Source organism: Nuphar pumila, chromosome 3, assembly GCF_984573655.1.
Source record: "Nuphar pumila chromosome 3, dmNupPumi1.hap1.1, whole genome shotgun sequence".
Lineage (NCBI taxonomy): Eukaryota > Viridiplantae > Streptophyta > Magnoliopsida > Nymphaeales > Nymphaeaceae > Nuphar > Nuphar pumila.
Window position 1 is genome coordinate 60,164,607 of NC_143251.1, and position 246,821 is coordinate 60,411,427.

The 246,821-nt window shown below is 37.8% G+C and overlaps 1 protein-coding gene across 1 annotated transcript; it reads left to right on the forward strand.

The window, feature by feature from the left end:
- Positions 1 to 54,026: 54,026 nt before the first annotated feature.
- EMB2746 (RNA-metabolising metallo-beta-lactamase family protein) lies at positions 54,027 to 211,664 on the forward strand. Its single transcript, XM_089999530.1, has 17 exons — positions 54,027 to 54,284; positions 56,709 to 56,937; positions 73,168 to 73,291; positions 79,563 to 79,619; positions 79,884 to 80,075; positions 80,150 to 80,227; positions 124,504 to 124,686; positions 124,827 to 124,907; positions 125,355 to 125,420; positions 125,521 to 125,613; positions 142,277 to 142,402; positions 192,574 to 192,687; positions 192,885 to 192,980; positions 193,057 to 193,154; positions 208,378 to 208,832; positions 210,123 to 210,565; positions 211,249 to 211,664. Exons 1-17 carry the CDS (start codon positions 54,164 to 54,166, stop codon positions 211,327 to 211,329), a joined length of 2,637 nt encoding a protein of 878 aa, XP_089855656.1. The 5' UTR covers positions 54,027 to 54,163; the 3' UTR covers positions 211,330 to 211,664.
- Positions 211,665 to 246,821: the final 35,157 nt, after the last annotated feature.

The window sequence follows — 246,821 nt, forward strand, 5'->3', positions numbered from 1 at the left end:
TTCGAGACAAAGCCTCCCAACTGAGCCACCTATTTGGATTGATCTCCCTCTGCCACATACCAAGGGCTATAGTCCAAAGTATATCGGCAGGCGCTCAAGGATGTTGGAAAACATGAGCCTAGAACCAGAGAAATTGATTTTATGCCACGTACATCGGGCATCGGCTCAAGTATATCGACATAGCATGATTGGACACAGATGATCTAAGCCTTAGAATTAGGGTTAGGGTCCTACAACTATTTTAAAATTTGTATATCTAGAGTCAACCTTTAGGGAATGTTGTATGTGCATACTTGTTTGTACAGGATGTAATTGAATGTACTTTGGTTATTCTCTTTTATTCTCTTTATTTTCTCATATTTTCCATATATTTTCTAAAAATACTGGATGATTTTCAAAATACCCTATTATTTCCCTAGTATTTTCTCAAACCCTGGACGATTTTCCTAAAACCTCTATTTTCTTCAAAACTCCAGGTGATTTCCATCATTCCTTTCCTCTGGATCTCGGAGTTCCAGCCTTGTTTTGATTATGCTTATAATTTCTTCAAAAATCATATAGTTTTCCTCGAGTCTCATCCTTACTTCTTTATTTTCCAGACTATCCTGATGGCATCCAGTCAGCTTGATTCAGTCTTTCTTGAAGGCCATATCTCCTATGAGGTGCAACAAGGTCTCTCTGATCATCGAATTCTAAACACTGGATCTTTCATTTCCTAGTGGTACTGTTCTTGGTTCAAGAACTTCTCTCGTATGTTCTCAGACCATCTGAGTGACTGCGGATTAGAACTGGCATCAGTAGTGGGAGAAAAGATCGTCAATGGCAATTTGATTCAAGCCTTAGCAGAGCGGTGGAATCCGCGTACTTATACCTTTTGGTTCCCGTGGAGAGAGATGACTCTACTACTGGACGAATTCTCGGACATTATGGGTCTACTTGAGCCAGCTGGTAAGTCAGATGATTCCATGGAGCAACAATTTCTGATCAACATCAAGGGACTTGACCCCCGAGATACTTTAGCACGTATGACTGGACGCAGATCCTGGCCACTGATAGAGGCATATGAGAGCCAATATATTGACTTGTTTGAGCTATATCAATAATATGGAGCATTTGAATAAGTTGACTCTTTATCCCGAGCAGCGCGAGAAAGGATTCAACATGCAATGATCTTGTGCACCATAGGGCTAGCCTTCTTTCAGGATGAACATAACTACATAGATATCAGAATAGTACAACTTTTGAGAAGATGGAGAAGTCGGCAGACCAACCGTCTCTTGATTGCCATGGTCGCGCTTGCCTTCTTATATCGTGGATTGACTCATTTTGTGCTTAAAGATTCTATCTTAGTAGAAGGGTGCATCTACGCATTACAGTCTTAGTTCCTCCGGCATGTGCCAGCTTGATCCAGCTCATTCAGATATAACAACAAGAAACCATTACCCACTTCTCGGTACAAATTCTTGATCGAGAACCTCTATGAAGAAGAAATCATATGGGACTACTTCAACCGCCAGGAGTCACCCCCTCGATATACTTATGCATATGACAAGCGATTCAAGTTACTCGGACCATTCTTCTCCGTTTATTATCAACCAGAGCGATGTATTAGACAGTTCTTGCAGAGACAAAAGTATATTGAAGCTCGATTATTGTCAGGCATTGTGCTAGAGTTTGATCTAAAGTCCGCTCAGTGGTCTGGAACATACTATTTTGCCAAGCATATCTGGGATTCTTTTGTCACTCTTACTGTTTTTCCTAGTCCTCGAGTGTCTTCTGATTACCATGAGTGGTGGCAAATTGTTTGTCTGCTCCCTCTCTGTCAAGTCTATTATTAATAAAATCATTCTTCTTCAACAATTAATCTTTTTATTATGGTTTGACGACCTTGCCTAGGTAACAAGGCATATTTTAGTTGTTTATTTCCTTTACAAGAATAACAACGCAATTGTCATGATTTTGGTGATGACCTAATCCCTGGTAATGGGATATCCTTCAAATTGTTGACCTAACTATCATCCAATATTTTCCCCCTATTTGTTTTATCCTTAAGTCATTCTTCGAATCTAATTACCCTTTTATTCTGTAGAGAGCATTTGCAATCCTACATGGTTCAGACAAGGTCCAACAAAAATACCACATCTATCCAGCATATCGATCACTCTTTAGCATCTGAACAGGAAATGTCATCTCCACGATCTCCCAGGGGTTAGAGCCAACAAACCAGTAATGATGTGGATCCTCAAATGTATGCATTGTTTCAGAAAATGATGAAAAAGATATTGATTGAGCAAACAGAGGCTAGTTCAGGTAAAGCCAAGAAAAAGGTTAAGGGTCGGACAGTGAAAAAGCATATGAAGATCTCAAAAAAGCAGAGTCGTCACAAAGACACTTCTAATGAAGCTGAATCAGTGGGTGATACCGATGAAGAATATGAGACTCAATAGGTACTTCGAAAGTCAACTCAGGGGCAAGGGTCGGCCTATAAATCCAAAGATCAATCTGTTGTTGACCCTTAACAGCCACAACTCAGAGACGTGGTCAAATGGTCAAGGATCTGCAGGCTTGAGATAAAGGCAAGAAGGTCTTCACGAGTGAAGACTTTTATGATGGACTGGATGGGGATGACAATCTCGATAATCTCCCTAGGAAATTCATCAAGTTCGATGGTTCTGGCGACCCTAAAGTACGTCTCGCCATGTTTTTCGCTGAATGTGCCAAGTTCAAGCGAGACAACCAAACTCTATTTTTTTTTCTATCTAGATTCACCTTCTCATCCATTCAGAAGGATAATTGAATCAATTTTTGAATTCAAACTCGGATTCATCTAACATCTGAGATCCAATTTCACTTCTTGGATTCTGATCTAGATCCAAGATCCAATTTCATTTTCAAGCTTGATCCAATATCCAAATCCAAGATCCAAGTCCAAATTTTATCATAAGCTTGGATTTCCATTTTAATTCATTCTATAAACCCATATCCAGGGTTCAAACATTGTTTCAAACCAATTTCCTTCATTTTATCTTTCAATCGAGATCCAGATCCAATTTTTATTCAAAACTTCGGATCCAGATCCTTTTCAAAATTCAATTTCAAAACTAATCCTCTTATTCCAAAATAAATCCAATATTCTCCTTCTTTCAAAAATTGATACTTCAAAGCTGGATTCACTTTTAAACCTTGATTTGGATTTAAAAAACCAAAATGGATCCAGATCTAGATTCAAAATCCAATTTCTATCCATTTTTCAAAACCAATCCTTGCATTTCAAAATTCAAATGCAAGGTTTTGAGAAAACTTTCAAAAATCAATTTCGATCCTATTTTTAGCTCCATTTGGATTTCAAATATCAAAATGGATCCAAATTCAAAACCCAATTTTTATCCTAATTTCGAAAACAATCCTTGAATTTCAAATCCAAATTCCATGTTTTTATAAAATCTTTGAAAATTCAATCTGGATCCAGTTTTTGATATAATTTAGATTTTGAAAAATATCTAAATGGACCTCAGATCCAATTGAGATCCATTATCTTTAATTTTCAAATCTCCTTTATTTTTTACCAAGATATTTCCCTTTTATTTTTAATCTTGAAAATCAAAAAAAGAAAAAAATATATTTTCTAAAGGGGGTGCCACTTGACATTTTCGATTTCAAAATCCATTTTATTTCAAAATCCTTTTTCTTGGCTAAAAACCATTGATTTTAACCTACTTTTAAAAAACCCCTTTGTTTTTAAAACATGCATGGGCATCACTTGCGAAGTGATGCCATGTGTCACCACATTTTTAAAATCCCAACTATACCCATTTGAAAAAATTAAAATTACCCCATGTGTGCTCCAAGGATGCCACATCAGCCTTAAGCCTAATAAAATATTTAACTTTTTATTCCCAAAATGCCCCTCACTAAACCTATAAATAGACCCCTTAGGGGGGTCTATTTTCATAACTTGAAAAAAAGAAGAGAACTCCCTTGAAAGTTGGAGCTCTCTCTCTCTCTCTCTCTCTCCCCTTAGGATTGGCACCACCTTTGGAGCTTCTCTTTCAGTCCTCTTCAGCCCAAGGTAAGTCTCCTTCTTTCCTCTTTTTCATTTTTTATTTTCTCCTTCTTTCTTTCCTTCTTTTTATGATTTTGGATTTTTAGATTTCTTCTTCCTTCACTTTCTTTCTAAGTAGCAATGTAGATCTATTTCATTCTTGTATTAGTTTTAATTTTATATTTTTGATTCATTTAATTTGCTACTTGATTTATGCATTTTCATTCTAGCCATTAGAATTATGAGATTTGATCTTTAATAGATCAAATCTCACTTTCAATTGGCCAAACCAATTTCAATTTATGCTCCAATGCTTTCAATTTTATTTTTAGACGTTTTAATTCTATTTTTGCATTATTTTCATAATCATCCATGATCTAAAATGTCAGATCTCATTCTTGATCATTTGATCAATTCATTAATGAGGTTTTATCTTATTCAATCATGTTTAGATGATATTTTCAATTCTATTCCAATTTTAGATTCATCAATTCGCATATAATTAGAGCTCATTTTGATCTGATTTTTTTACTACAACTCTATGAATATGTCTTCAAGATCTCCACCAAAATTCATTACATTATGAGGTCGTTTGCTTCACTTAAAAAATCAGAATTCGAGACCTGTTATTCTGCACCATCCGGATTGTCCCTAAATCAGACCCGACTTGCCGAAGTGATTACTCCATTACTAAAGATGCTCTATCCAATTCGTAAAATATGGTGTCTTTAGCATTGAATCTAGTTTGTTCATGACAATTGTTATCAATTTCTATGGTCATTTCATACCTGATTTTGTTTGAAAACCACAACCTTATCACCCTATGTCATTTTAATGACTCAGATTTTAATCCATTTTGTTAAAGTCATATCTCCCTAATGGAGATTATTTTCAAGATATGTAAAAATGGTTTTTCTGATCTGCATGTCTAGTTCATCTCTAAAAATTTTTAGCAGTTTTTATGGTGGATTTATATATTTTTTACATTTAAAACCGAGACCTTATCTGTTTGCAATCCCAGGCGTTGCTCAGACCCAAGATCGATTTGTTGCAATCATATCTCCCCAATGGAAGATCATTTTCTAGATCTGTAAAAAAACATTTCTTTTTTGGAATGTCTAGTTTGTGCATGCCAATTGTCATAAATTTTTATTGACATTTCATATTTTATTTGGATCAAAAATCAGAAACCTATCATTTTTCTTTGTCAGGCTTTGCATAGGTTTTGAGCCAACTTAATTGGATTGGATCTCCCTAATGACAGATCCTTTTTTAAATCTGTAAAATGGACCTTCTTTATTTGCATGTATCATTTACCTTTACAAATGTTTAGCTATTTGTATAGACATTTCATATTCTATTTAGATAACAAATCAGAACCTTGTTATCTTACATCATTAGGCATTGCATAGAGTTTATCTCATCTAATTTAGATTAACTCTCCCTAATAAAAAATCAATTTTAAAATCTGTAAAAAGGGTTTTGTTTCATTTTGTGTCTAGTTTATCTTAGTCAATTTTTTTAAACGTTTATGCTCATTTGCAATCTTAATTTTGCTAAAAACTAAGACTGGTTACATAACATCAAGTTTTGTAACAGGTTCATTTCCTGAGATAGAATAGTGACTTTCCGAAGTTATCATTTCCAAACCAGAATTGATTTTGCATTTTTGTCAATTGAAGTTTTTTTCTGCTTGTGTTGAGCAATGTCTCCCATAAATTTGGGAGAATTTGAGTCTGTTTAGCCTCTAAAACACAAAAATTTTAAAAGCTTGTATACTAAAACCTAATCTCCTACTTCTGAAATTAATGTTTTGATGTTTCGTTCATACCTCAAGTTAAAAAATGTTTTTGAAGTTCTGTAAAAAGAAGATGTTTTTCTGATGTGTTTTAAATCTATGGATGCATTTTGAGTTTGATTTGAGTTGTTTTAAACCTTCATTCACTCGAAATGCTCTGACACGTTGCTTTATAAATCCTAGTTTTATAAATTCTCGTTTTAATTAGACAAAAGACTCTAATTTGGGTTTTTCTTCAATCTTTTCTTTCATTTTTTAATTCTTAAGTGTTCCTAAGATTGTTAGGAGTCTCCATATCAATTTTCATATATTTCTATGGCCATTTGATTCTTTATTCATTGTATTTTTCAAACTGGTTTTATAAAAATCATTTTCTTTGTTAAAATAAAGTTAAATTTGACATTTTTCACATTTTAAAATTCATTTTTCAAATATAATTCATATATTTCACAAATTAAAAATGTTTTTCATCAAATTAGAATGACTTATCTTCATTTTAACAAGTTTTGGAGTTTATTTGCTTTTTATTTCAATGATTTTCAATGTATGTTTTATAAAATCTTCAATTTCAAATATAAATTCATTTTAAATTCAAATTTTAAAGTGAATTTATATTTTTAAGGACTCAATTTCGAAAATTTAAAACTCTAAAATATATTTTCAAATGCTTTTGCAAAGGCATGCATCATTTGCATTTATTTTGTTTATTTTTTCTTTATTTTTGGGACATAAAAGGCTAATTTTGCTTTTTTCATTAATTTTCAAATAATTGAAGGAAAATCCATAAAAGCCTATATTATTTCTAACAAGTTTGCTAATTTTGTAGAAAATTTTCTTTTATTTTGCTATTTTATCAATTTATGTATTAATTAAAGGGTTGTAATTGAATAATTGATGAGAATTTTACTTTATGCTTAGTTTAGGAATGAATGAGTATATAGTTTGAATTCAATTTTCATAATTAGTTTGTTTTATTTTTCTTTTTTTTTAATTACACTATGGTAAAACATGAATGGCACGTGCACCACTTTAATAAAGGATAATAAAACTAAGTAAAGTTCGTATTTTTGGCTATAGTCAGAATATGAATAATACTTAGAATTATTATTCTTTATTAAGAAAATTTTTGACCTACACTCTTATGTCATTTTCAAAAATCATCATATTTCAAAATTTATTTTTTTTCTTCCTTTAATAAAATTCAAATAAAGATTAATTCAAAGTACATTTGTGGCCATAGTCATGAATATATAAAGATTTAATCTTGTTTAAATTCTATAAAGGCAAAAAATTCTCTTTTAAAATGGAAATTTGAATAATTTTTCAATAAAATTTCTTCAAAAACTTTTTAATAAAATAATGCATTCATCATTTAGAATAGAATTGCATCATTCATATTCTTTTTCTACATCTCAATTTGTTTTTCAAAATATTTTCCATTTTCCAAGTGATTTTTAAAATATTTTGTTTCAAGATTATTTCAAATTATTTTCAAAACATTTTTTTATTTTAGTTCAAAATATTTTGAATTCATTTTCAAGTTTATTTCAATTTATTTTCAAAATTATTTCAAACCATTTTCCAAGTTATTTTTGAAATAATTTTAATTCCAATTTCAATTTTAATTTCACTTTCAAAATAAATCCAATTTCAATTTTAATTTTCAAGAAATTTTAAATTCAACTTCAATTTCAATTCAGATTTAATTATTAAATAATTTCAATTTCAACTTCAATCTCAATTTCAATTTCAATTTCAATTTAGATTCATTTTCAAAAGGATTTTGATTTAAATTTTAATTTTAATTTTAATTTTAATTTTAATTTCAATTTTAATCTCAATTTCAATTTCAAATTCAGATTTAATTTCATTTAATTTCATTTAATTTCATTCAATTTCAATTTCAATTTCAATTTCAATTTCAATTTCAATTTCAATTTCAATTTCAATTTCAATTTCAATTTCAATTTCAATTTCATTTTCATTTTCAAAATCATCTTCAATGGTTTTCAAGATAATTTTCCAAGTATTTCCGAAATCAAATCTTCCAAATCATTTCAAGTCAAATTCTTCAGGGTGTTTTCCAAAATATATTTTCAACTCAATTTCGAAATCACTTGAAAATTCAATTCTGAAATGTTTTCAAAGCATTTTCAAATCAAAGCAATTTTCCAAAGCATGCACCATATTTTTAAAGTTAACATTTTCTGAAAATTTATAGCAAAAGAATTATTCTTTGTGACTTTAGGATTTAGAATAATTTCTTAGGCAAATTTAGGCAAAGCAAAAGCATAAATTTGATCATTGGTTCAATTACCCCTGGTAAAGGCACTAAAAACGGTTGAACCTCGTACCGACGAGCGAACCCTGTCTCCCAGTTTTCTCGCATTTTAAAAAACCGAGGCGAGTTATTTTTAAAATTCTATTTCAAAAGGTCAAGTGGACCTTGCAAGAGTTAAAAAGAAGGATTTTTTTTGCAACAATCAAACCCTAACAATTCAATAATGCAATTAATTTTGGAAAACAATAATTTTTAGAGATCATTTTGCAAGGCATAACCAATTTCAATAGCACATGAGCAACACATGCTCGTGGCCTACATAGGCCCCATAATGGTTCATATACAACCACTGATAAATCTCACAGTAATTCATCATTGCATAATTTCAGTGAATACACACAGATACACAAATTTATGTTCACAATGCATATTTACAACACAAAAGAGACGCTTATTTGACTAAGCACATACACATGTATATAGAAAGCTTGCAGACTTATCTATTTAAGATCAAATTTATGCATATGACCAACAAACTATCTACTTATGATCATGTTTATGCATATGACCAGCAGACTGCAAACTATCTACTTATGATCATGTTTATGCATATGATCAGCAAACTGCAAACATCTATTTATTATCAGATCTATGCATATGATAAGCAAACATGCAAATGATCTATTTATGGTCAGATCTATGCACATGATCAGCAAACATGCAAATGATCTACTTATAATCAGATTCATGCACATGATCGACTGACAGACAACCATAGTTACTTATGATCAGGTTCATGCATATGATCAGCTGACAACAAAGTATTTATACTTATGTTTAGATTCTTGTACATGATCTGCTGACAGTAAAGTATATATACTTATGTTTATATCAAATTCATGTACATAATCAACTAACAACAAAAAATATACATATGTATATGGCCAGATTCATGTACATAATTGACTAACAACAAAATATATATGCTTATGGTCAGATTCATATACATAATCGACTAACAACAAAATATATATGTGAATGGTCAAATTCATATACATAATCGACTGACAAAAAAATATATGTGTTTATAGTTAGATTCATGTACATAATCGACTAACAACAACATATATATGTATAAGGTAAGTTTCATGTACAAAATCGTCAGATAGAAAAATATATATGTTTATAGTAAGATTCATGTACATAATCAACTAACAACAATATATATGTTTATGGTCAGATTCATGTATATAATCGACTCACAACAACTTACATATTTAAGATCATATTCATGTACATAATTTTTAAGATCAAATTCATGTCATTGATCGACTGACATCAAAAACATATTTGAGATCAGATTCATGTACATGATCGACTGTCATAAAAAATACATTTAAGATCAGATTCATGTACATGATTAACTGACATAAAAAATATATTTAAGATCAGATTCATGTACATGATCAACTGACATAAAAAATATAATTGAGATCATATTCATGTACATGACCGACTGTCATAAAAAATATATTTAAGATAATATTCATGTACATGATCAACTGATATCAAAAATATATTTAAGATCAGATTCATGTACATGATTGATTAACTGAAAAATACATATTTATGCTCATACTCATGCATATAACCGACTAACTGAAAAATACATATTTATGCTCAGATTCATGCACATGATCAACTGACTTCAAAAATACATATTTATGCTTAGATTCATGCACATGATTGACTGATTGCAAAAATACATATTTATGCTCAGATTCATGCATATAATCGACTAACTGAAAAATACATATTTATGCTCATATTCATGCACATGATCGACTAACTAAAAAAAACATATTTATGCTTAGATTCATACACATGATCAACTGATTGCAAAAATACATATTTATGATCAAATTCATGCACATGATCAACAAACTGCAAAAATATATGTCTATGATCAAATTCATGCATATGATCGACAGATTAAAAAATATGTATATATATCATATTCAAACACATGATCGACAAACTTGTGTGTGTGTGTATATATATATATATATATATCAAATTCATGTACATGGACGTTAGACTGAATAAAATATATATATCAGATTAAAATACATGAGTGACAGACTGAAAAAATATATATATCAGATTCATGCACATGAATGTCAGACTGAAAAATATACATATCAGATTCATACACATGAATCGACTGACAAAACAATAAATATGTATATATGATCAGATCCAAAACATAGACCCCAAATCTGGTTTTGCAAGAAAGAAACACATTTTATTTTTTTTAAATCACAATCTAACAAAACATGTATATATTAAGACAACCATTTTTTTTCTCTAAACCTATGCTTGAATCAACTTATACTAACTCCCTTCCCATCTAGATTGGGAGAGAAACTCGTATCTTGATTCTTGATCTTGCAAAAAACTTAGAAGAAGGAGAAAGATGTTGATGATATTTTTTTCTTCTTCTTCTCTATTCTCTTTTTCCTCTCTTTCTTCTTTCACCCTCAACTCAAGTTTTCTTTTTTTTTTTCTATCTTCTTTTCTCTCTCTCTCTAGAGGATGAATTCTAAAAAGAGAGGTTCTTAACCTCTTTTATAAATTTAAGAAAATCTCTAGAGGGTGTGACACTCCCTTCTAGACATTTAGGGGTAGAGTTCTACCCCTGGTAGAACTCTACCTCTAATAAACATTATCTTTTATATATATTTTATATATTTTTATTTTGCTTATCCTGCAGAATATTCCACATTAAGGGGGACGCCCCCTTCTAGAATGCCAAGTGGGGTAGAGTTCTACCCCAGGTAGAACTCTACTCCTTACTCTTTAAGTTCATGTATTTATATTTAAAGTTTTATATTTATTTTAGTTTTAAATTGGCATGGATGGATTTTGGGTATGGGTTGGACCCAAGATCTAAATCTATATCTAATTTCAATTGGATCTTCCTAGACCGGGTCCTAGTCAATATGGATCCTAAACTAGGTCCATATCCATATTAACATCGATCCAACAGAGCGGGTCGAGTCTAATCCAAACTGAAAAAGATCCAAAAATTGAGCTCAGTTAATTTAAAAAAAATATTTTTTGAACCAATCGATATCCAATTTTGATAAAACAGATCTTCTACAAGATTTGTGTTCCAAAACGGATCTAACTATGGTCTTAGATCAATTTTTCTTGAATTTAACCCAAAATTTGCTCAAATTTAATGATTAAAAACAAATAAATTCACAAAATTTTCTTAACATATTTAGATCTTGTGAATGGGATCTAGACCATGTCCAGACCCAGGTTGACGTCAACCCATATTTAATTATTTTTCATAATTTTGTCATGTTAAATATAAATATTTAATTTAAAATTAATTTTTTAAGCTTAAAAATTATGAAAAAATTAAGATATATTACATCCCTACCCCTTAAAAGAATTTTATCCACAAAATTATAACATACTGAATAAATATGGATAGTGTTCATGCATATCAGCCTCAGGCTCTCAGATGCACTCGTCCAGTTAGTGATATTCCCAATGCACTTTCAGGAACAAAATCATCTTGCTTCGAAGAATCCTCTCCTGGCGATCCACAATTTCCATCGGTCTCTCCATAAAATTATCAAGTCCATAAATGTTGCACGAGCATTTATGAGTCCAAAAAACATCACCAAGAACTCATAATGCCCGTACCTGGATTTGAATATCGTCTTCAGAATATCCTTTACCTTGATCCGCAACTGATGGCACCCTGAACGAAGGTCGATCTTCGAGAATATCTTAGTGATGTGCAACTGGTCAAGCAGGTCATTAATCTTAGGCAAAGGATACTTATTCTTCACGATTACCTGATTCAACATACGGTAGTCGATGCAAAGTCTCATAGATCCATCCTTCTTCTTGACAAACAATATTGATTTACCCTAAGGTGATATGCTCGGTCTGATATAACCCTTGTCAAGAAGTTCTTGCAGCTGCTTCTTCAACTCTACAAGCTCTGCAGGTGCCATACGGTATGGTGATCGAGACATTGGTGTCGTGTCAGGCACTAGCTCGATCGAAAACTCAATCTTTTTGTGAGATGGCATACCTGATAAGTCCTCTGAAAAGACATCGGAAAACTCGTAGAGCACGTTCAACTACTCCACTGGTGTCTCTTCACTATCTGTAGCAGACACACTGGCCAAAAACACTGCACAACCTTGCTTGTAGTACTTCGAGATCTTTATCGCATATATGATCTTCACCTCACCCATTGACCTAGTCGCTTAAAACACCAATGTCGACAAATCAGAATGCTCCATGCAAACCTTCTTATCCTGATACTAAAGAGTCACATTATGATAAGACAACCAGTCTACACTGAGAATAACATCGTAAAATATCATTTCGAGTATGACAAGGTTGATTGACAACTCGTGTCCTTCAATAACTACTCAAACTGCAGGAAGGTATTTCTCACATTGAGTAGACACACCCATCAGAGACATAACATCTACTGCCTTCTCTAAATTAAATGATACATTATCAAGCAATCTAGCAAAATAAGATGATATAAAAGAATGGGTTGCCCCTGAAACAAACATAACACGTGCAAGATGGTCAGCAACAACGATAATACCTTCGATCAGGTTAGTCTGATCATTCTGCTCTGTGGCTGCCCATTAGTCTTTCTCTGTGCCTATTGTTGCTGAGGTCTCTACTGCTATTGACTGCCCTAGGTTGTTGGGTTGTTCGAGTAGTTCTGAGCGTCATGTCCGGGCTGCTGACACTTATAGCAGACCCCCTTAAAGAGAGGACAATGACCGAAAGGATGGCTCTTATTGCACCTCTTGCACATCAACTGGGCCTTTTTCTGTTGATGTCTCTACGGAGGATGACTCTGGTGGTTGCCATGCTGGGTCTTCTACCTCTTATTCTTCTCTTCCTACGTCTTGCTGTCCACAGGTGGGTTCTTCCGAGCTCCCCCATTGTCATTGCCACCATTCTTCGACTGCCCTCCCTTGAATCGCTTCCACTCCTCATTCAGGATAGAAGCTAACTCAATAGCGTCGTTGAATATCGTAGGACAACTGGTCATCACCCAAACTCGAAGCCTGTCCTTGAGACCACACACATACTTGGTTGTCCTGGCCTTATCATCAGTGAAAAGGTTGGGGTAGTACCCCTCCAAGCTCCTGAATTTGGTGGTATAGTCCACCAAACTCATGTTCTCCTATTTCATCTTGGGGAACTGTTATTGCATCATTTCCCTGGTGAAGGAGGGAAAGTATGCCTCTAGAAACTTCTCTCAGAGAGTCCCTTAGGGGATGGTCTCAATTGTTGGGTACTTTACCTTGCGTAGGGTGTCCCACCACTTCTTCGCATCGCCCTTCAGACGGTACATGCCAAAAGTAGTTTGTCAGTCCTCAAGCACATATAGTATACAGAACACATGTTCATTCTCCTCGACTCAGCTCTTAGCCACTTCAGGGTCGACCATCTTAGAGAAAGTTGGCAGATCCAACTTCAGAAACTTCTCATAAATCACTGCACCAATATTTATTGTCACAATTAATAGAGGGTGCACGCATGTCATGGGCTGCAAAGTCTGCACCTGGATGTGCATAGTCATAGTTTTAGCCAGACTGTTGAGGGCATTCGTCAAGAAGTCCCTCTGCTCTTGCCAGTTCATGGGAGTGCTAGTACGACAATGAGTATACATGTATAAAACAAATTCACCCAGAATTTATCAGTAAACTTTACACCCTTGAATGAAGCCTACCCCCTTATGATTGATCCTAGTACAACAACATAATCATATCAAGTATATAATTTAAATCATCATACATTGATTTAAATATAATTATCCATATAGTCAAAAATAAAAAAAATCAAATTTCAAGAAAGTAAAGAAACAAATTTCATAATATAGCTCTTGCCAGTGATGTAAAGACTATTTTTGGAGTACGAGTTTATGATTTGTATAGTGGTGTTTTTTGACTACCCAAATAATCTTATTTTGCACTCTTATACCAACTTTGTAACAACCCTAACTAACTCTCAAAAAATCATGATTTTTTTTAAACAATTACGAAAAAACTCCCAAAGACCCGGGGTATATCACAGATTTAATATATTCATTCCATAAACCATTCCATGCATAAAGTCAATTAAAAATAATAATTAAACTTTATTTATTTAATCAATAAGTGAAAAAGTGCAAAACCTAAAATCTACTTAATCTAATCCTGCACATGGGTCAAAACTCAAGCGACCAACTCACAAGGCCTAGATTCCTTTAGCAAGCCAGTTTTACGCATCACTGAGCCTCTGTGCCTGAAAAACAGTTTTAGACAATAGGTAAGAGTTGAAGTCCTCGTACGAATTCCTCTAAAAATCCAACAATAAAAGAAATAGCATAAATTAAATCATGCATAAAATTAAGAGAAAATCACAAGCAATAATTTACCAAAACTAACTTATCATTCAAGCATTCAACAATATCATGCCAAATCAAATATTCAAAAATGCATGCAATTAATGTTGACCAGTAAAGGATGCATAATACAATGCACACACATGAATAACTTCTTAAGCGATTTATTAGAGTTGTTTTTGCATGAATGTCCCTATTAAATGCACATAAATTTAATTATCATTTTTTTTTACAAACCCGTAGATACTGAAAATGGGTAGAGTCCTGGCGTTCAAACTAGTTTCCAATTATATCTTAACACATAATTTGTATTTTAATTACTAGGTCTCATACTTGTTCCTCGACCTATATCAGAAATCCACACCTCCCATCAGAACATTAGAAATTCTCACCAAATGTTGGGACATCAACGAAAATCTACAACCATTGATGTCACTTTCTTGGTATACCAATAACTACAACTGATCATCAGTGTACTGCAAACTATCTACTGATGATCACGTTTATGCATATGATCAACAAACTGCAAACATCTATTTATGATAAGATCTATGCATATGATCAACAAACATGCAAATAATCTATTTATGATTAGATCTATACACATGATCAACAAACATGTAAATGATCTACTTATGATCAGATTCATGCACATGATCAATTGACAGACAACCATAGCCACTTATGATCAGGTTCATGCATATGATCGATTGACACCAAAGTATCGATACTTATGTTTAAATTTATGCATATGATCTGCTGATAGTAAAGTACATATACTTATATTTAGTTCATATTCATGTACATAATCGACTAAAACAATATATATATATATATGCTTATGGTAAGATTCATGTACATAATTGACTAACAACAAAATATATATACTTATGGTCAGATTCATGTACATAATTGACTAACAACAAAATATATGTGCATGGTTAGATTTGGATCATACCTTGATTCTTGATCTTACGAAAAACTTAGAGGAATGAGAAAATTTGTTGATGTTCTTCTTCTTCTCTTTTCTCTTTTTCCTCTCTTTTCTTCTCTCTCCCTCAACTCACATTTTATTTTTTTTCTATCTTCCTTTTTATCTCTCTCTCTCTCTAGAGAAAGACTTCTGGAGAGAGGTTTTTAACCTCTTTTATAAATTTAAGAAAGTCCCTAGAGGGGGTGATTGTAAAACCCGCAAAATTCAAAAAAAAAAAAAAAAAAAAAAATATATATATATATATATATATATATATATATATATATATATATATATATCTATATATCGGAACCAGGTTGGATCCGGATCCAGACCTGAAGACCCCCCCCCCCACACACACACACTGTGCCTTTATAAACACCCCCGCAGGGGGGGTTCTTGTAAAAAAGAGACGCGAACCCCCTCTTCCCCCTGACACTTCTCTCTCCCCTCCCGCTCTTTCCCCCTCACCTGTTACCCTCTCTCTTGTCTTCCTCCCTCGTCTCACCGGCGACCTCCCCCTTGCAAGTACGTGCCTCCCACTCTCTGTCTCTCCATCTCCCTCAGTTTTCTTGGTTCACAGGGAGGGGCACCGTCTCCACCTTGTTCTCCTTCTCTTCTCGATTTGTCGGGGAGGGGCACAACGCTCCCTACTCTCTGCTCTCTTTCTTGGCTGACAATCCCCCCTCCCCTCTCTTCTCCCTGCCACACCCTTTCTTGTTTCATTCAGAAAGCAGGGGCGCCGCCCCTGCCTTCTATTGTTTTTCGGTCGTAAGGCTCGCCCCTTGCCTCTCTTTTTTGCCAGCCATCAAGCAGGGGGCGACGCCCCTCAGCCTCTTCCTTTTCTGGCAACCAAGCAGGGGAAGATGCCCCCTCTGCCTCTCCTTTTCAGCCAAAAGGCAGGGGCGCCACCCCTTGCCTTCCTCCCTTTTTTCGGCCAATAGGCAGAGGGATGACGCCCCCTGCCTCTTCTGTTTTAGGCCGGAAGGCAAGAGCGATGCCCCCTGCCTTACTCCCCTTTTTCTATCGGTGGACCAGCGCCACCATTGTTTGTGGCTCTGGATTTGCTAGGAGGGAGGGTGCTGAGCACCCTCCCCCCTCTGCTCTTTTTTCTCTTGCTGACTTGGTGGGATGGTTGAAGCCACAACCCACCCTTCTGCCCCTATCTTCTTTTTGAGCCCTTCAACTGCAACATGGTGCTACAGCTGAGGGGGGTGGGGGTGCTTACAGAGTTGGGCTCGGTCTGAACTGAGCCCAGCCCGATTCTCAACATTTGAGGACTGAGCCTTGGCACAGTCCTGACCAGAGGAAGGGCCAGGCTCTGCCTGAATACCGAGCCTGCCCCCTCCCCCCCCCCCCCTCTCTTTTTTTTTGTTTTCCTCTGTCAACCAGAACTGAGCCTAGCTCGGTTGGAACGTGTTCCAACTAAGTCTGGCTGGGTCGGGGCCTACCCAACCTTGGGCTGGCCACTGCCCGTGGCAGTGGCCCAACCATGCTTGGCAGACTTGATCGGGTTGAGCTCGGTCTCTACCGAGCCCAACTCGATTCCTGTTTGTGGCCTGTCGAGCTTAGCCAAGCCGAACCCGACTAACACTGGGTCCAACTCGGCTCACCACAATTCTGGATTGTTGGTAGACTTGCATAAGAGTTGGGTTCAATCTCTGCATCACAAACCTGACACACTTGTACTATTTTAAAAAGTGTTCTCCTTTTCTTTTTATGCATCACGATGAATCCTTTAGCACACCCTATCAGACCAACAGACTCTACGCGTGCATTGAGGCACGAGCCTCTGATAACCTATGCTCAAAATTGTTAGTGAATCCAACAATCTCTGAGGTAGGAGAAAGTTGCACAAAGGGCAACAGACAAACAAATCTTAAAACTCTTGAAATAATATATATATATATATATACACACACACATTTAATTCAAGGACACATTTTTGCAATTCTTGTTATCTTTTATTTATGTCATTTACTTTGCCATCGCGCTTTGACATGCGTAGGCTTCTGCTTACGCATTTATTTAGCTCGATATATAGTTTCACATATCGAGCATTGATTTATGTCATTTACTTTGTCATCGTGCTTTTACGTGCACATGCTTCTGTTTATGCATTTATTTAGCTCTATATATGGTTTCACATATCGAGCATTACTTTATGTCATTTACTTTGCCATCGCACTATCACGTGCACAGGCTACTACTTACGTATTTATTTAGCTAGGGTATGATTTCGTACCTCGTATACTGCTTACGTATTTATTTGGCCAGAGTACAGTTTTGTACCTCATGTATCGCTTATGCATTTATTTGGCCGATGTACGGTTTCGTACCGTATGCACTACTTACGCATTTATTTGGTCAGAGTATGGGTTCGTACCTCGTGCACTACTTACGCATTTATTTAGCTCGATGTACAATTTTGCACATCAAGCATGCACATGCCTACATTATATAATATATGTATTATTGGTGCATATATCTAAACTCATAAAGTACCCAATTGCATACTCTTTCCTACCTCATAAGAAGTTTACGCTTTGCAAAAGACACGAATTTGTGCATGGGCACTAAAACTTTAATTAAAAGGGATTTCTTGTGAGAATCCAACATTCCAAAAATGCGTAGTTTTGAAAAGTAAGATTTGAACACTTGGGGGTTGCCTAATTGCAACTAAGTTTTTCTCAAAACAGCATGATAGGAGAAAATGGTTTAACATCGGTTTAATACCCGATATCTCTGGATGGGAGCACGAGAATGTGTTTGGTTGGGCTTTCTTCTGAGAAACTCATACCCCTTTTATCGTAAGCAGTATCGCAAGACATGCGCCGCATGTTTGTTACTATGATAATTTGATGAGAGATTCATGGCGATCTCGTATCGTGCAAAGTGCACAGTGATATAAAAATGTTTCGAAAGACCAATTCATATGAAACTAAAATGGTTACACTGTTTCTTTCATGAAACAATTGAGCTGAGGTTTCTTTCTGAGAAACCTATACCCCTCTTATTGTAGCAGTTCTATCAAAGATGCACGACATGTTAGTACTACACCGATTGGATGAGAGGTTTATGGTAACCTTGAAGCGTACAAAAGGCATATTTTTGAAATCACATAATGGTGATGATTCACCTTCACAAGAAAGATGCTTAGGTTGGTTTGAAAGACCAGAGCATATCTATATAAACTAATATGTGTGTTGTTTCTTTCGCGGTGTGCAATTCAAAATAAGTAAAGTGAACATGATAACTTCGTTTCGATATTAGTTGTTCTGAGGGTATGCGTAGGAGCGAAACGTAGAAACAACTGAAACTGTCCGGAGGTTTGTTATGCTATGTATTTTTTATACCTCGAACAACTAGCTGAGTCAGTTCATAAAGAAACAACCAGTGATCGAGAGAGAATTCCCTAGAGTTATCATGTTCACTTTACTTATTTTGACTTGCACATCGCAAAAAGAACGACGTACATATTGGGTTCTGAATTTTGCTCATTATACTCATTATGCTTATTTTGCTTACTCTTCGGAGACATCTGATAATATTGGAATGATACATAAACAAGACTAGCATGCTCACTTATGTGAAATTACATATCATATATGAATTAAAGCATGTGTTTTGTTCTAAATTGTTATACTTGTACACCTACCAGTTTTTCATGACACTGATCTATCTTATGGGTACAGTTGATGATTAGGTTGGTATGACAAGCGATGACATGATGACGTGATAGTATCAAGATGAAACTCATTCCCTGATGTTTCACTTCTGAGGACATTTATGTAATTTTGCATAAGGGTTTCCTTGAAAATTCTTCTTTTGAATAAAATTATTAAAACTGCATTTCTTTTTAATCTATTTGGTTTTAAATGTACAAAGTTTCAAATTTGTTGTGTAAAGGAAAGGTTTCAAATTTCTTTTTAGTCTATCAGGGGTAGAACTCTACCCCTAAATTTGTTCAAGACATTTAGGGGTAGAGTTCTACCTCTGATAGAACTCTACCTCTAACAAACATTATCTTTTTTATATATTTGATATATTTTTATTTTATTTTTATTTTACTTATCCTACAGAATATTCCACATTAAGGGGGGGACACTCATCCTTACTCTTTAAAATTTTTGTATTTATTTTTAAATTTTTACATTTATTTTAGTTTTAAATTGGCATGGATGGATTTTGGGTCCGAGTTGGACCCATGATTTAAATCAATATCTAATTTCAATTGGATCTCAACCCAGACTAGGTCCTAGTCAAAATGGATCCTAGACTGGGTCCAGATTCATATTAACATCGATCCAACAGAGCAGGTCGAGTCTGATCCAAACCAAAAAATTCCCCAAAATAGAGGTCGGTCAATTTAGAAAAATGCATTTTTTGAACCAACCAATATCTGAATTCGATAAAACAGATCTTTTTAGAGATCTACATTCAAAAACAGATCTAACTATGGTCTTAGATCAATTTTGCTTCTGAATTTCACCTGAAATTAGACCAAAATTTGCTCGAATTTAAAGGTTAAAAAAATTTACAAATTTTTCTTAACATATTTAGATCTTGTTAGTGGGTTCTAGACCATGTCCAGATCCAGGTTGACGTCAACCCATATTTAATTAATTTTCATATTTTTGTCATATTAAATATAAATATTTAATTTAAAATTATATTTGTGAGCTTAAAAATTATAAGATATTACAAGGTAGGTCTCGTCAGACCTGTACCTAAATCTGGTTCAAAAACCTACCCAATAAAAGTTGGTTTTGGGCTCGTCTTTGGTATGATTTTGACATATCTAACGGATTGAGTTTTAATTAGATCCATTTTCCATATCATGATTAAAATTAGACCCCAAACAAACTCAAACTGATATGAAGCAGGTTTTAAGGTTGGGTATTAAAAATGCTAAATGACTCAAATTCTCAGTCACTCTAAACCAAATCTGATCCATATTATCAGATCTAGATACTGTATATCCAAATCCATATCGGATTGGAAAAAATATGTTTGGCCTTTGGTCGAATCTAGATATAAGTTGAACTTGGATCTAATCTATCGCATTTTAAGTTCGAAAAATGATCATATTGTATGATAAATTTGGCATGTTTCTCCAAATGCCCCACAAATTTTGAAATCCTACGGATGTCCAATTTTGTAGGTTTCCTACTTTTTAGGACCTTTTTGCCCTTAGCAAGAGCAGATCTCTCAATTTTTGTGTGTTACGTTGCGACGCTCTCCCGATCTCGCTAAATATCACTAAAATAAAATTTGCATGATATTTCTATGAAAATTATGATTTTTGCACAATACATGCTATAAAAATGGCTACTCCTCACTTTCGCAAAATCCTCATAATTTTCACATCTATAGTACGAAAATCATGACAATGCTTGCGAAAATCTTACTTGCAAATTTTGTTAAGAGTTCCACGTTGTTGGTTGCCAAAGTCTACTTTCAATGCAGAAATCATGAAAGGTTTGCAGAATTCATGGACTTTCTCATGCAGTCAACTTTAAGCAATACAAGATTTCGTTTTAGCGTCTGAATTTCGTTGTATATATATAGGCATTAGCGTGCAAAGTTTGTTAAGAGTTTTGCAGTGGTGGCTGCAAAATTACTAAAATGTTAGCAAAATTCCTGAACGGTTTGCAAAAATTATGAAGTTTTGCATGAGGTGATATGAAATTCCTTTTCAGCGTGAGAATTTTGTAAGCATTAAATACATTGTTTCATTTCTTAATACCTTTTCTACACAACTAAGGGCTATTTTTGCATAACATAGGGTTTCTTGTAGTCCCCAACCAATGATTCCCAAACCTCTTCCTCTTCGACAAATTTTTTTGCTACTATTTTTCGTGAAACACACATCGGCGACACTTTATCGATGACTATTTCAACTAATCCTTCAAGTTTTTTCGACAAGATCGTTTTCCACGGGTGAATCAATTTTTTTTATTGTCATGCATTTCTAATTCCACGCTTCTAAAAGATGATAAAAAGAGCCCGATATCAGATAAAAAGATGAACATTGGCATGATTGTTTAGCTTTTTTTATTGTCATGCATTTCTAATTTCACATTTATAAAAAGATGATAAAAAGATCCCGATGTTAGATAAAAAGATGAATATTGGCATGATTGTTCATTTTTTTTATTGTCATGCATTTCTAATTTCATGGTTCTAAAAAGATGATAAAAAGAGTTTGATGTCACATAAAAAGATGAACATTGGCATGATTGTTAGTTTTTTTGAAAATCCTAATTTCATATTTTCTATTGTCATGCATTTTAAAAAAGATGATGAAAAGAGCCAAGCACACAAGAAGAATTTCTTATTTTGTCATGCATTTCTAAACCCGTTGTATTGAATCCAGTTTTTGTTATGTATTTCTAATTTTTGTTTGTTATACATTTTCAGTAGACTATTCCTCATTTATGTTATTGTAGGAATTTTTTATTTTGAGTATTGCAATATGGCACCAAAGAAGTCCAAGTTTGAATTCACTTTGAAATCAATTCATTTTCGGGTTTTTTGTTGCTTTGTCTGAAGTTTGAATATTGTTTGTCATGCACTTTCAGATGATTAATCCCCATTTCTATTAATTTAGGAATTTCTTATTTTAAGTATTATAATATAGCACCAAAGAAGAAGAAAGGCACAGTGCCAAAGAAGAGTAAAAGTATTTCAAACACAAAGCCTGAAGTATTGGATGATCCTTACATAGTGGGTCATATTTCTTATATTGAAACATACAATAAGCTTTTCATTTGGGCAGAGAGGGAGCCTTCTATATGGTCAAATATCTAGGTATCAGACGTAATGCATAAAAAGAACACCCTCGCCAAAGTTGGAGCATAAAAATCTTTGCTCAACTCAATAGTTGCTAGCATTTCCAATAAAATAACAGGTAGCAGTTTCAGAATGACCCAAAGATGTGGTTGAAGCTTCAAGAAAGGCTAATGAGGCTGCAGCTAAAATATTGTCTTCCATCTTGAAAGCATCGAAGGAGGGAGAGGGTGACCCATTGGTAAAGAAATTTGAGCCACTGACTCACCTTGAGGTTGTTGTTAACCTCAATTCTCGACTAGATCAAGCTGGAGATGCGGCCACCTGTAGTGGCAGAGGCAAGATGGAGGAGTTACCTCAACAATGGGAGGATGAGAGAGTGGGTTGGACAGTAGAGGAGAGTAAGGGCTCAGAAGTGGAGAAAAGTGGGGGCCTAAAAGTTGAGGCAGTTGTGGAGGGTCAGTATGAAGTGAAGGAGAGTGAGGGTCCAAAAGTTGAGGCAGTTGTGAGGGCACAACAAGAAGTGGAGGGCCCAAAACTTAAGGCAGTTGTAGAGGGTCAACAAGAAGTGGATGAGAGTGAGGGCCCGAAACTTAAGGCAGTTGTGGAGGGTCAGTAAAAAGTGGAGGAGAGTTAGGCTAGGCTGAAAAAGAAGATAGTTCATGCTCTGAGCAAGCGGTTGCAGTGGCCAACAAGATCTGGTGCTCATGTAGAGGTATTTTTCTCCATTGTGTGTGTAAGCATGCTTTTAGGTTACAGACAAGTTGATTGAATCTTAAAAAATGTTATATTGGTTTGTGTAAGCATAGATACTCAAACATATTGTTATTCGTGCTCATAACATGACAAAATTAATTATGAATGTAGGATCCACATGGAGAAGATTCAGAGGGTTCAATATCCCCCATGCACTGATTATACTGGTTTTGAGCCCACTTGTGATTTTTAACACGAATGAATAATGCAAAAGATTAGCTAGATCGAATGTATTTTAGAAAATTCTTGGAGATCACACCGTGAAACACTGGTCACAGTGTCCTAGAGTCCGTTGTCCAGTTCTACAATCCGTCAACAAACACATTCAAGTTCGGAAGCAATGACATGACCATTACATTGAAGGACGTGGCACGAATCACCAGATTTAAGTATCATGGTGAGTTAATAACTGAACGTCGATAGAGAGATTTCAAGCATTTTGGTCAAGTGCAACTAGATGTGGGGGTCGATGTTGTAACGCCCCGAAATTTTAACCCAGATTTTTGAGGTTTTTTTATATAGCGAAAACAACTAATAATTCCAGGGTTAAGCACTTCAGAATGATAGAGGAAGGTAAAAGCAAACCACACCATTTATTTTTATTTCAATAATAATAGAATCAAATATCAGAGTTTTCACATTATAAGTCTCAAACATAATCACATCTGAAAGTAAGTAGGACCGCCCAGGAACAAGTAAATCAAGTCTCGATCGATGCCCCATCCCGCAGTCGCTCGTAAACTTTACTCTTCTCCTGAAAATGATAAAAATTATAGGAATTAGACTACCACGTCTAAGTAGGAATTCTATAACTTTTAATATAGGTATCACATGAATCTAGTACGTGATGTGGGTGTCTTGTGTGATTTTAACATAATCGCAAGCAAGTAAGCAGTAATACAACAACAATAATGTAGCCGGTAAGACATTCAGCAAATAAAGCCTATGCTGCAACACAATAACAATAACATGCATATGCATCAGCAAGTGAGGCAGACTATGCGACAACTATAATTACGCAAGTAAAGCATATTTTGCAACAACCCTAGCAGTAGCATGCATAACTTTCATGTAACAGTCAAAGAACTAATTCAATTTTCTCAAATCTACACATTTCAGACTTTCATTTCATCACAAGCTCAGAATATAAAACATGCTGAAAGAATATAAATATGTCTCTCTAGCAACTACACTCACTGTTATACCTAACTGTTCTAAATAGTGTTTATATTATCTTATCCTGCGGATACACACGGGCCGAGGCAACCATCACAAAAAAGAACATTCGGAGGTATATTATTCAAGGGTATTTTATTAACCTGAACATTCTAACTCAGACTGAAATCCCAAGGGAGCGGCCAGTGACCGAGAGAAACTCCCAAAGGCCAAAACCAAAACAGGATGCATCCTAACTGATATATAGACTAACACACGTTAAAATCTCAGCCACAAATTCTCAGTATTATTGGAGATATGATTTTTACAAAGTTTTTGTCTCCATAAAATCACTATCGGGACAAGATTTATGTACTAACTTGTAGATAACATATCTTAATCTATGATTCATTTGAGTCTGAGATTTTAACTGAGAATACTTTCATACATTTAGAACATTCTCATAATTTTTTAGGATTTATGGGTTTACAGTTTGAGTGAAACAAAATTATTATTCTGATTGGTCAGAGTAAATTACATATAATAAAATACAATAATTAATCAAAAACTTCATGCTTTCAACAAAAACATTAAAAAACTCATCTAACGATTTTAAATCTATCAAGAACAAATCATATTTATGCATACAACCATAAAATCATGTTGTAAATACATGAATATAATACATACATGAATCTAACATCCAAAATCCAATGTTTCTTAAAGAGAACACATTTTCTCTATAAAGACAATAAAATCAATTTTTGAAAAAGAATTTTGTGTTTTAAAAACCTTCATGCACAAAATCATATAAATGCTTATGTGAATCTAGGCTGATATACGTGTTGATACGCATATGAGGATCATCTCACGGTATGCTCATGTATCCTAGCACTATACACACATAGAAGTTATATGTACCAACCTAAAAAATATTGAATCTATGAAATACTCTTCCTGAATCATCTCTACCGATTAACTTCTTCTTCTCACAGTTGTACACAATAGAGATGTAGCCACACCCCAGAAGAACTCTCTTCCATAGAGGGGCATGAGGAAGAGAAACGGAAGAAAGAGATAAGGAAAGTGGAATGTCCTATTTTAAATAACCTTTCTTGTTACGACAATGAAGCCGTACATGATACTTCAAGTACAAGGTTTTGATGATGAGCAAGTGAAATCAACTGCATTTCAGTTAAGACAATGAAGACATTGAAGAATTCGATGAAGAATCTTTGAAGACTAGTGTGCAAATGTTTAATTCATTAAAAGTCTTAGATTTTTGTAAGAGCCTTACTTAGAGTGCATATTTAGGTTGCATTTTACCTAAAAAGTCTTTAGAAAAACTTTTCTAAAAGAACCCCTCATGAAAATCTTTTCAGAAAACTCTTTTCTTAAATTTTCGTGTTTATTAGTCGACCAATAGACTTACCAGTCGACTAATCCTTTCGCGCCATATTTTCTAAAAAGTTATTTTTGTAAAATTAGTCGACCGAAGGTTTTATCAGTTGACTGGACAAAATGTTTGTTTTCTGGAAAATTAACAGCAGTCGACTAATGGTTTTATCAGTCGACTGGACAAAACATGTGTTTTCTGAAAATTTAGCAGCAGTCGACTAATGCTTTTATCAGTCGACCAGACAGAATGTATGTTTTTCAAAAGATTTTAGCAGCAGTCGACTGAAAGGTTTTTCAGTCTAGTGATGATATTATCAGTCGACTAATTTTATCTCTAGTCGACTAAGTTTCAAAAGTTCAGATTTTCAAACGGCTTGATTAACAGATCAGTCGACCGACGATAACTGTCAGTCTACTAATAACTAACTATTAGTCGACTAATTACTGTTCCAGTCGACTAATTTTGTCGTTTTTCCTAAAACTTCAAAAAGGCGTGTCTTTTCGTTTTTCAAACGTTTTGATTGTTCAAAATTGACTGTTTTGACACCCTTTCATACACTCAATGTATGAAAACTTTCAACTATAAATATGAGTGCTTTCTACACTCAAAGATAATCAAATCCAATTGAAATACTTATTGCTTTTCACTCCTATTCATTCAAGTATTTGTTTTCTCATTCACTGAAGACACTCAAAATCTTGGAGGTTGGTTCCTTATGATTTGAAAACAAAAACTTAAGAAAGTTGGTCTAGAATCTATAATTTTCTAGAACATGTTCTATCAAATAATAGAAACGATAGATGTTACGATATTTTTAGCTCTCTATTGGGATCGAACTAAATTCTAGGTTTTTGTGGGCTTTAGTTAGACATATCATGTTACTCATAATAAAAATCTTAGCATCTAATTTGTTATGTATGATTTATAAATGGATTTTTCATTTGAGAGGCAGAATTGGATAAGACTGTTATGTGAACAGAAAATAGTTTGTGTTTCAGAAATTTTAATTTCTGATCTAAAATAAGTTAAGGTTTGTGTTTTTACATGTAACATATATAAAAACCTCCTGTTAAAATCTCAAAGCCTACATCGTTTTGCATAATTTATGATAACATTTACAATAATAGGTAAATTTTGTGTTATCAGTCCTAAATTAGGTAATTGTTTTGATTGAATGCATGATATGCTTCCAAAAGTGAAATAGATAAACATGTGATGGTCTCAAAAGTGAACCAGATGGGCATGTGTCATGTTGATACACAATATGTAGGCCTATTGAGGTCATGTGGTTGTGCCATCTTTGGTCAATATCTTTTGAATGCTAAGATTTAAAATTTTGTTATGATATTTTGATATGCGAAATGATGTTATGATGTGCAGTATGATATTATGATGTACAGTATAATGTTATGATATACAACATGATGATATAATGTGCAACATGATGTTATAATATAATTATAATGTGCAAAAAGTAATAAAAGACATGCATATACAAGTGAATACTCATGCATGAGGAAACGGTTGAAAAGAACCAATGAGGTGTCATAAGTGCACAAATATGTTATATGGCATGTGATGCTAATGTGCTATAAGTCATGAAAGAAACATGCATGTACATGAGAATATTCATGAATGAGCAAGTGGTTTAAAAAGAATCAATGTGGCACCGAAAGTGCTCTAAGTTATGAAAATTATACATGCACACATAAAGTTACCTCAAAGTGAATGTGAGGGTATAATTGCTTGACTGGTTTAAAGGTACCAAGGGCATACTAAACGAGTTATCAACATAATTGAGCTAATAAACTATGTAACTACCATGAATGGATCATATGATATTCCTACCAGAAAGACAATTTAGGCAAGTTACCTCAGAGAGAATGCGGAGGTACTTGGCCATGAAAGGCATATGTGATAAAATCCAAAGAATCATTATCTTTAATAAAAACACCCAATAACTCATTTAGTTCATGCTTACTTTGCAGAGGGTAGGTGGTACGAAACTTCATTGGATCGTTATATGTTTCGAGCAAGAATTCTTATTTGGTCCTCAATTCGCAGAGTTAGGGGGGCTAACTATCACTATTGTCTTAGGGGGTATGTTCATGTATTCTGTAGAAACTTATAATGCATCCTAGTTTTAGTGGCCACTAGTGGGATCTCTCTCGGTCATGAACCGCTCTCAGTGAACCTATTTTAGTAAGTCACTTGGTGAATTAAAATACATGGCATAACAAATACTCGAGTTATAATATTCAAGAATTTTTAGATATTTAAATTCAAAATTTTTATGTAAGATTATGTAAGTTTGGATCTGGGAGTGACCCAAACCCATCAATTTTAGGTTAGGTGTGTTGGAATGAACTAAACCCGATATCTAGTACGAACCTGAGATAAAGCAGTGCATACTCTAGGGGATCAATCCGTACGGGATTCAAATAGATCAGGAATCCAGAAAACTCATTTGATTAGAAGTAGGTTAGGTATATATGAAGGGTTTGGATCGAGATCCAAACAACTTTAGCCCAAAGGAGCATTTGCGAAAGAACAAAAGAGGCATTTTGGGAAAAGAAATTTAAAAAGAAAGGAAAAAGAAGAAAGAGGAGGGGCATAAGGGAAATTCTCCATGGAGAGGACCCCTAGCCAATAAGGAACTACCATGTGGCAGCCCCCTCCCTCTCTCTCTTCCCCTCCCCCCTTTCCACAAAGTTCCTCCCTCCCTCCCTCTCCTCTCACCGACTCTCCCTCTCTCCCTTATTTCATTTTTATCTCACTCTCTCTCCCTTTCACTAAAACCAACTCACTCTCATCGTACTCTCTCAAACCCTCTCATTCCTCTCAATTCATTCTTTCCGACACCACCACCTCATCACCAGAGCCAATCGTTCCTGCCAACCACCTCCCTTTGTCGCCACTATCCTTCCCCACCTCTCACTTGCATCTATCTTTCTTGTTCTCCCCCCCCCCCCTCCTATGTTTCTACCATGAAGGTGGAAGAGGAAGAAGAAGGAGAGGAAGAAAGAGGAGGAAAAAGGAAAAGAAGAAGAAAAGAAAGGAATAAGGGGAGCCTGCATGACCCACCCCATCTGCCTCTCGTCTCACTCTCTCTCTCCTTTTGTGTTTGGCCTTGCCACTACCACCACCGCCACTGGGCTGGGTGGGACCCACTAATGCTGGGCAACAAACTCGTTGTCGTGGTTATACCATCACTACCACTACTATAGTCGTGCCGCCGTCACTGCCTCAAAATTCATGCATGTTGCCTCATGAATTGCATCATTGTCACCCTATGTGTGTGTTGCCATGTGGTCAGCATTGTAGTCGCCTTTGTTGTCGCATGCTCTATTGCAGTGTTGATCCACCACTGAAGTACATATCGTGTTCGGGAAGTTTGAGCAATCTATGAATGAAAGATGCATCTCTAGAGGTATAATTCTCAAATCCTTACTCAGGCTCGAGCTACAATTCTCCTATACTTATTGGGTTCCTAATTATGCAAGGGGTGCGTAAATAGATACATGTTTATGTTTATCGTGTTCCCCCATTTGTATAATTGTTAGAATAGTTTATCAAACTAACTGGAGTTGGGATTTGTAGACGAGTTGTATAATCGTAGAATCAACATTAGACGTATGTTGTTTTGCAAGTTGTACCTTAAACAATTAAAAGATAAAACCAACATTTATTTATTAATCGATTGCAGGCAACGATGGAGTTTAATTATGAGTTATGTGAGTGTATGCCATCAAGGCATACACATTGAATGTATATGATGTGAATTGATATGTATGTGGTAGCAACATACGTATAAAAATGTTTGTTTGTGTGTGAGTGTCCAGAGTGTATATTTTTTGTTGCATTGATTTTCTGAGGTTGAGCTCTTGTTATAGCTCATTCTCTTTGCGAACTGTGTCCTAATGGGCTAATATACACTCATGCTTGCGCATAGGTGGGCTTCCTAATACTTAGTTTGGTTGGTGCATCATCATGGATAAGGCCTCGCATCATCAGAAAAAATCAAGTGAATGAGGATATTTATAAGGTACATGAATTGGGGTGGTTTGCAAATATTGAATATCATTATAATATGAACGTGCATATGCAATTGAGGCATACGTATGAATGTTGATGTGATGTGATTCGTGTGTATGCAGTTGAGGCATACATGTGAATGTTGTTATATTGTGATACATGGCATTCATATAAATGTTATATAATGTGATGTGTATGTATGCAACCGACATATATACAAGTAATTGTGATGTAAGTTTATGATTTTATGCAACATATGAGATGATGTACGAAATAAGACATAATACATGGATTCATGCATTATAAATTAACTGCCTAGGGTTGATTGCACACATTAGAAGGCCAGTGCTTAGAGCAGATTGTATACGTATGGGTGGATGACATATTTATAATAGTTTGAATTTTAAATATATAACAAACATTGACTCCCTTACGATGGTTTCAAATATGAAACCTTCTGATACATGTTTAATATTTGCGAATGTGACAAATTATGGGTTATAAATGTGATGCATGTTCGAAAGACATGTCTCGTATTGAGTATTGACCTAAGTATTTGCTTCATATACAAAAACTATTTATTTATATTTTAAATCTTGTAAGTATGGCAAATATGATCTATATACGAGGTGTGTGATTGAATACCATGAATTTGATAGGTATTCACTAAGTGTTTGTTTGTATGTAAAAATTTATAATATTCAAGTTGAAATATGTATGTATGTCAAATATAAGGTGATGTATGAAGTGCATGTATGAATGACATGAATTTATGGGTGTTGACCCAACTTATTGTTTGTTGTGTTAAATTTTTATTATTCATGATTTAATCTGCAATTTTGGCATATGTAATACATGATATACATGATTGAATAGGTATTGACCCAAGTGCAATTATTGACATGATATTGCTTAGCATGTCTATTTACTGTATGAAATGACATGCATTGAGAAAAAGTTTTTGAAAAAAAAGAAAAGTCCACACTCTGAAAGATGAGGTGACATTGCATCGCACTATTGAGGTCGAGAAAGTTGGTCAAATGTGAACCTGCATCTACACCAACTTCAAAGAAATTGCAGTCCTATCGAATATGGACTAAAGCAGTCATATCGGGTCAAATATGAACCCTTCTCCTACCACGACGGTTTAAGGAGACTGTGTGCTCTGATACACATAGCAGAGTTAGAGCTACAATTTTATACCGGTAGTAGTACGTTGATGATATTCTAGTCCTAGGGATAATGTGATGAAGTGTCCTAGACTATGGTGCTAGTCACTTATTTTTAAGAGAATTAAAATATTAAAAATATAAATTATGTGAATAAACAGCCCCCAAGGAGGCCTAAGTATCCATAGTTAGCCGGACGTGGTGCCCAAGGGTAACAAGATGAAATTTAAGGTTTGGTGTTTGCAGCTATAGCATAAATTACAAAAGAAAGTTAAATAAAAATACAAGAAAAATATTCATGCATGAGATGTCATGACATGTATGCATAAACTGTTTATGAGTATGCTCGTAGGTTGAAATATGATACCTGCATAATTGTATGCATGAGGTATGTGAAAGCATGATTACATACTTAAATGAAATAGATGTTAATTATATGCATGGATTGGTATGTGAGTATAAATGTATACTCGAATGACCTGTGTGCATAATTGTATGCACAAAATACAAGTATATACGATTATATGTTTGATTTATATGTGCACATAAAAGTATGCGTGAATTATATGCTTATGTACGCATAAATGTATGTGTGCATTATATGATTGATATACACACAAGAATATGCGTGAATGGTTTGCTTATGTATGCATCAAAGTATATATGCATTGTATGTGTATGATTTTTAGACTCACATCATCATAGAATAATATAAGGGTTACATAGATTATATTGTAATCACTATCTGTTGTGTTGTTTGCTTATTGTGATCTAGTAAGGGTCTGCAAAATTATGCTAAGACATGATGTGTCTTATGCTCTGTTTCTTTTTACTTTTCAGCTCCACGGGAATAAGCGAACGGATGTCGATGCACACGGGGACTGTTGTGTTGGACTAGACTGTACTCTTCTATTTTTTTTTAGTTTTGTATACAAACTTTGAAATTTCATTTTTGAAGTAAATAAAATATTTTTGTGATATTCGAATTGTTATGGTTTGATTCTAACTCTGTGACATGCTCGAGTTTGGAGATAATTTTGAATTGGTTCAAAAAAATCTTCTCTTTGAGTCAATGCAGGGCGTTACACGAATGGTCTCCTCTGATTCGAAGACTTATCATGTCTGTATCCGCATGATTGGTAAAAAGAGAAACAAAGCCTTACACTTAAGCAGATTTATTTTTTGTTAAACTTGTATTGAAAACATGTCCTAATAATGCGAATGCTTAATCATGAATATGTTTATGTTTTGAAATACGCTGCATGAATTTAATTCTATAATTGTCCATCTAAATTCATCATAATTGTTATGATGCAATGCATATGTTCTGAAAAGATATATGGTTTCATGTATGTTTGTCTATGTATATACATGCAATGTTATTGTGTTCCTACTGAGACTTGATGAGTTGGGGCTCTATATCATAAACATTTAGGTAATGAGTAAACGAGCTGGAGCAATGGCAGGATGCTACAGGCAGTGCCAAGAACCAACTATTTTAGACTTATAATTTGTTTTGAATACAAAGACTTGTTAATTTGTTTTGACAAGTATTTACAAGCAATTCATTTAATTGATGATTGGTTTAATTTGGTTCACAAATTGTATATCTCTTTTATATCTTAGATTCAGATTCCTGCATTAGAACTGATTCATGATTTGGACCTGGACCCAAGTCCTATACAGAGAATGGATCCAGTCCCATATTGAGTTGAAATACATGTAACCCATCCAAAATTCTAACCGAAACCAAAATGAATTTTTTTGTTATAATTTAAAAAAATGACTATTTCGGGTTAAAATTTGAAGGTATTACATTCATATTCAAAACTTTCGGTTTAGGATGTCTTGTATCAAACCTAACTAGATGTGTCTTTTTTTTCACTCAAAACATGCATTCCAGCTTAGGTCCACACAAGCTTCAGTTGCTACTGGATTCAATCCAATAATTTTCTCAAGCATTATGCGGATCTCAGGCAAAAAATGTGTCAAGATCCACTCGGTTGATTAGTGTTGCAAAAAAATCTTGAATTTGGGTAGCTTTGTTTATCAACTATGACTATCTTATGAGAATTCCAAATTTCTAAAAGGTGAGTTTGGATTCAAGGTTAACGATGATTAAATGCAAATTCTGAATGGAGTGAGTTGTGCACATGAAAAATTGCAAATTTATATGCCTCATGAGTTTTAGCAATTGTATTTACCAAGTTTAATATATTTTTAAAATTACAAAGGTGGTCTATTTTCATCCTTGTTTAGAGAATTTCAACAGGAAACTGTGAAAATAGAATTCTCATGGAACAAACCACTAAAAAACATAATTATTGGTCTGTACACAAAGTATCTTCATCTCCCTTTACAACCCCAAATACGCCCTAAATCTTTTTTTTATTTTATTAAAAATAAAAATGAATCATTTTTAGAAGAAAAATAAGATAAATATGAAAAAAATGTATTTTAAAATATGTTGCAAACTATGGAAGCTATACATCTTCTTAGACAACTTATTGAGAGAAATAGAGAGATGAACAAAGATTTGCATATGGTTTTTATTGATTTGGAGAAGGCTTACGATAGAGTACTTAGGGACGTTCTCTGGTGGACAATGATGAAGAAAGGTGTTTCTCTCAAGTACATTAGTATAATTAAAGATATGTATGAAGGAGTAGTAACCAATGTTTGCACTTGTGGAGGGGTGACAACCAATTTTCCTATAACGGTTGGGTTACATCAAGGATCTGCTTTAAACCCTTTCCTATTTGCTATAGTGATGGATGAGCTTACGAGATCAATTCAAGAAAATGTGTCGTGGTGTATGTTGTTTGCTGATGATATTGTTTTGATTGATGAGTCTAGAGTTGGGGTTAATGCTAAGTTATAATTATGGAGAGAGACATTGGAAACAAGAGGTTTTAAGTTGAGTAAGAGTAAGACAGAATACATGGAATGTCGATTTAGTAAGCAACGAAGTAGTGATGGGAGTGTAGTGAAGCTTGGTGAGCACGAAATACCGGTGGATGATTCTTTCAAATATTTGGGATCTATCATTCAAAAGTATGGAGAAATTGATGGAGATGTAAATCATAGGATAAAGGTTGGGTGGATGAAATGGAAGAGTGTAACTGGAGTGTTGTGCGATCGTAGAATGCCATTGCGGTTGAAGGGAAAGTTTTATAGGACGACTATTAGGCCCGCTTTACTATATAGTACGGAATGTTGGGCTGCCAAGAGACATCATATTCAAAAAATGAGTGTAGCTGAGATGCGTATGTTGAGATGGATGTGTGGAAATACAATAAAAGTTAATATTCGGAACGAGGAGATACGTAAGAAGGTAGGCGTTGCACCCATTGAAAATAAGATGAGAGAGAATCGTTTACGGTGGTTTGGACATATTCGACGAAGGCCTAATGATGCTCCAGTTAGAAGGATGGAGAAATGGGAAAATATATTAGTTAAAAGAGGTCGGGGTAGGCCTAGGAAGACATGGATGGAGGTGATAAGAAAGGATATGAATGCTTTGAACCTCACCGAGGACATGGCATTGGATAAAAATGAATGGAGAAGAAGGATTCATGTGGAAGACCCATAATGATTTTCTTTGTTGGTTCATATCGCCGACCCCAATTGTTTTGGGATGAAGGCGTAGTTGTTGTTGTTGTTGTTGCAAACATCTGACAGTATTTGCTAAAAAGTCTATCAAACTATGATTTGTTTAAAATAACTGAAAATTAATTTTCTGGGAAAATTGAAAAATTACTAAAAATGTTTGAATAAAACCTCATCAAAGTTGTGTACTCCAATAGATTTCTCATTTATTTATAGATGAGAGATTCTTGATTCTAAATAAGCCAAATTTTCTATTTTGCTAAACACTAATTTAAATAAGTTCCTAATCTTGATAACTTTATTTGAGTTATATATGTCCAATGTCCATCGTAAGAGATCTGAATAAGGACAATTTTTTAATCCAAATTTCAATCTATAAAAATGGATCCACAAATCATCCAATAGGTCTGCATCATACTTGCTCCCATTCTTGTGTCAATTAAATAAAACAAGATAATAAAATAAACATTTACAAAAATGATTATTTCAATGACATTGACATTACATGTGAAAAGACTAACACAGTTAATGAATCCGCTTGGACAATTTTTGGATTTCAGTTGTTTGATATGACGCCAACAAAATATCATCTTCCCATTTATCTTCCAAATCAACAATATGTTGTATATACTGACTTTGATAAACTAGAACATACAGTTAGTGGTGATCAAAATAAAAAAACCATGTTAACTAATAAACTAGAACATATAATTTGATTCAATGTCTTTATGAAGATTTTTCAGCACATTATGTTTGGAATTCAAATTCTAAGACATGGAGGAAGAGACAAAAAGGTTCAGTGATTGGAAGAATATATGATATCTCCAATAAATAGTAAATTACAACATATATGTATATTGATTAATGAGATAGTTTTACCAAAGAGTTTTCAAACTTTACTTTGTGTTAATAATTACATCTATAGTTCATTAAAAGAAAGCTGCTTGAAAAGAGGATATCTTAATGACAATAGCATAAGAGAATGCTTGATAGATTCAGTTGGATACAATAATTCTACTGCTATCATAGAATTATTTTGCATCATATTATTATTTTGCTAGCCCATTTATGTGATAAAGTTATGGAAAGAATTTTGGCAAATAATGGTTGATGATTTTTAATTTAAAAATTATAAAAAAAAATCATGATATGGTGCTTTATAACATTGATGAAAAATTACAACTAAAAGGTAAGTAGATAAAGGATTATGATCTGTCGTGTCCAGAGCGAAGGATAAACTCGGATTTGTTGAATAACAAGTTGATCTCTAAAAAGATAAACATCACCATTTCAAAGAAAGATATAGAATCCATCAGAAAATTAAACATTGATCAGAAAGCAACAGTTGATGAGATTATTAGTGCAGTGAGGCAAAAAAAATCTACATTTTTTTGTAGATGGACCTATGGAAAAAATCCAAATGACAAACTATAAAAAAGGATCCACAAATTATCCAATGGGTCCCCATTGTACCCACTCCCGCTCTTGCATCAATTAAATAAAGCAACAAGCTAATAAAATACTTAATTACAAAAATGATTATTTTGGGTGGCAATGAACAAGCAAAGAAATCTAAATGAGAAAAATATTGGAGGAATTTTTGTCAATGAATTGCTTATTTTTTTTAAATTAACTTGCTAATATACTTCAAATCTTTGCTAAAATAAACATAACTTCAATTTATTGGAATTTTGTGGGAGTAATTGATATTTTCAAAAGAAGGGGAATCTAATATCCTGGACTGGAACAAACCTCTAGCATGTAGCCCATGACAGATCCAAGTCTAAATCCAACATGCATGGATCAAGCTTAATAAAATACAAAATCCAACTTTTACTTCTTGATAGTGATTTTTTTCCTAGGATAACTAGGAAAAATCACCTCATTCACTTGAAAACTCATTAGTGTAAAGATCTTAGGCCTCCTTGTCCACGAGAAAGTAGGGTTAGTCTGATGACAAGAAACACACATGGGTTTCAAACTCATGACATTGATGCCCCATCTACTTGGTGACATTTCTCCCCTGCCAAGTAAGTACCTTTTTGCCAACTCATTAGCCTAAAAGTCTTAGTTCTCTTTGCCCACTAGAAAGTAGATTTAGGTGGGTAACAAGAGACATACACTCATGGGTTTCAAATGATTCCTTATCTGCTTTGTGCCTCTACCAAAAAGATAAGGCCTTTTGTGTTAATTATAAATTATAGGAACACTATGGCAATCTATATCCAAATATAATATGTGTAACGCCCCAAAAATCCCGAACTTGTAACTTTTACGAAAATTTTGAAAGCTTTGTAATCATTCATTTTTCAAAGTTTTAAATAGTAATTCAGTGAAAAATGATATTTTTGAAACAACAAGTCAACGGACCTTAGACACATTGCTTGCGAAACCTTTTTTTTTACACAACGAATTTGAATCTCCGTTCATTCAAAACCAAATCAATTAAAAAGAAATGCAGTTTTAATAATTTAGAGTTTATACAAAAGAGTAATTTTTAAAGAAACCCTTATACAAAATTACAGAAATATCCTCAAGAGCCAAACGACAGAAAAAGAGTCTCATCTTGATACCATCATGTCATCGTGACATTGCTTGTCATATCGACCTAATCATCACTTGTATCCATAAAATGAGTTAGTTTCGAGAAAAACTGGTAGGTGCACAAGTAAGACAATATAGAGCAATATTAAGCATATGCATTTCATTAATACATTATGCCTTAAATTAATAAGTATTATGAATAAAACTAATATATGTATCAGATTCATATATGATATACAATCTAACCAGTAATACGACATATAAACATTTATTTAACACATGATGCACAATTCAACAATTAATAAAACAAAGCTAGCATAAGCTGTTAATTGATACATGATGCACAAATAATGCAAACAAATCTAGATTTGACAAGTAATATGAACTAATCTAGATTCAACAGTTAATGTGAGCAAGATAACTTTGTTTCGATATTAGCTGGCACAAGGCACGAAACATAGAAACAACTGAGACTAATCCAGGGGTTTAATATGCCATGTATTTTAAATACCTCGGGTAGCTAGCCGAGTCTGCTCCTAAGGGGATGGCTAGTGACCGAGAGAGAATTCCTCAAAGGCATACATAACAAAGAATACATCCAATTTCTGCAGAAGTTTATGTGATCTACCGCCTAGGATAATTTTTGGTAGTCCTCACCCCTAAGTCCGATGACTGGGGACGCCGCGTTATTTGCCTGAGGGTGGTTGTTAACAACCTATTCATCTGAGCTTTTATACCATCCTATCATCACTCTTGATGAAAAACAATAGGTCAAATGGGTGTGTTAGGTGTTATTTAATTGAAGACCCATTCTGCATGCTCTGGTCTTTCAAACCAACTCAAACATCTTGCCTGTGAAGGCGAATCATCACCATTTATGTGATTTTCAATAGCGTACCCATCACACATTTTGAGATTACCACAAACCTCTCATCCTACTTATCGTAGTATAAACATATCATATATGTCTAAAAGCACAACTACGATGAGAGGGGTATAGGTTTCTCAGGAAAAAAAACTCAACTTTAATGTGTTGTGAAAGAAACGATTAATCATTTTAGTTTATATTTTACATGCTCTGGTCTTTTAAACCAACATGAGCATCTTGCCTGTGAAGGCGAAACATCACTATGTAACTGATTTCCATAAAGGGTCATTTTCACGCTTTGAGGTTACATGAATCTCTCATCCAATCATCGTAGTATAAACATGTCATGTCTGTCTAAAAGTACGACTATGATGAGAGGGGTATTGGTTTCTCAAAAGAAACCCAACTCCATTGTTTCGAAAAGGAAACAATGCAACAAATATTTAGTTTGACAAGATCATCTTTTATACTACTTGAACAACATTATGCAAATTTCACGATACGAGATCGCCACAGATCTCTCATCCAATTTATCACAGTATCAGCATGTTGCGCATGTCTTACGATATTGTTTATGATACCGGTTTCTCAGCAGAAACCCTGCCCAAACTCATGCACATACCCCTAATTGAGGTTATCCGAGTTTTATCAAAATCATAAACCGCAATTGTAAAACACTTCTCTCAAATGCGTCGACTTGGGAAAACTTAGTTGTTATTTCGCAATCTATAGGCCCTCAAACTTTACTTTGCAAAACCGTATATTTGGGAAGTTGGATTCACGAAAAGAAATCTCTTTCTTAATAATTTTAGTGTCCACGCGCAAACTCGCAACCTTTAAAAAAAGTGCATATATAAAATATGTTGTAACCAATTATCTTATGTTGACATAATTTATCTTTTAAACCATGGATACAACTTTGTGAACCTTGCATGAAATGAGATCATCACAAATCTCACATCCGTCTATCGCAGTATTCACACGTTGTGCATGTCTCGCGATATTGGTTTCGATAAACGGGGTATGGGTTTCTTAACAGAACGGCACCCAAACACTTGCTCTTGCCCCTAATCAGAGTTATCCAAATTAGATCGGAGACTCAAACCGAAATTGTAAAACACTTCTCCCAAATGCGCCGACTTGGGATGGCTTAGTTGTAATTTCGCAACCTGAAAGACTTTCAAACTTAACTTTGCAAAAACTACGCATTTGAAAACTTGGATTCGTGCAAGGAATCCCCTTTTTAAAGAAATATAGTGCACACGCGCAAACCTGCGTCTTTTAAAAAAAACCTCAAACAGGTTACTTTCTTGTGTGTCCTACGAGGTTGCATTTATGTAAGTAACCCCAACACTATTTAGAAAATCTCAACGTGTTGTACCTATGGTTGGGAATATCTAAGTCATTATTAATTATCAAAACAAACGACTGTACGTAACTTATAGGGTTACGCAGGGTTGACAAAAAGACTTGGTTGCGAATGTGCAACCGCCAAAAGGTTGATTTTTGTCTTTCGAAACAACAAATATTTCAAATATTTAAATCTTGTATGAAATCCCCCTTTTTTTAAAGACTAGGCAAGGATGCACAAATATGCGTCTTCAAGAGTAGGTGTAAGGTTGTGCACATTTTAGTGTGGTGGCAAAGTACTTGACATAAAGTTAGACTCGATGTGTGAAACTATACAAGCTAAATAAACTGCGTAAGTAATGCACGATGTACGAAATCGTACATCGGTCAAATAAACTGCATAAGCAATAGCATGTGCACGTAATAGCAGGGCGACAAAGTAAAGACCAAAAACAGTAAATGACAGAAAGCAGTAAAGGATAGAAAACAGAAGCCTGTGCACTAAAGCACAACGACAAAGTAAAAACAGAAAGCAGAAACCTGCGCACTAAAGCGTGATGGCAAAGTAAGAGCAGAAAGTAGTAAAGACAAAAAATAAATGCGAAAGCAAGTGGTGTAAGTTTTATGAAATAGATTTTTAAAAGATATTTTTGATAAAAATGACTTTGTAAAAGCAAGACACCAAATACTAAAAACCGGCTTGCACGAGTGGTCAAGTCCGCGTCGATCTCAGGGAACAGAAGAAACACTTTGTATTCCACAGAAAACTAATCTACTCTTTTTTGTCTTGAAAAATAAAAGAATTAATTAATTAATTAACTAATGCAAAGGGTTTAAACAAATAAAAATAATTAACTTACCTTATTACAAACCCAATGAATTAAATAAATTAAAATAAACACCCTAAACTAAAAATGAAAGAAAAGGTCTTCAGTGCTCGAGCTTTTAGTCCCTTCTTTGAATTGATGTAAGCTCTTCTTGCTTATTTGATTCATAAAGGGCTCCTTGAGGGGATCTTTGAAGGGCCTTTTCAGGACCTCATAGAGTTCTTTGAGAGTACTTTTGAGGGCTTACCGAACATCTAAACGTTTTTTTGTAATAAACTCACAAAACAAAAACAAAACTAGACAAAAACTAAAGGTTAGTTTGATCAAAAATCACAAAACAAGAATCTAACTAACCTATAACACACTAACTAACATGTAACAAACAAAACCACTAAATGACAAAATAGCTAACTAACTAACTGAATAATAATAAATAAATAAATAATGTGTCCAACTACTAACAAATTATAAAACTAATTTCAAACTAATTATGAATCAATTTAACTAGATTGAAAACAAACTAAACAAACTATTAAACCAACTAATTAACAAATTAGGTAACAAACTAACTATTTGACATAACAAAGAAACTAACTACTAAAAAAAGAAAACATGAATCTAAGTTGACTAAATTAAACTTCATGAAATAAATGAATCTAATTTACTTACTCTAAAAACACAGGATTTTAAATCAGCCGATTAGCCTAATGCTGAATGAACTAGACAATAACAGAGAATAAAAAGAGAAACTTGAAATTAGGCTATGGGTCACAAAAAAAAATTGTAACCTATCAAGTGTTAATAAATGTCTAATAATGCAATGACATCAAAACTATACACCACTTAGAGACCTATAGTAATCTAAGTAATTGGAACACAGTCTACTATTATCCATGGATCATGAAGGCCGAGATGCACTGGTTTGCACTAGTTACGCTGGGTTGTGATTAACACTACCAAAATATGGTGCATGCATAGCTTGATAAAAAAATAATAACTTTAACCGGATTACATAGTTGGGTTGAGATTAATGCTTTACTGTGTTTAGTTTGAAACTTATCGAACAATCATGTTGTAGTCAATACGGTTCAATAATATAAATATTGAACTTTCAGAACTCGTGCTAATGTTGATCAACCATGAACAGCATGGTCATATCATGTTGATGAGGATGGCTCAACCAAGTGTGTGACCTACTCAAGCATCCAAAAAAATCAAATAACGCAACCAAATAATACAATCATTTTCTACACAGGTTTTTTCAAAGCTTATTTCTTAGTAGTGAACTTTTTTCTTTCTTGCTCTTAATTTTTTTTCTTTTTCTTTTTCTAGATTTTAAATTTTTCATACTTTTTCTTTCTTTTTGTTGAGCAATATATCAAATTTCTAGTTTTCATGTCCTGTGTAATGAGCTTTGGGTCAGTGACTCTCAGGCCAGACGACCTTAGGGAACCAGATACAAAGTATCCAACAACAAAACAACAACAACTATGCCTTCATCCCAAAACAATTGGGGTCGGCGATATAAACCAAAAAAGGAAATCAATTTGGGTCTTCCACATGAATCCTTCTCCTCCATTCATTTCTATCCAATGCCATGTCCTTGGTGAGGTTCAAAGCATTCATATCCTTTCCTATCACCTCCATCCATGTCTTCCTAGGCCTACCCTGACCTCTTTTAACTAATATATTTTCCCATTTCTCCATCCTTCTAACTGGAGCATCATTAGGCCTTCTCCGAATATGCCCAAACCACCGTAAACGATTTTCTCTCATCTTATTTTCAATGGATGCAACGCCTACCTTCTTACGTATCTCCTCATTTTGAATCTTATCTTTTATTGTATTTTCACACATCCATCGAAGCATACGCATCTCAGCTACACTCATTTTTTGAATATGATGTCTCTTTGCAGCCCAACATTCCGTACCATATAGTAAAGCGGGCCTAATTGTCATCCTATAAAACTTTTCCTTCAACCACAATGGCATTCTACGATTGCACAACACTCCAGTTGCACTTTTCCATTTCGTCCACCCAACCTTTATCCTATGGTTTACATCTCCATCAATTTCTCCATCCTTTTGAATGATAGATCCCAAATATTTGAAATAGTCATCCACCGATATTTCTTGCTCGCCAAGCTTCACTACACTCTCATCACTACTGTGTTGCTTACTAAACCGACATTCCATATATTATGTCTTACTCTTACTCAACGTAAAACCTCTTGCTTCCAATGTCTGTCTCCATAATTCTAACTTAGCATTAACCTCAGCTCTAGACTCATCAATCAAAACAATATCATCAGCAAACAACATACACCACGACACATTTTCTTGAATTGTTTTCATAAGCTCATCCATCACTATAACAAATAAGAAAGGGCTTAATGTAGATCCTTGTTGTAACCCAACTGTTATAGGAAAATTGTTTGTCACCCCTCCACAAGTGCGGACATTGGTTACTACTCCTTCGTACATATCTTTAATTATACTAATGTACTTGAGAGAAACACCTTTCTTCATCATTGTCCACCAGAGAACATCCCTAGGTACTCTATCGTATGTCTTCTCTAAATCAATAAAAACCATATGCAAAACTTTGTTCCTCTCTCTATATTTCTCAATAAGTTGTCTAAGAAGATGTATAGCTTCCATAGTTGATCTTTCAGGCATAAAACCAAATTGATTCTCCGATATCATAACAACCTTCCTCAACCTAGACTGAATCACCCTCTCCCAAAGTTTCATAGTATGACTCATGAGTTTTATACCATGATAGTTTGTGCAATCTTGTATATAGCCCTTATTCTTATATAGAGGCACCAAAGTACTCTTCCTCCACTCATTAGGCATCTTATTTGTCCGCCAAATCTTGTTAAAAATATTTGTCAACCATTCTAAACCTTTCTCTCACAAGCATTTCCAAGCCTCGATAGGTATACCATCTGGGCCAACTGCCCTTCTTGATTTCATTTTCTTCAAAGCCTCTGCAATTCCTTTCTTTTGAATCTTGCGCATGAAGTCACGATTCATCTCATGAAAAGGAATGGAGATGTCTCCAAGATCTTGAGCATGACTTTCATTAAATAACTTATCAAAATAATCTTTCCATCTCTCCTTAATCTCCTCATCTTTGACTAAAACCCATTGTGTTTCATCTTTGATACATCTAACCATACCCAGATCCCTCGATTTCCTATCTCTCATCTTTGCAAACCTATAAATATCCTTCTCGCTCTCTTTGGTATCCAACTTGTCATAAACCTCCTTATATACCTTATCCCTCGTGTTCCGAACTACTTTTTTAGCTTCCTTTTTTGCTATTATATACTTCTCCAAATTTTCATTATCACGACTCTTACTTAGATTTCTATAACACTCTCTTTTAACCTTAATAGCTAATTTGACATCATCGTTCCACCATGATGTATCCTTACCTAGCGGTGCACCGCCTTTAGACTCACTCAATACCTCCTTAGACGCATTTCTCATGCCACCCGCTATCTTATTCTACATTGATTCTGAATCCTCCTTGAGACACTAATCAACTTCCTTAACTACCTGCTCTACAAACATTCCTTGTTTAGCTCGTTTCAGTGCCCACCACTTAATTCTATGATCTATTCTATGTCTATCCCTTTTGCGGCATTGTCTAATTCTAAGATCTAAAATTAAGACTCTATGTTGTGTGGCTACACTTTCTCCCGGTATAACCTTACAATCGATGCAACAACCCCTATCTCTCTTTCTAAGTAGAAAAAAATCTATCTGACTCGTATTAACCCTACTTTTAAATGTTACTAGGTGAGACTCCCTCTTCCTAAACCAAGTGTTTGCTAGAATCATATCATAGGACAAACCAAAATATAAAATCCTTTCTCCACTTTCGTTTCTTTCTCCTATAGCATAGCCTCCATGGATACTCTCAAATCCATCCCTACTACTGCCTACATGTCCATTAAGGTCACCGCTGATGAAAAGCTTTTCTCCATAAGATATCCCTTGTACTACTCCATCTAAATCTTCCCAAAATTGACACTTAATGGAATAATCTAAACCTACTTGAAGTGCATAAACACTAATAATATTAATAATATCCGTACCTAATATTAATTTAATAAGTAAAATCCTATCACCCTTCCTACGGACCTTAACTACATTATCTATAAACTCACGACTAATAACAATCCTTACTCCATTCCTATTCCTATTTATTCCTGTATACCAAATCTTATATCCCCAAAGTTCTATCACTTTTGCTTTCTCACCTACCCATTTGGTCTCTTATAGACATAAAATATCTATCTTTCTCCTACACATAACATCTACTAACTCTACCAACTTACGAGTTAAAGACCCAATGTTCCAAGTGGCTAACCTAATTTTATGGTCTTGAACTATCTTCTTTACCCTCACCCGTCCAACAAAGTGAGGAAACCCTTGCCTATTTGACACCACACCCGGGCGACGGTGTGACGCGTCACTTCTGGGCGACGACCTAGCAACCCTTGCCCATTTATCACTGCCTCCGGGCCTATAGAGTACATCACGTCGCTCAGTAGGGAATGCCTCCAACGGAATTCTCATATTGGTTCATATTCATAAGGTGTGACTAAGTTTTTATTCTGGCTGTCACTGGCCTACCGCAACCCTCCTCCTTTATCCGGGCTTGGGGCCGACAGTGTATAACTAAACAGTTATACACAGGCGGATACAAAGTATCCCTCGAACTTAATTTCTCGAGTCACTAGACCTTTAATTTTCTTAGCTTTACGTATAACTTGCTTCTTGTTATGTGCACTGTCAACATCTATTAGGCTCTCTATAAAGTCTATGTAATGGGCTTTCGGGCCAATGGCTCCTAAACCAGATGGCTTTAAGGCACCAGGTGTAAACACCTCTCAGGCTCTACTTGCTTGAACAAAATAGACCACAAATATTAATTTAGACAAAGAAGTGACTTCCTTCATTATCCTTTTCGACATGGGAATCAAACACTTCAACTTGTGTCTTAGCCAAGCTACTGGAAAATACGAAGACATCAAACAACTAAACGTATGCGCTTTTTCACTTTTTGAGTTCTTTTTTTTAATCTTCGTTCATTTGCTTAGTTTTTCAAAAATATACAATGCATATTCATACTTGTGATTCAAAATAAACTCTAACATGCATCTATCGCTATTTCTTTAAAATCCATATAAATAACCATATTTTTTCTAGATTAGTGTCAGATTTTTTTTTGTGGGGCTTAAAAATTCTCTGAAAATATTAGACTATGTAAAGCATTTATATAAGGTCAAACTCATTCCTTAAAAGCCCAATTGTTATGAGTTTTCATCAATGTGTAAGTACAAAGACAGAAAAACTTTGGGTGTACAAACTACACCCTCCCCCATGCTTGAATGACACTGTCCTCAGTGGCACTGCCCCGTGCTTGCATGAAACTATACGAATGCATACGAGAAACAAAAAAAATAAGAGGAAAGTAGTAGAAGTTACCTCATCTACATTATGGGATCTTACATGATGCTGCTCTGTACTGGCTCAACAGAGATTCTACCTATCTCAATGTTTACAACTCAAAAAAATACACCAAATGCAATGCATACATGATCCAACATTCATGTTCATTAACCAAGAAAATGACAGAAAAACAACAAAACTACTAATATCACAACACTAATATGGGTTGCCTCCCATGGAATGCTAAATTTTACGTCTTCAGTCAGACGGATCTCTAATGACCCTTCATCGTCCATGAGATCAATGGATGCGAAGTCATGCTCAATCGGGAGGTCTGAGGAAAATAGTTTCATCTATGACCTTGCCCATAATATTTTCTCCAACTCTATCCCTCTTGACCATGCAATGACTCTCTAGTCTGCTAAGAACGATCTTAGTCTCCACATGAAGACTATTCTCACATGATGGTGAGCTATAAACTGAATATCTACCTATATAATCATCTAACTGCGAATCAGATTGCTTCTATTGAACGTTCATCATATTGATGCATTCGTCATTTCCTATCGCTCTCGTGGCAACGTAAAAAATATTTATGCACAAACGCTTGTTGCCAAAAGAAACATCCATATCCTTAATATGACAGTCAATACAAGCATTGACAATGACCAAAAATGGTCTGCCAAGAATGATGAGGGTCTGGTGAGTGACATCAGTGCTCTCCATGTCCAAAACGAGAAAATCAACATGGAAATAAAAGTCTTCGACCTTGATTAACACATCTTTCAAGATTCTTTGGGGGAGCTTGGTAAACCTGTTGGCCAACTATAAGATGGTCGTCGTGGGCTTTAAATCCCCAATCCCAAAAATGTCATAAAAGAAACCCGACAGTATATTCACACTTGCCTAAAGATCGAGCAATGTATGCTCGATGTTCATGTTCCCTTTGACACAAGAGATGATTGGTGCCCTAGGATCCTTCAGTTTGGGTGGGGCTTGGTGTCGAAACACAGAGATCACTTGTTCAGTCAGAAAGATCTTCTTAGGCAGCGATCTTGACTTTTTTTTCTGCGTGTAAAGTTCCTTAAAAAACCTTGCATAGGCGGATACTTGTTGGATGTCATCCAAAAGAGGAAGATTTATGTGAACATGCTTGAATATGTCAAGCATTTTGTGCATTCTAGCGCCCTGCTTGCCAAAATCATTCAGTTTTTTTAAAGCCTGCGGAAAAGGGGCTCTAGGAATATACGAAGGAGAAGGCATAGATCGTGGGCCCTGCCCGCTTTCTTTGGGATTGGTAGGGGAGATCGACTGGTCAATTGGTCTGTCACTGGGCTCTCCAGTCTTCTTCTGAGTAGGGTGCAGTTTCTTTCCACTCTGAAGGGTCATAACAGAGTTGGCCTGCTCTTAATGAGACTCTATGGGATACAGGTCGTGGTACATAGGTTCTTTATCTCCCGGGTTGACAATAGACTAACTTCGGAGGCTAACCTCGCTTTGCCTGCTCAAGGCCTCAGCCAACTGTCCCATTTGAGTTTCTAGCTTCGTTATCAACTGCCTATAAAAATTGAGGTTGGTCTTGATATCAGAGAAGGCTTCAAGAAGCTTCTCCTTAAAAGATTGACTCAATGTGGTCTCTTGAGGAGAAGGCAAGCTAAGCTAGGGAGGGGCCTGTGGGAATGTGGGCCATGGGTAACCTTGTGGGGGGTTACCTGGTCTGTGTTGTGTCTGAGAAGGCAAATGAAGTGTGGCTTGTGGCTTGCTCAACGCAAAGTTGGGGTGATTTCACCATCTCAGGTTATAGGTAGGTGCATATGGATCATGCATCGATATGAAGAAACTTTGGGCAACACTCACTTGCTTCTGAACGAATTCTGGATAGAGTGGCATTGCCAGATAGCCTGAAACATAGTGTGCAGGGTTTGTGCATAGCTCACACCTTTTTCCTACGTGATTTAATAAAGATGGGTTGGCCAGTAATTGATCAACTTTCCTGGTCTACTGGTCCACTTTGATTTGCAATTCATGTTCAAACCCAACTTCATAAATCTCTTCACTTTTAGGTCCATTAGGAACATATGTGGTCCTATTAAATCTTGAAGACTGGGCATGGTGCATAGTATTTTTACTCAACGTTTCAAATAGGGCCCATGCTTCGTCTTTGCTCTTGAGCATGAATGTGCCCCCACACGAAAAATCAACCATCTGCATGTTCTTCTCAGTCAGGCAATTATAAAAGTATTGTACCAATTGCTAACGAGGCACCTGGTGGTGGGGGTACTTTGAGAGAAAATCTTTTATCACCTTCCAAGTCTCATGAAATTGTTCTTTCTCAATATGTGAAAAGTCGGTGATGACTTTTTTAAACTGATTCATCTTACCAATTGGAAAGTATTTCTTGAGAAACTTTTTTTGTATTCGTTCCAAGTAGTAATTTGAACTGTATCTAAGACCTTCAGCCAGTGCTTGGCTCTGTCCTTAAGAGAGAACGGGAACAACGTCAATCTCAATGCATCATCCCCGAAATTATTGATCCACATCATAGAGCAGATCTCGAGGAACTCATTGAGATGACGGTAGGGGTCTTCATTGCTAAGGCCATAAAAGGATGGTAACATTTGGATAATACTGACCTTGATCTCGAACTGTGGTACTCCTACTATGGGTCTAGTGATGTAGGAGGCAGGAGTATATTCATTGAGAAAAAAATACTCTCTCAGGGGATGAGTCAACTGCTGATCCTTAGTCATGAGGTCGGGCTCTCCTAATAATAGACTTGGGGTCCTTAACAGGCTCAACAAGCTCGGGGTCAAGCGAGCGTCACCCTTGCATACACCTCAAGGTAGACCGGTGTAGCAACCGTCCTAAAGTAGGGCTTTCTACCTACCTAACGTGCACCATGATCAAACCACAATAAACCATGACGTGAAAAAAATAAAATGAGGAAAGAAAGCAGTAAACACACACCACATACTTGCACCCAAACAAATATTTTGCAAAAAATAAACTACGAGGACGATACCAATCATGCATAATCACCTCCTAGGGGTAGCCTAATAGGTGGGTCATGCAAGAATAGTAATTTGGTCTCTAAGGCTCACAAGCACGTGGTTCTACAATCCTGAGTACTAAAATAAACTAACAATCCTAAGTAATAAGCAGAAAAATAAACTAACAGCACTAAACAAGTAACAAAAAAGATACTAGCAATCCTAAGTAAAACAAGAACATACAATGGGCAATAAAGTGAATACTCATATTTCTATCACCGATCTCTGGCAATGACGCCAAAAAATTGGTGTAAGTTTTATGAAATAGATTTTTAAAAGGTATTTTTGATAAAAATGGTTTTGTGAAAGTCAGACACCAAATACTAAAAACCGGCTCGCATGAGTGGTGGAATATCGGTCGGTCTCAGGGAACGGGAGAAACACTTTGTATTTCACCAAAAACTAATCTACTCTTTATTGCCTTGAAAAATAAAAGAATTAATTAACTAAGAGTGTGATCCTTTGCGGAGGGCTTAAACAAGTAAAAATAATTAAGTGGCCTTATTACAAACATAATAAATTAAATAATTTAAAATAAACACCCTAAATTAAAAATGAAAGAAAAGGTCTTCAGTGCTCGAGCTTTTAGTCTCTTCTTTGAATCGATGTATGATCTTGCTTATTTGATTCATAAAAAGCTCTTTCAAGAGCTTGAAGGGCCTTTTCAGGATCTTAAAGGGTTCTTTGAGGGTACTTTCGAGGGCTTACCGTACATCTAAACATTTTCCTGCAAATAAACTCACAAAACAAAAACAAAACAACGAAACTAGACAAAAACTAAATGTTAGTTTGATCAAAAATCATAAAACAAGAATCTGACTAACCTATAACACACTAACATGTAACAAACTAAACCACTAAATGACAAAATAGCTAACTAACTAACTGAATAATAATAAAAAACAACTACTAACAAATTATGAAACTAATTTCAAACTAACTATGAATCAATTTAACTAGATTAAAAACAAACTAAACAAACTATTAAACGAACTAATTAACAAATTAGGTAACAAATTAACTACTTGACACAACAAAAAAACTAACTACTAAAAAAAGAAAACGTGAATCTAACCTGTCTAAATTAAACTTAATGAAATAAATGAATCTAATTTACTTACTCTAAAAACACATGATTTTAAATCAGCTGATTAGCCTAATGCTGAATGAACTATCATTAACAGAGAATAAAAAAGAGAAACTTGAAATTAGGCTATGGGTCACAAAAAAAAAATTGTAAACCTATTAATTGTTAATAAATGCCTAATAATGCAATGATATCAAAACTATACACAGCTTAGGGACCTATAGTAATCTAAGTAATTGGAGCACAATCTACTATTATCCACTGATCAGGAAGGCCGAGATGCACTGGTCTGCACTAGTCACGCTGGGTTGTGATTAACACTGCCAACATATGCTTCACGCACAACTTGATAAAAAAATAATAACTTCAACCGGATTACACAGTTTGGTTGAGATCAATGCTACCGTGTTTAGTTTGAAACTTATCCAACGATCACGCTGTAGTCAATAAGGTTAAATAATATAAATATTGAACTTCCAGAACTCGTGCTAACGCTCATCAACTATGAATAACATGGTCAGATCACGTGGATGAGGATGGCTCAACCAAGGGAGTGACCTAAAATCAAATAACGCAATCGAGACCTGCGTGATTCCAACACCTTATGGCAGTCGTTTGCTGTTCCACTAAATCGATATGCATGGATGCACGGATCAATTTATGACCTCCGAAAAGAAAAGCATGTTGCATTTTTTTTTGTGTTAGAGAAGAAAATAACAACTATAAGGAAAATTATTCTACGACGTAATATAGTCTAATCCATTATGCATAAGACGCAAATAGAAGAAAAACAACTAACCTCATGCCACTATGTTGCTAAAAATAGCTACATGATATGCGATGTTCAAACATATTTTTTTTATATGCAATGAGCTAAGATTAAAACTAAACTACCTATGGATCGATTAAAGAGGTGGGGAATAAGAAGCAAACCTTGTAGTCACTACCAATGAAGAGGTTGAGAAGAAGAACGGGTATCTCCTCTGAGCTGCACGTACCTCCGATGATGGGGACATGGACATGCCAGCGATAGTATGGATTAAAAGCAAGACGAAACAAGAAGGAAATGAAGAACCGAGGGAGAAACCGACCAAGAGTGAAATATGAGAAGAAGAGAAGAGGAAGAGGGAGACAGAGATCTGCATTTTTCAAGAGAGAAGACGTGTTCTATGGCTGAAAAAATCTAGTTTATACACTAAAATTAGGTCAAAACACAATTTTCAAAAGAGGCCCGATAATTTTTTAAGAATTTTTCAAAAGAGTCCTTTAAAAAACATATTTCTCAAAAAAAAAAAAAAAATTCTAAACAAACTAAAATTAATTAATACACTCCTAATCTAGTTAGACTACATATTAGAAAATTTTAAACAAACTAAAACTTTGAAAAACCGATAGGAATGAGTTTTTGATACGTTTTTTCACTGGATCATAAATAAAATCGTATAAATAAAATGCAAAAATATATGCATGATCAACAAGCCTATGCACTAAAGCGCAACGACAAAGTAAAGACATAAAGCAGTAAATACATAAAATAAATGCGAAAGCAAGCCTGTGCACTGAAGCAGGGCAACAAAGTAAAGACAAAAAGCATTAAAGATAGAAAGTAAATGCAAAAGCAAGCCTGTGCACTGAAGTGTGATGGCAAAGTAAAGACAGAAAAGGACAAAGATCACGAAACCACGCCCTTGAGTTAAAATCATATATTTATGTTTTTTTTCTTTTTTCTCATTTTTGTTTTAGTTGCTTAATTTTAATTCATCCATTATCCTTTGCGCAACTTTCCCCTACCTTGAGAAGTCACGGAGTTGCAAACGCCTTCGAGAGTAAGTGATGTAGGACTTGGGCCGCGGGGCATGAGCGAGGTTCGTTGTGCATGCTACGAAAGAATAAAAGATGAGAATCATACACACATGATTAAAACTTAAAAAGAAGGGGGGTGAGAACCCAAATAGGGAAGGGTTGCATCCCTGCCCGCTGATCAAAAGGGAGAGAAGGGGTAGGGGCGTAGCCCCTGCCTACCGATCTAACAAAAAAGAGAAAGAGGGGAGAGGCAGGGGCACAACCTCTGCCCCGCCTGCCTAACAAAAAAAAGGAAGAGGAGGGTAGGGGCGCAACCCCTGCCCCGCCTGATAGAAGGCGAGAAGGGAAAAAAAGATGGGGTGGCTCGGTTATGCCCGACCCCACCTAACAAAGAAAGAAGGGTGGGGTGGGCTTAGCTGAGCCCGACCCTAGCCCATAAAAAGGGAGAACAAAAAGGGAGAGGTGGGATGAGCTTCGTTGAGCCCGATCCCACCTAACACAGAGAAGGGAGCAGAGAGGAAGCACCCCTTCTTGAAAAAGAAACAGGGAGGGTGTAACCTCTCCTGCTGAAACCAGGAGGCAAGGAGAGCAGGGAGGGGCGAGGCCCCTCCCCTGACCACAGGGAACTGAGGAGGGGGCGACCCCCCCCCCCCCCCCCCCCCCCCTTCCTGTTAACAAGGGGAAACAAAAAAGGGCACCACCCCTCCTCTGTAAAAAAGGGGAACTAGAGAGAGGCGACGCCCCTCCCTGGCAAAATAGGGAGCGAGGAGGGGGTCAACGCCCCTCCTTTGAATATGAGCGAACGGGGAAGGGGCTGCGCCCCTCCACGTCCTTTGAGAGAGATAGCAAGAGAGCGAGGAGGGGGACAACACCCCTCTCCGATCAAAGCACAAGGGGGGGGGGGGGGGGCTCCTCATCCTCTGAGAGAGGAAAATAGGGAGTGGGGAGGGGGACAACGCCCCTCCCCGACGTCAAAGAAAGAGGAAGAGAGAACATAGAGGCGCCGAGCCCCTCCCTTGCGAGCCCGACCCAGAGCAAGCGAGGGGGAGGGCAGAGGCGCCCTTCACTATGCTGCAAACAGAGGGAGAAATAAACAAAGAAGGAGAGAGGAGGGTCAGGGGTACCTGGGGGTCGCTAGGGGGTGTTGCCAGCATCAAGTGGTCACCAGTGAGGCGAGGACCGCAGGGGAAGGCAGAAGGCAAACAAGAGAGAGAGAGAGAGAGTTCGAGGAAAGGGAAGGGAGCCAGGTGTCGGAGGTCACCGAGGGAGAAGTCGGGGTGTCGAGAGGCGGCTGGAGAAGGGGTGTCGATCGTGGTCGGGTGCCTGACAAGGGGGCGTTGGCGAACGCAGGGGGGGGCTGCGGCAGGAGGGGTTTTGAGACCCCTCCCCTGCATTTTTATAAAAAACACGGGGCTGGGGGGAAGCGGTTAGGGTTGACCCGGGTATGGATCCCGGTCAGATTTGGATCAGATCCGAGTCTGAATAATTTTTTTTCCTCATAAAAACATGGGTTTTACAATATGGACCTCAAACAATGTAGACCTTCATCCAGGTCCTATTTATAAAACCTTTTTGTTTGTGTGAAGGACTACTCACTTAGCTAATGAAGGCACTTAGGAATCCTGTCATAAATATCGACAATAGACATCCTTGTTGCCTTTGATTTGGACGGCCTTTGTGAAAGTTTTAGGCCTGGTAGCTTGTCAAAGATGGTCACAGGTGTGCCCCTGTGACCAACTTTTACAAGATATAGATTCTCAACTGAAAAAAACAAACTTATTTGACAACTTTTTAGCATTGATGCAAATAATGATTTGCCATTTTACTTTTTTTTCTTTTCAAAATAAGAGGTTGTACTTTTTCATAAAAAAATAAACATGAGAAAGTTTGTCCTTAAAAATGTTGTATGACATCCTGAACATTTACAAGGGCAAACTTTATTATATTGTGAAGCCTGTGATCAAAACAAACATGCCCTTAAAAAATGTACTTTTCTCAGGAAAAACCAAGAACATATCTGCATTACTATAGATAAATTTTAGAACATATAAAAGTAAAAAATCTATGAAGAATAAATTCAATAATTAAAAGTACAAAAAGCTAAAAAGCATACAAATATCAATAATATAGGGATAAATTGTGACATTTAAAATAAGGAAATGTAAACTATGTTATTGTGATTGCATAAGCAATTACAACATCACAATAAAATTGTGAAATTTAAAAAAAATATCGGCAATATTTGTTTTATTTTTTAGAAAGGCAAGCTAGGGTTAAGCAGACCCCTACTAGATAAGTCTTAAGCCCCATGTAGGGGAGGGATTCGAACCTGGGCCTTTAGCTTGGTACAGGACCCCGCTTACCACATGGGATACCACCTCTACGCTCGGGAAGCTCAAGTTGGCTGCTCCCACATCACTTCACATCTCCACACGATCGGCTCGCACGTGCTAATTCGTCCTGCATCAAAACGATTGTTGAATGGGATTATGGAGGGTTTACATGATATTTTATTTTATCTTCCGCCTATCCGTTAAATAGAAGGCCTTTCCAAGATATTTCTGCTCTATCCATTCAAGCTCTCACCTTGCCTCTCTCTCTCTCTCTCTGATATTTCAGCATCTGGGTCACCCTCTCCAAGCTCTGGGATTACTATTTGGGGCTACTCAACAAAAATTTTGGGGTCATTTTTCCTTCAAGCGTCACGAATAATGATGGGTGCAGTGGGTGCCGTTTCTCTCTGCCCATGCAACTTTTATTGCAATCCCAAACTCAATGGGGAACTCAGAAGATCTTCCATCTCTTGTGTTCTTGGGTCCTCCTCGACGAAAGGTATAGTTCTCTGTTCGGTTTGTCTTGTTCTGATAGGTTTCGGATGTTGGTTGCTTTGTTATTGGCCTTTTCTTTGTTTACTTGATTGTTGGTATCATTAAATTTTACCGTTCTTTGACTATGATTAATTTTTTGCTTTGTTATTGGTCTTTTCTTTGCGTATTTTATTGTTGGTGTTGTGGAACTTTTAGCATTTTTTGACTATGGTTGGTTAGTTGTTGCAAACTGTTTGATATTGTGTGAATCGTTTGGAAAGCGGATGAACATGTGCTTCTGGATGAATGTTCTGGTCGTTAGAAGTTTTAGAGTGCAGGAGTTGATAGATTTTAGCGTAGAGTGTTTGCAGTTGATGCTGATTGTGGGGGTGTTGGGTGGTATGCAAAGCGAGCTACTTGGTTGAGTTGGAGGAGGAAATTTTGTTGTGGAAGTTGAAGTTTTGAATTCAATGATTTAGAATTACTTTCATAAGTTAAATGATTGAAGAAAACGCTTAGTTGAACAATGTGGAACTTGGCGTTATGCTGGTCCAATTTCCATCTTTGCCTCCCTAAACATAGGTGGACACTAACCACTAGATCGAAATGCCCTGGTATATTCATCTCATCCGTATAAAGCTGCAAACAAAGCAAAATATTTAGCTTCTACATTCAACAAATAGGACCAAAAAGTTAGATTCTGCCATGTGGCCGTCATGCATTTTTTCTCTACGATAAAACATAATCGTATTCTCATTCTTTTTGGATGCCTGATGATGTTACACCTCACCATATCAGACTTATACTATGCAAAGTGCTCAGAAAAATTCTCACTAGCAATTTTACTGCATATGACAATTTACTAGCTTGACACATGGCCTCCTGCACCACACTGGATTTACTCACAAGCTTGGGGAAATCTGCTTCGCTTTCTTTGTATGGGAAACTTATAGGGTTTCAGAAAAAAAAAGTTTTGGAAACCTATGAGGTTCTTTTTGCTATATTAACAGATGACCTAGGATGTTTCTTTTCTAATCATAGACAACACGTAAGTGAATGACATTATAAAAGAAGCCAATAGGGTGAACCACCCATTCAACAATGAATATCAACATCTACTTGTTCCAATGCATTCTTGCTGACTCCATGGTGAATAGGGATGCAAATGGGTCGGATCCAGGGATGGAGGTTTTGCATTTTTTTGGATGTTCTGAATCCGACTCTCCCATGTATTTAGCTGTTCCGGATGCAACCCGTTTGTATCCCTAATGGGGAACCTGTGATCTCTTGTGTAGTTTTCACCAATCTAATCCACCATTCATTTTCCTCTCCAGTCAAGAACTGCCACCATTTCATTACCAAAGCTTGGTTAACAAGTCCAAATCTTAAGTAGGAGTCCACTATTATTAATGGGTAATGCGACAAAATTGCAGTTAGTCAAATAGAGGCACTTTTTCATAAAAGCAATCTTCAAAATGAAGGATCTAACAAGTTTAGTGCTCCTAGCAACCAAAATCTAGAGAGAACAAACCCAGACACGAGGTACATGTGTTAGCTAGAAAGCATGGTTTGACAAGTGTGATTCTAGCCTCCAATAATAAGTATCTCACCATGATTGTAGTTGTGATTGTATTGTTCTTTTCACATCATTCCAAAGGGCAATACTGTGCCTACCATTAAATCAAACCATGCATTTCATGAGGATATTTTGGCCCTACAACTAAAGCTAGTCACAAAAATGACAGGTGAAACTTTGCCCATGCTGAAATTCAAAATTTGTTGATGTTATAGTTCATTACAAATTAGGAAAGAAGAAAAACTTCCATATCGAAAATTGCATTTATTGGTGGTCTATTCCATCACAAAGCAGGATTACAGATAAACTTTTTTATTTTTTCTTCCCATAGTATTTTGCTGGGTGTTGAGTCAAATTTAAATAATTTTGATTGTTTCAAGGCCTGCAAAACAGGATAAATCATATAGGGGTTATTTGATTGTCATACATGTTTAACAACTCGCTAACAAGATCAAGGATGCATGGATAGACACAGGCAGGAGTAATATTATCTGTAGTTGACATATGTTTGGAAAAGGGGCAAACAATATTATAATATAAAGCAGAATGTAAGTTTTGAACTTGAACATCAGTTGAGATTGTGTTAGTTCCTAAATAAAAGTTTTATTTTTTGCTTTTCTCTTATTGGTCACAAAACTTAGTTGCCATTTGTAAATGTTGACATTTCCATTTCTTTACTGTACAAAGGGGTCACCTTTGTCTGATGAGTCTTTTGTAGCAGGACTATGATCATGGCAACTGCAAAAGGTTTGTTGCAGAGGATTTTTTAGGCTGCAAATACAATCTTGTTTCCTATGTTTTTTTTAATGTCTCTGCCCCTTTCTTTCAGTAACTTTTTGGATTACCTAACGCCTCCTTATTTTCTTATTTAAGGTGTTCGAGGATCAAAATTATCTTCCAAGAAATCTGGCAGATTGAAAGGGTCTGGAAAGAGTATGGAGGATGCAGTTCAACGTAAAATGGAGCAGTTTTATGAGGGATCAGATGGTCCACCCTTGCGCATTCTTCCAATTGGTGGTTTGGGAGAAATTGGAATGAATTGCATGCTTGTGGGGCATTACGATCGCTATATTTTGATTGATGCTGGTGTCATGTTTCCAGAGTAAGCATTGGTTCTTATGATTTTTAAGTGTAGCATCCAACTCATGTCTTTAACAACTTGTGCTTTCTTCCTACATGCTTTTTGTTATACACTTTGTAATTATTTGTATTTACATGTTCATGCTACTTTTGGTTTCTTATTCCTTGGATTGTGAAGGGGGATGATTTTGAGCCTTTGCATCATCACATAATGACAAGATGTCCAACTTCAATTCTTAGTTGGAAGCACATTTTCCTTCCTCTGGAGTGAGAAAACTACTAGCATAACTTTCGTTGATGCCTGAAGTTTCTCATTTATGCCTTTTGGAAAGAAGGGCACAGTTCATGTTCTTCTCTTGTATCTTTGCTTGTGATGGATAAGGTAAATCTGGGTTTCTAGGCACACTGATGACTCTTCCATTCGTATTGCTTGGTAAAATAATGGATTCATGTGGATGAGAATGTGTACCTATGTAGCGGAGTTGTACTGCACACAATAAAAATATGGCAATTGAGTATAAACAAATTATTTTTGCTAATGATCAGGTCAAAGTTGGTCTTGTTCAATACGAAATTATTGGCTAGCAATCAAGGAGGTGCTTGCTCGAGCATCATATGGTTAGTTCCTATTAAAAAAAAAAGAACTGCAATTGAAAATAAGAGTTTAGCTCAATTTCAACCAGACAGTCACACAAATACTGTCAAGAATTTGAAAAGATTGTGACATTATCACCATAGATTATATAAGCACTAATACGGGTAAAGGATCATAACATTTTCAGAATATCACCATTTTGAAACACTCAACAATATCATGATATTATTGTGCTATTCATGCTTTTTTTAATATATATTTGTTTCTTTAGTTTTAACTTTGTCTGTTGCTTTTTTTTTCTACATTTTGAACACTCATCTACTTTTTCTAATATTATTTCAATAAAATCATATGAAAATCTAGTTTTTTCCATCTTATTTGCTTTTCTAAATTTTGGGGTTTTCTTGATGTATTTATGACATTTATAGTAAACTTATACTATACCAATTTTTTTTGTTTTAGAGATATCGCTGAGTCTAATAAACAATTCTTTACAAACAAATGATAAAGTTCATTTTTCTTTAATTAAAATTATGCGAAGACATTCTATATACTTGTGACTTGGAGTGGACCAACTAGAGGGCGGCTGTTCAAAATTTCTTGAAAGTTGAAACCGCTAATACTCTTGAAACTAAGACAATGGTCAATGCAATTGGATCTTGATAAAAATCAAGTGTTGTACTTTCAAAAGAATGTTGTGGAGATGGATGCAACTTGAGCCCTGAAATTTGGGAACTGGTTTCACTCTATTTGTACCTAAGGGTAAGTGATTGCTGCTTCTTTTGTTTATCTAGTGAGAAGATATTGCTACACTTTTGTACTGAACAGGTTTCCTTTTAGGAAACCAGTTATGTAGAAGAAGATTATATTTTATGGATCTGCTCAATTTGGCCATGTTATTTTGGAAAATGGAGAAATCGGTTGGGATCAGTGGCTGTGCTGTTTTGAAAAAGAGAAAATATTTGCCCATGAAGTTAATCCTTTTTCCCTGCTTTAGTTCAAATAGAATTTTGTGTATGGGCTGCATTGAGTAGGAGGGTTGTGATTTCTGTTTTTTCCCCCCTAAAGTTGAAAAATGAGCACAAATAAGAGGATAGCGAGAGGTGAGGCTGCCTTCAACAAAACAAAGAAAAAGCGCAGTTAGACAAATGGATACATTAGGATCATGAATAGGGTGAAAACCAAGTCCTCACTCAGCAAAAGCCAATCCAATTTTTAATCCAGCATGGGTCACTTGATCCCATTCCACATGTTAACTTTATGCTGGGAACAGTATTGATTGGAAACCCCTCGCTTGAATATCTTAGAGAAGGCCTGCTACTTTGGATATCCTTGTAAAGGAGAGTGCACACCAGAGGCTCGAGAAGAGAGAGGCAGCAAGATTTCATTGAGAAAATGTCATTCTGTGAAAGTCTCCCAAACAATACAGCTCTCTGAACTGTGGGAGATTGTGGTTCTTTCCAAAACCATGAGCTCCTCCTTTTTGGTCAGTTCAGACTCACTATAGATGATCTATCATGAGCCCTCCTTGGAATGACAAACATCACCTTAGCATCTAAATCATGGACATAACAAGTCAAGTGAGGGAAAGGAATCCTTAATAAGTGAAGTGGTTAGTGAAAAGTCTTTCTAAAATCTCACTAGGGAACCACTATGTTAAAAATTGTAATCTCGTATGCGAGATACCTCCATCATATGTAATCTTATTTTTTTTAGTTTAGTTAGAATTAGGCTAGTTAGAATAACTTTCTATACTTTTTATTTTTTGTTTTTGGACATTCAAATAGGCTTAATGCCTTTATTGACTTTTCTGTCAATAAAGCATAAAGCAACAATAGGAGACGCCCAATGACTCCCCCTCTCTAGCTTTTTTTAAGCCCTATAAATAGGGGCTTTTACTTCTTGTTTTATTATGACTTTTTGTGGGTTTATCCCACCTTAATGAGATAAATTTTTTCTCTTGGTGTGTGCACTCTTTTGAGTATTTCTGTAACGCCCCGAAATTTCTCAACTTGAAGAGTAAAGTTTTTCTGAAAGAATTCTCTTAAAACTTAAATTCTGCCTTTTTGAATAGCCTTTCAAAAGTATCTTTCTATTTTAAAAATCAAGTTTGTTAAATCCCAAGCACGTTAGCTCGACCAACCAAAAGTGACAACAACGTAAAATAGTAGAAAGCTGAAAAGAGTGTTAAATCTTTAATTTTAAATGTTATTGTACAATGGAAACAGGAGGCTCAACTCCTATTAAAGCAAAAACCCCAAACCCTAAAAATCCTGCAATGTCGGCCAGAAATCTGGAAGGAAGAGTACCACCTCGAGCCACGTCGCATGCACCATTGACTGCCTACCGCCGCTACTCGTCACCTGCCCATAAAACGGGTCAGTTTCGTGAAAAACTAGTAGGAGTGCAAAAGAATAAGAACAACTAGCAGCTAAAACAGCTAAGCATACCACAATATGATCCATAACAAACTCACAAGTATGCTAACACGTGATACTACAAGTACGCAAAGACAACAACTGAAAGGTGAGCATGTTTAATTTAGTTATCACTTGTTAACCGACCATGCGGGTACGTACATGGCACACGAGCCGAAACAACCGAGACCAATCCGAGGGTTTATTATTCTATATATTTTGAGATACCTCGGTTGACTGACTGAATCCTATCCTAAGAGGACGACCGGTGGTCAAGAGAGCAAGCCCCCAAAGGCCCAGTAGGGATGCATCCAAGTTCTGCAGAAGTGTTAGGCTATCTATTACAACCCCTTTTCCCTAACCTCCGATGACTGGGGAAGCCGAGTCTTTTGCCCGTATATAGCCATTAATGGTATGTCCATCGGAGTTGGTACCCTTCGTCCCCTCTTTTGGCGAAGCTAGGTCGAATCGAGCGCGACAAAGGTTTCTTAACCGTCGCCTCATTCTTCATGCTCTGGTCCATTAGACCCAAACGAACATCTTGTCTGTGAAGGCGCATGTGAGGCCATTTATGTGTATCTTTAAACAAGTGCCCTTGCACGATCGAGGTCTTATCTGCCTCATGGTACTCATTGCACCGCGCCAATAATATTAGCACTGCAATAGTACCAAAATCCAATCATTTGCCCAAGACTCAAGAAATAGCAGCCTTACATGCACCGAGACTCTTTTCTCGAGTTAGAAAAAACCAGTATCTCATTTTGTAACTCACTGCGGAGTTCGAACGTTGATACTTACACTCTTACGCTTGGCTAAGTTCCGTTGTCAACCCTGTCAACCACGACAATAGTTGAAACTACTGCAACAAAAAGAAGAGTGACATATATATATATATATATGAAAGAAATAACAGAGGTAACAACGAATGGAACCAACAGGGACCAGGATCGTGAAACCGAATCCTGGAAGTAAAGACGTATATATATATATATATATATATATATATATATATGCCTTAATTTCTTTGTTAAGTCCTTTGCTATTCAACAGTTCATTGTTCCGGTCCTTTTTATGCAAACCCCTACCTAGAAGTAGGGATGGCAGTGGGGCGGGGCGGGGGACAAGGTCTTCACCCCCGCCCTGCCTCAAGATTAGAACCTCCATCCCCGCCTCCATCCCCGACGGGGATGAATTTTAACCTCCACCCCCGCCTTCATCCCCGTTTCATGTCCACCATCCCCGGTTCAAACGGGGATGAGGCGGGGAAAAGTGGCAGGGGCGGGGCGGGGACGGGGCGGGGAAAAGGGTACGTCCATCCCCGAACGGGGATTGATTTTTACCTTCGTCCCCGCCTCCATCCCCGTTTCATACCCTTCATTCCGGTCCAAACGGGGCGAGGTGGGGCCCCGCTTTCCCCCGGTTCACTGCCATCCCTACCTAGAAGGGGTGCGTGGATCAGTATGCCTGCGAGCGTAAGTGATCACTGACTCAAGCCGCGTGGCACGAGAAGACTCCGTGGTGCAACCTGTAAAACCATATTGTCAATACATCGTACAATATAAAATAACCTCATTAGGCCGCCAAAGGCGCCCAAGTCAAAAAGAGAACATCCCGAAGTAAAGCAGGGGCTGGCCCCTGCTGAAAAGCAAACAGGGCAGGGGGCCTTCCGCTTGCCGAGACAGACAGGGCAGGGGCCCTGTCCCCTGCCGAACACAAACCGGGCAGGGGGCTGCCCCCTGCTGAACACCAATCAGGCAGGGGGGCCTTCCCCCTGCCGAAAACAGACAGGACAGGGCCCTGCCCCCTGCTGGAGACCGACCGGGCAGGGGGGGGGGGCTGCCCCCTGCCGAACTGATCGAGGCAGGGGGGCCACCCCTTGCTGGAAAAGCACAAGGCAAGGGGGCCACCCCCTGCCGGAAAAGCACAAGGCAAGGGGGGGGGGGCACCCCCTGCCGAAAAACAAGCAAGGTAGGGGGGCTACGCCCCTGTCAGAGAAACGCCAGGCAAGGGGGCCACCCCCCTGCCGGGGAACCAAAGCGAGGCAGGGCCCCCCGCCCCTTCCAACAAAATGCCGCGGGGCGCCTTTCGCCCCCTGCCGAAAAGCCACGAAGGGCAAGGGGGCTCCGTTCCCCACCTGCCAGAGAAAGAAAAAGGGGCAACGGGAGCCTCCCCCCCCCCTGCCGGAAGCAGACAGGGTCCCCCTGCCACCAAACAGAGGGAAAGGGGGGGCCTGCCCCCTTCCCTTGCCGGAAAACCCCAGGGCAGGGGGGGCACGCCCCCTGCCGGAGCTGCAGGCAGAGGGAGGTTCGTTCCCCTCTGCCGGAAGACTGGAAGACGAGGGAGACTCTTACCTAGAAGTCGCCGGAGGTCAGGGACGTCGGTGCCGGACTGAGGGGAACGATGCTGGACGGAGGCGGACGACGAGAACGAGAGGGAGCCGGAGGTGAGGAGAGAAAGAGAGGCGAGGGGCTTTTTGCTCCTCGCATAGCCTCACCTGAGCCTAGGGGTGGCAATCGGGTCGGGTTGGCGAGTTGGCGTGTCAACATACCTCAACCCGAACCCGACCCGTTTATTAAACGGATCGGCTGTGTCAAACACGAACCCGACCCGTTTAATAAACGGGTAACCCGACACGACCCGCCAACCCATTTAATAAATGGGTTGGGTCGGGTAAACGGGTTTTCAGGTTCGCGGGTCAGGTTGGCGGGTCGGGTTGGCAGGTAGGCAGGTTGGCGGGTCGGGTTGACGGGTCGGCAGACGGGTTGGCGGGTTGACCCACCCGCCTAACCCGTTTATTAAACGGGTCAGCCGGGTTGGCGGGTTGGCATACCCCCAACCTGAACCCGACCTGTTTAATAAATGGGTTACGCGGGTCGACCCGCTTATTAAATGGGTTGGCTTAAGCCCAACCCGAACCCGCCTAATAGGCGGGTTGGCGGGTCGTGTCAGAAATTGCCACCCCTACCTGAGCCTTTTTAAAGGCTCAGGTGAAGGTGTGGATCGGGTCCGGGTCGAACCCGATCTGACCTCCCTCAGATCCGCCCAGATCCGAATCGTGTCCAGCACACCGAGTTTGGTGTGCTGGATACGCGTCGGACACGCGATGTGTCCGACACGACACACATTTTTTCCACAGGTTTTATAATTTCGGTTCTTGTGAGTGTGTTGAATGAACCTTTGTGTTCATTGAGAAAGATCTTTTGTGAGCTTCTTTTTGAAGTTTTGTTTGGGGTTCTATTTCCTTACATGGTATCAGAGCTAACGGTTGAAGCAATCAAGCTAAGTTCCTTCAATGCATTGGGAAGCGTGTCACTCAAGTTTTTTAAAGGAAGTAAATTTTCTTTGAAGTTGTGATCGTGTAATGACTTAAGAGCTTAGAGGAATACTTATACTCACCGTTTGCGGTAGACTATCCTCTTCTTTATTTTTCTTGTTCTTTCCTTATTCGTCTTCGCTTTATCTCTTCTTTCTCAAAAAAAATTTGTGAAATGGATGACAATGATAATGTCACCATTAAGCCCATCAAGCTCAACAATTCTAATTATGTCACATTGGCTTCAATCACGATGCATCTTATATGGGGAAAGGGATTATGGGGATTAGTAGACGGGACCGATATGAAACCTACACTAATCCTCACCAAGGATGAAGGAGAGAAAGAAATACCTCTCACAGAGGTAGAAATGATTAAGGCCATCTCTACTTATGAAAAAGAGTGGAAGGAATGACGAATGGGTCATGCCAAGATTATGTCTTGGCTTATCACAAGTGTTGATATAAAGAAATGCTCGAGTCTTGCAAAATTTGAGTATGCTAATAATGCGTGGGATTACCTTAAGAGAATGTATTCTCTTAAGGATATTGCACATGTGTGAAATTTACAAATTAAAGTTCGGAATATAGTTCAAGGAGACAAAAGCATTAGAGAGTACTACAATGGCTTGTCGGAATTATGAGAAGAGTTAACTCTTCTTAAACCAAAGTGGCATTGTCCACAAGATATTGAATTTCGCCAAAACAAAATCAATACGGAACCTTTTTTTCATTTTATTAGTGGATTAAGATCGGAATTTGAATCCACTAAGTCTATTCTTCTCTATCGTGGAAAAGTGCCATCAATAGAAGATACGATAGAGGAGTTGAGTATGGAAGAAAATAGACTAAAAAGTAGAATTTTATAAACCTCCCAACTATGGAAGAGAAAATGATGAAAAACAAGAGAATGATTTTGAGAAAAGAAAAATCATTTGCTACTATTGCCGTGAACCTAGACATGTGAAAACTCACTGTCCAAAATTAAAGAGACCCTATGAGAAAAATGTTGCCTCCGTCGGACCACCTCAAGAATCAAGCGAAACTTCCATTGAGAGCATGTCTCTTGCACAATTGGTGGAAGCACTCAGACCACTACTCAAGGGAGCATCTTCATCTACGGGAGCAACAGTCTCTTCTGTGAGCAGCTCCAATCAAAGTAAAAACTCTATGGCTTCTTGACTCAAGTGCTTCTTTTCACGTGACTCCGAATACTGAAATATTATCCGATTGTCATAACTTAAATGGATCTAATGTTTTTACTGTCGATGAAACATCACTAGAAATTGAAGCAATAGGAAATTTTGAAAAAGTTTCTCAAAACCTAAAAGGATTTCATATTCCACAAATTAGATATATTCCCAAATTAAATCTCAATCTTTTGTCTGTTTCTCAACTATCTGACCATGGATATAACATTTTCTTCTCCTCTCGTGGTTGTCGAGTGCAGGATCACCAGTGAGGGAAGCTGATTGGGGAAGGCCATAAAGAAGGAGGCTTATACTACATGGAGTTTTTGAAAATTCTCAAGAATACGCTTTGTTGTAATGTTCACAAAGTGAACTTGAAACTATGGTACAGGAGACTTGGTCATCCTAACATGTCCAAAATTCATTTTTTTCAAAATATGGAAAACTTTTGTAATTCTGAAACATTTAAATATAAAAAATGTATTTTGGAAAAAATGAAGAGATTACCCTTTCAAGAAAGAAATTTTGTCTCCTCTCGGCCTTTTGAGTTAGTGTATTCAGATGTATGGGGTTCTGCTCCTGTTATATTCGAAGGGGGTTTCTCATATTATGTCATTTTTGTAGATGATTTTACAAGGTATGACATAAATTCGAAGTATTTTTTCATTTTGAAATATTTTATAAACTGGTTAAAAATCAATTTAAGAATGATATCTCTATTTTTCGCACTGATTCTGGTGGAGAGTTTTTGTCAAAAGAATTTAATGATTACTTAAATTCACATGGTATTTCACATCAAAGATCATGCCCATATACCCCACAGTAAAATGGTCTAGCAGAAAGAAAATATAGGCATATTATAGAAACAACAAGAACCCTACTCGTTACTCATCTAGTACCAAATTTTTTTTAGGCCGAAGCCACTCTAACCGCGGTATATCTCATTAATAGAATGCCATCATCTTTGTTAAGCAATATTTCTTCTGTTGGAAAACTCTTCAAATAAATCCCAAATTATTCAAGGTTAAGGGTATTTGGTTGTAAATGCTTTGTTTTCTTCAACAAAAATGATAAATTTTCACCTCGTGCTATTTCATGTGTGTTTCTTGGTTATGCAAGCAATCAAAAAGGTTATAGATGCCTTGATCTTAAAACCAGAAAGCTATATGTGTCACGAAACGTATCATTCTTAGAAAATGAAAGTTTTTTTGAAATTAAAAACTCTACTGAAATTGATGAATATTCCTTCTTATTGGACTTAGTTCCAGAGATTAATGAGGAAGATATTGATCAAGAAGAACAAAATGTAATAAGTACTGAATCATCTCATCCAGAATGCATTCAATACTTCAGACGGGGTAACCTAGAGCAACCTTGTGCTCTAGAAAAATATACTAAAGCACAAGATCATATAGAAACAAGAAAATCATCTAGGGTATCAAAAGTACCTGAAAAATTTGTATCCTATGAGTCTTTTTCGCCAAAGTACCAAGCATATATTGCCCTATTATATTCCTATATAGAACCTTCTAATTATGATATTGCAAAAGAACATTTCGAATGGGTTGAAGCCATGTCAGCAGAGTTAAGTGCCTTAGAAAAGGCAAATACGTGGACTATTCAAGATATTCCACTAGGAAAGAAACCTATAGGATGCCGTTGGGTATATAAAGTCAAAACCAAGAGTGATGACACTCTTGAATGTTTTAAAGCTCAGTTAGTTGCTAAAAGCTATTCTGAGGAATATGGAATAGACTATGAGAAAACTTTTGCACCAGTCGCTAGAATGAACACTGTAAGAACTTTAATTGCTCTTGCCTCTGTAAAGAAATGACATATCTTTCAGATGGATGTCAAGAATGCGTTTCTTAATGGTAGTCTAGCTGAAAAGGTTTATATGGAACCACCTCCTAGTATTAAGATTCTTCAAGGAAAAACTCTTCGTTTACATAAGGCCTTGTATGGACTTAAATAAACCTCAAAGGCTTGGTATGACAAATTTAGTCAAGTTATGCTTACTTTTGATTTTCAATTTTGTCTTATTGACACAATTTTGTTTATTAAGAAATCTAATGAGGTATTATTATTCATCTACTTTATGTGGATGACATGATCATCACAGGAAGTAATAAACAGGGAGTTTTCAACGTCAAAGAATTATAAAAACCATCTTTGAAATGAGTGACGGGTTTTTTAAAATTTTTTTCTTGGAATCAAAGTGTCCTATTTTCCTAGAGCTTATTTACTAACTCAATCGAAATTTGCTATTGATATTATTGATAGGTCTGGAATCACAAATGAAAAATATGTTAACACTCCTGAAGTCGTAAATACCAAAATGAAGATTGATGATGGAGAACCGCTTGAGAATCCAATGCCCTAGAGACAACTTGTTGGTGCATTGTCTTACCTTTCCATCACGCGACCTGACATCGCACATGTTGTCCACATCGCAAGTCAATTCCAACATGCTCCCACTACTGTGCATATGAGAGCAATACTACGAATTATTAGATACCTTAAAACCTTCATTTGTAGATGACTCTTTTTGTCTGCTTCTTCTTCATTACAACTGATTGCTTATACTGATGCAGATTGGGGGGTGATATTAATGATCGACACTCAACTACTGGTCTTTGTGTGTTTTTAGGATAATCTTTAATTTCTTGGCGGTGCAAGAAACAACAAAAGGTTTTTCTTGAAGCAACAAAATGTTTTTCTTTCATCAATTGAAGTTGAGTACAGAGCCATGACTACAACCGCTGTGGAAGTAGTATGGTTAAAATGACTACTTCAAGACATAAGAGTTATGGCTACAGGACCATCACAGCTATGTTGCGACAACAAAAACTCTATTTGCATTGCTAGCAACCGGACATTTCACGAACGAATGAGAGGAATTTCTACACGACACTATTGCTCTCTCATATGTCTCCTCAGAATATCAGCTGACCGATTTCTTTACCAAACCCCTTGCTGCTCCCCAATTTCATTTTCTCTTAGACAAACTTTCGGCTCGACAACCATAAGTTTGAGGGAGAGTGTTAAAAATTGTAATCTCATAGTTAATCTCATATGCGAGATACCTTCATCATATGTAATCTTATTTTTTTTAGTTTAGTTTCTTAGTTTAGTTAGAATTAGGCTAGTTAGAATAACTTTCTATTTTTTGTTTTTGGACATTCAAATAAGCGTAATGCCTTTATTGACTTTAAGCATAAGCAACTTTTTATTTCTGGACATTCAAATAGGCCTAATGCCTTTATTGACTTTTCAGTCAATAAAGCATAAAGCAACAATAGGAGACGTTGGACTCCCAACGACTCTAATTAGAGTCGTTGGGAGCCCAATGATTCCCCCTCTCTAGCTTTTTTTCAGCCCTATAAATATGGGCTTTTACTTGTTTTATTATGACTTTTTGTGGGTTTATCCACCTTAATGAGATAAATTTTCTCTCTCTTGGTGTGTGCACTCTTTTGAGTATTTCGGTTCTTGTGAGTGTGTTGAATGAACCTTTGTGTTCATTGAGAAAGATCTTTTGTGAGCTTCTTTTTGAAGTACCGTTTGAGGTTTTATTTCCTTACACACTACCAGTCTAGCATAGAGATTGTGGTCCTATCTAGAAAATTACTAAGAGTCACCAATCATCATCTCCACATTATGGAGCTCTGTTTTTGCCTCAACAATTCTTTCTAGGAAAAACACAGCTTGAAGATATTATTAATTCTTTAGATGCACAATCCGCCAATCTTCACCACCTTCAGCTTAATGTCACTGCCTTTTGATGATCATTTATTGGTTTCAGGCTCAATGCACCTAATACCAATTCCCCCCTTGGTGCTGTGGGGCTAACACACTTCTAATTGATAAGGTATGTGCCCTTTTCCAAGCTAGCATCCCTCCACAGAAAAGCTTGCATCTTCTTGTCGATTCCATTAGTCACCACTTTCAACATTGAAAAGATGGAATAGATGGTCTGACTCATGAGGCCAGATTTTACGAGGGTAACTGCGGTGCACATGATGACTGGCTCTCCATGATTATTTTCTTGAGGTTTTGTCTTCCACAGTGGCTCAAGGTTCTTATTCAGGTCATACTCTTATTATAATTGTGTGAAGGATAGGATACTAGGAATTTTAATGTCATCGATGAAGTTTGACGAAAGGACATTCTTGAAAATGATGCTCAACCACCAATTGAGAGGAGAGTGAAAGTGGGTCTTCTTGGCAAGGTTTACGTCTTTGAGGAAACGACTCCTAAGTTTTCCATTAATGAAGATTGCAATTGATTCTGATAGTAGGCAAGTGTTAATCCAATCCAGCCACTTTAACCAAATCCCATTTTTCTCATAATTCATAAATGGAAGCTCCATGTGACATTGTCAAAAGCCTTTGCAATGTCTGATTTCAACAGAAATCCTTGATCTTATTGGAGTGGATGATATGGACTGCTTCACAGGCCAGGATATTATTCATGATGTTTCTGCCCTTCAAAAGAGTTACTTGATTGTGTGATATGATGGATGATAAAATCAATTTTAATCCTTTTCTAGCATTTAGAAACCATAGAATAAAAATTGGTACAAATCTGCTAATGTGCTAGGCTCCTACCTCTTTAGGAATGAGTAAGGGGGATAGACTCATTGAGCTCTCTTAAAATGCCTTTGTTGAGGAAAATTCATGAAACAGATAAAACACAAATCAAAATTTGCAAAGACCTTAGCACTTCTTGAAGACACAAGTAGGAAAAATGTTTGGTCTTTCGGCCTTGTGAGCAGCCAAGAGGAAAGTGGCACTTTTTATTCCATCTATATCAAAAGGTTGGTCGAGTTTCAAGTTGTCAGTCGAGTTTATAAGAAAATGCTCATTGTTCAAAGAGCTAAAGGAGGTTTTGCAACAGAATACAACTTGTCAAAGTGATATGTTGTTTCACTAAATAATATCCCATGTCTCCTTGAAGATCGTTCCGTCTATAGTTACTGATCTGATCTCACTAAAATATCCTTTTGACAGAAGCCATGCTGTAAAAGGACTAAGTGTTTTGATCTCCCTCTTTGAGCCAAATAATATGTGCCATTTCCTTCCATCTGATTTCTTTTCTAAGATGCCATTTGGAAATTAAATCAGAAGAAGGTCCACACTATTCTTTAAGGCATCTCTGTTTTCATTATTCAGATTGTCACCTAGGATGCTTTGAAGCATACATAATTCTTCTTAAAATGCCAGCTTAAAAGTTAAATCCCTGCCCTTTGCTTCACTGTCATTCACAGAAGGAGCCTTCCAAATTTTCCCCGTATGATAATGTGAAAAGCCATTCACCTATCGGTAACTAGTTCATTGCCAAGATTAAATCTTCTCATGCGAACCATCCATCCTCATCTGTGTAGTCAAAAGCGCTAGGTGGTGCCTAGTCGATGGACCCTTAAAAAGCCTAGTTGGAGACTAGGCGGGACTAGGGGGATTAGTCGATACCATAATCAAAAGAATATAAAAAATATGCAAATGAACTGCTAAAATTAGTAACAAACGTGTGCAACATAAAATCAATCAACAATAAGCAATAGACCAAAAAAAACATGTCGAACATTACAAGACCTGCCCAAGTATTAAAAACAATTGAATAAGCAAAGCAAACAACTATCAGCAAATGACAAATAATTTAAAAATAATCTAAATTCTTAAAATAAAGTGCTAAAACTATCAGCAAACATGTATCCAACATAAAAATTAATCAACAACAAATGCACAAAGCATAATATATTGCTATCGTCAAGCATAGTAAACATGTTATATTACAACACCTACCCAAATATTATTAACAGCAAAGATGTATCCAACATAAATTAATCAACAAATGCACAAAAGTACAAAATACCACTATCGTGAAGCATAGCTGCATAATAAACCTGTTATATTAACAGCAAATGTATCCAACATAAAATTAATCAACAAATGCACAAAGTACAAAATACGACTATCGTGAAGCATAGCTGCATAATAAACCTGTTATATTACAAAACCTGACCAAAAATTAAGACACATCTACATACATAAACAAACACACATAACAATTCAATGTCACATCTACATAAACAAACACACATAACAAATTAATTAAAAAACAAAAAAAAAATGCACATTCAAAAATGTTTTAGCATACAAGACTCCAAATAAAACACTGTAAAACTTACAATCTCAAGGTGTGGGCTCTATTTTTGTAACTAGACTAAGTGCTAAGCAATCTTCCCCTTGGATGAGCTACTAAATCTTGCCATCTTTTCTCATTTAGCATGTCACCAATTAGTTAAAGTTGAAATTTGGACCGACCATATACTTAGCAACAGTGAACAAACACTTGATCCCTTTTTTTAGGTTTGCTAGGACAGCTCCCAGTCTGAGCAAATATCAAATATGTTTCTCTCACATAGCATGGCATTTTAAATGTTATTTCCATAAGGCTTTCCTTGTAAATGCTTTTCTAGTACTCATTATTTCCTTAAATTTAATGGGCACAATAAGGCATACTCATCCTCATTGTCACTGTTGGTTGCAATTTCTATGTTTTTATGAATCAGCTTTTTAGAGTGACATATCCATGATCCTCATTGATAGAATCTTCTAGAAACTAGTGCCACTCCTTGTTGATCCTCTAGGAATCTTGCTCAAATATGCTTATAGTGTGTTATATCATTGAACTCGCTAAAAATGCACAGATAGCAGTAATATTCAAGAGTTACCAGCCAAAAATAGCTCCTCCTCAAAAAGGGTCAAAATAAAGAATGAATATGATTAGGTTTTCCAAAATTCGAGGAATAAAATTCTTATATGCTGATTGTGATATATGTAGGTAAGTCAAACTTAGTATTTTTTATTTTCTTAGGAAAAATGCTATAAAATAACAGGGAAAAAATAATATAAAAGATTCTGATATATGACAGAGAGGGAGAAAAATCAAATCCTTTTCCTCAAAATTAGGATAAGAGTAAATGAATGCTCTCTCTCTCTCTCTCCCCAAATGTGCATTACATTCCTAAAAGGCACCAAAATAGCCCTGGCCTAATATAACTTTAAAAAGATTAATACTCTAACCGAACATGTTTGCATGTCACTTTAAAACATTTATAAAGCGAATCAAATTTGCATGAGACTACCCTCACTTCTGCTTTCATAAGTTCTAGATGTCAACAAAATTAAGATGCAAAAATTTGTGTCCATAATAAAAATGCACTTTTCAGTTCATTGTAACAGTTTATCCTAACAAAATGACTGAGATATTGCTTACAGCTGTAGAAAGAAATAAAGTAACTGCACAAAATTGCCCCTTAAGATACAATGATCACGTCAAATTTAGGCTATGATTTCTGTGAAATTGGGCAAGTATATCAGAAGTGTTCATTCTTAATGAGATTGTCACTGAAATGATAGTTCATGATGTCATGAAGACTTCAGTTACATGATTAGTTATATGCTATGTCACATAGGTGCAGGTGCAGATACGGGTGCGGATGAGGCGATGCGGCACTTTAAAAAAACTTGGGTGTGGGGAGGATATATATATACTTTTAGCAATTTTAAGTTAACACTAATGAAATAAAAATAATTATCATATCATCAATTCATCATGCATAAATTCATGCAATAAATCAAATTAACAATCTACAATTGCTATTCTTCATCAATAAAAAATAACACCACACTGGTGTTGAGGTGCGGATATATATATATATATATATACATATGTATGTATGTGCGTTTATGTATTTATATCTATAATATAGATAAAACTGGACTTGGTTAGGGTTAACTGAATCTACTTTTGGATAGAAATGAACCTCTGTGTGGTTAACTTCACCTGACACAAAGGAAGCCTTGTCCAAGTGTCGCACTCGCAAGGGTGCGGGTGCGACACGGGTGCAGTGCTCTGCTAGAAGCATTCGTGTTACATAGGTTATATGACCTCTCCTTAATGATGTCGATGGTATGCTTAGTGCCTCTATTTAATGTGCTTCTCATGATTAGCAAATGCAATATTTCTATGATTTGCAATGCTTCCATGAGACAAGTGGAGGCTTTAGGGAATGAAATCCCTCCATTAATTGTTTCAGCTAAACACATACATGGTGAAAAAGAACCCCATTTGAATTATTGGAGTCTTGAAGGCCTATTGTTACTTGTTAATTTTTTTCCCAATACATGTTTTAGAAAGAAATCGGGTTTAAATTCTTTGGTCAGAGAAAATATTGATAAAACTTATAATGAGAAGCATCAAAATCCCAGTGGTAGATGTCACTCAAGTCTATATGGGAATACTTTTAAGAAGCAAATATCCGTGTTAACATTTCTTGCCTTCATAACTTCCACCAATCAAGGAGCCAGAAACTATTTAATATGTATTTCTTGGGAGCAACTATAATTTCCTAGGCCATTTTCTGAGCAGTGGATTTTCTTTGTCAGTCTGTTCTTGGGAAGATTGAGTGAAGAATCTAGATTTTCTTTCTTTTTTTGTAATGAGTACATTTACAGTGAATATTAACAGGGGCACCATTTCTGCATTTGTCCAAGATAAGGGAGGGCTTCTTCATGTCTTGTGGGTCCAGTTGCCTAACTAGTTAACATTTTTAATGCCTTCTTTTGTTGTATCTTTCTTGCTCATGCATATTGCTACTTTGGAATGATATCAGATATTATGTATTTTGTGCTGAATTATGAATATTAAGTGTTCTTCTGATTGGACATTAGCTATGACGAACTTGGCGTTCAGAAAATACTACCTGATACAACATTCATTAGACGATGGAGTCATAAAATTGAGGCAGTTATTCTGACACATGGCCATGAGGATCACATTGGTGCATTGCCTTGGGTAAAGATTCCTCGCCACTTATTATAACCACAGATTTTGCTAGTAATCAAGTCCAAGTAGTTATGTTTGCCGTCAAGTTTTACACTGTATTGTTCCTGGATGGCCTGTCTTTAATATTATTCTGCCCTCTTAAGTAGCATGATGTCACGGTATTCATGGTAAGCATTAGTTTAGTGCTTTTGCCAAATTGTCTGACACTAATTAGTTTAATTGCCTCCTTGTTCCATAATTTTATCAAGTTCTTAAAGTATATTTCATGGAATTTTAGTGCTTTTGGCTTCCATATTTTCACCTCCAAAAGGGTATTGGGTCTGGAAGGTTTTAGTATCATTATGTAAAGGTATAGGTGCATGTAACTTTTACAAAAATTTAGCATCTGAGCACACAGAGACATATATGTATTTAAGTAAATAAAACCAATATACAAGTCTAGCTGAATATGAATTTTACAAAAAATTAAGGATCCAAGCACGTGCACACACACAAATATATTTGTGAATGTGTTGGTCTATGTGTTTGTATAAATGTATATATGTAGAGTATCTATTCAGGGGCATGTTTGTCCTTATTTTCGTACATGTGTATCTTCATCCATTTTTCTTTCTCTTTTAGTCCCACTAGACGATCTATGAAGAACAAAGGTGTCTTTACAAGGATCTAGGATTTAAGGAAAATGAAGAAGGTTCAATGAGATAATTAAAGGAAGTTGGATAAAATATTAAAGAGAGGAGAGTGCAAAAGGATTTAAGATTTAACAAAAATGGTGATGCTTCAAGGAGATATGAAAGAGGTTTAAGGGTAACTGGTTGGATTTTACTTGGATTCGTGGAGCTCCAATATCATTCTAGGAAAAAATTTAGGAAGGTGAAGATGATGAAGAGGTAAGGGGATGCAATGTGGTTCTTCCAACTCATTAGACATTTCCTCTATCCACTTTGATTTCCAAAATATGGTTTTACTGCAACTTAACTACAACCTTAATTCCAAATCTGTAACAACCTCAACTCATCCCCATTGAAAAGTGATTTTTTTTAAAACAATTGCGAAAACAAAAACTCAAGGATCTGAGGCCTCACAGACTTAACAACTTCCAAATTACAAGGGATCTTTACATTGAACCATCTAAACAAAATAACTAACATTATTAATAAAAAATCGAAGTTTGAAAAGAAAAGTAAATTAAAATTTAAAATCATAGAGCCACACTGTTAAAAAATAACAGAAGATAAGTCACACAGTCTCGTAGGCTCCCTGCGGCAGTCGTCCTCATCACTGAGCTTCGGATCCTGTGAAAAACATAGAAAATACTGGGTAAGAATCAACGATTCTTTGTACAAATTCCTCTAAAACTCCAAATAAGCAAGAAAAAATATAAATCAAATTCATGTTAAGTTCTTAGAAGAAATATAACAACAAACATCTCATAAACCAATTACTATTTAAGCATTTAAAAGCAATTATCATGCATTAACAATATCTCACATGAAACAAAACAAGTAAGAATGCATGAACTAATGCAAAACAGTAAATATGCATGATTCCAATGCACATGCATGAATAAATTATTAAGTTATTATCAGAGTTATCTTTTGCATGCATGTTTTTATTAAATTTACGCAAGTTTAGTTTCACTTCTCATCAAAACCCGTAGATACTCAAAACGGGCACAACAAATTCTCAAAATTCAAGATAGGTTTTCAGTTGTAGCTTAACACACAATTTGTATTTTATTACTGGGTTCCACACTTGTTCTTCGATCGATATCAGGAATCAACACCATCCATCAAAATCTTAGAAATCAACATCTAATGTCGGGACACTAGAGAAATCAACATCCACCGATGCCACTTTCTTGGTATACTAATAACAACAATTGTGTCTACAACACCACTCCCAGGCAAAGCGACTGAAAACTCCCTAAAACCATGGTCGGGAGGCGAACCACCGTATCAGATTCAGGGGCACAATCACACACGAAGTTTTAATCTCTTCACGGTTTCCCTAAAACCGCAATCCAGGATTCTCACACTCTAGAAGGGACATCAAGGAAGAAAAACATTAATTACACTATTTATCTTTTTTATCTTTTTAACAATAATCAAATTTTTTACCAAAAAAATCGTTTTGCAAATCAACATGCAAACTATAACACGGGACCTTAGCCGTTATAATATTTAACAGTGCAATTAATTCAGAAAACCAATAATTTCAAAAATGAATTTTGCAATGCATATACACAAATCTTAGAGCAACACATGCTCATAGCTCACATGGCGTACAATAGTTCACATCTGACCATCGTTGCATCTTATGCAAAAATCCTCAGTGAACATGAAACCACACAATTATTTAAACATGTCCACAATGCACATTCATTCATACAAAACAAGAATGTACATATAAAACAAATTGCATATGCATATAAACACTTGCTTGCAACATGCATTTTTCTTTCATGATTCATCTCATGCATAACATCCAAGCATACACACATGATCATGTTATTGCAACATTAAAATAACTTCAGAAATTAAGTGTTCATGATATGCACATTTATGCCAACATGATATTCAATTTCATAAGCATACATAACCAATAAACACCATTGCCAATTCGGGCATGCTCGGGATACAGAACGTAACTACCGAGCTAAAGCTATACTGCCCCCTACACAGGACAACACTAGCATGCTATTGGAAACATGTTTCTCATGCATAAACATGCAGCCAATAGTATCTGACAGTGAACAGTGGACAACGGACAGTCTTGCACAAAAATGTGCAGCGTTGTCCCGCCCTATAACAGCCCACCAAAAATCACAAATAGAACATATAGCAGCAATAAGAACAAACTAATATTGAGCCTGGATTGAACCTAAGCAAGTATGATACGTTCCGTACAATAACATGCTGTAAACCAACATCTTTCTGGTGCACTAAGGCAAACAACAGTCCCAAAACTCAACCGATTATACTGAAGGTACATGGGCATGCACAGTAAAAAGGCATAGGTTGTATGAAAATATGAGTCTGTACAAAGAAAGAAAAAAAATCCGATTGGAATCACATAAATTCAGACTAGCATGAACAGGTCCTTTCCCGAGGTTTATCAAACCCTAATTAAGCTTCCACCGAACCAGTTTTAATATGGTCCAGACCTGATGAAAAGAAAAATCTTTTTGACGGGCATGAAGCATACCGCGATTCACAAATTAAATCGATACGGCAAATCAAATCGGATGATCACACTGACGATTAACATGACCAACTTCCTGCCCAGGTTTTACGGTTTTTCTCTAAAATTTACAAATTAATAAGAAAACATCTTTAGAGTAATTCTGGGCATACAAATCTGTTAAAAAATCATTCCTAAAGTCCATCATCAACGCATGAAGAACATTATCAGAGTATGTGAAACTTTGTACGTACGAAAATCTGCGTACACTTTAATTCTGGACGTGCAAAAACAATCTGTCCATGTTCTGGACAGGGTCAAACTGTTTTAATTAGGCACACTGGTTCATATTAAGCGCAACCAGGAACACAGAAAAAATTCCAGAATTTTACATTATAATCGATTTACAGCTAAATGAGCTTGTAAGGTCTTAACATGAAAAATCAGTAGTCTTAACCGTTTCAACATAAACAAGGAACCATTATACCTGTGCATGTTAGAATGTTACAGAAATTTCAAAACAAAAAAAAACTCATCATGGATGACAAAGATTGCCCATTCAGCTCAGAGTTTAACAGTTTAATCAAATGCACCTTTAACAAAAAAAATATCGGCACCACTTTTCAGTGTACGTAAACAAGTCTAACACAGCCAAATCTGCAGTGGCAGCATGCTGGAATCTGCGACAAGTCTGGTTCGAACCAGATCTGGTCCAAACCAGACCTCGCATGATCAGTCCCCCCCCCCCCCCCCCCACCCCCCCCACCCCCCCCCCCACCCCCCCACACACACACACACGCACACACACACATATATATATATATATATATATATATATATATATATATATATATATATATATATATATATATATTGTTGAGAAGCAGTCATCGTTGGCGATGTTAGGCACCTAGGGTGGGTGGCTTTGATACCATGTTGACGTCGGCTGGAGTGACTGCCTGAAAACAGAAAAAGAAAAAAAAGGAGAGAGAGAGAGAGAGAGAGAGAGAGAGAGAGAGAGAGAGAGAGAGAGAGAGAGAGGAATCATAATCTCTAATTAGGTCTAATCTCTCTTAAATAAAGAGAGATTAGACTAAAAGGTCTTATTTACAATGATACCCCTAACCACTTGAGTAATTACTAAACTACCCATATGCAACGATGACTGCTTCTCAATATATATATATATATATATATATATATATATATATATATATATATATATATATATATATATATATATATATATATATATATATTAGGGCCTGCGGCAGGCCTGGTTTGGGGTCACATCTGGCCCAAACCAGAACTGCGTTGGCTAGTCCAAAACAAGTTCGATTCCAAGGTTCATATATATATATATATATATATATATATATATATATATATATATATATATATATATATAGCATGCTGTTGCGAAGAAAAAATCAATGGTTAAAACATGAAAAACAAGAGAAACAAGCTATGGGTTTGTAAAAATCGAGTTTCATGCCCACGTACATCAAGGCATGTGACCGAACATGTAAAGAAAAATCAGCTTTATGATTTTTCCATCTAGAATCCCCACACAAATCGGATTTAAACTATTTCTCCCACTTCGAATCAAAAGTGGAACCCATACCTTTATTGAGAAACGAAAAAGAACTGAAAGTATACGTCGGATGATCTGAACGAAAGGAGATCCTCTCCTTCTTCTTTCCTTTCCTTTTTCCTCTCGTATTTTTTTCTTTCTCTTTTTTTCTTTTCTTTCTTTTCCCTTCTTCCTTCTCTCTCTCTAGAAAACGAATTCTAGAGAGAGGGGTTAGTTAGACCTTTTTATAATTTTTTTTCTGGTCTTCTAGAGAGAGAGTGATGTCCCTTCTCGAGTTTCTTACCCATTTGGTGTGGAGATCTCTAACCTCTTTTCTACATTTTAACAAATTTATTACTTTATTATTTTTACTTTTTACTACATGTGGGCTCTTCTAGAATCCCTACATATTAGGCCATACCAAAAATAAAATTTCGAAATTAATTATTTTTATAATTATTTATTTATTTATTTATTAAATAATAAAAATTTAGAAAGTTTCAGAGGGTATCTCACCCTCTGGGAGTCTTTTTAACTTGAAAATTCACTCAATTAAACCTTTATATTTAATTTAAAACTTTAAATTCATTGGAATTGGATTTTGGATCTGGATTCAAATCCATATCTAATATCCACATGGATCTCAAACTGGACCAGATCTTGATTAATATGGGTCTTGGACTGGGTCTAAATTCATATTAACTTGGATCATACGAACAGATCCGATCAGATCCAATCTAGAATTGATCACATCGAGGCGGGTCATTTTTGAAAAAATGCGATTTTCCGGCGAACCGTAGTTCGAATTCAGAAAAACAAAATATCAATGTTTTCAAAATTTTGAGATGCATCTAATGATATATTACTTGAATTTTGCCTCTGATTTTTGCCTGAATTTAACCCGAATTTCGCTCGAATTTAAAGGTAAAAAATAAAAAGTTTTACCATATCTTAATTGGCTCGTTTAGGTCTTGTCAATGAGACCTGGGCCAAACCCAGACTCAACTGACGCCATCTGAAATCGAGGATTTATCGATTTTACTACAACACTTAGCCAAATTTTATGAAGTCTCAGAATTTAATATTATAGAAAAACACACGATATTATATCACTAACAATGGGACTACAAGCCCATAATTACTTATGACAAGAATGATATTTACACAAATGCCATTATGCTGTAACCTGGTTTTGTCATATATTTTATACCAACATTTTAATGATATGCTAGAGTAGTTTTACTTCTGTGTCCAAACCGGGAGTTGTTGAGAGGTAGGAAGGGGAGCATGCATAAGTGCTATAAGATATTTGTATGTTTAGTATTAAATATTCTACTATTTTGCATAAGTTGATATTCCTTTTTTATTTATTAGTTGATGAAGTTGGTTGTCTTTCTGAAGCAGGTTGTTGAGGGAGGTTGGAGGTTATCAAAATTTAGCTATAAGTAACCAATAAAATTAGGCATAGATGCTACGAAATTATAACATACGGATTTTGAAACCTTGAACTTGCTTCTGGTGCAGGTAATCCCAGCTTTGGACTCAAATACACCAATATATGCTTCATCTTTCACCATGGAGGTATGTCTCGTTAAGTGGATCTACAGCAGTTTCGAATGCCATTTTGTGGTTGGAAACACTGTTGATTGATTAGTAGATAGTTCTAGTGGTAAATTAGCTTCCTTTTGTTGGTTTTATTTTTAAGAGCCTTGTTACAATTACAATTAAGGCTAACTTATACCTGTATTTGTTATTTTGTGACATGTTGATGTGTCATTCTTTATCTTTCTTTTGGCTGTCTTCCTGGATAGAAGGTAATGACACTTTCTTGTTGTTTGCCACCAGCTCATCAAAAAACGTTTGAAAGAATTTGGAATTTTTGTGCCATCTAGGCTAAAGATATTTAAAACAAGGAGAAGATTCATTGCTGGTCCATTTGAAGTGGAACCAATTCGGGTTACACACTCAATACCTGACTGCTGTGGTTTGGTGCTTCGCTGCAATGATGGTACAATTTTCCACACTGGGGATTGGAAGGTATGCTTTGCTAAAGTTTCATTTTTTGAAGTGTAATGTAGGATTGTGTTCAGTGGACCTTAGTTTTCTTACAGATTGATGAATCTCCTTTGGATGGAAAAGTTTTTGATCGTGTTGCTTTGGAGGAACTCTCAAAAGAAGGTGTTACGTTGGTAAGCTGCTAAGATCCATACCATTGAGGCCTTCTTTATTTCAGTTTCCCAGGACATAGTAAACCTTTATGGTGATGTTTCTTAAAAGTACATTATTAATGTTATCAATATGGCAATGACATTCCATATTGTTATTTGTCTCGTGGCATGATGGAGATAGTTGATACTGTTTCTTATAGTAATGAAGCTATTTCTTATCACTCCCATTCTGTGATGATTCATATTGAAGAGTACAAACTTGATTAACTGACGTACATATGCTGGTGTTTTGTGTGTGTATGGGCACACATGCAAGCACACCGACCCACCCTCGCACCCACATATGCACAAGGAATAGGTTTATCTTTATAGTTTATCCATAAATGCGGAAAGACATGACCTAAATAGATGAACCTCATGTAATCAAATGCTAAGCAAAGATACAATCACAATGCTACTAAGAGCATACAAGTAAGTGCACATGCAAAAGGTCCCTAAGGCACAACACAAGCCACTAATGGGCAAATACTGTAATGAAATATGCGGAAAAGCAAAGAGTGCACTAAGCACTTACAACATCCACTAATGAGCAAACAAAAAGGGCTAATACCCAAACCCACAAGAGACAACAACATAAAAATATAAATGTCTCTTATTGAAAGAGAGAGAGCTCTCAAGAGTGAAGAATACAAGAGGGGTTCACCCCTATTTATACACAAGAGAGGGAGAGGGAGAATGCCCAAGAGGCCTTAAAAGGAGAGCCACCTAGGGGCTCCCCATGTAGTCGTTGGGAGCCCCCAACGGTCACAAATGTGACCGTTGGGAGCCCCATCGACTACATGGTGGGGCCCCTTTTGTGTGAGCAAAAAACATAAAAATAAAAAATATGTTTTACAAAAAATAAAAGGGAAAATAAAAGAGGAAAAACAAGTACCCCTATCGGGTACTTGTGAAATGACTAAAATACCCCTATCGGGTATTTTATATATATATATATATATATATATATATATATATATATATATATATATATATATATATATATATATATATATGAATTACATGTATTTTAACACCCTCCTTCAAGCTTTACGGGGATATAACCGAAAGCTTGTTAAGGAGAAACCAAAACCGAGGAGCCGCAAGAGCCTTAGTGAAGAAGTCCGTCAACTGGTATTCTGATGTGACGTAAGGTAGTGCTATGGTTCTTAGTTATTCATCACGAACGTAATGACAGTCCATCTCAATATGCTTAGTACGCTCATGGAAGGTGTGGTTGCTTGTAATATAGATTGCGCTTTTATTGTCGCAACACATCTTCGAAGGAGTAGAGATGACAATGCCATATCACTGAGGAGACTTCTTAGCCACACAAGTTCCATGGTTGTAGTGGCCATAGCACGATATTCTGCTTCCGTCGAGGACAGGGATACTTTGTGTTGCTTCTTGCATCTCCAAGAAATCATAGAGTCACCTAAGAAAACACAAAATCCGGTAGTTGAGACTCGGTCATTGGGATTTCCTCCCAATCTGCATCAGTATACGCAATTAAATCAAGTGACGAGGCAGAGGAAAGAAAAATTCCCTTAGTTATGGTATTTTTGATATATCTGACGATCCTTAAGACTGCACTCATGTGCACGGTTGTAGGTGCATGTTGAAACTGACTGACAGAGTGGACGGCATGAGCAATGTCTGGCCGTGTGATGGATAAGTAGGTTAGAGACCCAACAAGTTGCCGGTAGGGAGTAGGATCCTCGAGAGGTGTTCCATCTTCCAACCTTAATTTTGCATTGATGACTTCTGGAGTTTCTGTCTTCTTATCATCGGAGATACTGGATTTGGAACAGATGTCAGCAGCAAGTTTCATCTGAGAGAGAATGTACCCTCGAGGAGAGTACGCCACTTCAATTCCTAAAAAATATCTTAAGAAACCAAGGTCAGACATATCAAAATTTTCTTTCAAAACCTTTTTAATATCATTAATGCCTTGCTCATCACTTCCTGTGATGATCATATCATCAACATAAAGTAGTAAAATAACTACTGAAGACCCTGTATTTTTCACAAACAAAGCAGTGTCAGTATAACATGAACGAAAATTCAAACTTGGCATTACATTACTAAATCTATCATGCGAAGCCTTTGGGGCTTGTTTTAAACCATATAATGCCTTTTTAAGTTTGAGAATCTTATTTTTACCAATACATACTCCTGGTGGTGGATCCATGTAAACTTCTTCATTTAATTCGCCATTTAAAAATGCATTCTTAACATCGAGTTGATAGATAGGCCATTTTTTCACTGACGCAATAGCAATAAGAGTCCTAACACTAGTCATTCTAGCAACAGGTGCGAAGGTTTCTTCATAATCTATACCATATTCCTGAGCATATCTTTTAGCAACTAACCGTGCTTTATAACGTTCTAATGAACCATCATTCTTGGTTTTAATTTTGAAGACCCATCTACATCCTATTGATTTCTTTCCAGTGTGTAACAAAGTTATTTCCCAAGTTTTTGCTTTTTCAAGAGCACTAAGCTCTAAGTTCATGGCTTCAACCCATTGGAGAATATCTTTGGCCTCATTATAGTGTGAGGGTTCATGAAATGAATGCAACGCAATTAGGCATGCTCTATATCTTGGAGTTAGGGACTCATAGGAAACAAACCTATTAGGAGGATTGAAGATCCGACTGGATCTCCTTAAAGAGGTTTCTTCTATGTTGGATCCTTGAGAGTATTTTTCTAAGGCGCTCATCTGAGTTTGTTGACCACGCCTAACATATGTTTGGATTGGTCTATTATTCTCATCTATAACATTATCAAGAGGAATTTCCTCTAGGTCATTCAACGACTCATTAGAGATTTCCTCTTCTTAAGGAGTCTCATCTTCTTGAGATAGAAGATCAAACAAAAAAGTATATTCACTTTCGTCAATATCTTTAGTTTTCACAAAACCATTTTCATTTTCCAAAAATGTTACATCTTTGGATACATAGAGTTTGTTATTTTTCAAGTCAAAACATCTAAAACCCTTTTGATTTTCTCCATAACCCAAGAAAACACATTCAATAGCTTTAGGAGATAATTTGTCCCGTTTATGAGTAAGGACAAAACATTTACATCCAAAAACTCTTAATCTATTGAAGTTGGGTGTTCTTTCAAATAGTTTCTCGTATGAAGATGTATTTTGTAAGGATGAAGATATCATTCTATTTATTAAGTAAGTTGAGGTTAAGGCCGCTTCGCCCAAAAAATTCTTTGGAATTTCTTTGGAAATAAGGAGTGTCCTAGTGGTTTCCATGATGTGTCTATGCTTTCTTTCGGCCAAGCCGTTTTGTTGGGGAGTCCTAGGGCACGATCTTTGATGACAAATTCCATTTACTTCTAAATAGTTTTGAAATTCATTTGATAAATATTCTCCACCCGAATCGGATCTAAGAGTATAGATATTACTTAAAAATTGATTTTTAACTATCATATGAAATTTTTTGAAAAACTCAAAGACTTCGGATTTTAAGTTGAGAAAGTAGATCCATACATACCTAGTGTAGTCATCGATGAAAGTGACGTAATAGGAGTACCCTCCTTTAGACATGACGGGGGAAGGACCCCAAACATCCGAATGGACTAACTCAAAAGGTCTTTTGGACACAAAAGTTCGGTTTGGAAAAGGAGTAGATTTCATTTTCCCAAAAATACAATTCTTGCAAACAAAATGTTTCTCATTACAAAATTTCTTTCCAAATGGAAATGAGTACATTTTTGAGAAACTTGGATGTCCAAGTCTTTGATGCCAAATATCAATATTTTTATCTTGGACATGGTTACAAAAAGAGTTAGTGGGGAGTTTCAAGTTGCTCATGTAATAGAGATCTCCCCTCCTATGGCCTTGCCCAATCAGCTTCCCGGACCGGAGATCCTGTATAGAGCAATCCTTAGTTGAGAAGGAGATTTTACATCCATGATCACATATTTGAGCAACAGAGAGAAGATTTAAATTAAGTTGAGGTACAACTCTCACGTTTGGCACAAAGAAATCTTTTGAAAAGTTTAAGGTTCCAAAACTTTTTACTTGTAAAGATGTACCATCGACAGTTGAAACATAGGAGTTTTTATAATTATTACATAAATCGGAAAACTCATTTTCAAGGGAGGTCATATGAAAGGAAGCTCTAGAGTCAAGGATCCAAGACGACATACCTGGAGGAGAGGAGGAAGCAACGGCAGCACCCGAAGTTGATGGAATCTTGAGTAGAGTTTGTAGTGCTTCCGATAGTTGAGCAAGAGAAAAAGTGTCATTTCCTTTGATTGCTTCCTCTTTCTTTTGAGTAGCTTCTTCAACGGAAGCAACCTTATTTTTTGGTGCTTCATTCAACTTAGGGCAATTGGGTCTTATATGACCCGGTTCTTGACAATGATGGCAAATGGCTTTTCTATAGTTGCCATTATAGTTATTTTGTCTTCCAAAATGTGGAGGTTTGTAAGTTTTCATATGGTTGCCGGGTTTTGATTCGGCCAAAACATCATCTCCTCCTTTAATCATGCCAAGACGGGTTTCTTCTTGGCATATTTCGGCTATGGCATCTTCCAAGGGAAGAGGCTTTGATCTATGTAGGAGGGAGGATCTAACTTGTTCATATTCGGGCCTAAGCCCATGTAAAAATTGGAAAAAGTGTTCTTTTTCCATTTGTTCTCTCCTTAACTCCACATCTATACTAGAAACCCATTTTGGTTCTAGTAAAGATAGCTCATCCCATAGAGGGCCAAGAGTGCTAAAGTAGTCCCTAACACTCATTTCTCCTTGCTTGATAGTCCGGATTTTTTCTTGAAGAAAGAATTGACGAGCAAGGTCTTTTTGGGTAAACATACCTTTCATGAAGAACCATGCTTCATTTGCCATCCGAAATTTGGCAATGTTGGCGCAAATCTTGAGCTCCACATTGTTCATGAACCAAGCAAGAATCTTGGCATGCTTACTTTCCCAATCTTCTATTTTAGATTGGTGATCTTCAATGGCCTTCATGCGGGCATCTCCTTCAAGAGCTTTTTCTTGATCACCTTCCATCTTAGTTAGTTCGAGTTGTGGTTCCGGAATGGTGCCCATAACGTATCCCCAAAGTTTTTTTCCTTTGAGGTTGTTTTCCATGGCGGCGGCCCACATCATGTAGTTGGAGCCATTGAGCTTGAAGGATCAATCTTTTGTTCTCCTTCCATAATAATCACTCACAAGAGGATAAAAGAAGAGAGATACAACAACAAAAAAAAATAGCTATACAACTAGCTATATTAAGAAGAAGAGAATACACAAGGCTCTGATACCATGTAATGAAATATGCGGAAAAACAAAGAGTGCACTAAGCACTTACAACATCCACTAATGAGCAAACAAAAAAGGCTAATACCCAAACCCACAAGAGACAACACAACATAAAAATATAAATGTCTCTTATTGAAAGAGAGAGAGCTCTCAAGAGTGAAGAATACAAGAGGGGTTCACCCCTATTTATACACAAGAGAGAGAGAGAGGGAGAATGGCCAAGAGGCCTTAAAAGGAGAGCCACCTAGGGGCTCCCCATGTAGTCGTTGGGAGCCCCCAACGGTCACAAATGTGATCGTTGGGAGCCCATCGACTACATGGTGGGGTCCCTTTTGTGTGAGCAAAAAACATAAAAATAAAAAATATGTTTTACAAAAAATAAAAGGGAAAATAAAAGAGGAAAAACAAGTACCCCTATCGGGTACTTGTGAAATGACTAAAATACCCCTATCGGGTATTATATATATATATATATATATATATATATATATATGAATTACATGTATTTTAACAAATACAAGGCCACAAAGACACACTCACAATAGCACAAGAAAGAACACGATCAATATAAAAATAATATTTTATTCACTAATAAAATGCTTAAGAAAAGCATGAAAAATATATGGGAGAAATCCCATATATATATAGAGAACAAAGAGTGCAAGAGGGCTAGTCCAACTAGTCCCAAGGGATTCAAAAATTAAAAAATAGAAAGGTACCAAAATGGCCCTAATGGGCATGACCTATTAAAAATACAAAATTAAAGAAAATACATAGGAATCCTAAGAATATATATATATATATATATATACATATGTATATATAATAACTATACAATTTAACACTACCCCTTAAACTTGTGGTTTGAACTGAAAGTTTGCCAAGACGAGAAATGAAACGAGGCAAAGGTAAGACCTTAGTAAAAAAAAATCTGCCAGCTAACACCCGGAAGTCACATGGGGCAACTCAATTGTTCCTCTTAAGTACTCTTCTCTAACATAACGGTAGTTCATCTCTATATGCTTTGTTCGTTCATGGAAGGTGTGGTTGCTCACAATATAGACAACATTTTTGTTGTCGCAACACATCTTCAAAAAACTGGAGATGATGATTCCTATATATTTGATAAGATTTTTCAACCAAGTAATCTCCATAGATTTTGTTGTCATGGCACAATTATATCTTCGTTGCCATATACTTTTCAACAAGCTTCTATTGAAGACAATGAGACCTTCTGTTGCTTCTTACACCTCCAAGATATTAGAGTCCCCTAAAACCACACAAAATCTAGTAGTGGAGACTCTATCATTAGGATTTTCTCACAAATTTGCATCAGTATAACCAATTAATTCCAAAGAAGAGGAAGAGGATAAGAAAAACCCTTTAATTATAGAATTTTTGATATATCTGACCATCCTCAAGACTGCACTCATGCACCGTTGTTGGTGCATATTGAGATTGGCTTGCTGAATAAACAACATGAGCTATGTCTGACCTTATAATGGACAAGTAAGTTAGAGACTCGATCAACTGTCGATATGGTGTTAGATCTTCAAGAAGGATTTCATCTTTCAGTCTTAATTTCACATTGACAACTTTCAACACATCTCCTTTCTTGTCATCTGAGATTCCCGATTTGACAATTATATGCATCCAACTTCATTTGAGATAAAATATATTCTCTGGGTAAGTAAGTCACTTCTATACCTAAAAAATATTTCAAATAACCAAGACCAAACATATCAAAATGATTTTTAAGAATAATTTTATTTTCTTCATTTCCCTTTTTATCACTTCCTATAATAATCATATCATTCACATACAATAGAAGAATGTTAATGTTAGAACCTATATCTTTGACAAAAAAGTTTGTGTTAGTATAACAAGATCTATTACCCAAATTCAACATAGCCTTGCTAAATCTATCATACCAAACTTTAGGAGTTTTTTTAAGACCATATAAAGCTTTTTCTCAATCAAAAAACTTTTTCCTCCTCGATTTCAAGACCAAGTGTAAAACCCTTATTTTTTCGAAAAAAATAAATAAATTTGGACCCGAGTCAAACCCCGACCCGTAATCCATTAGGGTTATAAGCGGTTATCGCGAGGGTTTTAAACCCTCGCCTTTTTCTTTTCTCCCCCCGTAGCCGACCCGTTTCCCTCCTCTCTTTCCTCACTAGAAAAGGAAACCCCGGTGGGGTTTCCCGTTTTGCCCCACTCGAGCCCTCTTTAAAAATCGCAGAGAGGAGGGAGGGTTTTCTCACCCCTGCGCTCCTCCCCTCTCGCCTCCCTCTCGGCTCTGCCCTCTCCGCGTGCGACGCTGGTCGACGACAGCGTCGCGTCCCTCACATCCCGCTCATCGCCGCTGTCGCCGCCGATGACCTCCCAGGTATGCCTCCATCCCTCTCTCGCTCCCGACGTGCGACCGCACCCCGGGGTCGACGACCTCCCAGGGGGGCCCGATGCCGACGCTCATCGACTCTCAGGGAACCCCCTTACCCTTTCTTCTTCTCTTCTTCCTCTGTTTCTTCATCTTCTTCCATCCTTCCTTTGTCTGTCAGAGGGTCAGCAGGAGGCCGACGCCCCCCTGCCGCACCCTCCTTTTCTCTCTGTGTCGCCACAGGGCCGACAGTCCCCTGCCCTGCCCCCCCCCCCTCTCTCGTTGTACACTGGAAGGCCGACAGAGAGCCAACAACCCCCTGTTGCGCCCTTTCCTTGGGTATGCCGAAAGGTCGGCAGGAGGCCAACGGCCCCTGCCGAGCCTTTCCCCTCTTCGTTTGGGTCGGCAGGAGGCCAATGGTCCCTACCACATCCCCCTTCTTCCTCTGCTTGTTGCCGGAGGGCCAACAACCTTGCCGTGCCCTCCCCCTTTTTGCCGCCTCTCTGTTCCGACCGACAGGCAGGGGTGATGCCCCTGCCTGATCCCCCTTTTCAGTAAGACCAACGAGGGCTTCACTTGTCTGGTAGATACAGTTAGTGCACTGTCACCTTATGTTGGGACGCTGCAAGTTTGAATCCCAAATGGTATGGTTGTATAGCTGGTCAGGGTTTGCTTTGTAACGCCCCGAAATTTCTAACACAAATTCTTGAGGATTTTTTTTTGAACAACAGAAACAAATAATAATTTCAAGGTTAATCATTCCGGAACGATAACCACACCATTTATTTTCATTTCAATAATAGTGAAATTAAACATCAGAGTTTCCACATTATGAGTCTCAAACAAAATCCAATCTGAACGAAAGTAGGACAACCCAGGAACAAGTAGATCAAGTCTCGATCAACGCCTCATCCAGCTGTCGCTCATAAACCCTATTTTCATCTGAAAATAGTAAATTTATAGGAATTAGACTACTACTGTCTAAGTAGGAATTTCTGTAAAATTTCTCGCAGGTATAACAGGTGTCAAGCATGTGATGTGGGTGCCTTGTATGATTTTCAGTATTATTAAATAAAACAAGTAAGAACTACCCAGATATACTAACATGCAAAATTTTCATATAACGATTACAAAAGAAAATAAATCCTCTCACAATTACCATTTCTAAAGCATGTTGGGAGTAAAGAAATACATTCTACACGAATATGTAAGATTGACAGTATACTATGTCTACTCAAGGTGATACCTAAACTGCTCTAATTAGTGTTTATCTTTTCTTATCCCATGGGTACACACGGGCCAAGGCAACCGTAACAAAAGAGAACATTCGGGGGTATATTATTCAAAGGTATTTTATTAACCCGAACGTTCTAACTGAAACTGAAATTCCAAGGGAGCGGCCAGTGATCGAGAGAACCTCCCAAAGGCCAAAACCAAAGCATGATGCATCCCTAACTTCTGCAGAAGAACATGAAGCTACCACCTAGGACACAATTGGTAGTCCGGGTCCCCCAACTCCGAGGACGGGGGACCAACGAGTCACTTTAGCTCGAAACAGTTAAACACATATTCCCGGAGTTTTGTACCACCTACCCTCTCCAAGGTAAACCCGAGTCTGATCTTTTATTTCTTTAATTTACCCAAAGTACAGGGGCATTGTCCCAAACTACCTCCTACTATCATAGTAGTAGGACCTTAGTCATTTTACCAAGGCATACACATCTCAATTTTTCTTTTCATATTGATTGCACAAACCCACTCAGAGTGCTCTGGTACCTTTAAACCAGTCAAGCCAACAAAATTTAAATTTTAGTTTCTCATCATTGTAATTGATATTTCGCACAGGTTTAACAACCCAAGTACCCGCATCGGGTATCCATTTAGTTATGCAGACCCAACTGATTCATATAGGGACCACGCCATGTAATCTTAAGAGTGTTATAACCCATTTACATATATCAATTTCATATGCAGCTACATATTAAATCAACTTAATATGCATCTAAAAAAGTACTAAGTATCAACTTAATATGCCACTGCCCATGAAACAAAATATTATCATCAATTAGGCAGCTAACTCGGCAATGAGCATCGGGTTATTGTGCAATTTCATATAAAACAGAATAGCATCATAATATGCAACTGAATTAATCATGGGGAAAATATTCAGAACATGCCACGATTTGAATATTACAATCTTATAATCTGTGGTACTTAAACTGAGAAATAATCATACAAACTCTGAGTATTAACACTTTCAGAACACGTGACAAGTCTGAAAATTTATGAAGTCAGAATAATAACCTGTGTCATACCATATGAGAACCTGCACAATAGTTTTCATTCAGCCAACGAGGTCTACTATTCGGACCAATACCCAAACTATGTATATTATAACCGAGTGTTTGACATCCCTTAACAGGGTTAGTCGAGACTGATTTTCAGAACTAAATGAAAAGGAAATCTTGATTAAGTCATAACGCTGATACATACATACATATATATATTTATATATATTGTCTATATTATCAAGAACCACATAGGATATAAATGCAACTTTTTCTTTGCTATCACATCATCGTGATATTGAGGGGACTGTGCAACCCCTTTTTCAGAACACAAGCCGCAACCCACGTTGATTATAAATCTTACATGAACAACAAAGAAAGAAAGAAAGAACTGCAGACTTCTACATCTAAAACATCACTTCTTTACTAATAAGACATTCAGAAATTCCAGAGGGTAGAAACACACTTAATTAATCAATGAGAACCAGGGATCACCACTTAATCGAACGAGGAAGGAAATAATGTGAGGAAGCCATCCTATAAAATAACAGGTTTGCTAAAAACAATTAAAGTGTCTGTATGGCCATTTAGCAACTAAGCCCAAGTTCTTACTCGTTATCCGAACATATTTGGCGCTTCATCCAATGCAGAAAAACTAAACATACCTACTGCAATTGAATACTTCAGATAACACAACAACAACAACAACAACAACAACAACAACAACAACTACGCCTTCATCCCAAAACAATTGGGGTCGTCGATATGAACCAAAAAAGAAAATCATTCTGGGTCTTCCACATGGATCCTTCTCCTCCAATCATTTCTATTCAATGCCATGTCCTCAGTGAGGTTCAAAGCATTCATATCCTTTCCTATCACCTCCATCCATGTCTTCCTAGGCCTACCCCGACCTCTTTTAACTAATATATTCTCCCATTTCTCCATCCTTCTAACTGGAGCATCATTAGGCCTTCGCCGAATATGTCCAAACCACCGTAAACGATTCTCTCTCATCTTATTTTCAATGGGTGCAACGCCTACCTTCTTACGTATCTCCTCGTTCCGAATCTTATCTTTTATTGTATTTCCACACATCCATCTCAGCATACGCATCTCAGCTACACTCATTTTTTGAATATGATGTCTCTTGGCAGCCCAACATTCCCTACCATATAGTAAAGCGGGCCTAATAGTCGTCCTATAAAACTTTCCCTTCAACCGCAATGGCATTCTACGATCGCACAATACTCCAGTTGCACTTTTCCATTTCATCCACCCAACCTTTATCCTATGATTTACATCTCCATCAATTTCTCCATACTTTTGAATGATAGATCCCAAATATTTTAAACAATCATCCACCGGTATTTCTTGCTCACTAAGCTTCACTACACTCCCATCACTACTTCGTTGCTTACTAAACCAACATTCCATGTATTCTGTCTTACTCTTACTCAACTTAAAACCTTTTGCTTCCAATGTCTGTCTTCATAATTCTAACTTAGCATTAACCCCAGCTCTAGACTCATCAATCAAAATAATATCATCAGCAAACAACATACACCACGACACATTTTCTTGAATTGATCTCGTAAGCTCATCCATCACTATAGCAAATAGGAAAGGGCTTAAAGCAGATCCTTGATGTAACCCAACCGTTATAGGAAAATTGGTTGTCACCCCTCCACAAGTGCGGACATTGGTTACTACTCCTTCATACATATCCTTAATTATACTAATGTACTTGAGAGAAACACCTTTCTTCATCATTGTCCACCAGAGAACGTCCCTAGGTACTCTATTTTATGCCTTCTCTAAATCAATAAAAACCATATGCAAATCTTTGTTCCTCTCTCTATATCTTTCAATAAGTTGTCTAAGAAGATGTATAGCTTCCATAGTTGATCTTCCAAGCATAAAACCAAATTGATTCTCCGATATCATGACAACCTTCCTCAACCTAGACTCAATCACCCTCTCCCAAAGTTTCATAGTATGACTCATGAGTTTTATACCACGATAGTTTGTGCAATCTTGTATATCACCCTTATTCTTATATAAAGGCACCAAAGTACTCTTCCTCCACTCATTAGGCATCTTATTTGTTCGCCAAATCAAGTTAAAAAGATTTGTCAACCATTCTAAACCTTTCTCTCCCAAGCATTTCCAAGCCTCGATAGGTATACCATCTGGGCCAACTGCCCTTCTTGATTTCATTTTCTTCAAAGCCTCTGCAATTTCTTTCTTTTGAATCTTGCGCATGAAGTCACGATTCATTTCATGAAAAGGAATGAACAAGTCTCCAAGATCTTGAGCATGACTTTCATTAAATAGCTTATCAAAATAATCTTTCCATCTCTCCTTAATCTCCTCATCTTTGACTAAAACCCTTTGCGTTTCATCTTTGATACATCTAACCATACCCAGATCCCTCGATTTTCTATCTCTCATCTTTGCAAGCCTATAAATATCCTTCTCGCCCTTTTTGGTATCCAACTTGTCATAAACCTCCTTATATACCTTATCCCTCGTGTTCCGAACTACTTTTTTAGCTTCTTTTTTTGATATTATATACTTCTCCAAATTTTCATTATCACGACTCTTACTTAGATTTCTATAACACTCTCTTTTAACCTTAATAGCTAATTTGACATCATCGTTCCACCACGATGTATCCTTACCTAGCGGTGCACCGCCTTTAGACTCACCCAATACCTCCTTAGCCACCTTTCTCATGCCACCCGCTATCTTATTCCACATTGATTCTGAATCCTCCTCGAGACTATGTATGTTAACAATAAAGACAAACTTCTTGTATTGCCAACATATACATAAACACCCATAGATTCCACAATCAAAGATTGATATTATATTCAGTTTATAACCCCTTGCAGTTGGAGTTTTCACACTAGCCAAAAATCCCCAATTTTCTTTTCAATTAGGGTGTCCTTTCACGGCAGCCGAAATCCCTAAATCGATTGATTTGGGGTTTTCGGACAACTCGTATAGCAGAATCGAACCCCCGCTTTTTTTTTTCGTTGGATTCCGGCACCCCACTCCCCCTTGCTCGACCCACCGAATACCCAAAAGAAAAAACACAGGAAAACCTACCTTTTTCCGGCAAAGAGGTTGCGGCAACCACGAGGGAAGGTCCCACTAGAGAAGAGGTCGGCGTCTCCGACAAGGGCTTCGAGCAACAAGCCAGAGCTCGGAGATCGATCCGAAGGGTAGAGGAGTCGAGGGGGAGGTGAAGATCGAGAGGGAGAGAGACAGGGAGATCAGAGGCAGATTGCGGACGAGGGGCGAGACCCCCTCCCCCCCCTTTTTGATGAGGAGCGACCCCCCTCCCCCCTCCTTCCAAAAAGGAAGGAGGGTGAGATTTTCCCTTGGCGGCTCCACACCGCGCCCCTTTGCCAAAATCGTGTTAGGGGTCTTTCAGAATCCTAACCCCGATTTCCCTCTTTATCGCTACCCATAACTTAGCCCGGGTCTAGGTCCGAAACCCGCGACCCGCAACTTGGGATCCAACCGTGTGTTGGATCTGGGTCTTGCTTAAAAAATGTGGATCAATAGTTGGATCCAAATCCCCACCTAATGATATATTTTTATTTTTATTTTCTATTTATATATATATATATTTAATAGGTTTATATATATAACAGGTAACACTTAGGTATGGGTTCTGGATCAGAAACTTGGATCCATGCCCAAAATGCCCAAATTACGCCTAAAATATTAAATTTTTTATTGGAAAAAAATGCGGTTATTGCATCCTTTCCCCCTAAAAGAATTTCGTCCTCGAAATTTACCTGTAGGTACTTACTCGAAAAGATTGGGGTACTTCTCTCGCATATTAGCTTCAGGTTCCCACATGCTTTCATCAATGCCATGGTGCAGCCATCTCACCTTGACGAGAGGAATGGTCATTGATCTCAAGACTCGCTCGCTTCGTTCCAATATTTTCACTGGTTTTTCTTCCATTGTTAAGTCTTCCCTTATATCTACGTCCTCATACTGGATGACATGCGATGGATCTCGAAGATACTTCCTCAGCATAGATACATGGAATACATTATGGATCTGATCATACTGGGGAGGTAGAGCTATACGATAGGCCGTTTCTCCAATTCGTTCCAAAATCTCAAAAGGTCCGACATATGTGGGATTCAATTTTCCTTTCTTACCAAAACGAAAGACACTTTTGGTGGGTGATATTTTTACAAAAACCCGATCCCCCACATCAAAAGTGAGCTCTCTGCGCCTCTGATCTGCATAACTCTTTTGCCGACTCTGGGCTGATAGCAGTCTATCTCTTATCATCTTGATCTGCTGAGTATAATGTTGCAACACGATTGACGATTCTATCGAGCGTTCATCAATCTCGTCCCAATACACAGGTGATCTGCAAGGTCTTCCGTACAGAGCTTCAAAAGGAGCCATGCCGATACTCGCATGGTAACTATTATTGTAAGCATACTCAGCTAAAACAACATGTTTGTCCCATCCACCTTTCCAATCCGGCATACATGCTCGCAGCATATCTTCAAGTGTCTGGATAGTCCTCTCTGATTGTCCGTCGGTCTGGGGATGAAAAGCGGTACTCAACTTCAGCTTTGTACCCAAGGCCTGTTGCAACTGGCCCCAAAACCGAGAAGTAAACCGAGGGTCTCGATCCGATATGATAGAGACTGGTACTCCATATAGTTGAACAATTCTGGATAGTCCTCTCCGATATGATGTATAATTCTGCTAGACTCTCAAGGGATTGATTTATCCGTATGGGTAGGAAGTGAGCCGATTTGGTGAGTCGGTCAACTATTACTCATATGGCATCATGCTGTTTCCGTGTTTTGGGCAAGCCCACCACGAAGTCCATGGTGATTTCTTCCCATTTCTACTGTGGAATCTCTATTTGCTGCATCATACCGCTAGGCTTCTGATGTTCAATCTTGACTTGCTGAGAAGTCAAACATTTTGAGACGTAACTTGCAACCTCACGCTTCATTTCATTCGACCAATACTCTTGTTGCAAGTCTTTAAACATTTTTGTACTTCCCGGGTGTATGGTGTACTTAGACTTTCTCCCAATAATTCTTCTTTCAACTTGGGGTCACTAGGGACCCAAAGTCGTTTTTGCATCCAGATACTACCATGTTCCTTGAGTGAGAAAGACGAGTTTTCTTGCTGAGCCACAGACTTGAACTTCTCGTACTGGGGATCCTCCTTCTGACATTTTATAATCTTTGTAAGGATCTCAGGATGTGCTGATAAATGGGATAGCCTGATACTTCCTTTGTCATCTACGAACAATTCCCAGTTAATAAATTTTTTCATCATATTCCATCATTTTGTCACTAGATTGGACAATGTGCTGCCAGATTTGCGACTCAGAGAGTCGGCTACGATATTTGCCTTTCCTGGGTGGTAGAAAATGGTAAAGTCGTAATCTTTTATAAACTCCAACCATCGTCGTTGTCGCATATTCAACTCCTTCTGGGAGAACATGTACTTGAGACTTTTATGATCAGTAAACACCTCGAATTGTTCCTCATACAGGTAATGTCACCATATCTTCAAGGCGAACACCACAGCTGCCAATTCGAGATCATGAGTTGGATAATTTCGCTCATGAATCGTTAGTTGGCGAGATGCATATGCTATTACTTTGCCATTCTGCATTAAGACACATCCCAATCCTGTACCTGATGCGTCAGAACAGACCACAAAACCACCATGACCTGCCAGTAAAGCCAACACTGGGGCAGTGGTAAGTTTCTTCTTTAAGATTTGAAAACTCTCCTCGCACTTATCCGTCCATTCGAGCTTAATTCCTTTCCTCAGCAGCTTGGTCATGGGCATAGCAATCAGTGAAAAGTCCTGAATAAACTTTCTATAGTAGCCTGCCAGGCCGAGAAAACTCCTTATGTCGCTTATATTCTTCGATTGACCCCGATTTAATACAGCTTCAACCTTCGCTGGGTCCACCGATACTCTATCTTTTGCTATGACATGGCCTAAGAACATGACCCTCTCAAGCCAGAATTCACACTTGGAGAATTTTGCGAACAATTGGCGTTCCTTGAGAGTCTCTAATATAATCCTCAAATGATCCCGATGTTGCTCTTTACTTTGAGAGTATATAAGTATATCGTCAATGAAGACGATCACAAAAGTATCCAAGTATGCTTTGAATACCCGATTCATCAAATCCATGAATGCGGCGAGAGCATTTGTCAATCCAAATGGCATAACCACAAACTCGTAGTGACCGTACCTTGTTCTAAAGGCCATTTTTGGAATATCATCATCCTTAATCCGGAGCTGGTGATATCCAGATCTGAGGTCGATCTTGGAGAATACCTTAGCCTTTTACAACTGATCAAATAATTCTTCGATGCAAGGTAAGGGATATTTATTCTTGACGATCGCCTGATTCAACATCCAATAGTCTATGCACAGCCTCATAGACCCATCTTTCTTCTTTACGAAGAGAACTGGTGCCCCCTGTGACACACTAGGTCTAATGAAGCCTTTCTCCATCAATTCTTGGAGTTGTCTCTTCAGTTCTTCCAACTCCACTGGGGCCATACGATAGGGCGCTTTCGAAAACGGTGTCGTCCTAGGCACCAACTCAATATGAAAATCCACCTCACTCTGTGGAGGTAGTCCAGACAACTCATTGGGAAACACTTCCGAAAATTCACGAACCACTTCCAGTTCTTCTAGTGGTGTGACATTTGGTTCACAAGAAAATACATTCACTAGGAATGCTCGGCACCCTTGCCGTATATACTTCTGAACCTTTAATACTGATACTACTCGGGTCTTTACCGTAGGTCTGGACAGTCTAAATTCAACCTTTGGCAATCCTGATCGAGACATGACCACTTTCCCTTGGCGGCAGAAAACATTGGCATAATGTTCATATAACCAATCCATCCCCAATATGACGTCATATTCAGTCATATCGACTAGGCATTAGGTCAACAGGTAAATTCTGCTCCTCCAGAACAATCGATACATCAGGGATGTAGTTTACACATATAAAATTATTTTCTATAGGATTGTACACATCTAATAAATGTTTCAGAGATTCGGTACGTGCACCGAGTAGTTTTGCAAACTCTATGGATATGAACGAATGTGTAACACTACAATAAAAAAGAACAAGTGCAACATGGCCATTAACAAGTAACGTACCTTGTACTAGATTTCCTTTCTCCAACTCTTCTCCAGTGGTGGCATATACGCGTCCAAGCACCCTCTTCTGGGCATTTTGCTGTGGTGCCTGCTGCTGCTGAAATGGTTGTTGCTGCTGCTGCCCTCCTCCGGCGTTCTGCTTCTGCATGTTCGCCATCTTCTTATGGCACTGACGAGCATAATAACCCATCATTCCACAGTAGAGGCATGCATCGGTGTCCCTAGGGCAAGGTTGCCCGTAGTGGAATCGATTGCACTTCTGGCAAACCAGATTCTGTCCCTGTTGCTGCGGAAGACGATTACCACCATTGTACCTCTGCTTCTTGTGAGGTGGTTGGTGCTTCTTGCCACCTTGGTGGTGCTGCGGACCGGCTCCCCGCTTCCACGGTGCGTCATTCTGACCCTTGATCGCTCCCACTCTTCGTTCAGCATAGTAGCCACTTCAATGGCTTGTGCGAGCGTGGACTACAGATTAATCATCACTCGGGGTCGTAATCCGTCCTTGAGTCCACAAACATACTTGGTTGCCCTGGCTTTATCATTCGCGAACAAATTCGGGTAATACCGCTCCAAGGTCCGAAATTTGGTAGTGTATTCTACCAGGTTCATATTCCCCTGAGTAAGCTCCAAGAACTCCTGTTGCTTCTGATCACGAGCATGTTGGGGAAAATACGTTTCTAAAAATGCCTCATTGAAATCTTTCCATGGAATAGGATCCATCCCAACAAAGTGGATGGTTCGGGCTGTGTCTGTAACGACCCCAACTCATACCTTTGAAAAATGCAGAATTTTTTTTCTAAGAGTTGCGAAAAACTTCCCAGAGACTCGGGGTCCTTACCGTTCCAATTTCAGTTGGATGACCACACACCACAAATAAACTTACATTTATCATCCATAACCAACCAACTAAATTCTTTTATTAATGAATCAATAAGAGTCTCATAGTCAATGTCAAAAGTGAAATAACAACTGCAGGAAATAAGAAGAACTAAAAAAAACAAAAGTAGAGTCACTCTGTCCGTAAGTGAAGCCGTCTAAAGCAAATGTGACCCTCGTATCCCCTCAGAAGCGAGTCTATTTCACTGATCACCTATATATGGGAAAAACCAATAAAAATAGAGGGTCAGAAATCCGAAGAATTCTGCGTGCAGGTTTCCCTAATGAATTAAATAAGAAAAAGAACATAAATAAGATTCAAGTAATATTTTTGAGGAATACTGTTATAAGCAATTCATAAGACAATGAACCATCCATGCAGAAATAAACTAAACATTAAGCATGAGGGAACACGAAAGAAGTAACATTGATCAAAATTTAATCAATAAGGCAATTAAATGCAAAAGAGATCAACATCATGCAATGATCAACATATAACAACCAAGGGAACATATAAACATGCATGATCTAATGCATAGCAAGAATGTGCATAATTTCTGTGCAATGCATGGACCCTTTATTATCTTTCATTTAAGCTTCCTTTTTCCATATGCATGTCCTATTAAATGCACACAACTTTTAAGTTCCTCTTTTTAATTTCCATTGCCCGCGGATACACCAAACGGGTACAATCTCCGAGGTCAAGTAGGGTTCTCGGGGTAGCTTCACATACAATTTGTATTTTATTACCGGGTTCCGAACTTAGCCCTCGACCGATATCAGGAAACAACACCATCCATCGGAACATTGGAAAACAACATCCAATGTCGGGGACACCATGAAAAACAACATCCACTGGCGCCACTTTATTGGTATACCAAAACAACAACAGCTGTGTCAAAACACACCACCCACAGGAAAAGTGGCGGACTCTCCCTAAAACCGTGGCCAGGAGAAGACCCTCAATATCGGGTTCAGGGGCAACAACACGCACACAGAGTTTTTGTATCCTCACGGTTTCCCCTAAACCGCAACATCCAAGATTCCCACACTAAAGCAGGGACATCAAGGAGAATTTGAATTACACTGTTCTTTACTTTCTTTTATCTGGTTATTAATTCATCTCTTTTACATTTGCAAATTAACATGCAGAACATATGCTTGCTCATCAGCATGCTAAGCTTTTCACGGGACCACAGCCCGTGACAACATAGAACAATGCGGTAAAACAATAATATCACATTTGATTTGTTGCAATGCATCAAAACAACTAAAACGGAGAACACTGGTTCTCGAGGCTCACCCCGCCCTTGATGATCCAATTGACCATCAATGCATTAATATGCAAGGATCAGCAACTGCATGCCCCTATGCATTATTATTTTTATTTTATTTTGACATTGCTTTTCAATGCACATTCATGTATGCAAACTTTTGAGTTGTGCATAAAACAAATCCTCATATGCATATGATCATATAATCATGCCAATTTCATGCTTCTATTTACGAATCTTCTCAAATGAACAATCATGCTATGGTGTACTTGCCAACCGCATAAATTCAATGTACACCCATGCAGAAGATGCAACCCTGCCATATTACTTTAATTCAGCATATTTATGACGAGTAGAGGCGTATGAAAAGATTTCATTCTTTAGCATGTAGATGGCTAGTTTTATACAGAGACTATTATAGCTATTACATTCAACATCTATTTCCTGCAGATTGAGTGATTGTCCAAGACTGATCAACTTTAACACTCCCTAATGGAGAACAGAGTTATTGGCAACTAAAATTTTAGATTCCAATTTGATTTTTTTCCAACCAAATTTCTTTTACATGTCGGAAATCAGATTTTTATGGCATACCAAACATCAGGCCCTCAACTTGCTTCCCAAAACCATATTTAATTAAATCAGATTTTTAGAACTATTAACAAAATAAATTTAATCAGATTGGAGAAAACAATTGTCCACACATGAAACTATAACCAAATTTTAAAGCATGACAGTCAATACACTAACTCCTGATTAACAACATAAGCAACGCATAAGCATACTAAACACAGGGTAAACCATTTTCACGTATCAGAACATAGGCAAGGTATGCATAATCAGGATCGTTAGTCAAGGAATCAACACATCAAAAACTTCAGAAAACTTTAACTGCAACCCTGAATACATATACATATACATGCTGATCCGTGTGTGTGTATATATATATATATATATATATATATATACCAGAATCGGTATGTTGACAGACCTATTTCAGTAAGCACACAAGAGTTCTACATACCGAGAGTTGTTACTACTGATCACTGAGAGCAACCCAAAAAGATTGGTATTTAACAGACTTTCTCTTTGTGTTTTTCAACAAATATATATATACCCGTGCAAATTGAAAAGGACCAATCTAAGATTTCATTATATTTCTCAGCCTCAAAACGTATATCAGATCCACCCATCAAGATACTGCAAAAAGCTGAGGGTAACTCTGATTTTCATGCAGATGCAAACCCCTGATATAGTTATATGGAAAAAGAAAGAACAGGTATGAACATAAACAAAGGAAATCGAATTTTGGGACACTGTACAGATGTATGATGAGTATCCTGAGGGTGAGCAAGGTGCCGATGCAGATAAGAACTTCTCCCCAATCTTAATGTAAATCGTTCTAACATTTCGGTATTTATAAAACCTTGAATCATGAAAAAATCTGGACCGTGGTCCTTACGTAGATTTTTTTTTCTAATCTAACCTACTTTTTCATGGGCTTTTCTCAAAAAGAAAATACCACATGGAAACGAAATCCATGTTCTTCTTCTCATCCGAAACAGGAGAGAAAACCCGTACCTCTTTGGCGAAATCTTCGTCGATCGGCAAGTTCAATCGTTGCGAGAGAAGGGTCGGCTGAAGTCGTCCCTCGCTGCTGCCGTGACAGGGGTATCTGCCGTAGCCTATGGTGGCTGCGGCTTTCTGGCGACCTCCACCTCTCTGATGCACGCCCACACGAGAGAGGGAGAGAGACGGGGGAAGAGAGAGAGAGAGCCTGAGAGAAGAGGGAAACCCTCTCTCCACTCCTCCTTTTATATCCACCGAACCCCTTCTTCGCGAGATGCAGGGTTGGTTACGCCCTGCGTAACCCCCCCTCCTGCTTTCGATTCTTGAAAACAAGAATCGTGCCCTAGGCACGATTCCTATTTTAACGCCCCCCCTTTCTTTTAAATTGGACTCGGGTCCGGGTCTGAGCCCGTGACCCGCAACGCTGGGTCCATTATTACAATGGACCCGGTTCGCCGGTAATTGACGGATCCTCAGTTGGATCCAACTGTGGGTCCGACCCCTTGTACAAAAAATTTCTCCTTTTTATCTTATAATTAATATTAATTATCTTTTTAATTTAAAATTAACATTATTCATATAATTTACCCCACCCCCCCTCATTTTGTAGTTTATTTACAGATTCGGGTAATGGGTCCGAACTCTACGACTTGGGATCCAAATCCCAATTTGGATCCGGGCTGGATAAAGAGTGGATCTGTCTCCACCGTTTACTGTTTTCTTTATTTTATTATGATTATATATATATATATATTAAAATATTTATACGGGTATATGGATCCAAAAGGTGGATCTAGGACCCATCTACGCACCCCTTTTAAATAATTATTCCCCGAATTATTTAATTAATTAAAAATTATTATACTTATACATACATATAAAATTTATGAGGTAAATTTATTCTAAAAATCCCTTTATGGGTCCTGGATCTGAAATTTGGATCGCAAGCCCAAATCACTCTGTTATGAAATATATATTATAATATATTTAAATAAATGCCTAAAAATTATGGTTATTACAGCGTCCCACCACTTTTGAGCATCTTCCGTCAGGCGGTAGGTGCCGAAGTCTGTTTGCCTATCCTCAGGAACAGGCAGAACCCGAAAAGCTCGCTCCGTCTCCGCGATCCAGCTCTCGGCTAACTCTGGGTCAACCTATTCTGAAAAAGTTGGCAGATTTAACTTCAGGAACTTCTCATATGTGATTGTGCCAGCATTTTGACTTCCGCTTAGGGACGCCGCTAGCTCCGTTTGGTTGCGCATTTGGGTTTCCATCGTTTGAGCCAGATTACCAAGAGTTTCCATCACGAAACCCCTCTGCTTCTGCCAGTCATTGGCCGTGCTCGAAATAGCTTGGTATCGGCGATACATCTAATAATCATTTCAATGCAACACAATTTTACTATCTTTGAATTGTAGTGTTCCTACAATTATTACATGTATATATCTATACTTATACAGAAGAAATAATGCAATTATCATGACTAATAAAGAATTTATACTCACATAGCGCTTACAGGGTGGGGCACGACCGTGATCTTTGATTTACTGTTCCCGGCTCTGATACCATAACTGTAACGCCTCGAAATTTCTAACACAAATTCTTGAGGATTTTTTTTTGAACAGCAGAAACAAATAATAATTTCAAGGTTAATCATTCCAGAACGATAACCACACTATTTATTTTCATTTCAATAATAGTGGAATTAAACATCAGAGTTTCCACATTATGAGTCTCAAACAAAATCCAATCTGAAAGAAAGTAGGACAACCCGGGAACAAGTAGATCAAGTCTCGATCAGCGCCTCATCCAGTTGTCGCTCATAAACCCTATTTTCATCTGAAAATAATAAATTTATAGGAATTAAACTACAACTGTCTAAGTAGGAATTTCTGTAAAATTTCTCGCAGGTATAACAGGTGTCAAGCATGGGATGTGAGTGCCTTGTGTGATTTTCAGTATTAGTAAATAAAACAAGTAAGAACTACCCAGATATACTGACATGCAATTTTTTCATATAACGATTACAACAGAAAATAAATCCTCTCACAATTACCATTTCTAAAGCATGCTGGGAGTAAAGAAATACATTCTACAAGAATATGTAAGATTGACAGTATACTAAGTCTATTCAACGTGATACCTAAACTGTTTTAATTAGTGTTTATCTTTTCTTATCCCGCGGGTACACACGGGCCAAGGCAACCATAACATAACAAAATATTCGGGGGTATATTATTCAAAAGTATTTTATTAACCTGAACGTTCTAACTGAAACTGAAATCCCAAGGGAGCGATCAGTGACCGAGAGAACCTCCCAAAGGCCAAAACCAAAACATGATGCATCCCTAACTTCTGCAGAAGAACATGAAGCTACCACCTAGGACACAATTGGTAGTCCGAGTCCCCCAACTCTGAGGGTTGGGGACCAACGAGTCACTTTAGTTCGAAATAGTTAAACACATGTTCCCGGAGTTTTGTACCACCTACCCTCTCCAAGGTAAGCCCAAGTCTGATCTTTTATTTCTTTAATTTACCCAAAGTACAGGGGCATTGCCCCAAACTACCTCCTACTATCATAGTAGTAGGTCCCAACCTTAGTCATTTTACCAAGGCATACACATCCCAATTTTTCTTTTCATATTGATTGCACAAACCCACTCAGAGTGCTCTGGTATCTTTAAACCAGTCAAGCCAACAAAATTTTAAATTTAGTTTCTCATCATTACCGAGAGAGAGAGAGAGAGAGAGAGAGAGAGAGAGAGAGAGAGAGAGAGATAGAGAGAGAGAGTCGATAATTCATTTTAGGGCTAATCTCCTCTAGTTTAAATAGAGGAGATTAGTCTAAGAATAAAATTACACATGGGTCCCTCATTATATATAAAATACCAACACTACTTAAGAATAAAAAAGACTTCAGACGACTAATCTTAACACTCCCCCTCAAGCTGGAGCATAGATATCAATCATGCTCAGCTTGCTGCAACATTTTGAGAAACTCGGCCTAGCCAGAGGCTTTGTAAAGATATCTACAACTTGGTTATCTGAGTTTAAATGTTTGGTAGAGATATGACCAGCTTGAACCATATCTCTTATGTAATGAAAATCAACTTCAATGTGTTTTGTTCTCTCATGAAATACAGGATTATTCGCTATATATGTAGCCGCCTTGTTGTCACACATCATTACCATAGGCGATGAAACTTTCACTTGAAGATCATTTAGTACAGTTAGAACCCACATCAATTCAGCTGCTGTTTGGGCCATAGCTTTATATTCTGATTCGACACTTGACCTAGCAACCACTGTTTGCTTCTTACTTCTCCGTGAAATTAAGTTACCTCCCATAAACACACAGAATCCTGTGGTAGATTTTCTATCATCTATAGATCCAGTATAATCAACATCAGAGTAAGCAACTATCTCTAGGGTCCCCCCTTTCTTGAAAAATAGTCCTTTTTCGGGAGAGGATTTTAAATACCTGAGTATTATTATTGCAGCATTCCAGTGTACCTCAGTCGGTTTGTCCATGAATTGGCTAACCTTACTTATTGCTAAAGCAATATCAGGTCTAGTCACTGTCACATATAGTAGTTTTCCTACCAGTGAGCGATAGCTTCTGCTATCAACAAGTTTTGACCCCTCTTCCGATAACTGAACTTTGTGATCCATGGGAATATTTGCTTGTTTAGCTCCCAACATTCCTGTCGCTTTTAATAAATCAAGAACGTACTTCCGTTGAGACAAAACCATACCTTCACTGTTCCTGGCAACTTCTATGCCCAGAAAGTATCTAAGTGGACCAAGATCTTTTGTAACAAAATGTTTTTGAAGATAAGCCTTTATAGCTGCAATATCTTTCATATAATCTCCTGTAAGAATGATGTCATCCACATATACCACCATAACAACTAGACCCGAGCTAGTTTTCTTAATAAATAATGTGTGGTCCGATGCTGACCTGTTAAAGCCAAATTTTGACATTACTTCAAACAACTTTTGAAACCATGCACGAGGATTTTGCTTAAGACCATATATCGCCTTTCTTAATCTGCACACCTTTTGACACTCCCCCTCAACCTCGAGACCAGGAGGTTGTTGCATGTAAACTATCTCAGACAAATTCTCATATAGGAAAGCATTTTTCACATCTAATTGACACAAACTCCATCCATGGTGAACAGCGACAGAGAGAACAAGACGATGGTACCCATCCGTGCAACGGGAGAAAATGTTTCAAAGAAATCAACCCCATATGTCTGAGTATAACCTTTTGCTACTAATCTAGCCTTGTATTTCTCAATCGAACCATTTGAGTTGTACTTGATGGTAGATACCCATTTACTGAAAAGAAGACGTCATTATCGTCATTATGTATATGTCTGACCCGATCCATTTATATAATGGATCGGGTCTGGACCCGGTTCGTGTATAATGTAAATTAACACTCTATTAAGGGGTATTTTCGTACCCTAGTTTTACACACTTATTATATTAATAGAATGAGAGGGCAATCACGATGGACTGAACCCCTTTCCTCTGGAATATCTCTCTCTCTCTCTCTCTCTCCCCTCTCTCTGTCGATGACAGGCCTGTGCTGAAGAACAAGGACTTCTTTCTTTCATGGTATCAGAGCAACGTGACATTTGAGAGTGAAGGGCTGCCAGCGTGAATCTGCGTGGATCTATCAGCGTGAGTCTATCAGCGTGAATATGGACCCAGCGTGAATCTGCATGGATCTATTAGCGTGAGTCTACCAGCGTGAATCTGGACCCAACATGAATCTGCGTGGATCTATCAGCGTGAGTCCATCAGCGTGAATCTGGAAAGGTAAAATACAGGTTCCCTCCATCAGCGTGAATTTGGAAACGTAAAATACAGGTTCTTCTTTTGTGAAAAACTCGATTCTCTTTCTTTCTGTGATTCTGTGAACAACTTGATCCTTTCTTTCTTGATCTATGATTTTGTGAGAAACTCGACTTGGTTAGAAATGTGAATCTGCCTTTCATTTCAGATCACTGTGATTCTTTTTCTATTAATCACTGTTGCTCTCTCACTTGTCATCTGTTTTTCCCTCATCTGAAAATATTTCTGTTTTCGTTGGTTCTGAAAAGAACTGCCTGTCGAGTATCACCTGTTAATCACTATTGCTCTCTTGGTTCTGGTTTCGTTGGTTCTGTCAACCGAGTATTCTGACTGGTCGAGTGCTCTGTCATCATCTACATATATTAGCCGAGCAGTGTTCTTGTAACGACCCCAACTTCTTCCCTTGCAAAAATGCAAGAAACCCTCTTTTTTTTTTTTTATAGAAACTTTCCCAAGGATCTGGGGTCCTCACAGTTCCACTTTCCATTGGGTATTCCATCATCACAAAGCACTGACAATCATCATCAATGAGTAGCAACACCAACCTATTATTTATGAACCGAAGTAAATTGTTATTACCATTCTTCATACAATCAAAGAGTTCAGGAATTGAAAAGAATTATGGAGCCAAAAACACAAACATAAAATCCCTATGCCACTGCCGAACTATCCACTCCAAATTGTGAACCTCGTCCATCCATAGTGAACAGCTCATCTCTCACTGCCCTCCATTTCCTGTAAAACCAACGAAGTAGAAGGGTCAGAACAAAATTCTGAGCACTACTAATTCAAGGAAATTAGGTGAGACAAAGATCATGAGTGCGATTTCATATGTGAGTTTGAGTGAGTGCCGATACCACCAACATGCAACATCCAATCATGCATAAGTGTAATAGATTTTTCATACTCACGGCTAAAGGACAGTAAGTCAGTAATACATAGCAAAAATAAAACATTTCAACATGCTTTTAAGAAATGAATTGCATACATTTACCATATCATGAATTAGAGATCATTTCAATCGATGCATGACTTAGTGCAAAGAAGAAAATGCATAGCTTCCTCATTATCTTATATTTAAGTTTGAGTTTTCTTTCCATATGCATAACCTTATTTAATGCATACAACTTTAGGTTTCTCCTTTTTAAATTTCCATCGCCCGCGGATACACCAAACGGGTAAAAACCCCGAGGTCAAGTAGGTTCCCAGGGTAGATTCACACACAATTTGGTATTTTATTACTGGGTCCCAACCTAGCCCTCGACCGAGTCACCCTCGGAACATTAGACCTCCCCATCTAATGTCGGGGACACAAGGGACACCCCACGCCCACAAGTGCCACTTCCTTTGGTACCAACAAATTCACAGCTGTGACCATCACCACCACTCCCGGGTAAAGTGGCGGGTTCTCCCTAAAACCGTGGCCAGGAGAAAGAACCTCCATATCGGGTTCTGGGGACCAAAAATTCACGCACACGGAGTTTTTTGTATCCTCACAGTCTCCCCAGGACTGGAAACTCTAAGATCTCCATTCTCCAGATGGAAGACCTCAGATCAAAAGTAACACTGTTCTTTATTATATTTTTATTTAATTCAGTTCTAAATTCTGCAACCCCCTATGCAAAAGTGAAGTGTAAAACTCGCATACGCCTCTGCGAGAGATCATATGGGACTTCCGCCCACGAATACCATGTGAACAGTGTAGTGGTATGCCACCATCTTACGTTGTGTAGGTGATGCAGCCAATGTGGAAACAAAACCAACTTTCTTAATAAAGTGCACAAATTACCACACCATATGCATGTACTATCCATGTACAAGTGTCTCTATGTCACCCCCTACCTCTTATGCATTCATCCATCGTTCATAAATTCATGACAACAATCTATGCATGATATCACATTTTAAAACCCACATTGATCCATATATGCACATAAGGCTTTAAACAATACATACTTCCATGTAATCATGCCACATATTTCAACAAGCATTCATGATTAAGACAACCAGCAGTATACTAACCAAACTCCCATTTAAATATCATAAAATGGAATACTATCATTCATCCATCCATCAGGATGATGTAAAAATCCCAGCACCTACTAGAAGAAATAGTTAGGCTTGCCACGACTGCTGGCTATACTAGCTAGATGAGAGCATCCAGCACATCCCCTGCTAATATTACTGCATACACACAACAAAAACAGAGAAGAACACAACATGCCAGTCCCCTACGGCTGGTGGTCTTTATACAAAGAAATCACTCTTGGCAGCCGACCATGGAGAGACAGTAATGGCATAAAGATACTAATATTGGCAGCCATCGGTACCCATTGAAGGTATCCAACGAGGTAGGCTGCTGTCATGCCTGTTACATCACCTGTGCAACCCTTGTACCCCATCTTTTCTATTATATGATAACAGATTTGACACAGCAACCAAAATTTTCCATTTCTCCCTCAATTTTCAAGAGTACAAAGGTGTAAATTCAGACGTAGCAAAATCCTCATGCATGCAGCAATAACATATTTTACTTCACCGAGTTAATGGTAAGAATCATGGTCTAAACACACCCTCAATTTCATCTAATGTTTCAGCTTCTAACTTATCATTTCCATGTTGTATTCAAAGCAAATATTTTCAAAATATCAAAGAAAATAACAGGTTATGTATAGCATGATCTACTACACAGTTGAGCACACGAGATATAGCAAAAACCCCTAGCTTAACTCACTCACACACCCCCAGCCTGTGTTCATCGATTTCCAGGTTACAAAATCCCCCAAATCCGGGGTATTCCAAGCAAAACTGGGCTGCCGTATCCGGCTGTCTTTGCCCCCCCCGCATCATTTCCCAACCCAGATCGTTACCCCTAAACCCCTCTCATGGAAGATTTGAAACCCCAATCTTACCGATTTGGGTTTTAGGTTTAGGGCTAAGGTAAACCCCCAAACCCTACCCTCAAACCCTCATACAAGATCGAACCCACGTTCGATCTCTCACCCATTTCCGAGGATAGCCGTACCTGATTACGGTGATTTCCGGCGGCTGGTGGCTTCCGGCGTGAAGAGGTGCAGGCCGATCGTGTTTCCCCCCCCCCTTACTGCCGTGAAGGGCTCCTTCCTTCACTGCGTGCGCACCGGTCGGGAGAGGGAGGGAGGTCGAGTGGGGGAAACAAAATCCTGGATGTGGGGGTTTCCCCTCCTTTTTAACGCCGAGCTCCTCCCCCTTCCCTCCTCCTTCCGGGAAAAGAGGGGTTGGTTACGTTCGGCGTAACCTCCCCCTTTCTCCCTTCTCGCCTTTTTGAAACTGCAAGAATCGTGCTTGAGGCACGATTCTTGATTTTTATTTAAAAATGCTCGCACTCGGGTCCGGGTCCAAACCCTGCGACCCGCAACACCCGATCCAACATGAGCATGGATCCGGGTCTCTCAGGGCTAATGGATCCTCAGTGGATCCTTGCGGGTCCAACTGTGGATCCGACCTTAATGCCTGAGTATTTTCCTAATTAAATTCATTATAGAAATCCGAATTTAACACCCATTTATCGATTCCTTTATGGGTCCGGATATCGGGTCCTATACCCAAATCGACTAAATATACCCTAATTCTTCCGGATATTACAGTTCTGTTAGCCGAGCCCTCTGTTTCTGTTTTTCATACCTAAGTGTCAGTTTAAACATATTCATCAAATGGATTTTACTCACGGGCAATCATGTCTGTCCTCAAGTTTTCTCGGTCAACTAGTCTCTGAAAAACTGAATAACTGCAACTTCTTAACCTGGAAAAGACATATCATCCCGTTTATAAAGAGTCAGGACCTCTCTGGTCATCTGGATGGATCGGTCCCACCGCCTCCAGAATTCCTTTCGTAAGAAAAGGCGGACGATAAAGGAGAACAATCTGTTATTCTTCACAAGAATCCTGAATATGTTGCTTGGATGAAGAGAGATCAATCGCTAGTGGCATACATCACTTCAACTCTTTCACAGGAGGTCCTTATTGCTCTTCCTGATGATTGTTCGGCAAAGGAACTGTGGGATACGTTAGTTCAAACATATTTACAAATTTCTGAGGCAAGAATTATGTTTCTTAAGCGAGAGTTTCAAATGCTGAAGAAAGATTCTATGTCTGTTATGGAATACCTGAATAAAATAAAAGGCATCACAGATCAGCTGGCCGTTGTTGGGTGTCTTGTCAGTGAAAAAGATAAAGTACAACAAACCTTGAGTGGATTTGGGTCAGACTATCATGTTATGACGACAACCTTACTATGTTTACCAGAACTTCCAAAGTTTGAAGATCTTCGTGCGAAATTATTGCAATATGAGATGACTCTGAAAGGATCTTCTGAAGACTCTCATGGGAATTCAGGAACACAAGATGTGCTGGCTATGGGAATGAGTTATGGTCGAGGACGAGGAAGTTCTTTTCGAGGAAAAGGAGGCCAAGGGAGAAATAACTATGGAGGTCGTGGCATACTTCCAACACCTAATATCCAGGGACAAAGACCCATTCCCACCTGCTTCCTATGCAACAAGAAAGGGCACATTAAAGCAAATTGTTGGTTCAATCCTCAAAACAAAGGGAAAGCTCCACAAGCAGAGGCTAGGAAGGATGGAGAAGTAAAAGAGTTGCTGTTGGCAGCCTTGGCAGGATTGAATATGAAACAAAATGACAAAGGAATTTGGTATGTCGACTCCGGAGCAGCTACTCATGTTACGAGTGATGTAGGTAAACTCTTGACTCTTACTCCTTATGTTGGAAATAATAGCATAGTCACAGGAGATGGATCCCATCATGCAATCTCACATACTGGAAATGCCATTATACATATGTCAAAGTCCTCTCTTAAACTTCCAAGTGTCATCCATGTGCCTAATATTCAAAAGAACATTGTTTCTGTCTCAAAACTTGTTGATGATGCTAATGCTTCAGTTGAATTTACTCCCTCTTCTGTTTATGTCAAGGATCTTCGCACGAGGAAGACATTCGCTGAAGGAAGACGATGGGGCAACATGTACATCTTTCAAGAAGATCCTTCCTCCATTCATTCCAACCATTCATCCTTGAAGCCTCACCAACATCAAGTTTTTGATTCTGATTTGATATTTACTGTTTCTGAAAGTAATAAGCCAAGACTTTGGCATAGTCGTCTTGGCCATTGTGGTCGCCATTTCATTGAAAAACTTATCTTAAATTACTCCCCAGACTTTTAACTTGACAAGCATACAATCCTCTTGTATAATTACCATTGAAATTATACATCAACATCGAAATCCCTAGAAACTAAGTAAAGGCCATTTTAATTTCGGCCGTCTAGCTCATTTATATCTCAACTACATCTTTAAAAATAGAACCTGTGGATAAATCAGACCTCGGTTTGTTCTGATAATCTTTGATGCCTGATAACAATAGATATTTTTCTGTCTTAATGTTATGATGGATCTATGTTTAGCTTAAAAAGTGCAATCCATTTCTATAGGGGTAATACGGTGATTTTAACTCTACATCAACGCTAACCTGATCAAGCCATGGGTAGTAGAGATGGACGTATTTTCTTAAGGTGTCAAAAGTTTGGGCATCATTTGAAAACTATGAAAATGAGGGTGGGTGTACTAATTTCAACAAAAAGTTTGGTGGGTATTTAGCAATGATCCCAAAAATAAAAATAAGCAAAAGGAAAGAACAGAACTATAATCAAATTATTGAAACTTGCATAGAAATTGCAGCAGCAAAGAATCATCTTGTAACTTCCAAATGTTATCTTCTTGATCAAGGCTGTAAGCAACTGATTAGTAGAGCTAGCTGGTAGCCTAGTTTTCCTGGTGTACTCAACCAACTAGGATGGACTGACTCAAGGCCGCAGTTGGCTAGGCATCCATTAGCTCTTTCAGTGTCTAGCTTACCCATCAGTAATGAATGGATGAAGTTTTTAGTACAATTAAGCAACTTACATGTGTTTCTTTCACTTTCTGAAATGTTAATGGGTAACTTCACCTATCGTATGGTGAGAATCTAGATTGCATTTGCAGTAGTCTTTGTTAGTTCCATTGTCTACATATGGTTAAATCCGTAATGCAGTTCCTGTTTATACCTTTCTCTACACTGGGTTCTTAATGAACCTGTTTTAAATCTAAATTAGACAGTTCATGCAGCTAAATTGCAGCCTAATGCTGGTTTTTTTCATTTGCGTGGGAGACTTATTTCATAGTAAAGGGAAAAGCATGAATGATGCTTTCATACACTGAATTGCCTACATGGTGTTTAGTTAACTTCTCCTTCTGTATATATTGGCACTAGGATAACCATTTATGTTCTAAGCGACAACAGTGCTCATATAAAACAAGCATATTGATGTGGATAAGTATTTTTGTTTACAAGGAATATTTGTATTATGCCTTTGCTTTATGTCACTTTAATTGGTCGACTTGTTTGAGAAGTTTTACCTGCTCTCCTTTCAATTTTTCTTGTGATGCTTTTGTCCGTTGTTTTAAAAGTCTTAGTAGTCTGGGTTTGAGGAAAAATGTCATGGATTTGAAACCACTCTATGTCGCTTCTAAGTGGTAAATTGAGGGATGTAAAATGTGTTAGCATTACTGCCTAGAGTTTGGTAAACCAAGATTGTCCCAGCCTGGCATCCGTTGAACCAGGCTCTCCACTGTCGAGAGAAAAGGACTTTACTTTCTGTCTTTATCTAACTTTTCCGGCAAGGATGTGAACTGATCTGGTTTGGTTTGGATATCCAGCTGATTCATATGTCTTTAGTTGTGTTAAGAAAGTCTGTTGGAACCAATAAACTAAGACATTGATGAATTAATCTCTATTGAAGATGCACCTCTTTGCAAAATAGTATCGACGTGGGAGTTGATGGCATCCATGCTGGTTCCACTGTTGTGATCAGCTGTATGCCCTATCAGGTTCCTTTAACATGATTTCATGATTGAGTGAACTTGGCATATCTTGGGAACAAAGTCTGAATGAACTTGTGCAAACTGATAGTATTGAAGTATGTGAAAATGCACACATACACATGCATACAGGTGCATACAGATAGCCATATGCACACGTTCACACATGTTGGTTGAGGAACTGTTTTATTTAGCTTCAGACCAAGGTTGCCAAACTAGGAAGCAGAAGCGGGAAATGATACGGGAAGCGGAAGCGAGAAGCGATGCATTTTAAAATGTATAGGAAGCGGGAAGCGAGGAATAAAAAATATATATAATAATTGAATGTGAATCATAATGAATCGGGTTTGACAACCGGGTTTCTTATAAATCGCATGCCGTCCAGTTCTGTAGAAGACCAGATCCCAATTCAAATTCTCCATCCAGAGGCTCCTCTCTTTCCTATCCCCCCTAAAGTTTTTGGATGCGTGTGTTTTGTGCATAAGTTGGGTCCTGATCGAGATAAACTTGCTGCGCAGTCTATTAAATGTGTTTTCATTGGGTATCCTAAGAACCAAAAAGGATATCGTTGCTATGACCCTATATCTCATAAAAAGTATGTCAGTGCGGACGTTACCTTCTTTGAGTCTATTCCTTATTTTTCGAGTACTACTCCAAGGTTACAAGAGAGTCAGGGTGATGTTTTTCCTCTGCCAATTCCCCCTTTTCCTTTAGAGTCGTTCACTCCAAAGCCTGTAGCTCCATCCTCTGGGGAGTCTCGATATAGAAACCCTCCTATAGTGTATACTCACAGGTTACCACCTATGTCACATGGGTGCGGGTGCGGGCGCGGGTGCGGGTGCGGGTGCGGGTGCGGGTGCGGGGATTCGGCACTTCCAAAAAACCCGGGTGCGGGGGTGCGGCAGGGGCAAAAATGTAATAAGTAATAAGTAATAAGTAATATATATATATATATATATATATATATATATATATATATATATATATATATATATATATATATATATATATATATATAAAGGGGGTTGGGGAATAGGCGGGGTTTTTTTTTAAAAAGGGGGTTGGGGAATAGGCGGGTTTTTTTTTTTAAACTTTGCAGCTGTCAGGCAGCTGCTGTCAGCAGCTGACAGGCAGCTGCTGACAGCAGCTGACAGACAGCTGCTCAGCACAGCTGACAGCTGCTGTCAGCACAGCTGACAGCTGCTGTCAGCACAGCTGACAGCTGCTGTCAGCAGCTGTGCTGACAGCTGCTGTCAGCAGCTGTGCGTGAAAACTGAAAAACTTACTTTATGCTAGGCAGCTGACAGACTAGCATAAAGTTTTTTAAAAAAAAATTCGAAGCCCATTTGGGCAATTTTTTTTTTTTTTAAAATGGACATTAATGATCCTGGGTGCGGTCAACGCACCCAGGATCGAGTTGACCGCACCCGGTGCGGCACCCGCACCCGCACCCGCGTCGAGTCGCGTCGACGCGGGTGCGACACCCTCCTAGCCGAATCCCTGTGACATAGGTTACCACCTACCTCCATGCCCCCATTTTCTTCTTCTCCTGAGGCAAGTATCACTGAGCATACTGAAGTTTCTGCTATTGATGAGGATCTCCCTATTGCTCTGCGAAAAGGGAAAAGACAGTGCACCCTTCATCCCATTTCTCAGTTTGTTTCTGAAGTTAATCTTGGGGCTTCTATGAAGAAGTTTATCTCGGCTTTGTCTGCCTCTTCTGTTCCGCTTCATCACCGTCAGGCTTTATTCGACCCCAAATGGATGCAGGCTATGAAGGATGAGATGGATAGCCTATGTTCTAGGGGCACTTGGGATTTGGTGGATCCTCCGACTGATGCAGATATTGTTGGCTGCAAATGGGTATATACCATTAAATATAACTCGGATGGGTCAATTGAACGGTACAAAGCCCGGTTGGTTGCAAAAGGTTATACTCAGACTTATGGTGTTGACTTTTTTGAAACTTTCTCCCCAGTTGCTCGTCTTGGCACTATTCGTCTTGTTCTTTCTGTTGCTGTGCACATTGGATGGCCCTTGTTTCAGTTGGATGTCAAGAATGCCTTTTTGTATGGGGATTTGCATGAAACGGTCTACATGCAACAACCCCCAGGCTTCGAGGTTCAGGAGGAGTGTAAGAAGGTGTGCAAGTTGAAGAAGGCTATTTATGGCCTGAAGCAGAGTCCAAGGGCATGGTTTCACAAATTATTTGAGGTAATGTCTAGTTTTGGCTTTGTCAGGTCAGCTTCAGATCACTCCTTGTTCATCAAGAAAACCAGTGCTGGAATTGTTGTTATGGTGGTATATGTCGATGACATCATCTTAACAGGGAGCAGTGCCCAAGATATTTCTGCCACAAAAGATCATCTTCAGAAACACTTTGTTACTAAAGATCTTGGCCACCTTCGATATTTTCTGGGTATCGAAGTTGCAAGAAACAAAGAGGGCTTAGTGTTGTCTCAAAGAAAGTATGTGTTGGACTTATTAAAAGAGACTGGAATGCTAGGAGCCAAGCCAGCTAATATTCCAATGGATCCCAAAACTCACATGTTTGATGAGAAGTCTGAGGATGTAGACAGTGCCAGCTTTAGATCCTTGGTGGGTAAGTTACTATATGTGACTGTTACTAGACCTGACATTTCATTAGCTGTGAGTAAAATCAGTCAGTTCATGGACAAACCTACAAAAGTTCACTGGGATGCAGCTATGATGGTTATTCGGTACTTAAAGGCATCTCCTGGTAAAGGTCTGTTGTTTAAACGAAATCCATCTTTGGACGTTGTTGCTTACACTGACGCGGATTATGCAGGATCTGTTGAAGATAGGAAGTCAACATCTGGATTTTGTGTGTTTGTGGGAGAAAATCTTGTTACCTGGAGGAGTAAGAAACAAACCGTTGTAGCCAGGTCGAGTGCTGAATCTGAATACCGAGCAATGGCCCAGACTGCAGCTGAGATTATGTGAGTAAAATCAGTCTTGACCGAGCTTCAGGAGAAAGTATCCCTACCTATATTGATGATGTGTGACAATAGGGCTGCTACATATATTGCCAACAATCCAGTGTTTCATGAAAGGACTAAACATATTGAAGTTGACTGTCACTATGTTCGCGACTTGGTTCAGGCTGGGTATATCTGCACCGATCATGTATCTTCCGAAGATCAAGTAGCTGATGTTTTTACCAAAGCCCTGGCGAGACCAAATTTCTCAAAGTGTTGTGACAAGCTGAGCATGATTGATATCTATGCTCCAGCTTGAGGGGGAGTGTTGAGACTAAGATATTTTTAGTAAATAAGTTTTTCTAAACTAGAGGTTATTTGAATCTTATTCTTTAATGAGGGACCTGAGTGTAATTTTGTTCTTTGGACTATCTCTATTTAATATAGAGATTAGCCCTAATTGAAAGTATGAAGTTCTATTATTCTCCAGTCGTCTCTCTCTCTCTCTCTACCTCGATTTCTGTGCCTGTGCTTCTCACCTTACCTTCAACAATTTGTTTTCTACGATGTCCAGAAACCAACATCATAAAAGTTCTTGACCACCTGCATAATTTACTTTATTTAATTTCACGGAAGAGCCATAAGAGAAGGGATTTGCAAATGCTTTATATTCTCCAAAAGCCTCATTCTTAGAATCGAATTTCTGAGTTTCACCCATAATAAAAGAATTGCTAACTCAGGAGATATTGCTGATTACTCTGCTGCAATACACGACAAAAAAAAAATTATCATAGGTTCACAGAAAAAATTAATCGATCAGATTTTCTCTCCAACCTATTTAGAGTCCAAATCTGGATACTACACGATCACAAAATCTGCTTAAACACACTACAGAAACCACGACACCACCAGAATCAGCACCAGAGACGGTGATGAACCACGACACCTGATCTTAAATCAGATCTGGACGACCCTTCATAAATCCAAAAGGAACTTAAAGAAAATTAATTCTCCACGACACCTATGTCACAAAAAAAAACTTTTAATCGATGATTTTGTTCTGAGCACATCTCAGACAACATACTCCTCATGATACAGGTTTCACGACAACACCAAATCATTAGAAACAAACTACTTCTGACATCCAGAAACGTGAAAATCCAGATCCACAAATGAACAAAATAAATTTTATTCAACCCACTCAGATTCGATGAAAAAAAAATCACGGCCTTTTCACGTCACCCATATCTGCCGCTACTTGATCCAGATGAGATAAAAAACGAGGCCTTTAGATCTGATTACAGATCTGTGTCATGACAAATGTCAGACATCAGATCTGTTATCAGATCTGCACACTCAAAAAAAAAATATTCACGCACACCTTTTTTTTCTTTTTCACTCGAGCTTTTGTGCAGACCGAATAAGTGCTCACGCTCCCCAGAACCTATTGCTCTGATACCATGTGCAAATCTGAATGGAGCACACAGGAACAGAGAGAGAGAGAGAGAGAGAGAGAGAGAGTCAATAATTCATTTTAGGGCTAATCTTCTCTAGTTTAAATAGAGGAGATTAGTCTAAGAATAAAATTACACATGGGTCCCTCATTATATATAAAATACCAAAACACTACTTAAGAATAAAAAGGACTTCAGACGACTAATCTTAACATAATTGATATTTTGCACATGTTTAACAACCCAAGTACCCGCATCGGGTATCCATTTAGTTATGCAGACCCAACTGATTCATATAGGGGCCACGCCATGTAATCTCAAGAGTGTTATAACCCATTTACATAATATCAATTTCATATGCAGCTACATATTAAATCAACTTAATATGCATCTAAAAAGGTACTAAGTATCAACTTAATATGCAACTTCCCATGAAACAGAATATTATCATCAATTAGGCAGCTAACTAGGCAATGAGCATCAGGTTATTGTGAAATTTCATATGAAACAGAATAGCATCATAATATGTAGTTGAATTAATCATGGGGAAAATATTCAGAACATGCCACAATTTGAATATTACAATCTCATAATCTGTGGTACTTAAACTGAGAAATAATCATACAAACTCTGAGTATTAACACTTTCAGAACACGTGACAAGTCTGAAAATTTAAGAAGTCAGAATAATAACCTGTGTCATACCATATGAGAACCTGCAGAATAGTTTTCATTCAGCCAACGAGGTCTACTATTCGGACCAATACCCAAACTATGTATATTATAACCGGGTGTTTGACATCCCCTAACAGGGTTAGTCGAGACTGATTTTCAGAACTAAATGAAAAGGAAATCTTGATTAAGTCATAACGCTGATACATGCATACATATATATTTATATATATTGTCTATATTATCAAGAACCACATAGGATATAAATGCAACTTTTTCTTTGCTATCACAGCATCGTGATATTGAGGGGACTGTGCAACCCCTTTTTCAGAACACAAGCCGCAACCCACGTTGATTATAAATCTTACATGAACAACAAAGAAAGAAAGAAAGAACTGCAGACTTCTACATCTAAAACATCACTTCTTTACTAATAAGACATTCAGAAATTCCAGAGGGTAGAAAGACACTTAATTAATCAATGAGAACCAGGGATCACCACTTAATCGAATGAGGAAGGAAACAATGTGAGGAAGCCATCCTATAAAATAACATATTTGCTAAAAATAATTAAAGAGTCTGTATGGCCATTTAGCAACTAATTCCAAGTTCTTACTCGTTATCCGAACATATTTGGTGCTTCATCCAATGCAGAAAAACTAAACATACCTAGTGCAATTGAATACTTCAGATAACACATTGTACATGTTTTAAATATGCAGCTGAGACTATGTATGTTAACAATAAAGACAGACTTCTCGTATTGCCAACATATACATAAACGCCCATAGATTCCACGATCAGAGATTGACATTATATTCAGTTTATAACCCCTTGCAGTTGGAGTTTTCACAGTAGCCGAAAATCCCCAATTTTCTTTTCAATTAGGGTTTCCTTTCACGGCAGCCGAAATCCCTAAATCGATTGATTTGGGGTTTTCGGACAACCCGTATAGCAGAATCGAACCCCCCTTTTTTTCGTTGGATTCCGGCACCCCACTCTCCCATGCTCGACCCACCGAATACCCAAAAGAAAAAACACAGGAAAACCTACCTTTTTCCGGCGAAGAGGCTGCGGCAACCACGAGGGATGGTCGACCGACCTTGACAGCACCACCACTAGAGAAGAGGTTGGTGTCTCCGGCAAGGGCTTCAAGCAGCAAACCAGAGCTCAGAGATCGATCCGAAGCATAGAGGAGTCGAGGGGGAGGTGAAGACCGAGAGGGAGAGAGACAGAGGGAGATGCAGAGGGCGAGACCCCCTCCCCCCTTTTTAAAGAGGAGCGCCCCCCCTCCTTCCGAAAAGGAAGGAGGGCGAGATTTTCCCTTGGCGGCTCCACACCGCGCCCCTTTGCCAAAATCGTGTTAGGGTTCTTTCATAACCCTAACCCCGATTTCCCTCTTTATCGCTACCCATAACGTAACCCGGGTCCGAAACCTGCGACCCGCAACTCGGGATCCAACCGTGTGTTGGATCCAGATCTTGCTTAAAAAATGTGGATTCATAGTTGGATCCAAATCCCTACCTAATGATATATTTTTATTTTTATTTTTTATTTATATATATATATATTTAATAGGTTTATATGTATAAGAGGTAGCACTTAGGTATGGGTTCTGGATCCGAAACTTGGATCCATGCCCAAATCGCCCAAATTACGCCTAAAATATTAAAATTTTTAATGGAAAAAAATGCGGTTATTAAAAAATGTGGTTATTACATGCTTAACCCAAGTCTTTAGGTTAGTCGAGCCTTGCCGTTTTTCCGCAGACAGTGCATTGAGGATCGAAATGAGTCATCGTAGGCCTGAAGAGCCTTGAGCTTTAATTCGCTCTTTATTTACTTTTAATTACATTGCAAAAATCATAACAATAAACAATTTATGCAAAAATCATAACAATAAACAATTTATGCAACGATACCAACATGATTCCAAATGCACATTCATTCATACCAATTTAACAATGTGCATGAGCTACCACAGTTATATGCATGTGTTCACCTTCCATGTGAAATTACTTTCATAAAATCACTTAACGCACATGCATTTATTCATGATTCATAAGTACATGAGAACATTTATGCAGGATTGTACATACTAAACACACATCGATTTCATGTATGCACATGCACTTGAAACAAATCCATAAATGCACGATAATTAAACATGTCCCATAAATGTAGGCATATGAAACTTTTCATTCATAACATGTGTTAACATCCACACACATGAACATAACCCGGATCTAGAAATTGAGTTTTAGGGCTGCACACATTCATATCATGTATGCACCTGTACCAAAACAAACTTTGCAATAACATGTTAATAGGCATGCATTCATATCCAACATGCTAAATTCAAACTAAAGCAGAAAAAGAACTCCATTCATCAGATTAAGTTCACCATACTTAGCAAAAATCTGAAAAATAATCACATGACTAGGCTCGTTCTTTTTAAATGTACACGAGCACTTGGAATCACTTGAGATAGTATATTGCTAATGCATATCGTATCAATTCCAAGCATATGAAACCAAACCCCATTCTTTTGTACACAACAGGCCAACTTTAATTTGATTAACAAGTCTGGAAAAAAGTAAAAAGCATAACTGAATACCCAGATTTTTTTTTTGAAGAAGGTTTACACCCACCCAGCCGACTTCCAATCGGTTGAGGCTCGGCTCCAACCCAGACACAAAACATTTAAAACAGAATTTTTTTAAGAAACAACTATACATGTATCATGCAAGGTTCCATAACACATTGTAATTATTCTCAAGGTTGCACATACAAGTCTTTACAGATTTAAGGCTTAAATATGTAGAGATTAAACATGGTTACATTCACATATGACAATATCCAAAACAAATCATATGCACGTTCATAAGTTTAACAGAATCACTAAGCCACTTGTGTATGCTTATTCCACAATGCATATGTATTCAATGTTTTCAGCAAGCACATCATTACACATTTTTTTTCTTTAAAATACCATGCATACACCACGATTTCAACATACAATTTCATGTATTTATTCAGTCCATGACATGATTCACCCATAGGAATCGATTCCCACGAAAACTAGGCATTAAACATATGCATATGCATTACTTAAAATTTTTGTTCTAGCACAGAAATAAATATTTTAAAGATGAAAAGAGTAAAAAACGCATGCATGGAAAGGGATCCATAGATCCTCTTTCGTATATCTTAGAGTGATCACATAGATCTACTCTTTTACCATGGTTTTTTATCATGATATAGCATGAGAATCGAATCGGTATTCGATTTCTCACTTATGTCAAAAGAAGAGACCCGTACCTTTGATGAAAATCGAAAAATAGAGAAGGATGATGGTGGAGCAAGGGCTGTTGGAGAACGAACGGGACCTGTCGTGCAATCTGCGTAAACGAGGAACACTTAGTAGGCCATCAAAAAAAAGAAAAGGCAGGGCACCGCCCTTGCCCGCCAATCCACAAGGAGAGAAGGAGCAGGGTTGCACCCCTACCTACCGTAAACAGGCGCAAGAAGGGCCCGCCTCCTACCTGACGGTAGGTCACAACAGCAGAGAAGACAGATGGCTGCAGGGGCTAAATCCCCTGCCAACCTTCTGTTATCGCAAATAGGGGCAGGGGCTTGGCCCCTGCCGACTTGCCAGAAAGGCGAAAAAACGACAGCGCTCGGCTAACCTGAAGGCTTGGGTTAAGCAAACCCTGATCAACTATACAACCATACCATTTAGGATTCGAACTTGGAGCGTCCCAACACAAGGTGGCAGTGCACTAACTGTATCTACCAGACAAGCGGAGCCCTCGTTGGTCTTACCGAAAAGGGGGATCAGGCAGGGGCATCGCCCCTGCCTGTCGGCCGGAACAGAGAGGCGACAGAAAGGGGGAGGGCACGACAAAGCTGCTGGCCCTCCGGCAAGAAGAAGAGGAAGAAGGGGGATGCGGCAGGCACCATTGGCCTCCTGCTGACCCAAACGAAGAGGGGAAAGGCTCGGCAGGGGCCGCCGGCCTCCTGCCGACCTTCCGACATACCCAAAGGAAGGGCGCAACAGGGGGCTGTCGGCTCCCTGTCGGCCTTTTGGTGTACAACGAGAGAGAGAGAGGGGCCACGACAGGGGACTGCCGGCCCTCTGGCGACACAAAGAGAAAAGGAGGGTGCGGCAGGGGGCCGCTGGCTTCCTACCGACCCTCAGACAGACAAAGGAAGGATGGAAGAAGATGAAGAAACAAAGGAAGAAGAGAAGAAGAAAGGGTAAGGGGGTTACTTGAGAGTCGATGAGCGTCGGCATCGGGCTCCCTTGGGAGGTCATCTGCGCCGGGGTGCGGTCGCACGTTGGGAGCGAGAGAGAGATGGAGGCGTACCTGGGAGGTCGGCGGTGACGACAACGGCGACGAGCGGGACGTGAGGGAGGCGACGCTGTCGTCAACCGGCGTCCCACGCGGAGAGGGCAGAGCCGAGAGGGGAGCAACGCAGGGGTGCGAAAACCCTCCTTCCTGTCTGCGATTTTTAAAGAGGGCCCGGGTGGGCCGAAACGGGAAACCCCAACAGGGTTTCTTTTTCCAGTGAGGAAGGAGAGGAGGAAACGGGGCGGCTACGGGGGGATAAAAGAAAAAGGCGAGGGTTTAAAACCCTCGCGATAACCGCTTATAACCCTAATGGATTACGGGTCCGGGTCCGACCCGGGTTCAAATTTATTTATTTATTTTCGAAAAAATGAGGGTTTTACATCCTACCCCCCTTAAAAGAATTTCGTCCGCAAAATTTCATTTAAAGATTATTCGCAAAGATCCTGTTCTTAGTTAATCAATGTTAATGAGGATGCACCACATGTGTGAGTGATCTCAAACACGTATGCTTTTAAAGTGATCAAGACAACTCATAATAAGTCCCTGAGAAAGGTTTTAGTTAGACAAAATATATGTGTAAATTTCTTAATAAACTTTTGTTTCTTGAATGAGGTCTCTGTATTTTATCATAATCCGATTATCGTTTGTTGTCCTTGCTATTTCTAACAGACTCTTTGTCCGAAATAACCTTAACTTATTCCTATATCTCAAGGCCTTGTGCGGCCAACCGTCATAACTTTACTTAAGGCGCCATCTTTCCTCAAAAGACCCAAGCATAACCTTTTATCAAGATCTAAGATCAATAAAGATATGATTCTCTAATCGTTCTACAATAGAAAGCGAAACCTATAAATTCATAACTAGCTATCTCAATCAACCTTATTAAACTCCAAATTAAGGCTTTATATTGGGTTTAAAGCCGATAAAACATTGGGCTTAGATTTGGATCCGAATCCAGATTCAAGATCCAAACCCATACCCAAAACAAAAATGGATCAAGATCTGGATCAAATCCAGATTTAAGTAGGACTTAAATAAGACCCAAATCCATATTAGTTTGGATTGTAGGCCTTGGATCCAATCCGATCCAACTCCAGATCCATTTTGACAGACCGCTCAGTTCTAAGAAAAACGCGATATTACACCAAGAGGAGGATCTATGCACACTTCCTCATTTTGGTCACCGTTTAAAAAGACATTCTTAACTTCTAATTGGTAGACAAGCCATTTTCTAATTGATGCTAAGGCAATAAGAGTCCTCATAGTCAATATCATATTCTTGAGAGTAACCCTTAGCTACCTATGTCGCAGGGATTCGCCCAGTAGGGTGCCGCACCCGTGTCGACGCTATGCGATGCGGATGTGGGTGCAATACCCAGTGTAGTCAAAATGACCTTGGGTGTGGTCATATCTATCCAAAATAGACTTGGTCAACTTTGACCGAGTCCGTTTTAGACTAGGGGGGAGGGGAGGGGGAGTACCTCAATCCCCCTACCCCCCAATTGAAAAAAAATAGTGGGGTAGAGGTACCTCGAGCCCCCCAAGTTATATATATATATATATATATATATATATATATATATATATATATATATATATATATATATATATATTAAAAAAATTTATATATACCCTCCCACACCCAAGTTTTTTTTAAAGTGCTGCATCGCTTCACCCACACTTATGTGACATAGTTGGCTACTAATATGGCCTTGTATGTTTCTAAAGATCCATTTCCTTTAGTTTTAACTTTATAGACCCACCGACATCCTGTATTTTTTTTTCCTATAGGCAGTGATTGAATTTCACAAGTTTTACATTTTTCTAAGGCTCTTAATTCTAGGTTTATGACATCTAATCACTACAAATATATGGGAGAGATCTCATATATATAGAGACCATGGTAAAATTTGAACTGAAACCTCTCTTGGTTGCTTATCTAGGTATAATGTTATTGGCATTGATTGGATTACAATATGGGAACATTTCTATTTTGAAACACTTTCCCAAGTGTAATTGTCATTTTCTTAAAATGATACTTAGTGACATATCCATCCTAAGAGTTCTGATGTTAACATTTGCTTTTGTGACCTGTAAATGATTGTTAACCGCAAATTTATCTTTATATGACTGAACGATGTAGAATTGATCACCTGAATATTACTAGCAAATTTACATGGTCTTGTTAGATGATGAGCGACTCGACCAATGTACTCTCGCCTGGAAGGTCTGTAAGTGAGAGTGTTGTCGCAGAAGCATTATTGCGACATATATCGGCTGCAGAAGGAAGAGTTGTTGCTACGCAATTTGCATCAAATATACACAGACTTGGAAGCTTGAAAGCTGCAGCTGATTTGACTGGCAGGAAACTGGTAAGGCTTTTTATTTTATCTCAACTGCAGATCCCATATTTTGTTTAGTTTTATACATTAAAATGCAAGGTTGCAAGACTTCTGCATCCATTGCATATGCATTGTTCAGAGAATAGCTTTGGAAGCCATTATTATGACAGGTTTTTGTTGGTATGTCGCTAAGAACATACTTGGATGCAGCGTTTAGGGATGGGAAGGCACCAATTGATCCATCAACTCTGGTAAGCAATTATGTTCTTGCATGCCCTTTCATAAGTGCTAGAGATTGCAGTTTTGGTGCTCTGTTAGTCCCAGTGCAGTATATATCTGTAAATTATATGAGGCAATCCATTTGCTACTTCACGCCCTTTTTGTAAATTATATTCTTCCATGACTTTTCATAAGTGCTAGAGACTGTAGTTTTGGTGCTCTGTTAGTCTCAGTGCAGTATATATCTGTAAATTATATGAAACAATCTATTTTCTACTTCATAAGTCCATAAAATATATCCTTTTTTTACAGCCTTTGCACAGAAGAAATGATTTCCCTCTAATATTGGCTATTTCAATGTACTTCTATTGTCCTTTATATTCTTCATGATGATGTTATTTCATTCTACAAGATTACCTTTTGTGAATACTTTTGCTTATGATGTGCTCGGGCTGATGAGATTCTCCACATTCATACAGGTGAAAGTGGAAGATATAGATGCATATGCTCCAAAAGATCTATTGATTGTCACAACAGGCTCTCAAGTAAGCTATTCAAATCTTATATCGCATGTCCCTAATTTCAATTGGTACTAGCACTGCCCAAACCTTCCACACAACTGTTTCATCCTTATGGTTGTATCAGGGAGAACCACGTGCTGCATTGAATCTGGCATCATTTGGTGGTAGTCATTCCCTCAAGTTGAACAAGGATGATCTGGTCTTATACTCAGCCAAGGTATCAATCTCAACAATGGAAGAACTCATTATATGCATATTAATACCATATTTTGTGATCTCCTGCACCTTGTGCACACAATGCACTTTCTTTAAGATGACTCTCTTGCATCATGCAAATATGCAAATGTGTGCCTCACGTACTGATCAGGATTGATTGTAGAGAAGCACACTATTTTAATGAACATGTCACAGGAGAAGAAGATGAAGCATTGACTTTGATCCCTTGTTCTCTCGTTGGTGAGGGGTTAACACAGAGTTACCAGAAGCTTTTTAGATAGGTGGGAAGCTTGCTTTGCTTTCGAAACTTGATAGGAATCTCGATTCTCCCACGCTTCTCCTATGCTTTCCACACACTTCATATATTCTTCTTATATGTTTTCTCACTCTATTTTTCATGTTTCTTATGTGTTTCCTCTCAATACTTCTCACTCACTTCCATGTGATTTCTCTAAATTGGCAATCATCATTTTTAGATTATGTTAAAAATTTAATTCTTACACTAAAAATCATAAAATTTAAGAATAATCACTTTTATTTTAGTTTTTAGTTTTTTTCCATTTTGATTCCCATTCAATTCTTATATTGTTTTTTTTATTCCTTCCTTCCCGCTTCCTATACATTTTAAAATGCATCGCTTCTGCTTCCCATATCGTTTCCCGCTTATGCTTCCTAGCCTGGCAACCTTGGGTTAACACCTGTGCCTTTCATTACTTGTAAGAAAACCCTAATAGGATAAGTTACAAAGTATCAAAATTACATCAGAAATAATAAAGAATAACAAAACTGCCACTGAAATACATTACAATAAAGAGCAGAATGGAAACGTGCCCAAAATGGTTTGCAAGGCCAAATTGCGAAAATGCCCTTGGTGGGCGTGATGATCAAAATGTCCCTAGTCATCTTAACACATCTACCCAAGTTGTATATCATGTACAACTCAAACCAAGCTCTAGGGTATTGCTTAAGCCCATAATGAGCTTATCAAAGAAAACAAACTCTCTCTTCACAGTTGGTCATACACTCTGGTAATTTCATCTAGTTTTCTTTCAAATAACTATTAAGGGATACATTCTTCACATTTAGCTGCTATAAATTGAGTTGTTAAACTGTAGCTACTGCAAATAGGGTAGCAATAGTGGTCATATGGCTACTAGGGCAAATGTCTCTGCATAGTCTATCCCAAACTGTTAATTTTAGCCTTTTCCCATCAATTTTGCCTTGTACCTCTGAATGTTTCCATCTGCTTTAGTTTTGATTTTATGCACTTATCTACAACTAATGGTAGTTTGTTCCATGCTGGCCATATAACTAGATCCCATGCATGCATTCTTTCCAGTGCAACAAGTTCTTTAGCCATGACTTGTTGCCAGTCAGATTTAAAAACTTCATGATACGAGTTAGTTTTAACATAGGAATGCACTAAAGCAAGGTAGGCTTGATGCTAGATAGAGGATGAGTCATAAAATAAATAGAGATGGAGTTATTGATGGTTTAATACTATGATGTACCTGAATGATGTTGGTTTCTTAAGGTGCTTAGGAATTATCTGCGAGAGGATTTTGATTCTATGTGTAGCTGGATCCCAGTCTCCTAACTCCGCCTCTCATAAAATAACAAAGTTCAACTTTGTGATCCCTTCCACCATCAGCTTTCAGCTGTGTGAACTCTTTTATCTTCTCGGATGAATATGGGATAAAAAGAAAGTAAAAGTTTGAATCACCAGTTTTCTTTGTAGAGTTGCAGACAAAGTATGGAATGTGCTTTATGAACACCACATGCTTAGATATCCACAACCTCTTAGTGACAGGATTAAAACACTATCCTTTTTCTCCCTTTGGCATCAAATAAAACAATGCTTGACAACTCTAAAGAAAAAAATGAACTCTTTCATGCTTAGGTAGACGAACAAAAGACATAAAAGCCTCTAGAAATAGAATTGTTAAGATATCTAATAATACGCAAAACAACTCCCATGTGAATAGATGTGGCAGCGTGTTGAAACTGACTAGCTGTGTGTGTATAACATGTGCTATATCATACAAAGCTTTGGGTGCTTGTTTTAACACATATAATGCCTTTTATAAGCGAAGAGCCTTTTCTTGAGGAATGCTCATACCAGAGGGTACCTCCATGTACTCTTCTTTCATAAGATTTTCATTTAAAAAAGCATTTTTAACATCCATTTAATATATGAACCAATTTTTAATAGAAGCAACTGCAATAAGAGGTTTGACCATGGTCATGCGAGTAATAGGTGCAAAGGTTTCTTCATAATCTATGCCATGTTCTTGCAAATATCCTTGTGCAACTAGCCTAACTTTATATCGTTCAAGGGTCCCATCACTCTTGGTTTTAATTTTGTATACCCACCTACAATCAATGAGTTTCTTCCCCTGTGAAAGATTTTGTAAAGACAAAGTTTCCAAAGCTTCTAGTTCTATCCTCATAGCTTTAACCCATTCAAAGTGTTTTTTGGCTTGAGCATAAGATGAAAGTTCTGCATATGAATGAATTAGGGTTATGCATGCTTGGTATTCTGAGAAAAATGAGTCATAGGATACAAATTTTGATGAGGGTTTTGATACTCTAGATAATTTCATAATTTACAGTTCATCTTCACTGAAGTTAGAAAAATTTTCAAGTGCACATGGTGGATTTTGATTTCCCCGTCTAGAATATTGAATACAAGTTTGACATGAGGCAATTCATCAAGAGATTCAACATCTTTGGATTCAATAACATTCTCAAAATCATACTCACAATCATAATCCTCAATATCTTGTTTTGAAACAAGATAAAACAAAAACGAATACTCAGTTACTTCCTTAGGTTGATGTTTATAAAAAAAAATTCTTTTTCCAAAAAAGTTACATTTCTTGAGATATATAATTTTCCATTCTTAGAATCATATCACCTTTATCCCTTTTGGTTATTAGCATAACCAAAGAAAGCATAAAGAATAGCTCTAGGAGAAAAAATTGCATTCTTATTGGTTAAAATAAAACATTTGCAACCAAAAGTTTGTAATTTAGAATAATCAGGAATGAATTTAAAGAGTTTTTCAAAAGGTGAAATATTGTGTAGAGAAGAAGATGACATTCTGTTTATAAGATGAACAACAGTCAAGACAGTTTCTGCCCAAAAAACCTTAGGCACATGGCTAGCAATAAGCAACGTTCTTGAAGTTTCAACAATGTGCCTATGTTTTCTCTCAGCTAAGCCGTTTTGTTGTGGTATTTGTGGGCAAGATCTTTGATGTGTAATGCCATGTGAGTTGAGATAATTTTTAAATTCATTTGACAAAAATTCTCCTTCTGAATCAATATAAAATATAGAAATATCATTTTCAAACCCATTTTTAACTAATAAAAATTTTGAAAGTGAGAAAACACTTTAGATTTATGCTTAAGGAAGTAAATCCAAGTATATCTAGTAAAGTCATCCACAAAAATAAAGTAATATGCACATCCACCTTTAGACAAAATTGGTATTAGACCCAAACATCCGAATGAACCAACTCAAGAGGTCTAGATGAAATAACAGTTTTATCATTGAATGGTAATTTTTTCATTTTTTCAACAACACAGTTTTTACAAGTAAAATCATTAATATTATAAAGTTCTTTCAAACTTAAAAATATTGGATTTTAGATACATCTGGATGTCCTAATCTTCTATGCCACAAATTTAAATCCATTTTTTAGACATTATGACAAAAAACATCTTTCGATATCTCCAAAAAATTCATATAGTAGAGACCTTCTTTATGGGCTTGCCCAACCAGCTTCCCTAACCGGTGATCCTACACCAAACATTCATTTGAAGAGAAGAAGATATTACAACCATAATCAAATATTTGAGAGATGGATAAAATGTTTAAATTTAATTTAGGAATGTATCTAATTTTTGGAATAAGTTTTTTTTTTGGAGTTTGAAAGATCTTTTCAAAACTGCCTATTCCTTTGATTTCAATAGATGTACCATTAGCCGTAAAAACTTAAAACACTTGAGTTGTTATAACATTTAGATAAAATATCATAGTTTGGGGTCATATGGAAAGATGCACCGGAATCAAGAAACCAAATTTTTTTATTGGGGTTGGAGTAAGATGATACCGCGACTCCAGCTGAGGAAGACAATCCTCTAAGAAGAGGTTAAAAGGCTTTAACTAATTGAGACAAGGATTTGGCTATCTGCATGAGTGAGTCTTGAAAGTTGCCAACCATCTCCTTGTTCTCTTGAGGTGTTTCAACGGTAGCCGCCTGTCAGAATCTGCCTTGGGAATCATGCCCTATTAAGGAGAAAACAAGGTGAGAGAGAACAATGGGATGTCTAATCCACAAGAGTTTTGAGGTCACTACTGCCATGGATCTATATTCGGCCTCGATACTTGATGTTGCTACTGTACATTGTTTTCTACTTGCCCAAAAAATCAAATGGTCACCAAGAAAAACTCCATACCCCGTAACTGACCTTCTAGTAGAAGGATCTCCTGCCCAATCAGAATCAAAATAAGCCAAAACAGTTAATGGTATATCATTGTATTTGACACCACATCGATAAACTAAACCACCTGTAATAGTGCCTCTGATATAATGCAAAATCCTCTTGGCTGCCTCCTTATGACTTTGTTTTGTGAATCTGCTCAAGAATGCAGACAACACACACAAACATCATAAAGCAAACAACATAATGCAGACAACATATACATCAACATGTGTGAATAGCTTGGGCAAATAGTATGTGCAAACAATACGTGCAAATAACATGTGCAAACAACACATGCATGGACAGCATATGCATACGACATATGCAGACATCATGTTTAAACAACACAAGCATGAGCAGCAGGTGTAAACAATATATGACAACGTACATACATATGTATATGCCGCTGTGAATCTGTCCATAACGCGGACAACACATATATATGTATATATATGCTGCTGCGGACAACACATATATTTATATATATGCTGTTGCGAACCTGTCCAAAACGCGGGAAACACATATATGTATATATATGCTGCTGCGAAGTTGTTCAGAATGCGAACAACACATATATATTTATATATATGATGCTGCGAACCTGTCCAGAACGCGGACAACACACACACACACACACATATATATATATATATTGCTGCGAATCTCATCAAGAACGCAGCCAACACATGTGTATACACTACATGTGCTGTAAATGTAACGCCCCAAAATTTCGAACTTGTAAAATTTTTAAAAGAACTTAAAAGAGACTGAAAATCTTATTTTTTTCAACGTCTTGATTTAGCGGATCAACAAAAATGACTTTTGAAAATAACAAGTACGCAAACCTTGGGCGCATTACTGCAGACAAACTTACATCAGCGAATCAACCATTAAAACCATGTGTATAGAAAAAAACTTCAGTTTATACAAAAAAGGGGTTTCCCAAGGAAACCCATGTACAAAGCATTAAGCCCAAAGGGCATGTCCAGGACGTGAAAACTAGAAGAAACAATGAGATCTCGAAGCCATCTTGCAATCGTGCCATCGCCTGTCACTCAGCTCTAATCATCACATGCGCCCATGAAATGAGTCTGATTTGTGAAAAACTGATAGGTGCACAAGTATAGTAGAAAAAAGACAGTACTAATGCATGCTTGATTTCATACAGGACTATATACATGATTTGCATACAAGATTCTATACATGATAAGCAGTTTGAAATAAATGAAATGATCAGGATAACTTTGTTTCGATATTAACTGTCTTGAGGGTATGCATAGGAGAAATGTAGAAACTGTAATGAAATAAGCGGAAGAAACCAAGAATGCTAAAGCATTCACTATGTCCCACACGGACAAATGCAACAAGCACAAGAGAGAAAATCCACTAAGGGATATACAAAGTGCCTTATAAAAAGGCTACACACATGAAAAATAATATCACTATTATTGAAGAGGAGCTCTCAAGAGCAATACAACATACATGGGGGGTTCCCCCTATTTATAAGAAGAGGAGACCAAAGGGGCTCCCAATAGAGTCGTTGGGAGCCCCCAACGGTCACATATGTGACCGTTGGGGGCCCCAACGACTCCATTGTGGGGCCCCTTTTCGGTATCCAAAAAATACAAAAATAAAAATAAAAAGAAAAATAAAAAATAGTGAAATACGAGAAACAAAATAAGTACCCCTATGGGGTACTTTGTGAAATGACCATAATACCCCTATCGGGTATTATGGTATTATTACATATGTTTTAACACCCCCCCTCAAACTTTACGGGGGAATGACCGAAAGTTTGCCAAGGAGGAACAAGAAGCGAGGAGCAGGCAGGGCTTTGGTGAAGAAATCAGCAAGTTGATATTCTGAAGTGACATATGGCAGTGTTACTGTCCCACGAAGATATTCATCACGTACATAATGACAATCCATTTCAATATGTTTCGTCCTCTCATGGAAAGTGTGGTTGCTGGCAATGTAGATAGCACTTTTGTTGTCGCAACAAAGCTTCGAAGCCCCGGTAATTTCGACTCCCATATCTTGAAGAAGACTTCGAAGCCACACCAGCTCCATTGTAGTGGTTGCCATAGCCCTGTATTCTGCTTCAGTAGAAGACAATGAGACTTTCTGCTGTTTCTTGCACCTCCAAGCAATTAGCGAATCTCCTAGGAATACACAAAAGCCAGTAGTTGAGATTCGATCATTTGGGTTTCCTCCCCAGTCAGTATCAGTATAAGCTAGTAAATCTAAGGAAGAGATTGAGGATAGGAATAGCCCTTTAGTCAAAGTATTTTTAATATATCGAATGATCCGGAGCACAGCACTCATATGCACAGATGTAGGAGCATGCTGAAATTGGCTTGCAGAGTGCACAGCATGAGCAATATCGGGCCTGGTGATAGTCAGATAGGTGAGGGAGCCTATGAGTTGCCTGTAGGGCGTAGGATCGTCCAGCAGAACTCCATCCTCCAGTCGTAGTTTAGCATTGATAACCTCGGGAGTCTCCACCTTTTTATCATCTGAAATCCCAGATTTGGAGCATATGTCTGCAGCAAGCTTCATCTGTGACAGTATATACCCTCGAGGAGAGTATGCAACTTCTATGCCAAGAAAGTACCTGAGAAAACCCAGATCAGACATATCAAAATTATGTTTTAACATATTTTTAACTTTAAGAATACCGCTTTCATCATTGCCAGTGATGATCATATCATCAACATAAAGCAGAAGGATGATGATACTATTACCTGCATTTTTAACAAAAAGAGCAGTGTCAGTATAACATGAGCGAAATCCCAATTGTAACATGATAGCACTAAATCTATCATACCAAGCCTTAGGGGCTTGTTTAAGACCATATAAGGCTTTTAATAACCGAAGGGTTTGACCTTGGTTAACACTGATTCCCGGCGGAGGATCCATATATACTTCTTCGTTCAACTGACCATTACGAAAGGCATTTTTAACATCTAATTGGAATATAGGCCATTTCTTAGATGATGCTACCGCAATTAAAGTTCTAACGCTTGTCATGCGAGCCACGGGAGCAAAAGTCTCCTCATAATCGATGCCATATTCTTGTGAGTATCCCTTAGCAACTAATCTAGCTTTATAGCGCTCTAGGGAACCATCACTTTTTGTTTTGACTTTGTAGACCCATCGACATCCTATAGCTTTCTTATTTGGAGGAAGGTGAACTATTTCCCAAGTTTTAGCTTTATTTAAAGCATCTAGTTCAACTTTCATTGCTTCAACCCAATGAGGTATACTTTTTGCTTGATTATAATGGGAGGGTTCATAGTAAGAATGCAAGGCTATTAGACAAGCTCTATATTTAGGTGAAAGAGTTTCATATGAGACAAACCTATTAGGTGGAATTGATTCTCTAGAAGAACGCCTAAGGGAGGTTTCTTCTAGGGGTTCATTAAGCCGCAAGAATTTTTCTAAAGCACTAATAGGTTGGGCTTCCTCACGCCGAGTGTATACTTGGAGATTGTCACCATTAGTTGGTGATACATCATCATCATGAGAATCATGAGTATTTTCTAAAATTTCCGGATGACTCAAAGAGTCATCATTTGAATCTTCTAAAAGATCATTGATAAACATATAATCAATTTCATTTGATTTTTCCAATATGTCAAATCCATTTTCATCTTCTAGAAAGGTTACATCTTTGGAGACAAATAACTTATTGTTTTTATGATCAAAGCATCTATAGCCTTTTTGATTTTCACCATATCCTAAAAATACACATTCTATTGCTTTAGGTGACAATTTATCTCTTTTATGTAAAAGAACAAAGCATTTACACCCAAAAATCCGAAGACGATTGTAGTCGGGTGTCATATTAAAAAGTTTTTCATAAGGGGAGATATTATTCAATTTTGAAGATGGCATCCTATTGATTAAATAGGTGGAGGTTAACACGGCTTCGGCCCAAAAATTTTTAGGAATATTTTTAGAAATGAGTAAGGATCTAGTGGTTTCCAAAATATGCCTATGTTTTCTTTCCGCTAGACCGTTTTGTTGAGGAGTTCTTGGGCAAGATTTTTGATGACAAATGCCATGTTGTTTTAGATATGCTTGAAAATCATTTGATAAGTATTCTCCACCCGAATCGGATCTAAGAATGGATATTTGACTTTGAAATTGATTTTGAATTTTTGCATGGAATTCATTAAAGAAGTTAAAAACTTCCGATTTAAAGTTAAGAAAATAAATCCATACATATCTAGTATAATCATCAATAAAAGTAACATAATATGAATAACCACCTTTAGATAGAACCGGAGATGGCCCCCAAACATCGGAATGCATCAATTCAAAAGGTCTTGTTGTCACAAAGGATCTAATAGGAAAAGGAATAGACTTCATTTTGCCAAAAATGCAATCTTTGCAATTGATATCTTTTTCTTTACAAAACTTGTGTCCAAAAGGAAAAAGATACATTTTAGAGTAACTTGGATGTCCAAGCCTTTTATGCCAAGTTTCAATATTTTTGTCTTGGACATAAGTACAAAATGAGGTATTTGGAAGCATTAAATTATCCATAAAATAAAGGTCTCCCTTCCTATGGCCTTGCCCAATCCGCTTCCCGGACCGGAGATCCTGCACAAAGCACCCTTGGGATGAGAAAGATATTTCACATCCATGGTCGACTATTTGAGAAACGGAAAAGAGGTTAAGATTTAGTTTTGGAACTATTCTAACTTTTGGAACAAGGAAATTTTGAACATTTTTAGAATCAAGAGTTCCAACACCATTTATTTTGAGAAAAGTTCCATCGGCCGTAGAGACACAAGACATTTTTGAATTGGTGTGCACATTGGTTAATGCATTTTCATGAGGGGTCATGTGAAAAGAAGCTCCGGAATCTAAAATCCAAGAGTACGTACCGGGAGGTGATGATGAGGCAATGGCGGCACCGGAGGTGGAAGAAGTGACCTTTAAGATTTGTTGAAGAGCCAAGGAGATTTGTCCAAGAGTGTCTTTGAGATCCCCGTTCTTGCCGTCATCTTCTTTGGTGGTGGATTCTTCAACGGAAGCCACCTTTGGCTTGAATGCCCCATTTAGCTTTGGACAAACGGGTTTAATATGTCCCGGCTCATAACAATGGTGACATATAATCATTTTTCTTCCACCACTCCCTTGCTTACCAAAATGAGGTGGTTTGTATGTTTTAACATGATTGCCGGGTTTAGATACGGCAAGAACTTCCTCTATGCTTTTACCCATGCTATGCCTAGTCTCTTCTTGAGTAATCTCGGCAATAGCTTCTTCTAAGGGAGGAAACGTGGATCTATGGAGAAGTGAGGATCTCACTTGTTCAAATTCGGGACGAAGCCCAAATAAAAATTGAAACAATCTATCTTGTTCCATTTGTTTTTGTCTTAGAACCACATCCTCCATAGATACCCATTTAGGCTCTAAAAGAGCCAATTCATCCCACAAAGGATTTAGAGCACTATAGTAATCTTGTATGCTCATGTCGCCTTGTTTTGTGGTTCTTACTTTTTCTTGCAAGAAATAAGCTCTTGCAAGGTCCTTTTGGGTAAACATACCCTTCATAAAAAACCAAGCTTCATTTGCCCGGCGGAATTTTGCAATATTTGCACATACCTTAAGTTCGACATTATTCATAAACCATGCAAGGATTTTTGCATGGTTGCTCTCCCAATCTTCCATTTGATGATTATAATCTTCAATGGCCTTGAGACGAGCATCGCCTTCAAGTGCTTTCTCTTGATCTCCTTCCATCTTTGTGAGCTTAAGTTGGGGTTCCGGAACGGTTCCCATTACATAACCCCAAAGCTTCTTGCCTTTGAGATTATTCTCCATTGCGGATGCCCACATCATGTAATTTTTCCATTGAGTTTGAATGATAGATCGATCTTGACTTCCATTGCTACACAAGGAAGATGTGAGAAAGAAAGGAAGTAGAGAGAGACAAGATTTTACCTTTAGAAGATCTTATGGCTCTGATACCATGTAATGAAATAAGCGGAAGAAACCAAGAATGCTAAAGCATTCACTATGTCCCACACGGACAAATGCAACAAGCACAAGAGAGAAAATCCACTAAGGGATATACAAAGGGCCTTATAAAAAGGCTACACACATGAAAAATAATATCACTATTATTGAAGAGGAGCTCTCAAGAGCAATACAACATACATGGGGGGTTCCCCCTATTTATAAGAAGAGGAGACCAAAGGGGCTCCCAATAGAGTCGTTGGGAGCCCCTAACGGTCACATATGTGACCGTTGGGGGCCCCAACGACTCCATTGTGGGGCCCCTTTTCGGTATCCAAAAAATACAAAAATAAAAATAAAAAGAAAAATAAAAAATAGTGAAATACGAGAAACAAAATAAGTACCCCTATGGGGTACTTTGTGAAATGACCATAATACCCCTATCAGGTATTATGGTATTATTACATATGTTTTAACAGAAACAACTGAGTTTTTTCCCGGGAGTCTATTATTCTTTGTATTTTGATAACCCAGGGATCTAATTGAGTCCGCTGTTAAGGGAATGGTCAGTGATCGAGAGAGGATTCCTCAAAGACATTCGTGGCAAAGGATGTATCCAACTTCTACAGAAGTCTAGGGGTTTATCACCTAGGATAATATTCGATAGCCTCATCCCCTAACTCCGATGACTGGGGACACCGAGTCAATTGCTATTTGAGGAGCGTAGTTGTTAACAACCTATCCATCGAAGTTTTTGTACCATCTCATCATCTTCCTTAATGAAACCAAAGAGGTGATTGGGTGCGTGAGGTTCTATTTTAACTGACGAGCCATTCTACATGCTCTGGTTCATTGAACCCATTCGAGCATATTCCTATAAAGGCGATTATCACTGTTTGTGTGATTACTACTTTTATATCATTGTACAGTTTGCATTTTACGAGGTTGCCACAAATTTCTCATCCAATTATCGTAGTATCAACATGCAACACATGTCTGGTGATACCCCTTATGATAAAAGGGGTGGGGATTTCTCAGAAAAAATCCTCGACCTTAGCCGTTTTCAATTTTTGCTTTTCTAAAACTATGTTTACTTGAATACCGAATTTTCGCAAGAAATCCCTTTTTCTTTAAGGCATTGTCACACATGCGCAAAATCCACGTCTTTTGAAAAGGATAACCCTGATATAGGGTTAGAGAGAGTACGCAAACCACGTACCTTACGAATATGTACGTACAATACATATATCACGAAATGCAAGCCTGTGCACATTACAACGTGGCGGCAATGCGTAAAGCATGACCCGATGTGCGAAACCACACCTCGAGTGAAATTCATGTGTAATTAGTGCACGAGGTACGAAACCGTATCTTGACTAAATCAATAAGTAAGCAATGCACAAGGTACAAAACTGCACCTCGGCTAAATAAATGCATAAGCAATGCATGAGGTACGAAATCGTACCTCGGCCAAATAAATGCGTAAGCAGAAGTCTGTGCACGTAAAAGTGCGGCGGCAAAGTAAATGACATAAAGCAATGCTCGATATGTGAAAACACATATTGAGCTAAATAAATGCGTAAGCAGAAGCCTGTGCACGTAAAAGCGTGATGGCAAAGTAAATGACATAAAACAATGCTCGATATGTGAAACCACATACGAGCTAAATAAATGCGTAAGCAAAAGCCTGTGCACGTAAAAGCGCGGCGGCAAAGTAAATGACATAAAATAATGCTCGATATGTGAAACCACATATCAAGCTAAATAAATGCATAAGCAAAAGCCTGTGCATGTAAAAACGCGACGACAAAGTAAATGACATAAAAGAAAAAGGACAAGGATCGCAAAACTGCGTCATTGAGTTAAAAGCGTACGTATATATATATATATATATATATATATATATATATATATATATATATATAATTATGCTTATTTATAAATTTTTGCATTTTCCTTTGTTTTTCGTGCAACTTTTCCCTCCCTCAGAGAATGTTAGTTTTGCTGATGGTTCCGGGTGTAGATGACAAGCGACACGTGTCTCTGTACATGCATGGAGTCCGTTGCGCCGATGGGGTGTGATAAATGATTCATCGTACTGCGGGGAAAAAAAATCACGCGTTGGCGTTGCGTTTGGGTCGCAAAGGGCGAAAACCGACCTTGGCCCAGGTTGCTAGGCTGAGCCAGGTCCCGAGTTGGTGTACGCTGAGCTAGAAAATAGAGGGGATCGAGCTTACTCGGGCGAGTGAGCCAGACTCGGTTGGACCCCCAAATGAGCTGGGCTCGGTTCGGCAAAAAGGAAAGCGGGGGGCTCGGCTACTAGGCCGAGCCCGGCCCCAACCTGAGAAACATAGGGGGTGGGGGTGGGCTCGGCTACCTGGCTGAGGTTGGGGTCGGGCTCGGCTACCAGGCCGAGCCCGACCCCAACCCGAGAAATACAAGGGGGTGGGGGTGGGCTCGGCTACCAGGCCGAGCCTGGCCCCAACCCCTTGTATTTACAGGGGGTGGGGTGGGCTCGGCTACTAGGCCGAGCCCGGCCCCAACCCAAGAACACACAGAGAGAGAGAGAGAGAGAGAGAGAGAGAGAGAGAGAGAGAGAGAGAGAGAGAGAGAGAGAGAGAGAGAGACGCCCCTCCTCTGCTAAACGAGAAGTGAGAGCGAGCAAGGAGGGGCGACACCCCTCCAATGCTAAACGAGAAGAGAGAGAGAGAGAGAGAGAGAGAGAGAGAGAGAGAGAGAGAGAGAGAGAGAGAGAGAGAGAGCAAGCAGGGAGGGGCGACACCCCTCCCCTGCTAAACGAGAACTCATAGAGGGAGAGAGTAGGCTCACCTAAGGAGGGGGGTCGGCTGGAGGTCGCCGACGTCGGGAGGGGGTCGGCTGGAGATAGGAGAGGGGAGGCACAGTGAGGAGAGCGTCGGGGAGAGAGGGAAAAAGTCGAGGAGAGAGGGAGAGTGGGAAAAAGGGATAGAGAAGAGCGAGGGGGGGCTCCTTTGCGTAAAAGGAGAACCCCCCTGTGTAAATAGAAAAGCATGGGGGTTTTGGGTTTGGATCCGGATCCAACCGGGTTCAATTTTTTTTATAAAAGGGCTGGGTTTTACAATAAATCTAATCAAGAACGTTGAAATACATGGAATATACATGCAAGAATTTGCAAACACGTTTAGGGATGTAGAAAATTGAATTTAAGCATCGAAAATGATAAAAATATTCATGGTATTTATGCAGAAATTTTCAATCATGATTAGGGATGCATAAACTTGGATTTAAGCATCAAGAACAATAAAAATATTCATGGTATGCCTGCAAAAATTTTCAGACATGATTAGGGATGCATAAACTTGGATTTAAGCATTAAGAACGATAAAAATATTCATGGTATGCACGCAGAAATTTCTAGACATGATTAGGGATGCAAAAACTTGGATTTAAGCTTAAAGAACATAAAAATTACATAGTATGTACATACAGAAATTTGCAGACATATTCAAAGATGCAAAAAATAAATTTTAAGCATCAAGAACATAAAAAAACAAATAGTATGTAGATGCAAAAATTTGCAGACATGTTCAGGGATGCAAAAAATAAATTTTAAGTATTAAGAACATAAAAAATACATAGTATATACATGTAGAAATTTGCAGACATGTTCAGGGATGCAAAAAATCGATTTTAAGCATCAAGAACATAAAAAATACATGCAGAAATTTTCAGGTATGATCAGCCTTTAAAGCATATGATTTAAGACATGCTAAACCCTCTTCTATTAGAAAAAGAGAGGAACCCGTACCTTGTTTTGTTGAAAACATGTGAAAAGAATAGAAGAAGAAGAAAATGGTGATGCCCTTTTTTTTTCTCTCTCTCTTTTTCCTCTCCCTCTCTCTTTCTCTCTTCTTTTTCCTCTTTTCCTCCCTCTCTTTCTCTCTCTAGTTGACGTTTTTAGAGAGAGAGGCTTGGCCTCTTTCTTTATATAAGAAAAGAGGCTTTTAAGGGGTGATGCCCCCACCCTCTAGATATGTGTTAGTTTGGGGTAGAGTTCTAGCTTTGGTAGAACTCTAGCTTATCTTAACCACTTTTAATACACACACACACACACACACACACACACATATATATATATATTTATATACATTTTTTTTAAATTGAACTTTTAAATTCATCTTTATTTTAAAAGTTTATGGATGGGTTATGGGTCTGGGTTGGACCCATGACCCAAATCTATATCCATTTGGATTTTAGCTCATTCATGGGCATTAGTCAATATGGATCTTGGACTAGGTCTAGATCCATATTGACATCAACCTATATATATATATATATAGGCCAGTCGACTCCGATCCAATTGAAAAAGACCCAAAATAGAGGTTAGTCTAATTTGAAAAATGCATTTTTTGTACCAACTCATATCCAAAATAGCCAAATCAGATCTCCTACAAGATCTACGTTTCATAACGGATCTAACTAGGTTTCTAGTTCTATTTAACTCTTAATTTCACCTGATTTTAACTTGAATTTTGCTCGAATTTAAAAGTAAAAAATGAATAAAATTCGCAAGTGTTACATATCATATATGGATCTCTTCAATGGGCCCTGGACCATGTCCTGGCCCATATTGACGTCAGCCCATATTTATCATTTTCAATTTTTTTGACATATTAAATGTAATTATTTAATTAAAATTTGTATTTTCGAACTTGAAAATATCAGGAAAATTTACGAGATATGACATGCAACAACCTGTTCCATACCAGAAAATTGTTCATAGTTTACTCAAACCTTCAAAAAGTGGATAGTAGGAGAGGGAGAGACATCCATGGTCATACCAAGTAAATAAGCAATATTAAAACAACTAAAAAAGAGGTCAAAGCAGGTCAGTAATCAGATCTGGAAGTAAGAATCATGGAGCCAATGACATCAAAGGCCATATGACTGATGCCAGCAGCTGTATGAAGGTTTCAGTCGACGTTTGGTTGCTGACATGAGATCAGTGATAGACCAGGTTAGGAGAAGCAAGGAGAAAGAAGGAAAAAAGAAATAAAAAAAGGATAAAAAGAGAGAAAAAAAATAAAGGAAAGAAAATAAGAGGAGGGAAGAAAAAGAAGAGGGAAAAGGAAGATAAACGAGAAAAGAAAAGGAAAAAGGAGGGAGAGGAAGTAGGAGAGGTGAGAGGACTGCCAAGAAGAAGATTGTTCCATGTGGACAATGATTGCACATAGCTTTGATTCAAATTTGGTATACCAAATGAGAAGATGAATCATTTTTCTCCACTGCTTGTGCTCTCACAATGAGGGGTTAAACCTGTGCCTTTCATTACTTTTAACATAACCCTAATAGGATAAGTTACAAATATCAAAATTAATTAAAAATAATAAAGAAAACAAAACTTCCATTAAAACACATCACAATGAAGAACACAATAGAGACAAATATTACAAAGATTACGAAACTGGTAGACAAGACCAAAATTACAAAAAAATCTCTGGCCAGCAGAATGACAAAAAAAGTACCCTTGGTGGTCCTACCATATGTCTCTTTTTTTTCTAGACATGTGTTCCTTCATTCTTTTCATAATACCTATGATTTTGGTTCTCCATTTCTCATTGTGTCCTTTTAGGATGAAGGGGTTTTATGACACTTGTTGCTTGTTAAATATCATATTTATCTTGTATTTTTCAGCAACCAGTTTTCTCGTTTGGAATGGTGTGTCTTCATATGCTTTATTTTATCTCAAAATTTGCTTTCCTGAAATATCGTCAGTTCCAGAACCCTGAACTTTTTACTTTTGTCTTTTGGCTAGTTAGCCAGAATTGAGCATTGGACCAAGACTCTTTGGATAAGATAATGCTGACAATCCTGCAAGGGAATAATTTCTTCCTCATTGTAGACTAGAAAAACATGTTGGTGACTCATAACCATATATATATGTGGTTATGATATATATATATATATATATATATATATATATATATATATATATATATATATATATATATATATATATATATATATTTCTCCTAAATAGATAACTTGTGAAGGAGTGCATTATTTTGTAAATTGTCGCCATTTGATTGTATCTTCCTTCTAATGGCATGAGATTATATACTAATTTTTTCATCATATCATGTTCTGGTGGCAGTCATACACAATTAGATTTTTTTTGGCTCTTTTCCCTTTATACCTTTTCTAATTTCAATTTATTTCTAGGTTATTCCAGGAAACGAGACTCGGGTAATGAAGATGCTGAATCGTATTTCAGACCTTGGACCTACAATCATAATGGGTAAAACTGAGGGGTTGCATACCTCTGGACATGCATATCGTGAAGAATTGGTGAGTAAGATTTTATATATTTTGAAGGTGTAAATTTCCATTATTTACTTTATACCCCTTTTTTCTGCATTTAGTTATGTCAAGCTCATTCAGCAGTTTCATTTTACTTCCATGATTTCAATATTCCTGAAAAGTTCTGGTGAAATATTATTTTCCTTGGATGCCAAATGTTACAGTGTTATTTGGGAACACATCCTGAAATGGTTGCCTGATTTTGAAGGAAGTGGGGTCATCAAAATTCTTCAGTGATTCTTTATGTGGGTGCAAGTCCTCATCATGAATAGGAAAGCGGCACTATATGAAGTAGAAAACCCAAATAATCCTGGAACCTGGATTGATGGTTTTCTATTGGCGGAGGCCTTCTTTATGACTATAAAAGATATAATCAGGTGAAAATAGTTGAATGGGAAAAGGTTTCCAAGAGCTACTCGTGTCCTTAATGTGAAAATTGCTGGATGATGATTTTAGATTAGTACTGATTAGTGAGAACATAACTAGTAAACCTTGCCACTAGTTGTGATGGTTTCAGAAAGATCACTATGTTAAAATATGTATATATAAATATATATATATATACATATATCTTTTTTCTTTTTCTTTTTTCTATACATCCAAATACCCGATAGGGGTATTTTGGTAAATTGCCCTGTACTTTTCCTTTTTAGGTTTTTCCTTTTTTTCTCTCTTTTTCCTTTTTTTGTTTTTCTTTTCTTTTATTTTCTTTTTGTAATAGGACCACCAAGGGGCCCCACCCATCTAGTCGTTGGGCCCCCAACGGTCACATTTATGATCGTTGGGGCTCCCAACGACTAGAAGGGAGCCCCCTTGTGGTCCCTCTCAATTCCTTTTTGATCTCCTACAAATAGAGGGCTTTCCCTTTTGTAAAGGCAAGGGTTTCCAGCCCACTTTCTCTCTCTTTTCAATACATTTTTGCCTTTTAGGCATTTTACCCCTTAGTGGGTTATTTGTGCACTTCACGTGCTTGTGTTGGCTCTTTGCTTGACTCTTTTAAAGAGTTCTTTGGTGTTTCCGCTATTTTCATTACACACTACTTATAGAAAAAGAGGGCATTGGCTTTGAGATAACAAACCTATCTAAACCTACAAAATTGCTAATCTAATTATTTTTTTCCCGTAACTACACTATCGAGATCATATCAATGTTGTCAGTATCATTGCTAATCAGTCAGAAATTGATATGGAACAAGGATGATTTAACTTATTTTTATTTTTTTTACATGGTTAAAATATTTTTAATATTGTTTTATATTTTTGTGACATGTGTCATATAACACCCCAAAATTTCAAACTTATACACTTTTAGAAGAATTTGAAAGAACTAGAAAATCCTTTATTTTCCAGAACATTTGTTTTAGCAAAACAGCGGAAACGATTTTCAAAATGACAAGTTGACAAACCTTGGGCGTATTACCGTAAAGCTTCCATTTCACAATGGATTTGCATCTTCGAAACAGTATTTAAAACCATATGCATTGAAAGATAAATTCAAGTTTATACAAAATGAGATTCTCTGAAGAAATCCTTATACAAAATTTTAAACCAAAAGATGTATCCAGGATGCGGAATGCCAGAAGAAACAGTGGGATCTTGATGTCATTTTATAATTGCGCCATCGCCTGTCGCTCAGACCTAATCATCACATGTACCCATAAGATGAGTCAGTTTCATGAAAAACTGGTAGGTGCATAAGTATAGCAGATAAAAGGACAATACTAACTCATGCCTGATTTCATACATGACTAAATACATGATTTGCATACATGATTCTATACATGACAAGCAATTGAAATAAATGAACATAATGACTTTGTTTCGATATTAACTGTCTTGAGGGTATGTATAGGAGAAACGTAGAAACAACTAAGTTTTTTTCGGGGTTTTATTATTCTTTGTATTTTTGATAACCCGGGGAACTAGTTGAGTTCTCTATTAAGGGGACGATCGGTGACCGAGAGAGGATTCCCCAAAGGCATTCGTGGCAAGGATGCATCCAACTCCTGCAGAAGTCCATGGGATTTACCACCTAGGATAATTTTTGGTAGTCCAGTCCTTTAACTCCGATGACTGGGGACACCAAGTCATTTTGCTCGATGGGTGGTTGTTAATAACCTGTCAATCAGAGTTTTGTACGATCCCATCCTCTCCCTTGACGAAAACAAAAAGGCGAATGGGTACGCCAGGTTTTATTTAACTGAAGACCTATTCTATATGCTTTGGTCTTTCAAACCAGCTCGAGCATCTTGCCTGTGAAGGCGATCATCACCATTTATGTGATTTCAACAATGTACCATTTGCACGCTTCGAGGTTACCATAAACCTCTTATCCAATCATCGTAGTACTAACATGCCGTGCATGTCTAAAAGAACTGCTATGATGAGAGGGGTATTGGTTTCTCAAAAGAAATCTCAACTCCATTGTTTCGTAAAAGAAACGATGCAACTGTTTAGTTTAGTTTGACATGATCTGGTCCTTTAAACCACTTGTATGTTGTTGCGTGAAGAGCACTGCGTGAAGATTGGTTTGACGCTGAAAAGAACGAGCGTGAAGAGCAGTTTGACGCTGAAAAAGAAATCAATTAACATTAGGTCTAATCTCCTTTAAGTAGAGATTAGCCAAAATACCTAAGTTACAATAGAGACCTGAAAAAAATGCATAATAACAAACTACCCCCGTCTATGTTCAAACTAACGAGTATAAAAGGCACATGCCTAATACTCTCAACACTCCCCCTCAAGCTCGAGCATAGATATCAATCATGCTCAACTTGTCACAATATCTAAGAAAACTGGAACTAGCAAGAGGCTTGGTGAAGACATCAACTACTTGATCTTCAGATGAAACATGTTTAGTACATATGAGTCCAGTCTGCACCAAGTCCTGTACATAATGACAATCAACTTCAATATGTTTTGTTCTCTAATGGAACACTGGATTGTTGGCAATATAGGTAGCAACCTTGTTGTCACACATCATCGCCATAGGACATGACACTTTCACTTGAAGATCAATTAGAACTGATTTGATTCACATCATTTCTGCAGCAGTTTGAGCCATAGCTCCGTATTCTGATTCTGCACTTGACCTGGCTACCACCGTCTGCTTTTTGCTTCTCCAAGTAATCAGATTTCCTCCCACAAATACATAAAACCCAGTTGTCGACTTTTTATCATTAATAAACCCAGCATAGTCGGCATCCGAATAAGCAATGATTTCTAATGGCGGGGTTTGACTAAACAACAACCCTTTTCCTGGAGATGCTTTCAAATACCTAAGAACCATCATAGCTGCCTGCCAGTGATCCTTATTAGGTTTATCCATAAATTGACTTATCTTGCTCACTGCTAATGAAATGTCAGGTCTGGTCACTGTCACATATAACAACTTGCCAACAAGAGAACGAAAACTACTACTGTCTATGGATTCTGGATCCTCATCATACATATGGCCCTTAGGGTCCATCGGAATATTTGCAGGCTTAGCCCCTAGCATTCCTGTTTCCTTAAGAAGATCTAAAACATACTTTCGTTGGGACAATACCAAACCCTCACGGTTCCTTGAAACTTCTATTCCTAAGAAATATCTAAGAGGACCAAGATCTTTAGTAACAAAATGAGTCTGAAGATGGGCCTTTGTATCTAAAATTTCTTTGGCATTGTTGCCTATTAGTATGATATCATCTACATATACCCCCATCACCACAATCCCGACGCAAGAAGTTTTAATAAGCAGAGAATGATCCTAGGCTGACCTGACAAAGCCAAATGCTGACATTATCTCAAAAAGCTTTTGAAACCACGCACGAGGGCTTTGTTTAAGACCATAAATGGCCTTCTTCAATCTGCACACCTGCTGCTTACACTCCCTCTCAACCTCGAATCCAGGAGGTTGCTGCATGTAGACAATTTCCATTAAATCCCCATATAAAAAGGCATTTTTCACATCAAGCTGAGAAAGGGTCCAACCATAGTGTACAACAACAAATAAAACCTATCGGATGGTGCCAAGACGAGCCACAGGCGAAAAAGTTTCAAAGAAATCAATACCATAGGTCTGAGTATAACCTTTGGCTACCAATCTAGCTTTATACCGTTCAAGAGAGCCATCTGAATTATACTTAAGAGAGAAGACCCACTTACTACCAACAATATCTGCATCATTGGGAGGAACAACTAGATCCCATGTACCACGTGACAATAAGGCATCCATCTCATCTTGCATTGCCTGCTTCCAATTGGGATCAAGAAGAGCTTGATGATGATTGACGGGAACAGATATCACAGACAACGCTGAGATAAAATTTCACATGTTCCTTCCAAGCCGTACATCTGTGACATACTTAGAAATAGGATCAAGAGTGCACTGTCTTTTTCCTTTGCGTAAAGCAATAGGCAAATCATCATCTACAACAGATGTTTCAGGATGATCAGGAATAATCACCTCAGGGGAGGGGGGAGATGGAGGCATGCAATCAAGTGGTGATCGATGTGTGTACACCAGTGGAGGATCTCGGTATCGTTGCACAGAAGGATACTCAACAAGAGACTCTTGGGGATCAGACTCCAAGGGAAAAGGAGGAATAGGTAGAGGACAAATATCACCTTGAATTTCTTGCACTTGGGGATGACCACTTGAGAAATAAGAAATCGACTCAAAGAAAGAAACATCCACACTAATATACTCCTTTTTGGATATTGGGTCATAAAAACGATACCCCTTTTGGTTTGGAGGATACCCAAGGAAAACACATTTGGTAGACTGAGCTGTTAACTTGTCCCGATTTGGTTCCAATCTATGTACAAAGCACACACACCTGAACACTTTAGGTGGAATATGAAAAAGAGAAGCCTCTGGATGAAGAATTTGGATAGGTATACGATCCCCTAGAGAGGTTGAAGGCATGCGGTTTATGAGAAAACCAGCAGTTAACACTACATCTCCCCAATATAATGCAGGCATATGGTAACATTAGACACCGGGCTACATTTAAAATTTGCCTATGCTTTCGTTCAGCCACCCCATTTTGCTGAGAAGTATGGGCACAAGATGTTTGAGGCTTAATCCCACGGTCTTTGTAAAACTGCAACAAGACTTTAGTCTTAAATTCAAAAGCATTATCAGTGCGGACAATTTTGATACTTGAATCAAACTGGGTTTGAATTTCAATAATCAAAGATTGAAGAATATTGGGAACTTCTGATCTTTCTTTTATTAAGAATAACCAAGACAATCTTGAAAAATCATCCACAATGACCAGATAATAACGACAATTAGACTGACTCGGAATCCGGCTAAGACCCCACACATCCACATGAAGAAGATCAAACAATTTATTACTAGACCGACTCTAACTAGACGGAAAGGAACTTCTGTGGTGTTTGCCAAGTTGACAAGCTTCACACTGTAGGATAGTTGATGAAGAAATTTGGGGAATAACTCTGCGAAGTTTAGGTAACGGAAGATGACCAAGACGATGATGCCACAACAAGGGACTGAAAGAAGACTCAACTGCAGTATGGGCTGCTCCGCTTGGTTGACGCATATAATAGACACCACCTTCCTCATAGCCTCCACCAATTCTCTTCCCCGTTAGCAAGTCCTGAAACATACAACACAGGATCAAATATCACCCTACAATTTAGTTCTTTGGTGATACGGCTAACTGACATTAAATTTTGTGGAAAAGAAGGAACATGGAACACATTTGTCAACTGGAGATCGGAAGATAAGGAAATGTTTCCCTGACCAACAATAGGAGAGGAGCTACCATTAGCCAAAACCACCTTTCGATGATCTGAAATGGGTTTTAGGTTTGAAAATTCATGAGAGTTTCCACACAGGTGTCTAGACGCTCCAGAATCAATGATCCTGTTAAAATGTACCTAATATATATATATATACTGTATATTACATCAATACCCGATAGGGGTATTTTTGTAATTTCACATAGTTGTTTTAGAAAACAACTATTTTTCTTTTTTGAATAAATGTAATTTTTATTTTTTATTTTTTTAATTCTTTTTATTGCTTTTTGAGGACCTAAAGGGGCTCCAACCCTAGAGTCGTTGGAGCCCCCCAACGGTCACAAATGTGACCGTTGGGGGCTCCCAACGACTCTATGGGAGCCCCCTTTTGGCTCTCCTTTTGAGGCCCTTTGGCCCTCCTTTTTCCTCCTCTTCCTCTTGTATAAATAGGGGTGAACCCCTTGTGTATTTTCATCTTGGAGAGCTTCTCTCTCTTTTCAATAAGAGGCTTTGTATATTGTTGCCTTCTTAAAGGCTTGTGCTTGTATTGTCCCTTCGTGGACTTGTGATATTGTCTCTTTTATTCATTGTTGTAAGTGCTTGTATGCACTCTTTATATTTCCGCAATATCTCATTACATGGTATCAGAGCCACTCGATTCTTGAAGGAAAGGTGTGGTTCGTGTATCTCATATTTGGTGGACATCTTCTCACTTCTTGGCAACATCATGGAGACAAAGATTGATCTATCTTTCAAGCTCAATGGAAAGAATTATATGATGTGGGCATCAGCAATGAAGAATAATCTCAAAGGAAAGAAGCTTTGGGGTTTTGTCATGGGGACCGTTCCGGAACCCAAGCTTATGCTCACGAAGATGGAAGAAGATCAAGAAAAGGCTCTTGAGGGAGATGCTCGCCTCAAGGCCATTGAAAATCATCAAAAGGAAGTGGCAGATTGGGAAAGCAATCACGCAAAAATCCTTGCGTGGTTTATGAACAATGTGGAGCTTAAGGTATGTGCTAATATAGCTAAATTTCGTAGAGCCAATGAGGCTTGGTCCTTTATGAGGGGTATGTATACCCAAAAGGATCTTGCAAGAGCATACTTCTTGCAAGAAAAGATTAGAACCACCAAGCAAGGTGATTCTAGCATTCAAGACTACTATAGTGCCCTAAACCCACTATGGGATGAATTGGCTCTCTTGGAGCCAAAGTGGGTTTCTATGGAAGATATTGATTTAAGACAAAAACAAATGGAACAAGAGCGATTGTTTCAATTTCTTTTCGGGCTACGCCCCGAATTTGAGCAAGTGAGATCCTCACTTCTCCATAGATCTATTTTTCCTCCTATTGAGGATGCTATTGCCGAAATCACTCAAGAGGAGACAAGGCTTGGCATGAGTAAGCATGTTGATGAAGTCCTTGCCGTATCCAAACCGGGTAACAATGTTAGAACCTATAAGCCTCCTCATTTTGGGAAACAAGGGAACTACAATGGAGGAAGAAAAATGATTGTTTATCATTATTGCAATGAGCCGGGTCATATTAGACCCGCTTGTCCAAAGCTTATTGGAACCTTCAAGCCTAAAGTGGTCTCTCTTGAAGAAACCACCACCAAGGAAGATGAAGGCAAGAACAATGACATTAAAGAAACTCTTGGACAAATATCTATGGCTCTCCAACAAATGCTAAAAGTTTCTTCCTCCACATCGGGTGCGGCTATTGCTTCAACATCATCACCCGGTACGTATTCTTGGATCCTTGATTCCGGAGCTTCTTTTCATATGACCCCTCATGAAAATGCACTTAGTGATGTTTGAACGAATTCAAAGGACTCTTGTGTCTCTACGGCCGATGGAACTTATTTGAAAATTTCAAGTATTGGCTCTTTTAAAGATTCACAAAATTTTTGTGTTCCAAAAGTAAGAGTTGTTCCCAAATTAAATTTAAACCTATTTTCGGTTTCTCAAATTGCCGACCATGGATGTGAAATATCTTTCTCATCTAATGGTTGCTTTGTGCAGGATCTCCGGTCCGGGAAGCGGATTGGGCAAGGCCATAGAAAGGGAGACCTCTATTATATGGACCATCTTGATCTCCCTACAAACTTTTTTTGTTCTTATGTCCAAGAAAAAAAACATGGAAACTTGGCATAAAAGACTTGGTCATCCAAGTTATTCCAAAATGTATCTCTTTCCTTTTGGAAACAAATTTTGTAAGGAAAAAGAAATTAATTGCAAAGATTGCATTTTTGGAAAAATGAAGTCTATTCCATTTCCAACTAGAACTTTTCTCTCATCAAGGCGTTTTGAATTGGTGCATTCGGATGTTTGGGGGCCTTCTCCGGTTATGTCTAAAAGGGGCTATTCATATTATGTTACGTTTATTGATGACTTTACTAGGTATATTTGGATTTATTTCCTTAGTCATAAGTCGGAAGTATTTACTTTCTTTAAAGATTTTCATAAAAAGGTTCAAAATCAATTTCAAAGTAACATATCTATTTTAAGATCCGATTCCGGTGGTGAATACTTATCTCACGAATTCCAAAACTATTTAACCCAAAATGGCATTTGCCATCAAAAGTCATGTCCTAGGACTCCTCAACAAAATGGCCTAGCGGAAAGGAAACATAGGCACATTATAGAAACCGCTAGAACATTACTTGTGTCTAGAAATATTCCAAAGAAGTTTTGGGCCGAAGCCGTTCTTACCTCAACCTATCTAATCAATAGAATGCCCTCCTCTAAGTTAAAAAATGCTTCTCCCTATGAGAAACTCTTTAAGTTTTCACCCGATTTTAATCGTCTTCGTATTTTTGGTTGCAAATGTTTTGTTCTACTACATAAAAGGGATAAGTTATCTCCAAAAGCAATTGAATGTGTATTTTTCGGATATGGTGAAAATAAAAAAAGGTATAGATGTTATGATTTTAAAAATGATAAACTATATGTTTCAAAAGATGTAACATTTCTAAAAGAAGAAAACGGTTTTGATAAAATAGAAGAGACAAATGAAATTGATTATATTTTCTTATATGATCTTATTGATGAGATACAAGAAGATTCTCTTGAAAACATAGATGATACTCATAAGGTATCCCCTCTTGACATAACACTCTCAAATAATAGTGATTCAAATACAAATGTTCATAATAGTGATGCCAATATAAATGTTTACTCAAGAAGAAATCAAGAAAAACCTATTAGTGCCCTTGAAAAATACTCTCAAATTTCTGAATACACTGAGGAACCACAAGTTAGGCATTCTTCTAGAATATCAATACCCCCAAATAGGTTTGTATCCTATGATTCCTTAACTCCCAACTATCGGCCATGTTTGGTAACCCTACATTCTTATTTTGAACCGGCTCACTATAATCAAGCTAAATCTATACCTCATTGGGTTGAAGCAATGCAAGTTGAACTAAATGCTTTAAAAAAGGCCAATACCTAGGAAATAGTTAATCTACCCTCACACAAAAAACCTATTGGTTGTCGCTGGGTCTTCAAAGTTAAAACTAAAAGCGATGGCTCTTTAGAACGATATAAAGCCAGACTAGTTGCTAAGGGATACTCCCAAGAATATGGCATTGATTACGAAGAAACATTCGCTCCTGTAGCTCGAATGACTAGTGTCAGAACCTTAATAGCTGTCGCATCAACCAAAAAATGGCCTATTTATCAACTTGACGTAAAAAATGTTTTTTTTTAAATGGAAGTTTAAGTGAAGAAGTTTATATGGATCCGCCACCCAGAATAAATATTAAGCAAGGTCAAACACTTCGGCTTTTGAAGGCATTATATGGTCTTAAACAAGCCCCTAAGGCTAGGTATGATCGTTTTAGTGATATCATGATAAAGTTAGGATTTCATTCTTGTTATACTGACACTGCTCTTTTTGTTAAAAATGCAGGTTCTAGTATCGTAATTTTGTTGCTTTATGTTGATGATATGATTATCACTGGGAATGATCAAAGTAGTATTATTAATGTTAAAAATATGTTAAAAGATAATTTTGATATGTCTGATTTAGGTTTTCTCAGATATTTCCTTGGAATTGAGGTTGCATATTCTCCTAGAGGATATATTTTGTCACAGATGAAGCTTGCTGCAGATATATGTTCTAAGGCTGGGATTTCTGATAATAAGAAGGTAGAGACTCCCGAGGTTATTAATGCCAAATTGCGGTTAGAGGATGGGGTTCTTCTGGAAGATCCTACACCTTACAGACAACTCATTGGGTCTCTTACCTATTTGACCATCACCAGACCAGATATCACTCATGCGGTTCACTCAGTCAGTCAATTTCAGCATGCTCCTACAACTGTGCATATGAGTGCTGTTCTCCGAATCATCCGCTACATTCGGAATACCATCAATAAAGGGCTATTTCTATCCTCATCTTCTTCCTTAAATCTTTTTGCTTATACTGATGCAGATTGAGGAGGTAATCCCAATGATCGAGTCTCAACTACTGGTTTTTGTGTCATTTTAGGGGACTCGTTGATTGCCTGGCGATGCAAGAAGCAACAAAAAGTTTCACTATCATCCACTGAAGCTGAGTACCGGGCGATGGCAACCACGACAATGGAACTTGTATGGCTTCGCAGTTTGCTTAAAGACATGGGAGTTGATATTACTGAAGCTTCAAAGCTATGTTGCGACAACAAGAGTGCCATCTATATTGCGAGCAATTATACTTTTCATGAACGTACAAAACATATCGAAATGGATTGCCACTATGTTCGTGACGAATTTTTACGAGGAACTATTGCTCTGCCATATGTCACTTCAGAATATCAGTTGGCGGACTTCTTCACTAAAGCTCTTCCGGCTCCTCGCTTCATGTTTCTTCTTGGCAAACTTTCCGTCATTCCCCCGTAAAGTTTGAGGGGGGGTGTTAAAATGTACTTAATATATATATACTGTATATTACATCAATACCCGATAGGGGTATTTTTGTAATTTCACATAGTTGTTTTAGAAAACAACTATTTTTCTTTTTTGAATAAATGTAATTTTTATTTTTTATTTTTTTAATTCTTTTTATTGCTTTTTGAGGACCTAAAGGGGCTCCAACCCTAGAGTCATTGGAGCCCCCAACGGTCACAAATGTGACCGTTGGGGGCTCCCAACGACTCTATGGGAGCCCCCTTTTGGCTCTCCTTTTGAGGCCCTTTGGCCTCCTCTTCCTCTTGTATAAATAGGGGTGAACCCCTTGTGTATTTTCATCTTGGAGAGCTTCTCTCTCTTTTCAATAAGAGGCTTTGTATATTGTTGCCTTCTTAAAGGCTTGTGCTTGTCTTGTCCCTTCGTGGACTTGTGATATTGTCTCTTTTATTCATTGTTGTAAGTGCTTGTATGCACTCTTTATATTTCCGCAATATCTCATTACAGATCCATCTACTACCTTGGCAAGCTAGATCATCACCTGCGGAACATGAACATCTGCCATGGGAGAGCTGGAACTGGTTGGACGACAAGCCACTAGATCATTATATTCAACACGACTAAGAGTAATGGTATCCTTTGAAGAATCTGCAGGAGCATCTGCATCTGCACTGACATTGATAGCTTGGGCTTTAGGAGCAAACTTGGATGAAGGAACAGTAGGGCGTCCGTGCTTGTCAAAGCATCTATCTTCCAGATGTCCAAGTCTGCCACAGTAGGTACATTGAAGTCTGTCTCTACCACCAGTACTTCTACCACGACCTCTCCCTCTAAGGTTAAACACAGGGCCCCGTCTACGACTAGACGACATAAGAGAGTGACATAGAGAGTCTACTAAGGCGATTGTATGCTTCAGCTAAAGTAGGAACATCAGAACTCGTCAACATCTGGACCTTTGCTACAGAATATTCTGATGACAGTCCTGTGAGAAATCGTGCCACCATGGTCTGTTCTTGATGAACTCTCTGGTTGTCACAACTTAGAGGTCTATGAACATTTAACCTCTCAAAAGCAGCCTTTACCGAAGCATAATACTGCGCTAAGGTTTGGTCTCCCTGTTGAAGTTGATAAATTTCCTGTTCAACCTGTAAAATACGACTTACATTTGTTTCCTGAGAATATGTATCTCGAAGGTTATCCCACATTTGTTTAGCAGTAGTGTAATAAATGAGACCATCAACAATATGTGGTTGAATACTATTCATAATCCATGACATAACCATGTCATTGTCTTCTTCCCATGTAGCATATTTACCCGTCTTCTCCTTTGGTTCAAATTCTAATAAGATATACTTCCTGCGATGGCCTGAAACTCACATCATAAAAGTACGAGACCATCTAGCATAATTTGTCTCGTCTAATTTAACAAATGATCCATAAGAAAACGGATTTGCAAAAGCTTTGTATTCAGGCAATGACTCCACCTTCTGGCCGTGGTTTTGATACTCAGCCATTTAAACAAAAACCAAAAAAAAAAAACTGATCAGCGTTGCCAAAAAAAAACTTTCTTTGGGTTGTGTTACCTCTAGGAGATAAGACTAACTTAACAATGCCACAACGACCCACGACAACTCAAAGACTGTTGATCACCAACACCACAACAACATTAACAACAACTCACGACACAACAGATCATATCAGATCTCAGCAACAACAATAACCGGCCTGCAATGAAGACCAATATGATCTGCATCATGTAACAGGCCCTAAATCACCAACTGCCACAACATCGACGACCATACATCACTGTGATCATCGCAAAATTTTTCCTCTCTTGTGGTTTCTCTCTCTTCCTTCTCTTTCCCTTTTCCAACCTCCATTCTCCTCCTTTTTGAAGGGAGAAGAACAAAAGAAAGAAATAAAAAGAGAGGAGGGAAGAGAAAAAGAAAGAAAGAAAGAGAAAAGAAGAGGAACTATTTTGCGGGTTTTCACTTGACCTTAATTTGAAAAATATTTAGAAAATAACTCGCCTCCGTTTTTGAAAATGTTGCGGGAAAATGGAGAGACGGGATTCGCTCGTCGGTACGAGGTTCGACCGTTCCTGGCGCCTTTACCAGGGGTAATCGAACCAAGGATCGAATCTATGCCTTTTTGCTTTGCCTAAATATAATCTAAGAATCTATTCTAACTCTAAATGCACAAAGAATCATGCTTGTGCAATGCAAGAATGTATACTCATTTTTAAAAGATGTTTTGAAAATTTCCAAGTATTCTGAGATGAACTTGGTAAAGGAGTGAAGAAATGATTGAATCTAACTTAGAACTTTGAGATAGATCAGAGGAGTTCTAAGTCTTTGAAATAAATCAGGATTTGGAAGAATAAATGAGAAGGAATGACTTGAAGTTTTAAAATGAAAGGAAATGAAGTTTCAAAGTCAGAAATGGACTTTGAACTTTGAATTTGATTTTAGGAAAGGAAATGAATACTTGAATTTAGATTTTGAAGTTTTAAATTAGAATGGATTGAGAAACTCAAATGGTATTTAAGAATAGAAATTGATTTAGGGAGTTCAGATGAGATCTGAAAATGGAATTGGATTTGAAATCTAGAATTGGGAATGGAACTGGATCTAAAGATGGATTTAAAATCTGAGATCCGATATAAAATTGGGTTTTGGATCCTAAGATGGATTTGGATCTGAAATCTGAGATCCAATGTAGAGTTGGATTCTGGATCCTAAGATGGATTTGGATCTGAAGTCTGAGATCCAAGGTAGAATTGGACTCTGGATCCTAAGATGGATTTGGATCTGAAATCTGAGATCCAATATGAGTGTTGAATTTTGGATCTTAAAAATAGACTTGGAGTTAATTTCAGAAGAGGAATCAAGAATTTCTAAGTCTGATTTGAATTTCGGAAAATGAATTTTTAGAAATTGAATGTTGGATATACAGATGAATCCTAAGTCTATTTAGACCTGGGTTTTGAAGCTTGAAATGAATCAAGAATCTCAAAGTTAAATTGAACCTTGAGTTTGATTGGAGCTTTTGAAAATGAATTTGAATTTTCAAAGTAAAATTTGAACTGTGAAAATGAATTGGAATTTTTGAATATGAAATGAAATTAAAATCTCAAAGTTAAATTGGACTCTGAGATGGAAAATGAAATAGAATTGAAAAAGAGGAATAGGATTGGAGATTGATTGAAGAAGATATTTACATCACTTGGAGTTTCGAAAAGAAAGGAATTTTGAAAATATGATGCAATTCTATCCTAAGTGATGAATGAATTTGAAGAATTTGAATTTTGGATTTTTTTGAAAAGCTATTCTATTCTTTAAATGAATCAAAACAAGATTGAAGATATAATACATCCTTGACTATGGTCATTGAATGTATTATATAATAATCTATATTTAAATTCAAGAGAAGAATAAAATACATTTGGTGCTTTTATAGAATTTAAAATGAAATTAACTTTCAATATACCCTGACTATGGCCATTGGTATATATTTTGAGTCAATTTTAAGTTAAATTCTAATAAAAGGAGAAAATATTTAAGGAAATATGATGAATTTTGAAAATGGATTCAGTGTGGATCCAGTGTTATTTCATAAAAGATAAAAATCCTAAGTTTTGTCCATACCCTGACTATGGCCATTGATATGGATCATCAACTTAGGATCCATTACCTTTTATGAAAACGGTGCATGTGCCATTCGTGTTGCCATTTGTGAGAATTTAAGAAATGAAGAAAAAATGAATGAAAACAAGCAATTCATGATGGTTACAATGCTCATTCATTCTAGCTAAGCTGGAAACATAAAGTTCTCATTAGTATCTAACTATTACAGATTTTGAATGAAATTGAAATTACAAAATTTCTTAATTTCAAGGGAAAGCCATACCCTTTACATATTCCCTGCAGGAATCAAGTGTTAATATGCAATAGGAGCTACACATAAAAAAAGAAGGATAGCACTTTATACATAAGGTGAAGATGCAGTGAGTTATGGATGCTAAGTAAAATATGTATGATAATGTGGAAAATGGCATGAAGGCTTAAGATCACTTTGATCTTCTTTAGAAATATCAGAGCAATAGGTTTGCTCACTGTCAACACTTTTGCTGTTATTCAGGGATCTGAACATAGTTTGCATAACTGATGGATTCTCTAAGGAACCCTCTAATGGCAGTATCACATTTCAGGACAAAAGAAGCTTATCCCCGAAAACTCCTCTTCAAAGCACTGACTAATGTTAGTCAGTTCAGCAGATTATGTAAAACTTTCAGGTAATTTAGCCGCAAGGTTTGAGAAGAGGGCTGGAAAAGAAAGACTCACTCAGCCGATCCTAATCCTAGCTTTTTATTCCGATGGGATAGTCATTTGATAGATCGAGCAAGATGTCATTTTCTGCAAGCAATGGAGGTTTCCTGGAAATGACAGCTATTGACAGGCTGATGACTTGTTGAAGTGGGGAATGCCTATGGGTTTTCCTAAGGCAACTCATATACTTAATGGGGGAAAGTATGTGTATGGGAATATCTAATGTCTTGGAGATGTAGTGAGCCTATGGACAGTAACTCATTAACTGCTATGAGGGGATATGGTAATGGGTCGGAAATGGGTAACTATAATGCTGGTGGAGATGGATGCTAGACGAGCCTAAACTGGACAGGGTACAGAGGCTCTGTTGCAGGTGGTTCACAGCAGTAGGGGTCGTGGGTATGGCAGTGCACGGCCAATTGTGCTTACTGTGGGGGGGGGGCACAGGAACAACAAGTGTTGAAGCATTGTGAAAATGGTGAAATATATGATGGATGGTGTGTCGTGCAATATCATACATAAATGATACTGAGAGTGGACTAGTATGGGCATGATGATGTATTGCAATTGATATTGACATTTATATGCTAATACCATATGATGCATACTAAGATCAAATTATACAGAATTTAACAAAATATATCTCACAGTATATGAATCTTCAATTAGTGTATAATAAGTAAACGATTTGTATCTAATAATAGCATCTTGACTAGCAATCTAATTTTTAGCCAATGGGTAGATGTTGGATACAACTCCGCCTGTGTAGTTATACACTGCCGGTCCCAAGCCCGGATAAAGGAGGAGGGTTGCGGTAGGCCTGTGACAGCCAGCATAAAAACTTTGTCATATCCTATAAAAATGAACCAATATGAGAATTTCGTTGGGGCGTTCCCTACTGAGCGACGCGCTGTACTCTCTAGGCCCGGAGGCAGTGATAAATGTGCAAGGGTTGCTAGGTCGTCGCCCAGAAGCGACGCGTCACACCGGCGCCCGGGTGTGGTGTCAAATAGGCAAGGGTTCCCTCACTTTGTTGGACGGGTGGGGGTAAAGAAGTTAGTCCAAGACCATAAAATTAGGTTAGCCACTTGGAATATAGGGTCTTTAACTGGTAAGTTGGTAGAGTTAGTAGATGTTATGTGTAGGAGAAATATTGATATTTTATGTCTTCAAGAGACCAAATGGGTAGGTGAGAAAGCTAAAGTGATAGAACCTTGGGGATATAAGATTTGGTATACAAGAATAAATAGGAATAGGAATGGAGTAGGGATTGTTATGAGTCGTCAGTTTATAGATAATGTAGTTGAGGTCCGTAGGAAGGGTGATAGAATTTTACTTATTAAATTAGTATTAGGTACGGATATTATTAATATTATTAGTGTTTATGCACCTCAAGTAGGTTTAGATGATTCCATTAAGCATCAATTTTGGGAAGATTTAGATGAAGTAGTACAAGAGACATCTTATGGAGAAAAGCTTTTCATCGGCGGTGACCTTAATGGACATGTAGGCATTAGTAGGGATGGATTTGAGAATATCCATGGAGGCTATGGTATAGGAGAAAGAAATGAAAGTGGAGAAAGGATTTTAGATTTTTGTTTGTCCTATGATATGATCTTAGCAAACACTTGGTTTAGGAAGAGGGAGTCTCACCTAGTAACATTTAAAAGTGGGGTTAATACGAGTCAGATAGATTTTTTCCTACTTAGAAAGAGAGATAGGGGTTGTTGCATCGATTGTAAGGTTATACCAGGAGAAAGTGTAGCTACACAACATAGAGTCTTAATTTTAGATCTTAGAATTAGACAATGCCGCAAAAGGGATAGACATAGGATAGATCCTAGAATTAAGTGGTGGGCACTGAAAGGAGCTAAACAAGGAATGTTTGTAGAGCAGGTAGTTAAGGAAGTTGATTGGTGTCTCGAGGAGGATTCAGAATCAATGTGGAATAAGATAGCGGGTGGTATGAGAAAAGTAGCTAAGGAGGTATTGGGTGAGTCTAAAGGCGGTGCACCACTAGGTAAGGATACATCATGGTGGAACGAGGATGTCAAATTAGCTATTAAGGTTAAAAGAGAGTGTTATAGAAATCTAAGTAAGAGTCGTGATAATGAGAATTTGGAGAAGTATATGATAGCAAAGAAGGAAGCTAAAAAAGTTGTTCGAAACGCGAGGGCTAAGGTATATAAGGAGGTTTATGACAAGTTGGATACCAAAGAAGGCGAGAAGGATATTTATAGGCTTGCAAAGATGAGAGATAGGAAATCGAAGGATTTGGGTATGGTTAGATGTATCAAAGATGAAACGCAAAGGGTTTTAGTCAAAGATGAGGAGATTAAGGAGAGATGGAAAGATTATTTTGATAAGCTATTTAATGATAGTCATGCTCAAGATCTTGGAGACTTCTCCATTCCTTTTCATGAGATAAATCGTGACTTCATGCGCAAGATTCAAAAGAAAGAAACTGCAGAGGCTTTGAAGAAAATGAAATCAAGAAGGGCAGTTGGCCCAGATGGTATACCTATCGAGGCTTGGAAATGCTTGGGAGAGAAAGGTTTAGAATGGTTGACAAATCTTTTTAACTTGATTTGGCGAACAAATAAGATGCCTAATGAGTGGAGGAAGAGTACTTTGGTGCCTTTATATAAGAATAAGGGTGATATACAAGATTGCACAAACTATCGTGGTATAAAACTCATGAGTCATACTATGAAACTTTGGGAGAGGGTGATTGAGTCTAGGTTGAGGAAGGTTGTCATGATATCGGAGAATCAATTTGGTTTTATGCCTGAAAGATCAACTATGGAAGCTATACATCTTCTTAGACAACTTATTGAAAGATATAGAGAGAGGAACAAAGATTTGCATATGGTTTTTATTGATTTAGAGAAGGCATACGATAGAGTACCTAGGGACGTTCTCTGGTGGACAATGATGAAGAAAGGTGTTTCTCTCAAGTACATTAGTATAATTAAAGATATGTATGAAGGAGTAGTAACCAATGTCCGCACTTGTGGAGGGGTGACAACCAATTTTCCGATAACGGTTGGGTTACATCAAGGATCTGCTTTAAGCCCTTTCCTATTTGCGATAGTGATGGATGAGCTTACGAGATCAATTCAAGAAAATGTACCGTGGTGTATGTTGTTTGCTGATGATATTGTTTTGATTGATGAGTCTAGAGCTGGGGTTAATGCTAAGTTAGAATTATGGAGACAGACATTGGAAGCTAGAGGTTTTAAGTTGAGTAAGAGTAAGACTGAATATATGGAATGTCGGTTTAGTAAGCAACGAAGTAGTGATGGGAGTGTAGTGAAGCTTGGTGAGCAAGATATACCGGTGAATGATTATTTCAAATATTTGGGATCCATCATTCAAAAGTATGGAGAAATTGATGGAGATGTAAATCATAGGATAAAGGTTGGGTGGATGAAATGAAAAAGTGCTACTGGAGTGCTGTGCGATCGTAGAATGCCATTGCGGTTGAAGGGAAAGTTTTATAGGACGACTATTAGACCCGCTTTACTATATGGTACGGAATGTTGGGCTGCCAAGAGACATCATATTCAAAAAATGAGTGTAGCTGAGATGCGGATGCTTAGATGGATGTGTGGAAATACAATAAAAGATAAGATTCGGAACGAAGAGATACGTAAGAAGGTAGGTGTTGCACCCATTGAGAATAAGATGCGAGAGAATCGTTTACGGTGGTTTGGACATATTCGGCGAAGGCCTAATGATGCTCCAGTTAGAAGGTTGGAGAAATGGGAAAATATATTAGTTAAAAGAGGTAGGGGTAGGCCTAGGAAGACTTGGATGGAGATGATAGGAAAGGATATGAATGCTTTGAACCTCACCGAGGACATGGCGTTGGATAGAAATGATTGGAGGAAAAGGATTCATGTGGAAGACCCAAAATGAATTTCTTTTTTGGTTCATATCGCTGACCCCAATTGTTTTGGGATGAAGGCGTAGTTGTTGTTGTTGTTGTTATTGTTGGGTAGATGTTGGATACACACTTCTTTCATATGGCTTTGGAGCATACTCCAATATTCTTCCTGGCTAAGAGTGGTCCGCACTGATGCTAACATACGATTTTTTTTTTTTAACAGGGGAAGAATGACATTACAAGATTCAAACATGGAGATAAACAACACTTGGATGAGGCTTTTAAAACATATTTTCCAGTATGGTCAGGGTGGTGGAATCTCAAGGCGAAGTGATTCGTGAAGAAGTAACTGAAGATGGCAGATATTCTTTAGTTCTTGTATTTGATGCCAAAGCTTTGCAGCTGGCAGATTTTGAGAAAAGATAGGCAAAATTCGCTTCCTTCTTTGGACCAGGAATCACAACAGAAGTTGGGGGAAAATGGGGACCCAACAACTACCTTTCCCAGCATAACAAATCCTATCAGCATTAAACCCAAGCCAATCGATTTTCCTGGACTGTTCTGTATACATCGAAACTTCTCAATACCCAATGCATCCATACCAGCATACAGAAAGATAAACATCTCAACAACAATTCATTGCAAAAATGTAAAAAAAAGGAAAAAAAAAACAAGTTGAAAAGGGGATGTATATGCTGGAATGATAAGAAATATAAGTCTAAAATATGCGATAAAGAAAGATGCAGATAAAGACTGAATGCCTAATGATGTTCGATGCAATGATACAGATGCTAACGGTCTCTATGGCATGAATACAAAGCATATATCAGGATTAAGGAACACGGATGAACTAGAAGAAAATTCTAAATGTTATTGATGCTATGCAGGGGTATGATTTGATAGATATGAAGATAAAGCAAATGGTATATAGACAAGGAAACATGGCACGTGATATGGAATGTAAAACAAAAAGGAGATGAGATATAAAGAAGGACAAAATCCATTAGCACAGTAACGAGAAAGAAAAAAAGGGGGAAAAGAATCTCTGGTTTATCTCAATTGCAAAATGAGGGGAAGATATTCAACAAGAGCATGACAGCCTTCAATTTATTTCTTTTTGCAATCTTCTTCAAATTTGAGATATCTGCCAGATATAACATGTATTGAAAACAATGAAGGCCTATCAGTGACATCATGATGCATGACAATTTATGTAAGGAACGAACCCTTTTCATTAGAGAGAAGAAGATTTCTCTTTTTTTTTTTTTATACCTACCTGAATCTTCAGTTATTTCCTCTCAGAACTAAGGACATGGTATTATTGTCTAATTGCAGATCAAATATTTTTTTATCTAATAAAACAAGGTGTGGATAGATATCTAACCAATATGTCAATCAGACGAGTTAAATCAATGGATCAGACGAACCATTTGAAGAATTACCTGATTGAACCAACTAATCAACGAATGAAACCCCACAGCGTTCAGATATAAATCAAAAATTAATAAAATAAATAGAAAATAGAAAAGAAATAGCAATGTAAGCACAAGATTAACATGTTGGAACATGATTGTTCCGTGGTTGTTGCACAAGAGAGGTGGGCATCGCTATGAGCGACTCCACACACTCTGTAGTGCGTAAAAAAAAAATGGATTAAAACTAGAATATAGGGTCAAACGGGAGATGATAGAAAGAAACGACAATATGAAAAAGTATTTGCAGAGAATTGGAAATGGAAGAGATGTTCTTACCTGTCTCTTGCAGAGATTTCGAGTTCTTTTAGGCAAATACAGAAGTGATGCCTTGGAGAGGAATCGTTCTTCAGTTTTCTTTTTTTGTGATTTCGCTGACCAATCTCCCGTTGATTGAAGGGGAAGCACCAGAGGGATGAAGCACCGATTGATGTTTTCTCTTTTCTTTTTCGAAGTAAAATGGCTGCCAGATGAGCGAGTGAGGCTGGATGGATGAAGTTGATGATGGATTTTACTGGGCAACTCGATGAAGGTGGATTGTAGTGATCTTTTGCAGAGAAAACTCGATCAGTAATGGATGAAAGGGAGGTGCTCTTGCAGAAAGATCGATCTCCAAAAGAGAAAGGAATATCAGAGAAAATGGAATGTAGGGGGGGAATGATCGGCACCAGAAAAAAAATGGATCCCCTTCTTACCCTTGTTCCTCTTTTTTTTATAGAGGGGAGAGAAGGTTCGTGAACGAAAAATCGTTGGCGATGGAAGGTGGAGATGAAGGTATGCGGTTTCGTGATGGAGGGTGGATGGAGGATGAGCGTGGAGATCGCACATGGGGGGGAACGGCCTGCCATGGAGGGAGACGAGAGGCGTGCGGCTGGCGCGTTTCGGGAGGGGCGGCTGCGCCTCCCTCCCCCTCTTCTTCCTTACGAAGGGTAAAAGAAAAACCCTAAAAGGGTTTTTCAAAGACCCCCCCCTTTCAACTTTCAAATTTTTTACAAAAGAGGGCTTCAGAGGTCTTTAGCGAAAATTATTTTTCAAAAAAAAAAAAGGCTCGAAATCATTTGTTTTTCTCAGAATCTTTCCAAATTTTTTGGTTTTTTGGTGTTATTTTTCCATTTTTTTTTTGCATGATTTTTCCATTTTTTTGTATTTTTAGAATAAAATCCTAAAGTTTGTGAGAAAACAAGGATTAAAACTAATTTTTTGTATTTTTCTGAGAGATATTTACAAAAGTATTTATTTTTGAGAATTTCAGACCATTTCGGGGAAATTTCTTCAGAAGAATGGGTTTGGACCCAAGTTTTGAGAAAATATTCGAGCTTTAAACCTCGAATTGAGGAATGTAATACGATGGATCCAAACGGATACCGGACGAAGAGTCTGAGCTTTTCAAAAGTTATTTTGGAAATTTTGAGAATCTGATTTAAAAAATTGGATAATGAAGCTCAGATTTGGATTTTGATCTAGATCCGGATCCGAAATTGAGTCAGATATGTAAAATGAATTTAATTTCAACAAAAATTGAGAAACAAAAATGGAATTTAGATTAAAAACCGACTCAATTACCCAAAAGATGGGGGAAAAAGGCAAAAAGGGGATAATTACAACATTTTGAAAAATTTGGGGTGTTCACAATCACCCCAATGATATCAACACGCTGCATACAACTTACCAAACCACGAAGACCCATGCAACAGGCTCTAAATCACCAACTACAGCAACATCGACACCACGACTTCGCCCCAACGATATCAACACGCTGCATACAACGTGCCAAACCACGACGACCCATCTTCAACAGACTATAGTTAAATTTTTCTTCGACAAGGAGCAACAAGATATCAACACGCTGCATACGTGTCACAGGATCATATTCATTTCATGGAAAGAAAAAACAGACCAAAGATCTGAGGCCAGATCTGATTTATGTCCCCTTTTTTTCACGTCCAACAGAACCAGTCGATGAAACAACTTTGAGTTGTCGACCAGATCGATTTCAGGCTGAAGACGAGGATGCAGGAGACTCAGGCGTCCAGAATCGAGAAGGGCTTTGATACCATGTTGCGTGAAGAGCACTGCGTGAAGATTGGTTTGACGCTAAAAAGAACGAGCGTGAGGAGCAGTGCGTGAAGAGCAGTTTGACGCTGAAAAAGAAATCAATTAACATTAGGTCTAATCTCCTTTAAGTAGAGATTAGCCAAAATACCTAAGTTACAATAGAGACTTGAAAAAAAATGCATAATAACAAACTACTCCTGTCTATGTTCAAACTAACGAGAGTATAAAAGGCACATGCCTAATACTCTGAACATATGTCATTGTGTAACTTGTACGATATGAGATCGCCACGAATCTCTCATCTAGTTATCGTAGTATCAAACATGCAGTGCATGTCTTGCGATACCACTTACGATAAAAGAGGTATGGGTTTCTCAGAAGAAACCCCAAGCAAACACATTCTCATGCTCTCATCTAGGGATATCCGGGTCATATCGGATACTAAACCAAAGTTAAAACATTTCCTCCTATCATGCCACTTTGGCAAATGCTTAGTTGCAATTAGGCAACCCCCAAGTATTCAAAACTTGCATTTCAAAACTACACATTTTTGGAATGTTGGATTCTCGCAAGAAAACCCTTATTCTTTAACGTTTTTGTGCTCATGCGTAAATTTGTGTATTTTGTAAAAGCGCAAGCATGATACAGGGTAGGAAGGGATACACATTTTGCGTATCTAACGAGGTTTCATATATGTACGAAAATATATATATTACATCATGCAGGCCTGTGCACATTATAACCCAACGACAATATATATATTACATCTGCAGAAGTGTTGAGCTAACTTGTGTAGCCCCTTTCCCCTTAACTATAATGACTGGGGAGGCCGGATCATTGCCCGTGGGGTGGTTGTTAACAACCTGTCCATTGGAGTTTTGTACCGCTCTGTCCTCTCCCTTGACAGAACAACTAGAAACGAATGGGTGCGTTAGGGGTTGCTTAACTAACGACCCATCCTATGTTGTGGTCTTTAAACCACTCGAGCATCTTTCCTGTGAAGGTGAATGCGAGGCCATTTATGTGATTACAACATTTTGCATTTAGCGTTGTTCGAGGTCGCACGACCGTCTCATCCGATCATCGCAGTACTAGACGTGTCGTGCAAGATTACAAGTACTCTAGGATGAAGGGGGTATAGCTCCTCAATAGAAGCCTCAACAGGAGTGTTTCACAAAGATGTAAGGTTTATCAATTTTACTTTATCTTTTGAAACAACAGTACATTGTGCCAACATTATGCATGTGATTATCTCGAATCACATCCGCTATCAGGGTATCTACATGTCTCGCATGACTCGATACCGACCTCGATAGACGGGATAAGAGTTTCTCAACAGAACACTCGCTAAGAAGTTCGCTCGAACCCCCAATTCGGGATCACCCGAGATATGCCAAAAAGGCGAGCAGAACCAGTCAGTCACATCCTTCCAAATGCTTCGATTTGGAGCAGTCTTTGATGCTTTTGCGCAGCTCCCTAAAATCTCAAGTCGACTCTGCAGGACTGCGCACATGAAGAGCCAGGATCCTTGTGAGGTATCCCTGTCCTTAGACGAGGATGCGTTGCTCGCTCCTGACTAAACTCTTGTCGCAAGAGAGAGGGTGGTAAATGCCCCTTGCATCCTCCACGAGGATGCCTTTAAGGCATACGCAAAGAGCAAGAACCTGCACGTCATCTGCAATAGCAAGGCAATACCAACACATATGCAAAAGCAAGAGCCTAGGCGCAAAGCGCGACGACAAGGTAAAGGCTGTAAGCAGAAGTGCAACGCAAACCCTCGGCACAACGGAAAATAAAAACTGTAAGCAGGAGTGCAACGGAGAACCTTTGCGCGATGCGCAACGGCAAAGTAAAGGAACTGTAAGCAGGAGTGCAACACAGAACCTTTGCTTGATGCGCAACGGCAAAGTAAAGGAACTGTAAACAGGAGTGCAACGCAAAACCTGTGCGCGATGCGCAACGACAAAGTAAAGGAACTGTAAACAAGAGTGAAACACAGAACCTGTGCGCGATGCGCAACGACAAAGTAAAGGACAAGGATCGCGAAGCCGCCCCCTTGAGTTAAATGTGTACTCGTATAAATATATATATATATATATTTATTTATTTAATGGTCCCTTTTTAGTTAATTGAACTTAATTCAATTGTCCAAGTCTTCTGTGCAATCTTCCCCTACCTTTGGGAGTTGCAAGCTTGCTGGCGTCTGCGAGTGTAAGCGATGAATGGCTTGGGTCGCGGAGTGCGAGCAGGGTCCGTCGCACGAGCTGCAAAAGTAACAATCTTAGCAAGCTAATGCCAAAAATAGAAGGTCAGGGGCACTGTCCTCGTCCTGACGTAAAGGAAGCAGAGGTAGGGGCATCGTGCCCTTGCACACCTGCTATAAGCGCAAGAAGCAGGGGCAGTGGTTGCGAGCCGCTGCTGACTTGCTGTCAGCGGACTCTGAGGAGGTAGGGGATTGTACCCCTGCCTTCATAAAGTGAGGGCAGGCAGGGTTGCGCCCCTGCCTGACAAAGTAGAAGAGAGGCAGGGTCAAAGCCCTTGCCTGTCAACAACGAACGGAGGCCCGCCTGATGCCAGGGAAAAGCGAGGCGAAGGGGCTTGCCTCGGTCTGCCGAAAAAATAGCGAAGGCAGGGGCGATGCCCCTGCCTAACGAGAAAAGAGGCACAGGGAGGGCTCGGCCCCCTCCCCTGCCGCAACAAAGAGCACGGAGGGGGCCGAGCCCCTCCCGTGTCAAAACTACAAGCATGGAGCAGGGATGAGGGGCTCAACCCCTCCCCTGACGTAACACAAGCAAGGAGGGGTCGTGCTCCTCCCCTGTCGAACAGAGGGAACAGAGAGGAGGGGGGGCGAGCCCCTCCTCTGCCGTAACAGAAGGCAGGGAGGAGGGCTCGACCTTTCCCTTGCTGTAACAAAGAGAACAGAGAGCAGGGGGTGCGAGCCCCTCCTCTGCTGGAAGAACCACGAAAAGGCAGGGGCTCCGCCCCTGCCGAGAAATCCACAAAAGGCAGAAACCTCTGTCGAAAAGGTGGGCCGGCACAGGGAGCTCCACTCCCTACTGGCGAAACAAGAGGGACAGGTGGAGCGGAGCCCCTTGTCGACACGGCAAGTGACAGGGGGCGGAGCCCCCTGCCGACGAATGGCGACGACAAGGGGCTCTGCCCCCCTGTCAGTCGACCCAAAGAGAGAGACAGGGGGGGAGTCCCCATGCCGACGACAGGGGGCTCAGCCCCCCTGTCGGTCGATCTCTCACGGAGAAGAAGGAGAGGAGGCAGAAGGAAAAGAAAAGAGGAGGGGAGGTGGGTGCGTACCTGGGGGTTGCCGGAACGGAAGGCGGTGGCGGTGGGTCGTCGGCGCCTTCGTAGCAGAGAGAAGGAAGGAGGTGGTCGACAACAAGGGGAGACCGAGGGTGCCGTCCAAGAGGCCATCGACGACCCCTCGGGAACAGGGGCGGTAAAGGTTGGCGAGGCGCAGCCGACAGCGAGTCTAGGGGGTCGTCGGCTAGAGAGGCATCGCCGGCGAGGTCGCAGAGGGGAGGCTGTCGCCGGCAAGGGTAGGCTCCGGTGGTGCTGTCGCAGTCGGCGGCCTGACACGATTCTTCAGCAAAGCACCGAAGACGAGGGAGAGTCGGGGGTTATCAGGGAGAGAGAACGAGAAAGGAAGAAGGGGGCGGGGGTTCTTTTTGAAACCCCTGCCACGCTGTTTCCAAAACACGGTAGGCGGTGCCTCCATTTGGGTCTGGGTCGGGTCCGGGTCCGGGTCCGGATCCGACCCGAATTCAAACTTAAAATTTTTTTTTGCCGTTTATTATATCCTACCCTCCTTAAAAGAATTTTGTCCGCGAAATTTCTATTGCATTCATTGGTCAAAATACAAGTTAGGGTATTTTTCCCTAATATTTGACCATTCGTAAGCCGAATTTTTGTTCAAGTTCCTTGTCATGCTTGGAGTAAACAAGGAATACCCAAGATCAAAATCTCAGGAAGCTCGAAAAAGAAGCCAAAAACATCCGTACTATTCATGCGTAACATGAGTAGTTTACAAAAAACCCAGTAATGCTGGTACATAAGCATAACATGTCAAGCCATTTAGCTTAACAACGCTAAAAATATCTATAAAACGAGAAAAATTGTATACTCACAGCGCGATGCAGATGCTCAATCCTTACTTTCCTTACCTCTGATACCAAGTTGTAACGCCCCAAATTTTAAACTTGCGAACTTTTTCAGAAAAACAGGCAAGAGACTAGAAATTTCTCTTTCCTTCAGAGTTTGTTTATGAAATCAGCGGAAGATTTTTCTTTTGATAAATCATAAGGCAAACTGACAACTTTGGGCATGTTAGCTAAAAGAACCAAAACTCACAAGATTCGGATATCCCAAGGAAAATCCGATACAAACCCATAGCGTCCAGGACGCGAGTTAAGAGCAGGAAGAAGAAGTCTTGAAGCCATCTTGCAATCGCGCCATCGCCCGTAAAGTACCTAATCATCACCTGTACCCATAGAATGGGTTAGTTTCGCGAAAAACTAGTAGGTGCACAAGAGAGACTACAAGAAACTGAATTAAGTACATTTAATTTAGTAGGTTACGCAATTTAAAACAGATATGCAGTTAAACAGGTAAGCAATGCAAGCAGGTGAATTGTGCAAACGCGTAAGTAGTACAAGCGAATAAGTAGTGCGAGCGAGTAAGTAGTGCAAACGCGTAAGCAGTGCAAATGCGTAAGTAGTGCAAACAGTAAGCAGTTCAAAGCAAGTAAGCAGTTCAAAGTAAGTAAGCAGTGTAACTGACAAACGCAACATACGATTCAATTGATCGTAGGCTCTGAACCACCACGCAACTAGCTTGTTCTCGTTCTTAGAACGAGATCTCTGCATCTAATCACCATCAGGACATCGTTTGTCGCCCACTACTTCTAACAAACGCTTTGTTCTGAACAACCTTAATCTATTCTCATCTCTCAAAGTCTGACGCGGCTAACTGTCACCGGTTATGAGTCACTAAGGCGTCATACTCTCTTAGAAAAGCTCACCCTTCCGTAGAAGGTCCAAAACATGATCACTAACTCAAATCGCTAACGATCTGATTATCACACCTGAGTTATGCATGTAATCATGCTAAAACAGAAAGCCGAAACTATGAATTCATAGTTGGCTATCACAAACAATCTCAGAAGATCGTCACAGCTCACCATAACTTTTTATGGTAAGCAAAAACACAAGATCCACGTCGGATCGTTCGGTCCGAGAGATATACGACCGGATAAGGAATTACCGTCCTAGAGGGTATACCTGATCTTGGACCCTACACTTCCTCACAGGAGTTCACCGTCTTTGCGGCTACCCGTTCGTGGACAGTGTACATCCTCACAGAGATCTTCCACTCTAGCCGGGTCACCTGATCTGGGAAAAGTATAACCTCACAGCGAAACCTTTGGGAAGCCGGTCCCCAATAAATGCCATATCCAATGAAAATCATTGTGATACACGCATCAACACAAATGACCGTTCTCAAGGTCGATAGCCACTAATACAAACCACAAGATCAACGCCGGATCACCTGGTTTGGGAAATGTATAACCTCACAAGGAATTCCGCCCTAGATGGTATACCTGGTCTTGGACCATACACTTCCTCACAGGAGTTCACCGCCTTTGCGGCTACCCGTTCGTGGACAGTGTACATCCTCATAGAGAATCTACTACTCTAGCCGGGTACCTGGTCTTGATCATACACGCCCTCGCAGATAATTCTTTGGAGATTAGGTGCTCGACAGACACTCCACTCAGTGATACATGCATCAATAATTGACTGCTCCGAATCATTGACCGCCTCGGGGTCAGTAGCCACAATATGGGCACAAACATGTATATCAGCGTTATACATCGTATCACTTCACATAGAAGCATATAATCCTACGCATCGTGTTATTGCCACAAGGAACATTACAATCCTCAAATAGGACCTCAAAGTGTGCGTAAACGGCACATGAGAACACGCAGATATGGCAATCCAGTTGATTCTATGGGCGAAGAGTAACAATCTCTACCCATCAACCAAACAAAACAACTGAATAAGGCGAGCACTCATAACAATGCTCGTGAAACATACAATTACCATCAAATGGCTCAGTCCATCAACAAGTAATTAAATTAATCGTAAGACATAAACCATTGCATCACAAGCCATTCATAAGGAATCATACGACAACAGTTATATCACAATATGTAAGCAGCTTATAAGACAAGCGGCCACATCAATCCTAGTTGCCACCAGTTCGTAGAGTACGAGCTGTATGCAATCACATCAATCATAAGAGATGCAAGCCAACAAGTGCTACGCTACAATAAGCACAAAATAATTCGACCAAGGGATAATGCAAGTCACATGCTAATATGTAGCAACTGGCATAATGCTATTATTATAAGCATTTAACTAGTATGAGAAACTCCTTATTACTCTGCAAAGAACTGCGTAAGCAGTTTAACCAACTAGAGTAATGCCTTGACAGGCGTGCACAGCTCAACGAGTGGCATACTGAACTACCGAGCAAGCAAGTGATTCAGTAGTGCAAGCGAATCTCACGACCCAACGACCAGTGTGAACAGACCTTATGTTTCGATAATTACTTGCCTACGTGTACGCGCAGGCAAAACGTAGAAACAACTGAGACTAGTTCGGGTGTCTGTTATTCTATGTATTTTCAATAACCCGAATAGCTAGTTGAGTCCGCTCCAAAGGGGACGACTTTAGCGGAGAGGAGATTCCCCAGAGGCTGAAAAGCAGTGCCACGGATGCATCCAACTTCTGCAGAAGTGTTGAGCTAACTTGTGTAGCCCCTTTCCCCTTAACTCCAATCACTGGGGAGGCCAGATCATTGCCCGTGGGGTGGTTGTTAACAACCTGTCCATTGGAGTTTTGTACCGCTCTGTCCTCTCCCATGATAGAACAACCAGAAGCGAATGGGTGCGTTAGGGGTTGCTTAACTAACGACCCATCATATGCTGTGGTCTTCAAACCACTCGAGCATCTTGTCTGTGAAGGCGAATGTGAGGCCATTTATGTGATTACAGCATTGTGCATTTAGCATTGTTCGAGATCGCACGACTGTCTCATCCGATCATCGCAGTACTAGACGTGTCGTGCACGACTACAAGTACTCTAGGATGAAGGGGGTATAGCTCCTCAATAGAAGCCTCAACATGAGTGTTTCACAAAAATGTAAAGTTTATCAACTTTACTTTATCTTTTGAAACAACAGTACCTTGTGCCAACATTATGCATGTGATTATCTCGAATCACATCCGCTATCGGGGTATCTACATGTCTCGCATGACTCGATACCGGCCTCGATAGATGGGATACAGGTTTCTCAACAGAACACCCGGTAAGAAGTTCGCTCGAACTCCCAATTCGGGATCACCCGAGATATGCCAAAAAGGCGAGCAGAACCAGCCAGTCACATCCTTCCAAATGCTTCGATTTGAAGCAGTCTTTGATGCTTTTGTGCAGCTCCCTAAAATCTCAAGCCGACTCTGCAGGACTGCGCACACGAAGAGCCGGGATCCTTGCGAGGTATCCCTCTCCTTAGACGAGGATGTGTCGCTCGCTCCCGACTAAACTCTTGTTGCAAGAGGGAGAGTGGTAAATGCCCCTTGCATCCTCCACGAGGATGCCTTTAAGGCATACGCAAAGAGCAAGAACCTGCACGTCATCTGCAATAGCAAGGCAATACCAACACATATGCAAAAGCAAGAGCCTCGGCACAAAGCGTGACGGCAAGGTAAAGGCGGTAAACAGAAGTGCAACGCAAACCCTCGGCACAACGGCAAGTAAAAACTGTAAGCAGGAGTGCAACGCAGAACCTTTGCGCGATGCGCAACGACAAAGTAAAGGAACTGTAAGCAGGAGTGCAACACAGAACCTTTGCGTGATGCGCAACGGCAAAGTAAAGGAACTGTAAACATGAGTGCAACGCAAAACCTGTGCGCGATGCGCAACGACAAAGTAAAGGAACTGTAAACAAGAGTGCAACGCAAAACCTGTGCGCGATGCGCAACGACAAAGTAAAGGACACGGATCGCGAAACCGCCCCCTTGAGTTAAATGTGTACTCGTATAAATATATGTATATATATATATATATATATTTATTTATTTAATGGTCCCTTTTTAGTTAATTGAACTTAATTCAATTGTCCAAGTCTTCTGTGCAATCTTCCCCTACCTTTGGGAGTTGCAAGCTTGCTGGCGTCTGCGAGTGTAAGCGATGAATGACTTGGGTCGCGGAGTGCGAGCAGGGTCCGTCGCACGAGCTGCAAAAGTAACAATCTTAGCAAGCTAATGCCAAAAATAGAAGGTCAGGGGCACTGTCCTCGTCCTGACGTAAAGGAAGCAGAGGTAGGGGCATCGTGCCCTTGCACACCTGCTATAAGCGCAAGAAGCAGGGGCAGTGGTTGCGAGCCGCTGCTGACTTGCTGTCAGCGGACTCTGAGGAGGCAGGGGATTGTACCCCTGCCTTCATAAAGTGAGGGCAGGCAGGGTTGCGCCCCTGCCTGACAAAGTAGAAGAGAGGCAGGGTCAAAGCCCTTGCCTGTCAACAACGAACGGAGGCCCGCCTGATGCCAGGGAAAAGCGAGGCGAAGGGGCTTGCCTCGGTCTGCCGAAAAAATAGCGAAGGCAGGGGCGATGCCCCTGCCTAACGAGAAAAGAGGCACAGGTAAGGCTCGGGCCCCTCCCCTGCCGCAACAAGGAGCAGGGAGGGGGCCGAGCCCCTCCCCTGTCAAAACAAAAAGCAGGGAGCAGGGAGGAGGGGCTCGACCCCTCCCCTGACAAACAGAGGGAACAGAGAGGAGGGGGGGCGAGCCCCTCCTCTGCCGTAACAGGAGGCAGGGAGGAGGGCTCGGCCCCTCCCCTGCCGTAACAAAGAGAACAGAGAGGAGGGGGGGGGGGGGGGTCGAGCCCCTCCTCTGCCGGAAGAACCACGAAAAGGCAGGGGTGGCAGGGGCTCCGCCCATGCCGAGAAATCCACAAAAGGCAGGGGGCAGAAACCCCTGTCGAAAAGGTGGGCCGGCACAGGGAGCTCTGCTCCCTGCCGGCGAAACAAGAGGGACAGGGGGAGCGGAGCCCCTTACCGACGAATGGCGACGACAGGGGGCTCTGCCCCCCTGTCAGTCGACCTAAAGAGAATGACAGAGGGGGAGTCCCCATGCCGACGACAGGGGGCTCAGCCCCCCTGTCGACCGATCCTGAGAAAGGCAGGGGGTAACCCCCTGCCGATGAGAGGCGACGGCAGGGGGCTCTGCCCCCCTGTCGGTCGATCTCTCACGGAGAAGAAGGAGAGGAGGCAGAAGGAAAAGAAAAGAGGGGAGGTGGGTGCGTACCTGGGGGTCGCCGGAGCGGAAGGCGGTGGGTCGTCGGCGCCTTCGTAGCAGAGAGAAGGATGGAGGTGGCCAGCAACAAGGCGAGACCGAGGGTGCCGGTAAAGAGGCCATTGACGAGCCCTCGGGAACGGGGGCGGTAAAGGTCGGCGAGGCGCAACCGACAACGAGTCTGAGGGGTCGTCGGCTAGAGAGGCATCGCCGGCGAGGTCGCAGAGGGGAGGCTGTCGCCGACGAGGGTACGCTTCGGTGGTGCTGTCACAGGCGGCAGCCTGACAGGATTCTTCGGCAAAGCACCGAAGACGAGGGAGAGTCAGGGGGTATCGGGGAGAGAGAATGAGAAAGGAAGAAGGGGGCGGGGGTTCTCTTTGAAACCTCTGCCTCGCTGTTTCCAAAACATGGGAGGCGGTGCCTCCATTTGGGTCGGGTCCGGGTCCGGGTCCGGATCCGACCCGAATCCAAACTTAATTTTTTTTGCCGTTTATTACAAATAACTCCGTAGAAAAGTTCGAAAGCTTTGAAACTATTCATTTATGAGAGTTTTAAATAGTAATTCAGTAGAAAATAGTGTTTGCAAAGCAAGTCTCTGGACCTTGGGCATATTACATCACAAACTTTGTCTCACAAATATATTTGCAACTCAATATATTTATTGAAATAAAAAAGAACTAAAAGTTTTGGTAATACAGTTTTAATAATTTAGAGTTTAATAAAAAGAGAGATTTTCAAAGAAACTTTATACCAAATTTACTAAAATGTTCTCAGGAGCGAAACGTCAGGGAAAAAGTCTCATCTTGATCTCATCGTACCATCACAGTCTGAAACATCACCTGCCCATAAAATCGGTTAGTTTCACGAAAAAACTGGTAGGTGCACAAGTGAGACAATATAAAACTGAAATAAATAATTTAGAACAAGAGATGAGTTATATCAAGCATATGCAATAGACTATGCAAATGAATAAGTATTTCTAACATGATCAATTGAGTATACCAACAAATAAAAGTTTTCAATGTGAGTAGTTTATTATAAAATCAAGTGAGCTATCAACTATCACAGGGTAAGAGTTCATTCCACATAGGACACATTTTCACGGCAAGCAAATACATTAATCATAAGGTGCAAGCAATTACACCACAAACAGTTCTATTAATCAAAAACTCTAAGCAGCTCATAGGACAAGCAACTACATTAGTCCTAACTGTAAACAGTTTATAGATTACGAGCTGTAAGCCATTACATTGCAAGCAATTCCATCAATCACAAGGTATGGACAGTGTATAGATTACAAACTATAAGCAATTGTACAATCAAGCAATTGCATTAGCCATAAGATGTGAACAGTTCGTAGATTACGAGCTGTAAGCAATCACATTAGCCATAAGAGACTCAAGCCAACAAGTGATACATTACCACAAGCACAAATAGTTTAACCAAGTAGTAAAGTGAGTCACATGCATCATATTGCAACTAGCAAAATGCTATTATCATAAGCATTTAACTAGTACAAGCAACTAGTTATTACTAGCAAAGAACTAGTGTAACGATACAACAAGTGTGCATAATTCAATGAGTAGTATACTGAACTATTGAGTAAACAAGCAAGTCATATCACAACACACACATCTCAAATAATGTGAATTGGTTAACTTATATTTTGATATTAGCTGGCCAGGCGGATACGCGCAAGATACGAAACGTAGAAACAACCGAGACCAGTCTAGGGGGTTTATTGTGTTTTAAATAACCTAGATGAATGACTGAGTCCGCTCCTAAGGGGACGACCAGTGACCAAGAGAGTAAATCCCCAAAGGCATAGGTGGCCCGTGGATGCGTCTTAACTTCTGCAGAAGTATCCCGAAAGCTATCTTTTGTAGTCCATTTTTCCTAACTTTAATGACTGGGGAAGCTGAGTCTTTTGCCCGAAATAGCCATTAATGACCTGTCTATCAGAGTTTTGTACCATCCTATCCTCTCTCTTGATGGGAGTTAGCGAGTCGAATGGGCACGACGGGGGTTTCTTAACCGTCACCCCATTCTATATGCTCTGGTCTGCTAGACCCACTCGAGCATCTTGCCTGTGAAGGCGAAACCGTCACCATTAGGTGATTCATATGTGCCAGTGCACGTTCAAGACAACTACACACTTCTCATTCTACTCATCGCAGTACGCAACGTACCTGTTCAAAAGTACAACCACGATGAGAGGGGTCAACTTGTTGTGAGGGTGAAAATGTCACCATTTTGTGGTCTCAAACACGTGCCATTGCACGTTCGAGGTAGACATAGACCTCTCATCCTACTCATCGTAGTACGCAACGTACCTGTTCAAAAGTACATCTACGATGAGAGGGATGTGGATTTCTCAAAGAGAATCCCCACAACATTGCTTTGCCAATAATACATGGTGTAACCATTCAAGTAAAAACTTGTCATGCTCTGGTCCTTTAGAACCCTACGAGCCTCTTGCCTGTTAGGCAAATATCACATTATATGATTTCAATAATGTGCCAAAACACGTTTCGAGGTTACTACAGACCTCTCATCCGATTATCGTAACACCAACGTGACGTACCTGTCTAAAGGTACGACCATTCTTGTCAAAAGGTATGACTACGATAAAAAGGAGAACGATTTCTCAACAGAAATCCCAACACAAAAGTTTCGCTAAGATTCAATACAAATCAGAAAATGCTCAGATGTCATATTCTCTCTTTTGGAGTGATGATACAATATTGCATGGTACGAGATCGCCTCGGGTCTCTCATCGGATCATCATAGTACTACTATGCTGCGCATGTCTACAAGTACGCTACGACAAAGGGGTACAAGTTTCTCAGAAGAACCCCAACACAAAATCTCACAAAGATTCAAGGAATACCAAAGTGCTCATTCAACACGTTTTATCTTTTAAAACCATAGTACAACATTGTGTCATTTCACACATATGAGATCACTATGGATCTCGCATCCCATTTTACCTCAATATCAACATACTGCGCATTTTGAAGAAAATTGGATTCGCGTAAGGAATCCCTCTTTTAGAGAACTATAGCGCAATAACACAACTTCCATTGTTTTGAAAACGAGTGAAAACAGGATATAAACGATGTTGCATTCATGTAAGTACATAATTACCACAAATGCGAGCCTATGCACATCATAGCATGATGACAAGTACAAAGCAACACTCGATTTGCGAAGCCACACATCGAACGTAAAGTGCATAAGTAGTGCACGAGGTACGAAATCGTACCTCGGCCAAATAAATGTGTAGGTAATGCATGAGGTACGAAACCGTACCTTGACCAAATGTACATGCAAGCAAATAGGGCATAAGTAATGCACGAGGTACGAAATCGTACCTCGGCCAAATGAACGTGCATGCAAGTAAATACGCAAATAATGCATGAGGTACAAAACCACACCTCGGCCTCAAATCTGTGCAAGTAAATATGCAAATAATGCACGAGGAATGAAACTGTACCTCAACCCATAAACATGCAGACAAGTAAATACACAACGCAAAATAAGTATAGAAAAACTAAAAATAAATCTAAGTATATCTAGCATGGCGATTTTAATTATTTTAATTTAATTCGGTTTATCTATTGCCCTTTTTGTACAACTTTCCTCTACCTCGAGAGTTTGCATCGCTGCGAGCACCTACGAATGTAGGTGGTGTAAGACACGGGCTGCGGGGCACGAGCGGGATCTGTCGTGCGAGCTGTAAACAAATAAATATGATAATTAACATACATGAAGTTTTGACCGAGTCAGGGTTGACCCCATGTAGTGGAAGTAGGGGCGGCATGTGTGGGCTTGGCAACCTGGCGAGCCCAGACCTGACCGGCTAACCCGAAGTCTGAGGTTAAGCAAACCCCTACTAGCTATACAACTATACCACTAGGATTCGAGCTTGCCAAGTCCCAACACAAGGTGGCGTGCACTAACGGGTCCTGCCAGACAAGCGAAACCCTCGCTGGTCCTACCAAAAGAGGGGGGGGGGGTCAGGCCGAAAAAGAGAGGCGATAAGGGGCCAGCCCCTGCCTGTCAAGAACAGAGAGGCGGCAGAGGTGTCGCCCCTGCCAGCCAAAAATAGGAGGGCGGCAGGGGTGAGCCCCTGCCCACCAACAACAGAAAGGGAGGGCGCAGGGAGGGGCTCAACCCCTCTTCTGCCAAAAAAGGGAGCACAGGGAGGGGGCTCGACCCCTCCCCTACCAAGAAGGGAACACATGGAGAGAGGGGAGGCACGACAGGGGGCTTCAGCCTCCTGCTAGCCTTCCGACAAATGCAGAGAGAGAGGGGAGGTGCGGCAAGGGGCCGCCGGCCTCCCTGCGAACACAAAAGAAAAGGGGGGAGAAGGGGAAGGCACGACAGGGGGCCTTCGACCGACCCTCCGACAGCCCGAAAAGAGGAAGACGAAGAAGAAGACGTACCTGGAGAGAGGGCGGGGTCGACTGTCGTGCGAGGTCGCGGTTGCCGAAAATAGGGAACGGGAAGGGTCGGTTGCGATGCTGCGAGAAATCGCAAGGAGCGACAGAGGGAGAGGCGCCGGCGACGTCGGGGCTTGCCGAAAATCGCAATGAGAGAGAGATGTCGAGAGGAGAGGAGGAGGGAGGCGCAGGGGTGAGGGTTTCCCCCTCACCCTTGCTTTTAAAAGCACGGGAGGGCTCGAATCGGGAAATCTCTTTTTGACAGAGGGAGGAAGGGGGTATGCAGCGGCGCGGGGGAGAGGGTTTAAATGAAACCCTCGCCCTTGTGGTTTCTTAACCCTAACGGGTTGGCGGGTCCGGGTCGGATCCCCCCCATTTTTTTTGGGTTTTACACGATATATATATATATATATTCTTAAAAGAATACTGGGTCTTACATGTCATCTGCTGGTTAAAAACTGGTCGATTCAGTCCAGAATCATAATCGGTTGATGCCTTTGATCGTTTTTAAAATCGATTCAGGGCCAATACTGATTCTGACAACATTAGATCATAGTTGTAGGGTTTGATTTACAAAACATGCAATTAATCTCTCCTCTTACATCTCTGGAGTGGTGGATGTGAAAATCTCTACAAAAAGAGATTGTGTGTAACACCACAATACAAGAAATACAAAGAGTGCACAAAGGCACAAAGGAGAACACTCACAAGTGCACAAAGGCACGGATACACATGCACAAAAGCATGAAACAAAATGAACTTCAATTCATAAGTTCCCAAGAGGGGCTTTACAAAAGCTTTGTTATTGCATATGCACTCACAAAAAAGGATATGTTCACAAGGGCCACTAAGGCCTATTTATAATGCAAAAAGAAGCCACAGGTGCAGCTCAATATGACTGTTGGAGCTGCACCCAAAGGTCACATTTGTGACCGTTGGGGCAGCTCCAACAGCTATATGGAGCTGTCCCTTTCACAACAGTCAAAAAGAAAAAAAGTGTAAAAAGCAAAAGTAAATAAAAAAGAAAAAGTAAAAATCTTAGCCCTTTAGGGTGGCTGACACCTATTGAGTAAAAGGACTGAAATACCCCTGATGGGTATTTCAGTTTACAGTTAAAAGAGACATAATATTTTAACACTCCCCCTCAAACTTAGGGTGTCACGACCGAAAGTTTGCCAAGAAGGAAGTTAAATCTTGGAGAACACAGCGCCTTGGTGAAGAAGTCTGTCAGTTGATATTCTGATGTAACATAAGGAAGGTCAATGGTTTTTCTTAAATATTGTTCACGAACATAGTGGCAGTCCATCTCGATATGCTTCGTGCGCTCATGAAATGTGTGATTTTTGGCAATGTAGATTGCACTTTTATTATCACAACATAATTTTGTGGGCCCTTGAACTTGAATATTCATATCTTCCAACAAGTTGCAAATCTAAACAATCTCCATGGTAGTAGATGCCATGGCTCTATACTCAGCTTCAGTGGATGAAAGCGATACTTTTTGCTGCTTCTTGCATCTCCAAGAGATTAATGATTCACCTAAAAAAATACAGAAACCAGTTGTGGAGTGACGGTTATTTGTGTCACCTCCCCAATCAGAGTCAGTATAAGCAATTAAACTTAATTCAGACGTAGAAGATAGAAATACTCCCTTGTTTACTGTACCTTTTATGTATCTGATGATGCGAAGGATGGCGCTCATATGGACTGTAGTAGGTGCATGTTGAAATTGACTAGCAACATGTACTGCATGAGAAATATCAGGCCTGGTAATGCTGAGATACGTTAGGGATCCAACCAATTGCCGATAAGGTGTGGGATTTTTTAAGAGAATCCCATCATCAATCTTCATCTTCGAACCTACTATTTCAGGAGTTTCGCAGACCTTGTCATCTGTGATTCCTGATTTATCAAGAATCTCACAAGCAAGTTTAGTTTGAGACAAAAAATAGCCTCTCTGAGAATAGGCAACCTCAATTCCCAAAAAATATGTCAGAAATCCTAAGTCTGACATTTCAAATTTTGAAGTCAAAATAGATTTAATGCTCTTGATTCATTTGATATCATCACCTGTTATTAACATATCATCAACATATAACAATAATATAACAATCCCTTCATCAAATTTCTTAACAAACAATGCAGTGTCAGTATAGCATGGAGTGAAACCATTTTCAGTCATTACATTGTTAAACCTATCGTGCCAAGCCTTGGGTGCTTGTTTCAGTCCATAAAGAGCTTTACGAAGACGAAGAACTTTATTTTTAGGGATTTCCATACCAGGTGGAGCATCTATGTAAACTTCTTCATTAAGATCTCCATTTAAAAAGGCATTTTTGACATCTATTTGGTAAATATTCCATTTTCGAATTGAAGCAATGGTGATAAGACATCTGACAGTAACCATACGAGCTACTGGAGCAAATGTCTCTTCATAGTCAATTCTATATTCTTGACTGTACCCTTTAGCTACAAGACGAGCCTTATACTTTTCAAGAGAACCACCACTCTTAGTCTTGACCTTGAACACCCATCGACATCCTATAGTTTTCTTGCCATTGGGAAGAGATTGAAATTCCCAAGTGTTAGCTTTCTTAAGAGCTTTGAGTTCACTCTACATGGCTTCTCTCCATTCAGTACATTGTTCGGCTTCTCCAAAATTTTTTGGTTCAAAATAAGAGTGAATGGCACTCAAACAAGCTCGATATTTAGGAGAGAAAGAAATAAAAGATAAGAATCTAGAGGGAGTCCTTCTAGTTCTTTCAGTTCTCCTAGGATGAGAATCATGAGTGGAAATAGTCTCACTAGGTTCACTATATAGTTCAATAGCACTCCTAAAGGTGCTTCTATCTCTATGCGAATAAGTGATGGGTTCTCTAGATACATTTTCTTCTTGAGGGGTAGAAGGGTTAGAGTTATTGTTGATCACAACCATTTCATTTTCACTATTATATGTTGATTCATCATCACTAGAGATATCATCATCCTTAGATAAAAGGTCAAAAAGAAAGGAGTAATCGGCATTTTCTAAATGAGATTCCTTTTTTTCAAAACCACTATCATTTTCCAAAAAAGTTACATTTCTTGAAACATATAATTTATCATTCTTAGAGTCATAACATCGAAATCCTTTTTGAGTTTCCGAATAGCCAAGGAAAGTACAAGGAATGGCTTTTTGTGAGAGTTTATCATTTTTATCGGTAAGAACAAAACACTTACAACAAAAAACTCTCAACCTATTATAATCAGGTTTTTTTTCATATAGAATCTCAAAAGGAGAAATTTTATCTAATTTTTTGAATGGAAGTCGGTTGATAAGATAGACGGAAGCAAGAGCCGCTTCGGCCAAAAATTTTTTAGGAATATTTTGGGAAATGAGAAGGGTTCTAGTGGTTTCAATGATATGCCTATGCTTTCTTTTGGCCAAACCATTTTGTTGTGGGGTTTTAGGACATGATCTTTGATGGACAATGTCACAATCCTCAAGATATTTCTTAAACTCATTAGAGAGATATTCACCTCCGAAATCGGTCCTGAATATCTTTAAATTACTATTAAATTGATTTTTAATCATCATATGATATGTTTTAAAACATGAAAAAACTTTGTGCTTATATTTGAGAAAATGTATCCAACAATATCGTGAGAAATCATCCACAAAAATCACATAGTAAGCAAAACCACCTTTGGATATGACAGGTGCCGGTCCCCAAACATCCGAGTGAATAATTTCAAAATGTTTAGTACTAAACATAGTTCTTGGTTTAAAAGGTATACTTCTCATTTTTCCAAGAATACAATCATTACAAGAGAAAGTATTTTTACAAAGATCTTTAACAAAATGTAGATAGGATGACTTGGTAATGTTGGGATGACCAAGTCTCTTGTGCCAAACATTTATGTCTTTATGTTGGGCCACATTACAAAAGGTGTTTTTAGGAATTTGAAGAAAGTCTACATAGTACAAGTCTCCTTTCCTAGAGCCTTCCCCAATCAATCTCCCGGACCGGTGATCTTGTATTAAACATTTATTAGATGAGAATTGAATGTTACACCCAAGGTCCGTGAGTTGAGAAACGGAAAGCAAGTTTAAATTTAATTTTGGTATAAGTCTAATTTTTGGAATAAAGAAGTTTTGGGTTTTAAAATTTCCAATTCCCTTAATTTCTAGAGAAGTACCATCCGCGGTCGAAACAAAAGAAGGTGACACATTTTTAGAATACTCGGAAAGAGATGAAATGTTTGGGGTCATATGAAAGGATGCACTCGAATCTAAGAGCCAAGAAGTTTTACCTGGAGGAGAAGAGGTGGATACGGCGGCATCGGAAATAGCTCCCTTTAGAAGAGGTTGAAGAGCCTCCACAATTTGATTGAGAGATAGAGCTTCTTTTGAAGATTCCTCTTTGGATGGTTGAGATGTAGTTGCCATTGCTAGAAGTTTCTTCTATTTTGGGCAAACTGGTTTGATATGACCCGGTTCTTTGCAAAAGTGACACGAGATTTTGCTATAATCTCTTCTTCCTCCTTGATTACCTTGATTTTGATTCTTAAAATGAGGAGGTCTATATGTTCTTAAATTGTTACCGGGTCTAGAAACGGCATTAACACCATCACATTCTTCTTGATTTGTGGACATTGCAAGCACACTAGGATTTTGCTTGCTAATGCCCATACGGGTTTCCTCTCCACTTAATTTAGTTAAGACATCTTCAAGAGAAGGAGCGGTAAAAGAGGATAGGAGAGAAGATCTTATTTGCTCAAACTCGGGCCTTAGCCCCATTCAAAAAATTGAAGAATCGGTCTTCTTCTAATTGCTTATGACGAAGCTCTATGGCTTCTCCACTCCACTTGGGTTCAAGCATAGCAAGCTCATCCCAAATTGAAGAGAGTTCCACAAAATACTCTCTTATAGACATATCACCTTGAACAAGAGTTAACGCTCTCTTTTGAAGATAATACTTATGGGACAAGTCCTTAGAAGTATACATCTTCTCAAGATACTCCCACGCTTGAGAAGCCTTTTCAAACTTTATAATGTTGGCATTAATCCTTGTCTCAACGGAAGAGAAAATCCAAGACAAGATCTTGAAATTCTTCATTTCCCATTCCTCATGTTTCCTACTATATTCCTCAAGAGCATTAGTTCTTTCATCTCCCTCAAGGATTTTGATTTCCCCTTCTTTAACCAAAGTAATTTTAGGCTCGGGTTTCGGAATCGAGCCTTGAATGTAACCCCAAAGTCCTTTCCCTTTGATGTGAGCTTCCATGTTTCCGGCCCACACGTGATAATTTGAGCCATTTAGCTTGAAACCAAGTGAAAAATGAGTCTTTCTCACCCATTAGAGAGGAAAGAAGAAAGAAAAGAATACGTACCACAATAAGATTTTAAATATTTCTTGTTGTAGTAATCTTCTAAAATATTGAATGAAGAAGAGCCTCCACTTCAATCACCAAAAAGTTGAAGGCACGTTTTTCGAGGCACTTGATATTGAGAAGAATCACACCAATTTCTTTCTCCAAACAACTTTGCTCTGATACCATGTGAAAATCTCTACAAAAAGAGATTGTGTGTAACATCACAATACAAGAAATACAAAAAGTGCACAAAGGCACAAAGGAGAACACTCACAAGTGCACGAAGGCACGGATACACATGCACAAAAGCATGAAACAAAATGAACTTCAATTCATAAGTTTCCCAAGAGGGGCTTTACAAAAGCTTTGTTATTGCATATGCACTCACAAAAAAGGATATGTTCACAAGGGCCACTAAGGCCTATTTATAATGCAAAAAGAAGCCACAGGTGCAGCTCAATATGACTGTTGGAGCTGCACCCAACAGTCACATTTGTGACTGTTGGGGCAGCTCCAACAGCTATATGGAGCTGTCCCTTTCACAACAGTCAAAAAGAAAAAAAGTGTAAAAAGCAAAAGTAAATAAAAAAATAAAAAATAAAAATCTTAGCCCATTAGGGTGGCTGACACCTATTGAGTAAAAGGACTGAAATACCCCTGATGGGTATTTCAGTTTACAGTTAAAAGAGACATAATATTTTAACAGTGGAGTGATGCCATGTCTCATCGCTGTCCTAATTGAGGTTACCTCTAGTGGATGGTAGGCCAAAGTACATTACTTGTAACTTGATCATGCACACAAAAATTAGAGTTTAGAGATTGGAGGTGATGAAAGTCAAGAGTGGGTGTCTTGTAAATAAAAGGGGCAGTGTTTTCCTCAGGCCCTTTCCAGCCCTTTTCTGCACAAAGGACCAAGGTGGAAGCCGTTTAGAAGTCTAGATTTGTTCCTTTAATGAGAGAGATTCAGCCAATCAGAAGTGGATGTTTTTGCATGGGTCTATCTGTTTCACACTGGTCTAAGTTTTCAACTCCATATCAACCCTTCTAAGTCAATGGAGTTCCTGCTACTCTCACAGCAGACTTGATTAATCCCTAGATGGCCTTCTCATTCCAGGGAAAGTCATGAAAACTGAAAACTATGGTTCTTGGTATAGCAAGAAGGCTTGTGTGCTTTTTCATTTGTCCCTTGGGTTCTAACAGAGCTAAACTTTGGTGTCAGCTGCATAGTTGGCAAAGATGGGGATCAAAGTTGGAAAGCTCATTTTGACGTGAAACCTTAGCAGTTAACTCGGTGAAACACTTGCTAGGCTTTTATATTTTGAAAAATTTATGATCAGGTAATATATCAAAATTTACTAATATGGTAAAACACTAAAAACAGTTAGCATACAAACAGTAGTTACATATTAAAAAATCCAAGGAATCATTTTAATTCTTTTCAATTGGTCTTGACTCTTGACAATAAATATTTGAGCAATTAAAAGAAGTTAATAACACAAAATATCATGACAAAGTGAACTGAATCTTATGATGCTGAAGCCCTTGTTAGAATACAGTTTGCATATGCGTATGGACCTGGATCCAGATCCATACGCATATTATATGAAACACATGTTAAATAGGATCTCATTAATGGTATTCTTGTAATATGTATATGTTTTTACTTTATAATGTTTAGGGTTTTGGAGGTCGTGTATTGCAGTGCCGCCCCAGCCATTGTGAATTTCTCTCTCTCTTTTTCGCTCTCTCTCTCCTTATTTCCTGTGAATGAATCTGATATGGTATCAGAGCTTAGGTTAATCCTGTGCGTGAAGAAGTTCTGAAACAACCCCAGCGTGGACAGTAACAGTTCCAGCGTGAACAACAGATTCGTGATTCTTCAGCGTGAACAACAACCCCAGATCGTGATTCTTCAGCGTGAACAACAACCCCAACGTGAACAACAACCCAAATCGTGATTCTTCGGCGTGAACAACAACCCCAGATCGTGATTCTTCAGCGTGAACAACAAACCCAGCGTGAACAACAACCCAGATCGTGATTCTTCAGCGTGAACAGCAACCCCAGATCGTGATTCTTCAGCGTGAACAGCACCCAGCGTAGACTGTTTCAGCGTGATCATCTTCTTTTTATCTCAAATCCCATCTTCTGAATCTGAAATCTCATCTTCTGAAAGGTGGTCCCTTTTTCCTTTCAGCGTGCTCATCTGGCTTTTTCTTTTATGTTACCCATTTTTATTATTCTCGTTCATTGGCATTTGTTTATCTTCTTCATTCCATCGTCTGTGTTGATTCCATCTTTTCCTCAACATCAACAACTGTTTTTCAGACCTGTGTTGGTTCCATTTCTCCTTTTCTTTATTGCTGTTTTAATATTCTTTGTGCAACACTTTTGGTAGTACAGGTATTTTTCCTCTATTCATCTTGTTTGCTTATTCATCGTTTCACTGCTATGGATTTCTCTTCGTCATCTGGTCCTTCTGCCAATTTCTTGAGTCAGCTCGTTACTGAAAAACTTACTCGTTCTAATTTTTTGACCTGGAAGAGGCAAATCCTTCATTTTATACGGAGTCAGGATCTCGATGAACATTTGGGTGGTTTAGTTCCTATGCCACCACGACTTATTTTGAAGGAAACCAAGGATGAGAAGGGTGACACAATTACCATTTCTATTAAGAATCCAGAGTATACAGCTTGGAGGAAGCGGGATCAGTCTTTGGTTGCTTATATTACGTCAACACTCTCTCAAGAAGTGTTGGTTACTCTTTCAGATGATTGCACTGCGGCAGATCTGTGGAGTAAGCTGTCTCAGACATACTCTCAGATATCAGAAGCCCGAGTTATGTACTTAAAAAATGAATTTCAAAGTTTGAAGAAAGGCTCCATGACCGTCATGGAATACATAGGCCGCTTGAAGAGTATTACTGATCAATTGGCTGTTGTTGGAAGTGCTATTGCAGATAAAGATAAAGTTCAACAACTTCTCAATGGATTGGGTCCTGATTTTGACATGTTTACCACAGCTTTATCCTGCCTTCCTCACTTGCCCACTTTTGACGACCTCAAAGCGAAACTTCTCCAGCATGAGATGATTATGAAGCAAAGGGCAGAAGGAAATGAGTCAGCTCGTCCTCATTCAGTTTTGGCCATGGACACTTCTGTAGGTTTTGGACGAGGGAATGGAGGGTATCAAGGAGGCAGAGGCCGTAGACGTTTCGGGCAGGGAGGACGTGGTATCTTACCTACACCTAATATTTCAGGGGCTTTTAATACAGGGAATCAGAGGAGAGTGCCCACTTGTTTCTTATGTAACAAAAGAGGACATGTGAAAGCTGATTGTTGGTTCAATCCACAAAATAGAGGAAAACTAAACAAAATTGAGAATAAATCAACTACTGCTGCGGACACAAAAGTGCCATCCACAGATGTGCAACAACTTTTGTTATCAGCATTGTCACAGATGACAATCAAGCAAAATGAACAAGGCGAATGGTATGTTGATTCAGGTGCCGCCACACATGTTACGGGTAATGCGGGTAAGTTATCTCACTTATTGCCTTATTTTGAAAAAGGTAGTATAGTTACGGGAGATGGAACTTATCACTCTATTAGTCATACTGGTAATGCACATATCCCTATGTCAAAGTCCTCACTTCATTTGTCAAATGTCCTTCTTGCTCCTAATATTAAAAAGAACATTGCTTCTGTAGCTAAACTTGTTGACGATATGAATTCTTCCGTCGAATTTACTCCCTCTTCTGTTTATGTTAAGGATCTACGAACGAAGGAGACGTTCGCTAAGGGGGAGCGACAAGGAAACATGTACGTCTTCAAGGAGATTCCTCCAGTGTCTTCGCCCTCAGTCCCAGTCCTCCAGTTGAAGTCGTCCAAACATTCTTCAGTGTCTTCGCCTTCAGAGTCTTTGTTTTTTCCTTCATTGGAAGTTTTTAATTCATCTCATTGTAATAAGCCAGATATTTGGCATAGTCGTTTGGGACATTGTAGTCGAGGTTTCGTTGAAAATCTTGTATCTGATGGTCTCCTTCCAGAGTCTAGTTTAAGTTTATTTTTTGATAATAATAATAAATGTTCTTCATGCGAACTCTGCAAAAGCCATGTTCTTCCTTTTCATATTATAAATAAAAGAGCTTCAAAGTCATTTGAGATTATTTGTTCCGATGTTTGGGGACCCGCACCTATTCCTTCTCTTTCTGGCAGTCGTTACTATGTTGTCTTTATTGATTCCTATTCCCGTTATACTTGGATATATTTCTTAAAACACAAGCATGAAGTTTTCAAATATTTCGGGAATTCCATTCGATGGTCAAAACAAAGTTTGCTTGTGATATTGTGCATTTACAATGTGATGGTGGAGGAGAGTATTCGTCGAACGAGTTTATTGCCTTTCTTCGAGATAAAGGAATAAGCCGACAGGTTTCTTGCCCTCATACTCCTCAACAAAATGGGGTTGCGGAGAGGAAACACAGGCATATTGTCGAGAGCGCGATGAGCATGTTACATGATAGCAATGTGCACGTTAGTCTCTGGACAGAAGTTTTTCACACATCTGTTCATATCATAAATCGTCTTCCTATGGCACTCTTGGATCGGAAATCTCCCTATTATACTTTATTTGGGCAACATCCCTCTTACGATGAACTGCGTGTTTTTGGTTGTGTATGTTATGTACATATTGATTCATCTCTGCGAAATAAGTTTCAGGACAAGGCTGTCAAGTGCAGATTTGTTGGGTATGCAGATGAATACAAAGGTTATCGATGCTATGACCCTACTACAAAACGTATTAGGACCTCCAAAAATGTTGTTTTTGATGAACAAAATTTTCAGGTCAATGACTTTGCAGTGTTGCCATCTCGAGAATTAGAAGTATATGATCCATGGATGAGCGCAGATCTTTTTGCTAATACAGGAGAAACATGTCAAAAAAATTGTCCTTCCTTCGGCTTGAGTAGGGAGTTAAATGACTCACAAATGCATGGTGAATTATCTCCAGTTGAGCCACCCCCAGTAGAACGTTTCTCTGTACAGATATACACTAGACGGGACAAAAATACAGAGCCGAGGAATGTGGAGGAACGCATCGCCAATGATTCGGCTCAAAGGCCGTCACGCATTAAGCATCCTATTCAACGATGGGTGAGTTATGAGACCTTCTCCATTGATTTCCAGTTGTTTATGTCTCAGCTCACAAAACAGGATGAACCCACTTGTTTTAATCAAGCTCTTTAATCCCGTCATTGGACTGAAGCTATGAATGAAGAAATGGAAGCTCTTCATGAATGCCAGACTTGGGAAATAGTCCCTCGGCCAGAAGGAAAGAATGTAGTTGGCTCAAAATGGGTTTATAAAATAAAATATAAGCCTAAAGGAAGTATTGACAGATATAAGGCGCGACTTGTTGCTCGAGGATTCACACAACAATATGGTGAAGACTACGACAAAACGTTTAGTCCCGTAGTCAAAATGGGTACTATTCGTATCATCATATCCCTAGCAGTCGATCAAGGTTGGAGCCTTAGCCAGATGGATGTTAAAAATGCATTTTTGCATGGAACTTTAAAGGAAGAAGTGTATATGGAGCAACCACCTGGTTATGTTGAGAAGGATCCTATTGCCTGGGTGTGCAAACTAAGGAAATCTCTGTATGGGTTGAAACAGGCGTCCCGTTCCCGGTTTGAAAGTTTCTCTATGCAGATTCAGAGTTATGGTTTTAGAAGATGCTCTCTGGATCACTCACTCTTTATTTACGAAAAGGCGGACATTGTTATACTTCTTCTTATATATGTTGATGACATTGTGATCACTGGGAGCTCAGATAGTCATGTGCAAGACGTGAAACAGTTTTTAATGAAAACTTTCAAGATGAAAGATTTAGGGGAGTTGCGGTACTTCCTTGGTGTGGAAGTTGACAGACAACAAGACACATTGACACTCATGCAACAAAAATACACTCTTGACCTTCTGGAAAGAGCCGGGATGACGAATTGCAAACCAGTCAACACTCCTAGTGTATTACATCAAAGGCTGAGCTCTGAAGATGGTCATCTTTGTGTCAACCCTACAACGTATAGAAGTCTCGTGGGGATGTTACAGTACTTGACCTTTACCAGACCTGATATAGTTTATGCTATCAATCAGGTATCCCAGTTTATGCATGCTCCAACGGAGGGTCATATGGAAGCTGTGAAGCGCATTCTACGCTATTTAAAAGGAACTATAGGAGACGGACTTGTTTATCGCAAGAACGATAATCTGCATAGAGGACATGCACTTATCACTTATACAGACGCAGATTGGGCAGGGGATCCAGATGAGAGACGATATGTCTCTGGATATTGTGTTTATATTGGGCACAATTTAGTGTCCTGGAGCAGCAGAAAACAAAAGGCAGTGGCACGATCGAGTACAGAGGCTGAATACAGATCGATGGCTGCAGGCACGGCAGGAGCCACATGGATTAGACACTTATTGAGTGATCTTGGGGAGACAATTATTCGATCATTTCTTTTATGTGACAGTCAAAGCGCAATAAACATTGCATGTAATCCTATCCAGCATAGCAGAACGAAGCACATTGAGATTGATCAACATTTCATACGGCAGAAAGTCGAGATGAAGGAGATAGAACTACGTCATGTTCGAACAGAAGATCAAGTGGCAGACCTGTTTACCAAGGGATTAACAGGACGTCAATTTTGGCTATTGAAGAGCAAGTTGTACATGCTCCAAAATCACGTACAACTTGAGGGAGGGTGTTAGAATACAGTTTGCATATGCCTATGGATCTGGATCCAGATCCATACGCATATTATATGAAACACATGTTAAATAGGATCTCATTAATGGCATTCTTGTAATATGTATATGTTTTTACTTTATAATGTTTAGGGTTTTGGAGGTCGTGTATTGCAGTGCTGCCCCAGCCATTGTGAATTTCTCTCTCTTTTTCACTCTCTCTCTCCTTATTTCCTGTGAATGAATCTGATAGCCCTCTCAACCATGCAATTTAATCTTCTTTAAGGTTTGGACATTGAATTGGAAATCTCCAAGTATGTGGAAAGATAAGAGACATGTTTAGAAGGAAGAATGATGGATTTCAGAGTGTTAGTTTATATCCATCTTGAGTGTGAAACTTAATACTTGGGTGAAATTGACCATCAACTAAAGACGCAAAATTCATTATTATATGTGTCTGAACCATAGTCACCAGTATCGTTCTCGGCATGGTCTTTCTCAAGAGTTTTTTTCAAAAAGTTGTTTTTCTTGAAAAATCCTCAGGAAAATATCAGATGTTTTAAAATTTGAAAAATATAATGAATAACGAAAAAGATAAGAAATAATAGGTTTTATAGTATTTTTCTTGCAAAACATAAAACAATTAGAAAATTTTTAAAATATAAATGAAACAAAAAAGGTACTTAAAATATATAACAAAAGACATTTTTTGAAAATATCAGGAAAATCTTGGGAAAATATCACGATAATATCACAATATTTTCAGTTCTGGTGATATTTTTCAAAATCTTGGGAAAATATCGACTGACCTTGAAATACCGATAATATCGCAATATTTTCAAACTATCGGTGATATCAGTGACTGTGGTCTATATAAAACCTCCAGTAGCAGAGAATAGTAGCAGTCTTAACTTGTATGCACATAAACATATGGCTTGTGCCTTTAGGCTTCAACCTGATTCAAACCATAAAGGCTCCAGGTCTTCTTCATAAATTCATCCCAACTCAAATAAGGATAATGCTCAAATATGTTGAAGTCGTCACATTAATAATGTTCAATTTATCAAATTGAAATCTTGTTGTAGTGGAATTGATTCCATCTTTTGAAGTACGTTAAATCTCTTTACCATATTCATGAAAAATGAGGGGAGGGCTTTCTTAGGCATCAGATTCCTATTTCTAATGGAATGAGGATCCAATGGTTCAAAATAAAATGCCATTAACTGTGAATTCAGTCCTTTAATCAACATGGGTTCATCTGTCCCAAAATGTAATATCCAAATTCTAGGAAGTTTTCCCTTTACAAAATTGTAAGAAATACATGTATTTCTTATTTCACCATGTGTTATGTTTCCAACCATGTTCATTGAGCTCTAGCTGCAATATGGTTCACCAAGAAACATGTCCATATGCATAATACTTAACCATGAATTTAGTGGACAATTTACCGAAAATGATGCAACCCAGCAGTTTACCCATAAGGTCAACAAGCAAAACTTGGGAAAAGTTTAAAAGGCCATATCATAAAACTGCAGTAGTTTTGGTATTATATGGTTGTTTCTTTAGAATGTCCATACATCTCTTGTACAGTTGTAAATTATGAATTCACGTTAAGTTTGCTCATGTGCTTTAGGGACCATAAAAAAGATGCTCCAAACAGAAAATTTGCTCGCTTGGATTCTGAGCTTGTAATTTTTACTCCTGAGCATCAAAAGGCTATCTTCAATATCCTAAACATTTTGGTGCAAAAGTACTACTGCAATTGATTGTATATGCATTGGCTTTGTAATCACATGCTCTAGTATGCCTTTCTCCTAATTATAGAACTAAGAAAACTGCTGCTGCTGTAGGCGGAGGTTCTTAAGATTGTGAAGCCTCAACATTTTTTGCCCGTACATGGAGAGCTTTTGTTTCTTAAAGAACATGAATTACTTGGAAAATCGACAGGTGTTCGGCACACAACTGTAAGTCAGATGCTTTGACCTGCATATGATAGCTCAATTACTTATTTATTAGTTAGAAGGCTACTTAATTAAGTTGCTTAGTTAGAAAAACTATGATTGACATCATGCTATCTAGACCATTTAAAGCCATTTAGTTTTAATCTTTTATGTCTTGAGATGGCAGTGTTATTAGCTAATTGGACTACATGGTTCCACAGGTGATAAAAAATGGTGAGATGCTTGGAGTCTCACACCTTCGAAATAGAAGAGTTCTTTCTAATGGTTTTACTCCATTAGGAAAGGAGAAACTTGAGGTTAGTGATTCTTTAATTTGTTGTCAATACAATGCACACTAGCATCAAGTTCTTAATGCTTCGTGGCAAACAACAGTTGATGTACAGTGACGGTGACAAAGCATTTGGAACTTCTGCTGAACTTTGTGTCGATGAGAGACTAAGAATTGCATCCGATGGCATTGTAGTTGTTAGGTATTGAATCATGCCTCCATGGTTGCTAATTGGACAGCTGATATTTCTTTATCACATTGATATGTTTGAGAAATACAAAGATTTTCTGCTAGGAGAATTTTAATCATACAACATATGTAATGAATAGCAGTTTTGTAATAATTTATAGGACATCCTATGTGATAGCTGTTGTAATTGTAGAATGTTTGATTCTTGTTTCATGATACCCTGGTGAAGCGTTTAGTATGAATAGAATCCTATTGATGATGCTGTGAGATTTGAGAAACCATAAATATTTAGCAGTCAGAGGGACTATAGAGAGAGTTAGGGCTGTTGAGGGACAATTTCCAATGTGGGTCGTGCTCTAAGTCTTTCTATTATGTACTACATCTCAAGTAATTTACAAGACATAATTACCCCTGCTGATACAAACATATAAAATTACATAACAGGGGTAAATAATGTAAAAGAGCAATACACATAAATAAACATGGATCAGATATCCTGGTTCAGATCCAAACGATGTGACATCCCAATAGCCTCCCTCAAGTTGTACATGGTCTTTTACCATGGACAACTTGCTCTTCATAAACCACAACCTCTGTTTTGTTAAGCCTTTTGTAAAAAGATCAGTCAGCTGATGCTCTATCTTAAGACCCTTAACAAACTTAGGTTCCAATTCTTAATCTTTAATCTTTCTCTTGATGAAATGCTGATCTATTTCATTGTGTTTAGTCTTTTCATGATTAATAGGATTCAAGGATATCTTAATTGCACTATGATTATCCAAAGAACATATCTTGGAACAATTTCACCCAAATCACTCATAAGATATTGAATCCATGTAATTTCAGCATCCACAACAGCCATGGATCGATACTCCGCCTCCGTGCCAGATCTAGCCATTGTTTTTTGCCTTAGTTGTCAAAGGCGGCACCTAGGTGCCGCCTAGGCGGCCTAGGTGACCTAGGCACAGCCCCATCACCTGGGCAACCAGGTTTGGGCGGTGGGGCCCTATTTTACCGCCTAGGCACCACCTAGGCTGGGACCGCCTAGTCTTAAGCTTAGGTCGGTCCACTTTTTTTTTTCCGTTGTCTTATGTCAACATACAAAAGGGGGAAAAGGTCCCTTTTTCCCTTTTTGACCCCTCTCGAGTCTCCTCTCTCCTGCTAGGGCACATAAAGAAGAAGAAAAAGAAGCAGTAGCTAAGCTATAGTATAGGTACCGCTCTCTCTCTTGTCAATGTAATAGGGTGAGGGGTATTTTTGTCATTGTACATGTCTATGTAATAGTAGTTTTTTTATTTTTTTGTTTTATTTTTTACTTTAATTGTAAATATCAAATAGGCCATAGGCCTTATGGTAAATAACCATAGAACCGTCTAGCCGTTGGGGAGATTCCAACAACTACATGTCTCACCCTCTTGCATATATAGGGGTTGAAACCCCTCCTCAAAATATGTTTTTTCTTAGAGCATCTTTGGAATACTAATCCTATATTTTTATATTTGTTGTATACCCTTAAGTGACTTTATGTGGATTTGTGCTTATGTAATTGACCCATAAGGTGGTCATTGTGATTGTTTATGTCCATAAGTGACATTTTTGTATTTCATTACATGGTATCAGAGCCTTGGTGTTCTTTTGATGTTATTGAGGCATTCAAGAGACTCATGGGAGATCAAGAAGATAGGATAAAGTCTCAGAAAGCATGCCTATAGCCTTACTTGAAGATTGATGCTCGTGGGGCTGATTTTTAAGGAGTAGAAGAGTTGGTCATAACAAATTTGTAACAAATTTGTGGAGCATTGCCAAACCAAGTACCTTCTACTCTTAGTTCTATATCCTTTTATTTTTTTTGTTTCTCTCCTCTTAAGATGGCCCACAAGGAAGTGGTGATGGTGGTCCCTATTAAGTTTGATGAAAATAACTATAACTTATGGGTCACCGCCATCAAAAGAATCCTAATCGGAAAAAGGCTTGTGGGAATATGTTGTTGATTCTTTGATGGAACCACAACCTATTCTCACAAAGTTTCTTAGCGAAAATGATGAAACTACTAAAGAAGATGTCCTTAAAGGAGAAGAGAAATAAAAAGCCCTCTTAAATTATAAAAAAACTATGAAAGAATGGGAGATTGGACATGTAAAGGTCCTCTCCTTGTTTATGGGAAGCATGAGTGCGGATACATGTGAGACCATATTAGAATTTGAAAGAACTGATGAGGTTTGGTTCTTCATTAAACAAACTTATACTCAATTGATTAAGTTGTTGTATAAATGCTTTCATAGAATTAATTAAGTTTGTTTCAATGCCTACCAATGCTATCCTGAGTGCGGGCAACATGGGTTGGACCTAGTGGGTAAGTGTATTATACACCAAGCTCGCCAAAAAAACTGAAAGAATTATGGCTGATGCATGATTATGATATTTTTAAGATAATGTTACTTATATATGCATGTAGTGTGTAACGACCCCAACTCATACCCATGAAAAAGTGGCAATTTTTTTTAACAAGTGCAGAAACAATCCCAGAGACTCAGAGCCTTTACAGTTAAACACAACCACCACTACAAGGGATCTTATACTCATCTTTCATACCAAACCAATCCAAACTTTGTTTATTCAAATGCATATACTTTGAGACATAAGTAAATAAAAGTAAAGAAAGCAAAAAGAAAAAGCCACACCGTTCCAAGAATCTGCCATGCAGTCGTGTAGTTCCCTCGTGACTCTTCCCAAAAGCAAGTCCTCCCCACTAGGCATCTAAGACTGCGAAAAACACAAAAAAGTAGGGTGTCATAATCTGGAGAATCCTGCATACAAATTTCTCTAATGGAACAAACAAGTAAAAGAACATAAATAAGATTCATACAATATTTTAAAAAGATACAGTTATGACAAATTCATAACTCAATTAACTATTCATGCAATAGAGAACAATTACTAAGCATGAGGGAACACTTTAATAATGAACAAAAACTATAAATTAACTAATAAAACAATTAACATGCATTAGAGAACAAACAACATACATTCACCCATACATCACAAGTAAGGAAACAAGTAAAGATGCATGATCTAATGCATAGCAGAAATATGCATGATTTCAGTGCAATGCATGAATAAATTATTATCTTTTATCATAGTTTTCTTTTTATATGCATGTCTCTATTAAATGCACACAATTTAAGTTCCTCTTTTTAATTACCGTTGCCCACGGAAACTCCAAACGAGTAAAAGTTCTCGAGGTCAAGTAGGGTTCTCAGGGTAACTTAGCACACAAGTTGTATTTTATTACTGAGTTCCAAACTTAGACCTCGACCAATTTCAGGAATCAACATCATTTATCGGAACATTGAAAATCAACAACCAATGTCGGGGCACTATGGAAATCAACAACCATAGTGCCACTTTTCTTGGTATACCAAAATAACAGCTGTGTCTACACACCACCCCCAGACAAAGTGGCAGACTCCCTCTAAAACCGTGGCCAGGAGAAGAACCTCAATATCGGGTTCAGGGGCAACAACAACGCACACAAAGTTTTAGTATCTTCACGGTTTCTCCAAAATTGCAATATCTAAGATTCCCACACTAAAGAAGGAACATCAAAGAAACGTAGATTACACTGTTCTTTAATTTCTTTTATCTTGTTATTAATTTATTTCTTTTAATTTACAATTCAACATGCAGAATTAATAACATAAGCTCGCAAATCAACATGCAAAGCTCTTCACGGGACTACAACCCGTGACAACATGGAACAATGCAATAAAGCAATAATATCACATGTGATTTTTGCAATGCATTTAACTAAAATAAAGAGCAACACATGCTCAAGGCTCACATAGCCTAGGATGATCCATTTGATCATCAATGCATTCATATGCAAAAATCATCAATCACATGCTACTATGCATTTCTTTCACATGCCTTTCAATGCACATTCATGTATGCAAAATTTTAAGATGTGCATGAAATAATAAAATTCACAAGCATATGCAAGAGTGCACACACATCCAAGTTAAATGCATGCTTTCATTCAATACGCACATTCATGATGAATGCATGCCTTAATTCACATGTTCATGTCACATGCAAGCTTTCATGAAATACACATTTTAATCAAACATGTGAACATTCAAGTAATAACGCACGTGCCAAACACATCAACTTAATGTACACATACGCATAAGATGCAACCTTACAATATTGCCTTGATTCAACATATCATATCAAGTAAAAAGCTCCATTCTCTAGCATGTATTCAAATACACCCACTCAACAAAAATCTGAAATTTTAATTGCACCACACAACATTTTTTTTTATAGGCAACCTAGCCGACCCAGTCGGCTGGGTCTGGCATGCAGCCAAACCCACCCAGCCGACCCAGTCGGCTGGGTCAGATACTCAGCCCAGCCGACCCAGTCGGTTGGGGCTGACTGCCCATGGCTCAGCCGACTGCATGTCGATTGGGCCCATCTCTTTAAAACTTTATTATTTTTTTTGAGCAAAATACAACCCAACACCCAGCCGACTGACAGTCGGCTCTCAGCCGACCCTGTCGGCTAGGGCCGACTACCCCGCGGCATCAAAATGATTTTTTTTTTTTTTGAAACAATTCAACTGTACCCAGCCGAACCACTCAGCTGGGCTACCGAGTGCCTACCCAAACCAGGTCGGGTCTGGTCCGACCAACCCCCAGCCGAATCTGGTGGAGCCTGGCGAGTCATGCCAGCCGAACATGGTTTGGCTGGTTTGACAGCCAGCCCACCAAACTCTTTTGTAAACTCATTTTTTTTTTTTTAGTGTAACAGTCGATTGCACCGAGCCGAGCCACTTGCATACATTAACATGCTTATTCAAAACCATGAATACATGCTAATCAAATCTTCATAGAATCATGGATCAGTAGGCCATCAATACACATACTTTTAATGCAAAATACATGAGTATAAGGTATTCTTGCCCATGCTTATATGCATCTAAGTTCTAACAATCCATAACATGGGTCACCCATGGAAATTGATAATACCAACACTTAGCAAGCCATTTGGATCATCAAATAGATTCAGTTTTAGCATGAAAATAAATGTGTACAAAATTTTTATTTAAAAAAAAAATAACAAGAATCAATAACACATCCATGGAAGAGGATCCATGAATCCTCCTCCATGTACTTTAGAGTAAACATTGCATGGAAATCAAATTCATGTTCTTTTCTCATCCGAAGCAAGAGAGAAACCCTTACCATGTGAAGAAAATGGTGGTAGATATTGAAAAACGTGGACGGATGGCTGGAGAAGATTGAATCTCCTTCTCTTCTTCTTCCTTTCCTTTCCTCTCCTTTTCCCTCTTTCTCTCTCTCTTTTCTTTCTTCCCTTTCTTTTTCTCTCTTCTCTTTTTTTTTTTGACTATTTATAGACTAATAGGGGGGACAGCCCCCTTCTCCAGCCCATTCTAAATGGCCTGGAGAAGAGAGAGTTCTCTCTTCTAAGAACTCCTCTAAAGGTTTTTTCAAAAATTTCGGAACTCCTAAGTTGACTTTTCAAAATTTTATTTAAAAAGGACTCTAAGTCTCTCAAATCTTCTTAAATGTTTATAGTTAAGTCCAGGAACTCTACTAAGAGTCCTAAACAAACACCAAAATAAATTTTCGGAATTAAATTAATTAATTATTTAATATTAAACAAATTTTCAGAAGCTTCCAAAAATTTCCAAATCCACTTAGGAGACTTCTTAACATTAATAAACCCCAATTTAATGGTCTTTGACGAATTTAAAGTTGGAAAAATCGTTGGGCATGGGTTTGGATTTAGATTCGGATCCAAGATCCAAATCCATCTCAAAAATCTAAATGGGTCTTGGGTTGGATCAAATCCAGATTAATATGGTTCTTGGACGGAGTTCAAATCCATATTAATTTGGATTAAATCCAGTCCGATCCAAATCCGGATCCGAATCGACAAACTGCTCAAATTTTGAAAAAATACGATTTTTCAGGCTAACCGGAACTCGAATTCAGGAAAATAAAATATCGTTGCGCTCAAAATTCCGAAACGCATCCATCGATATATAACTCAAATTTCGCTCGAAAATAACCCAAATTTTGCTCAAATTTTGCTTGAATTTAAAGGTCAAAAATAAAACTTTTTCTCACATTTTATTTGGCTTGTTTAGGCCTTGACAATGAGACCTGGGCCAGGCCCAGATTCCAATGCATCGACCAAAAATCGAGAATCAAACAATTTTCCTTCTATACTTAGCCAAATTTTCGCAAAATTTCAAATTTAATTGTGAAAATACACGATATTACATATTGGGCACGTGCAAATCTTGAAATTTATATTGTTATGCATATGCATATTCGCATGAATGTTCGCATATTGAGCATGAGATGATTCATGAAAAGAAACATGTATTTTGTATAATCATGTGAACACATGCATGTGAAAGTTGTTATTTATGTACATTCTTGTTTAGTATGTATGAATGTGCATTCAAAAGCATGTTAAAGGAATGCATAAGTGGTATGCTCATGATGGTTTTTGTATTAGATGCATCGATGGTCAAAAGATGGATCATCGCAGGCCGTCTAGGCCTTGAGCAGGTGTTGCTCCATGTTTAGTTTTTCTTATGCATCGCAAAAATCCACTTAATGTTTATTTAATTAATTGCATTATTCCATGCACGGGTTGTGGTCCCATGATGAGTTTTACATGTTGATTTGTGAAATGTATGTTGTTTTGCATGTTGATTTACAAAATAAAGAATTGATATAAATTATTCTTTTAATAAAAAGATAAAGAAAAGATAACAGTGTAATTTACGTTTTTTTTGGATGTCCCTTCTTTAGTGTGAGAATCTTGGAGTTGTGATTTTGAAAAACCGTGAGGATACTAAAACTCCGTGTGCGTTGTTGTGCTCCTGAACCCAACTAGGTGGTTCACCTATCGGCTACAGTTTTAGAGAGATTCTGTCACTTTGCTTGGGGGTGGTGTATAGACACAACTGTTGTTATTGGTATGCCAAGAAAGTGACATTAGTGAATGTTAATTTATAATGTTCCGATGGATGATGTTGATTTCTGATATTGGTCGATGGTTAAGTATGAAACCTAGTAATAAAATACAAATTGTGTGCTAAGCTAGAACTTGGATCCTAACTTGACTTCGAAAATTTGTTTACCCGTTTTGAGTATCCGTGGGCAATGGTAATAAAAAAAAGAAAAAAAAATTGGTGCATTTAATAGGGACATGTATATAAAAGAAAACTCTGATAAAAGATAATAAATTATTCATGCATATGCATTGATATCATGCATATTCATGCTATACATTAGATCATGTATATTTACCTTCTTTCTTACTTATTTTACATTAGCGAGTGCATGATCATCGTTCTCTAATGCATGATAAATGTTCTTTATTGCTTAATAGTGTTCCCTAATGTTTAATAATTGTTTCCTATTGCATTAATGATTAACTGAATTATGAAGTTATTGTAATTATATCCCTCTAAAAGATTGCATGAATCTTATATATGTTCTTTTACTTATTTGATTCATTAGAGGGACTCGTACACAGGATCTATGATTCTGACACCCTTATTTTTATGTTTTTCACAGTGGGGGAGACTTGCTACAACGAGGAGCTACGAGGGCTACACAACTACTTAACCGTTTTACTTAGGGATATGACTCTACTTTTTAGTTTATTTATATTCATCCGCACATGTTTTCAGACTCTATAATTTAATTAATGAAGTTGGTTTGCTTTCGTTGATGGTAATGTAAGATCCCTTGTGGTTGTGGATTGATTATGACTGAAAGGCCCTGGGTCTCTGAGAATGTTTTCGCAAATGTTTAAAAAAAAAACTTTTTCACTTTTTAATGGGTATGAGTTGGGGTCGTTACAAAGCCAGACTCGATGTGCAAAACCATAAATTGAGCTAATAAACTGCGTAAGTGATGCACGATGTACGAAACCGTACATCGGCTAAATGAATTGCGTATGCAGTAACCTGTGCACGTAACAACACGGCGACAAAGTAAATGACATAAATTTTAAATGAACAAGAATACGCAAAACTGCGTCCTTGAGTTTAAAAGCATATATATATATATATATATATATATATATATATATATATATATATACGTATAAGTTAGAAGTATTATGTCATTTGTCCTCGTATGTAATTTTCTCTTACCTCGAAGATGGTCGGACTCGCTGATGATTGCGCGCATAGGTTTTAAAGGGCTCGTGCCTTGGTGCGCGTGCCATGCCCGTTGTGCCGATGGGGTGCGCTAAAAGATATTTTATCATGCTACGAAAGAAACGATGTAACCATTTTAATTTAACGAGTAAGCAACGTTTGCGTTGCAGGGGTCGAACTCGAACCCAGTTCGAGTCGACCGGACTGAGCCCGGGCCCAACTTGAGACCCTAGGTGTGCCCTGGCTCTAGCAGGCTCAACTGAGTCGAGCCTGACCTAGCCTACTCGAGTTGGTGACCAAAAAGGGTGGGTGGGCTCGACACAGTCGAGCTCGACCTGGCCAAACTAGTAACCTAACAGGGCTCGGCCAGTGGGCTCGATCGAATCGAGCCCAAACAAGCCCACAAAGTGACCAGGCTAAAGGTGGGGACCGAGCTGGGCTCGATAATGACTGAGCTCAACTTGGTAGGGCCTACCCAACATGGTTGGGCCACTACCGTAGGCGGTGGCTAGCCCACGATTGGGTAGGCCACAGTCGAGCCAGGCTCGGTTCTTGGGTAAGAGGGGAAACAAAGGGGAGGGGGTGGGCTCGGCGGTTAAGCCGAGCCTGGCCTGCCCACTTCCAGGTTGCCGAAAAACGCAGAGACAAGAGAGGGAGCAAAGGGCTCAGCCTGGTAGCCGAGCCAGGACTGGCCCTTAACCCGGATGAGACCGAGCCTAGGCTCGGTCCTCCAGTTGAGAGAACTGGGCTGGGCTCGGTTCAAATCGAGCCCAACTTGGTATCGTGTCTTAGCTGCAACAGGATGCTGCAGCTGAAAACAAGGGGACGAGAGAGGGCAAGAGGGTCGTCCCTCCTGCCTGATGCAAACAGAGATGAGAGAGGGGTGGAGGGGCGGCACCCTCCTGCCGTGATGCTAAAAGGGAGACGAGAGCGAGGGCAGGAGCACTGGCCCTCCTGCTTGAACTAACAGAGAGATGAGAGAGGGCAGGAGCGCCGACGCTCCTGCCTGAGCTAACAGAGAGATGAGAGAGAGGTCAAGAGGGGCAGCGCCTTCCTGTCGTGGGGATAACGGAGAGAAGAGAAGGGAGGGACGACACCCCTCCTCTACCTTCTTTTAACAGGGAGACGAGAGAGAAAAGCAGGAGGGGCGACATTCCTCCTCTGCCTTCTTTTAATAGGGAGACGGGAGAGAAAAGGGCAGGGGTACCTGAGGATTCAGGTTCCGCTGAGTGGGCAGGCGAAGGAAAACTCGATGAGAGGGGGAAGAAGACGAGGGGGGGATAGGGAAGAGAGGGATCTCGGCGGGCGAGAGTGAGATGGGAGGGTGGCCTGTGAGTCTGGAGTCGGGGGACTCCGACATGGGGGTTGCGTAGGGGAGGAGTCGGGGGTTAGGGTTGTGCAGGGGGGGGGGGGCGGGGGGGAAGGGTTTGCGTTAAAAAGAACCCCCCCTGGGGGTTTAAATAGAATACAGGGGGGGCATGGAAGTGGACCCGGTCGGATCCAACCTAGATCCAAAACAAAGTTTTTTTGAAAAGCACGAGTGTTACATTTGGGTTGAGGCAGCTCTTAGTGCAATGTATCTTATAAATTGGCTTCCATCGTCAAAACTTCAAAATGTCACTCCATATGAAAGACTTTTTGAAATTACTCCTGATTATTTTAGACTAAGAACCTTTGGGTGTAAGTGTTTTGTGTTGACAAACAAAAATGAAAAGTTATCTCTAAGAGCCATCCCCTATGTGTTTCTTGGGTATGGTGAGAGTAAAAAAGGATTTTGATGCTATGATCTTGAACATGATAAATTATATGTTTCAAGAAATGTTATCTTTTTAGAAAAGGAAAGTTTTTTTGATAAAAAATGTGCCTAAGAGAGATGGATATATATTCTTAGAATTGGATTCTAAGAATGATAGTGATTTGATATCAGAAGGGAATCAAATTGATGATAATCAAATACATACTCAGTGTGATAGACATCAGGATCATTATCAAATTATTCAATATAAAAGAAGACAAGAGAGTTGTCATTCTAATGCCTTAGAAAAATATTCCAACCTAGAAGCCCAAGAAACTTAAATATTAGGCACTCTGATGGACAACATAAAGAACATGATAGATTCGTTACATATGAGTCCTTTGCCCCTCAATACAGAGTCTGTGTAGCAAAAATTTTCTCCTACTTCGAACCAGTTTCATATAATCAAACTAAAAACTATCCAGAATGGAAAAATGCAATGTGTGAAGAAATATGGGCATTAGAAAAATCTAAAACTTGAGAATTGAGTAACTTACCATTAGGGAAGAAATCAATAGGATGTAGATGGGTCTTCAAGGTTAAAACTAAGAGTGATGGAACATTGGAAAGACCTAAAGCCAAACTAGTAGCCAAAGGGTACAAACAAGAATAAGAGATAGATTATGATGAGACCTTTGCTCCCGTCGATAGAATGACTACTGTTAGAACACTTATAATTGTGGCTGCTATTAGGAAATTGCCTAAATGGATGTCAAAAATGCCTTAATGGAGAATTAAAAGAAGTACGTATAGATCCACCACTTGGGTATGATATTCTGAATAGAAAGGTTCTTTATCTTAAAAAGGCCTTATATGGTCTCAAACAAGCACCGACGGCCTGATATGATCGCTTTAGTTCTGTTATGACTAAAATTTGATATTTTTTATGCTATACTGACACTGCTTTATTTGTTAAGAAATCTGTTGCAGGTATTGTAAATTTGCTCATTTATGTTGATGACATGATGATCATAACAGGAGGAGACAAAAAGGGAGTAAATCATATTAAGCATGTATTCAAATAGAATTTTGAAATGACTGATTTAGGTTTTTTCTGATTTTTCTTAGGGATTGAAGTAGCTTATTCTCCTCGAAGATATTTGTTAACTCAATATAAATTTGCTACTGAGATTATTAACAGGTCTGGACTCACTGACGAGAAGAGAATGGATACGCTCGAAGTTATCAACTCAAATATGATGATTGATGATGGAACTCCATTAGACGATATCACTCCATATTGACAGATGATTGGTGCCTTGACATACTTCACTATAACCAGACTAGACATATCCCATGCAGTACACACTGCTAGTCAATTTCAGCACTTTCCTACCTCAGTTCATACGAGTGTTGTTATGTGTATTATTAGATATTTAAGAAATTATATTAATCAAGGATTATTATTATCCTCCTCCTCCATTCTTGAATTAATTGCATATTCTAACTTGGACTGGGTTGGAGATCCTAATGATCGACGCTCCACCACTGGCTTCTGTGTTTTTGTAGGAGACTCACTGGTATCCTGGAAATGTAAAAAGAAGCAAAAGGTATCTTTGTCATCCACAGAAGCCGAGTATCGAACTATGGCCACCATAACATCAGAGATTGTCTGGTGGAGGAGCTTACTAGAAGACATGAGAGTATCATCAACAACATTGAGACTATGCTTTGACAACAAAAGTGTTATATATATTGCTGGGAATCATACATTTCATGAATACACTAAGCACATCGAGATGGATTGCCATTATGTTGGAGAAGAATTTTTGAAGAAGACCATTTTGCTGCCATATGTTATGTTTGAATATTAGCTTGCAGACTTCTTCACTAAAGCACTTTCTTCTCCTAGATTTCATTTTTTGTTGGGCAAACTTTCGGTGATCACACCGTAAGTTTGAGGGGGAGTGTCAATGTAATAGGGGTGAGGGGTATTTTGGTCATTGTACATGTCTATGTAATAGTAGTTTTTTTTTTTTTGTTTTTTTTTACTTTAATTATAAATATCAAATAGGCCATGGGCCTTATGGTAAATAACCATAGAACTGTTGGGATCTCCCCAACGACTGCATTTCTAGACGTTGGGGAGACCCCAACAACTATATGGCTCTCCCTCTTGTATATATAGGGGTTGAAACCTCTCCCCAAAATATGCTTTTTCTTAGAGCATTTTTGAAATACAAATCCTATATTTTTATATTTGTTGTGTGCCCTTAAGTGGCTTATTTGTGTGGATTTGTGCTTATGTAATTGACCCATAAGTCATTGTGATTGTTTATGTCCATAAGTGACATTTTTGTATTTCATTACATATCTCTCTCTCGTTCTCGTTCTCACTCGTTTATATCATTTTTAGCACTCATTGAGTGAGTTTAAAGATCTGGATTTCAGTAAACGAGTGAAAAGAGGAAAACTTTTTTTGGATTTAAAAAATTGTTGCTTCTTTGCGGTTCATGTTAAACTGAGATTGGCTAAACACTTTTTGTACTTATACTAACAGTTGTAATTTCTGATTGAGACAAAACTTGGGTCCATTTTAGAACTTTCAAAACATTTGTTCTTTGCTTGGTGGGATATCCCTTTGCTTTGTATGGCTTCTTGGTTGGGTTTCTGAGGCACTTGCCATTGCTCCGACTCTTGTTGGTATCAGCATGTGATATGCAACATTTCAGAAACTGAATGGTTCAGTAATGTGTTTGCAAAAAACAAACAAATTATGTTAAAAAAGTATACATAACACTAGATAAATATGATTCAAAAAAGTGATTTGTATTTTGTACAAGTTCTGAAGTTATTTATAATCATGCGAATCAATATTAGCTAATACCATTTGCTTGTCCTATACTTTTGGTGCACATGTTGTAACTTGTTTCTAATTCAATGTGTTCTTTTCAAATTTGTTTTATGGGCTTACATGTTTATTGTTTTATGTGTGTGTATGTGCATGCACATGCTCATGTAAAGCAGATATAATCTTCTTCAACTACCGTCAGTCGACCTTATAGTTGCGCTACTAGTCTCAGGGTACTTTAGTGTATGTTCTGGACCTTGTGAAGTGTGTTTGTTTATTTAATTATTCATTTCTTCTTTTTATTTGTCTATTGCTTGTATTATGTCTATTGTTGTTGACATGTTAGTTTTTTTGTATACATGATTTTATTTTTTGTATATTGTTCATTCATATTGTTAGTTGTATGGCTTGTTTATTCAATTGTTAATTTATTCTTAATTTGTTTGACCAGGTTATGTAATATAATTGCTTTACAGTGTTCAATGACATTATTTGTCTATTACTTATTGTTGATTGATTTTATGTTGTATACATATTTCTTATTAATTTTAGTAGTTTGTTTACATATTTTGTATTTTTTGTTTGTTTTTTTATTTGGGGTGCCGCCTAGTCCGGCTAGGCCCTGCCTAGTCCTTTTTTAGGGGCTAACTGCTTAGTCTCCGCCTAGAGCCTATGACAATTAAGCTTTTTGCTGCTCCACGAGACCAATTTTTTTTCAATAAAGATGCAATAGCCAGATATTGTTCTTCTCTCATCTGGATCTCCTCCCCAATCTACATTAGAATAGGCTACTATAATCAAAAGATCTTCTTCCTTCAATCTTTTCTTATAACATAGACCATCTCCTATGGTCCCTTTCAAATATCTTGAAGTCGTTTTTACTGCTTCTATGTGAGTGGGCTTGGGCTCATGCATGAATTGTGATACTTGATTAACAACAAAAATAATATCTGGACAAGTGAAAGTGAGATAATGCAACATACCTATGATACTTTGATATTTAGTGGGATCCTCAAAAAGCTCTCCATCATTTACACTGAGTTTCTGGTGTATGGGGCTTGGTGTAAAAGAAGATCAATGGTGTATTTATGTTGTGTCAACCTAAGTTCTTCATTATCCCTATTAACTTCCACTCCAAGAAAATATCTTCACTCACCAAGATGCTTTATCTTGAACCTTTTGTTCAGAAAATCTTTCACATCATTCACATGCTGATTAGAATTTCATATGATGATTATATCATCCACATAAATAAGTTGCAAAACAGACATTGGTACATCATCCATGATTCTGTCGTATTGCTATGCAGGATCATCTCTATGACATGAACGTGAAGACGACATCGAAATATCTAAAATAAAACATAACCAATTAACCACCAAATAAAAATATAGGCATACAAAATTACAAATATTCAATAAGTTTACACACACAACAAACTTAAGTCCTTATAGTTTCCCCAAAAAAACTCAATAAGAAACAAAGAATATGAACTTTTTACTTTAACCCACTTCCTTGAGTAGAAAAAGGATAAAAATGTACTCTTGAGAAAATCGCAAAAGCCCTCTTTCTTGCGTACGGATCGGCCCCCAAATCGCTCTCACGGCTCCTAGGGTGTGTGGGTTCTCCTTTAATGGCCTCTACACAAATGAAGGAATCGGCCCTCAAGAGGTATTTAAAACCCAAAAAGTAAAAAAATAACTTTTGGCTTTTTTAAAGTGCGCCAAAGGTGTATTGTACGATACGGGTCGATACAAGTGTATATTGTACGATACACTCGATATGGATACGATACACACTTGTATCTCTAAAAGTAATGATATGTAACGTACCGTATCGTACGATACGTACAACACTGGTTATAATCATTGAGCTGTCAAATGCTACACTTATTATGTCCATTATCTGACATCCATTTGGATACATTACATTATCTTTATTACTAATCTTGTGTACCTTGGTGTTCATAACTGTCCACTCTTTTTTCTTTTTCTTTTTTATATGTCATTCGGTTGATATTTTGCACCCAGTTCAAGTCATGATGACTAATTGATACTTGGGATAAACAGCTTCCACGGATCAAATTCGTGGTTGCTCTTATCGGCAAACACTTATGATACTGGAACTCATGTTACCCCATTTCAAATTAGTTTATTTTGCAGCAGCAAATGTTAGTCAAAATAGGGGTTTGGAAAAGCTGAATTATTTATTAGTAAATCCGAAAGTCAATGAAGGTGTTGTCATCAAAAAGGCTAAAACCATTACCTGGGTACGTAGTTACCCAATAAAAGATCCACCTGTCATATAACTATTATATTGATTTAATATCAAAATGAGCCATATGGATAACTGTCTTTTAGTGAAAACTTCTGTGTTTAAAAAATAAATAAATAAACTAGTCAATTTTAAATTTTTTTACATGATTCATAATTTTTCAGCATGGAAATTATGCGCCCACAAAATGTAGGGGGTGCTTTATCGCCACCATGCATCAAAGGAAAAATAAGGATCACAACACGTTGTCTGTGGCTGGACAAAGGAAAGCTTTTGGATGCACTGCATAAAGCTGCACATGTTGCATTATCAAGCTGCCCTTTAAACTGTCCATTGACCCACATGGAGCGCACTGTATCGGAAGTGTTGAAAAAGATGGTTCGGAAGTATAGTAGCAAAAGACCTGAAGTCATTGCAGTTGCTGTAGAAAATGCAAATGCAGTTCTTGCTGAGGAGCTGAAGACAAAGTTATCTGGGAAATCCAAGGGTAGTTTCAGTCTGTCAGCATTAAAGAGGCCAGTTGTGCCCCATGTTACAGGGAAGAGGTCCAACCAGAAACAAAGTGAAGCTGATACAAGTTCTTCAAGACAAGCTGAAGAACTGGAAGAAGATGTGGAAGGTACTATACTACTGCCCATACTTTTGTCTTGTTGGTGTCCGACAATTTTCTGTACTCCCATGAAGAGACATAATGTTTTGAAACCTGAATGTTGTTCATAGTGCAGATATGCTTTTGAGAGAATCACTTAGTGTCTATTTTTTGCTAAAATAATGAAGTTTCCCTTATAAAAAATTCACACTATGTAACTTTTTTCTTTGTCACTTGCAGAATGGTTGGTTGGGTTTATTCTTTAGATTGTGATTGTCTAGTCAAGACGCTAACAGACATATATTTTAGTGGAGTGTCAGAAGTACTGCCAACTTCAAGGGAACAAGTGTACCACTTTCCTTCTTTTAATTGCTGTAAAATATATCATGCTGTCATTTGTAAAGTCAAGGGTACTTTTCGGATTGTGACAGAAATGGTGGAGGATGGGTGGATTTTGAGAAAACTGTCATAGCTTTGTGGGTGGGAGCGAACAGCCTTTTAAACTCATGATTAGGTCCAGAAGTCATTTTCCAATATTCTGGTAGAAGTATATAGCAGGTCAAAGGTCTATATTTTGACATTCATTTTATGGCAATGACTTGCGAACTTCCATGAAAATTCCCCAGTCAAAGAAGAGTTTAACTAGCTGAAAGAAATGTTTTCTGACAATTTCTGTCCTAATGATTTAAGTTCAGGATAACTTTGTTACTCTCCAGGTTTTCTCCTTTTCAAAGTGTTCATGGGGGAGCTTTTTTCTTTACATTGTAGTGCACAAGTTCCTTTAGTGTAGCATTTTCCAATGGTTTACTAGAAAAATTGTCTGCTCAAGATTGTGTTAGTTATTAATTAGTTAAGACCACTGCTAGGGTTTAGGAAATCATAACAGGTGCCCAAAAGTGGGCATGGCCATCTTCCACCCCTTCGTGGAGTTCTCAAGCTGTTCAGCCGTCAAAGACCTGTAATCCAAGATGACTGTTCTTGGAAGCACTTGAGTTTGTTTGAGTTGGTCAAATCAAGTCTATAGAAGGCTCCAACATATCAACTATAAAGACTCATCGATCATTAAGAACAAGCCACATGGTTTAAGTGTTAGTTACTTCTGCCAATAGGCTGTGATCAGCCTAGCTTTTCTGTATGTTTAAGATACCTTAACCTTGTTATTCATATGTACTTTGCTTGCTAAGTGTATTGTTTATTCTGCTTCAGGGAAGATGGCGTTGCATCTCTATTGTTTCATTTTTTTATATGAAATATAAATATCTTCCTCTGGATGAGTAAAAATTAATTGGTTTTTTAATATTTGAATTTCCTTTCATTCAGAAGAGGTTGGTGATCATTTGCTGAAGGTAGGTGCTAGTACAAGCATGTATATAGATACTACTTCATATGGTGACCTGTTAGAGACAGATAAATTCTGCGAATCCCTTGAAGCACTTGGTCCAGTTGAATCTGCAGGAAATGAAAATGGCAGCATCCCAGAAGAATATTTGAGAAAAGATGAAAGTGCAAAAAGCAATACGAGCAAATCCAAAACATCAGATCCTCAACCAGCATCACCGACACATGCAAAGCGGAACAAATGGAAGCCAGAGGAAATACTGAAACTAATAAAAATGCGCAGTGACATGGATATCCGATTCCAAGCTGTTCGGTCCCGAATGGTTCTTTGGGAAGAGATCTCTGTTAAAATGCTTGATTATGGAATGGACCGTTCTCCTTCTCAGTGCAAATCTCTTTGGGCATCACTTGTTCAGAAATACGAGGTCTGTTATGCCCTTCATTTCTAAATGACATATTTTGAGAAATTCATTAGGGGAATATTTTTTCATCTATGTCATGCGAACATTAGAAATGGTAGTGGATATATAGACACAACATGAACGTGGGATTTCATGAATTAGGGCCACATATGTATATAAATATTTAGTGTATATTGTTTATTTGTATATGAATATTATGGCTGGGTACCATTCCAATTTCCTCAAGGGAAACATACATTTTGAAGCAAAAAAACAGAGATGAAAATAAGTTGTAGAAAAAATGGCTTAACTATGTTTGACATGTCAGTTGACATGTCATGTTGTCATCCTGGACACGAGTCAAAACCACGTCCCTGTGACATTTTCCATCTACTTATTGGAGTGGTGTGTTTCTGTCTACTTTTTAACTAGATTTGAAGTGGACCATACTTGTCATCATCATCATCATCATCATTACTATTTTTATCATGCTAAAAATTTGTAAGTATATTGACAGCCTAAAAAATAGTAACAATTAAAATAGATGGAATACAGCCTTGAAGTGCTTTTAATGTTTTTAAAGAAAATTATTTCTACAAACAGATATTTTTCTGTGGTAATGTCATTAATCGCCATATGTGACTTTTATGTGCTTGTCCTGCACTTGTTTCTCTGCATTTATCTTTCCTATCTTTTTGTCAATATAGGAACATAAGAGTGGTGTAAGAATCCAGAAAAGTTGGCCTTACTATGAGGAAATGGATAAGTTGCTTTCTGTTCAAAAGTGATGGCTGAGTTTATTTCTCATGTAAGCGGCAGACAGACCCATCCATTTTCCAGGACCAGAGATGGCAATCACATTCCTCAACATCTGCAATGGTGAATACTTTTGCTTTTCTTTCCTGGCTGAAAACAGTACCTAGCCCGTATTGTCAGTGTTAATTTGGCCGTTTATGTGATTGCTGATTGCCAGTTCAAGCTAATAGAAGAAAACATTTAACAGGATGGGGGTCAATTTGTATAATTACAAATTTTTGAATGTTCTTGGATTGCTGATAATGGCCAACTTTTTTTCTTTTTCTTTTTTAATTCTGATGAAAGCAATCAATTGCTTCTCATATTTGTAGCCTTCTCTTCCAAAGTTGGGTATGCAGCATGCTTTGAAATTATCTGAGTGTATATGTAGCGCTGGTTGATGCATTTATGCATCATGAATTGTTTACGCGTATCCGACTGTTATTGATGTGGGATATGTGTATGTGCATGCACTCAAAAAGCTCAAAACATGCAACATTGCTGGTGAAGCATCCGGAAGCGTTATATGGTTCCAGAGAGAGAGAGAGAGAGAAAACTATTTGTCACTGTGACATGCCTAAATGGTCCTTTGTCAGGAATCACACGCTTGGACATGACATATCTATGACACGGTTTAAATGTGTCAGATTCTGTGTCCCATCTACTACTAAATCTTGGAAAAAAAATTCCTTTTGGTGAGGGTTTCCACCGTCTTTTTGGAGAGAGAGATGACATGACATGTAAGGACAGTATCATTTTTTACGTTTTCATCTATTTGAGAGAGATGACATCTTTGACATGTAAGGACAATGATTTTTTTAAAAGAAACAGAAGATCGGCCTAAGAGACAGAGGTGCCTTTGCACGTATTTTATTTTTTTTTCTATCAAAGAGACAATAAGAAGCAACATTCTTGTCAAAGAATGAAATGAATGCAATGTGTGAGTGACTTGATTTTATGAAAAAATGATATGAACTAGTTAAATTGTTAAACAATAATTAAATTTTAATTTTATTTATAATAATGTACATAATAACCCAAAACAATCTAGCAAATTAATTACAACTTCATTATCACTGCTCATCTTAAGGCGTGACAATAACTCTCCATGTTTTTTAGAAGACTAGTTTGACTTTGTAGTTTTAAGCAACTTTCTTAGCTTTTAGTTTTCTTCCCTTAAAAGGGTCACCTTTACATTATGCTTTTGGACTTCTTGCCTCAACTTCCTCCTCCTCATTGTGGACCTTAACTTTCTCGTCATCAGGTACTATGGCTGAACTGTCGATGTCTTTCCTGTCGGCATACCAGTCTCCAAGTTTGAATTCAAATAACGTTGGTTTATCCTTCTTCTGATCCGTGTATGTGCCATAGACGATTTTGCTTACTACACCAGAGCGATGAAGTGGTTGCTGCTGAACAAAGCCAAATTGTCAGACGACTCGGTTGGCTAGTTGGTGTTCAACTTTATTCATGTTGTGCAACTAAATATCCTTCCTCACGAGGTTCTTCACTGCCATAATCATATCTTGTTTATCCTCATCCACTGTGTCTACATAGGGGCACCACGTTACCTATAATAACATTTTATTCATAGTTGTTCCTATATCACATTATAGCAAAAAATATAAGAAATTATTTTAAGAATACTTTCATGTATCGTTGTCATCTTGCGCAATTCTGCAACGCAAGCTTTCCTGCTAATACGAGGACCCAACCCTCTTCTTTTATTTCTATCATCATCGTTGTGTAACTGTCTCCACATTGCAACACAAGAAAATTCATGAAAAATGTCACGTGCCATGGGTCTTCTAATGGATATATGCTCCCATACCCAGACCTACAAGGATCAATACAATGATTGATTAATACATAATATAGTACATCAATAATTTATAGATAATGTTTGAATATAAATCAAAAGTTAAGGAAAAATGAAAGAATGAATACTTCGAACAACACCAACAATCCGATGAGGTTTTTTCTACCATTTTTGCACTCATTCAAACTTTCGTATAGATGTGCAAGTGCGTTAGCTCCACATGAATACTCATTGACGCGATCCAGTGATTGTAAGCATCCCAAATATGATTCATGGATCGTCTTTCCACCAGTGTTGATTAATAAACATTTGCCAAAAAAAGTAGTGCAAGAATGCTTTCGCCTTTTTGTCCAGACTATAGCCCTTCCCCCCAAAACAAGGCAGCTTTGCACTCAAACTTTGTGAAATGGTAGGGTCATAATGGCTCCTCAACCATACTAACTTGAGGTTGTCACCTTCAAATGCATCTGTAATAACCGCAAATTTTATGCAGTTACCTATAAATTATATATATATATATATATATATATATATATATATATATATATATATATATATATATATATATATTTTATAATTAACGTGATTTGGGCCTAGGGTCCGTTACCCGGATCCAAAAGAAAAATATATATGGGTATTAAAGTATTGATATAATAATAATACTACATAAATAAATAACTAAGGTTAATTGTTATAAGGAAATAATAATAAATAAAATTGTGGAATCCACCGTTGGACCCAAGTAGATCCAACCCATGGATCTACTGTTATCCACGCGACTAGATCCACATTTTTAACATTCGGAACCAAATCGCGATTGGATCCAGCGTCGCGGGTCAGACCCGGACCCGGCCCACACCCTGCAAAATGAAAACAGGTGGGGGTTAAAAGGGCAACCCGATATGGGTTGCCCGATAAAAATAAGAAGGGGGAAAACCCCCTCCCCCGATAAATCGCTTGTTAGGGTTCATTTGAACCTGACACGCTGAGTGTGAGGGAGATGAGTTGGGGGGGGGGGGGGGGACCGCAGTCGTCGGGGGGCTTCCTTCCTTTTCGGGAGGCCACTCTCCTACAAGTGGGGATCCCCGAACCCCTCTTCCTCCCACTCTCTCGCTATCTCCTTTTTCTCTCTCTCTCGTCTCTCCCTCTCTCGGTCTTCATACTCTGGTTTGCGTGCGTAACAATAGTGCACCAACGTCGGCGACTTCCTTCCCGCAACAATAGCTGCCCAAACGCCGATCAAGGTAGGGTTTCTGTAAATTTTTTTACAGGTCGATCATGGGTTTGTGTGGGGAGTGGGTTGTCCAAAACCCAAATCGGTAGATTTGCAAGGGGGTTACTCTTCGAGCTCTGCAAATTGGGTGTGATGTCGGCTGTTATGCAGTCCTGCAATCGCACATGAACAAATACCTCGAAGGGGGGGGGATCTCCAATTTGGGGTTGTCTGTCAACCCCAAACCGAAAACCCCAAATCTACGATTTGGGGGTTTCAGATATTTTTTTTAGGGGATTGAGCGTGGTGTGTGTGGGGGTTGTACAAAAATGAGTTTATGTGATATCTTAAACTAAAGTATGGTTCTGTGTTTTAAATGTTTAGGCATCGTCCATCAAGTTTGAGGTAGGTTGTTGTTTACCTGTGATTTTTGGAGTGTGATGTGAACATTTTTCTTGTCTTCGTAAATATATTAGCATCCTGAATGTATTTCGTAAATTCCAAATTCTTGCATATAATATGGCACTCAAATAGTTGCATGAAACACAAAATTGCAAGATCTTCTTGTCATTTTCCTGATATTATGTTGTGGTGCACCTCAGGCAGCAGACATTTCACTAAATCATGCATCTATTCTTATACAGACAGGGTAAATTCAGGGTTTATGGCATATCATACTATTGTACAGTTCTTGTGTGAAGTTCTTCTTAAAGCTAAATCAAATTGCTTGTTGTATAGGCTGTAGGGTAGCTAAATTATTAACAGTTTTGGTGCATGGGGCCGTATGGAATATGTTTTTTTCTTTGTTTTCCTGCGTAACACGGCATGTTATTGGATACTTATTTAGTCTGTAAAGTACAGTAAATGGCTGAACAGATAGTTATTGTACATGCTATATATTAGCTGAACTGAAATGTTAAAGAATACTTAGTTCATATGGCTGAACAAAGTCTAGTTGGTTTTATTGTTTTCTTGCGTAACTCAGCATGGTATATGATACTTAATTATTCGGTAAAAATACATTGTAATGACTGAGTGATCTAATGATACCTAGTCGTCACTTCTCTTGTACACTGAATTTCCTATGTTTGTATAACTGAAATAGGTAGAATGGGTTTACAGTTTCTGTTATTTTTGGCCTGTATTGTGATACACATCAAAAGATTATGTTTTTGGTATGTTGGATATAAACACTGCGTATGTTAGTTTTGACAATGGTAAATATTTCAAGATCTTTAGGAGATGCCTACTTCCCCTTTAATATTTTGTAAACAGTATGCATAAAAATCTTAAGTTACTATTAATGAATTATCAATAGTGGGTTTGTGAATGTGCCAATTATCATTTTAGTAAATTTTATCTCCATTGATCCTTATAAAGGGCCGAGCTAAGTTAATGATGATTTATGTCAAAGAAAGTTTTAACCACTCTTTTAGTTTAAGTAAACCATGGTAGTGATAGATGAATAAGAATAATTTTTCCTTATGTGTAATTGTTATGGTTTAAGGCTGGCACGTGAATCACCAAGCCTGGTACTTGAAGGTTTCACTCTGGCACTCAAGTTGAAAAGGTTAATACCCACATAAATATTAACTTTTGTGCTTGAACGGTTTAAAGGCACCAGAGCACTCTGAGTGGGTTGTGCAATGAATATGAAAAAAAAAATGGAGGCATGTGTACCTTGGCAAAAGGACTAAGTTTGAGAACTTACTACTATGGTCGTAAGAGATAGATGGGGAAAACACCCCATACTTCGGGAAAATAATTAAATGAAAAGATTAACCTACTTAGATTTAGGCTTACCTTAGAGAGGGTAGGTGGTACAAAACTCCGGGGACGCGTTTAATTGTTTCGAGCAAAAATGACTCGTTGGTCCCCAATCCTCGGAGTTGGGGGACCTGGACTACCAATATGTCCTAGGTGGTAGCTCTTTGTTCTTCTGCAGAAGTTAGGATGCATCGTATTTTGGTTTTGGCCTTTGGGAGTTTCTCTCGGTCACTAGCCGCTCCCTTGGGATTTCAGTCTCAGTTAGAATGTTCGGGTTAATAAAATACCCTTGAATAATATACCCCCGAACGTTCTTTTCTGTGATAGTTGGCTCGGCCCGTGTGTACCCGCAGGATAAGATAATATAAACACTATTTACACTTCAGTTTTTCACTCAAATTCTTTTGAGAGATAGTGAATTCGTGAGTAGAGTATTTCAACAACCTCAAAAGTCAATTGCATCTCATTTGCATTCAAAATAAAGGCTCATAGGTTGTATTGTAAGTTGTTACTTATTTTTTTGTAAAAGGAAGGACTCCTTGGTTTAAAGGAGTTGTTTGCTTTCAGTAGGTGTGTTACTGGAAGTGGGACCGGATTTGGTTTGTGTATGATCTTGTAGTTACACAAGGTTGATAGTGGAAATCTCAAGCGGGTTTTGCTTGGGGACTGGATGTAGGTCGGGAAAGACCGAACCAAGATAAATTCTGTGTTCTTTGTGTGATTGCTTTTCAAATTGCAAAATTCGTTAATATTCCGCATACAAATTTTAAAGAACACTCTCGTTGCCTTGATCCTACTGCACTTTCATTTGGTATCAGAGCAGGTTAGCTATTATTTTGATTTGATCATTATCTACCATGACAACTACAACATCTCAGCACAAAGAAGGATGCTCCTCTGTTCGTCATCCTCTCTTTGACGAAACAAACTATGGATACTGGAAAGTGAGAATGACAATATTCTTGCAATTCATGGATCTCGATATTTGGAGAGTTGTTTTAGAAAAATACCAAACTCCATCAACTGATTTCAGCCAATGGACCGATGAAGAAAAGAAAACCGCTTCACTGAATGCCAAGGCGATGAATGCATCATATTGTGCCGTTGACAAGGTAGTGTTCAATCGCATCTCTCAATGCTCTACAACAAATGAAATCTGGCATACTCTTCTCGTGACTCACGAAGGTACGTCAAAGGTAAAGGAATCCAAAATTGCTTCTTTGGTTCATAAATTTGAATTGTTTAAAATAAAACAAAATGAATCTATATCGGACATGATAACAAGAATGACCGATATAACTAACACTCTAAAATCTCTTGGAAAAGAATATTCACAAGTGGATTTAGTCAAAAAGATCCTAAGGTGTTTAACTCCTGAATGAGAGAGAAAAACCACTGTTATTGAAGAGGCAAATGATTTAAACACTCTCACTCTTAAAGATTTGGTTGGTAACCTAATGGCATATGAAGTCTAACTTCAAGACAGACAAGAAGAAGAACTCAAGAAGAAATCTCTTGCTTTTAAGGCTACTTCTGACTCAGAAAATTCAGAAGAAGATGAAGATATTGCTCTCATTACAAGGCAATTCAGAAGATTCATCAAAAAGAGAAGATTTCAAAGAAAGGTAAAGAAAGCAGATTCTTCCAATCCAAATGAAGTCAAGTGTTTTAATTGCAAAAAGGCTAGACATATCAAGAAAGATTGTCATTTTCTCAAAATCAAGCCCAAGGACCAATTCAAGAAGAAAAAGACATTTCAAGCATGTTGGGATGATAGTGACTCCTCTTCCGATGAAGAATCAAATGAAGAAGTCGCCAACATGTGCTTTGTAGCACAAGAAGATTCGGTAAGTCAATTTGACTATGATGAGTTATTAGAAGCATTTAATGATTTATATGCTAAATTTAAGAGTCTAGGTTCTAAAAATAAAAGAGTTAAAAACTGAAAACTCAACTCTTGACTCTCAAAACAAAGCATTACTTCAAGAGATAGAAGATCTCAAGAAGGAAAACTCTTGCCAAGCATTTGAGATAAAAGAAATTGGAACAAGAACCAATCTCTTACAAAAAGAAATAATTAGTCTAAAAGAAAAATCAAGTGATCTTCTTTCTATAGTGACCAAATTCACAAATGGTCAAGAGAATCTAGAAAGACTTTTTGGTTCTCAAAGATGTTCGGTTAATAAAACCGGATTGGGATATAGTTTCTTTGATACTCAAAATAAACCAAACTATGTTGTGAAAAATCAAAGACAATATTCTCAACCATTTGTTCAAAGAACTAAATTTTCTAGTAGAAATGCATCTAATCATGGAACTTATAATACTTATAAGCCTAGACATGATTATTCTAGAAATGCTAAATCTTTTTATAGAAAGAATATTTATTATCAAAGGAAACCAAAATCCAAATGGATATGGGTTCCTAAGACTAACTCTCATGGACCCGAAAATAGAAAGGGGTCAAATGCTTTGTCTTCTAATTTTGTTGTAGGTACACAAAATAAGGAGCAAATGGATATTAGACAACAGTTGTTCCAAACATATGACTGAAAGGCCGGAGTTATTTTCCACTCTCCAAAATAAGGATGGAGAAACTGTCACCTTTGGTGACAATAATAAGGGAAAAGTAATAGGTATTGGTAATATTGGTAATCCAAAATTTTCCTTGATAGAAAATGTTCTTTTAGTAGATGATTTAATGCATAATTTATTATCTATTAGTCAATTATGTGATAAAGGTTTTCATGTTTCTTTTGAAAATGATTTATGTTTAATTTCTGATTTTCAATCTAAAAAGATCATTTTTAAAGGTAAAAGAAGGAACAATGTGTATGAACTATATCTAGATGAGTTACTCACTTTTAATGAAAAATGTCTTATTGTTTCAAATGAAATTCAATGGTTATGACACAAGAGACTTGGACATGTTAACTTTAAAATTATTTCCAAGTTATCCAAGAATGATCTTGTAAGAGGCCTACCTAGAATACCATATAAGAAAGATCACTTATGTGATGTTTGCCAAAAGGGTAAACAAATCAAGAGTTCTTTTAAAGCAAAAGCTATAGTTTCAACAAAACGTCCTCTTGAACTTTTACATTTAGATCTTTTTGGACCATCTAGAATTCAAAGTTTGAATGGTAGCAAGTATGCTTTTGTTATAGTAGATGATTATTCTCGGTTTACATGGGTGATTTTTCTAAAAAGCAAAAATGATGCTTTTTCAGAATTTTCTAAACTTTGTAGAAGAATTATAAATGAAAAATCTACATCTATAATTAAAATTCGTAGTGATCATGGTGGTGAATTTGAAAATGAATCTTTTCTAAAGTTTTGTGATTTACATGGTATATCTCACAACTTTGCTTTTCCTAGAGCGACTCCACAAAATGGAGTTGTTGAAAGAAAGAATAGAACTTTGCAAGAATGTGCTAGAACCATGCTTCAAGATAAAAATTTACCAAAATACTTTTGGGCTGAAGCAATAAATACAACATGTTATGTTTTAAACCGTGTTCTTATTCGACCAATCTTACATAAAACTTGTTTTGAATTGTATTATGATCGTATTTCAAAGATCTCATATTTCAAAATTTTTGGTAGTAAATGTTTTTTGTTAAATACCAAAGATAATCTTGATAAGTTTGATTCAAAATCAGATGAATCAATATTTCTTGGATATTCTTCTAGAAGTAAAGCTTATCGTATTTTCAATAAAAGAACATCTTGCATCGAAGAAACTTTATATGTTGCATTTGATGAGAATTGTGAGCAGGTTATACCTCTAAGCGAAGGAGAAGAAGTAATACTTCAAGAAGAACCGTTGATAGAGAATACTTCTCAAGAAAATGTTCCTCTTCAATCTGTTTGGAAAGAAGTTCCTAATCATCCACATGAACAAGTTATTGGAGAAATAAAAAGTGGTGTCCAAACTAAAAGACAATTAGAAAAATATATTGCAAATGTTGCTCTCATATCTCAAATAGAACCAAAGAATATCAATGAGGCTTGTGATGATGAATTTTGGCTTTTGGCCATGTCTGAAGAACTTAACCAATTTACTATGAATGATGTTTGGGATCTAGTTGATAGACCAAAGGATCATCCGGTAATTGGAACAAGATGGGTCTTCCGAAATAAGCTGGATGAAAATGGTGAAGTCATTCGTAACAAAGCAAGGCTAGTAGCACAAGGCTATAATCAAGAAGAAGGCATAGATTTTGATGAAACCTATGCACCAGTGGCTCGATTGGAGTCAATTCGAATGATGCTTGCTTTTGCCTAGTTACATGAACTTCAAGTTATATCAAATTGATGTTAAGAGTGCATTCTTAAATGGACACATCAATGAAGAAGTTTATGTAGAGCAACCTCCAGGCTTTGAAAATGAGAAATATCCAGAAAAAGTCTACAAATTAAAAAGAGCTTTGTACGGACTTAAACAAACACCAAGAGCGTGGTATGAAAGACTACGAAATTTTCTAAAACAATCTGGTTTTTCCATTGGTCGGGTAGACTCCACTTTATTTATTAAAAATCTTAATTCAGATATTCTTATTGTGCAAATTTATGTTGATGACATGATATTTGGTTCTACTAATGATTCTCTTTGTAAAGAATTTGCTAAAGCTATGCAGGAAGAGTTTGAAATGAACTTGATGGGCGAATTAAACTACTTCCTTGGATTTCAAATAAAGCAAACTAAAGAAGGAATCTTCATCAATCAGGCTAAGTATACAAAAGAACTTCTCAAGAGATTTGGGATGGACTCATCGAAATCAAGAAGGAATCCTATGAATACAACTACTTCTCTTGATAAAGATGAAAATGGTAAAAGTGTAGATACTAAGCTCTACAGAGGTATGATCGGATCTCTATTATACTTAACTGCTAGTCGACCTGATATTATGTTTAGTGTTTGTATGTGTGCAAGATTTCAAGCTAATCCAAAGGAATCTCATTTAACTGCAGTAAAACAAATTCTTCGTTATTTGAAAGATACTTCAGATTTCGGTTTGTTTTACCCAAAATCATCTTCCTTTGATTTAGTTTCATATAGTGATGCAGATTTTGCAGGAAGTAAATCTGATCGCAAGAATACTAGCGGAACTTGTCATTTCTTAGGAAATTCCTTAGTCTCTTGGTTTAGTAAAAAGCAAAATTCAGTGTCATTCTCAACAACTGAAGCAGAATATATAGCAGCTAGTTTAGCGTGTTCACAAGTACTATGGATGGAACAGACCTTAAAAGATTTTGGTTTGAATTACTCCACAACAATTATTTATTGTGATAACACTAGTGCTATAAATCTTTCTAAAAATCCTGTTCAGCACTCAAGAACTAAGCATATTGAAGTTAGACATCATTTCTTAAGAGATCATATGTTAAAAGGAGATATTTTGTTAAATTTTATTTTCACTAAAGAACAACATGTCGATATCTTCACTAAGCCTCTTAAAAATGAAGATTTTATGAGAATTAGGACAGAACTAGGTATTTGCTCTCTTTTGGATTTATAGAAATGCTGATTTTTGAACAAAATCTCAAAATCGCACTATATTAGTCGACCGATAAAATTTTAGTCGACTGATGCTTTAAAATTTTAGAATGAATCGCACCATATTAGTCGACCGATATATTTCTAGTCGACTGATGTTTTAAATTTTTTAGAATGAGTCACACATTCTTAGTCGATCGATAAAGTTTTAGTCGACTAAAATTTTTTTTAAAAAAAATTTACTGAAGGGACCCGATACCCCTTGGATTTTTTAACACCTGTTTTTTTTTTAAAAGGCATTGTTTCATTTTATTTTCACACCTTTTCATTTTTCTTAAAAACAAAACCCTTAAAACGAAAACCCTCTTTCTCTCTCTTTCCTCTCTCTCTTCAGAAAAACCCTCGGAGTGTCGTTCGATCCTATCCTCGCTGGGATTTTCTTGCCGTGACAAGGAGACGTCGGAATCTTCTGGTCGTGACCGGGAAACGCCAGAATCCTCTTGCAGTAACTGGCGCATCTTCAAATCACGCCGGAACACTCTTGCCGTGACAGTGTATCTTCAACCATTGCCGGAATCCCCTTGTGGCAGCCTTCACACTCGTCGTCAGCCATCGTATCCTCCTTTGTTTCTGTTTCACAACGCCGGACAACATTTTCCTTCTGTTGGACGTCGTTTGGAAGCCGACATTCTTTTTGGTAAATCTATTTTTTTTAACCATGCCTTGTTCGAAGTCTGCATCTGCAAAAGGTTTAGGTTCTCCTTCTCCTACACCTTCTTCAAGACATGGATTTTCTCTCAGATTACTCTGAAATCCTCTTTTATATGATACTTTTGGATCGATTTCTGCACTACCTATTTTACCAGGCCGAAATGTATTGTTTCACCTGTTTTCTCGTTACAAAATAAGAGAATTATTTCCAGGAATTTCACATCTTTTTGATGCCTGTGCAGATACCCTTCATTATCCTTTTCTGATTCACTTATTTTATATGAATTTACATTTTGATCATGAAACTGGAGTTCTGTCCTCTCTTGTTCGTGATGTTGAAATCGAGTTTGATTCAAAACTACTTGGAGAAATCTTAGAAATTCCATCTTCAGACACTCTTTTCAACACTGTTGAACTGAATGATGAGAGAATTTTTGAACAAATTCTTCTTCCAGGTGCACCTCACTGCCCTCCTTTTAAAAATACTAATCTTCAAACTCGTGCACGCATTGCTGGACGAATCCTTGCCCACAATGTTCTACCTAAAACTGGTTCTTTTGATTACTATTCCACAGATCTATCTACGGCTCTTTATGTTTTATTTGGAAATATTTCTGTAAATTGGGCCAATGTGTATTTTACAAATTTGTGGAAACAAAAACCATTTCTTCCTTATGGATGTCTTCTACTCGTATTTTCAGACATTTCAAAGTTCCCTTAACTAATGAAAAATATATTGAGCAAAAGGAGTTCTTTAATCAAACAATTTTTAAAAGAATGAAAATTAAATATCTGCCTCCTTTAAATGTTGATCAAACTGAACCATCTGATCCTACTGAACCATCAATTTCTGAACCTTCACCATCTTCTGCGACACCTTCTTCTCATGTATAAAGAAAGAAATTTTGTACAAGTCAAGACAATGATGAAGTTTTGCAGCGACTGGAAGCCTTGGAGCTGCATCAACGCACTTTTCTGATCTTTATGTTCTGTCTTTACTAAACTATGATACTTTATGGGTTGTAATATTTTAAACTTATATCTCCATTTTGCTTATGCTATTTCTGCCCTTATTCTTTTTTATTATGACAAAAGGGGAAAAAAAGATAAAAGATAGCATTACATTGAAATTGCAGGAGATCTTGCATGAGAAATGCGAAATTAAGAGAAAAAGAATGGAAATGCAAACCAATCAATATGTGATATATGTGCTTTAAATGTGCTAACTTTTAATGTTTTGCAGCATATTGATAGGGGGAGTAAAATCTCCATCTATGCATCTAAATGCTTTATCTTTGATTAAGTTTGTCATCATAAAAAAAGGGGAGATTGTTACGACAATGAAGACGTACATGATACTTCAAGTACAAGGTTTTGATGATGAGCAAGTGAAATCAACTGCATTTCAGCTAAGGCAATGAAGACATTGAAGAATTCGATGAAGAATCTTTGAAGACTAGTGTGTAAATGTTTAATTCATTAAAAGTCTTAGATTCTTGTAAGAGCCTTGCTTAGAGTGCATATTTAGGTTGCATTTTACCTAAAAAGTCTTTAGAAAAACTTTTCTAAAAGAACCCCTCATGAAAATCTTTTTAGAAAACTCTTTTCTTAAATTTTCGTGTTTATTAGTCGATCAATAGACTTACCAGTCGACTAATCCTTTCGCGCCATATTTTCTAAAAAGTCATTTTTGTAAAATTAGTCGACCGAAGGTTTTATCAGTCGACTAGATAGAATGTCTGTTTTCTGGAAAATTAACAGCAGTCGACTAATGGTTTTATCAGTCGACTGGACAGAATATGTATTTTCTGAAAATTTAGCAGCAGTCGACTAATGCTTTTATCAGTCGACCGGACAAAATGTATGTTTTTCAAAAGATTTTAGCAGCAGTCGACTGAAAGGTTTTTCAGTCTACTGATGATATTATCAGTCGACTAATTTTATCTCTAGTCGACTAAGTTTCAAAAGTTCAGATTTTCAAACAGCTCGATTAACAGATCAGTCGACCGACGATAACTGTCAGTCTACTAATAACTAACTATTAGTCGACTAACTACTGTTCCAGTCGACTAATTTTGTCGTTTTTCCTGAAACTTCAAAAAGGCGTGTCTTCTCATTTTTCAAACGTTTTGATAGTTCGAAATGGACTGTTTTGACACCCTTTTATACACTCAACATATGGAAACTTTCAACTATAAATATGAGTGCTTTCTACACTCAAAGATAATAAAATCCAATTGAATTACTTCTTGCTTTTCACTCCTATTCATTTAAGTATTTGTTTTCTCACTCACTTGATATTTTCACTTCAGTTTTTCACTCAAATTCTTTTGAGGGATAGTGAATTCGTGAGTAGAGTATTTCAACAACCTCAAAAGCCAATTGCATCTCATTTGCATTCAAAAGAAAGGCTCATAGGTTGTATTGTAAGTTGTTACTTATTTTTCTGTAAAAGGAAGGACTCCTTGGTTTAAAGGAGTTGTTTGCTTTCAGTAGGTGTGTTACTGGAAGTGGGACAAGATTTGGTCTGTGTATGATCTTGTAGTTACACAAGGTTGATAGTGAAAATCTCAAGCGGGTTTTGCTTGGGGACTGGATGTAGGTCGGGAAAGACCGAACCAAGATAAATTCTGTGTTCTTTGTGTGATTGCTTTTCAAATTGCAAAATTCGTTAATATTTCGCAGACAATTTTTAAAAAGCACTATTCACCCCTCCTCTAGTGCTCGTTGCCTCGATCCTACTGCACTTTCATTTCTCATTAGGTTTCTTATTTGAATAAGGAAACTATCTAGAAGTCTTAGCTAATTAGGACTTCTAATGAATTTAGAAAACAATTTCATGAATCCTAGCTAATTAGGGTTCCTAATAAAATATGAAACAATCAAACAATTTTGGCTAACTAGGTCTCTTAATGGGATAAAAAAATAATTAAGTAGTTTGACTAAGCTAAGAAAGTGGAAAATAGGAGAGTAGGTGGGGACTCTAAGTCAAGCTACATCATAACGCATGCCAGAAAATGTAAGATGAAAGCTACACCCCTGAATCGTCGAGTTCTTACTTACCATAGAAAAGATTCATATTCTTGAAGAACAAAACCCTTGTCTCTTATAGTCTAAAATTTAGACACACTTTCAAAATATCCGTTTTAAATCCATTTGAAAATCTTTCCAAAAATATGGATCTACAGATATCCAAATCCAAAACTAACCAACTAGAGTTCAAAATTCATAAGAAAACCTATAAATAGGGGTCCATTTTTTCCTCTTTCAACATCTAGCATCTAGAGCTAGAGCCTGTATGTGATAGTGTTGTTATGAGAGATCATCATGGCCTTGCACCCTCTCCTTACTAAGCCTATTAGTCACCCCCTTAAGTCTAGATCCACTGCCACATTGGGTGCACTCAGTCGTCACCGAGATTTTTTAAAGTCCTAATCCTGCTAAAGCTCTACTAGATCTGTTGCGCTTTCTAAAGTCATTAGGAAGGTTACCTAAGCATGTGATAAGCACTTTTATTCATTTATTATCATTTTATTTTATTTTATTTCATTTATTGAGGCATGTTTATCTCTAATTCTTGTATTCTTCTTGTTTTTTTGTGTTTTCAAGTGTTAGTAGTGCTCCACACCATCAGCCTCACTTTTCTTTTTAAGAGATCAGACTGAGGTACGTTAAATCGCACACCAGAAATCAAAAGATGAAAAACTGCACCCTTAAATCAATTGATCCCTGCTCTCTGTATGAGGAAAGATCCTACTCGCATTCTTAAAGAACCAAACCCTTATCTCTCACAAGTTTTATATCCAGATCCATTTCAAAATCTTTCCAAAAATAGAGATCCACACGCGGGTGGTATGTTCTTCTTGTCCTGCTGTTATCTTTCCTTTGTTACCACTGGATGTGCGGTTTTGCACGTGGTTAGCGTGTGTGTCATGTGAGGAGACATGACCACATCTTTTTTGGAGGGAAGCTCCAGCACTTATTTCAAACTTCCTGGCGTCTCCCCCCACTAGAAGCTATTGACGATGCTTGGGCCTGTTCAACTAAGGGTCTCTAAGAGGTGGGTCTTTGTATGGAGGAGGTGTTGGTTAATGCTAGTGGCAGATTTGGCACAAAAGAAATGCTTGATATTTTTAAAGGGAAATGCCACACCATTATCCTTTATCAGAAAATCCATTTTAATCGATCTTGTATCCCATGGTGGGGCTCAAATGGGGGTTCAGTGGCATGGATTGGATTCATTCTTTGTTTAGTTGTGTTGTAAACATTTTCACCACCTATCTGCAGGATGATTTCTCATCGTCCTAGGGTATTTGAGATATGTTCGGTTGTTATCTCACATTTGGAATGAAATGATTTCTTTTATCTAACAATTTTTTTTTTTTAGTTTTACTCTGAGAAACTGCCCCAGGCGCAGAGACAGAGCCATGCTGGCTCAGCTTGTCGTTCTTACAGTGTTGTACTTATGGTCTCTGTCAATATCCGAAGCAGGTTATATGTCCCCCCCTCTAAAGACAGTCGTTAGCCACAGTGCGTGTTCGGGGGTCCCAATGAGCACCACATATATGCTCGTGGGGCTCATATCCCCGTGTGTGCCTGCATCACTTAGCATCATAATCCGGTGTGATTGCAAAGACATAGTACCCTTTCCCACCATTCTTGCCATGAAACAATGCTTTAGGAAGATGACAAAAATGTCCTCCATTCAAAAAGGGAAACGACGATTTGAGATCCTCCATCTAGAAAAGTGAAACGCCAGTTCGAGAATGATGTTAACTCTTTACAGTTCAAACGTTTCATTTTTGCCCTAAGTAGTAAACTTTTGCACCATCTGCTGTATCATGAGCTCCCTTTGACGATGCAAACTTTGTCGTCATCTCGTGTCACTAGAGTAGCAGTTGTACCGTCTTTTGCTGTTGTCGAAGCACCCTTTGTCATCGTCTGTTGCCGCCAGAGTACCCTTTTCCATCGTTTGCTGCCACCGGAGCATCCTTTGCCATCGTCTGCACAGTGGTAGCATCGTTGCCACCATCGACTGCGTCTACCTTCTGGGTATTTCTCCTCCACTATCGAATTACCAAGGTTTCGTTATGCAAACAAATCAATTTGTAAATATGAATGCTAAATCTTACAACTGGTTTTACTATTCATGCTAAATAACACCTATTTTCATTCAGAAAGAAATTGATTTGTACCTATCCACCTTCTAAGCATCGAAAAATAGTTAGCACGATTTGTTCTTATGAAGGCCAAACATTTCAACGATGTGTACTTATGAAGGCTATATTTCTACAACAATTTATAGGTTTGATGCAACAATGATTTAATGAAACTACCATGATTTGTACTTAAGTTTGATAAATCATACAACAATGTATATGTATGAAGCCAAACGCTACAATGATATGTACTTATGAAAGTTGTGATTTATACAACGATTTATAAGTTTGAAGCAACAACGATTTATACATTTAAAGCACTAGCGATATGTATTTATGAAGTTACCTCGATTTGTAATTAAGTTTGCTAAATCTTACAACGATATTTACTTATGAAGCCAAATATTGCAATGATTTGTAATATTGGTGATTGTGTAACGAATAAGATAATTTGTATTATTATATACTTGGGGAGGCGGTTGTAACATATAATGATGCAGTTAAATTTATGTGTTGTACAGGTTAGCAATGTCTAAAGCTCCTCAGACAAGAAACCCTCCTTCATTCTATGGGATGAATATTAGAGAAGTTATCTGTCAGTCCTATCTATATGAGCGTTATGAAAGGTACCAAAATATATTGAAGATTGAGAATGATAAAGATAGTGACAGAGCGTTGGAATTATATTATGTGGAGAATTATTCATCAGATATTGAGACTGAAGACCAAAGGAAGAATGAGGAAGAACTAAAGATGAAGAAGAAGAAGAAGGATGACAAAGAGAAGGAAAAGCAAATGAAGAAGGAGGAGGAGAACGAAAAGCAAAGGCAAAGAAAGAAGGCAGAGGAGAGGGAAAGGCAAAGGAGGAAGAAGAAGAAGGAGGAGAATGAAAGGCAAAAAAAGAATAAGGAGGAAGAGGAGAGGGAAAGGCAATTGAAGAAGAAGAAGAAGGAAGAGGAAGAGAAGGAAAGACAACTGATGAAGCAAGAATATTTTGAAAAGCGAAGGTGGTTAAGGCAAATGAAGAAGGAGGCGAAGGAGATGGAAAGGCAAAAAAAGAATAAGGAGGAGGATGTAGAAAGGGAAAGGCAATTGAACAAGAAGAAGGAGGAAGAAGAAAAGGAAAGACAAATGATGAAGATGGAAGATGAAAGACAAATGAAGAAGCATCAGGTTGAGGAAGAGAAAGAAAGGCAAAGGAAGGAGGAGGACGAGGAAGAGAAGGAAAGGCAAAGGAAGGAGAAGGAGGACGAGGAAGATAAGGAAAGAGAAAGGAAGAAGCAAAAGGAGGAAGAGAAAGAAAGGGAAAGGAAAAAGCAAGAGGAGAAAGAAAAGAAAAGGGAAAAGAATGAAGAAACTGAAATGTAGAGGAGGGAGGTGATGGAGCGAAGGACAGAAGAAGTAGAAAAGCAGTGGGAGGTGGCAGAGCAACAAGAAAGGCAGAGGATGGAGGGAGGGGATGAAGAGGAGAAAATTGTGACCAAGGTGCGTAAATTGATTCTGTCTGTTACGATTTACTGTGATAGGTATTTCTGTGATAGTGATTACTGTATATATTGATTATTGTGATTGCGATTAATGTATAACGATTACTGTGATAGCGATTACTATGAACAATTTACTGTGATAGGTATTACTATGTATAGCGATTACTATGATATCGATTACTGTATATAGTGATTATTGTGTTAGCGATTATTGTGATAGTGTGTGTGTAACGTTTATTATTTATAGTGATTACTATCTACAACGAGGTGTAGAAGTACAAATGAGACTAATTTACAATTGATACGAATAATATACTATTTTGTCTTATAGGGAGGTCAAAAGAGAAGTAGAGCACCAGGTGAAAAGCTCGGAGGGCAGTGTCAATGGCCTGTAGTTCTGTCGTGGTATGGACAACTGAGTGAATATTAGAAGAATCAATTACAAAATATATACTTTGACGGCCTTCTCGACCATCATTATTTTGAAACGTGCTGGAATACCATGACCCACCTGGTAAATAAGTGAAATCATCAGACAAACACATTACAATTTGATTCTTTTGAGATCACCATGACCCTAATAGATATGACATAGATTACTGGCCTTAATTGTCATGGCAGTGCTGTCATATTACGGGATTCAAACTATAACGCAAGGGAAAAGTGCATGACCCTTCTAGGAATGTCGATGGATGACTGGAGTCAATGTATTTCTGGTGGAAGCAATTCTATATCGATAAAAGTTTATTCTTTTTGTAATAAATAAGAAGGTTTGTCCGCTACATGTGCATCTGAAAGAGCTGACCAAGAGTTGCGCGACTTCTTTCTTTATTTTTCGATTGTTCTGGTTCGAGAATAAGTCACTTGTGACTGCAATTTCTGTAAGACTTAGATGAAGTCAACAACTATGCATAGGGTGCTGCTATGCTCGCACACTTGTACAATCAACTTTACTGTGCTAGTAAAGGTACGAAAACTGTTGGGGGGTTTTGGTCATTTGTTCAGGTATTTGTTTATTACATATTTAGTACTTGTAGACTAAGCTCGTTGAAGGTTATAGTCTTACTAATATATTGTTTTTGTAGGCCTGAGCATGGAAGCATATTGTCGCGTTACATCCTCAGTGTGACCCTGCGATTTATGGTTTTCCAAAGATCGGTCGGTGGGCTAGAATAAATGTCAAGGAGGATAATGCTAAGTTCATTTTAGATGGTCTACAACTAAATGAGGTAAATGGTTTAAAGTTGTTTACAATCGGTTAAGCATTTATCATTTAGTAGTATACATCATTGAAATGTTTAGCATTCTTAAGTAATCATCACTACAGGATTTTATCTTCGTTAGTACAAATCAATATCGCTTTAGCATTTATCTTTTAGTACTGTAAATCATAGTAATTGTTTGCATTCTTAGTAACAGTCATTGTAATATATTTAATACTCATTTTTATAAATAATTTTAATATTTAGCATTCATTAGCATGAATAATTGTCTATACCTAAACCATAATTTCCAATGTATAGGTTGTGTGGATGCCATATGGAGATGGAGAGGACAAAAACCAAGAGCTTGTTGCTGAGGGTGCGAGACTGTCTGACCACGATATTTGACTGTTTAGCAATTATAAAGTCGAGTTGCAGCATGGTAGTCAAGTTCTCCTAAAATCTGGCTTGGGACAGTCTACCCCAAAGAAGCCTATGAAAGTCAGAAAAAAGATGAATAGTGGTGAGGTCAGGAACGTGAATTGGCATGAACGCTACAGGGAATAATTGTTTAGCTGGAACAAATGAAGTGACTGTGCCATAACGTACGATTATAAAGAACGACAATATAATCCCGACTATTTCCAAAAATATTGAGAACCCATGCATTGAAATTAGGAGATTGAGAATATTGGGAACCCATGCCTCCCTTTTATCCCCCATCATGTCGCATCCCAGCATAGAAAACACGTTCATCGTCTCTTTCCAGCTACAACAACGATTATCTTAGTAACAATACACGATGAGGAGTGAACGCAACTTATAAAAGAGAACGTAGTCTCTGGTACAAGGTTTGAGATGTTGGACAGGGAGAATAAGGACTTACGGAAGGAGGAGAGCAATTTAGGGAGACAAATACGATCACTGGTAGAGATGATGACCAATGTTTATAATAAGATCGAGGGAACCAATAGGCCACCGAGGATAAAGAGTCCACCAAGAAAAAGAAAGAGACGATTTGTATCTCATAGTCCTTATGAGTCGTCAAGTGCCACTGAATAAACGACAATGATTCTTTTTATCCCGATAATTATTTATTGTAATTCTATAATTCTTTGTTGTAATTTTATAATTATTTTTTATAACATGACATTCTTTAATTGTTTAGTTATTTTTTTAATAATTGTAACACACAAGTGCCACTGAACAGATCGTTGTAATGTTCGGCCTTTATAAATAAAAGTGATCGCATTTGTTTTTTATAAGAGATCACCATTGGCTTGCAATCAATTGTATGTAAGAGATCGCGATTTGTTTTTTATAGAAGGTGTTCTATCACAATCTGTACAACCATCCCACCTAAACCCGTCAAATAATCGAGATAAATCTGTTTGAATATCCTATTACGATTTTTCTTTATGAGCTTTATCCTAGGGAACAATACGTTCCATCGTGATTTACACAATGACATTAAAAAATGGCGGACAAGAAAAAATAAACAAATTGACATGATGTTTAGACTTAGTAAAGAACAAATCAAGTTAACTTGACTGATACAAATGTCATTGTGTATATCGCTCTTGGACAATATCTGGTATAATGATTCAGATACAATACATGTACAACAATTTGTCTTATCCCGAATTACACAATGACTGATAAAAATCGAAAAGTAGAAACAAAAAATTATTGAAGGTTATAGTCTTACTAATATATTTATTTTGTAGACCTGAGCGTGAGAGCATATTGTGGCATTGCGGCCTTAGTGTGGCCCTGCGATTTGTGATTTTCCAAAGATTGGTTGGTGGTTTAGAATTAATGTAAAGCAAGATAATGCTAAGTTCATTTTAGATGGTCTATAATTAAATGAGATAAATGGTTTAAAATCATTTATAATCGTTTTAGCATTTATCATTCAGTAGTATAAATCGTTGAAATGTTTAGCATTCTTAAGTAATCATCGCTACATGATTTTATCTTCGTTAGTACAAATCGTTATCTCTTTAGCATTTATCTTTCAATACTGTAAATCGTTGTAATTGTTTTCATTCCTAAGTAATGATCATTGCAGGATTTTGTATTCCTTAGTACAAATCGTTATCGCTTACGCATTTAACTTTCAGTACTGTAAATTGTAGTAATCGTTTGCCTTCTTAAGTAATGATCTTTGCAGGATTTTGTATTCCTTATTACATATTGTTATGGCTTTAGCATTTAACTTTCAGTACTATAAATCGTTGTAATCGTTTGCATTCATAAGTAATGATCATTGCAAGATTTTGTATTCCTTAGTACTAATGGTTATCGCTTAAGCATTTAACTTTCAGTATTGTAAATCGTAGTAATCATTTGCATTCTTAAGTAATGATCTTTGCAGGATTTTGTAATGCTTAGTATATATCGTTATGGATTTAGCATTTAACTTTCAGTATTGTAAATCGTTGTAATCGTTTGCATTCATAAGTAATAATCGTTGCAGAATTTTGTATTCCTTAGTACAAATCATTATCGCTTAAGCATTTAACTTTTAGTACTGTAAATCGTAGTAATTGTTTGCAGTCTTAAGTAATAATCTTTGTTGGATTTTGTATTTCTTAGTACATATTGTTATGGCTTTAGCATTTGACTTTCAATATTGTAAATTGTTGTAATCGTTTGCATTCATAAGTAATGATCGTTGCAGTAATTTGCATTCCTTAGTACAAATCGTTATCGCTTTAGCATTTAACTTTCATTAGTGTACGTCGTTGTAATTGTTAGCATTCTTAGTAACAGTCGTAAGATATTTAGAACTCGTTATTATAAATAATTTTAACGATACATTACAACCACATTCATTTACATGAGTATTTAGTTACAATACATCATGACCAATGGTTTGACTTAGATACAATACATGACCATCATCATCATCAAAGAAAATAGACATCATCATCAACATCAACCCATGTCTAAATAGTTATGTGCTTCGAAACAGACATCATCAACATCAGCATCAACACTTTCAGTTTACTCAGTGGCCTTCGGTAGTCACTGGGAACGATTGAAGGCAAATCTATCTACCAATAGAGGTCCTTATCTGTTTACAAGTTTTTTGTCACGATGTATATTGGCAGCTTATAAAGGTATGAATCCCAATAGACAGAGAAGATGCAGCCCACACGACTAACATATTTGTAATGAAGTATATCAAGGATTAGGCAGATACTTTTCCAACTGAAAAGTATGGTTTGCGAACAATTGAGAGTCCGATAGTAGGAATAGATCAAATAGATGGTCATAAGGACCCACCTGTCTATCATGCAGAATATTTGTGCTTACTCTAGTATGGCGACAAAGATTGAGGATGATTATGGTCATTATATTCTGCGTAAGCTTCAATATACTTTACGACAAATACACCACAGTCATATGTGTCATGAATATATTGATGTATCAACAAAAGATAACCACTATAATTATCATCAAAGATTATACAGATCTTTCCGCATGACATGAAACAACTACGGTATCAGCATCAAACACCATTCATCAAGCAAAGGTAGAAGGAACACAAAAGAACAAAGAAAAAAAAATACAAGAAAAAAGAATATGGAAAAGAAGAAGAAAAAGACAAAGGCGTAAGAGAAAAAAGAAGAAGAAGTTGATCTGCCACAGAAAAGAAAGAGGAAAAGAGGTTAAATAGATTAGGATTTTAGACCTAGACAATAGGTCGGGTCGGGTCACTCCCCCACCTAAACCCATCACACAAACTGAGACATTGTTCAGACTACAAATCTAGGTAATTTAATAAATATAAATCTAGGTAATTTAATAAATACAAATCGACTTACAACCACAATACTTTAAGTTTCATAATTTAACAATATTTGTCCTATTACGATTTTCTATTACGAGCTTTGTCAATGTGAACAATATATCCTACCGCGATTTACACAATAACTGATTTATAAATGGCAGAAAAAAAAATAAACAAATCGACATGATGTTTAGATGGATACGTCATATCGCGTTGACTAGTTTTGAAAAAGTTAGGTGAAACGATGTTTTTTCATTTAATTAATGCGTAATGCAATTAATTTGTTTGCAGTTTTTAAAAAAGGCGGTAGGTGAAATGACGTTTCCTTTATATATGAATGACATATCGCACAAGTTCAAGAAGGTGTCGCTTTGCTTTGCTTCTTGATTAAGGAACACATGAGCTGGTGATTCTTTTAGAATGACATGTTTGTGAAACAAATATATAACCTGCGTCGTCGCAAAGGGGGTATCCATATCAAGGAAGGAGACGATGACAGCTACACGGCAAGCGATGTCGATGAAAAAGACTGTGATAGCTAGACGGCCAATGATGGCAATGAAGGAAACGACCACAGCTACACGACTAGCGATGGCGATTCAGGCGTATATTTTCTAAACCTTGTGACTAGTTTCTACAATATCTGCCTCTTTTATGATGTATATTTGATTTATGTTGTGTACTATAGAAAGCAATTTCAATGTCATTTGCTGAATATTCTGCTCATATCAGTGGAACATCCACAAAAAAAGGTGGGCAAAAATGCTGCAAAGAGCTTCAATAGAACATCAATCGGCTGCAAGATGAATTTGTAGAAGGGAACACTATCAGTAATTTTGTATATATGAAACCACTGTCAGTTATATATTTATGTATGCCATGGGTATGTATGTTAACAAGTTCATATTTGTTGCAAACAAACTATATCTGATTTCGTCATGTATATTAAAAGCAACGCAACAAGCAATGCTAGATGCATTGTCACCCCTTATTTCATGGTATATCGTTACTCTTATTTGTATATTTAATTTTATGATTTACTGTTGTTGCTTTGTGTTCTAACCTTACTATTATCACTCTTTCGTTCAACAGACGTACGTCCACCGAAAGTCATACATCATTGGATTTCAAAATGCACTACCATGCTCGGGTAACGATGATCACTGCAGAGACTTTTGGTCAAGTGAAAAGATAAGTGAACAAACCTCTTATCCAAGGTTTAGGCCTAACATTCCTAACACGATTTGTCTATCAATTTCTAATATATTGTATCGATTCACAGATATTGATTCCTACACTCTGGCAAACTGCTAAGCATTGAGTCTTATACGTGATGGATTTATGGGAAAAACAACTATGGTGCTACAACTCATTGGACTTTTACACTAGTGTACAACATGACGTTATGCATTTGGTAACTTTATGTCTATAAGTGTATCGTATCTTTGACGTTAGCCTGAATTTTATTATATTCTGCATTAACCACAGGAGGGATTCCTAAAAGACGTTTTAGGTATCGTCATTGGTGAGTGAAGGTTGCTCTGTGCAGACCATGCTCCTTTACAAAGTAATGGCGTCGATTATGGCGTATTTGTAATGAAGTATACTGAAGCAATATACAATGGATGAGAACCTGATTTCAATGTTGTATGCTCTTTATTATCCTCTGTTATTGGGGACCCAATTTATATATTGGTGTCACATTATATTTTTATTGCAGGATGATATACCAGGATTCCGCATCAAACTATGCCAAAAATTGACTGAGTTTGTAAATGCGGAAGAGAAAAAGAATCAGTCGGTAAGAGTACTTACAAGGCAACGAACGACACAACCCCCCAAGATTAATATGTTGTATAAAGATTTTTAATATATTTTGTAGACTCTGTATACCAAATTTTGTATACAAATTTTGTAAGACTGTGTACAAATTATGTAAATCTCTCTGGGTTGAAATAAATTTTTAATTTTACTAAACACGCGAATAAGTTGGACTCTTATTTGTCACCTCTATAGATGACTACTCTCTGTACATGTATCTCTACTTACAATTTGAGAAATCTAAAGTCTTTCAGGTCATTAGTGTGGTTTCTAAAAGAAGAAGGCATTATGCCTTATTATACCATGCGTATGTTGGATCTGACATAGATGTCATTTTGTAAATAGTATTTGAACTATCATGATTTGCTTTTTACAAAGTTTGTCTATGTGAACAAATCGTTGTAATGTTCTCCTTTTGTAAATGAAAACCGTAAAAGGGATTATTGATGTATACAGTGAACAAAGCCTTGTAATGTTTGCCCTTCATTAATGAAAATTGTAAAAGCGATTAGAGTTGTGTACTGTTCATAAAGCGTTGTAATGCTCACCCTCCATAAATAAAAATTGTAAAGCGATTATCGTTATGTATAGTGAACAAAGGCTTGTAATGTTCGCCCTTCGTAAATGAAAATCCTATAAGCGATTAGAGATGTGTACTGTTCAAAAAGCATTTAGATAGTAGGGTTTAGGTTTTGGCTTTAGGGTTTAGGTAGCAGGGTTTAAGGTTTAGGTAGTAGGGTTTAGGGTTTAGGGTTTAGGGTTTAGGGTTTATGTAGTAGGGTTTATGGTTTATGGTTTAGGTAGTAGAGTTTATGGTTTAGGGTATAGATAGTAGAGTTTAGGGTTCAGTGTTTAGGGTTTAGGGTTTATGGTGTAGGGTTTAGGGTGTAAGGTTTAGGATTTAGGGTTTATGGTTTATGGTTTATGGTTTATGGTTTATGGTTCAGGGTTTAGAGTTTTGGGTTTTGGGTTTTGGGTTTTGGGTTTTGGGTTTTGGGTTTATATAGTATCGATTTAGTGTTTAGGTAGTAGGGTTTAGATAGTAGGGTTTAGGGTTTAAGGTTTCGGGTGTAGGGTTTAGTGTCTAGGCTTTTGGGATTAGGGTTTAGGATTAGGGTTTAGGGTTTAGGGTTTAGGGTTTAGGGTTTAGGGTTTAGGGTTTAGGGTTTAGGGTTTAGGGTTTAGGGTTTAGGGTTTGGGAGTTGGGGTTTGGGGTTTGGGGTTTGGGGTTTTAGGTTTTAAGAAGCTACCGCGACAACGATATATCTTTGTTTGTCTTTGTGAACGATAGTGATATATAATATCGTGATTTGACGAGCTTTGTGTTTTAGGTTTTTGGGTTTTTGGTTTTGGTATTTGGGTTTAGTGTTTAGGGTGACGAGCTTTGTCTATGTGAACGATATATTCTATCACAATTTACAACTTCATGCCAATTTAAGTTATAGTTGAAAATCGATTTTGCTGCAATGATTTGTCCTATGGTGATTTGTTTTGACCAGCTTTGACTATGTTAACAATTTTCCTATCGCGATTTACACAATGACATATAAAAGACGAAAAAGAGTTTGAAAAACAAATCCACACAAGACATGATGTCGTGATTTGACTGATATGTCCTATCACGTTGATTAGTTTTTTAAAAGCTAGATGAAATGACATTATTTAATTTAATTAATGTGCAATGCAATTTATTTGCTCATGCTTTTTTAAAATTGACATTAATTTTTTTGAAAACTGAGGGTATGTGAAATGATGTTTCCTTTATATATGAATGACATGTCACATAAGTTCTAGTTGGTGTGGCTAAGCTTTGCTTCGTGAACAAGGAACTGACAACTTGACATTTCCTTTATAAATGACGTGTTCGTGAATAGAAACATATAACCTGCTTCATCGCAAAGAGGGTATCGATATCGAGGAAGGAGAAGACAACAACTACACGACCAACGATGGCGAATCATTCGTATATTGTCTAAACATCATGTCGATTTTCTTTAAAATTTGTCTCTTTTATGACGTTTATGTGATTTGTGTTGTGTACTATATAACGAAATTTCAATATTGTTTCTTGAATATTATGCTACTGTCAATGGAACATCCACAAAAGGTGGTGCCCGAAAACTCAGCAAAGACCTCCAAGATAACATCAAACTGATACAAAACAAATATGCAGAAGGGAACACTATCAGTAATTTTGTACATATGAAACCACTATCAGTTTTATATTTATGTATGCCATGGGTATGTATTTTAACAAGTTCAGATTTGTTGCAAGCAGACTATATCCGATTTCGCCAAGTATATTCAAAGCAACGCAACAACCAATACTAGATGCATTGTCAGCCCTTATTTCATGGTATATCGGTTCTATTTTATGTTTTTTTTGTTTTTTTATTTACTATTGTTGCTTCTTGTTTTAACATTACTATTATCACTATTTCATTCAACAGAGTATCGTCTATCAATTACCATATGTCATTCGATTTTAAGATGGACTACCATACTGGGGTAACGATGATCATTGCAGAGACTTTTGGTCAAGTGAAAAGGTAAGTGAACAAACCTCTTGTGCAAGGTTTAGGCATAACAGTCCTAACACGATTTGTCCTATCGATTTGCAGATATTAATTCCAACACTCTGGCAAACTGAAGCGCATTAGGTCTTATACGTGATAGATTTACATGAAAAACAACTATGGTGCTACAATTCATTGGAGTTACACAGTGGTGTACGTCGTGACATTTTGCATTTCGTAAGTTTCCACCAATAAGGATATTGTATCTTGTACAGTGGCCAAGAATTTATTTTCTTCTGCATTAATCACAGGTGGGATTCATCAAAGATGCTTTGGGTGTCAACATTGGCGAGTGGATCTTTTGCTCAACACACGATGCTCCTTTACAAAATAATGGCGTCGATTGTGGCGTATTTGTAATGAAGTATATTGAAGAAATATACAATGGACGAGAACCTGATTTCCATGTTGTATGTTGTTTATTACCCTCTATTATTGGGGACTCAATGTATATATTGGTGTCACATTACATTTTTGTTGCAGGTTGATATGCCTGGATTCCGCACAAAACTGTGCAGAAAATTGACAGAGTTTCTAATTACGGAAGAAAAAACAACTCGACCGAAAAGAATACCCATAAGGCAACAAACGACGCAACCCCCCAGGAGTAATATGATGTGCATCGACTTCTAACAGATTTTATAGGCTGTACAAAAAAATTTTGTATAAAAAGTTTTATAAGACTATGTATACAGATTATGTAAATATCTCTAGGTTGAAATAAATAAAATTTCAATTTCACTAAACACAACAAATAAGTTAGACTGTTATATAGTAAAAGCAAATTGTTGTTATGTTCAGCCTTCGTAATTGAAAATCGTAAAAGCGATTAACATTGTGTAAAGTGAAAACAAGTTGTTTTCTTTAACATAACTTTCTATAAGTGCATAAATCTATTTTAATCAGTGTAGCACATAAATGTCATTGAACAAATAGTTGTAATGATCGGCCTTCATAAATTAAAATCGAACAAGCGTTTAAATAAGGCTTAAACAATTTGCACAAACAGTCATAAACGACGATCACGATTTATACAAGAATTGACGATGCACTTTTACCATGATTTCTACTCATGCATAGAGCAATTTTTTTCGAGTTATGACCGACATAGACGTCATTGTGTAAATCGTTATACCATCGCAATTTATACAATGAAGTATGTCTTTAAGACAATGAGCTTTGTCTAAGTGAACCATAAGTACCATCACGATTTACACAATGACGTATGAAGGCTACGTGCTATCGTGATTTGCTTTTATGGGCAATGTCTATGTCAACAAAATTTTCTAATCGCTTTTACGGGCGATTGGGGTTGCGGGTTTAAGGATTTTGGGTTTTACTTCAATAATACAAAACGAGTTAAATTCTTAAATACAAATTGATTTCGTTCACAAATACAAACAAAGACACATCGTTCTCGCTGTAACTTCATAACTACAAATCTACATGATTTACAACAACATTCATTTTCTCCCAATCAGACATAAAGGTGACCTCGTCTATGCTCTCAAGTACACAACTTGTAAACTTTTTGTCAAACTCTGTCTTCTGATTAAATATGTATCCTATGTTCTTTACTGCATTTTGAAAAATATCCTACAAACATAAGCGACGATGTGCATTTGGCCACACATGAGACACTACAGCCGCAATTGCGTGATCACCATCTGTAAGTATAACTTCAGGTTGCTTCTCATTCATTGACTGTATAAATACTCTGAACAACCACTCAAAGCTTTCCTTGGTTTGGTCATACAAAAAAGTGTCACCTAATATACAACTTTGTGAGTGGTGGTTCACTCCAACAAACTACGCAAATGACAACTATTTAGTATTAATCTTCACTGTCGTATAAAAAACAAGCGCATCATTGAAGCATTCATAATCTACTCTTGATTTTGAATCTGCCCAAAACATATTCACAACATATCCATCTTCATCCAGTTGCATTGCACTAAAAAAACCAGGGTCAATGCTTGGTTTCTTCTGTAAGTAATCAACCAAAAAATATATTTCTCCATTCTTCATGTTATCTTTCATCTTCCTTCTCAAGTGGTTTCTTAGATCCATAAGTGTGAATGACACATTCTCGTGACCACCATCTATGTGCGCAAACAAATTGTATATCTTCCTTGGTGCAATGTCGACGCTATCAGCTATTTCAGCAATCGCAACATGCGCTTCAGTTACTTTACGATGTGACCTTAACATAGGAGTTATAAATGAAGCAGATAAATCATGGTTATGATCACAAATTAAAGTATGAACTACATATTTTCCATTCGAAAGTCTTCTTAACACCATTCTTGTTGAACATCCACATATTGATTCTGGCATGCTCCTTGTTGGATTTCCACTTGACTTCTTCCAACCTTCAATAGAACAAACATAGGTCTTTCTCACCATGACACCCTGTGCATTTTTTGACCAAGAATACCTTCTAACACTGAAGCCAAATTTTAAGGCATAATCATTGTAAAATTTATATGTAACATTCTCATTATTAAACTGCATTCCTTCTACGAGAACATAGTCAGGTGTACTATCATGTATATTCCCAGTGCCTGCACCTTTATCAAGTGTACTGTCACGATTGTCTACCTCATTATCGAATTGCATTTCTTCTACTGGAACATTCAAATCAAGAGTGAATCCAATGCCTGCACCCTTGTTATCATGTGCATCATTAGTGCACATGTTTACTTCTTCAAGTGCGTCATTAGTACAGATGTTCACTTCTCCATATCTTTCAAATGATTGAGATAGATCATCTTTATTACAACCAGATGATAAGCTCACCACTATTATAAGTAAGATATCAATTTGCGTTAGCAAGCACATACGTTTACTACAATTTATTCAAGCTGGATATAACAATGGATACCAATAAGGTTAAGCAAGTCAAAGAAATGATTGAATGAATCACAGTATAAAAGCAATTATGATTTGTTATTTGCTTATACTATGCATCGAGTTGTTACTTACCATGCTAATAAAAGAAACGATTTATCATATATGTGTGTTGACGATAGCGATTTAATTATATCTATGATGTTGTGAAGCGATTTCAATATAAATCGCTAAATGAGCAGTGATTTGAATACGAAAATCGCCACCGCAAGTGCGTAACAATGTATTTCTACACGCACACGTTTTAAAAGTCTTTCTACAAATATCTTACAAATCAATACTAGAAAACACATAATATCTTACAAATCGATATACATAGCGCATAATATATTACGAATTGATATGGCAATTCAGCATAATAGCTTACAAGTCAACACTACAAAACACATAATATCTTACAAATTGATATACATATCATAAAATATATTACAAATTGATAAGAAAATTTAGCATAATAGCTTAAAAAATGATATTAATAAACAAAACAATATCTCACAAATCGGTAGTATGTTACTACAACCGCGATTTGCGATACATTGCATATATTGTGTAAATGGTGGATACCATATGGGGTAGAGGCACTTCCTCATATCTGTAACCAAGCATTCTTGTCAACAGGTCCCATCGTCTTACAAATATCGTTAAGTTTCAAACCATTGAAAGAACAAGATCTACCTACAATAACAAAATAACACTTTAATGGCACTCACGATGACATACGTTCTTCAACGATAGCATGATGACATGAAAAGGTACTCACGACACCTTAATGGCACTTGTTGGAATGTTTGTGCATCATTGCTTTCTTCCATAATGCCTAATGACAACGAAAAGAAAAGAAGATTGTAAAAAGAGATGGCCGACAAATGCCCCTATGACGCCCACCAATGATCAAACCAGTCAATCATGAACCCGGGAATGTTTTGTAACACAAGGCAGGAACGAGAAGGTGACAATGTGTTGTAACACAAGCTAAAAACCAAGGCGGGAACCTCGACTCGAGACGACGACAAAGGCTGCTACTTCGGTGGCAAAGTTTGTATCATCAAAGGGAGTTCCTGTTACATCAGATGGTACAAAAGTTTACTGCTTAGGGTGAAAATGGAACGTTTGGAGTTTAAATAGTTAACATCATCCTCAACTTTCTTGATGGAGGACTTTTTTATCCTTTTCTCGAACCGTCATTTTCTTTTTTTTTGAATGGAGGACATTTTTGTCATTTTCTCGAATCATCGTTTTATGTCAAGAATAGCAGGAAAGAGTACTTAAGTCTTTGCAACCGCACCAGACTCCGATGCTAAGTGATGCCGACACACACGGGAATACGAGCCCCATGTACTTATATATGTGGTGCTCATTGGGACCCTCGAACATGCACTGTGGCTAACGATCGTCTTCGGGAGAGAACACACACCACCCTCCCGTCAATATCGACAGAAAACTCTGAGGGCTTACCCCTCGAACCCAGGGAGTCGCCAAGCTTCCGCGGCTTACTCAGGGGGTGATCTTGTAATGGAGGATATGATCTTTGAGAACAGTTTACTATAGATACACAAATCGCTGGCAGCCCCGTGCATCATAACTATCATATAAATCTCAAATTCCTACTTTAGAGAGCTTCAAAATTCTATGTTTAAATATTTCAGATCTTATCGAGTTTTTTGCACGGCATCATATCCACATATTTGAGATTTTAGGTAATCAAGCACATCCTAATACATCTAGATCTATAGTCCTTCTTATGCAGAGTTGTGAAGACCGTTGATTAAACCCTATAGGATCCAGGTATGGTGACAAATAAGAAGACCAATTAAGACCCGGGTCAGACTTGAATGTCTGATTAATACATGGACCCGAGTATAGTTTGTGAAATTTTATACCAGACCCGGGCCCGACCCAAGTTTCGATTAAGACCCACAAATTTTCAATGTAAAAGTGATAAAAAAATATTATTTTATCGAGTATGGTCCTGATCTGGTTCATGTAGTTCTTATCGGATCCAGGTATGGTTTCTCTTATAGTAGACCTGATTATACCCGGTTTCGAACCCAATACCATACCCAAAAATTTGATCCAAGTTTGGTTCTACCTAGGTCAGAACCAAACCCGACCTGTTGACACCCCTAGTCGTACCACCCAACTTGGGTTCAACAAAGGTGGGTTTTGGAGCTGAACCCACCTTATATCTTTAAAATAAAATAAGAAAGTGCCTTATTCAATGAAGAGAAAATGTTGGCAATGCTAGTGGATCCCAAACCAATGAGTAAAAATCTTTATTACCTTTTTTTTCACATTTGACCCTCCAGATGTGATCTGCATGTTCTGTTTAATATAAATCAGCTTTTAAATAAATCTTTTCTGGCCATATATATCTTTGAAGCTTGGAAAATCAATGGCCTACAATATTTCCTTATTTTCAACCCTAAAAATATATATTTTCAATTGCAAAATGAAATCCAAGGACCAATTTCAATTATTATATATCACAAAGATACGTAGACACAAGGACACGTGATGTTGGTTTGACTTGTAAGTTTGATTTTTTCGGAGGTTAGGACGGAACCCACTATTTATTTATTTATTTATTCATAGGGAAATGAAGTAAGAAATAACCAATAGTAGCAAAAGCCGTGGAATTTTTATTTTATACACTGGAAGAATCCGTTTTGTTTAGATCATGAGAAGGAAAACAAATGACTGAAAGAAAATAAATGGAAATCAATTAGCTATTCACGAAAATTTTATCAATCAAAGTTTCATTTTAAACTATGACAACAGTTAGACGTGGGTGGATATATTGCGCGGAGGCATCCAAGAAAAATATTTATCATGAAAACCCTCAAGACTTTTAATTTTTAATGTATTTTATTTATATTTTCTTATAAAAAATATTTTTTAATATTTTCTAATTTATTTTTTTAGTTACCGAGATTTTGCTGAAAAAAATACAAGATTTATGAAAGTTTTCAAAAACTCCCGAGTTTTTGACTGCCGATATTTTGCAGTTTTAAACTTTTGTCACTATGCCATGGGGTCATACCTGGTCAGGATGACCTGCCCTTTTTATTTTCAACTAGGGTTTCCAGTCTAGCCAATTTTCCCTTCAACAATAATATAAATTTGCAAATAAATCCAAAGTTCAATGCAACTTAATAGATTATTACCTAATTTGCAAGCCACCCTAGAAAATAACTAGTTGATAGCAATCTACCAACCCAGTTGCCAATGCATGAGTATTTTATGTGCATATCATGTGAAAGGTATTTGAAATATGGAATAGTCACCATCAATAAATGAAAAAAAAGGTTTTGTGTTTAGGAATAATGGCATGTTGATCCGTAAGCGAGCCAAACATTTAAGTATCCATAAATCCACGTTGCTAGTTATGCAGGTGTTTGGATCAGATTTGGTGTGACCTTTGATCCAAATCTATAGATTATTCTCAGATATGAATCTTGAAATAGGACCTGAGTGATCTAGATTCCAGATATAATCCAATCTCTTTGCTTGCTGGACTCAGTACTATTATGAAAATTCTAGATTAAACTCCACTGCATCGGATCAAGTTGGGAACTGGAATCGGACTTGAACTTGTTTGTTATAAAATTTGGATTCATATTTAGTTCTACCATGATCAGGACCCATATCCAACCCGTTATTTATAGGTCTACACAAATTAGGGTACTTTGGATCCCATCTAGATTCAACTAGACGGGAGTATAATTGATGAGTTGATTACTAACAAATTGAACTTAAATAAATTGTTAAATGATTTTCCAAAAATTGAAAAAGAAAATGATGAATGATCTCACAATGACCAGACTATTCGTCACTTCATGGTAAATCTGAATGTTTCCAAATTTCAAGCAGCACGATACAATCTGAATCTGAATTTTGTATAGTAGAGATAGATCCAGTGAAAATTGGTGGGAAACAAAGGTTTTAAGCTAAAAGATTTGATTGGGATCCACATTCAAATTCATTGGAATAATATTATTTTGATTCTGAATCCAAAATCACAAAGTTAAGACCGTTCCAAATGTAACGACCCCAACTCATACAAAAAAAAAAGTGCGCTTTTTTTTAAATCAATTACGGAAATCTTCCCTAAGGCTCGGGGCCTTTACAGTTCCATTTCACTGTAAGAAAAATGCGTATTAGCGATGGACGCTATCCCTCGCTAATCCATCATAAAATCTGTCGCTAACGTGTTTAGCGATAGATAGAGTCTGTCGCATAATCCTAGTTGTTAAACTGTGAGAGAATTTATCTGTTGTCAATTTGTCTCTAATTAGTGATGGCTTAGCGGCGGATCATGTCCACCGCTAATCCGTCGCTAAATAGAGACTGATTTGGTTATTATGCGATGGAATTTAATTCGTCGCTAAGTTGTAACGAAGGATACGTATCCGTCGCTAATGTTTGTCGCCAATTTTGCGACTGACATTAACGACGACTTAAATTCCGTCGCAAACCATCGACTGATTTAACTTGGCAACAGAGAATATTTGTCGCTAATCCATCGCTAATTTAAAAAAAAAGTATCTTTTTTTTTGAAATATGAAACTCGAGAAAAAATTCTCGTTATACAATTCATATAACCTGCTTATAAAAAATAAAGTACACAAAAAATACATATACAGGTGAAACAAATTTAACACAAGTTCTAAGTTAAACAACTTTAACAACCAAATAAAGTCCTTGCCAAGTTATAATTAGTTACAAGTACGTCAAACAAATTAAACACATGAATCTAATCATCGCCAAGATTCGGGGCATCATCCTCTTTATTTTCTCGATCCGCCCCTCCCTCTATGCCTCCATCAGCTCCTCTACACTGATCATCTCCAGCATCTTACAAGAGAACCAAAATGTTAGTATTTATAAACAAAATATAATGAAATAAATTATTTACAATGTGCCCAATCTAATGCAACAAAGTAAATGGCTGAATGACACATAGACTAGCAATGAACTGAAGGACATTAACAAAATTTAGATATGTGTTCTTAGACTGAAAAAATTTATAGTGATTCAATCATGCAGATATGTGTTCTAAGGTTGTCAAAGAATGTCACAGTGATTCACGCATGCATATATGGTTTATAAGGTTGTTAAATAAATGTGTTATGTATCACAATCATTCATATATGTGTTACAAGGCGGTCAAAAAACTTCCATAGTGATGAAATCATGCTCATATGTGTTCTAAGGTTGTCAAAAAACTTTCATAGTGATTCAATCATGCTCATATGTGTTCTAAGGCAGTCAAAAAACTTTCATATTGATTTAATCATGCATATATGTGTTCTAAGGAAAATTTTATAGTAATTCAATCATGCATATGTGTGTTCTAAGGCAGTAAAACAATTTCATAGTGATGAAAGCATACTTGTATGTGTTCTAAGATTGTCAAAAAACTTTCATAGTGATTCAATCATGCATATATGTGTTTTAAGGTTGTCAAAAAACTTTTATATTGATTCAATCATGCATATATATGTTCTAAGATTGTCAAAAA

Bases quoted from the DNA above. Each gene is read 5' to 3' on its own strand.
- EMB2746 (XM_089999530.1), top strand. From the start codon at position 54,164: ATGATGGGTGCAGTGGGTGCCGTTTCTCTCTGCCCATGCAACTTTTAT. The intron at 142,403-192,573 runs GTGAGTAAGATT...CTGCTGCTGTAG, and splicing joins ATGCATATCGTGAAGAATTG to GCGGAGGTTCTTAAGATTGT. The intron at 192,981-193,056 runs GTTAGTGATTCT...GGCAAACAACAG, and splicing joins TAGGAAAGGAGAAACTTGAG to TTGATGTACAGTGACGGTGA.